Source organism: Sylvia atricapilla, chromosome 5, assembly GCF_009819655.1.
Source record: "Sylvia atricapilla isolate bSylAtr1 chromosome 5, bSylAtr1.pri, whole genome shotgun sequence".
NCBI lineage: Eukaryota > Metazoa > Chordata > Aves > Passeriformes > Sylviidae > Sylvia > Sylvia atricapilla.
The window spans coordinates 23248058-23458992 of NC_089144.1; the positions used below are offsets into that span (position 1 = coordinate 23248058).

The 210935-nt window shown below is 63.0% G+C and overlaps 12 protein-coding genes across 18 annotated transcripts; 5 read left to right on the top strand and 7 right to left on the bottom strand.

The window, feature by feature from the left end:
• The first annotated feature begins 3644 nt into the window (after positions 1-3644).
• DENND6B (DENN domain containing 6B) lies at positions 3645-22109 on the top strand. 2 transcript variants are annotated; one of them, XM_066318927.1, is made up of 20 exons: positions 3645-3783; positions 7998-8036; positions 8115-8157; positions 8890-9002; positions 10024-10104; positions 11125-11230; positions 11765-11844; positions 12000-12062; positions 12641-12696; positions 13597-13719; positions 14522-14617; positions 14690-14784; positions 17268-17333; positions 17451-17515; positions 18706-18795; positions 18988-19041; positions 19351-19460; positions 20173-20275; positions 20830-20904; positions 21377-22109. In XM_066318927.1, exons 1-20 carry the CDS (start codon positions 3646-3648, stop codon positions 21497-21499), a joined length of 1719 nt encoding a protein of 572 aa, XP_066175024.1. In that variant the 5' UTR covers position 3645; the 3' UTR covers positions 21500-22109. The 2 variants fall into 2 exon arrangements, with proteins under 2 accessions (XP_066175024.1, XP_066175025.1); XM_066318928.1 differs by having other exon boundaries at positions 10066-10104.
• A 5921-nt stretch (positions 22110-28030) lies between these two features.
• Positions 28031-33772, bottom strand: GCC1 (GRIP and coiled-coil domain containing 1). 3 transcript variants are annotated; one of them, XM_066318930.1, is made up of 3 exons: positions 33660-33772; positions 32020-32981; positions 28031-31493 (listed from the first exon to the last, which is right to left on the bottom strand). In XM_066318930.1, the coding sequence occupies exons 2-3, from the start codon at positions 32968-32970 to the stop codon at positions 30219-30221; spliced, it is 2226 nt and encodes a 741-aa protein (XP_066175027.1). In that variant the 5' UTR covers positions 32971-32981; positions 33660-33772; the 3' UTR covers positions 28031-30218. The 3 variants fall into 3 exon arrangements, with proteins under 3 accessions (XP_066175027.1, XP_066175028.1, XP_066175026.1); XM_066318931.1 differs by lacking the exon at positions 33660-33772 and adding an exon at positions 33576-33602; XM_066318929.1 differs by lacking the exon at positions 33660-33772 and having other exon boundaries at positions 32020-33085.
• Positions 33773-35507: 1735 nt separating this feature from the next.
• LOC136361619 (acrosin-like) lies at positions 35508-38606 on the top strand. The gene is made up of 5 exons (XM_066319659.1): positions 35508-35578; positions 35706-35918; positions 36071-36346; positions 36705-36864; positions 37728-38606. The coding sequence occupies exons 1-5, from the start codon at positions 35508-35510 to the stop codon at positions 38604-38606; spliced, it is 1599 nt and encodes a 532-aa protein (XP_066175756.1).
• An 890-nt stretch (positions 38607-39496) lies between these two features.
• Positions 39497-43641, bottom strand: PAX4 (paired box 4). The gene is made up of 10 exons (XM_066319660.1): positions 43629-43641; positions 43122-43252; positions 42835-43050; positions 42036-42117; positions 41773-41922; positions 41427-41509; positions 40335-40404; positions 40036-40085; positions 39766-39880; positions 39497-39663 (listed from the first exon to the last, which is right to left on the bottom strand). The coding sequence occupies exons 1-10, from the start codon at positions 43639-43641 to the stop codon at positions 39497-39499; spliced, it is 1077 nt and encodes a 358-aa protein (XP_066175757.1).
• Positions 43642-51263: 7622 nt separating this feature from the next.
• On the top strand, positions 51264-119921 carry SND1 (staphylococcal nuclease and tudor domain containing 1). Its single transcript, XM_066318957.1, has 24 exons — positions 51264-51399; positions 54858-55007; positions 56177-56297; positions 59219-59297; positions 60328-60488; positions 60629-60720; positions 61844-61999; positions 62523-62629; positions 62911-63001; positions 69212-69325; positions 87263-87352; positions 93884-93984; positions 97396-97506; positions 99291-99363; positions 100425-100566; positions 104435-104544; positions 116002-116190; positions 116801-116942; positions 117314-117437; positions 117534-117603; positions 117874-117987; positions 118622-118825; positions 119358-119402; positions 119632-119921. The coding sequence occupies exons 1-24, from the start codon at positions 51325-51327 to the stop codon at positions 119695-119697; spliced, it is 2727 nt and encodes a 908-aa protein (XP_066175054.1). The 5' UTR covers positions 51264-51324; the 3' UTR covers positions 119698-119921.
• LRRC4 (leucine rich repeat containing 4) lies at positions 109559-112179 on the bottom strand. The gene has a single exon (XM_066318932.1). It carries the CDS (start codon positions 112029-112031, stop codon positions 110064-110066), a length of 1968 nt encoding a protein of 655 aa, XP_066175029.1. The 5' UTR covers positions 112032-112179; the 3' UTR covers positions 109559-110063.
• A 7859-nt stretch (positions 119922-127780) lies between the features above and the next one.
• On the top strand, positions 127781-129607 carry LEP (leptin). The gene is made up of 2 exons (XM_066320280.1): positions 127781-128454; positions 128994-129607. Exons 1-2 carry the CDS (start codon positions 128299-128301, stop codon positions 129357-129359), a joined length of 522 nt encoding a protein of 173 aa, XP_066176377.1. The 5' UTR covers positions 127781-128298; the 3' UTR covers positions 129360-129607.
• Positions 129608-130548: 941 nt separating this feature from the next.
• Positions 130549-138600, bottom strand: RBM28 (RNA binding motif protein 28). Its single transcript, XM_066318958.1, has 17 exons — positions 138474-138600; positions 137604-137860; positions 137139-137214; positions 136956-137048; positions 136530-136604; positions 136085-136396; positions 135695-135761; positions 135508-135617; positions 134966-135039; positions 134348-134489; positions 133597-133661; positions 133347-133511; positions 132610-132744; positions 131957-132031; positions 131559-131809; positions 131028-131133; positions 130549-130890 (listed from the first exon to the last, which is right to left on the bottom strand). The coding sequence occupies exons 1-17, from the start codon at positions 138598-138600 to the stop codon at positions 130759-130761; spliced, it is 2262 nt and encodes a 753-aa protein (XP_066175055.1). The 3' UTR covers positions 130549-130758.
• A 1410-nt stretch (positions 138601-140010) lies between these two features.
• PRRT4 (proline rich transmembrane protein 4) lies at positions 140011-144020 on the bottom strand. Its single transcript, XM_066319685.1, has 5 exons — positions 143832-144020; positions 143455-143686; positions 143283-143375; positions 141267-142817; positions 140011-140639 (listed from the first exon to the last, which is right to left on the bottom strand). Exons 1-5 carry the CDS (start codon positions 144018-144020, stop codon positions 140011-140013), a joined length of 2694 nt encoding a protein of 897 aa, XP_066175782.1.
• A 2980-nt stretch (positions 144021-147000) lies between these two features.
• On the bottom strand, positions 147001-155469 carry IMPDH1 (inosine monophosphate dehydrogenase 1). 4 transcript variants are annotated; one of them, XM_066318933.1, is made up of 16 exons: positions 155204-155469; positions 153895-153990; positions 153334-153382; positions 152833-152934; positions 152361-152435; positions 151768-151974; positions 151194-151281; positions 150405-150604; positions 149758-149848; positions 149304-149399; positions 148615-148758; positions 148295-148439; positions 148071-148214; positions 147909-147992; positions 147503-147519; positions 147001-147324 (listed from the first exon to the last, which is right to left on the bottom strand). In XM_066318933.1, the coding sequence occupies exons 1-16, from the start codon at positions 155467-155469 to the stop codon at positions 147224-147226; spliced, it is 1905 nt and encodes a 634-aa protein (XP_066175030.1). In that variant the 3' UTR covers positions 147001-147223. The 4 variants fall into 4 exon arrangements, with proteins under 4 accessions (XP_066175030.1, XP_066175032.1, XP_066175034.1 ...); XM_066318935.1 differs by lacking the exon at positions 155204-155469 and having other exon boundaries at positions 153895-154203; XM_066318937.1 differs by lacking the exons at positions 152833-152934; positions 153334-153382; positions 153895-153990; positions 155204-155469 and adding an exon at positions 152762-152795.
• A 17287-nt stretch (positions 155470-172756) lies between these two features.
• Positions 172757-193710, top strand: TNPO3 (transportin 3). Its single transcript, XM_066318938.1, has 23 exons — positions 172757-172939; positions 177729-177929; positions 178522-178595; positions 179283-179439; positions 181071-181214; positions 182948-183123; positions 183608-183746; positions 184793-184939; positions 185403-185510; positions 185826-185917; positions 186917-187056; positions 187124-187315; positions 188732-188823; positions 189356-189432; positions 189647-189707; positions 190152-190292; positions 190847-190963; positions 191409-191503; positions 191631-191787; positions 192114-192281; positions 192398-192510; positions 193069-193159; positions 193237-193710. The coding sequence occupies exons 1-22, from the start codon at positions 172814-172816 to the stop codon at positions 193127-193129; spliced, it is 2778 nt and encodes a 925-aa protein (XP_066175035.1). The 5' UTR covers positions 172757-172813; the 3' UTR covers positions 193130-193159; positions 193237-193710.
• A 38-nt stretch (positions 193711-193748) lies between these two features.
• Positions 193749-198580, bottom strand: IRF5 (interferon regulatory factor 5). The gene is made up of 9 exons (XM_066318939.1): positions 198467-198580; positions 197257-197628; positions 196723-196909; positions 196285-196337; positions 196170-196200; positions 195811-196092; positions 195072-195461; positions 194630-194748; positions 193749-194549 (listed from the first exon to the last, which is right to left on the bottom strand). Exons 2-9 carry the CDS (start codon positions 197425-197427, stop codon positions 194316-194318), a joined length of 1467 nt encoding a protein of 488 aa, XP_066175036.1. The 5' UTR covers positions 197428-197628; positions 198467-198580; the 3' UTR covers positions 193749-194315.
• Positions 198581-210935: the final 12355 nt, after the last annotated feature.

Below are 210935 nucleotides of genomic sequence, written 5' to 3' on the forward strand. Positions count from 1 at the left end.
CAGTGACAGGGCCAGGAGCTGCCAGCTCCCCTCTCCTGGCAGGGACAGGGACAGGGACAGGGACAGGGACAGGAACGGACACTCCAGCCCATGGTTCCAAGCCCTGGTAGTGACACAGGACAGCTGGATCCCACTGGGAACAACTGCTGGAATCTCCTGCAGCCCGGACACGAGGGGCTGAGCCCAGGTGTGGCAGGGCCAGGCTGGAGAGGGCTGGGAGCAGCCTGGACACAAAGGAGGTGTTTCTGTCCCTGGCAGGGGTGGCACTGGGTGGCATTAGGGACCCCTTCACTCCAAACCGTTCCAGGATTCCCCGGTTCTGTGTGTGTGTGCAGCCCCTCAGCACAAGGAACGCTCTCTGGCTGCAGGGGGAGTAGAGCTGAGCCCCAGCAGGATTCCCAGCTGGAGTGGGAGCTGGCACACGTTGGGTGGGAGGCTGCAGGCCCAGAATAGGCTGTGGATGATGAATTCTGGGATCTATTCTTGGCTCAGGATTGAGGCGTGATCTGGTGCCTCCAGCAGGCATCAGAACAGGATCTCCCAGTGCCAGTTTGACATTCATCTGAGTGGCCCTGCAGGGAGGAGGGGACGAGCTTTTCCTCCCTTCTCCCGCGGCCACAGCCTCTCCCGAGCACCCAAGCGCTGCACTGGGAGCTCCTCCAAACCCCGGCGTTTCTCTCTGGCTGCCTTTTGGGCCGAGTGACCAGGCCTGCTTCAAATCCCTCAGCTCGGAGTGCCCGAGCACAAACAGCCCGAGGAGCAGCTCGCATTCCTTGGCCGGCGGCACCGCGCGCGTTCCCGGGGCCGCAGGGAATGCTCCTCCGTGCTCTGGGGAACATTATCCCGCCTGGCAGTGCGGGAGCACAGGCAGCCAGGGCAGCGGCTCCTGCGGGGCCGGGGTGCACGGTTAATTATAGCCGGCAGGGTTGGGCAATGTTGTGTTTGCAGGGTTGCTGGGGAGATGAGCAGCAGCCCCAGCGCTGCCCCGGCAGCTCCGAGCTCGGCACCAGCGCTGCGCCTCCAGATCTGCACCGCCAACCTTCCCAAATATGGTCCAGCTCCAGCCGGGAGCTCCCCAGGCTCGGCGCGGGCGCTGCGATCAGCCGGCTCCTGGGATCCGACCCTCAGCAGCCCCTCCTGAGCGCATTAAACTCCACCCGCTGGGAAAATCCCACTCCGCGGCTTCCTCTGCCCGGCAGCAGCACCCCTGGGCTGGGCAGAGCCCGACCCCGCAGGGCTCCAAGCGGGAATGTACCGAGAGGAGCTGAGCAAAGGAGTCCTGAGATCTCGGGGACTTGAACAGGAAACCAAAAATACTCCGGGGCAGGTCCTCAGTTCATGGACACCTTCTGTGGAGCCAGGCTGGGAGAGCTGGGAATGCTCAGCCTGGAGAGGGAAATGCTCCAGGGAGAGCTTCCAGCACATTCCAGGGCCCAAAGGGGCTCCAGGAGAGCTGCAGAGGGACTGGGGACAAGGCCTGGAGGGACAGGACACAGGGAATGGCTTCCCACTGCCACAGGGCACGGCTGGATGGGATCTTGGGAATTGGGAATTCCTGCCTGGGCTGGAATTGGCAGAGCAGCTGTGGCTGTCCCTGGATCCCTGGCAGTGCCCAAGGCCAGGCTGGACACTGGGGCTGGGAGCAGCCTGGGACAGTGGGAGGTGTCCCTGCCATGGCAGGGGTGGCCCTGGAGGGACACTGAGGTCCCTTCCCACCCAGCCCATCCCAGGATTCCCTGGTTCTGTAATTCCAACCCTTGCCTGTCCTGCCCCATGACTCTGGGAAATTCTCTGCGAAGGAATGGGGATGCTGGGTGTGACCTTCTGCCCGTGACAGTTCCCTGCTCAGGTACAGGGCTGTGCTTCCATCCTAATGGAAACCCTACAGCTCTCATTTTATACTTCTCAGATGTTCTAAACACTTTTATTGCCTTTTTATTCACAGTTAATTTTCTCCTGCTTGGCCATGTGCGAATGTTCATGCGGCTGCAGTGAAATCAGCCATGGGAGACCCCTGGGACAAGATTAAAACTGATTTTTATTGCAGGACAAAGAGTTACTGAGGAAAAAATGTCCAATATTTTTTATTCATATTTTTCTTATGTTTTCTCCATGACCCTTGTCTGGCAAGAATCAGCTCCAAGTGTGGCAAGTAAATGTAATGTTACAAGCCTGTAATAAATCATAATCAGCATTAATTAGCAGTTCATGGGACAGGGCAGTGTTTAAGTGCAGCTCCTCTGCTCCCTGATCAAGGGAGCTCGATGTGGGGGGGGGACAGGCTGTGGCAAAGACATTAAAGGGCTGAAGCTGAACGAACAGCACAGGGGGGACCAAAGAAATACCAAAAATAAATAACCAAACTCACGAGGACAATGCTGCTGTGGGAGCTGGGTAGCCCGGCCATGGAATTCCTGGGGGAAACAGCTCCTGCCAGGAGCTGCCGTGTCACTGCACACTCAGGGAGCCTGGGGGGACACTCGGTGTCACTCGGACATGTCTGGGCACTCTGGAATCGTAGAATGGTTTAGCTGGAAGGGACCTCAAAGCCCATCCAGGGATGGGACACTTTCCACTGCCCCAGGCTGCTCCAAGCCCTGTCCAGCCTGGCCTTAGGCACTGCTGGGGTGGAATTGTTCCTTCTCACACTTTCTCTTTACAGTGTTCCTACTCCTCCTCTGCTCCGGGACTGACCTAGGCAATAAATAACCCCTCCAAAGTGCCTGGGTGTTCCTCAGCTCCTCAGGAAATCTGCCGCAAATCTGTGATTTATCCCCGCTATTTCCCACTTCCCAGATGTCCCTGAGAAGGAAGCAGCTCGTGCATTCGTATTCACGTGCTCGGAATCCCACAGAAATCACGGCGTCAAAGAATCCGGGCTCAGCCTTTGCCCTCTGCCCTGGGAACAGCCCCGGGGCAGCTCCCGGCCCTGGCACCGCCCCGGTGAATCCGCATTCCCGGGTAAACTCCTCCAGAAGGAATTGGTGTCGTTTGCTCACCTTGGTAAACGTAACTCAGGCGTCAGGTAACTTCTACAGCAGAAGTCGCTTAACAAAAGAGCTCTCTTCCAAGTGAAAGTCAGCTTTCCCACCGGGTCAGATTAGGTCGCACGATTAATTCTACGTTAGGCAGGTGGATAGTGTGAGTTACACCGGGGCGAGTTTGTATCAATTCTCCCGTAGAAAAGATGTCATTTTTTTACCCCTTCGTGAGCTTGCTTTGGGGAAATCTCCTCCTCGCGCCCGGCAGGGAATAAACGGCGTCTTTTTCCTAAAACGGTGTTTGGAGCGCTCCTAAAATCGGGCCCGGGGACTGCGAACGGGGCTCGGGGAGGTCCCGGCCGGGCAGACCCAGGGGTCGGCCAGGCCCCGGCCAGCACACCGAGAGCCGGGCTCCGAGCGGTGAAGCTGCCGTGGAGTTTAATAGACCCAAGCCCCACGGAGCCCTCACGCCGCCGCCACGACACCTCCACGGACCCGCCGGCGCCGCTCTGCGCGCCCGCTCAGGTCTCGATGGTGCGGGCGGCGCGTTCGGGACCTCCCGGCCGCCAGGGGGCGCGTTGGCGAGGGGCGGGAGCGCGGGGCGGGGTCCTCCCCGCCGGCAGGGGGCGCGGCGCGGGGCGGGCCGCGCGCGGGCGGCGCCGCCATGGACGCGCTGAGCCGGGCCGGGCCGCGGGCGCGCCGCGCCGCCGCCGCCTCTCCGCTGCCCTGGGGCCGCTTCGCCGCCTGGATCGACTGCGTGTGTGTGGTGACCTTCGACCTGGAGCTGGGACAGGCCATGGAGGTGCGACACAGCCCCCGGGGACCGGCACAGCGCCGCACACAGCAGGGTGACACCGCGGTCAGGGCTGGGCAGGGAGCCGGGATGGGGAGAGGGAATGGGGACCGGGGAGCGGGATGGAGAGAGGGAATGGAAAGAGGGAATCGGGAAGTGAAAAGGGAGTCAGAGAGAGGGTGTGGGATCGGGAGAGGGATCAGGGATGGGGAGAGAGGTAATCAGGGATGGATGGCAGAGTGAAACAGGAATTAAGGAAGGAGATGGAGGGGATTAGGAATGGAGAGTGAAAAGCGGGATTAGGAATGGAGAGTGAAAAGCGGGATTAGGAATGGAGAGTGAAAAGCGGGACCACAGCTGGGGGTGTGGAAAGGAGGATCCAGGTTGAGGTGGGGGCAGCGAACAGGGAGGGAAGCGGAGTCCAAGCAGAGATTTGGGGTGAGGGCGAAGGGGATCTCTGTGGGGTGGGGAGTGCACAGGGCAGGGAGGGGCCAGGCCAGCATCCAAGAGACCTTTATGGATCCCCTTTATGGGATAAAACCTCCTTAGGGTGACAGGTCCCAGGGATCCAGGCTGGGAGAGCTGGGGGTGCTCACCTGGACGGGATAAGGCTCCAGGGAGAGCTCAGAGCCCCTGCCAGGGCTGAAGGAGCTCCAGGAGAGCTGCAGAGGGGCTGGGGACAAGGCCTGCAGGGACAGGACACAGGGAATGGCTTCCCACTGCCACAGGGCAGGGCTGGATGGGATCTTGGGAATTGGGAATTCCTGGCTGGGCTGGAATTGGCAGAGCAGCTGTGGCTGCCCCTGGATCCCTGGCAGTGGCCAAGGCCAGGCTGGACACTGGGGCTGGGAGCAGCCTGGGACAGTGGGAGGTGTCCCTGCCATGGCAGGGGTGGCTCTCGAGGGGCTCTGAGGTCCCTTCCCACCCAAACCATTCCAGGATTCCAAAGACACAAATTCCCAGGGCAAGGAGGTGTCTGTGCAGGATTCTCAGGCAAGGGAAGTTCCTTGGGCGGGTGGAGCAGAGCTGAGCCCCTGTGGGGCCAGAGAGGGTGGGATCGGGCCGGGAAGGGCTGGACAGTTGTTCCCGGTTCCCAGGGATATCCCGGGTCCTGAAGGAGGATTTGAGGGGAGCTCAGGGTTCCTCAGGGGCTGCCCCATGCTCTGAGCAAGGGCAGCATGGGAGTGTGGAGTTCTCTGAGCTGAGGCTTCACCTCAAATTCCTTCTTATTTCCTGTGTGATTGTGGGAGTCACTGCTTCCTCTGCCCTTTTTAGGGAAATTGCTCTGGTTTTCAGAGGATTGAGTCTTCCCAGTTTTAAATGCTGAAGCTTCCAAAGGGAATGGGAAGCAGGAGGGACCAACTCCACCTTGTTGCTGCTCCTTTGCCTTGAACACCTGATTGTTTCTTCCCCCAGAACATAAAAATGAATAAAAAAATCTCCTCCAGACCTGAGTTTCACCTGTTTGATCCTTTTTCCTGCAAAACCAGGCCTGAAATACCCCAAGAAAGGGAGGAATGTGGGGATAATAATTAGCACGGTGAAGTCAATGCTTTGTAGTTGTGTTTTGATGTGTAAAGGTGGGTTCTCACCTGTCTGGGTTTGTGAGGAGGGGCTCTCGTGGATGAAGGATGCAGGAATGTTGTTTGTTCATCCCTGGAAAGGAATTTTCCTTCTTTTTCTCCCTCTTTTCCCTTTGCCTGCATAAGTTTCAGTGGGAAAATGTTTCTTATGTGGCAAAAATGACTTAGGAAACCTGAGAGCACCTCAGTGGGGATGACACAGCCCCACTGCCCCCGTTCCTTTGAAAAATCCTTTTGGATTTGTGTTCCAGAGGCAAAGGGAAGGAGCAGGGATGAGACAGGGGAAGGGAAGCCAGGAAGAGGAGAAGCTGTGGGGGTTTGGGGGCTCTGGTGATACAAACCCGGGGAGTGTCTGGGTTCAAATCCAGGGGTCTCTGTGGGTATGAACCTGGGGGGGGGTCTCTGAAATTGATCTCTTGAGAGGTTCAGAAATTCAGAAGCCTCTGAGAAAGATCCCAAAGATTCTGGAATTCAGCAATTCCCACTCTGCTTCCACAGGCAGTGGAGAAGCTGTTGGAAGGCAGATCCCAAATCAGGGCAGGAATTAAATGGAATTCTTCTTTCTGGCCCCTCCACTTTCAGATAATCAAATAAACACTTTAGGATGCGGTTGAAGCCCTTTGGGGCTGCTCTGGACACACACAGGGACTTCTACACATCCTAAGTTCCTTCTCATTTGCCTTTTTTTTGCCTTTTGAAAAGTTGTAGTGACTCGGGTTCCTTTTGGCTTGGATTTGGGGATTTGAAATTTTTGGTATTTGGTGATTTCCACGCACCCCAAACACAGTGATACATCGGAGTTGAAGGGAAGGGGAAGCAGAGATGTGGAATCCCAGAGGGATTAAGGTCGGAAAAGACCTCTGAGATCATCACTTCCAAGCCTGGAGGTTAAAGCCTGATTTTCCAACCATTCTCCTGCAGAAAGCCCCCCCAAAATCCAGCAGGAGAGGCAGAAGCCTTTTCCCAACTCCTGCTCTGAGTTGAGGAAATGCTGAGGAAAACACAATTTCTGGGATTCACAGACTCCTGATGATCAGGATCAGCTGTCCAGGGCTCCCACTCCTGGCCTGGCCATGATTCCCTGGGAATTACCAGGATAAATGTTTGGGTGGGGATTAATTAGTCCCAACCACAGGAATTTGGTCGTGGTCCTGACGCAGACCAACGGGAGCAGGGAAGTGATCCTCTGGGACAATCCAAATCCCAGTCCCACTGCAGCATCCCAGCCTTCCCTGTCTGTGCTGCCCTGTCCCTGGAGCTGCTCCGGGATAGTTTTTCCTCAGGATTTTTGTAGCTTTTGTCTCGCAGCTCAGCTCTGGGCAGGGCTGTTAATTGGGAATGCGGCTGGCTCTGCTGGAGCGCCGCCCTTGCCAAGGGATCCGCGGGAATTGTCGGAGCTGGGTGAACTTCCAGCCCCTGGCACGGGGCCACCCGGGCTATTTATAGCCTGGAGAGGAGAGTCAGGCCTGGTTTGAGCTCCTGGCAGGAGCAGCAGCTGCCTCTGGAGCAGAACTCCTGAGATCAGAGCTCCAGCTCAGCCCAGCCCGTGCTGGTTCCTTTCTGCTCCGCTGCAATTCCTGCAATTCCTGCACTTCCCAGGCAGCAGAGGCTCTGTGGCTTCCTTCTCCTCAGGACCCTGTCGCTGTGCCCAGGTGAGGCCCCACCTGCAGAGCTGCCCCAGCCCTGGGGACACAGCAGCAGCACCTGGAGCTGCTGCACAGAGTCCAGAGCAGAGCCCGGAGCTGCTCCAGGGCTGGAGACCCTCAGCTCCCAGGGATCCAGGCTGGGAGAGCTGGGGGTGCTCCCCTGGACAGGAGAAGGATCCAGGGAGAGCTTCCAGCACATTCCAGGGCCTGAAGGGGCTCCAGGAGAGCTGCAGAGGGACTGGGGACAAGGCCTGGAGGGACAGGACACAGGGAATGGCTTCCCACTGTCACAGGGCACGGCTGGATGGGATCTTGGGAATTCCTGGCTGGGCTGGAATTGGCAGAGTAGCTGTGGCTGCCCCTGGATCCCTGGCAGTGTCCAAGGCCAGGCTGGACACTGGGGCTGGGAGCAGCCTGGGACAGTGGGAGGTGTCCCTGCCATGGCAGGGGTGGCCCTGGGGGGGCTCTGGGGTCCCTTCCCACCCAGCCCATTCCAGGACTCCTTGACTCTGTGATTGCCATGGTCTGCATGGATTATGAGAACCACAGGTCAGGTTGGAGACGCCCTCCAAGGTTATCAAGTCCAGCACTGATGGAGTTCCTCCCTGCTGGATGTTGTCCCAGCCATGGCTGTTGAGCGCCCTCGGTGCCCCCTGCAGTGCTGCTCTCCCCACCCCTCATCCCCCCACACCCCCCTGCTCTTCTCCAGCTCCATTTCCACCCTGTCCTGCTCCTGGCAGAACAGATGTTTGCACATCTGGAATACTCCCAGAGGATTTCTGGCTGTTCACTCACTTGGCCGTCAGCTCTGAAGGTTAAGTCTAAACCAGGAGCCTTTGGGTCTGTCCCCAAATCCAGATAAAGCCGTGTTCAATGACAGGTTCAGAGTTTAAACCATCCCAGGTGCTTTCCTGTGGGATGTGTTGGGATCAGGGAGGAGCTGTTGTGTGTGGAGCTGTGGGCACAGGGGTGACAGGCTCTGCTCTCTCCACAGCTGGTGTATCCTCATGACTTCAGGCTCACTGAGAAGGAGGTAACCACCCTTCATTCCTGCTTTTCCTTCCTTTGGGAGCAGCTCTGGGGGCCTCACTGGCGGTTGGTCTCTTTGCAGAAAACGAGCATCTGCTACCTGTCCTTCCCAGACTCCTACTCAGGTGGGTGACTCGGGGGGTGACAGGGGTGTCCCTGATGGAAGGATGATCCGTGGGGTGCAGCAGGGCTGAGGGGCTGCAGGGAGCACCCCAGGGCTGAGCCAGAGCCTCCTTGTGCTGATTGTCCCTGCTGGGTGGGAACCTGTGCTCCAGGGAAATTCCCAGAGTAGCCAGGAGGGTGAGTTCCCATCACATTCCTGTGTTTGGGAGCAGGAGCTGGGGAGGGGATACTTCCAGCAGAAATGTCCCCAAACCTGTGTTTATACATCACCAAGGGACAAGGAGAAATAAATCTGCCCATCCAGCCAAGCCCTGGGGCTTTGAGGCTTGGGATTCTTTGATGGAATCCTGGAATGGGCTGAGTGGGAAGGGAGCCCCCTAGTGCCACTCCTGCCATGGCAGGGACACCTCCCACTGTCCCAGGCTGCTCCCAGCCCCAGTGTCCAGCCTGGCCTTGGCCACTGCCAGGGATCCAGGGGCAGCCACAGCTGTGCCAGGGCCTGCCCACCCTCCCAGGGAAAAGCTTTTTCCTACTGTTCCCTTTCCCTTTTCTTTCTCATCTCGCTTCCTTTTTCCCTTCCTTTTTTCCTTTCCCCTCGCTGTCGGATTTCTCCGCTGTGGTTTCTCCCCTCTGTCCCTCCCCGTTCCCGTGTTGGGTTTCCCGTAGCCTCACCCCGCTGTGCTGGAGCCGTTCCCAGCTCTGTGTCCCCGTGTCCCGCTCTGTCTCTGTCCCAGGTGGCCTCGGGGACACCCAGTTCAGCTTCCGGCTGCGCCAGGCCGGGGGTTCCCGGGATTCCCCGTTCCAGGATGACGGGAGGTACAACCGGGAGGCCCCGCTGACGCTGCAGGTGGGTCCTGGCCCTGCTGGCACCTGCCGGGGGAAAGGCCAAGGATTCCCTGGGTTTGGAGTCCCTGGGGAAATCCTCCTTTGCTTTGGCTGTGGGGATAGTGAGATAAAGATTCAGCACAGGGATTTCCTTCCGTGCTCCCGGGAGGGAGAGCGGGACAGGGAACTGCTGGGAGAGGGGATGGGATCAGGGGGATCAAAGGTTGAAACAGGGAGAGGGAACTGAATTGAGTCAGGGGACTCACAGATATTTTGGGAGGTGGAGTGGAATTAGGGAGACCTCAGTTCCACTGGGAGAGGGAAGTGAATTCAGGATACCCCCATTATTTTGGGACAGAGAACTGAATCAGGAGGAGCCTGGCAATGCTGGGAGGGGGAACTGAAGCAGGGACACTTCCCACTGTCCCAGGCTGCTCCCAGCCCCAGTGTCCAGCCTGGCCTTGGACACTGCCAGGGATCCAGGGCCAGGCACAGATTTTCTTCTGAGAATTCTACTCCAGAACCAGGAATTCCTTCCCAATATCCCAACTAGCCCTGTCCTGTGGCAGTGGGAAGCCATTCCCTGTGTCCTGTCCCTGCAGGCCCTGTCCCCAGTCCCTCTGCAGCTCTCCTGCAGCCCCTTCAGGCTCTGGAAAGAGCTCTGGGGTCTTCCCAGAGCCTTTATATCTCCAGGTGAGCACCCCCAGCCCTCCCAGTTGGGTCTCTCCCTGTGTCCCTGTGGAAAGCTCTCATGGAGGGCTGGGGTGGATGCTGGGATGTGTCAGATCAGGGCTCAGGAGGGGTTGATGACAGCGGGACTGGGCTGTCCCTCACTGTCTCTCTTTGTCCCTCTGTTCCCCTCTGTCCTTCCCTGTCCCTGACCCTCTGTCCCTCTGACCCTCTCTGTCTCTCACTGTCCCTCTGTTTCTCACTGTCTCTCTCTGTCCCTCTCTATCCCTTTCTGTCCCTCTGTCCCTTTCTGTCTCTCCCTGTCCCTCTCTGTCCCTCTGTCCCACTCTGTCCCTGTGTCCCTGTCCCTGCAGCGAGAGGCCGCTCACTATTTCGGGTACGTGTACTTCCGGCAGGTCAAGGACAGCTCCATGAGGAGGGGCTACTTCCAGAAGGTCAGTGCTGATCCCAAATCCTGGGATCCCTGAGGCTGGAAAAGCCCTCCCAGCCCGTCCAGTCCCAGCTGTGCCCCATCCCCACCTTGTCCCCAGCCCAGAACCCTGAGTGCCACATCCAGGAATTCCCTGGACACCCCCAGGGATGGGCACTCCAGACCTCTCTGGGCAGTTCCAAGGCCTGAGCACCCTTTCCATGGGGAAATTCCTGCTGCTGCCCACCCTGAGTCTCCCCTGGCCCAGCCTGAGGCCATTCCCCCTTGTCCTGTGGGGACATCTCAGTGCCAGCAGTGTCCTGAGCTTTGTGCCCTCCACCTCCAGGAGTTCCTTTCAAGCTCCTGCTATTGCAGAAATCAGTTTTTCCATCCCCAGTAAACCAGTGAGTTTCCCCCTGGAGCAGTGGGATTGCTCAGGGGAGGAATTGTCACACTTGAGTGAGGTTTGAATTCAAATGGCCAAGTTTGAGGTTGGACAGGAGGTGTTTAAATGACTCCTGCATTCCTAATTAATACAGTCATTAATGGTTAGAGGAAGAGCAGAATCAGTGTCACAATGAAACCCCCAGCAGGGCTGGGTTGGGACTGTTATAAAAACCAGAGATTTATTTCACAAGGAAGCCCCAAGTAGAATCAAAAAGGCCTTGCTGGACATGATTCATTATTCCAAGTTCCTTTGTCCTTCCCCAACATTCCTTGACTTTGTTTATCTGCCCAATTCCCATTTCAGGAGTCTCTCCTTTTTGCTTCTCCACCTGAAACGATTTCTGGGAGCTTTGAACCTGCCAGCAATTGATTTTTATTCCCTCTCCAGCTGCTCTTTTGCCAGGCCATGCTCCCACCCCTTTGCTCTCCCAAATTCCGGTTCATGAGCAGGTTGGCAGCAAGAATTCCAACAAAGTGCTGCTTGGGAGCTGCTCCAGAGATTTTGTGTTGGGCTTTTTAATTCATCCCTCTCTAAGCAGTAGCGAAATGTGCAGTGCTGGGCTCAGGGTGGCCCTGATCTCAAATGTGCCTTTCCCAGTCCCTGGTGCTTGTGTCCCGCCTTCCCTACGTGAACCTGTTCCAGTGCCTGCTGCAGCTGATTGCTCCGGAGTACTTCGACAAGCTGGAGCCCTGCCTGGAGGCAGGTAGGCTGGGAGCAGGGAATTCCACGGGGCTGGATCTGGAGGTTCCTGAAAAACAGCTGGGATGCTCCAATTGACTTTGTTCTGGAGCAAATTCCAGCAGGGGAGAACCTTCTTTTGCTTGTCCAAGTGGATAACCAGGTGTAAAGGAGGGATTGTTGGGAGGGAGGGGATGGTGTTGTCAGTTTGGGTGCAGAGTGTTCCCAAGGGATACAGAGTGTTCCCAAGGGGTGCAGGATGTTCCCAAAGGGTGCAGAGTGTTCCCAAGGGGTGCAGGGTGTTCCCAAGGGATGCAGGGTGTTCCCAAAGGGTGCAGAGTGTCCCCAAAGAATGCAGGGTATTCCCAAAGCCAGGAATCTGCTGTGCCTCCATCAGGCCTTTTTGGCCTGGGTCATTTAGTCCTGATTCATCAGCTCTGGGTTTGCCACAGGTCAGAGGGCTGTGTGAACTAGGAACAGGGAATAATTCAGTGTCAAAATGCCAGGATGAGCTGGATTTCCCCTCAGGTGAAACTCTTCCTTTCCCTGTGTCCCTCAGTGTGCAACGAGATCGACCAGTGGCCACCCCCAGTGCCTGGCCAGACCCTGAACCTGCCCGTGATGGGAGTTGTCATCCAGGTACCCGGGCAGGGGCCTGTGTTCCATGGCCCTGGCTGTGAAATCCGTGCTCAGCCCACATTCCCCACAGCCTTTCCAGCTGGGATTGGTGCCTGGAGAGGTTCCTCCCCTGCTGATCCCACCCCAGTGTGATCCCTGCTCTCTGTGACCTGCAGGTGAGGATCCCATCCCGGGTGGACAAGCCAGGCTCCAGCCCAGTGAAGCAGTGCAACCAGGAGGTGAGGGGCTGGATCCTGGATCCTGTTGGGAATCCCTTGGCCTGGGATCAGTGTGATCTCAGCAGTTCCTCTCCAGGCTCTCCTGCCTGGGCTCTCTGTACCAAATCTGGGTGCTTTACTCGCTTTCCCCTTGCTTTTCCTGGGAATTCAGGCCCTGCTGGGTCTCCTGCCTTCATCCTTGAGTTGTTTGGAATTTGCTTCAGGGTTTTGGTTCAGCTCTGGTTTGGATTCCTTCCCCTTTCCCCTTCCTGTGCTGTGACTAACACTGGTTTAGTGCCATGTCTCTAACCTTGCCTGGCTCCGGTGGCTCTCCCACCAGGGGGAACCCTGGAAAATAAAGCAGCAGACATGGGCAGCCTTTCCCATCTGGGGAAGAAGGGAATCTGCCTTAGTTTGTAGGCACAGAAATTAATTGGGATTGAGTCCTGCTCCTGCACACCCTTCAGAGTGTGAGTTTGTTCCCTGTGTTCCCTGGACTTGCTTGGTCAGTGCAGGGGGAATTCCAGCCAGGAATCTGCTCCCATCTCCTCACGGTTCACTAACAGATACTAACAGCCTTTTCTCCCTTCCTCATCCAGAATCTGTTACCAGCCCCCCTGGTTCTCCCCAGTGTCCATGAGCTGGATCTGTTCAGGTGAGAGGCTCCTCCCAACCCTCTCCCCTCTCCCTGCTGGGAGCATCCCATAAATCACAGGGATGGTGCAGAATCAAACCCTGCTGCCTTCCAGGGACTCCTTGGGGATTCTGGGCAGAGTTCGAGCTGAGGGTTGTGCCCTGCACAGCCCCAGGGCAGGGGACAGGCCGTGTCCCCCCTGCCCAAATCTCCCAGGAGAGTGTCCCAGGCAGACCCAGCACTGGAGGTGCCATTCCTGTGTCCATCCTCTGGAATCCAGGGGTGTCCTGCTCCCCTAGACACACTGAGAGCAGCATCTGGCCATGGGAACCTCCTGAGGTTTAACAAGGCCGAGTCCAAGGTGCTGCACCCAGGTCAGGGCAACCCCTGGGATTGATCCAGGCTGGGCATGAGCAGCTGGAGCAGCCCTGGGAAAAGGATTTGGGGGTGCTGGGGGTGAGAGCTGGACCTGACCCAGCCCAGAACCCCCCAGTGCTGGGCTGAGCCCACAGGGGAGGGGGACCCTGTCGCTGTGCCCAGGTGAGGCCCCACCTGCAGAGCTGCCCCAGCCCTGGGGACACAGCAGCAGCACCTGGAGCTGCTGCACAGAGTCCAGAGCAGACCCGGAGTGGCAGGGGTTTGGATGAGCTTTGAGGTCCCTTCCCACCCAAACCATTCCATGACTCTCTGATCACAGATGGTTTGATTTTGCTCAGAGCATTTCCTTTAAACTTGTATCAAACAATTGAGTGGCAGCCCAGGTGAAGACACCTGATTCCCCCTGTGGAATGCTGACAGTCCATCCTAGATCTGAAATTCCCAGGTGGGAGCACACCTTGGGGGGTTGCAGGCCACAGCTGTGTCTGCGCTGTGCTGAACTGACCCTCTGCCCTGGGTCTGTCCTTGTCCCCGTTGTCCCAGGTGCTTCCAGCCAGTGCTAATCCACATCCAGATGCTGTGGGAGCTGATGCTGCTGGGGGAGCCCATGGTGGTGATGGCACCGTCCCCAACCGTGTCCTCAGAGATGGTCCTAGCCCTCACCAGGTAACTCCCACAGGGTCTGAGGGGCTGGGAACTGTGACAGCAAATTCCAGTAGCTTTTCCCTCCCACATCCACTCTGTGCTGCTCTCCTGGCTGGGATTTAGTTTGCTCATGGAAGCTTTGCAAGACAAACTGCAAATATTCCACACTCATTTTCCAGCAAGGATGGAGAGGCGTACAAAGGAGTGTCCCCTGATGCTTCCAGCCCTGAGGAACCTTCTCTCCCCAGCTCAGAGCTCTGCCTTAGCACAAAACTCCAAATCCTGGAGCTTCCCTGGACAGGTTCAGCCAGGCCAAGTGCCAGGTGCTGTCCTGGGCTCAGCCCAAGCCCCTGGAGCGCTCCAGGCTGGGGCAGAGGGGCTGGAAAGCTGGGAAAAGCCCAGGGTGCCCAGAGGGGCAGGAGGCCGATGGGCCCTGGGCTGTGGCACCCCAGGGTGGGCACAGGCCCAGGGCAGGGACTGTCCCCTGTGCTGGCCCAGGGTGCCCTGTGCCATGCCCAGGGTGCCTGTGGCATACCCAGTGTGCCCGTGCCATGCCCAAGGTGCCCATGCCATGCCCAGAGTGCCCTGTGCCATGCCCAGGGTGACTGTGCCATGCCCAGGGTGACCGTGCCATGCCCAGGGTGCCTGTGCCATGCCCAGGGTGCCCGTGCCATGCCCAGGGTGACCGTGCCATGCCCAGGGTGACTGTGCCATGCCCAGGGTGACCATGCCATGCCCAGGGTGCCCATGCCATACCCAGGGTGACCGTGCCATGCCCACGGTGACCATGCCATGCCCAGGGTGACTGTGCCTGTCCCTACAGCTGCTTGGCCCCTCTGCGTTACTGCTGCGACTTCCGGCCCTACTTCACCATCCACGACAGCGAGTTCAAGGAGTACACCACGCGCACCCAGGCCCCGTGAGTGCCCCGCCCTGCTCCACCCCCGGGGACACCCAGAGCCACCAGGCTCAGCCTGTCCCCTCCCTCCAGGCCCAACATCGTCGTGGGCGTCACCAACCCCTTCTTCATCAAGACCCTGCAGCACTGGCCACACATCCTGCGGGTGGGCGAGCTCCGCATGTCAGGTGAGCTCTGGGCGTCTGTCAGGTGAGCTCAGGGTGCCAGGTGAGCCCAGGGTGCCAGGGGGCTCAGGGTGCCAGGTGAGCCCAGGGTGCCAGGGGGCTCAGGGTGCCGGGGGAGCTCAGGGTGCCAGGGGGCTCAGGGTGCCGGGGGGAGCTCAGGGTGCCAGGTGAGCCCAGGGTGCCAGGGGAGCTCAGGGTGCCAGGGGGCTCAGGGTGCCAGGGTGAGCTCAGGGTGCCAGGGGGCTCAGGGTGCCAGGGGGCTCAGGGTGCCGGGGGAGCTCAGGGTGCCAGGTGAGCCCAGGGTGCCAGGGGAGCTCAGGGTGCCAGGGGGCTCAGGGTGCCAGGGTGAGCTCAGGGTGCCAGGTGAGCCCAGGGTGCCAGGGGAGCTCAGGGTGCCAGGGGGCTCAGGGTGCCAGGGGGCTCAGGGTGCCAGGTGAGCCCAGGGTGCCAGGGGAGCTCAGGGTGCCAGGGGGCTCAGGGTGCCAGGGTGAGCTCAGGGTGCCAGGGGGCTCAGGGTGCCAGGGGGCTCAGGGTGCCTGGGAGCTCAGGGTGCCAGGGGGCTCAGGGTGCTGGGGGAGCTCAGGGTGCCAGGGGGCTCAGGGTGCCAGGGGGCTCAGGGTGCCGGGGGAGCTCAGGGTGCCAGGTGAGCCCAGGGTGCCAGGGTGAGCTCAGGGTGCCGGGTTGCTCAGGGTGCCAGGGTGAGCTCAGGGTGCCAGGGGGCTCAGGGTGCCAGGGGGCTCAGGGTGCCAGGGTGAGCTCAGGGTGCCAGGGGAGCTCAGGGTGCCAGGGGGCTCAGGGTGCCAGGGGGCTCAGGGTGCCAGGGGGCTCAGGGTGCCGGGGGAGCTCAGGGTGCCAGGGGGCTCAGGGTGCCAGGGGGCTCAGGGTGCCAGGGAGCTCAGGGTGCCAGGGGGCTCAGGGTGCTGGGGGAGCTCAGGGTGCCAGGGGGCTCAGGGTGCCAGGGGGCTCAGGGTGCCGGGGGAGCTCAGGGTGCCAGGGGGCTCAGGGTGCCGGGGGAGCTCAGGGTGCCAGGGGGCTCAGGGTGCCAGGGGGCTCAGGGTGCCAGGGTGAGCTCAGGGTGCCAGGTGAGCCCAGGGTGCCAGGGGAGCTCAGGGTGCCAGGGGGCTCAGGGTGCCAGGGGAGCTCAGGGTGCCAGGGGGCTCAGGGTGCCAGGGGGCTCAGGGTGCCAGGGGAGCTCAGGGTGCCAGGGGGCTCAGGGTGCCAGGGGGCTCAGGGTGCTGGGGGAGCTCAGGGTGCCAGGGGGCTCAGGGTGCCAGGGGGCTCAGGGTGCCGGGGGAGCTCAGGGTGCCAGGGGGCTCAGGGTGCCGGGGGAGCTCAGGGTGCCAGGGGGCTCAGGGTGCCAGGGTGAGCTCAGGGTGCCAGGGGAGCTCAGGGTGCCAGGGGAGCTCAGGGTGCCAGGGGGCTCAGGGTGCCAGGGGGCTCAGGGTGCCGGGGAAGCTCAGGGTGCCAGGGGAGCTCAGGGTGCCAGGGGGCTCAGGGTGCCTGGGGAGCTCAGGGTGCCAGGTGAGCCCAGGGTGCCAGGGGAGCTCAGGGTGCCAGGGGGCTCAGGGTGCCAGGTGAGCCCAGGGTGCCAGGGGAGCTCAGGGTGCCAGGGGGCTCAGGGTGCCAGGGTGAGCTCAGGGTGCCAGGGGAGCTCAGGGTGCCAGGGGGCTCAGGGTGCCTGGGGAGCTCAGGGTGCCAGGTGAGCCCAGAGTGCCAGGGGGCTCAGGGTGCCAGGGTGAGCTCAGGGTGCCAGGGGGCTCAGGGTGCCAGGGGAGCTCAGGGTGCCAGGGGGCTCAGGGTGCCAGGGTGAGCTCAGGGTGCCAGCTGAGCCCAGGGTGCCAGGGGGCTCAGGGTGCCTGGGGAGCTCAGGGTGCCAGGTGAGCCCAGGGTGCCAGGGGAGCTCAGGGTGCCAGGGGGCTCAGGGTGCCTGGGGAGCTCAGGGTGCCAGGTGAGCCCAGGGTGCCAGGCAGCTCATCCTGAGCTCCCCGTCTCATGGGGAGCTCAGGATGAAAGGTGAGCTGGGTTCTGCGGGCTCAGGAACAGGAGCTGCCCTGGCAGTGATTTCCTGGGATTTGCTGCGTTCCTGGGACAGCCCAGCAGCCACAGGAGCTCTGGCCTCTGGCCATGTGCAGGATGGGCACAGAGCTGGGGCAGGGTGTGGGGAGCAGGAATTGCTGTCCTGGAGCTTCCAGGAGAGGAAAAGCCCTTCCTGGGCAGGAAACTGAGGGAGGAGAGAGGTTGGAGAGAGAGAAACCTCTCCTTCATTGAACACCTTTGTTACCTGGGAAGCCAAGGAAAGCCTGGGCATGAGGAGCTGGTTTTTAGCACATCTTCATCCCAGAATTCCAGCAGGGGAGGGAGCTAGGATTGCTCTGAGGGTGCAGGAAGAGGGCAGTGAGGGTGGACAAGGGCAGGGCTGGGTGTCCCCAAGTGCAGAGCCCCACAGGGAGGGACAGAGCCTGAACTGTCCCCACTGTGTGTCACAGGAGACCTGCCCAAGCAGGTGAAGGTGAAGAAACTGGCCAAGCTGAAAACCCTGGACACCAAACCAGGTGGGTTCAGTTCCAGGTATCATTTCAGTCTGACTCTTCCCTTGGGGGTTTGGCAGCAGGGAATTGTGTCCACTTCTAACTCCTGCTTTTTCCTAATTCCATGTTTTTCCCCTCCAGGAATCTACACTTCCTATAAAACATTCCTGCACAAAGACAAGACTCTGATAAAAAGGCTACTAAAGGTGAGCACCTCCCACCCTGTCCTGGGTGGGAAAACTGTGCCAAGAGCTCAGTCTGAGTAGACAGAACTCTCCTAAGGAGCAGAATTTACAGTTTGGGATGGTTTAGTCCATACTGAGACACGTTCATCGTGCCAGATTTAGGATTTTCCGATTGATATTAAAGATTAAATCCCAGTGCTAGCAATAAACTGAGGAGGAAGAATTGATATAAAAAAAAAGAGCCTGACAAAAGAAAAAGATTTTGTGTAGTGAAACTTGAAATTTTGATGTATTTGAGTAGAGGGTGGGATCTGCATTTGGGGATCCAGATTTGAAATTTGGATTTTGGGATTTTGGGCAGCACTTCAGGCTCCCTTGGCTGTAGAGCTGCAGGTTGTGTGTGACAGTGAGGGACACCTGGGTGATCTCAGCTGTGACAGTGGGTGGCACTTGGATGACTCTGACTGTGTGTAACACCATGGGACACCTGGGTGACCCCTGGCTGTGCCATGGGTGTCACTATGTGACCTTGGCTGTGCCATGGTGACACAGTGACCCTCGCTGTGCCATGGGTGACGCTGGCTGCCGTGGTGACACTGTGACCCAGGTGTGCCATGGTGATGCTGGGTGCCATGGTGACACAGTGACCCCGCTGTGCCATGGGTGACGCTGGGTGCCATGGTGACACTGTGACCCAGGTGTGCCATGGGTGACACCCAGCTGTGACAGTGGGTGACACCTAACTGTGCCATGGGTGACGCTGGGTGCCGTGGTGACACAGTGACCCTCACTGTGCCATGGTGACGCTGGGTGCCGTGGTGACACAGTGACCCTCGCTGTGCCATGGTGACACAGGGTGCCCTGGTGACACAGTGACCCTCACTGTGCCATGGGTGACACAGGGTGCCATGGTGACACTGTGACCCAGGTGTGCCATGGTGACACAGGGTGCCCTGGTGACACAGTGACCCTCGCTGTGCCATGGTGACACAGGGTGCCATGGTGACACAGTGACCCAGGTGTGCCATGGGTGACACTGGCTGCCATGGTGACACTGTGACCCCACTGTGCCATGGTGACGCAGGGTGCCATGGTGACACAGTGACCCTCGCTGTGCCATGGGTGACACTGGCTGCCATGGTGACACTGTGACCCCACTGTGCCATGGGTGGCTGGGTGCCATGGTGACACTGTCCCCCGTGTGCTGGCAGGGCATCCAGCGGAAGCGCCCCTCGGAGGTGCAGAGCGCGCTGCTGAGGAGGCACCTCCTGGAGCTCACCCAGAGCTTCATCATCCCTCTGGTGAGTGCCAGGGACACCTGGGGGCACATCAGGGGCAGGGATCCCAGGATGGGTGGGTGGGAAGGACCTTTTAGCCATCCTATCCCCCCTGCCATGGCAGGGACACCTCCCACTGTCCCAGCCACAACTGCTCTGGGTGCCACAAGAGGCACCTCAATTGTAAATTAATATTTTTATCTTTTCCTGTTTTAGGAGCATTACATGGCCAGCCTGATGCCTCTGCAGAGGGCCATCACTCCGTGGAAGGTAGGATGCACTTCCCAGTCCTCCTTCCATATGGGACTGGGAGTGGTTCCAGGGTGCTGATAACCTCCCCCATTGAAGAAAGAGGGGTTTTACTCCTTTAAAAATTCATTAAGAGGTTGAAACAACTCTTTGGGTAGATATTCCCAGTTTTGCCAGGAGCTGAATTACTGAGAATCTCATGTGAGAATCAGCCTCGGGGTGTTTTTATCCTCAGTGTCTCGAGCACCTTTCCCCTCGTTTTCCTGGTTTCATTTGGGGTTCTGTGATCGGGATTTCCATGGGCTCACGTGGATTGATTTCCCTGTGCAGAATCCCCCCCAGATCCGCCCGTTCTGCCAGGAGGATTTCATGAAGAGCCTGGAGCACGCCGGTCCCCAGCTCACCTGTGTGCTCAAGGGGGACTGGCTGGGGCTGTACAGGTGAGAGCTGCAGGGAACACTGAGCCCAGCCCAGCCGACCCTGGGACCCAGGGGGAGCTGTGGGACCTGCAGAAATCACCCATGGATCAGCTCAGCCTGGGCAGGAACAGCAAATCCAGGGCAAATCCAGCCCTGGGGTTCGTGTGGTGTAAGTGAGTGGAGATCCTGCAGGGCAGTTTGTCCAGGGTTTGCCTGGATGATTGGTTCTGAATGGGATGGAGAAGACACTTGGTGCAGCAGGAGTGGGAAAAATCCAGAAGTTGGATACCCAAGGAAGGAAAATGGGGAAATGCACAGGGATGGAGAATGAAAAAAATCCCAGAAAGTGATCAAAAACAATAATTACAGAATTATGGAGTTACAGAATTATGGAATGGTGTGGGTGGAAAGGGACCTCAAAGCCCCTCCAGTGCCACCCCTGCCATGGCAGGGACACCTCCCACTGTCCCAGGCTGCTCCCAGCCCCAGTGTCCAGCCTGGCCTTGGCCACAGCTGGGGATCCAGGGGCAGCCACAGCTGCTCTGGGACTCTGTCCCCATGTCCTGCTGTGTCCCCAAACCAGCCCAAATCCCCCCGACTCCTTCCCAGGGTCACCTCAGGGGGCTGTGGGGCACAGGGTGGGCTTGTTGCATGGGATCATCCTTGTGGGTCCCTCCCAGCTCTGGGACCCCACAATTCCACAATTCCATCCATTCCTGACCTATCTCCACAGGCGATTCTTCAAGTCCCCAAATTTCGACGGTTGGTTCCGGCAGCGGCACCGCGAGATGACCCAGAAGCTGGAGGCCCTGCACCTGGAGGCCATCTGTGAGGCGGTGGGTGACAGGGACAGGGACAGGCCTGGGACAGGGACAGCAATCCCTCACACCCTCGGGCCCTGCCCAAAGCAAGCACCACGAGCTTTCAGTTTATTTGTCCCAAGTAATCAGAAGAAATTCTTTACTCAGAGATGAGGAGTCTCCAGGGAGAGCTCAGAGCCCCTGCTGGGGCCTAAAGGGGCTCCAGCAGAGCTGCAGAGGGACTGGGGACAAGGCCTGGAGGGACAGGACACAGGGAATGGCTTCCCACTGCCACAGGGCACGGCTGGATGGGATCTTGGGAATTGGGAATTCCTGGCTGGGCTGGAATTGGCAGAGCAGCTGTGGCTGCCCCTGGATCCCTGGACAGTGGCCAAGGCCAGGCTGGACACTGGGGCCGGGAGCAGCCTGGGACAGTGGGAGGTGTCCCTGCCATGGCAGGGGTGGCACTGGAGGGGCTCTGTCACTGCTTCAGGAACGAGGATGAGAAACCCCCTGCTCACCTTCACTTGAGGCATTCCTTGGGGGAATCCCTTGGGAAGCATCCCTGAGGGAAGCCACTCTCTCCTTAGGACATTGTGGCCTGGATGAAGGACAAGTCTGAGGTGGAGATTGTGGACCTGGTGCTGAAGCTTCGGGAGAAGCTGGTGAGCCCCTCCCTCCCCCTGCAGTTCTCCTCTCTCTGGGTGAGAGAAATCACAGATCACACCTGTGCCTTGGAAAACCTTGTACTCCCTCCCTGGAGGGCTGGGAACCTCGGGATGTTTGTGTGAAGTCTTCAGAGTTGGGAGGATCCAGGGAAGTTCTACCCTCCCAAGGTTCAGGTGGTGTTTCCTGCCTGGTTTTATCCTGAACTACAGCAGCCAGAGCCCGGGGTGGAGGGGAAAGGCCCCATGTATGTGCTCATTCCCGTTTCCCCTGGAGTGTGTTCATTCCCATTTCCCCTGGAAGGTGTTAATTCAATTTCCCTGGAGTGTGTTAATTCCCATTTTCCCTGGAAGGTAATTCTCATTTCCCAGGAATGTGCTCATTCCCATTTCCCCTGGAGTGTGTTAATTCCATTTCCCAGGAATGTGTCCATTCCCATTTCCCCTGGGTGTTAATTCCCATTTTCCCCAGGTGAGGGCTCGGTGCCAGCACCTGCCCGTGAAGGAGGAGACCCTGCAGAGGGTGAGTCTCTACATCGACACCATCATCGGCTCGCTGCCCGAGGACCTGCAGGCCGTGCTGCACCACCCCTGAGCCCGGGGGGCTCCTGGAGACCCTGCCCGGCCTGTCCCACCCTGCTCCCCACGCCGGGGCAGCAGCTCCTGCCCCGATCCAGCCGGGATCGCTCAGAGCGCGGCGCGGAGCCGGGCCCGGGGCTGGCCCTGCGGAATTGTCCCCTGGGTGCCACCAGCGGGGCAGGAGGGACCCCAGGGCTCCGGGCGACACTTCCATCCTTGTCCGTGCTTGGATCCTCGGCGTTCCCGCATCCCCGTGCCGCCCGGGAGAAGGAGGAGCAGCCCTGCTCAGGGGGGCTGAGCTCAGGACAGCTCCTGAGGACGAGGAGGAGGTGACAATGTCATCCCTGTCCCTGCGCAGCCGGGCGGCAGCAGGAGGAGGAGTTGCTGGACACGGAACGCTGCTCTGTTTCTCCAGGGCAGAGCAGGAGGAGGGGCTGGAGCACCCGCAGGGGTCAGAGCTCCCCGGAGTGCCTGGGAGTGGCTGCTGGGAGGAGCCGGCCCCAAATCCCATTTATTCTGCTTGAAAACCCAGCCTGAGCTCCAGGGACACAGCGGGGCCAGGGCTCTACCCGAGGCACTGGGTGAGCTCCTGCCAGCTCCTTCCCAATAAAACCTGGAGAAGCTGATGGCTGCAGCCTGTGCCCAGCTGGAATGCCCAGGAATGGGCCCTGCTGCTCTGCCCCTGCCTCCAGAGGCAGCTCCTGTGCCTGGGATCCCTTTCCTGCCTTGGAAATGGATTTGCTGGGGCCACTGGTGCTCCAAAACTGCATTGCGCCATCAGAGGGTTCATCCAGGCATGGAATTTTAGCCTAAAAAAAGAGTTTGGGAGGGATGTGGCAGCCTGGAGGAGTCCAACCCAGCACCTTGGCGCGTGGTAGGATTGTTGGATTGTCCCTGCCCTGAACTGGGGCAGCTCCCAGTGCTCCCAGTGAAGCTGTGCCGTTTCCATCGGTCCCTGCCCATTCTCGGGGCTGGGGAGGGCTTGGGGGGCTCAGAGGGGGCTGAACTCCTCCTGAATTTCCCCTCTGGAGGCAGGCAGGAGCAGCAGGGGGCTGCTGGGTGTCTCAGTGCCCCTGGCCCTGCTGGAGTAAGGAATTCTGAGCAATATCCTTCAGGATGGTGTAAATCCTGCACGTGTCCCAGGTGTGCCTGTGCAGGCCCCAAACCCTCCTGTGAAGTAGGAAATCTTAGTTTAAAACAAACCCTGGAGCCAAACTGGGTGCTGGTTTGGAGGGTGGGGAGGTTTATTGGCTTGGGAATGGTTGTCCCTGCTCTTGGTCACTCGTGGCCATCCCAGTGTTCCGGAGGGTCCCCAGGGCCCAGTGCAGCACCTGTGGGTGACTCCGTGACCCTCTGCCCTTCTCAAGGCTCAGAATCACAGAGATGTTTGGGCTGGAAAAACCTCGGAGTCCATCGAGTCCAACCATCCCCAGCACTGCCAAGGCCACCACTGACCCTGTCCCCAAGTGTCACCTCCGCAGGGTTCTGAAATCTCCCCTGCAGTGGGGACTGCACCATCTCCTGCAGTTGTTCCTCAACAGCCCAAACTTCTCCTTCAGGAATTCCACCTCAGGGATGTATTTTTAGCTTTGCATTCCTCCCAAGGAGGCCAGACCCCATCTCCTACAACCCAAATATCCCACACTCCTGGAATGGGTTGGGTGGGAAGGGGCCCCAAAGCCCCTCCAGAGCCACCCCTGCCATGGCAGGGACACCTCCCACTGTCCCAGGCTGCTCCCAGCCCCAGTGTCCAGCCTGGCCTTGGACACTGCCAGGGATCCAGGGGCAGCCACAGCTTTTTTCCCTGCCTCAGTGGTTCCAGGATTCCATGCTCCATCCCTGTGGATCTGCACAGAGCAGGGGCTGGAAATTGGAGGGGCTTCAGGTGTGGGAGCTGCCCAGCCCCACCTGGGCCCTCCCCAAACCCCTCCAGGCACGAGGGGCCACGTCCAGGGATCCTGCTGGAACACTGGGGACAGGGGAAGGTGTCTCTGCCATGGCAGGGGTGACACTGGAGGGGCTCTGAGGTCCCTTCCCACCCGAACTATTCCAGGATTCCCTGAGGTGCTGGGAATGTGCAAATCTGGGATGGGATAGGATGGGAGCTCAGGGAACAGCCCCCAGGGAGTCATCGTAGAAAGCCTTGAGCCCCTCGGGGCTGTGCCGGGCGGGGCTCCGGGCCAGCACCTCCCTGCGGAAGTTCTCCCTCATCCAGCCGTAGACCAGACTGTGCAGGAAGCCTTGCAGGGACACGCTCAGGGCCTGGGGGACACAGGGACAGAGGCTCAGGGCCCTGCAGGCACAGTCCAGGCAGGGTGGCACAGGACACGGGGGACTTTCCTCCTGGTGTGGCCGATTAAAGCACATCCAGCCCTCGGGAAGAGCCACGGGGTGAAACCCTAACCCAAAAACCAGCGGGAAAAGCCAGGCTGGGCTCAAGGCAGGGCAGGCCCGTGCACGAGGTCTCCCCAAGGGCTGTCACAGCTCCCATGAGGGATGGGGACAAATGTCCATCCTGCGAGCGCTGGAAAAGGGATTTACTCACCGTGGACACATAGAGGGCAAAGAGTGAGGCAGGGCTGATGCTGGTGAAGGAGAGGATAGTGAGGAGGAAGGCTGTGGGTGGGACACAGAAGGACATTCCTTGGTGGGACGCTCCCAGTGTGACTCTCACAAGGCTGAGGGAACTGGGGACACCCTTAGTGTGACCCTGCAGGAATGGGGGGCTTCGGGACACCCCACATGTGACCCTGCAGGAATGGGGAGCTGGGGACACCCTCAGTGTGACCCTGCAGGAATGGGGAGCTGGGGACACCCTCAGTGTGCCCCTGCAGGAATGGGGGGCTTTGGGACACCCCACATGTGCCCCTGCAGGAATGGGGGGCTTTGGGACACCCTCAGTGTGACCCTGCAGGAATGGGGGCTTTGGGGCATCCCCCCGGTCTTGCCTGGCGCCCAGCAGAGCAGGAAGACCAGCTGGAAGTAGAGCGAGGCTTTGCTGACGCTGCGGCCGCTCCTGGCCCCGAGGCCGCCGTCCCTGCCCAGGCTCAGCAGCGGCAGCGCCGCGTTTCCCCGGCACCGGAGCCGCACCCGCCGGTACAGGAGCTGCGGGGCGGCCGGGCTCAGCGGGGCGCCGGGAACCCCCCAGTTCCACCCCCAGAGCCGGGAGCTCACCGAGCAGCAGCCGAGCACCAGCAGCAGGTACAGCAGGAAGATGATTTTCTCCTCCAGCCCCGCATTCTTCCCCCCGCCGGACTGGGAGGCAACGGGAGATGAGCGGGGCCGGGTCAGCGACCCCCGCCACCCCCGGAGCCCCCCGGGCCCGCAGGGAGGGGCAGCGCCCACCTGGGAGCAGATGTCGTGGTTGGGGTGGATCAGGAGGAGGCAGCTGCAAGGACAGAGCGGCGCTGGCGGTCCCAAAGCCTCGCCCGGTGTCCCGGGGCCGCGAGGGTGCCCCGGGCGGGGGCGGAGGGGCCTCACCTGGAGCAGAAAAGGCTGAAGGTGGCGTTGGGACCGTCCCAGGGCACCACGGGCGCGATGTCGGTGGCGGAGGAGCCGCGGGCGAGCAGCTGCGCCAGGAGCGTCAGCGCCGGCACCAGCCTGGGGAAGGGAGGGAGGGATGGATGTGAGAGCCCCGGGACATCCCGGCACGGCCCGGGCGCTCCCAGCGGGGCCAGGATCGGCACCTACCAGGCCAGGACGTAGGGAATTCCCTGCCAGGCGCTCTCCAGGCAGCGACTCCGCTCCTGCGGGAGAACCGCCGTGAGCCGGGGCCGCTCCGCCAGGACCGGGGGAACCTCGAATTCCGGGGAAAAGGGGCTGCCCTGGATCGCCCCGCTGCTCCCCCGTCCTGACAGGGCCGTGTGTGGCCAGGACGATTCCCGGCTGTGCCGGGGCGAGGCTCGGACCTGCAGCGCTGCCGGGGGCCGGGCTCGTCCCCCGAGGACGGTGCGATGCGACTCGTACGCGTAAACAACGACCATGAGGAACGACACGGCGTAGGAGGTCTGGGAGAGAGAGGGACGGGGACAGGGGACCCTGCTGTGTCCAGCGCAGCCAGGGCACCTTCCACCGTCCCTCTGTCCCCCGACATCTCCATCCCCCCCTCCATCCCTTCCCCGTGCTCCACACCCCGACCCCCGCCGGCCCCGGCAGACCTGTCCCGGTGCCCACCCCGAGGAGGGGACCCCAGGACACTCCAGCCGCAGATAGGTCCCAGCTGTCCCTAGCAGTGTCCCCTTACCGTGGTCAGCATCCGTCCGTAGGGACAGGCGGTGTAGGCGGGCACGGAGAGCGGGGCCGGCAGCAGCGGGATGGTTCCCGTGCCCAGCAGCGCGGTGGCACCCAGGAAATCCGCCAGGGCCAGGAGGAACAGGGGTCGCAGCTGGGGACAGGGCACCGCCTTAACTCTGCCGGCAGCAGCACCCGGCAGCTCCCACGGCCCTTCCCGGGCTGGGCCCGGCCGCTCCCGGGGGCCGGGGAGAGTGCCGGGTGTTGGGCATCCTGCACCTCCTGCCCGGGGCCTTAAACTGCTCTTGGACCGGCTTTGAGTCGGGCTTAGTTGGGACCAGACCCAGCCCTGTGTCCCTGGGAGCCGGTGACACTCACCTGGATGTGTCAGCATTGCCAGGAGCCAGTGGCACTCACCTGGATGTGGCAGCAGTGACACTGCCACCAGCTGGTGGCACTCACCTGGATGTGGCAGCAGCGCCTCTGCCAGGAGGTGACAGCGAGGACGGATCCGCTGCCCAGGAGGCTGGAGGGGACGGGGCGGGTGATGAAAGTCCCAGCAGAGCCGCTGCCATCCCCAGGGACAGGGGACAAGGGACAGGGGACAGGACCCACCTGAGCAGCGCGGCCGGGAGGGTGACGCCCGTCAGCACCAGGACCTGCGGGAGGCACGGAGGGAGCGCGGGCTCGGCCGGCCGGGAGCGAGGCCACCCCGATCCCCCCACGGGGGTGGGATGTAGGACCCTGGGCACGGCCGGACCCTCCCTCGGCCGTCCCTGCCCGGAGCCGTGCCCAGGAACCACAGCCAAGGCGTTTCCCGTCGCTGGTGGGGGATGGAGGGACCAGGCCGGGCTCCTCAGAGCCCCTCGGCGGTGGCTGCAAGTGGTGGGCTTTCCCTGCTTCTTCCTCCCGAGTCTTCCCGCTGGGAGCTCCTCCTGATTCCCTCGCCCGGGGCTGGGGAGGGCCGAGAAGCCGCGTCCCGCCCGCAGCCGCGCTGGGAGCGGCTCCCGACGGCGCCTCTGGAGCCGCGGCCGAGGAACCGGAGCGGCCGTCGGAGCCGGGCAGATCCCGGGAACAGCGGGGCTGGAGCCGGGAAACAGCCGCTCCGGCCCCAGCGAAAGCCCAGCCCAGGCTGTCACCTTCCCTCGCTGGTGACCGTGGCCACTTTGGGCCGGTCCCGAAATCCCCAAATCCCGCGTTGGGGGAGCTCCCTCGGGCAGGATTTACTGGAATGGGAAGGCAGCGCTCAGCTGAGCCTCTCCCGGCGCTCAGAGCGTCCCGCACACCTTTACCTGGGTATCCGAGAGGGCCGGGGGCTGTTCCTGTCCTCTGGCCATGGCCGGAGCCCGCAGCGTTCCCGGCCGCGGCCCGGGATGGATGGATGGGATGGATGGGATGGAAGCAGCTCCCGCAGCCGCGGCTGCCCGGGCTCGCTCCACGCCCAGCTGCGGGACACGAGCACGGCGCAGCCGGAGGAACCTGCCCGGCCGGGGCGGCAGGAGCTCCCAGAGCAGCGGCAGGAGCTCCCAGACGAGCAGGCGGCGCCGTGCCAGCCGCGGGAGCGGGGAGGGATCGGCCCCGGGCGCGGGAGAGCCCAAATGAGCATTCGGATGCCCCTGGGCACACTGAGGAATGAGAGAACAGCGCCGGGAGAGCAGCCGGGAGCTCCCTGTGCTGCTGCAGAGCCCAGAGCAGACCCGGAGCTGCTCCAGGGCTGGAGACCCTCAGCTCCCAGGGATCCAGGCTGGGAGAGCTGGGGGTGCTCCCCTGGACAGGAGAAGGATCCAGGGAGAGCTTCCAGCACATTCCAGGGCCTGAAGGAGCTCCAGGAGAGCTGCAGAGGGGCTGGGGACAAGGCCTGCAGGGACAGGACACAGGGAATGGCTTCCCACTGCCACAGGGCAGGGCTGGATGGGATCTTGGGAATTGGGAATTCCTGCCTGGGCTGGAATTGCCAGAGCAGCTGTGGCTGCCCCTGGATCCCTGGCAGTGTCCAAGGCCAGGCTGGACACTGGGGCTGGGAGCAGCCTGGGACAGTGGGAGGTGTCCCTGCCATGGCAGGGGTGGCACTGAAGGGGCTCTGGGGTCCCTTCCCACCCAAACCATTCCAGGATTCTCAGTGCCAGACTCCTCTGCATCCATTCAGCTGCCACACCACGACTGCAGGCGCAGGAATGGACCATCCCAGCTCTCCCACTCCCAGGAAATCACGGGATTTAGCAACTCTGTGACAATTTTAAACCCAAGGATGTTCCAATATCCAGCAAAAAATCCCCAAGCAATGCCCATCCCACCCCCAGGAGCCACCAGAGTCCCCTCAAACAGCAATTTTACCTTTATTTTAGGGATATTGGCTGAAGGGAGAAAGGGAAGAGGGAGAGAGGGAAGAGGGAGGGAGCAGAGGGAGAGGGGCTGGAGGGGAGCAGAGGAAGGAATGGCACTGGGAGCTGCAGGAGGGTGACAGTGACATGGAGCTGGGCACTCCTGGAGATGCTCCCCCGCAGCACCTTCCTCATCTTCCTCGCCAGGAACAGACACAGGACACCAGCATGGATCTGTGTCCTCTCAGCTGGATCCTGCCTTGTCCCTGATCCCACATGGATTCCCTGCTCCAAGCTGTCACCCCACATTTTCCCCCTGCTCCCAGCTGTGTCCCACCTCATTCCCCCAGCCAGCTGGCCTCACATGGGTCGCCAGCACTCCTGGGATCCACTCCAGATCACTCCATCCTGCAGGAGCAGAGGGAGAACAGGGATCCATCCCCTCAACCTGAGCAGCAGGAGAGGCTCCACCTCCCCCTAGAGTTGTGGGAATGGCTCCAAGGAAAGAGCTGGAGCCATTCCAGAGGCACTCTTGATTCCATATTTCCAAACTGGGAGCAGGGACCGGGCTCTCCCCTGGCTGAGCCAGCACATTCATCTTCAAGGAGCGTTTCAAACGTTCCTGGGACAAACCCTCCCACTCCCAGCCAGTTCCCCCCATCAGGGCAGCACCTGGATCCTGCTGTCTCCAGTGGGAACATCCCTGCCTGGAGCCCCAGGAAGGGCTCAGCTGAGGCCCCCTCCCAGCAGGGACAGGCTCTGCCCGGGGCACATTTTCCCTGAGGATTTTTTGGAGGAGAATTTGGCACCAAAGGCTGCACTGGCTATAGCGGAATCCAGGGAATTTGGCTGCTCACCAGGCGAGGAGGAAAGGAGGGAAGTTGCAGGTCCCTGTCCTTGCCCCTGGCAGTGCCAGGGGTGGCTGCAGCATTCCAGGATCCCTATCCCTGGGGACTGGCAGTGCCAGGGTGGCTGTGGCAGGAGGGATGTTTGTCCCAGGGTGCTTGTCCCTGGCAGCTGCTGCCTCCCAGGGTCCCTGTCCCGGAATCCTTCCCAAGGCTCTCTGGGCACTGCAGCACCAAGAGCTGCTCCCAAACCTGCTCTTGACTCGGCTCCAGGACTCCTTGGGCTGTTAATCCAGACCTTTCCCTGTCCCTGGGCCTGGCCTTAGCAGCCAGGATTGAATTCCAAACACGGGGCAGGAAAACAACGCCCGGAGAGGCTTTGCCTGTGCAGAGGAGGAGATTCTAGAGGATCCAGGGGGGCCAAATCCAGGGATGCAGCTCTGCCAGCAGAACATCCCAGGGCATTTCAGGATGTCCTGCCTTCCTTCTTTTGCCAAATCCCAAGAAATCAGGGAAGAACCTCAAGGTTCCTGAGCCCTGGACAGCCTGTCACTGTCACCAGGGTCACTGCCAGAGCTGTCACCTCCTGTCCCTCACTACTGCTCCCATCCCAGCAGGAGCAGTCCCTTCCTTCCCAAATCAGCACCACAGAGCAGCCAAACTTCCCTGGAGCCCTCAAAAACCAGGAGCAGGGCACTCATTTCAGCTTTCCTTTGCTTCCAGCTCTCAGCCAGGGTCAGGCAGCTCAGATTCCCACCTGGCAGTGCCTTAGGATGAGAATCATCCACATCTTTCTCCTTCCTGGAATCCCTGATAACCCAGAGAAGATCTCTGGGAAGGAAGGAGAGCCTGAGCCCCTGGATGAGCCTGGAGTTGCATCCACTGGTTGAATTTGGCTCTGGAAAAGAACCTTAGAGGAAAATGGCCAATATTTCCTGCACTGAGCCAAATCTTCCTGAGCTTTCCATGGCCTGGTGCTATTTTAGCTCCACCTAAAGTGCTTCCCACCTTCCCTTTCATCTCCTGAGTCACCATCCTGGCTGGAGCTTGAAGATCCAAGTGAATTCCACTTGATCCCACACCTGACAGGTAGGCATCGTTTTTAAATCACCTTTAAAAAAGCTCAGCACCTTCAATTCCACGGTTTTCAGATCAAATCCCAACTCGGAGCAAATTCCCACCGCAGAGGCTTTGGGGCTGGAAAAGTTGGCACCATCTCACTGCAAATTAGTGCTAAGAACACCACGTGGAGCCCAAATCCTGGGTGTGGCTGGGACGAGGTTTTGGTCAGTCCTCAGGAACGAGCTCTTACAGAAAAAGAGGAATAAAACTCCAGCCCTCATCTCTTCCCGTGGAGCCACCAGGAGCCGTGGGCCGAGCTCTTGGCGATGCTGAGCTTCTCCTCGGGGCTGAAGTGCAGGATGGCCAGGATGGCCGTGAGCGTCTGCTGCCGGCCCCGCGCGTCGGGCAGCGTCAGGAACCGGTACACCACGTTCTTCAGGTACTCCAGGTTGGCCCCTTCCCTGCTCTTGTCGCGGCAGCTCTTCTGGATCTCTCCCCGCAGCGCCGCCACCTCCTCGCGGTGCTTGTCCTCCTCGGCCAGGGCCCTGCCCTGCAGCTGGTGCAGCTGCACCTCCAGCTGGTGCTTGTGTTTCCGCAGCGCCGCGATCTCCACCTCCTTGCGCGCCAGCTGCTCCGCGTACAAGAAGAAGGTGGGCTCGGAGCCAGAGCACAGCTGCAGCTCCTGCGGGAGGATCTCCGAGGAATCCTGGCTGGGAGGGTCCCCGGGGGCTCCGTCCCTGGAGCTCTTGGGGCCGTGGGGCAGCGTGAGGGCGCGGAGCTGCTCCAGCTCACGGTCCTTCTCGGCCAGCACGGCCAGCGCCCGGTCGCGCTGCTTGTGCATCTCCTCCTCCAGGCGCAGCGCCCTTTCCCGGAACTCCAGCTGGCAGCGCTCCAGCTCCTGCCGGTGCAGCTGCTGCAGCTGGGACAGCTCCTGCTTCTTGGCCTCCAGCTCCTGCCGGTGCTGCTTCTCCGTGTCGTCTGCGGCCAGCTGCAGCAGCACGTGCTTGTCCCGGAGCTCCGCCAGCTGCTCCCGCGCCTCCTCCAGCTCCTTGGCCAGGCCCACGTCCTTGGTGACCTTGCTCTTGAGCACCTGCTGTGCCCTCACCTTGTAGCGCTCGAACTCCTCCTTGAGCTGCCTCAGCTCCTGCTGGCAGTGCCCGCCTGGGGCCTTGTCCCCGTTCCCGTCCCCGGTGCCCAGGGGCGGCTCTGGCTCCCGCGGCTCCTCCGTCTCCGGGCCCTTCCCGGTCGCCACCTGCAGCAGCTTCCGCAGCTTCTCCATCTTCTCCTTGAGCACGGTCACGTCCAGCGTGGCCTCTTCCACAGCCACCTCGCCCAGCGAGCGGCTGGAGGCGGCGATGGCCAAGGTCTTGTTCTCCAGGTCCAGCTGCACGATGCGGTCCTTGAGCCTCTGGATGGTGCCCTGGTCTCTCTGCTTGGCCTTCTCGTAGGTGCCCAGCAGCTCAGACACCTGGGACACCTGAGCCTCCAGCTCGGCCACGCGCTGCTCCTCCCTCTGTGAGCGCTGCTGGAGCTGCTCTTCAGCCTGGGCTGTCTGTGAGGGGACATGGAGGAGTAAGGGCAGCTTGGGGACACACGGGGACACACCTGGGGTCACAGGCCCTCCCCACCCTGGGAATCCTGTCTGACACACCTCGCTGTCCTGGCTTTTTGGGGATTTGTGTGTTTGGAATCCTGGAATGGGTTGGGTGGGAAGGGACTCCAAATCTCCTTCAGTGCTACTACCACCATGGCATGGACACCTCCCACTGTCCCAGGCTGCTCCAAGCCCCAATGTTCAGCCTGACCCTGGGCACTGCCAGGGAACCAAGGGCAGCCACAGCTGCTCTGGGCACCCTGTGCCATTGATTTCAAACCTCCTGGAATCTGAGGGACTGTGAAAGGGAATTTGTCCTACTCCAGCCCACTCCCTGGACATAACCCACAGAGAGTTGCTCCCCAGGACTGTCATCCCATCAATCCAAGCCAGGACACTTTGGACTCTGACAGACTGGGAGAGGGAATTTGGCTCCTCTAGCCCAAATCCTTGGACACCCCCCTCATTCCCAACCAGGAATCACCTTCTTCATCTCCTGCACCAGCTGCAGCTGGAAGTGGTTCTTGAGGCCGGCCATCTCCTCCTGCAGCTCCTGGATCCGGGGGTCCGGCTTCCCACTCTCATCCCTCACTGCCTGCAGCTCCCTCCGGAGCTCCTCCAGCTCCTGGCCCAGCTGCCGAGCGTGCTGCTCGTAGCCCTGTGCGGCCCCGACGCTGCCGGCCAGCGCCTCCCGGGATTCCTGCAGCTCCTGCTCAGCGCGGTCCCGCGCCTCCCGCTCGGCGCGCAGCAGCTCCTGCAGCTCCCGCAGCATCAGCCCGTGGTCGCCCTGCTCGCGCTCGCGCTCCTGCTGCTGCGCGGCCAGGCGGGCGCGGGTCTGGGCCAGCTGCTCCTGCAGCCGCCGCAGCTCTGCCTCCCGCCCCGCCGCCTCCTCCAGCTCCTGCTTCATCTGCCGCCGCTCCGCCTGGTACGAGGCCTCCATGCGCGACTTCTCCTGCGTCACCGTGGCCAGCGCGCCTGTCAGCGTGGCCAGCTGCGCCTTCAGCCGCCGCTCAGGGTCGCCTCCAGCGCAGAGCTCCCCGCTCTCGGGGCCGCTGGAATCCTCTGCCCTCTGGGGAGGGGGCGCTGTGGGTTTGTCCTCCTCATCCCCCTTGGCGCTGGTGGCACTGGTGACGCTGGCCACAGTGTCCGCGCTGGCGGCCGTCCCCGCGCTGTCCTCACTGTGCTCTGAGCCCCGGTCATCCAGGGAGTCCCCAGCTGCGGGTGGTGGCACAGCCAGGTCCCCCTCGTGGGACACGGAGAGCGCCTTCAGGCTGGCTTCCAGCGCTTCCTTTTCCTTCAGGAGGCTCTTGTAGGCATGGACGACGTCCTTGAGCCGCGCCTGGAAGCGCAGGAGCTGCTGCTTCTGTGTCTCGATGGTCTCCAGCAGCTCCTTCCTGCTGGGGCCACCCCCGAAGTTCATCCCGAACTTCTCCATGGTGGGGGAGTCTGTGAGGAAAGCAGGGCAAGGAGAAAAGGCCCCTTTGAGATGGGCAGGAGCATCGTCCTTGGCCCGCCAAGACACCAAATGGGCAGCAAACATCACACACATCACCCTGACCACCCCCTGCTCAGGGCCACCATCCTGAAACCCCTCAGGACTCACATCCTGAGCCCCTGCCGGACCCACAGCCTGACCTGCCCAGCACTCCCATACTGAACCCCTAGAGACCCCCATGCTGAACCCCCAAAACTCCCATCCTGACCCTCCCAGGAACCCCATCCTGACCCCACCAGGACATGACCCTGACCCCTCAGGACTCCACTCCGAACATTCCTCCAGGACCCCCTTCCTGACCCCTCTCGGGACCCCAATGCTGACCCCCCGGACACCACTCTAACGCCCCAGACACCTCCCGGATCCCCCTGGGTCCTAGGCTGGCACTTCCCCAGGACCACCCTGGCCCCCTCAGGACTCCTCAGGGCCCCCCGACAGCACCCTGACCCCCAGGGCCATCGTGACTTCCCGGACACCACCCGGGCTCCTCATCGTCACGCCCTCAGGACCATCTTGACTCCCACCCTGATCATCCCTCTGGGCACCTCGGGCCCCGCAATTCTCACCCCCCGGGCCCCGCAATCCTCACCCCCCGGGCCCCGCAATCCTCATCTCCCGGTCGCCCCCACCTCCGGCCGGTTCCGCCGCGCCGCCACTTCCGCCGGAAGCGGCCGGTAGGGGCGGGGCAAAGGACGCGTTACGCGTCCCACAGAATGCGATGTGTGGGCGGAGCTAAGCGGCGGGGCGGGGCCGTGCCTTCGGGCTGCTCCGCCTTGTGGGCGTGGTTTTTCTCCGTGGGGGGCGCGGCCGCAGCGCGTGACACGCTCGCGGCGTGGGCGTGGCCCGGTGCTCTGGGGACGCGGTCTGATGGCGCGGGGGCGTGGCCTGCGGGCCAAGGGCGAGCTGTGGCCAAGAAGGCGTGGTTATAAATGTGGGCGTGGCCAATGATGGGGCGGGGCCTTCGTTCCGGCTCAGCGCGGCGGTGACGGCCCGGCGATTCCCTGTCCCTCCGTGTGTCCCCCCGTGTCCCCCATGTCCCCTCCATGTCGCCCTGTGTCCCCTCGGGGGGGTCTCAATGCCAGCGCGCAGAGGGAGTCGTCCGCTCCTGATGGCGGGTGGGGCAGAGCCCCGGGACAGGGAGGTGACACCGAGTGGTGACACCGAGCGGTGACACTGAGCGGTGTTAGGGGAGCGGGACGAGCAGTGTCGCGCTCCCTCCCGTGTTGTCCCCACAGCGGTCGCTGTCAGCCCCCGCAGCCCCTCTCCAAGGGGGTGTCCCCTCTGGAAAGGGCCTGGAGGAGCCTCCCGGTGTTCCAAACCCTCCAGAAAACTATGGGGAGGAGCTGGACAGCCCTCGGGTCTGTCCGAGCCACCTCTGGCAGTGCCACCACAGCCGCGCCCTGTCCCCGCTGTCCCCTGCGGGAAGGACCCGGGGCTGCTCCTGGTGTGGCCGGAATTCCCCGGAACCGCTGGGATAAATAAAACTCCAACGGCGAGTCTAGCACTGCTCTGTCCTTGGCCAGGGATGTGGCCAACAAAATTCCTGCCTCCACAAAGACCCCGGGACAAAATTTGTCACCTGCTTCTACATTCTGGGTCAAGAAAAAAAAGTTTATGGATTCTAAATGACATAAAAATCTCTTTCATTAATTAGCATATGTTCTCTAGTGCTTATTAAATTCTTCCTTGGGCAGGGACACCTCCCACTGTCCCAGGCTGCTCCCAGCCCCAGTGTCCAGCCTGGCCTTGGACACTGCCAGGGATCCAGGGGCAGCCACAGCTGCTCTGGCAATTCCAGCCCAGCCAGGAATTCCCAATTCCCAAGATCCCATCCAGCCCTGCCCTGTGGCAGTGGGAAGCCATTCCCTGTGTCCTGTCCCTGCAGGCCTTGTCCCCAGTCCCTCTGCAGCTCTCCTGGAGCCCCTTTGGGCCCTGGAATGTGCTGGAAGCTCTCCCTGGATCCTTCTCCTGTCCAGGGGAGCACCCCCAGCTCTCCCAGCCTGGATCCCTGGGAGCTGAGGGTCTCCAGCCCTGGAGCAGCTCCGGGCTCTGCTCTGGACTCTGTGCAGCAGCTCCAGGTGCTGCTGCTGTGTCCCCAGGGCTGGGGCAGCTCTGCAGGTGGGGCCTCACCTGGGCACAGCGACAGGGTCCCCCTCCCCTGTGGGCTCAGCCCAGCACTGGGGGGTTCTGGGCTGGGTCAGGTCCAGCTCTCATCCCCAGCACCCCCAAATCCTTTTCCCAGGGCTGCTCCAGCTGCTCATGCCCAGCCCGGTGCCAGGAGGGTCTCACTCCTTGTTGGTGCTCTGGGGTGCTGCTCCCCAGACCTGTGTCCCTGTGTCACCGAGCTGCCCCTCCCCGCCCATGGAACCGGCCCCTCTGTGACATCAGCCCGGGCTGGTGGCACCGCGGGCACCGCCAGGGCCGTGGGCACCAGAGGTGACACCTCTGCTCTGCCTCTGCCACCCGCGCTGGCACCGATGGCTTTGCTGTGGCTGCTGCTCCTGCTGGCCCTGGCCGGGCCCGTGGGGGGCACCTGGGACAGCTGCAGGTCAGTGTCCCCAGGGGGCTCGGGGACACTCGGGGCTGCCCTGGCACAGCCTGGGCACACAGGAGACCCTCGGGGGTCCCTGTCCCTGCTGTCCCCGAGCAGGGCACTGATGGCTTTGTGCTTCCAGAGGCACCTGCGGGCTCTGGCCCTTGGCTTCCGACCACAGCTCTGCTGCTGGCACTTCCCATGTCACGCGTGGCACCGGCGTCCCCTCAGGGGCCTGGCCTGGCATTGTCAGCATCCAGGTCACCTGGCAGAATGGCACGTGGCACATGTGTGCCGGTGTCCTCCTCAGCTCCCAGTGGGTCCTCACGGTCGCACACTGCTTCGCCAGGGCCGGGTAAGATGCAGCCGGGACAGAGATGTCCCCAGAGCACGGGCAGGTGCCCAGGTCACAGCACCACTTGCCACTTCCCTCTCTGCCTTGGGAAGCAGAAGGCCGGGAGATGTTGGAGCCCGTGGCTCTGCTCCCGTCACCCCTCTCTCCATCAGGCACCTCCTCAAGGACATTTCCGTGTGGGAAGTGGTGATGGGGGCCACAGACCTGAGCCAGCCGGGCCCCGAGGCTGCGGTGAGACACATCCAGAGGCTCCTGGTGCACCAGCACTACGTGCCTGCCACGGCGAGGAATGACATCGCCCTGCTGGAGCTGGACCAGCCCGTGGAGTGCAGCGACTACATCCAGCTGGGCTGTGTGCCCGACGCCTCGCTCAGGGTCTCGGAGCTGAAATCCTGCTACATCGCCGGCTGGAACTTTCGTAAAGGTGAGTTCCCCAACAGCGTGTGCGCTCCCGGGGCGAGCTGGGCACCCCGGGGACACGGACTGGCCGCAGCCAGAGTCCGCCTGCAGGACGTCAGCGGGGCCGGGGCTCGGAGCAGCCCGGGCTGCGGGAAGGAGTCCCCGCCGAGACGGGGCGTGGAACGGGATGAGCTGCAAGGTCCCTTCCCAGCCAAACGATTCCTGCCGGCCCCGCGAAGCCTCTGCAGAGATGGGTCTGGCTCCTCCTCCAGGCCAACAGCAGGGACTCGGCTGGACAATATCGCTCCGTGGGGAAGGGGCAGAGCCGGGCCCCGGGAAGGGGCTGAGCCCCAGGGAGGGGAGGGGATGGGTACTGAGCTGCTGGAGGCTCATTCCCACGGTTCCGGGATCAGGCATGGTTCTGCGGGAGTCCAAGGTTCAACTCATGGACACGGAGCTCTGCAACAGCAGCCGGTGGTACGCGGGGGCCGTCCATGCTGACAACCTGTGTGGTGGCTACCCACATGGTGGCATCGACACCTGCCAGGTAGGAGCCCCCACACACAGCCCAGCCCTGTCCTCCCCTCCCCATCCCACCCGCAGGTCCCTGTCCTATGACCCCTTGTCCCCAAGGCCTGGTCCTGCCCACAAAGCCCATCCAGTACCCCCAGCAAAGTGTGGATGTGACCCCGGAACATCTGTCCTCTGCACATCTGGGACCCATGTGCTGAGATGGGAGAGCTCCCGACCTGCTCCCAGCCGAGGGCCTGGAGGCTCCGGCCGCTGAGCAGAGCCTTCCCGAGCCGGGAATGCGGAGCTGGCAGGGGCTGGGAGAGAGGAGCCAGAGCTGGGGCTGGGAGAGAGGAGCCAGAGCTGGGGCTGGGAGAGAGGAGCCAGAGCCGGGCTGGGAGAGAGGAGCCAGAGCCGGGCTGGGAGAGAGGAGCCAGAGCTGGGGCTGGGAGAGAGGAGCCAGAGCCGGGGCTGGGAGAGAGGAGCCAGAGCCGGGCTGGGAGAGAGGAGGCAGAGCTGGGGCTGGGAGAGAGGAGCCAGAGCTGGGGCTGGGAGAGAGGAGCCAGAGCTGGGGCTGGGAGAGAGGAGCCAGAGCCGGGCTGGGAGAGAGGAGCCAGAGCTGGGGCTGGGAGAGAGGAGCCAGAGGTGGGCTGGGAGAGAGGAGCCAGAGCTGGGGCTGGGAGAGAGGAGCCAGAGCTGGGGCTGGGAGAGAGGAGCCAGAGCCGGGCTGGGATAGAGGAGCCAGAGCCGGGCTGGGATAGAGGAGCCAGAGCTGGGGCTGGCAGAGAGGAGCCAGAGCCGGGCTGGGAGAGAGGAGCCAGAGGTGGGCTGGGAGAGAGGAGCCAGCCCCGGGGCTAGCAGCAGCCCTCCACAGCCCCTGAGCCCTCTCTCCTGGCACAGGGGGACAGCGGGCATCCCCTCGTCTGCAAGGACAATGGAGCCGACTACTACTGGCTGGTGGGAATGAACAGCTGGGGAAGAGGCTGTGACAGAGCCAGGCACCCCGGGATCTACACCTCCACTCAGCACTTCTACAACTGGATCCTGATCCAGACGGGCCTGAGCCCAGCAGACATAACCGTCCAAGCACCGAAGCTGAACTGTGCCCCGACTCCTAAGCCAGAGGTCCCCACGACTTCTGCGGGGACCTCGATGCCAGAGCCGGTAACAGAGCCGGTAACAGAGCCGGTAACAGAGCCGGTAACAAAGCCAACACCAGTGCCAGAGCCGACTCCCAAGCCAACGCCATCTCCGGAGCCGCTAACAGAGGCGACACCAGAGCCGACACCAGTGCCAGAGCCGACGCCAGAGCTGGTGCCAGACCCGGTACCAGAGTTGGTGCCAGAGCCGACGCCACTGCCAGTGCCAGAGCCAACCACAGTGCCAGTGCCGACGACAGCGCCAGTGCCAGAGCCGACAACTGTGCCAACACCAGAGCCGACGACAGTGCCAGAGCCAACAACAGTGCGAGTGCCAGAGCCGACGACAGTGCCTGTACCAGAGCCAACAACAATGCCCATGCCAGAGCCGACGCCCGAACCAGAGTCCACGCCAGTGCCAATACCAGAGCCGACGCCGATGCCAGAGCCGACCCCAGTGCCGGTGCCGGAGCCGACACCAGAGCCAGACATCCCCCCGGTGCCCGAGGAGGAGCCGACGCCGACACCGAAACCGGAGCCGGACCGATTTCTGCTCCTCTCGGTGCCGTACCAGAGCCTGGTGAAGTTCTGTAACCTGCTCAGGGATTTCTTGCAGTTTCTGAGGGACCAGCTGGGCTGACCCGGAGGAGGAGCCGATCCAGCTCCGGCCGCCGCGGCCCCGGAGCGCTCCCCGCTGGAATCGCGGCCGCGGGGCGGCCCCAGCGCCCGGGGCTGCTCCGTCCCTGCCCGCCCCCGCCCCGCGCCCTCCCCACGCCGGAGCTGAGTTTGTTGTTGCAATAACGCTGTTGGTGCTCCCCAGGACCGCGGTCTCTGCGCCATTCCGCCGCCCGGGCGGGGCAGGGAGGGGCCGGGCCGGGAGCCGGGAGCGAGAACGAGCGGGGCGGCCGCGGGTCGGGAGGAGACGAGGGCGGAGTCGGGGAGGAGGGAAAAGCGGTTTAATAGCGGAGCGGGAATGGGAACGGCTCGAGCCCCGAGGGACGCGGAGGTGCGGGAGGTGCCGGAGGTGCCACCCTGAGCTGCTGCTGCCGGCCCCCAGGGGTGTCCCCTGTGTCACCAGCTCCTCCCTCTGGGGCGGCCGGGACCCCGCATCCCCTTCCCCCGCGGTGCCCTCGGCCCGGGCAGCGCTGGAGCCGCAGCCCCGGCTCTGCTCCCACCGCGGGAGCGCGTTTGGGATCCCGGGATCCGGGACATTCCCTGTGCTCCAGCGGGACTGCGGCTCCCAGGAGCTGTCCTGGCTCTGGAGAAGGTGCTGGAGCCTGGGCGCTCCCGGAACGAGTCAGGGGTCCTGGATTCCGCCGTCCACCGGGATCCAGGATTCCGCCATCCACCAGCGCCTGGAGGTGGTTTGGGGACCTGCCGCGGGCCGGCCCGGCCGTGCTGCCCAGCGAGGCCCGCCCGTCACGAATATCCTCAATTCCCGGCTCGGGGGGTGCCAGAGCCTCCCATCCTGCCAGGGCCGCTGAGGGCCGGAACAGCCCGGGCCGGGAGGCGGGCGGTGGCACCGGGGGCTCAGCGGGGCTCCGGGCCCCAGGCTGGCAGCGGGGTGAGCCCGGGGGGCAGCAAGGCGAAGCGGGGGCTCTCCAGGGGCTGCCAGGGCGCTGGAGCGGGGCTCCCGCCCGGAACCAGACCTGCGGGACGGACGCGGGGCTCAGGCACCGTCCCCGGCCCGCCGGGCCCTGGCAGGGGACAGCCGGGGGACCCCCAGCCCCAGGAGCCCGGGGGTCCCGCACCCCACCGGCAGCTCCCACCCTGTCCGTGCCGGACGCTGCCCCTCGTACCGCAACAGGCGTCGTCCCAGGCGCAGGGCCCGGAGGCGCAGAGGTGCAGCGGGGCCGGGGGCCGCGGGTGGGCTCGGAGGGACTGCACCGAGCCCGCGGGGGGATCCGGGAGCGTCTGCGGGGGGACCAGAGAGCTCCACGTCACAGGACAACCCTGGGGTGCTCATGACCAGGTCACCCCAGAGGGGACCCCCAGAGGGTCGGGACGCTCCAGAGGGTGCCGGTGCTTGTCGGGGTGTCCCCAGCACCCCGGGACCGGCCGTGTCTCACCCGTGCGGCGGCGGGACCGAAGGCGGGAGGGATCCAGTCGCACCAGGAGCCTGCGTGGACACGGGTGGGAGAATGTCCTGGCTCGGGGACACTGTCCTGGCTCGGGCACCGCGCGGCCCCAGCCCTGCCTCACCGGGGCGGCCGTGTCCTTCCCCAGCTCCCGGCGGGGCTCAGGGAGCAGCCCGAGGTGTCCCAGCGCCAAATTTCAGCCGCGCTCCCTCCCAGAGGCACCCCTGGGCCTCGCTCCCTCCTCGGACGGCAAGTCCCACTTCCCGTCCCTTTGGTCCCCGGGCTGTCACCTGCGCCGCCAGCCTCCAGCTGCTGCTTGTTCTCCCGTCGCCACTTGGCTCGGCGGTTCGAGAACCAGACCTGCGGAGAAGGCAGGAGCTGAGGCTGCCGCCCCCCGCCCACCCCACGGCCCCTTGGCACGGCTCCAAACCCCGGGACACGGGCTCGTCACAGCCCGGAATGAACGGGGACACGGGCGGGATACGGGCAGAGAAACGGGCTCCACCCCGGACGTGAATATGGACACGGGCATGGGAAAAGCATGACCATGTCTTGACCCCAGGCGTGCACATGGGCACGGACACAGGCACACGAAGGGTTTGGTTCTGGGCACGGTTACGTGCATGGGCGAAGGGCAGGTCTTGATCCCAAACATGGACAGGGACAGGGACAAGGACTTCCATCCCGGGAGTGGGCACGGACCTGGGCAGTGGAAGGGCTTTGATCCTTCCCCACATCCCTGGGCTGGGAGCACACGCCAGGCTCCGGCCGTGTCCCCGGCACAGGGCACGGGGCCCTGGTGGCTGCTTTGGCACACACGTGTGTGCTGTGAGGTGCCCGTGGATGGGCAGGGATGCCCTGGCACGGGGGACTCGCTGCTGGCACTGCCACAGAGGCTGCAGTGGCTTGGGGCTGCAGGGGAAGGAGCTGCCATGCACTGGGAGAGGGTCGGCAAGGGCACAGGGATGCGAGGCTGGAGCTGCTGGGAGGAGCGTGTGAGGGCTGTGTGCCAGGGATGTGTGTGCCAGGGAGTGTGCCACGGAATGTGCGTGTGCCGAGTGTGCCATGGAGTATGCCAGTTGAGCTATGGAGTGCGCCAGCTGTGCCATGGAGTGTGCCACATGTACCATAGAATGTGCCATGGAATGTGCCGCATGTACCATAGAATGTGCCAGGTGTGCCATGCAGAGACCCCCGAGCCAGGGACAAACGCAGCCCTGGGCGGTCACTGCCACCATATGGAGCCCGTCCCCGTCCCTGCAGTGGTGACACAGTTTGGAGATGTCCCCGAGGACAGGAGGGCTCCCCGGGGGTGGCGGCCCCGATCCCGCCGGCCTGTCCGGGCTGTCCCGGTCCCCAGGACGTGGCGGGTCCCCTCTTACCCTGATGGTGGTGTCCGGGAGTTGGGTGGCCGCGGCCAGGCTCTCCCGGGTGGCGGTGTCCGGGTACTGTCCCCTCTGGAACTCTGCAGGGGGGATCAGGTTGACACGGGCGGGGTCGGGACTGCCACCCCCTGGCAGGAGATGCCAGGATATGTCTGCAGCCGGACCCCGGGGCCAGCGAACTGGGGGGCTCTGGGGTGGTTTGGGGCGCTCTGGGGTGGTTTGGGCCCCGCAGCGACGGCCGGGACACCCACAGGGGCAGGAGCCTATCCCGAAAGTGGCAATTTTCCCTCTCGGGAACATCCCCGCTCCGTCCCTCCCAGAGCGGATCCCATGGGGAGCGCACCTTTCTCCAGAGCCTCGGCCTGCTGCCTGGAGAACACGGTCCTGTTCCTGTTCCTGCCCCCGCTCCTGTGCCGGGGGCCCGGAGCGCAGCCCTGGGGGCTCCCCGGGGCCGGGGAGGGCTGCGGGCCGGGGGGCACGGCCAGCGGGGACACTGCGGGGACAGAGAGGCAGAAGCTGGAGCGGACCCGGTGGCGGGGGCTCCCCGGGGGGGGCCCGGAAGGCTCAGGAGGGGCCCGGGCTTTGGGGCAGCCCAGCAAGGCTCACCCGGTGGCCGCGGGCACCGGGGCTCGGCCGCCAGCCGTAGGTCGCTGGGGAGGGTCCTGAGCACGCGGTTGATGGAGGAGACCTGGGCAAGGGACAGGGGATGTACCCGGGAGGAGACAGGGGACGGGACCCCCGGGGGCTGCGGGGAGCAGGAATAGAGGAGGAGGTCCCGGAGCTGTCACTGGGATGCTCTCCGGAGCCAGGAATTCTCCGCGCCCCGGGAGCCCCGTTTGTGATCCAGGAGCCCGGAATTCCCGGGACTGACAGGATCTAACAGGACGCGATCGGCACCGGGGCGATCGGCAGGCTGGCTCTGTCTGTCCTTGGGAAGCACAGGGACACTTGGCACGGAGCCACCGCGGTGTCCCCAGGCCCGAGGAGGCAGCTGGGCTCGGGGATGTGGATGGTGGCTCTGCTTCCCCATTCGCCTTCCCCTCCCCGCCTGCTCCAGCTTCGCGTCTCACCAACCACTGAGCCCTTCCCTGGGGATCCTTCCCCTTCCCGAGCCCTTCCCTGGGGATCCTTCCCCTTCCCGAGCCCTTCCCACGGACCCGAACCCTTCTCATCACTCTGAGCCCTTCCCGGGGCATCCATCCCCCTGTCCCGAGCCATTCCCTGTGCGTTCATTTTCCTGTGCCGAGCCCTTCCCGGGGCATCATTCCGACTCTCCCGAGCCCTTCTCTGCACATCATTCCCACCTCCTGCCATCCTCCCTCCCCCCGGCCGTGGAGCTCGGCCCCCCCTGCCCTGCCCGGCCCTGAGAATTCCCGCAGCCCCGGGATTCCTCGGCGGGACTCACGCTGGGGATGCCGCTGCCAGCGCAGATCCCCTCGGCGTGCAGCTGCCGGCGGATCTCCCAGGCGAAGAGGCCGGGCTGCTCCAGCTTCAGCCGCGCGATCCTGGCCACCACGGCGGGGGTGGCCATGAGGGGCTTGCTGCCCCCCACGGCCTTGGGCCCCACGGCGCCCGTCCGGTAGTAGCGGCCCAGGATTTTGCTGACGCAGCCGTTGGACACCTGCGGACAAAACCTCAGGGCGGGGAGGATTTGGGAGGGGAAGGAGACCCCCGGCCCCGGCCCGGGCGCACCTTGAGGCTGCGGGAGATGTCGGAGCTGCGGGCGCCGCTGGCCGCCAGCGCGATGATCCTCTGCCTCTTGCACGTGGGGAGGGGGCGGCCGTTCAGGAAGAGCCCCCCGAGCTGGTTGACCCCGCTGGGCCCTGGGGAGGGGCACGGGGCCGGGGGGAGCGGGGCTGTCGCTGCTGTCCCCCCCCGGCTCCACGGAACGGCACCGGGGACGAGGCCGGGCCGGGGGCGCTGAGGGGGTTCGGAGGGACGTGAGGCTCAACGCTGGGAGTGGGCGCAGGCAGGGAATGGGGGCACCGGCCCCGGGGAACACGGGGAGAAGTTGGGGAGGGCAGGGGGGGGACAGGCTGGGGGATGTCACCGGGGGCCGGGAGGAGGCCGCGGAGCCGCGGGTGGGTCAGCGGCTGGGCGGATGGGTTGGTGCCGGAGCAGGGAATGGTGGCACTAGCACATCCCCGAGTCCCACCGGGAACACCGAGACCCCGCGCCCGGAGCCGACGCGTTCCTCACCTCGGTGTTGCATCCTGGAGAGGTTTCGAGGGGCTGTGGGTGCCTAGGAATTCCCGGTGGGACACAGGGGATGCTGCGGGCCCAGATAAATCAGCGCCGGTGTCCGGGGCTCAGCCACGATGCTGCTGCGAGAAGGGACAAGGGCAGGAATCTTGGAGCAGAGGATGGAAACATTTGAGGGAAAGTCGGGAAGCCTTTGTGCTCCAGGCACAGCGGATAAAGACCCGGAAAAGAGGCCACGGGGCTCTGGAGAGACTCGAGAGGCTCGGGAATGCTGCCTGTGCTGCCTCCCAGCACCTGCAGAGCTCCCCTGGACACCCTCCGGGTGACGGGGGGGACCCCAGGCCCACCTCACCCCAGGGTCCACAGGGAATGAAGTGCTCCCTCATGCCCACCGCCCTCCCAGGCAGGAATTCCTCCCCAAGATCCCACCCAGCCCTGCCCTGTGGCAGTGGGAAGCCATTCCCTGTGTCCTGTCCCTGCAGGCCTTGTCCCCAGTCCCTCTGCAGCTCTCCTGGAACCCCTTTGGGCCATGGCAGGGGCTCTGAGCTCTCCCCGGAGCCTTTCTGTTTCCAGGCTGGGCATTCCCAGCTCTCCCAGCCTGGATCCAGAGGATTTCCCGGCAGGATTCCCACAGGGACCTTGTGCCAGCGCCTCTCCTGCCTGAACACCTCGGGCACCGCTGGACAGTGCTGGAGCCACAGAGCTGCCACCGAGCCTGGCCGCTGCTGCTCCTCCACGGCCTTGCCAGAGCTCCCAGCTCACCCGGGATTTCACCTAGAACATCCTAAAACCTCCCAGACACCCCCAGTGCGGGGCTTGGCCTGCCACAGTCCCAAAATCCCCCTGCGCCTCCTTCCTGCACAGCCTGAGGGAGTTGTCTGGCGACACCGGCCCTCGGTGAAATTCAGGAAAAGCGAAATATATCCGAGGACAGAGACAAGTCAGCGGGTTTCCCGCAGGTGAGCAGCAAAGCTGAGGAGCATCCCATCTCCCTCTGCTGGGACATGGATGGACGGAGACGGATCCCACCCCTGTGCCCTGGAGCGACGCACGGAGAGATGCTGCTCCGGGAGGAGGGGAGGGAAGGAGGAAAGGAAGGAATAGGATATGAGTCCCCTCGGGGGCCCGCGCAGCCCCTCAGCATCCCCTGGCTTGCCCCGCGCTGTGCCCGGAGGTGACACAGGGATTTCTTTCCCCACAGGGAGGTGGGAGCACGGGAAAAGCCGAGCTGTGAGCCCTCGGTGCTCCTTGAATAGTGCCCAGGAGCTCTCTGGGGCCGGGATGAGCTCGGTCTCCGTGCTGCACAGACAGGGAGCCAGCGGGAATTGCGGGCCTGGGCCAGAGCCGGTAACTCCCGGGGACCCCAAATCTTCTCCAGGTTCGGGGTTCACCACCAATCCCTACAGCGAATTCCTGCCGCTTTTACCCGCAGGAGAAGATGCTCGGGGGAGCGGGAATGTCCGGAGAGGCGCAGGGAGGTACCTGTGGAGCCTCGACGGAGCGGGGCCGGACCGTCCCGGGAGTCGGGCGGGCGCTCAGTGCCGGCAGCGGGGCCGTGATGTCACGGCAGGAGGGAGAGGAGGACGGGGAGGAAGGGGCGGCCCGATGTGACCGCGCCCAGCACACGCCCGGCCCGGGGGGCTCCCTGGGGACTCGGGGGCGCTCGGGGCCCCCCGGGCCGGGCACGGAGTCGGTGCCGGGTGAGCGCCGGCGTTTCAGCACCTGCGGCCGGCGGACAGCACGGCCCCGGCCGCGGCCCGGAGCGGCCCCGGGGAGCCCCCGGCCGAGCCCCCCGAGGGGCTTCGCTCCCGCGTCTCTCCCGCAAAGCAAACAGGGACATATGGGATTCAATCATAAATCCAGCTTCGCTTTTATTACATCGATTTAATTTATTTTGGGTGCTGAACAAATAGAAGGCGGCCCCCGGGGTGGCGGCTGGGCCCCGGCGGGGACTCCCCGGTGTGTTCCAGCCCAGCCACCGGCACAGATGGCCCCTTCTTGGAAGATTAAAAAAAAAAACAACGTTGTAAACCTTTCAAGTAAAATATTTGAAGAGCAAATATTAGCCAGCGAGGAGCCCATCACCGTGGCCCTCCGCGCCCGGCCCCGCGAGTCATCCAGCGTTATTTGCACCCCGGCCCCGGCCCCCGGGCTCCGCACAACTGCCCGCCTTTGGAAAATACCATATGCTCCGAATTACACATTAACCACAGCCCTGCGGGCCCCGGGCCCGGCCCCGGCCCCCGGGGAGCCGCCGCGCCGCCCCCCCGCCGCCCCCGGGGTGCCCCGGCTATCCCGCACCCCGGAGCCGGGCTGAGGCTGCCGACGGCGCGGGGAGCGCTGGCACCCAGGGCCGGGCGCCCCCGCTCCGCCCCGGCCGCCCAGGACCCCCCCGCTCCGCCCCGGCCGTGAGGGGAGCCCCGGCGGAGCCCCCGGGCCGGGAGAGCCCCGTGCGTAACGCGGCCACAGCGAGCGGGGCGCGGGGCTCGGCACCGGGGCGGGGGCGCCGGTCCCGCCCCTGTCCCGCTGGCCCCGGGCCCGGGCTGGGGGCTGCGCGGGGGGCTCCGGGCCGGCCCCGGAGCGGCGGAGCTCCTCCCGGCGCTGCGCGCGCTGGCACCGGGCGCGCCGGGCTCCGGTGCGCACAGCCCCGGACGGCGCCTCGGCGCTCCCGGGCCGGCCCCGCGGTGCCCCGGCGGCGGGAGGAGCCCCCGGAGCCGCCCGGAGCTTGGGGAGGCCGGGGGAGCCCCGGGGGCCCGGGAGGAGGCGGCGGCGGCGGCGGGTACAGGGCGGTGCGTCCCGGGCGCACGGGAAACCGGGCCGGGAAAGGCGGAGGGGAGAGCCGGGGAGAGCTGCAGGGACGGGAAGGGGGAGAGGGGGAAATGTGGGGAGGTGGAAAGACAGACGGGCACGTGGAGAGCAGGGACGGAGACAGATGGAGAGAGGGTGAAATGGAGAGGTGGAGACGTGGAGAGACGGAGTCGGGAAGAGACGGGGAGTTGGAGAAGCGGGGACGGGAGATGTGCAGAGGTGTAAATGTGGGGAGGTGGAGTTTTGGAGAGGAGGAGAGGGTGAGGGACAGATAAAGAGGTGGTGAGGAGGAGAGGGGGACAGAATTATGGAAACATGGAGAGATGAAGATGTGGAGAAGGAGAAAGATGGAGACAAAGACACGGAGGTGTGAAAAGACAGATGTGGAGAAGTGCTCAGATGGAGAGATGGAGAGCTGGAGAGATGGAGGCAGAATTAATTATGGAGACATGGAAAGGTGGAGAGGTGAAGGTGTGAAGACATGGAATGATGTGGGGGGGAACAGGAGAGATGGAGAGGTGTGGAGGTGTAATCGGGGAGATTGGAGAGATGCAAAGGCAGAGCTGGAGTGGTGGAGACAGATTTAGAGACATGGAGAGGTGGGCAGAGCTCTGGAGAGGTGGAGAAAGATCCAGGACCCACCGTGGCAGCTGCATTTGTGCTTCTGTGCCCTTCTCCTGCTCCCCAGGGAAGAGCTTTGGCAGGGACTTGGGGGATGCTGAGCATCCCGGGGATGATGTGGGGATGCTTCCCTTGGAAAGGCCGGGAAGGCTGCCTGGGCTTCCAGCAGTTGGCAGTGCCCAGGTGGCTCTGCCCTGGTGGCCTGGGAAGAAAGAAGGAAAGGAGGACCCGGTCCCCACTGTCCCCAGGCAGGATCAGGGGCGTGTTGGAGTCGCTGGGGGCTGTGGAGTGGAGCACGGAGCTCCGCTGTCCCAAAGGGAGGGCGTGTCCCAGGAAAGGCGCTCCTGGCAGCAGCTCGGCAGGGAGGGAGTGTCCCCCACCGCTCTTTCGGGGACTTTGCAGGGGACGGGGATCCAGCTGAGCAGATCCATCATCTTCACCTTCACCTTCATCTCCATTTTCATCTGCATCTTCATTTCTCTTTCCATCTTTATTTTTGCCTCGGTATTCGTGTCTGTCTTAGTCTCCATCTCCATCTTTGTATCCTTTTATTTCCCCTGCTTTCATCTGCCTTCAGCTCCATCTCTGCCTTTAACCCCATCCCATCTCCTCCTCCTGTCTCCATTCCCAATCCCATTCGCCATTCTTATCCCTGTTTCCATCCAATCTCCATCCTATCCCGTCTCATCCCCATCCCTTCATCCATCCCCACATCCATCCCATCCCCATCTCGGTGTCTCTGGGCTGTCCCAGGGGGAGGAACCGGGAGAGCCCGGTGCCAGACCCGGCCGTGGCTGGGGAAGATCTGCTCCGCCCGGGGCTCGGGGACCCCTTTCCTCTCCACTGGCCCATCCCTGATCCCACCGGCCTCGTCCAGGAGGTTTTTGTCCTCTAGAGTCGGTGTCACTCCAGGAGGGATGGCGCTGAGAGCCCCTCTGGCTGGAGCCGGGGACAGCGGATCCTTGTCCCCATCCCGTGCTGGGGATTGGGGTCCTGGAGCTGGGAAGGGACACAGGACAGCTGATGGGACCCTGCAGGGACAATGGAGGAAGGAGAGGACCTGCTCTGCCAGAGGAGTGACAGCAGCACTGCTCAGGAATGGGACACGGGGTGGCACAGGGACAGGGACATGGAGGGACATGGGAACAGGGAGATGAAGCTGCACAGGGACAGGGAGGGGAGACAGTACCAGGGACATGGATGGACAAAGGAACAGGGACATGGAGCTGCACAGGGACATGGAAGGACACAGGAGCAGGGATGTGGAGGGACACGGGACCAGGGAACTGGAGAAGGTGGAACAGGGACATGCAGGAGATGGAACACGGACACAGAGGGGGTGGAAGAGGGACACAGAGGGGCTGGAACAGGGACACAGAGGGGCACAGGAACAGGGAGGGAATGGAATGGGGACATGGAGGGAAACAGGAACGGGAACAGGGACACAGAAGGAGTGGAATAGACACAGAGGGAGCAGAACAGGGAATGGCATTATTCCAGATTTCCACAGCAAGGCAAAGCTTCCAAAGTGCTACAGCTCATTCCTGGGCTTTTGTCTGGAATTGTGTCTGCATTCCCTGAGTGGCAGTGGTGGGAGCAGGAGTGGTAGAGCCCCGATCCCACAGGGAACGTCTGCCAGTGGCTCAAAGGAACCAGGTCCCAGGGCGCCCCCAGTCCTGGGGCACCCTCAGAGCTCTCCCAGGCTGTGCACAGGGACTGTGGTGGGATAACCAGATTTGGGAATGACCATCCCAGTCCAGAGGAGACCCCAATGTTTGGGTGCTCCACACCCGGTTCCTGATGTTCCCTCTCCTCATCCCAGCTCAGAGCCAGCTCCAGGCTGGGCCCGGGGTGATGGCTGGGAGGGCAGAGGGATGAGGTGCAGCTCCCAGGGGATCCACTCAGCGTTTCCAGTGGGACATTCCCATCCCTGGCAGTGCCCAAGGCCAGGCTGGACACTGGGGCTGGGAGCAGCCTGGGACAGTGGGAGGTGTCCCTGCCACGGCAGGGGTGGCACTGGAGGGGCTCTGAGTTCCCTTCCCACCCAAACCATTCCAGGATTCCATGATTTCCCTCCCTGTGTCAGTCTTTCTGCATGCCCAAGGCTATTTTGCATCCTTCTCCCTGCAGAAGTTCTCCCTGCTCCTCACCGAGCCCCAGAACGCCTGGAAAATCCCATTCTTTTCTCCTGCAGAAAGCACAGGTGGAAGTTAAAAGCCCAGATGAGTCAGCCGACCAAGAAAACTGAGTTAATCCCCACGTTCCCACCTACAATTTCACTTTCTTTTCCATCAAAATGATGATTATTAAAGGATTCGGGCTAAAAGAGGCAATTTGGGGGCTTGAAGGTGTCCTCCCCATCATCCCTGGTGGGATGCAGGTGCAAGATGGGACAAGGACATGGTGATGAGCGGGCCCAGAAATTCCACGGATCAGGATACTGGAGCTGCTCTTCCAGGTTTTTGGCAGAGATTTCCTGCCCCCCAAAAGGGGCTAAGTATTAAAGACAGGGAGAAACCCAAGAAATTAATAAATTATCATGAAAAGGCTGGAGCAGGGACATCAGAAAGTCGTGGAACGTTGTGGTAGGTGAGGAGAGCGAGGGAAGAGGATTCCTCATGGAGTGGGAGACTCTGCACAGCCACGGCAGTAAAATCCTGGAGTGAGGTCCTCTGGAAAAGGGGTGAAGGCTGAACCGGGATGGCGTGTGGGAGACAAACCCCGGAGTGAACACACACGGAAAACCACGAGAAACATGGGAAAACATCAGAAACATGGAAAAAAACATCATTAACATGGAGAAACGTCATAAACATGTAAAAAACCCCCATAAACATGGAAAAAAGCCCAGAATCATGTAAAAAACCATCAGAAACATGTAAAAAAAACATCATAGGGTGGGAAACCGTGCCGTGAGCACTGGGAGAGGCCGGCGGGGCGGATTCCCGTGGGATGCTCCCGACGTGCGCCGCCCCACAGAGCCCGGTGCGCTCGGTGCCGCCGTTTCCCGGCGGGAACCGGGATGTGGAGAGGGGCAACTCCAGCTCGGAGAGACCCTCCTGGCTCCCCCTCCGCGGCAGCCGTGCCACACGTGAGGAGCATCCTTGTTCCCGAGGCGGGGCCGGGTGGGATCCCCCCGGCGGGCTCCGATCCCCCCAGGTGCGCTCCGACCCCTCGGGGTCACCCAGAGGGATGGGCAGCGCCAGTGTCCCCTGGGCCAGGACACCCCGGGGCTGTGTCCGGACTGCGAGTGTCCCCTGCCAGGACAAGGTGACAATGGGTGACCTCAGGTGCTCGAGGCCACCTCGCCTGGCAGCGCAGCTGTTCCCGGTCCCCTCGCAGGACGCGGGTGGCCCCGGCAGGGTGCGGTGTCCCTGAGCACGGGGTTTTTGAGGTGCAGGATGGGAGCGACCCTCGGGCAGCGGGACCGTCCCTACCACAGCCCCCAAACCAGCCAGGGGTGAGTGTCCCATTCTCTCCCCTTTTCCCCCCAAACCCGTCGCGGCCGGGCTGGGAGCGTGGCCGGGAGGCTCCGGTGGCCCTGGGGCTCTGTTCGGGCCCGGGGAGGGTCACTGGGGACGTCACGGAGGGGCTGCACAGAGCACCAGGGGTCTCCGCCTGCCGGCCCCGCTGGGGCTGCGGGGGGCATGTGCCGGGGGTGCCCGGCTCCGGGGCGCCCGTGGGGATGTGTTGGGGGTCCCCCGGGGCCGGGCCGGGCTCCAGCCGGTCCCCCCGGCGTGTCCCCAGATCCCGGGGCCGGGCTCCCTCCCGCGGGACCCCCCGCGGTAACCCCAGCCCCGTTCCCGGGGCCGCCCCGCGCCGCTGACGCTGGGAGGCGTGTCTCTTCCAAGCCCCACCCCTCCGTGACGGGAAGGGGCGTGTCCAGGCGCGGGGCCGCCCCCGGCGCGGCGCGAGGCCACGTGTGCGCGCGGGCGGCCTTTGCCGACGTGTCCCTGGCGCCGCGCGCCCCGGAAGTCCCGCCCCCTCCCGCGCGCCGGGCCGGGCGGGGCCGCGAGGGTCGTGACGTCACCCGCGGCGCTCCGCAATTGGCCGAGGCGCGGGGGGGCGGGGCGGCGCGCGCGGCGGGAGCTGCCGCCCGTTGGCCGCCGGCCGCGCGCGGGGGCGGGGTCTCGCGGAGGCCTCGCCCCCCTCGGCCCAGGCCCCGCCCCGCGGTCCCTTCCGCGCTCGCCCCGGGCCCCGCTGCGCTCCCGCCGCCCGCGCCCGGCCCGGCTCGACCCGGCCCCTCCGCCCGCCCGGCCCCGCCATGGCCTCCGCGGCCAACCCCGGCCAGGGCGGCTCCGCGCCGCCGCCCGTCGTGCAGCGCGGCATCGTCAAGATGGTAAGGGCTGTGCCCGCCGCTTCCCGCACCGACCCCGCGGCTCGCCAGGGACCGGGGACCCCCATCTCCCGCAGACTTCTCCGGTGCCCGGGACCCCGCTCCGTTCTCCCTCCTTTCCCGGTAACCGGGAGCCTGTCCGCTGCCTGGCTGGTTCCCGAGGTCCTCCAGCCCCGGTGCAGCCCCTCCGGTGCCCCCGGGCCCCTGCCCGTGGCAGTTGCTGACCCGTTACCGCCCGCAGCCCGGGGACGCCTCGTTACACCCCGGCGTCCCCCTGCAGGCCGGGTCCCCCACGCCGCCCCGGCACCGGGCACTGCACGCTGCCGCCGTCCCGGTGCTGGGATGGGGCAGGAAGAGTTTTGGGTCCCGGGGCCGGACCCGGTGGTCTCGTTCCCCAGCCGGCCTCGGAGGCCCGAGGGGTTGCGGAGCAGCGGCCGCGCGGGGCCACCGGCAGCGGGGCCGTCCCGGGGCTGCCGCACGTGCTCCGCTCGCTGCCCTGCCCGGGCCGGCCCCGCGGGGCGGAGCGGAGCTGCGGGACGGGAGCCCCGAGCCCCGGTCCGTACGGCACGGAGCGCAGGGATGAGATCTCCCGGCCCCTCCGGGGTCCCCGGGAAGGGTCCTCCAGTGCCCTGTGCCAGGTTCCCACGTGCGCCGCCAGCGGGGCCCGGGAGAGCGAAGGTCGGCTTCAGTCCCGGGCGCCGTGTCCCCATCCCGTGTCCCTTCCTGGTGCCTTTCCCGCCTCGGCCCGTTCCTTGCCGGGTCTCCAAACCCCCCAGATTTCTGTGCCCGAGTCCAGGTGGATCTGAGGGTCTCGGCTGAACCCTTCACCCACTGCTGCCTTGGGAGTCAGACCTTTCCCGGGGTGTCGCTGCAGCCTGGAGCCTGTGGCAGTGCTGGGGCCAGGGCTGGGAGCACATCCCAGGGGCTGGGGATGGATCCTGGAGGTCTGGGGACACATGACAGGGTTCTAGAGATGAATCCCAGAAGTCTGAGGATAGACACTGGAGGTCTGTGGTCAGACACTGGGGTTTGGGGACACCAGAGGTCCGGTCTGGCCCCATCCCCATCCTGTGTGTCACTGATGACGAGGGGATCTGCTGCTGCTTCCCTGCCCTGTCTCCTGCCCACCCTGCCAGGTTTTGGGATGCTCAGGAAAACCCTCACCTGGCTGCTTGCCTGACTCCATTCACGGAGTGTGGATCCACAGCAGGATTTTGGGGTCTGCTGGCTGGGGGGCGGCTGTGCCTGGCAGTGTCCTGTGCTCCACACCCCAGGATGTGCTCTGAGGGCCTTCTCCAGGCCAGCAAGCCCAAAATTCCCCTGGGAGAGGGGGGTCCCTGGCTCTCTGTGGTGCTGCCGGAGCAGTGCCCGGGCTGGTGCCAGCCACGTGCTCTGCTGTGGTTCCTGTCACAGCTTTGAGGTTTTTGGGGCTTTTTGTGCCTTCCTGTTGCAATCAGTGTGCCTCACTGAAATCACAGTAAGACTACAGGCCTGAGGAGCAGGATGGGGATGAAGAGCAGGAATTTTCCTCCTGCTCCTGTCAGGATTTTTAATCCTTTGTGCCCCACGGGGGCAGCTCTGGATTCTGGATGTGCCCATGGGGTTCTGGTGCTCCGGAGCCACCTGGGCAGCACGAGTTGAGTCTGTGCACCCGGTGTGCCTGTGCCATGTCCATGTCATTTCCTGGCCGCATCAAGCCTAGTTTAAGCCCAAATTTCTGTGATGGAGCCCTCAGTGGGACAGATGGGGCCTGGAGTGACTTTTGCTGGCAGTGACACCGGGGTGTTGGAGCAGTGTCCCGATCCCATTGTCATCACTGACTGGTTCCTGGAGCAGTTCCCCAGCTGGTGACAGGGACACGGGTGGGTGACAGGGCGTGTGGCCACTCCATGGGCAGGGACAGGGCGGCAGGGATCTGGAGCTGGGATGGGATGTCCCCTCAAAGCACGGCATTGACCCCAGAACATGGAGCAGCTCCACCAAGGATCCCACCCCGGGATCCAGGACTCATGCTGGGGATTGAACAGAGCAGCTCCAGCATCCCCTGGCCTCCTCCTGCCCTATAAATTAAAGATTAAGGTTAATTACAGCCATGAAACCTCTAAGTCCTTAAGCACAGAGTGCTGAGCCTTTGCTGAGATTGCTCCAGGTGCAGCTCGGGCTGCAATTCCCCGTGCCTCCTGCAACATTCCAGGCTCCTCTGTGGCTCCAGGTGGTGGGGGGCAGCAGAACGGGGTGCAGGGGGCACACAGACCCTGGGGTGGGCTCGGTTGGGCTTGTTCCAGAGGGATTCAGTGTCCTGGGCATGGGCTGGCTGAGGGTATGGAACAGAACTGGAGGGGTTTGGGATCCCTGTGAGCATCCGTGGGGATTTGGGGTGGCGGGGAGCCAGGGCAGGTGCTGGAACCCACCCCTGAGTCTGGATCCAGGGAGCAGGGACTGGGGACAGATCCTTGGGAGCAGGGAGATTGTCAGGAGCAGGGAGATCCCCGGGAACAGGGAGATCCCCAGCACGCTCCAACTGCTGGCCCGGAGCCTGGCCCTGCTGCTGGGACTGTGCTGTGACTGGGGATGTGGGGGCTGGAGGTGTGAGGGAGCCCTGGGAGAGGGGATTGCCTGGCACTGCCCAACTCGGAGCTCTCAGCAGCCAAAGCAGTGGTGGGACATGGCCCAGCTGGGCTCATCTGGAAAGCACCAGGAATAAAATCCCGATTTTCCAGCTCCTCCATGGTGTTCTGTGTGCACGGAGGTGACGCTGTGTCTGGATGTGCTGAGATCTAAGGGACCTCAGAGCCCCTCCAGTGCCACCCCTGCCATGGCAGGGACACCTCCCACTGTCCCAGGCTGCTCCCAGCCCCAGTGTCCAGCCTGGCCTTGGACACTGCCAGGGATCCAGGGGCAGCTGCTCTGCCAATTCCAGCCCAGGCAGGAATTCCCAGTTCCCAAGAGCCCATCCAGCCGTGCCCTGTGGCAGTGAGAAGCCATTCCCTGTGTCCTGTCCCTACAGGCCTTGTCCCCAGTCCCTCTGCAGCTCTCCTGGAGCCCCTTTGGGCCCTGGAATGTGCTGGAAGCTCTCCCTGGAGCTTCTCCTGTCCAGGTGAGCACCCCCAGCTCTCCCAGCCTGGATCCCTGGGAGCTGAGGGGCTCCAGCCCTGGAGCAGCTCCGGGCTCTGCTCTGGACTCTGTGCAGCAGCTCCAGGTGCTGCTGCTGTGTCCCCAGGGCTGGGGCAGCTCTGCAGGTGGGGCCTCACCTGGGCACAGCGACAGGCTCCCCCTCCCCTGTGGGATTTTGGCCACATCCTGAGTCTCCAGCAGGGACAGCTCCCGGCTCTCCCGGCCTGTGACCCTCAGCGGTTCCCTGGGAGCACGCCTGGAATTCTGCGTGTGCCCGCAGCATCTCCTCCCCGTGCTCGCCCCGGCGTGCCCGGGGGCCGCCCTCTGAGCTCTCCGTGTCCCCGCAGGTGCTGTCGGGCTGTGCCATCATCGTGCGGGGACAGCCCCGCGGGGGGCCCCCCCCGGAGCGCCAGATCAACCTCAGCAACATCCGCGCAGGGAACCTGGCCCGGCGGGCGGCCGCCAGCCAGCCCGACGCCAAGGACACCCCCGACGAGGTGGGTGCCGCCCTCGCACCCCCGGGGGACACAGCGGGGACACCCCCGGCCGGAGAGCTGGGGGGACAGGGTGGGACAGCCGGGAAAGGATCCACCGGCTCCAGCCCCCAGCGCGGGTTTGGGGGGAATTTTCTCCTCCTTTGCCCCTCTGCGCTTGGGATGGGGTCGGCACTGTGGGAGGCACAGGGAGTCCTTTGGGGCACACGGGGTAGTTTGGGACACGTGGGGTGGCCTTTTGGGGACGTGGGGTGGTTTGGGACCCGGGTGTTGGTTTGGGGCATATGGGACAGCTTGGGATACACGAGGGGATGATTTGGGGGACACGGGGGTGATTTGGGACACCAGGGATGGTTTGAGGCACACAGGGTCGCTGGTTTGGGGCGCAGGGATTAGTTTGGGGCACACGGAGGGGCTCAGGGGATTCGGGGATGGTTTGGGGCACGTGGAGAGGCTGTTGTGGGGCACAGGGGGTGGTTTGGGGCTCGGGGGATGGTTTAGGCCATATGGGACAGTTTGGGACAGATGAGGGGGTGGTTTGGAGCACATGGGAGGTGTTTTGGGTCTCGGGGGCTGGTTTGGGGCACACGGGGCGGTCCCGGAGCCGCTCCTCCCGCGGGCCGGGGGCGGCAGCAGCGGCGCTGGCAGATAATTGCTCTCCCCGGGGAGTTTTGTCTTCCAAACAGCTTCTAAATGTCACTCTTTGCCAAAGTGACGCCTGTCAGCTCCGCTAATTGTTTATGAGCAGCGTCATGTTCCCACCTCCGGCCGCGCTCCCGCCCACCCGCCGCGCTGGAGCGGGAACGGGCTCCGGGCATGGGCTGCTCCGGGAATGCCCTCCGGGAATGCCCTCCGCAGCCCTCTGTGCCCAGCGCGGGGCTGCCACAGCCCCATGCTCCCGGTCGGGCTCATCCCGCTCCCTTCCTGTCCCGGGAGTTCCCGGGAAGGAGCCCTCAGTGCACATCCATGGGAACTGGGGCTATCCTGGGAGCTTTCCTGGCCTCAGCTGGGTTTTGGGGAGCTGGAGAACCGCCCGGGATCCCTCCCTTTGCGAGGGTGCTTCTCCTGAGGAGTTGGTTCCTAGCGGAGCAGTGCTGAGGGAGCTCCCGGGGAATCGGGGGCTGTCCCCCACTGCCCGGGACCCTCCGGCTCATGGCACTTCCCCCCGGCAGCCCTGGGGCTTCCCGGCCCGGGAGTTCCTGCGGAAGAAGCTGATCGGGAAGGAGGTTTGCTTCACCGTGGAGTACAAGACCCCGCAGGGCCGGGAGTACGGCATGGTGTACCTGGGGAAAGGTGAGTGTGGGTGGTGTGTGTGGGGAAAGGTGGGGCTGGATGGTTTACCTGGGAAAAGCTCTGGATGATTTACCTGGGGAAAGGTGGGGCTGGATGGTTTACCTGGAAAAAGTGGGTCCTGGTGGTTTCTTTGGGAAAAGGTAGGTCTGGATGGTTTCCCTGGGGATAGGTAGGTCTGGAGGGGAGCATGAGGGGAGGTTTGGGGTGGGTTGGGATATGCTGTCAGCAGGAGGATGCCTGCCTGCTTTTCTGTCACTTTTCCTTGACTTTTCCGTGGCCCCCCAGCTTTGAGAGGGGAGTGGGGGGTGCCCAGGTTTCCTCAGCTGCAGCCCTGCTCTTCGTGCTCCAGGAGCTTTCCTGGGCTCAGCCTGGAATGTCTTAAGCACAAATCCAGTTGGAAAACCGTCTTTTGGGGAGGATGGAGTGAGAAAGCAGAAGGATGCATTCTCACTTTTCCATGGATTCCAAATTTTGGGAGAGGGGTAGTGCACGGTACTGATCCCAGGTCAGCCAGAGCTCATGGGCACAAAGAACAGGGCTGGGTGAATTCCCACGAGCTTTCCCTTTTCCATGATTTTTGTTGTTACAAATCTCTTGCTTGTCTGTGGCTGAGATCCCAAAAGGAATCTTCCCTGAGCATTCTGGGTGGGTTTTGGGGTTCCCCCTCAGCCACGGCCCTCTGGAGGCACCGGCTTTGTCCCTGCCGGGAATTCCTGTCCATGCCCTCGGGGTTCAAGGGCTGAGATCAGGGCAGAGTGGGTTCCAGGGAAGCTCCCAGTACCCAGCTGATCTGCAGAGCCTCCCTGTTCCAGGGCCAGGAGATGCTCCCTGTGGAGCTGGATGTTTGGGATATCAGTAGGATGTGGTCAGGCTTGAATGCAGCACCCAGTGCTGCAAACCCATGGAAAGAGGGAAGGAGCGGGCACAGGGAAGTGGCTTGGGAAGGAGCTCAGCACCTGCTGAATTTTGGGGGAAGTCCCTAGGGAGCTCTGAAGGGTCTGGGTGGTTTGGGTGCCCTCAGCTGTTTTCCATGTGGGAATGGGCTGGAAAGGGGGGTGGGTGTGCTCCAGGTATGTTCCTTGCGTCACTTGGAGCCTTTCCTGGCATTCCTGTGGCACTCAGGACCATTCCATGGCACTCAGAGCCTTTCCCAGAGCAGGACTCACCCAGCTGGAGTTGCTGACATCCCAGGCTGATCCTGAGGCTGCTCCCAACGCCGATCCCGAGGCTGGCAGGATGGAGCACTGGGCTCTTCCTGGAGGGACAGTTGAGGGGGGCCCAGGATGGGGGGCAGAGACTCCCTGTGTCTCCAGGCTCTGAAGGTCCGGGGCACGGCTGGAGAGCCGGGGATGCCACTGGCTCCAGATCCCAGAGGTTCAACAGAGCATCCCTGGCTCCCCGGGAAGGCTGGAGCTGCCTCCCTGGAGGTTTCTGGGCTCAGCTGGATGTGGCTGGGGCAGGCAGTGCCAGCCTCTCGCTGCTTCCAGGCCATCCCAGAGCTGAATTCCCATTGCTGCTCCATCCTGGCACATCCCAGGGGGAACACGAGACCCCCAGACTGCTGGAAAGGGGAGTGGGACCCTCGGTGCTGCCAGGCCCCACAGACCCCTGCGTGTCAAAGCTACCTCTGTAATTTTGGACAATGCCCTCTGGCACAGGGTGGGATTTTGGGATGTCCTGGTTAGGGCCAGGATCTGGGTTGATGATCCCTGTGGGTCCCTTCCCACTCGGGATATTCCATGACACATTTCTGAGCTCCCAGTGTGCTGAGGGAAGCCCTTTGGGATGGGGATCCCCTCCTGCAGAGAGAAGGGTTGGAATCAGAATCATTTTGGTTGGGAAAGACGCCCGAAATCCGAGATCGTGGAATCCAATGTTGGATTTGAACCTTTGATTTGGGGAGCTGCTGCTCTGCTCTGCCCCTGAGCCCCCCTCCAGCCTGGGCCATCCCAGGGCCAGTGTGAAGGGAATAAAGCTGGGAGGGGTTTGGATGTTGGCTCCGGCCTGGGCCTCTCCCGGTGCCGTCCCCATCCCTGCTCCAGCCCAGCCTGGAACAGCGCGGGCGGGAGAAATGAGGCAGAAAATGTTTCCTGATGAAGTTTGTCAGGGTTTAAACACCGTTAATGTGGGAACGCTGTGACAGATTCCCTGCCAGCCCTGCAGCAGCTGCCGGCAGCTCCTGGATGGAGAGGGATGGGGAGTGGGGAGCTCTGTGCAGAGGGATGGGGACAGGCTGGATCCATGGGGTGAGGGACTGCCAGGCCAAGTGCCAGGTGCTGTCCTGGGCTCAGCCCAAGCCCCTGGAGCGCTCCAGGCTGGGGCAGAGGGGCTGGAAAGCTGGGAAAGGCCCAGGGCGCCCAGAGCGGCAGGAGGCCGATGGGCCCTGGGCTGTGGCACCCCAGGGTGGGCACGGCCCCAGGGCAGGGACTGTCCCCTGTGCTGGCCCTGCTGAGGGACCCCCTGGAATCCTGGGGGCAGCTCTGGAGAGCCCTGGAGGGGCTGGAGTGTGTGCAGGGAACGGAGCTGGGAAGGGTCTGGAGCCCCAGGAGGGGCTGAGGGAGCTGGGAAAGGGGCTGAGCCTGGAGAAAAGGGGGAGCAGGGGGGACCCTGTGGCCCTGCACAAGTCCCTGCCAGGAGGGGACAGCCGGGGGGTCGGGCTGTGCTGCCAGGGAACAGGGACAGGAGGAGAGGGAATGGCCTCAGGCTGGGCCAGGGGAGCCTCAGGGTGGACAGCAGCAGGAATTTCCCCATGGAAAGGGTGCTCAGGCCTTGGCAGGGGCTGCCCAGGGAGTCCAGGCTGGTGACAGTGGTGTCCTCAAGAGGGCCCTGGGGTTGTTTGAGCACTGCTTACCTGGGATCGCTGGGAATGCTGCCCTATTCCTGTGTCCCTCTCACCCTCCTGCTCCTCTCCTGTCTCACAGACACCAGTGGTGAGAACATTGCCGAGTCCCTGGTGGCTGAAGGATTGGCTTCCCGGCGAGAGGGGATCCGAGCCAACAAGTACGTGCACAGCTCCCACCCCCATCCAAATCTCCATCCCAATCCCGATCCCCATCCCAGGCTCGTGCTCCTGAGCTGTTGGATCCCTGGGCTCCAGGGGACCCAGGCCCTGCTCCTGGGCTCCCGAGGTGCCCACATTCCACAGGCATGCCTGGGATGTCCTGTGGGCTGTGGAGGGGCTGGGCAGAGGCAGCCTCCTCTCGTGGCGAGGCTCCGGAGATGTGTCCAGAGGCTGTGGAGCAGGGACTCTCCTGAGCCTCTGAAGTCACACCAGACGTGGGGTTGAATCCCTTTAAGTCCCACTGGAGAGGAGGTGCTGGGATGTTCCTGGTGCTGGATCTGGCTGGGCAATCTCTGTGCCAGCAGAGCTGAGGCTTTTCCTGCGCTCTCTAACATCCCAGGGCATGGGAGAGGCCCGGCCTGGGCTGTGCATCCATAGGGACAGGGATCCCATTCCAGAGGTGCAGGACAGTCCCAGAGCCGGGTCAGCCTCGTTGATGGGGTCATGGAATGGTTTGGAGGGAGGGGAAGGACCTCGGAGCCCCCTCCAGTGTCCCCCCTGCCATGGCAGGGACACCTCCCACTGTCCCAGGCTGCTCCCAGCCCCAGTGTCCAGCCTGGCCTGGGACACTGCCGGGGATCCAGGGGCAGCCACAGCTGCTCTGGGCACCCTGTTGTGTATCCCTGCATTGGTTGTGCCAGGGCTGGGCGGGGATTGTGGTCGCTTTGGTGGCCCTTCAGTGGCCACCTGTGTGTGCAGCGCTGAGATGATCCATGGATTCACATAGAACGTGCCTTTCCTGCTCTCCCAAACTTTCCCTCATGGTGCACAAAGCAGCCTCTGGAAGGGTTCCTGGGCTCACCCTCCCTGATCCATGGGAGGAGGCTCTTCCAGCCGTATTCCTGCTGGAATACTGGTGGGAGCAGCCCATCAGTTTCGTGGGGCTGGGAATGAGCAGAGCGCTGAGGCAGCCCCAGAAGTGCCCAGGAGAGGGAGATTCTTGGGAATGAGCCCCGGCTTGTCCCGCAGCCCGGAGCAGAGCCGGCTGGCCGAGCTGGAGGAGCAGGCCCGCAGTGCCAAGAAGGGCATGTGGAGCGAGGGCTCGGGCTCCCACACCGTGCGGGACCTCAAGTACACCCTGGAGAACCCTCGGCACTTCGTGGACTCCCTGCACCAGAAGCCTGTCAATGGTAAGGTGGCCTCGTGTCCCTGTGTCCCCCGTGTCTGTGTCTCCCTCTCCCCGTCCCGTGTCCCCTCTGTCCCCCTGCCCCCTGTCCCCTGTATCCCTGTGTCCCGTTCCAGCGGGATGAACTCCGGTGTCCCTCCGCAGCCATCATCGAGCACGTGCGGGACGGCAGCGTGGTGAGAGCCCTGCTTCTGCCTGACTTCTACCTGGTCACTGTCATGCTCTCAGGGATCAAGGTGAGCCTCTTCCCTCTGCCGGATTCCCTCTGCCAGATTCCTGCTGCCCAATTCCTGCTGCCCAGTTTCCACTGCCCAATTCCTTCCTTGTCCAAGCTCCTTGGCACTTGCTGCTCTCTAGGTCCCAGGGCCACAGCAGGGAGGGACTGAGGGACATCCTTGTCAGCTGTTGGACCTGCAGTACCAGGCTGGGAGAAGCCCAGTGGGATGGGGACAGGTGTGGCTTGGCTGGGGCTGTCGGACACCCTGGTCAGGATTCTGGTGGGAGTTTATGGAATCCCGGGATCCTTGAGGCTGGAAAAGCCCTCCCAGCCCATCCAGTCCCAGCTGTGCCCAATGCTCAACTTGTCACCAGCCCAGAACACTCATTGCAACCTCCAGGAATTCCTTAAACTCCCTGGGCAGCCACTTCCAATGTCTGATCACTCTTCCCATGAAGAAATTCCTGCTGATGTCTAGGTTCAAGGAACCACAGACTGATTTGGGTGGGAAGGGACCTCAGAGCCCCTCCAGTGCCACCCCTGCCATGGCAGGGACACCTCCCACTGTCCCAGGCTGCTCCCAGCCCCAGTGTCCAGCCTGGCCTTGGACACTGCCAGGGATCCAGGGGCAGCCACAGCTGCTCTGCCAATTCCAGCCCAGCCAGGAATTCCCAGTTCCCAAGATCCCATCCAGCCGTGCCCTGTGGCAGTGGGAAGCCATTCCCTGTGTCCTGTCCCTCCAGGCCTTGTCCCCAGTCCCTCTGCAGCTCTCCTGGAGCCCCTTCAGGTCCTGGAATGTGCTGGAAGCTCTCCCTGGATCCTTCTCCTCTCCAGGTTGGACACTCCCAGCTCTCCCAGCCTGGATCCCTGGGAGCTGAGGGTCTCCAGTCCTGGAGCAGCTCTGGGGCCTCCTCTGGACTCTTTGCAGCAGCTCCCTGTCCAAGGGTCCCCTGGGCTGGAGCTGGTCCCTCTTTCCCAGGGCAGTCAGAGAGCTCAGTCCTTACACAAATTCCCCAATTTCAACCCCCAAAACACCCCTGGCGCCGGGGAATGGGGGCAGCCTCCTCCCCAGGGGGTTTTCCCACCCTCTCCCCGAGGGTTCGGGGCCCATCCCGGTCCCTGAGTGTCCCCGTGTCCCGCAGTGTCCCACGTTCAAGCGCGAGGCTGACTCGGAGGTGCCGGAGCCGTTCGCGGCTGAAGCCAAATTCTTCACGGAGTCCCGTCTGCTGCAGAGGGATGTGCAGATCGTCCTGGAGAGCTGCCACAACCAGAACATCCTGGGCACCATCCTGCACCCGGCAAGTGGCACTGGCGACACTCCAGGGGGTCACAGGGGGCTCCCAGAAGTGGAACTGGGAGTTGTGGTGGATTTGGGAGATCCTTGTCTGCCCCGGTCTGTGTGAGGAGTGTAGAGGCCAGGGGTGTCACTGGGAATTTTGGGCTCTTTCCTGGTGGATTTGGGAGATCCCGGTCTGTATGAGGAGGCCAGAGCCTGGGGCTGTCACTGGGATTTGTGACCTCTTTCCCAGTGGATTTGGGAGATCCTGGTCCATGTGAGGAGGGCAGAGCCCAGGGGTGTCACTGGGATTTTTGGGCTCTTTCCTGATGGTTTTGGGAGATCCTGGTCCACGTGAGGAGGGCAGAGCTCGGAGGTGTCACTGGTGGGGTCTCCAGTGGCACTGGGAGCTCAGGGGGACATTGAAGGGGCTGTGCAGGTCCCCCCAGCAGGGACAGGGCCTGGGGGGACTCTGCTGACCCTGGGGAATCCTGCTGACCTTGGGGAGACCCTGCTGACCCCGGGCCCTCTCCTGCTCCCCACAGAACGGGAACATCACGGAGCTGCTGCTGAAGGAGGGCTTTGCCCGCTGTGTGGATTGGTCCATCGCCGTCTACACCCGTGGCGCCGACAAACTGCGCGCGGCCGAGAGGTGGGCAGGGATCCCAGTGCTCCCACTGATGCTGCTGGTCCCAGCTGTTCCCAGTACTCCCAGCTGATCCCACTGATCCTAGCTGATCCCAGTGCTCCCACTGTTCCCAGCTGCATCCATGGGGTGCCCAGAGCGACTCCAGCCCCATGTAGTTCATCCAGGGTGGAATTGATGGGATCTCCCCTCCATCTCTCCCGGGGGCTCAGCTGGGAGTCCCCCCCACCCCAGGTGGCAGGTCTGGGTGTCCCAGCCCCGGTGTCCCACTGTCCCCACCCCGCCAGGTTTGCCAAGGAGCGCAAGCTGAGGATCTGGAGGGATTACGTGGCCCCCACGGCAAACCTGGACCAGAAGGACAAACAGTTTGTGGCCAAGGTGAGCGGGGCTGGGAAGGGACCTTTTGGGACCAGGGGCACAGGATGGGGAGCCCAGCTCCCAGCCTGGCCTCTCCATGGGTTTAGACAAAGCCCAGAGGGGTTTTCCTGGGCTGGAACCCAGCCAAGGATCCCAGGGCACTCTGGGGTCACCAGCAGGGTTGGGGTGGGAAGAGGTGCCAGGAGAAGGGAAGGAGGCCTGAGAGAGGGGCCTTGGTTTGTGGGCATGGGCTGGGGCTGTGCTGGCACCTCGCTCTGGGCACAGGGATGGGCTGGCAGCTCCAGGGATTGATTCCTGATCCTCCCAGGGGAATGGCTGCCCTATGGATTGATTCCCAGTGTTCCCAGGGGAATGGCTGCCCCATGGATTGATTCCAAATGTTCCCAGGGGAATGGCTGCCCCATGGATTGGTATCCACTGCTCCCAAAGGTTGGAGATGCTGCTGAGCCCTTCTCCCGGTGGGTGCTGGTGTGTTCCCTGCCCATGGAAATCTCTGCCCCGGTGCAGGAGGGAGGTGAAGCTGCATGGGATGATTCTGGGTGGGATGCAGGAGCTGCGGGATCCAGGCAGGATCCGGGCAGGATCTGTGGGATCAGCCCCACTAGATGGAGCTGCCGCCTCGCCCAGGCAGCAGCCGTGGCTCTGGCGCTGCTGGAATTTCCCTGGGAATGGGCAGCAGCCACGTTTCTTGGAAAGTCGGCCTGGTCCCTGTGCAGGGTCGCATCCTGCCCTGGGGAGTCCTTCCTGCTGCTCCGGTCCTGCTGGGATAGGCCAGATGCTCCTGGGGAAATGCAGGAATGGGATCGAGCCTGGCACATCCTAGGGAAATGCAGGAATGGGATCGAGCCTGGCAGCTCCTGGGGAAAAGCAGGAATGGGATCGAGCCTGGCAGACCCTGGGGGGCTCCTGGGTGCCGGGAGCAGAGATGGAAAAGCTCTGGGGCTGCTGGGACAGCCAGGAGCTCCTGTAGCTGCTTCAGCCTCATCCATGTGAAGCTGGTCCCTGTGGCACTGTCAGCTTGTGGCCGCTGGGATGAGGTTGGGAATGGCTCCTGTGCTTGCTCTGGTGACTGGTACAGCAGCAGAGGTCCCCAAAACCTCCCCAAAGCAGGAAGAGTTTGCTGGGCATTCCCTGTGGGAGCAGTGCAGGCACATCGGGCTCAGAGGGGCTCCAGGAGGATGGAATTGAGAGCCCATCCCTCAGGATGAGGCCGTAGCTGTCCCCTCCCCGTGGTGGTGACAAATGCCACCTGAGCAGGTGTCCCGTGGGCACGGCAGGGCCGTGTGCCGGCGCTGGAACGCCGGGAAGCGCCGCTGGCAGCGGCTGCCACGGGAGCTGTGCCAGGAGCTGTGCCAGGAGCAGTGCCAGGGCCGTCAGTCACGCTCTGCTCAGCTGCTGGAGGGGGCGGCTGGATGCTCCCGGCACTTCTAAAATGCCGTGATTTTGTGGGATAGCCGCAGGCGGGGCCCACCCCAATCTCTGCAAAGGGGTGTCCGGGGTGGCTTTGGGATTAGCAGCATCTCCACCCCATCCCCCAGGAGCAGTGGGGATCCAGCTTTCCCCTGGGAGTGGTGGGGGATTGAGCCAGTGGAGTGGGATCCCCTTGGGCTGGGGAGCAGGGTTTATAGGATGCCTCGAATTCCCTGGCTCTGCAGGGTCACCCAGGCTGGGAGTGCTCTCGGAAGGATCTGCATTCCCTGGGAGCCCCCACAGGCAGCAAACACCACGTCCTGCTTTTTTGGGGAGGAGGCGTGGAATTTCTCCTCCTGTTGGGTCGATCCGGCTCTTTGCACAGGGCTCTGGAATTTGGCCCGTGGCCGCCGCAGCCCCTCCCGCATTCTGGTGTCACTTCAGGGGCTTTTTCTTTATTTTTTTCCGCTCGCCCAGAATTGCAAGCGACAGGGAGAATCAGGACAGATGCCCACACGGCTGCGGTTCCAGCGCCGGTCCCGCAGCTGGGCACGTGCCCGGTGTCCCCGGGGCTCGGTCCGTGCCGGTGGCGGGGCCGGGGCCGCGGGCACGGAGCGAGTGGGCAGGGACGGCGCCGGAGCCGCCTCCGTGCTCGGCTCAACGGGGCTCGTTCGCAGCGGCAGAGCTGACGCAGGAGCTGCTGGAGGGGGCTGCGAGGGAAGGGGGAGGAGGAGGAGGAAGATCCCAACCTGCCTTTGCACCGTTGATCAACCGCGGCAAATGGGCTCCGGCTAATTTTGGCTGCGGCTGCCGGCGCTGGGGGCGCGGGGCTGGGCTCGGGGAGCAGGGGAGGCTTGGCCTCGATTGTGGGTTCGGCGCTTGTGAGCGGCGAGGAGAAAAGCAGAGGAAGGGAAATGTCAGAGGGGCTGGAGGCTCTCTCCCGAAATCCCTACGTCAGCTTGTCTGGGAGCAGCGGGATTTGGGACACGCTGCGGAGCCGTGCAGGCATTAGGCTGGGAGCCATCCTCTGCAGGGGGGGCTGCGTCAGCCCGCTCCCGGCTCCCCCTGCATCGGCCTCGGGGGCTCCCTGCGCTGCCCCCGGGCCACGTCCCGGCCCTGCTTCCCCTCCTGCTGTGCTCCGGCAAATGGGGCTGTGCCCCGCCTGGATCCTTTGATCCTGGATTCTATTCCCTTTGCTGGGAGCCGTGCTCGTGGCCAGAGCTCAGTGGGATGTGCCAGAGCCGAGCCCGGGAGTTGCTCCCGAGCTGAGCTGAGCAACAGACCCTGCCCAAACCCCTCTGAAGGACATTTTTGGGATGGGGGGACACTCAACCAGCGCTCTCCTGGTGCTGGGCTCTTGCTCCCCAAATGCCACCATCTGTGTTGGAGTGCAGGAGGTCACCCTCAGCTTTGGGGATGCTCCTTGTGCATCCCAGGAGTGGATGCTGTCCCGGGACAGGGATGCTGTCCTAGGAGCACAGCAGTCAGGAGCTTTGGGAGCTGGGACAGGCCCCCATGGTCCCCAGGCATGGGGATCCTTGTCTCGCCCAGCTCCCAGGGAAACCATCCCTAAAGGTGGAATCCCTGGCACCCCAATGTCCCATCCCAGCACCCCGAGGTCACCTCCCAGCACCCCAGTGTCACATTCCAGCACCCCGAGGTCCCTGGATTGGATCATAGCCATGTGGCTGCTCTGTGTCTGTCCATGCCTGTTCCCATGGATTGGGATCAGCATTTGGAATCAGCTGCGCTTTTCGGGCACGCCCAGGGTTTGTGGGTGCCAGACCCCCAAAAGTTGAAATTCCTGGTCCTCAGAGGAAGAGCTGCTTCCCTCCTTCTCTGGCTAGAGCAGCTGGGCTGGTGCTGGCCCCAGGTCCATGCCAGCCCTGCCCGGGGCAGCCAGACTGGGAAGTTTTGTGTCCTGTACTGGTCCCAGTTCTGCCCTGCCTTGTGTGCCCCCAGTACTGGGGACAAGCAAAGCCTGGGGTGGAAAATTGGAGGCTTTGTTGGGATCAGCTCTTGCAGTGAGGGAAAAAAAAATTCTTCCTGATAAATGTGGACAAGGGCTGTGAGCTCCGTGCCTGGGAGTGGTGATGGGATGGGGGTGACCAGGGTGGCCGGAGCCACAGGGACATTCCCAGGCTGCCCTCCCTGCTCCCAGCCCCGGGGACGTGGGAAGCAGCAGCCAGAGCGTGCTGGCTCTGCAAGAAACAGCTGCAGAGCTTTAAAAAAATAATCCTTCCAATCCTGTTATCAAAGGGCCTCTTGCAGGCAGGAGAAGCCACAATAAATATTGGATAAGGGAAGTGGACGTGGCGGGCTGGGCACGTGGGAGGGACAAATGCCCTGGCCCTGGGGCAGTGCTGAGTCCTTGTTCTGCAGCACTGTCACCGTGTCACCCCCCATGACCCTCCTGCCCTCCCTGAGGCTCCAGCAGGAGGAGGGAGCGGCTGCCCTGGGAGGGTGGGGATCTGGTGTCACCCTGCTCTGTCCTGCCTGGGACCGGCTTCCCGTGGGAGCCCTGACTCCAGGTGCTGTGTCCCTTGTCCTGGTGTGTCCCATGTCCTGGTGTGTCCCTTGTCCTGTATCCCATGTCCTATCGTATCTCATGTCCTGTATCCCATGTTCTGCTGTATCCCTTGTCCTGCTGTGTCCCATGTCCTGTATCACGTCCTGTCATACCCCATGTCCTGTATCCTCCCATGTCCTGCTCTGTCCCATGTCCTGGATCCTTTGTCCTGCTGTGTCCCATGTCCTCTAGTATCCCACATCCTGCTGTGTCCCTTGTCCCAGTGTCCCGTATCCTACTGCATCCTGTGTCCTGCAGGGACTCTTTGCAATTGGGTCAGGGTCCTGCAGAGACCCTGGAGGTCCCTCTTGGCTCCTGCTGCCACCTGGCTCTGTCCTGCCTGGGAGACACAATGTCCCTGCTCCCGGTGCTGTGTCCTGCTGCATTCTGTATTCTGCTGCATCTTGTGTCCTACATCTGTGTCCTGCTGCATGTCCTGCTGCATCCTGTCATCTGCTCCATCCGTGTCCTGCTGCATCCCGTGTCCTGCTGCATCCTACATCTGGACATCCTACTGATGTCCTACATCCTGTATCCTGTGTCTTGCTACATCCATGTGCTGTTGCATACTGTGTCCTGCTACATCCCATATCCTGCTACATCCATGTGCTGCTACATCCCATACCTGCTGCATCCCGTTTCCTACATCCCATATCCTGTTGCATCCCATATCCTGCCGCCTCCTGTGTCCTGCATCCCCTCGCAGCCAGCTCATCCCAGTGCAGGCTCCCGTGAGTTGGGAAGGAAGGGGCGCTGCGGGGCTGGAGGGGCCCAGCTCGGCCCCGCTGCTGCTCCCACATGGATCCGGGCTGTGCTGGGGGTCGGAGTGCCCGCGGCTGCTGGAATGCCGGGAGCTGCTGAAGCGCCGGGAGCCGCTGGCCGGCTGCTGCCTCCTGCCAGGGAACAAATGAGATGTGACCGCTGCTCCCGCGGCTCCCGCGGCTCCCAGGGAAGCATGTGCTGGATGTGTAATGGAGCGCGGGATCTGCCCCCGGAGCTGACCCGCAGCGGCCCTGGCTGCGGCAGCTCCGCTTCGCATCCCGCTTTTCCCAAGTCTTGGGCGGGAGGAAGGAGAGAGACCGCTTCTTCCTCGCCCCTGGATGCCCTGGAGCGTGAGATTGGATTACTCCACTTGGCAGGCGCACGGCTTTGGGCTGCTCCTGCCGAGGAAAAATGCAGGAGCTGGGAGCCGGGAGAGGCCGGGGCCGCGTGTTGGGATGTTCCCGAGGGCTTTGCTTTGCCCTGGCGATCCTCGGTGTCTGCTCGAATCTGAATTCCTTAAATCCTGCTCTCCCTCCAGCCCAGCATGCTGGGAGGGGTGGGTGTGATTGTCAGGCAAAAAGGGCTGGAGTGGGATCAGCTCCTGCCTTCCTCCACGGCTCCAGGGCCGTGGGGGATTCGGAGCATCGAGGATAAGCAGCAGTGGGAGCCCTTTGGACTGAGGGGACTGGGTTGTGCTGGGAGCAGGCAAGGGAAGGTCCCTGTCCTGCCAGTGGGTGAATGGGGAATGTTAAATCCCTGTGTCCTGAGCCCCACTGGGATCCTTATGCTCCCTCTGCCTGGAGCCAGGCTGGGAGTGCTGGGAGTGTCCAGCTTGGAGAGATGAAAGCTCCAGGGAGAGCTCAGAGCCCCTGCCAGGCCCGAAGGGGCTCCAGGAGAGCTGCAGAGGGACTGGGGACAAGGCCTGCAGGGACAGGACACAGGGAATGGCTTCCCATTGCCACAGGGATGGGATCTTGGGAAGGAATTCCTGGCTGGGCTGGAATTGCCAGAGCAGCTGTGGCTGCCCCTGGATCCCTGGTAGTGTCCAAGGCCAGGCTGGACACTGGGGCTGGGAGCAGCCTGGGACAGTGGGAGGTGTCCCTGCCATGGCAGGGGTAGCACTGGAGGGGCTCTGAGGTCCCTTCCCATGCAACTCATTCCAGGATTCCTTGACTTTATGATCCTGGTTCGTTTGCTCTCCTCCCCAAATATCATCTCTTGTCCAGTGTCCAGCTGGTACTCCTGTCCCTCTGGAATTGCCTCTGGAATGAAACCCAGGACTCACATGGGTGGCAGTGCCCTGCTGTGCCACATGTCACCATCCCAGGAGCCACATTCCTCTGGTGACCCCTGGGATGGGACTGGGGAGGGAAGCCAGGGTGGCAGAGCTGGTGGCACCTGGCCCTTGGTGTGCCCAGGTGTGCCCAGGTGCCCGCTGTCCCCACGCTCAGCTCTGTCTCTGTCCCCAGGTGATGCAGGTGCTCAACGCCGATGCCATCGTGGTGAAGCTCAACTCTGGGGACCACAAAACCATTCACCTGTCCAGCATCCGGCCACCACGGCTCGAGGGGGACATCGCCCAGGTGACACTGCGGGGACGGGGGACAGCGGGGGGACAGCGCCTGGGGACACTCGGGACAGGGAGGGGATGAGAAGGAGCTGGGCAGGAGGCCAGGATTGGCTCTCCGTGGATACCCCTCCCCGTGGGGCTCCTGCCCTTTCTGGGATGACCAAGCCTCCCACTCCCTCCTGTGGGAGCCCCATCCCATGGGATGCAGGCCTGGGCAGGGCTGGAAGGTGCCCTGGTGGCTGCAGGGAGATGGACCCGTCTGTCTTTCCCTGCCTCGGTTTCCCACTCTGCTCTGTGGGTGCTCCTGGCCGGTGGGTGTGAGGTGTTCCTCAGGGATGTGCTGTCCCTGCAGCCTCATGCCCCCACCCATGGGGCAGGCCCAGGGGGCTGCAGCACTGCTGGAGACGATTCCCAGTAGGTGAATTCTTGTGTTTTTCTTGCCCTGGGCCGTGGGGCTGGCTGGGGTCTGGGAGTGCTCCCCACATCCCAGAGGAGCAGTTGCTGTGTCCTCGGGCTCCAGGGGACATCGAGGCTGCCTCGTGACTGGTGCTGTCAGGCTCTGATGGGCTCTTGGCGGGCGCTGGAACGTCGGGAAGGGTTTGGAAGTGTTTGGAAGCCTCGCATTGTTCCCGCACAGTTTGGTCCCTGCTCGGTGTGTTTGAGGCTCTGTCAGGCCAAGCTCGTGGCAGGGACATGAAAGCAGCGCCAGGATGAGCCGGGGTCGGGCACAGGGAGCGCCCTTGACCCCGCACAGAGCTCCGGAGCTGTGCCCCAGAACGGCATGTGGCTCCCGTCCCTGCGGCACACGCTGAGCGCCCTTGGCCCTGCTCGGAGCTCTGGAGCTGCGCCAGGGTTGAGGGAGGATGAGGGATCAGTCCCTGTGTCACACACAGAGTGTCCCTGACTCCACTCAGAGCTCGGTGCTGTGCCAGAAAGCAGGATGAGTGACTGCGCCCTGTATCACAGAGTCTCCTTCGTCCCCTCACAGCTCCGGAGCTGCTCCAGGAGCTGGGATGAGGGGTTGGTTCCTCTGTTAGGCAGTCTTCTTGACCTTGCTCATAGCTTTGGAGCTGTTCCAGAAACTGGGATGAGGGATTGGTCCCTCTGTCACAGAGTCTCCTTCATCCCACTCAGAGCTCTGGGAAGCCAGGATGTGACTCCAGTCCCTGTGCCCCTTTGTGGCACAGCGTTGTGGGTGCAGGAGCCGGGCACTTCCCACTGCCTCCCTTGATCCGAGTCCAGCAGGGGCTCCTCAGGGCAGGGATTTATCCCTGAGCTGCTACTTTTCCCTCTTACTGCATTCCCTCTATGGCTGATGCGCTCAGAGCTGTGGGATCACAGAGCTCTTGAGACCTCTGGAGTGCCTGCCTTGTTCCTGGCACATCCCTCCCCCTCCTCCTCCTCCAGCACCTCTGGAGATGCCGGGAAGGCTCCTGGGAAGGCTCGTGCCTGTGCACACGATGGGGTCCAAGCCAGGATTGCTCCAAACCCACCTTTTCCAGGTTGTTTTCTGTCTTGGAGCACCACAGGCTGGCCTGGCTATGCCGGCTCCCGAGGTGACCCCGCGTTGCTGTGGGAACTGGAATTTGGAAATTCCTGCCTCCCTGGATGCCGCCTTGTTGTGGCCACGCGGGATTATGGAAAACTTCCCAGCTTGGCCTCTTCCCGCTGCTCCCCTGGCGTCGGTGGCGTGGGGCCGGGAGCTGCCACGAGCCAGGGGCTTGGTGGGAGCAGCGGGAGCACGGGATCTCCTCCGGAGCGGCCGCAGTCTCCAAGGAGACTGCAGAAAGGCAACGGCTCCCCCGCCGCGCCGCCGGATGGAGCCGCTGGAAAATCCTCCACAGGCTTGGCGCTGCGGCCCCGGAGCGCGGGCTGAGCTCGGCCCCTCCCCAATTCTGGGGGCACCCCTCAATGTGGGCTCTGTTCCCCAGAGGCCAGGGTGTCCCTGTGCATGCATGGCACCCCCGTGTCACCTCTCAGTATTCCAATGTCACATCCCAGCACTCCAGTGTCACATCTCGGCACCCCATTGTCACGTCCCAGCACCCCAGTGTCACATCTCAGCACCCCAGTGCCACATCCCAGTATTCCTGTGTCACATCCCAGCACCCCGATGTCCCCGGATCGGGTCACAGACGTGTGGCTGCTCTGTGTGTGTCTGTGGCTGTTCCCATGGATTGGGATCACTACTTGGAATCAGCCGCACCTTTAGGGGACACCCAGGGTTTTTGGGGCTGGGGTCCTGCTACCAGACCCCCAAAGGGTGGAATTCCTGGTCCTCAGAGGAAGAGCTGCCTCCCTCTTCCTCCTCTGCTTCCTCCTCCTATTCCTGGTGCCGGAGCAGCCGGGCTGGTGCTGGCCCCAGGTCTGTGCCAGCCCTGCCTGGGGCAGCCAGACTGGGAGGTTTGTGTCCTGTACTGGTCCCAGTTCTGCCCCACTGGGGTCTTCCTGAGGTCCCCCCAGCCTGAGATGCTCCCGTTAAATCCCAATTATTTCTCCCTGGGTTTCATCCTTCCATAGCTCTGTCATGTTGCCATCCCTGGCACTGTCATTAATTACCTGGCAGTGCAATTAATGACAGGTGTGCTCCTCCCTTTCCACACCACGAGTTAAAATTATGGAAAAAATATCCAAGAATTCCACAACGGACCAAACCCGCCCTCGCTGGGGCTCAGGGTGAGGACCCCCATCCCAGCTGCCATTCCAGAGGTGGATCCAGAGCTCAGGGAGTGTGCACACTCCTGTTCATGGATCAAATGTCAGCACAGACATCTCTCCATGAGCATGTCTGTGGGATGTGTCAGGATTTACAGAATATTCATGGGAATGTTTATAATATTGAAACCCCACCACTGGAGGGGTTTGGGCTCTGTTCCCAGGGAACAGGGACAGGAGGAGAGGGAACGGCCTCAGGCTGGGCCAGGGGAGCCTCAGGGTGGACAGCAGCAGGAATTTCCCCATGGAAAGGGTGCTCAGGCCTTGGAAGGGAAAATTTGGAGTCCCCATCCCTGGATGTGTCCAAGGAATTCCATTCAGGGTTCTGGGCTGGGGACAAGGTGGGGATGGGGCACAGCTTGCACTTGGTGACCTTGAGCTTTTCCAGCCCCAGCAATCCCAGGATTCTGTGATCCATATAAATTCTAGGAATATCTGTACGTTTATTTATATAAAATATAAAATGTATAAAATCCAGTGTAGGGCTGATTCCAGGCTCCCCTGGAAGGGTTTTTCCCCCCAGTGCCCCTTTGTGGGCATTTCCCACCCTGTCATCCCTGCTGGAGCAGGAGCCCCGGGAATGGCAGCTCTGTCGGGAATCCCATCCCAACCTGCCGAGCGCTAATTGCTCCCACGGCTCCGGGTGGAAGAGATGGGAAGTGACAGACGGAAAAGGGAGTGCGATGGAATCCTGCAGCCTTTCATCTCCAGCCTTTCATCTCCCAGCATTGGATGAATCCCGGGAGCGACGGCTGGGAACGTCCCCAGCGCTCGGCTCTGTCCGGGAGCATCATGGATGGGCTTGGAGATGGATCTGTCACTGCTCCAGGGCTGCACTGGTGCTGTGGGGCATGGAAACAGCTGGAAAACCTCACCTGGATGGCTGGAATCTTCGTCAGGATAGCTGGAAACTCACTGGGATGGGTGGAAAACTATCACTGGAAAGGTTGGAAACTTTGATTGGGATAGATGGAAACTCATTGGGATGGCCGGAAAACCTCACTGGAATGGCTGGAAACTTGCTGGAAGGGCTGGAAAGTCACTGGGATGGTTGGAATCTTACTGGAATGGCTGGAAAAACTTAACTGGAAGGGCTGGAGACTCTTACTGGGGTGGTTGGAATCTCTCACTGGGATTACTGGAATCTCACACTGGGATGGTTGTAATCTCTCACTGAAAGGCTGGAATCTCTCCCTGGGATGTGGCCCCATCTGGGGCTGAGAACGTGGGATGCTGCAATCCTTGGGATGCTCTAGGTGCCTGTGGATGCAGGGAAGCCATTCCCAAGGCACCCAGTGCTCAGCCCCCGAGCCCTGTGGTGGGGTTTGGGATCTATCCATTTTGGAGATGGATCCATCCTCGGAGCAGTTTGCTGGCCTTGGATCCATCCAGAGGTGGAGCTGAGCCGTGTCTGGCAGTTCCATGGGATGGAATTCTGGAAGAGCCAATTCCTGGGAAGAGTGCAAGGGGCTCAGACCTGCTGGATCCCCCTGTGGTGATTCTGCCTCGGAGCTTCCCTGGGTGTCAGTGCCACCAGCGTTCCCAGAGTTTGGGGTGTTTCCATTCCCTTCTCCAACCACCAGCTCATTCCCTTGGACAGCCACACTCCAGGCCTTGTCAGCCGCTCCGGCGGAATTTTCTGGATTGCGGCAATTGCAGCACGAATCTGCTCCAATCCCCAATTTATCTAAATTGATCTCTTAATTGGGAATTCTCTGGAGGAGGGGGAGTCGAACACATGGATCCTGATTCAACGGGCAGAGCAGGGAACACGCAGCCTTCTGGGGGTGGTCTGGGAGTTGGGAGGCTGGAACTGGGGCAGTGCCCCTGGCCAGGGCAGGGATGTGCAGGCTGCCAGGGCTCCGGGGTTTGGGAGCTTTTGGGAGCGCTGGAAATGGGATCAGGGGCAGAGATATTTCGGCTCCTCTCCCAGCTGCTCCCTGGTCCCACCTGCACAGCCGAGATCAGGCTGGCACTGGAGGTGTGGAGTTTCTCCAGGGATTGTTGCGATGGCCCTGGGACACTTCCAGATGTCTTTTCCAGGGACACAAAGCTGAGGCTCTCTGGTTTTCCCTGTTTCCCCTGGATGGTGGCTCATTCCTGTGCCTCTGCCCCGCACCAGTACTGGGCAGGGATTCCGGACCCCTCCAGTCAGGATTTGGGATGGAGGATCCTGGTGCTCTGCCTGCTCTGGCCTCTGGGAGCCTCCCAGAGCTGCCACCACCCCGGCAGGGAAAAGCTGGTGGCACAGGAGAGCTGGAAATGGCTTTAGAAAGAGGGAGAACAGATGGATTTGGGCTCGGGTATTTTTTTCCCAGCTCTCAGAGAATCTGTATGCAGGTTCCTTGGCTTTCTGCTGTGATTCCAAAGGCAGGGAGCTGCTAGATCATCCAGGGATCAGCATCCCGGCTAGAATGTGGGACATTCCAGGGTGCTCCCAGGGGTGATGCCAGGTGGGATTCCCGTGGCACCCATGTCCTGCAGATCCCAGTGGTTCCTGGGCTCTGGGGTTCCGACTGCTCCTGGAGGTGCCAGGGTCTGACTCTTGGATTTTTGTGTGCCTGGAATGTTGTGTCCCTCGTTCCCTTGGGAGCCGTGGGAGATGTGGCTGCTCCTGCTGCTCATCCTGCTACATTCCAGCAGATTTCAGGGAGTGTTTTACTCAAACCCATCAAAGCTGCAGCTTCCTCTGCTCCTTTCCCTGTCCCTTGCTGCTTCCTGGGATATTTCTGTGGGTTTGGAAGGGCTCTGTACCAACGACCTGCCTGGAGCTCTGCCAGCCCTGTCGGAGGCAGGAAGGGCAAGGGAATAACCTTGGGGCCAAGGACAGCACGGCCCATGGAGCTCTGCTTTTGAGGCCGTTCCAGTTTGGATTTATAACCCTGCAGAAGAGCTGGGAAAGGAGCTGGGAAAGATCCCATCCCACCCATTTTTAGCAATCCCAGCTGCTCCATCCCTGGAAAAGAGCTGCTGCTGCCGGCTCTGAGCCACCCTGGATACCCGTGGAGAGGCTGGGGTGCTGTGGGTGCCCGGTGCCGCTTGGTGGGTGCCGCTCGACAGATGGTCTGCAGGTGTCTGCCGGGAGCTTTTCCAGGGAGCAGCCAGCTGGATTTTGGGAAGAGGGCGGCTTCACGGCTTGGCAGCGCCTTGCTGGGAGCTGGGAACGTTCCTGGGGCCCTGCAGAGGCTGCGCTGGCACCCTCGGGAGCGCGGGTGATGCCACAGCCCTGTCAGGCGAAGGCCGGGAGGAGGGGCTGGCAGAGGGAGCGTTTTCCAGGCGGGAACGGCTCACTGGGCTCTGCCAAAACCTCTGGAGGGATGGAGGTGCCGACACAAATCCCCAGGGCTATGGCTACCCCTGGATCCCTGGCAGTGCCCAAGGCCAGGCTGGACACTGGGGCTGGGAGCAGCCTGGGACAGTGGGAGGTGTCCCTGCCATGGCAGTGGTGGCACTGGATTGTCCCTAAGGTCCCTTCCCACCCACAGCATTCCATGATCCCTCTGGTAACGAGCCTGGAGGAACCGGGGGATCCCCAGCTCAGCCAGGCCCTCTCATGTCCCTCCCACGTTGTTGTCCTTGTCCCTGTGGGTGCCATGAGGACAGTCCAGGGAGCCGTTCCCGGGCATCCAGGGTTGAATTCGAGGCCGGGCCCGCCGGGAATGCCGGGCGGGAAGCACGCGGAGCAGGTTGCGGCTGCGATTTGTGGTGCAGGGTTTGTACTACACAAATTGCTCCGCACTCAACGAGCATGAAAGATTAACGAGGAACAAAGCCATGAACTCATCCAGGCCTGCTCCCGCTAAATTACAGCTACAGGGATCATGGCAGCTCATCCACGGATTGTGTAACTGAACTGATTTGCCGGCGTGGCCGGTGCGGAGCCGCCCCAGCTCCAAGAGCTCCGCACGCGACTTTAATGGATTCTAAATATTGGCAGAGCCGGAGAGAGGAGGTGCAGGGGCACCGGAGTTCCCGGATCAATATTTAATGGGAGCTGCAGCCGCTTCCAGGGAGAAGACGAGTGCAGTCAGCGTGTTCTGGGAACCTGGAATGTGCCCTCCGGGCAGCAAGTGCTGCGCCGGGAAAAGCGATTCGGGAAAAGTGATTCGCTTGCATCTGCGGCTGCCGAGCCTCCTGCTGCTCCCCAAGTCATTCCTGCCTGGAAAAGCAGCCCTTCGGTGTTTAATCCGCTCCTCTGGACTGCGGCACCGCGACTCCTGGCAGTGCAGGGTGTTAAATTCTGGCCGGGGGGGGGGATCCAGGGGACGGCTCCGCTTCGTCTCCGGAGCGTTTTCCCTCCCCAGCCACGAGCAAATGTCCAAACAGGCGGCGGAGGTGGCTCCCAGGGGAGCTGCCAGTGCCAGGTACAAGGCCTGCTCCGGGTCGGATTCATTTGCGAGCTGGCACAGTTGGGTTCCTGTATGGATTACAGCTGCTGGCATCCCAGGAAATTGCTCATGGCTCAGGGAGCAGCAGCTCAGCAGCGAAACGGGAGCAGACTCCAGCCCGGAGCGCTGGAGCGGCAGCAGCAGCAGCAGAAGCCGGGCTGGTGCCGGAACAGCCGGCCAGCCCCGGAGCCGGCCGGGAAGCTGAGCAGGAGCTTGCCAGCAATTAGGGAGCAGCTTTTCCATGAGGCAGCAGCTCCGGGAGGCCCCGGGGCCGCGCTGCTCTGAGCAGGCCCTGCTCAGCCCATCTGCTGCCGCCGGAACCTGGATCTGCCGCGTGGCAGGAACGATCCCCGGGGATGGGGCTGTGCCGAGATCCTTCCCCAGCCGCCTCCCGCTAAGTGCTGTAATTCCTCTGTTGTAATTCCTGCCTGGTGTTGTGACACCGATGCTTGGAGGGAGATCCAGGCACCTGCCAGCTCACATTCCCGGGGATGCTGCTTCAGCCTCGCGTGCTCCGGGAGCTGCTCCAGAGGTTTGGTCCGTGCCCAGGCCCGGCTGTTTCTCGCTCGGCTGGATGAGCGTGAAAACGCTGCTGGGAGAGTGCAGCTTTGACCTTCTGAGCTCCTCGGGAGCTGCTGGAATTCCTCAGCGCATGGAAAATTGCACTGAATTGGAGCAGAGCCTCAGTCCTGGCACAGAGCTGAGCTCTGCAATTAATGCTCCGGCCCTTGCGCCTCGGGAATCGATCCCTGATTTTAGTGTGGGATGAGCCTCTGCGCTGGCTCCGTTCCCATCTCCCAGCTCGGGAGCCTCTGCTCCATGTGGGAAGCAGGCATGGCTCTGGCATCGCCCCGGATCCTGCCCGGTGACCAGTGGGGATGGCTGAGGGGACACTGGGGACAGGGCTGGGCCACACGGTACCATCACCCAGTGAGGCAGGGAGGGGACAGGAGCAGCTCCATCCGCACATGGGCAGGACAGGGAAGCTCCAGCCCCAAGGCCTGGCCCAGTCTCACATCCCACCTGCCAGTTCCATCCTGCTCCCGGCTTGGGATGGTCATAGAGGTCCCAGCCAGGTCAAGGCTCTGTGTTTATCCCAGGGCACCCATCCATCTCTTCTTGGGAGCAGGAGCTCGGAGCCTCCCCAGCCCTGGCAGCACTCAGGGGTTTGAGCTGTGGGAGCAGTGGGAACTCCCCCATTCCTGCCACCTCTGCCAGCGTCGCTACCAGAATCGGGAATCATGAATATTCCCCCTCCATTAGCACCAGCGGGATTCAGTGCCAGACATTTGGAGATGTGAGGGATGGATGGGATGGAGGGGGGATGGATTGGGAACGTCCCTCGCTGGCACCTGCAGCCCCCCCACCCCCTTCCCCCAGCTCGAGTTCCTGGACTTTGGTGGCACTAGCTGTCCTTGGGGACACCAGGAGTACCCTAGAACCTCCCAAAATTCCCAGTGCAAGCAGCAAGTGCACGGCCCCAGTGTCACCGTGGGTGTGCTGGAGGTGACCTGGGCCGTGCCAGGGGCTGGGGCTGGGCCGTGGATCTGGTCTGTGCCGTGGATAATGGATCCATCCTGCCTGTGCCAGGGATCGTGCCTGTGCCGTGGATAATGGATCCATCCTGCCTGTGCCATGGCTCATAGATCCATCTTGCCTTTTCCCGGACCTGCCAGCACAGAGCAGCCCCCTGGGTTTGGCAGGGAGGTATCAGCATGTCCTGTGAGCAGGGCAGGGGTGACAGTGATGGTGACAATGACAGGGACAGTGACAGCTCAGGGTGTCCCCTGTCCCAGGCCCCGCAGAGGGGAGGCAGCTCCATCCTTCAGAGCACTTCCCTTGCTCCCAGCCCCGCTGTCCTACTTTTCTCCAGCTGCTTTTCCTCCTTCCCTCCATCACGTGCGGGTGGGCTTGGAGCGCTCAGTGCAGCTCCAGCTCTGGGCCGGGCTCTGAGCTGCTTCCACATCCCAGCACTCCTGATTCCTGCCCTGACCCTGCTCCCGGTGCCCGCGGGGCCATGTGGGAAGATCCACGGGAATGAAACCCGCCGGGAGCGGGGACAAAAGGGGCCGGGAGTGAGTCCCCTCCCACACAACCCCAAATCCAGGGCAGGGAGGGCCTGGAGGGACAGCCCTGCTCCGCATCCCTCGGGGTCTGCAGTTATCCTCTGAAGTCCGGGATAACAGCGGGGACAGCGTGGAGGCTCTTCCCCAAGCCGTGAAATGGCCGTGCCTGGCAGCAGCTGCCAGCTCCATCCTTGTCCCTGTCCCTATTCCCGTCCCCTCCATGATGGTTTCAGGAAGCAGAGGTGTCTCCTGGTGTCACAGCGTCCCACAGCTGGGCCCTGGGTCGGGATCATCCCTGTTCCGTGAACACTGACCCTATTTTCCCTCTCTGTGGGAGTGGAGCAGCCAAAACATGGCTGGATTCCAAAATCTGCGTGGCCCTGGGAGCCACATCCCCCTAATGCCCCCGGAGCCACACCCTGAGGCTCCTCCAGCTGCACTCTGGGCTGAGCTTTCTGTGCTGGAATCAGCTGGGTGTGGGATCCCGGACAGAGCCTCGGGAGCTGGGAATGGGACTGGGACTGGGAGCTCTGGGGGGCTCGGGGACATCCAGGGACTCTGGGATGTCCTGGGGGCTGCACGGATACGGCTGGGTGTAGCCCAGAACCAGCATCTCACAACCATGACAGGGCTTGGGATGCACCCCCCAATTCCAGGAGCCCACTTTGGGGTGTCCAGGATGCAACTCTCGATTCCAGATACCCAGTTTGGGGTGTCCAGGATGCATCCCGCAATTCCAGGTGCCCACTCTGGGGTGTCTGGGGTACATCCCCCAATTCCTTGGGCCCGGTTTGGGATGCCTGGAATGCTGTGCCCCAGTTCCAGGTGCCTGCTGCTGAGGATCTGCATTCCAGCAGCCAAAGGATATTCAGCATAAATCCAACTTACTCCTACAATTTCCACCTTTTTCTGGACAGTTCATTCCAGAGGGAGACAGGCTGGGGGTGGATGAATTCCAGCGGTTGGGACAGGAACCCTGCGGCAGCAGAGCCGTGTCTCCCGTTTATCTGGGAGAACGTGGGTGCCTGGAGCAGGGCTGCTGCTGGCACAGCTTTTCCAGGGATCTCAGCCTCACTGGAGCAGCTCTTCCGGAGCTCCCGGGGCTGCTGGGGAAGTCAGGCTCGTTTAACACTGAATTCCAGCGCTGCAGTGGGGAAATGACGGAGGGAAAAGCACAAGTGATCTGTGGAAGGAGCGGATATTTTGGGATGTCTCAATTTCCTCATCAGCCCCGGAGAGGGGGCACCGAGCCAAGCGGTGCCGGATGATGAATCCTTCGGGAACGGGCAGCGCCGTGCTCGGCTGATTCCCCCATTAATTCCTCGGGAAGAGCCCTGCCTGCCCTGCTGCCCCCACTGAGGGGCTTGGAGCTGGGCTGGGGCTGGCATGGAGCTGCCAGAGGGATTAAAGCCCCTTGGGAAGCTCCCGTCAGCAGCCCAGCCCAAATTAAGGGATTTTTCCCCAGTTCTTCCTCAGCCAGAAATGTTGGGATCATAAAATCATGGAATGGGTTGGGTTTGAAGGGACTTCAGAGCCCCTCCAGTGTCACCCCTGCCATGGCAGGGACACCTCCCACTGTCCCAGGCTGCTCCCAGCCCCAGTGTCCAGACTGGCCTTGGGCACTGCCAGGGATCCAGGGTCAGCTGCTCTGGCAATTCCAGCCCAGGCAGGAATTCCCAATTCCCAAGATCCCATCCAGCCCTGCTCTGTGGCAGTGGGAAGCCATTCCCTGTGTCCTGTCCCTCCAGGCCTTGTCCCCTGTCCCTCTGCAGCTCTCCTGGAGCCCCTTTAGGCTCTGGAATGTGCTGGAAGCTCTCCCTGGATCCTTCTCCTCTCCAGCCTGGGACAGTGGGAGGTGTCTCTGCCATGTCAGGGGTGACACTGAAGGGGCTGTAAGGTCCCTTCCCACCCAACCCGTTCCCTGATTCCCAGATTCTATAATTTATAACTTTATTATTTATAGTTCTCCGTTGTGCTGAAGCAGCTCTGGTTATTTCCGTGCCGTCGCTTCCATCGTTCCCCGCCGTTCCCATTTGTCCTGCGGCGTTCCTGCTCCGGCTCCCGGCGCTCCCTGGGCCTTCATCCCTGCCCAGGATGATGAGGATGGTCACGCAGAGTGTGGAGCAAGTCCTGGAGCGAGCAGGGAGTGGAGCCTGCCATGGGAGCACCAATCTTACTGGACCCATGGCTGTCGCGCTCCAGGGTTTTGGGGTCTCCGTTCCCACCCCAGATTGTCCTGGCCACAGGGCCCTGTACCCCTCTTTGGTTTCCTGTGCCCCCCTTTGGGGTCCTGTACCTCCCATTTGAGGTCCTGTACCCTCCATTTGGGGTCCTGTACCCCTCTTTGGGATCCTGTGTCACTCTTTGGGGTCCAGTACCCTCCTTTGGGGTTCTGTATCCCCCTTTGGGGTCTCATAGCTGGAATGTTGATGCCTGTGGAGCTCCATCCCCAGGGCTGAGGAGGGTGGGCAGGTGTTGGGGTCACGGGCAGCAGTGGGATCTCGGGATGGGGCAGCGCCGGTGGCAGATCTGGCTGATCCCAGAGCTATGGAAGTGGCTCCCAGAGGATGTTGGTTCCAGGTGCAGCTCCTGCTGACAAGACCAACAACAACTTTAATTCAAGCTGCTTAATTGGGAGCAGCATGTGCCGAGGGCATGGAGCTCCCTCTGCCCCAACATGGAGCATTCCCGCTCCAGAAAAGCCATTCTGGTGGCTCAGGAGCCAATTCCTGGGATGGAGCCCTCAGGGAATTCCGGGACCAATTCCTCCAGTAACCCATATGGGCTTTTGGAGCTGGTTTTGGGGAGTTGGAGGTGCTGGTCTCCGGGGATTTGAGATCTGTGTGCTCCTCTTTCCGTCAGAATTCCATGAGTTTGGTCTCGGCTTGGCTGGGATCCTAGAGAACGGGAGAGAGCTGGAGAAGGGTCTGGAGCCCCTGGAGGGGCTGACGGAGCTGGGAAAGGGGCTGAGCCTGGAGAAAAGGGGGACCAGGGGGGACCTTGTGGCTCTGCACAAGTCCCTGCCAGGAGGGGACAGCCGGGGGGTCGGGCTGTGCTGCCAGGGAACAGGGACAGGAGGAGAGGGAACGGCCTCAGGCTGGGCCAGGGGAGCTTCAGGGTGGATTCTGGAGAATTCCCTCCTGGAAAGGGCTGTGCAGCCCTGGCACAGGGGTGGAGTCCCCACCCCTGCAGGGATTTCAAACCGTGTGGAGGTGGCACTTGGGGACAGGGTCAGTGGTGGCCTTGGCAGTGCTGGGAATGGTTGGACTCGATGGGCTCTGAGGCTTTTCCAGCCACGGTTATCCCGTGGCTCTCAAGCCGTGCCACCCCTCAGCAGCCCTGGCCGTGCCCTCTGTCACTCAGGGCCATCAGAGCCACCAGCGCCGCCCAGCTCCTGTCACTCGAGTGGCTCTCAGGGACTGCGGCGCCGGCTGCGAGTGGGGACAAGGAGGGAGCAGGAGAGGCTGGAGAGGCTGGAGGAGCCAAGTGCCCACTTCAGGCATCGCTCCTTGAACAAGCACCTGCTCGGAGCTGCCTGCAAATGTCACCGGCGTGTCACCGGGAGCTGCACATCCCCGGAATCCTGTCACTTCCCTGGGGCTGTCGCTGCTGCCGGTGTCGTTCCCAGCCCTGCCGGGCTCCCGGGACGCCGGGAAGGAGCTGCCGGAGCGGCGCTACCCCGGCGCTGTGCCCAAGCGGAGCTTCCCCGGGCTGTGATGGGGAACAGCCACTCCCGAGTGCTCCTGCCGGTCCCTGTCACTGCCCTGCCAGCCCTGGCACGGATCTCCAGGATGGATTCCCCACCCTGAGCATCCCTGCCGGCTTCAGCCGAGGGTGAACCCTGGCATGACACCACTGATGAGCCATTGCCCCTTCCCTGGATCCCTGGGAGCCTCCTACTGTGGGTGGGATCCCTGGGAGCCTCCCTGTCCCGAGTGGGATCCTTCCCCAGCACTGGGTTCTGCCCTGGCCCGAGGCCCCACCCTGGGGACCCTGGAGACTGCAGTGTCCCTGTCCCTACTCCCAGCACTGGCATTTCCAGCTGGCAGCTCCCGCTCTCCTCTCGCTCATTCCGCCTTGGCGCTGGGAGTTGATTAGCTCTGCTAATTACTTTACAAATAATGAGCTTCCCTAATTGTGCTGGTAGGGATGGGGCGGGGGGGCTCTCCCCACCTGCCATCCCACTGCACCACCAGGCTCTGGGTCCCCTTGGCTCCGCTGGGGACCCTCCTTGAGTGTTGGCACCCGGAATTCTGGGGAAAACCCTGAAGTCTTTACATGGGGAGCTGGGAGCTCTGTCTCATGCCGGGGGGATCAGGCTGTTCCCCCTGATCTGAGCACCCCTGGATGAACGAGATGCGTGTTCCAGACACTGCTTGTTCCCTGTCACAGCCTCTGGGATGGATCTCTGGGATGGATTTCCCGCCCAGCACATCCCTGGCAGGTTCAGCCGAGGGTGAACCGTGGCGTGACACTGCTGATGAGCCATTGCCCCTTCTCTGCTCTGGCTGCCCAGGATTCCCAGGAGCCTCTCCTCCTCCGGATGGAGTCCTTCTCCCACAGTGGGAATGGAGCAGGTTCCTCCCACCCTGAGGTCTCTCGGGGGCTCCAGAGTCCCTGGGAAGCCCTGGAATGGGGAGCTGGATTTGCCATCCCAGGTCTCGGAGTATTTCCAGCTGCTCCAGCTGTGTCTGTATCCCTCATCACCCCCGCCTTGGGAAGGGGCTGGGCTGGGGGTGGGACCCCTGGCAGCCAGGAATGCAGCACTCCATGTCCAATCCCGCCGGAATCCTGGCAGCGGGTCCAGGCTGCTGCTTCCCTGGAAGTAGACCTTAACTGGTTCCCGCCTGGCGTAATGCTGTTAATTGGACAGGAGAGGTGGAATCCTCTTGCCCTGTTGGTGTTCTGGGCCATGGGGGGTTGTTCTGGGAATTCAGAGGTCTCTCATCCCCCTCTGGAGCTGCTCCGTCCCTCGCTGGAACCAAAAAGTCACTTTCTTGCCCAGCTTCTCCAGCCTGGGATAAAGCAGAGTTCCCATCCAGTTTGGGATTGGGATCTTGGTGTTCCAGGAGGGAAGGAATGGGTGCCCCGCTTCTTCGGCAGCTCCCTGAAGATGCAGCTCCGACTCCGCCGTTAATGGAGCGACGTCCTCGCTGCTCACCTTTAATTAAGTGAGCCTCAGATCCCTGGGCTTAATTAACTTCTCAGTGGCTGATGACTCTCTTCAGCAGCTGAGGAGAGCCGGGACTGGCATTTAATGGAATTGTAGGATCTCAGAATGGATTGGGATGAGTTGGGCTGGGCTGGAAGGGACCTTCAAGCCGATCCAGTCCCACCATGGGCAGGGACACTTCCACTATCCCTTGTTCCAAGCCCTGTCCAGCCTGGATGTGAACCTTTCAGGGATGGGGCAGCCACAGCTTCTGAGGTGATTCATTGTTGGGATCCAGCTCCTCCCTCGGGAAATGGGTTAAACCCAGCAAGATCCTCCTCCGTGTCGGAAACTGCCAGAGTTTGCCGGCTGTGGAACTCCGTTAACTTCCTGCTGTTCCATTGATTTTTCGTGTTTATTTGCAAAACCTCCGCGGAGCATCCGAGGGCTTGAACGGCTTCCCAGAGCCATCAGCTGCCGCTGTCCCTGCGCCGGGAGTGTCACTTGTGTGGGACAACAGAGCGGGATTTAATGGGGGCTGACATAGAATGGTCGGGGCGGTTTGGGTTGGGCACGTAAACGTTCCCATTATCCAGTTCCTGGCACCGCCAGGCCTTGTGTGTGGAGAATTCCCAAAGGGAATTGGCGTTTTGCAGCAGCAGCAGCAGCAGGATGTGAGGGCTCTGTCAGTGCCAGCACACCCGGGGCTGGAATGATGCAGCCGTGGGGCTGTGCTGGTGACCCCCTTTTCGGGGTCACCCCATCTTGGGGTCACTCCTTTTTGGGGTGACTCATTTTTGGGGTGATGCCTTCTTGGGGTGACTCCTTTTGGGATGACTCTTTTTGGGGTCACCCCTTTTGGGGGTCACCCCTTTTTGGGGTGGTCCTGCATGGCTGTAGACCTGTGAGCTGCCCTCATGGAGCTTTGGGGAGGGTTCAGATCTTGCCTCCTGTGGCACATCCAGGACTGGCAGTATGGCACCGTGGATCCCAGTATGGCACAGGAATGGCACTGCTACTGGGGGGGCTGTGCTGGTTGTCCTTTTTTGGGGTGGTGCGTTTTTGGGATGGTCCTTTTTTGTGATGTTCCCTTTTTTGGGATGGTCCCTTTTTGGGGTGATCTCTTTTTGAAATGGTCCTTTTTTGGGATAGCCCCTTTTTGGGATGGTCCATTTTTGGGGTGGTTCCTTTCTGGGGTGGTGCCTTTTTGGGGTGGTCCATTTTTGGGATGGTCCATTTTTGGGGTGGTCCTTTTTTGGGTGATGCCTTTTTGAGGTGGTGCCTTTTCAGGGTGGTCCCTTTTTGGGGTAGTGCCTTTTTGGGGTGGTCCTGGTGGCTGCAGACCCGATGGAGCTTTGGGGAGGAGCCAGGTCCCACCTCCAGGGCTCCTTCAGGAATTCTCTGCCAGCCCCTGAGCTCCTGGCAGTGCCGGGAGGTGCCAGGGCCACCCAGGGCTTTGCCGTCCCACTCCCCGTGCTCCGGCGGGAGGGGATTAGGGATTTAACAGCCTGTGCCAGACAGACACTTAACTAAGCCATAAATTTGGAGTTCGTTAGTGAGGATTAATTAGTGTTTGCACAGGGCTTTGCCGCGCGGAGCCGCGCTCCGTGTCGGAGCTCAGCCGTGACCTTGGCCAGGGCGGGAGCGTCTCAGGGACCAGATCCCTCAGATCCCACTGATGGGAGGGTCCGGGAGCTGCCCCAAGGATTCGGGAGTGCTCCAGGAGCCCATGGGCAGTTTGGAAAGGCGGGGCTGTGCTCCCGTGGGAAGGGGCAGAGGGAGAGGCCGTTGGTGCCATAGTAGCTCCTCCGTTGCTTGTTCTGAGCTCCTGTGGCTTCAGGGGCTGGAGCAGCACCTGGGATCTGCTTTGGGATCTGCTGTGGGGGCAGGAGGTAGCAAAGCAGGGGCTGAGCCCACCCTGTGGCACCCCTTTGGTGAATTCTCCCTCTCCACATGGTGACTTTTCTGTTGAGCAATGGTGGCAGTTCCATGGCACTGGGAAATGAGGAATTAATCATCCCAATATCCCGGTTTCTCTGGAGTGGGGGCGGCTCCAGGTGTGCTCCAGCCCTGGGCAATGCTGGAGGTCCAAAGGGAGATGTTACAATAGGAGCCCCCCAGCACCCCTGCTCAGATCCTGGTGACACAGGATTTATCCCAGAACTCCACTCCAGCCCTGCCACGGGAACAGGAATTTTTCTGTCACTGGCTAAATCCTGAAGACACCTTCATCCTGAGCGCCTCATTGGGAGCTGGGCAGCTCTCACATTCCTGGGCTGTGCCCCCAGCTGAGCCATCCTCATGTGCCCAAAGCTCTCTCCCTGCTGGAAAGCCAGCTCTGGGGCTGGCAGGTTGGCACCACATCCCGGCTGCCTGGCACAGCTCCATGCCAGCTCCTCAGTCCCACTCCTTTGGGTGTCAGGAACCTTTTCTGTGCCCCCCAGGGAATGTAAAAGCTCCTGTTTCCAGGGAAATCCTGCCAGGATTGGGACCTGCCTGTGAAGGGGTTTTCAGCCTCTGCCTGCAGCAGGAGCCTACTCTGGGATTGAGTTGGTCCTGGTTGTGGGTTCCTAGGGAACCCCTGGCAGAATCCATCCCATTCCCATCCCCGGTACTGGTTGTGGGTTCCCAGGGATCCCCTCTCAGGGTCCATCCCATTCCCGTCTCCGGTGCCAGCAGGGCCGCACGGTGCGGGTGGAGGAGGGAACATCTCCAGGGAGCAGTCTGGGAATGAGCATCGTCAAGGACAATAAACTCTGCCAAAGCCTCGTTCATTAGGGAGGAGCCGAGTGCCGCCGCCTGTGTCCGCCTGCTCCTGCTCCCCTCTCACTCTGCTCCTCCACTTCCGGCTGCTTTGGCCTAATCTGCTTCTTTTCCATGATTTCCTCCCCGGCTTGGGGAGGTGTGAGGGAGCCGTGCCCACGGTGACTTCCCAGGGCTGTCCTCCACCGGGGCTGGGCTGGGTCGGGTTGGGTCAGATTACATTGGTTTGGGTTTTTGGGCCACTTTGGGTCATGTCGGGTAACACTGGGTCACCTTGGGTGGCATTGGGTTGTGTTGGGTCACACTGGGTGACATTGGGTCATGTTGGGTCACACTGGGTGACGTTGAGTTGCTTTGAGTCCTGTTAAGTCATGTTGGGTCACTTTGGGTCATGTTGAGTCACTTTAGGTCACATTGGGTCACTTTAGGTCACATTGGGTCACTTTGGGTGACAGTGGGTCACTTTGGGTCACATTGAGTTACAGTGGGTTTTGTTGGGTTGTGTTGGGTTGTGCTGGATTGCATCAGGTCGAATCCCATTTCTGTCGGGAATCTCCACGTTTTTTTCAGCCTTTGTGGGGATTTGGCTCCAGGAGGTGCCCTTGGACAGGGGCTGGACACCCCAGGGGATCACCCTGGTCACCTCCACTCCAAATTCCCATTGTCTCATCCTGTTCCCTCCTGGAGCTGCTTTGGTTTACCCAGCCCCACAAGGCTCCCGGCACATCCTCCGGGGAGATGTCGGGATTATCCTGGGGTCCCCTCAGGAGTCAGGGGAACTGAGACCCTGGGAGAGGGTGGGGAGCAATGCTGATCCAGGAGAGGAGATTTGGGAACCCCCTGACCTATGTCCCCTCTCTTGGCAGGACAAGAACAGGAAGCTGAGGCCCCTCTATGACATTCCCTACATGTTCGAGGCCCGGGAATTCCTGCGCAAGAAGCTCATTGGGAAGAAGGTATGGAGGGAGCGGGCGAGGCTGGGGTGAGGCTGAGGGTGAGGGGACAAGTGATGGGACAAGGTTGAGGCTGAGGGAATGAAGGATGGGATGAGTCCAATGGCAGTGCTGCCATGGGGCTCCTTGCAGACAACACGGGGCCTCTCCATGGGAAATTCTGGGATGCCCCCAAGCCTCGAGGGGTTGCCCTCCCCATTTCCTGGGAATTCCACCTCGCTTCTCCCTTTGTTTCCCTGGCATATTTTCCGAGGCTGGTTCAGTGCAATTCTGGGAATGAGGAATGTGTTAACCAGCGGAGCACACGCTCCGGATGCAATTTTCCAATGCTCATAAAACGGTCAAATAAAATCAATTCCCTTCATGGCGCGGCCGTCGCTGCTCGTCGGGGCTGCTTCGGTGCCTAATTGGATCTTTCCAGCTCGGAGCCTGCCTGGGTATTCCAGAAAAACAGGGAGAGGGGAAAAGAGCAGCTTGGGAGATTGTTTTAATGGGAAGTCTGTCACTTCTCAGAGTCAGGAAAGTCTGGGAGTGTTGGCGGGATTTGTAATGGGAGCACCGGCTCTGGATGGGATTCTGGCGCCTCAGTGCCTTCCCAGCTTGAGCCGTTCTGGGGTCACTGGTGCCAGTTTTCTGCCGTTGCTGTGCCCTATGTTGGATCAGGGACTGGAATTGGCTCTGGCACTGGGTGCCTTCGGAGGCTGACCTTGGGGATCCATGGAATTCCAGAGTGTTCTGGGATTCAGAGAGCTCAGCCTGCCCTGGTGTCTGGCCTGCCTCAAGAGCTTTGTCCACCATCATCTGGATCCTTAATTGGTCCTGTCCCTGTGCCTTGGGAGGCTCCTCATGGGCACATCCCAGCCCACCCCAGGGCGTGGCACAGGTCCCTGGAATGTCCCATCAAGGGACCATGCTTGGGGCAGACCCCGCAGATCCCCCATCCTGGCATGATGGGATCCTGGGAGATGTCAGCACCCATCCTGGCTCTTCATGTCCATTCCCAGCTCCAGAGGGTTGGGATTCACTGGCAGTCACTGCTTCTACTGGGGGTGTTGCTCTTCTAGCTCATCCCTCTCCAGTGCCATGGGCAGGAGCCTTGAGGGATGGGATTTGGATCTCCTGGAGCTCTGCTGGAGCTCCTGCTGCCTATTCCATCCATCCCGACCTCCCTGAGGGATTTCCTGCTCCAGCTGCTCCAGCACCAGCCACAGTTCATGACTGGAGAGCCTGTAACCTACCTAGGGTTTCATCCCAAAATTCTTTTGCCAGATTCCTCTCCAACCCATCCTGCTGGAACACTGGCTCAGCCTTGCCATTGCTTCCCAAAATAATTCCCCCTGAAGAAAGCACCAAGGGGGGGTGAGGGAGGAACATCCATCTCCTTCAGTTTGTGTTGGGAGAGGAGCTGGGATATGGGAATCCACCTCTGAGTTCCCTGCTCCCGAGGAAGAGATGGAATGCAATGCTTTTTCCCTCTTGCCTGCTCACTCCCGAGCACTGGGAATTTTCCAGGCTGGGATTTTCATGGCACGTGAAGACTGGATTTGGGATTTTTGGCTCTCCTGTGCTGCTGTATCCTTGCCAGCCACTGGAATTTGCCCGGCGGCGTGGGATGAACCGGAGCCGGCCCCCAGCTGCCCAGACCACTATGGATTTGTGGAATAAATCCGTGGAGCGTGTCAGGAAGGGCCGGCTCCTCCGCCCATCGATTGCGCTCCGCCGTGGAGCCGCTCCGGATAATTGCGCCGGGCGCAGGAGATGGATCATAGCTCTTCCCTAATTAACTCTGGGATTAATCGCTCGGATGGAGGGAGCTGGCAAGGCAGAGCTCCGGGATGAATATTCCATGTGCATGGAAGCGATGCCGCCCTGTCCTTGCGAGCTGCTCCCAGGGAAAGAAAGGAGGGGCTTGTTGGGGTGTCCCAGGACCCCATACTTGTGTCCCATCCCTGTGACCCATCCCTGTGCCCCATCCTGTCCCATCCCTGTGCCCCATCCCACCCCATCCCTCTCGGGAAGGCTGATTCCAACTGGGAATGCTGCTCATCTCCAGAGCCGAGTGGTTTCGTGGTGGTTTTCCAGGGTGTTCTCCTGTCTGGTCCTCTTAGAGGCATCTGGATGCTTCCCGGGATGCTTCCAAGGATTCTCCTTTTGGCGTTACCAACAGCAGCGCTCCCAGTGCCAGCACTGATGGAGATCAGACCTGGGATAAAACAGGGATGGGTTTGACCAGGGAGAGCCTTCTCCCTGCGGACACCATCCCAGTCCCGGGAAGAGAGGGGAAAGGTTTTGGCCGACAGGAGGATTTTTGGAATGTCGGGCAATTTTTCCTGCGTGTTGTAGCAGCTTGGAAGTGCAGGGAGAGCTCAGCACAGCAGCGCTGCCCGGGGGACAATTTGGGAAGATCCCAGGTGCAGCCGGGCTTGGGGACAGTGGGGACTCATCCCTCGGGAGACTGCGTCGTGCCAGGAGCAGGGATCATGCTGGGGATCATGCCGGGATCCGAGATGCTGTTCCTGGGGATGCGCCGGAGCCCGGGAATGTGCGGGAGCCGGGGCAGCTTTGCCAGCTCTGGAGCGTCACGGGAACGGCTGCGTCACCCGCCGCTTCCACGTGTGGAACTGGGCAGGATTTGGCTGCCGGGGAGGATTTGGCTGCTCGGAGCCGAGCCGGGAGAGCTGTTGTGGAGCGCAGCTTTCCCACCCGGACTGCGCTTGGAACCCGCGGCGTGCGCGGGTGCTGCAGTGGGCTGGGCTGGCTCCGGCACGGGGGAGGGGGCAGAGGCGAACGGGATTATTCCCGGTGTAACGATCCCAAATTCAGCGGTCTTTCCTTTCCCTGCATCCATCGCTCTTCCCACGACGCTTCCCAGCCCGCCACTTCCATGGTTATCCCGCTCCAAGGTCAATCCTGCCCCGGGGGTCTCCGCGGCCCCTCCGGCAGCCGCTGGAGCAGGAGGGAGGAGGGAGCTCGGATCCTGCTGGATCCGCTCCCGGCCATGCCGGAGGCGCTGGAGGCTCCCGGGAGCTGCTGTGGAGCATCCTCGTTCCACGTCCCGGCCTTTTCCAGGAGGGATGATGGGAGGATGGAGAGGTGGAGAGGGAAACGCAGCCGGCTCCTGCTCGCCATTCCCAGGAAATCCCGGTGCCTGCAGCAGGATGCGTGGGGGGCTGGGATGAGCCGGCCCTCGGGAGGGAAATCGCTGCTCCAGAGGGAAAACGTGTCCCTGGATCTGCCCGCGGTGCCTCCTGCAGCCCCCATCCTGCCGGGATCATCCCGCACATTCCTGCTCCCACCTCCTGGCCCCCGTCAGGTCTCCGGGAACCTTTTCCGGCACGGGAGGGACACGGGGGGCACCCACCCCCCCGAGCCCCCCACCAGCCCCTTCCCAGCCCCCCGGCACGAGCTGCCAGGGAAGTAAAAATACTACCGGGAGCGGGTGACGCCGCCGGGCCGGGAGATCCGCAGGCGGGTGGGGTATTTTTAGCCCGGCAGGTCTGGGCTGCCACCCACCCCCCATCTGTCCCCCCCTGGCCCCCCCGTGTCCCCGCGGCCCCTCGGAGCCCCCCGTGGGATGAGGGAATAGCAGGGAATGGCACCGGCACGGCCCGACCCCACCCCGCCCTCCCCATCCCAAAGGAGAGGCTGCTCCTGGCCCTTCCCGGGGGGATGATCCCTCCTCACCCCTCTCCAGGCAGGCCCCGGGAGGGGATCCCTGCTCCCGCTGTCCCCCCTGGGGTGGGGCCGTGTCCCCATTGCCATGGGGTCCTGAGGCTGGAGCAGGGGATGTGCCTGGAATGTCCCCTTGTGTCCCCCCATCCCAGACTGGGGCTGGAACTGGGACAAGACCACGGGGGATGTCCCCACCCCACCTTGGGACCAGCTGGGGACAGGGTGGCAGGGGCCACACCCTGGGGATCCCATCCTGGGAACAAGGAGCTGGGAACAACTTCGCTGGGACCCTGACCCTGGGGACAAGGCCGAGGCTGTGTCCTGGGGACCCCGTGCTGTTCACCCCCTATCCTGACACCCCACTCTGTGCTGGTGATCCCAGGCAGTGAGTGCCGGGGTGCTGGGTCCCCACGGGGACCCCACGGGGACCCTGTGGGTGACATTGGTGGCGATGGCTGCTCGGAGCCCGTGCGGTGCCGCTGTTCCGGGCTGGATGCGCTCCCGGGAGCGGAGCTGCCGAAGTGATTTAATCCACCCTGACTGCAGCTGACCTTGGAAAGCCGCCCAGGCGCGGCTCCGGCTGCTCCGGGGGGAGCGGAGCCCTGGGGTCCTGGGGGGTCCCTGCACCCCCAGCCCCAGCCAGCTCTTCCCAGGCCCTCCATGGGCACGTCGCCCTCGTATCCCGGGAACACTTTGCCTTCTGTTCCCGGTGCCAGAGCAGTGGGGTGATGGTGACGGTGCCACATCTGGTGTCACATGGACCCTGTCCTGCCCTCACATGATCCTGGGTGTTGTCCCTGCAGCTCTGGGTCCCTCCAGATGAGCGGCCCCCCCCAGAGCCTTTCCCAGCTTTCCAGGTCTGGAGTGTTCCATGGGGTTGGTGTGATCCAAGGGCTTCCAGCCCTGCCATGGTCAGGGACTCCTTCCCCTGTCCCAGGTGGCTCCAAGCCCTGTCCAGCCTGGTCTTGAGTGCTTCCAGAGATGCAGGGGCAGCCACACCCTGTGCCAGGGCTCCACTTGGCCTTGTGGAACCTCATCCCATTGTCCCTGTCCCATAGATCTGACCTGTCCAGACCCCTCTGTGGAGCCTTCCTGCCCCTGGGCAGGTCCAGTGCACTGGGATACAGTGGGACACAACATGGGGCTTTGCTGCGGAGGAGTGACCCCATCCCATCCCATCCCATCTCATCCCAGTCTCTCCTGACTCCTTCCTGGGATCCCCTGTCCCCCCCGGCTGCTCCGCCACCGCCGCTCCCTGTTCCCGGTGCCGCATCCTGAGCCAGGTGTTTCCCACGCCAGCCGCTCCCGAGCCAGACATCTCAAAAGCCCTGGAGCAGCTGAATTCCCAACCTGCCTCTCGGAGTAATCGGCGTCTCTTTTTCCCCTCCAGTGGTTCCGACGGGAGCTTTGCTGCGAGGAATCGCTGTAACCGCTCCCCTTAATTGGCTCTTTCCTGCCGGAGCCCCCTCTCCGCACGGAAAAGCCGCGGCTCCGGCGCCCTGCCAGACGCTCCGACCTTTTTTGCATTTTGATGTTGGTTTAATGAGTGATTTTCGGGATGAGCCGAGGCTTTGGAGGGGTTCAGGGATGCTCCTGCCTCGCCTGTCTGGCTGCCTTTGGCTCAGCGCAGCTCCGGCCATGCGGAACGGGAACAGGAGCGGGAACAGGAATGGGAACGGGCCTGGGGAAAGTCCACAGAGGCCAAGTCCAGCCCTGAGGCGGCAGCACTGGGGTGTCCCCAGAGATCCCCACATTGCCCCCGTGTCACCCCAGTGTCACCCCCTCTGCCTCAGAGCCTCAGGGTATTCCCAGGACGTTGGGAAAGCATCGAGGATGGAGCTTCCCTGGGGAAGCAGAGGGGTGGGGTTGGGTGGGACTGGCATGGAAACAGCACCTGCAGATGTGGGATGTGATGCTGGGAACTGCTGGGGGGTGATCCCTGGAGGAGGGAAGGTTCCAGGGCAACCTTCCTGGGCCTGAAGGGGCTCCAGGAGAGCTGCAGAGGCACTGGGGACAAGGCCTGCAGGGACAGGACACAGGGAATGGCTTCCCACTGCCACAGGGCAGGGCTGGATGGGATCTTGGGAATTGGGAATTCCTGGCTGGGCTGGAATTGCCAGAGCAGCTGTGGCTGCCCCTGGATCCCTGGCAGTGTCCAAGGCCAGGCTGGACACTGGGGCTGGGAGCAGCCTGGGACAGTGGGAGGTGTCCCTGCCATGGCAGGGGTGGCCCTGGAGGGGCTCTGAGCTCCCTTTCCACCCAAACCATTCCAGGATTCCCTGATCCCTGCACGTCCAAGCTCATCCTGAGCCCTGGTGCAGAGGGAAGAGGATCCAGCAGGATCTGCCTGTGAGGTGTTCCCAGTGCCTGGCTGGGATCCTGGGGTGATGGCAGCGTTGTCACAATCCCTCCCTGCTGTGTTGGAGCCGTGGGGACACCGTGGAATTCCTGCTCTGCCCCAGCCCTTCCTCCCATCCCTCCCAGAGATGCTAATTCCTGGGGACAGCCCTGTCTTATTGTCCTGGCAGGAAAGTCATGTCCATAAACCGGGAGTGTCAGGGCCACCACATCTAGGGATCCCCACGGAGCTCTGGGGACACCTGGCAGTGCCGGGATCACAACTAGGATCTTGTCCTGCCTGGGAAGGTGCTGGGTTCATGTGCCTGGGAGCTCCGGTGGTGCTGGAGCCACTGGGAAGCCCCACTGGCTCCATTCCCTGGGCATGGAGAACTAGAGGGGCCGGAGACTGGGAGTGGGAATGAGGATGGGCATGAGGATGGGGATGAGGATGAGGATGGTGATGAGGGCCTGGCTGGTCCCAGGGTTTGGCAGTGCCAGCCCTGAGCCATGTCCCTGTTCCAGGTGAACGTTTCCGTGGATTACATCCGCCCTGCCAGCAGCGCCACCGAGACCGTCCCGGCCTTCTCGGAGCGCACGTGTGCCACCGTCTCCATCGGCGGAATGTGAGTCCTCCCCAGGGACTGGGCTTTGCACCTGGGGTCCCCGCTGTGCCACAGCTCTGTGGGGTGGCAGGGTGGCTCAGTCCCGACTTGGCCTGGGATCAGCCCCCATTCCCAGCATCCCAGTGTTGGGATTCTGTGGGATACGTTGGGATGCTGCTGCCTGGACCCCCTGCAGCTGCATCAGTTTTGGAGGATATTGGGATTAGATTCCCCCCAGTCCACCTGCCTCGAGGGTGGCTTTGGAGTCTTCCCCTCTGTGTATCCCGGGATGTTTGTCCTTCCCCAGGGACCCCTCCCTGATTTCCCTTCTCCATGAGAAGGTTTGGGAGTGGGGAGTGTTCCAGAGCAGCTTCCCCTCAGCCAGAATTTGTGGCTTTTCCCCCTCGGGGCACGGGGTGCCGGTGCCCCTGGCACATCCCTGTGGATAGGCCGAGCCTCCGGCACATCCCTGTGGATAGGCTGAGCTTCTGGCACATCCCTGTGGATAGGCCAAGCCTCCGGCTGGCAGCGGCTCCAGGAGCTGCGTAGGGAGGATTTGTCATAGGCCCTTGGTTGCTTTCCCAGTTTTTTTTCCCGGTAGCAGCTATTTTGGAAAGCGCCCAAAGCGCTGCAGCGCTGCCTTTCCCTCCCTGATCCAGGGGCTGCAAGAGCTGCACTTCCCTTCCTTCCCTGCAAAACCTGGGAGAGATGCGTTTTCCTGCTCCCTAACCCCAGGGCTGGGAGAGCTGCCCCTGCATTCCCGGGATGTTCCAGCAGTGCCTGTGCCCTTCCCGATGCTGGATCCCAGGATGTTCCAGCAGTGCCTGTGCCATTCCCGGTGCTGCATCCTGGGATGTTCCAGCACTGCCTATGCCATTCCTGGTGCTGCATCCCGGGATGCGGGGGGGTGGAACAGAGCAGAGTCTGTGTCCCGAGGCCTTTGCCAGGCTGGGATAGAGCAGGGAATAAAGCCTGGCTTGTCCTCCTGGAGTGTCCGCCCGGCATCTGGGCTGGGCTGAGCCTGCTTGGAATTCCAGGCACGGCAGCGCCGGGGCGGGAGCCAGGGCAGGATCTGCAGCCCCGATCCCAGCTCCGATCCCGGCTCCAGGCACTGGGAGCTGGGGGGGGCTGGAGCACAAATGCAGCTTCTCCTGCTGGATCCCTGCTCATCTCCCAGCCTGGATCCCTGCCCATATTCCCGCCTGGATCCCTGCTCATCTCCCAGCCCCTATCCCTGCCTGCATCCTGCCCATTTCCCTGCCTGGATCCCTCCTGGATCCCTGCCTGCATCCCTGTCTATCCTGCTTGTGTCCCTGCCTGGATCCCGGGATCCCTGCATCCCACTTCTCCCTCCTATCTCCTCCAAGTTTTGGGCCTGATCCATGCCCTAGGAGTGCTGGTGCATCCCACAGCATCCCAGACCATCTCATAGTTCTCCACAGCATCTTGCACTATTCCATAGCATCCTACAGCATCCTACATCATCCTCAGAAAAAAAAAAGCTCCTAGAAATCCCAAAGCCCACACTTCAGGAGCACCCTGTGCTGTAATTCCAGGCGCAATTCCCAGTGGGATTGAGGGCTCCCTTCCCTGGGGGCAGCGGGGCCGGATGCTGCAGTTTGGGATGGAGTTTGGAGGGTGGGATGGGTTTGGCACCGTTGATCCTGATCTTGATCCCAGTCCTGATCCTGATCTGTGCTGGGCACCGGCTCGGGTGGGATGAAACCCCTCCAAAACTTCCTTTGGGGAAGGAGCTGCAGGAGGAGCTTAAAAATTGATATTTTTGGCTTGAAGTTCCTAAATTGGCATTTTCCAGCCGAAGGAGATTTCCCCCACCGTCTTCCCAGTCTTTAATTTGGGATCTGGGATTAACTGGGGCATACTCCTTCCCTCTGGGCCACAGCTCCAGCTGCATTCCAGAGCTTTGTTTGGAGGTGGGAATGGGGGGTGTGTCCCAGGGAGCCAGGCTGCAGCAGGATCTGGAATCCATGGGCTGGAATTCCTTCTCTGAGCTGTTATCCCTGTCTCGCTCTCCCTTGCCCTCCTTCCCGCAGTGCTCCCAGGGCACTTCCCTGGGTGCCAGGATCACTCCCTGTGGGAATTCTGAGCTTTAAAACCCCTGAACCCCGAAAGAATTTCAGCTTTTCCCGGGATTTCCAGCCTGTGGAGGTGTTTTGGCTCTGGGAAGCAGCCGGATTTCATGGCAGGGAGTGCTGGGAAAACTCCAGAGCATCAAGGCTCTCCAGTGGCCCAGGGATGGGACAAGGAGGGGGACACTTTTCCACACCCTTTTTCAGGGTGCACCTGGGATGGGAAGTGGGATGTCAGGGATGGGGATCAGAATGTGTTTGGGATGGGGAGTGGGATGTGTTCAGGATGAGGAGCATGATTTGACTGGGATGGGGAATGTCAGGGACTGCCGGGATCCACGCTGGCCCTTCCCTGGCCTCCCCCAGCTCCCACCCCTTCCTGAGCATTTCAGGGGTGCCCATTCCCAGCAGTCCCCATCCCCAGGATGCCCATTCCTGGGGCGCCCATTCTCAGTGCTCGGCATTCCCAGGGTGCCCATTCCCAGTGCTCGGCATTCCCAGGCTGCCGCAGCTGCTCCAGCTGCAGCTATTCCCTCGTTTGCCAATCCCGAATTTTTTGATTCCTCCCCCTGCTCAGAGACCTAATTTCGGCTCCTGATGATGGATTTGCCCTTCCCCCTCCTCAAGAAAGGGCACACCCGGGATTCGGGAAGGGATCAGTCCTTCCATCCTCTGGATAGATCCACTTTTTTTGGGGATACAGAGGGAATTAGTTGAGGGAGGGGTGGTTGGAGGAGAATTAGGGATGTGCTGGCAGAGGAGAATTCATGGATTTGCTTAAAGCAGTGGAATGTGATGGGTTCATCCCTGCCTTGTACAGGCCCCCCTTGCCGCTCCCAGAAATCCCAGTTCACTGGGAAAGGCTGATCCAGGCCCCTTCCTGTGGAAATGGGGGGTGGGGGGGTCTCCCTGTCCAAGCCCTCCCCAACTGGTGCCTAACCTATTTTCTGGGAAAACATGGGATGGTGGAATCAGGGAGATTGCTGTGGGCTGGGGGCCCATCACCCCTCTGGTTTGGAGGGAATCCGGGGAGGGTGCCCCCTGTCCCAAACCAGGAAAAAAGTGATGGGATTGGGAAATCCAGGAGGAGGCCTGGGAATGCTGAGCCTGCTGGGTTAGGGGAGGGGCGGGGGAGAGTTTTGGGTGAATTTTTGGGGTGGCATTTTTAGGATGCTCCTGGGTGGCTTCTCCCTGTGGGGTGAACGCAGTTTCAGTCCCCCCCTTGTGCCCAGAGAACTGGGATGTGTCACTGCAAGGCCTTGGGACGGGATGGGGTGGGATTGGGGTAGGATTGGGGTCTCCCTGCTCCAGTTCCCACCTCGACCCAGTCCTGTTCCCACAGCAACATCGCGGAGGCGCTGGTCAGCAAGGGCCTGGCCACGGTGCTGCGCTACCGGCAGGACGATGACCAGCGCTCAGCCCACTACGACGAGCTGCTGGCGGCCGAGGCCCGGTGAGCAGGGCTGGGGGGGCTGTCCCTGTCCCCTGCCACACCCTGTGTCCCCTGCCCTGTGTCCCCCCGCACTGTCCCTGTCCCCTGTCACATCCTCTGTCCCCTGCCCTGTGTCCCCCTGCCACACCCTGTGTCCCCTGCCCTGTGTCCGCCCGCACTGTCCCTGTCCCCTTTCACATCCTCTGTCCCCTGCCCTGTGTCCCCATGCCTCATCCCTGTAGCTGGAGGTGATTCCCACATGGAGTTCCCCGTGCCCGTCTGTCCCATCCCAGCTGTGTCCCAGGTGTGCACAGCCCTCTTCCCCATGGAGAGGATCCTGGATCCCAGGACTCCCATGGCCACAGATTGCTGTTCCCAACCCTGGGAGCCCCCCCATGTGTCCCCATGTCCCTGTCCCTCATCCCATGCTCCCAGTGGCCCTGGAATGGCACTGGACGCCCTTCCCTGCCCAGCCCCACTCCCTCCGGAGGCGGCTCCATCACAGCTGAGCCCAAGCCCGGCAGGAATGGTGGGATCTCAGCTCCTCCTTGGCAGCAGATCCCGGCACGATGCCGAGAGCCGGGAAGAGCAGCTTGGAGGGGGCTGCGGCACCTTCCCGGGCAGGGCTGGCTGCTGCGGGAAAAGGCGGATGGATCAATCCTGAGAAAGCTGCTCCCATTCCCACCCAGCCGTGCCCGGGCAGTGGGCGGCTGGCAGATTGCTCGCAGGCTCCTTCCCAGCGCCTGGAATGTGCCTTTTGGGAAGCCTGGCGGGAAGTCAGCAGCTCCAAGCTGCAGAGGGGGCACTGGGATACCAGAATACAGGGCTGGGATGTGGCACCTGCAGATGGATCCAGGGCTGGGATGTGGCACCTGCAGATGGATCCGGGGCTGGGATGTGGCACCTGGAGATGGATCCAGGGCTGGGATGTGGCACCTGCAGATGGATCCAGGGCTGGGATGTGGCACCTGCAGATGGATCCAGGGCTGGGATGTGGCACCTGGAGATGGATCCAGGGCTGGGATGTGGCACCTGCAGATGGATCCAGGGCTGGGATGTGGCACCTGCAGATGGATCCAGGGCTGGGATGTGGCATCTGGAGCCAGAGCCACTCCAGGGTCTGGGGTTGAGCCTGGATGTCCCCAAGGGGAGGTGCTGGGTGTTCCTGCCCAATCCCAGAGCGGGGCCAGGGTGGAGATAGCTCATCCATGCTGGGAGCTTTGGCACATCCCAAATCCGGGATGGTGTTGGCAGCAGGCAGAGGAGCTGGCAGCTCTGGGACAATGCCAGGAGCAGTGGGAATGGGAGGTCCCAGATGAGGTTGTGATGCAGGGCCTGGAGCAGTTTGGGGGATCCCTTCAGCATTCCCAGCTCTTCAGAGAGCCTGGAATCACATCCCAAGCGTTGGCTCCTCCAGAATCCCAGCACACTCTGGCATTTCCCAACCCCCCAGGCAGGCACCTGGGGCAGGAGGGGACGCTCCAAGTGGGGACAGGAGCTCAGTGGCTTCATCCCAAGGGAACATCCTGGGAGAGCATCCCAGAGGAACATCCCAAGCGAACATCCCAGGGGAACATCCCAGCCCTGCATCCCTGTGCCGAGACAAGGATCTGGATCCGGGTCTGGCGCTGGGCGTGGATCTGGCAGCAGCTCCAGCATCCCGCTGGTTTTCCATCCGTTCAGCGCCCTCCATGTGCTGCATTCCCGCATCCAGGCTCCTCTCACCTCCACGTTTCTCATCGAAAGCCCTCATTCCATGGCTGGGTTGCTCTGGGCTGATTCCCAACACTCCCTCTCTTTTCCAGGGCCATCAAGAACGGGAAGGGGCTGCACAGCAAGAAGGAGGTGCCAATCCACAGGGTTGCCGACATCTCTGGAGTAAGGATGCTCTCCGGCATGCGGGATGTGCGGGAATTCCACAGGGATCAAATGGGATAAAACCGACCTGGCGCCATTACTTTGGGAGCTGCTGGGGGGTTTTTCCCTTTTTTCCTTGGATAAATAAACCAGGAGTTGCCCCATTGCCTGGGAACCAGGTGGTGGGAGCCAACAGCAGAATGCTGGTGGGAATCTGGGATTCCCCGATTCTGCTGAGGGAATCTGGGGATCCCCACACCTCCCAGCAGAGCTCGTTAAGTTTTCCTCAATTAATTAGTGTTCTCAAGGATTTCTATGGAGCCGTTCACTGGTGGGATGGGGAGGGGCAGATCCCAGGAAAAGGGAGTCATGGGATGCTCCATTAGGGATGGGGGAAATGGGGCTGGATCTGTCCTGCTGATCCAGGCAGCTACCCTGTGGGGGGTTTAGGATGGGTTTTGGGGTGTATTTGGGATGGATTTGGGATTTTGGGATGGATTTGGAGATGGGTTTAGGGATAAATTTTGGATGCATTTTGGCCAGATTTGGGATGTATTTGGGATATGTTTTGGGATATATTTAGGATTTATTTTAGAATGTATTTTGGATTTTTTGATGTACTTTGAGACATGTTTTGAGATGTATTTTGAGATGTGTTTTGGGATATATTTGGGATTTGGGGAGGCATTTGGGATGCATTTTAGGATATATTTGGGATGTGTTTTGGGATGTATTTGGGATGGATTTTTGGGATGTATTTGGGATTATTTTGGGATGTATTTTGAGATGTGTTTTGGGATATATTTGTGATGTATTTTGGGATGCATTTGGGATTATTTCGGGATGAATTTGGGATTTTTTGCTGTATTTTGAGATTTGTTTTGGGATATATCTGGGATTTCTGGATGAATTTGGACTGCGTTTGGGGCACAGGGCCCATCCCGAGCTGGAAACGCTCAGCTCTATGCCCAGATCTCACATCTCAGCTGGCACAGGGGACAAGGAGCTCCTGGCCCTGGCAGGTCGGGATTCTGGGGGGTCCCGGAATTCCGGGGCGTCTCTAAGTTCCTGTTTTCCCGCAGGACACGCAGAAGGCGAAGCAGTTCCTGCCATTCCTGCAGCGTGCCGGCCGCTCCGAGGCCGTGGTGGAATACGTGTTCAGTGGCTCCCGCCTGAAGCTCTTCCTGCCCAAGGAAACCTGCCTGATCACCTTCCTGCTCGCAGGTGAGCCGGGAGCAGGATCGGCAGATCCCGGGATCGGCACCTTGGGGTTCTAGGACCGGCATTGCAGGACTCTGGGATTGCCACCGTGAGGTTCTGGGATTGCCACCGCAGGGTTCGCAGGTTTGGCACTCTGGGGTTCCAGGATCTGTACCAAGGGGATCTGGGATCAGCACCGCAGGGTTCTGGGATCGGTGCTGGAACATGCCCCGGACTGGCACGAGAACATTCCCTGGATTGGGGGACCCCAGGATGAAGAGTCCCCATGAACGCTGGAGCTGCCTCGGGTCAGGCTGGGAGGGGTGGGGCAGGTTGGGGTTGGGAAGGATGGTCCCGCCCAAAAAATTTGGGAGCAGGTGGGCAAGCATGAAGTGGGGAGAAGGGAGGGAACACCGGGAAGGCAATGAGGATATAGATGGGGATAGGATGAAGATTGATTGAGAATGAGATCGGGGTAGGGATGAAGATCAGGAAGAATTCCATCCGTGTTTCAAGGATCCAATCCCAGGATCAAACACTGAGCGGCTCCTACACAGGGAGTGTTTTTCTGGGGGGAGCAAGGATGGAGTCAGGGATTCTTTGTCCATCTCTCTTTGTTCCCAGAGCTGGGAACGTGTCCTATCTCCATCCCTCGTGGACACTGACATTGGGATGGGCCTTTGGGAAGTGACGGCTCCATCCCTCCTCCCAGTGATGCTGGGACATCTCCTGGTGCTGCCATCCCTGCTCCACAGGGCAGTCCCTGTTCCATGGGAGTCCCTGCTCCACAGGGGCAGTCCCTGTTCCATGGTTCTCCTCTTTGGAGGTCCCTGCTCCATGGGAATTCCTTCTCTATTGGGATTCCTGTTCTGTGATTCTGCCCCATTGAAATTCCTGTTCAGTCATCCTGCTCCATTGGGATTCCTATTCTGTGGTCCTGCTCCATGGGAGTTCCTGCTCCATGGTCCTGCTCCATTGGAATTCCTGTTCCATTGGGATTCCTGCTCCACCCTACTCTGTTCTGGAAGGGATTGATCCCCAAGAACATCCCATCCCATTGAATCCCATGATCCCGACGGGACCTTCTGGCTTTTATTTTCCCTGGTTTTTGTTGGATTTCTCCCTGGTGCCATTCCCAACCCTCCTCTGCCAAGCCAGGAATAGGATAAATATCCGCCTTTTATCAACGCCTGCCTTTTTTATGGATATCAAATGCAAATGAGCACCAGAAAGAGATGCCAAGTCCCTTAAAATGTGACTCCAGGGATGCTCCCGAGGGAGCTCATCCCGGCTTTCCAGCTAAAATAGATCCGTCAGAGCACTATAAATATGTGCAAATACAGGCACCGGTTTAATCCCGAATTCCTCTCTCCCGGCAAAACTCCGGAGCCTGACGCCTTCCCGGAGCGGGGGCTGGGAGCAGGAGAATTCCCGAGGGATGAGGGGGCACCTCTGGGGATGTTGGAGTGGCCAAAACGCTCCAAGGGGTCCAAAATCTTCCCCGGGAGCTGCGGAATTGGGAGATGGGGATGGGAAATCCGAAGTTTTTCCATGTGAGCATTCCCGACGTGGGGCTGTCCCACAGAGTGGATCCTCAGCATTCCAGTCCCACTCCCTCAGTTCCCGGGTGTCCCCTCCCTCCCACTCACCTCCCCTGCTCCCGAAATCCATAAATCCTGCGGGAGATCGATCTCTGGCTCTTGGCCCCGGCATGGACGATCCCTGCCCCGAGCCATCCCAGATCCTGATGCTGGCTGTGGCTCCAGCACAGCGAGGGCACAAAACTGCCCAAATCCCTGGAACCAAGGCTGGAAGGGTCCTTGCTCCAAGAGATTATCCCTGGGAAGATCTATTTTATCTGTTCTCACTGAGGGAATTCCAGGGAGGAATTTCTCCTGGAATCCTGGTGATGCTGTGGGATACTCTGGGATGCTGTGGAATGCCCTGGATGCCTTGGGATGCTTCAGGATACCCCACGGATGCTGTGGGATACCCAGGAAGGCTCTGGAATGTCCATGGAATGCCGAGGGATACCTGGGGATGCTGAGGATGCCGCGGGATACTCTGGGATGCTGCAGAATTCTTTTCCCAATCCCTCCAGGGCCGATTCCGGGATGGGAGCAGCCCCACAGCCACCCCCTCCAGCCCCGGCCCTGTCTGGGCAGGACTGTGCTGGAATTCTCTGGGAAGCCCAGGGGAGCGCGGTGGCTGCAGCACTCGCAGCCGCATCCCTCATTAATCCGTCACGGCTTCCCGGGAAGCGCGGCACAGCCACGGATTCGGGATTAGCTGCTATTTTTAAAGTGCTGGAGAACTTTTCCGGGTGCCAAGCGTACCCCTCCCCTCTCCTGCCGGCATTCCCGGGGGGGTGAGAGTGCCAAATCCGGCCTTTGGAGCTGTCCCTTTTCCAGAACCTTCCCTCAGGTGGGTTTGGGAAGTGTCAGAGGCTGGAGAGGATCTGGAGCACGATCCCAGTCTGGAAGAGCCAGGAGCTGATGGAGTTTGAGGGTTCCTCAGCTTTTCCCTTGTTCTTTGAGGGAAAAAAATTCCATTGAGGTGCATGAGTCCTCCTGGCCCCTTCCAGAGAGGAGCAAGGGTAACTCCAGCCCCTCATTCCCATGCCCAGTGCGGCACTGGGGGATACTCCTTGACTGAGAAATCTGGGACCAGTGCTGGGTCAGGATCAGAGCCAGAGTTGGGATCAGAGCCAGAGCCCACCCAGAGGATCCCAGGGTGATCCCAGTTTTTGGGGGGGCTCATGGTTCCAGCTCATTAACAAACATCCCAGGATTTCCTGCTCCATATCCCACATTCTGCTGTGTTTCCTGGAATCCCCCTTTTCCAGAAACTCCCCCTTTCCAGAAATCTCCCTTTCCATCCCCATTTTTGGGGACAGAGGATGTTCAGTGCCATGAAGGGCAGGGACAGGGCTGGGAATCCTGCTGGAGGCAGCATAGCCTGGGAATGGGGACTGGGATGGGATGGGGACAGAACGGGGATACAACAGGGCCAGGGATGAGGATGGGACAGGGATGAGAATAGGGATCCAATAGGCATGGGGATGGGTAAAGGGATACAGCAGGACCAGGGATGGGGATGAGGATAAGGATGAGGAAGGATCCACTGGCACAGGGACATCGTCCCTCAGGATGTGTTCTGAGCGCTCCCAGCTGCTCCGGGCAGGATCTGTGTCCTTGTGTCCCCAGGTATTGGTGACACTGATGTGGCCCTGGGGATGAGGCACCTCCTCACTCGTGGCTCCAGCTTGGAGCTGCAATTCCCAGCGCTTCATTCATTATGCAAATTATGTAAATGATCATTAATAATGCAGGACTTCCCTCTGCTCCCAGCCAGGGCAGGGGGATCCCAGGGGCAGCGGGAGAAGGGCGGGGGAGCAGTTGTGATAGAGGGGTCTGGATGGGGGCCTGGATGTGTCCCCATGTCCCCATCCCTGTTTGTCCCTCTGTCCCCATCCCTGCTGGTCCCAGTCTGTCCCAGCCTCTACCCCAGCTGTGCCACCCCTGGACCCTCCCGGAGCTCCCCCCACATCTCACTTGTTTCCAGTGTCCCCTTCCCTCCCAGACCCTTCCCAGGTGTCATTCCCAGGTGCCAATCCCAGTTTACCATTCCCAGGTGCCATTCCCAGTTGCCATTCCCAGGTGCCATTCCCAGTTTGCCATTCCCAGGTGCCAATCCCAGTTTACCATTCCCAGGTGCCATTCCCAGGTGCCATTCCCAGTTTGCCATTCCCAGGTGCCAATCCCAGTTTACCATTCCCAGGTGCTGTTCCTAGATGTCATTCCCAGGTGCCATTCCTGGGGTGCCATTCCCAGTGTGCCCGTCCCAGTTTGCCAATCCCAGTGTGCCCTGACCCTGCCCGGTTTTCCCGCAGGGATCGAGTGCCCGCGGGGTGCCCGGAATGTGCCGGGGCTGACGCAGGAGGGGGAGCCCTTCAGCGAGGAGGCCACGCTCTTCACCAAGGAGCTCGTGCTGCAGAGGGAGGTATGGCCTGAGCCCGGCAGCAGGGGAGCTGGGGGGATCCGGAGATCCAGGGGGATCTGAAGGGATCTGGGGGCAGCAGATGTGAGGGACCAGAGGGTGCGGCGATACCCAGAGATCCTGGGGATACCCAGAGATCCCGGGGATAGCCAGAGATCCCAGGGGATACTAAGATATCCTGGGGATACTGAGGCATCCAAGGGGATACCAAGAGTATCCTGTGGGATATGGAGAGATCCCAGGTGATTCTGAGAGATCCAAGGTGTCACCAGCAGATCCCAGGTGATTCTGGGAGATCCCAGGGGATACTGAGAGTGCCCTGGGCAGGATGGATGTGGAGTTGGATTATGGATGGGTGTGGAATTGGATGTGAGGTTGAAATCCAGATGGATGTGGGGTTGGATTCCCGATGGATGTAGGGTTGGGTGTGGGGTTGCAGTCTGGATGGATCCCCCCGTTTGAACCTGTTCCCATTAATGTCTCCAGATATTAAAATTCCCTGGAACTCCTGTGATTTCCCTGATTGCAGCTCCGGCGCTCGGGGCCCATTTTGGGTAATTATTCCATGATTCACAATTCCAAGGTGGATCCTGGATCCCTCCCCCGCTGACTGTCATGGTTCCCGTGAGCCAAAATTCAGGAACTGATGCTCCCATCCAGATGTTGGCACTGGTGCAGATGTGAGCATGGAAAGAGATGGGATTTGAGGATCCAGATGGGATTTGAGGATCCAGATGTGGCCGTGGCTGCAGACACGGTTGATGCAGATGTTGACATGGATGCAGTTGTGGGCAGGGATACAGATGTGGTTTGTGGATGCAGGTGTGGCTGCAGATCCAGGTGTGGGCATGGTGATAACTGAGGCCCTGGATCCAGATGTGGGTGTGGATCCAGATGTTGTCATGGGTGCAGATGTGGACACAGGTGTGGAATCAGATGTGGGTATGGATCCAGATGTGACAGCAGCTGCAGTCCAGTGGCGCCAGCTGTGGGAAAACAGGAGTGCAGGGATACAGGGACATAAGGACGTGGAATGCTGGGGCACAGGGACACGGAATTGGGGATGCAGGGGCACAGGGATGCAGGGACATGGGAATCAGGGACCTGAGGATATGGAAACACAGGGACAGGAGGACACAGGGACGTGGGGACATAGGGACACATGGGGAAACAGATGCAGGAATACAAGAACATGGAGGGATGCAGGGATACAGGAATGTGGAGAAACAGGGACAGGAGGACACAGGGGCACAGGGACACAGGGATACAGGAACATGGAGAAACAGGGACACAGGGACGTGGGGACACAGGGGCACAGGGACACAGGGATACAGGAACATGGAGAAACAGGGACACAGGGACACTGCAGTCGTCTCCCTCCCTGCTCAGCATCTCGCGCTGCCGGGAATTGCTGACCCGCATCCCAAGGGCTTCGCTCCGCTGCCTCGGCACATTCCGGAGGCTCCGCGCTGCACCTGCCCAGGAATGTTGTGGCAGGGAGGCCAGATGGAGCCCGAGCTGCTTCCCAGGAATGCAGTGGCAGGGAGGACACGTGGAAATCCAGGACGCTTCCCGGGAATGTCGTGGGGAGGCCGTGGGAAGATGGGCTGCTGCCCAGGAACGCGGCGATGCGGGAGGCCACGTGGAATTGGGGATGCAAGGCAGGAATTCGGCAGGCAGGGCAGGAATTCAGGATGCAGGGCAGGAATTCGGGATGCAGGGCAGGAATTCGGGATGCAGGGCAGGAATTCGACATGAAGGGCAGGAATGCCGTGGCGGGGAGGCCGCAGGAAGCCGGGATGGGCCCCCAGCCCATTCCTGGCTCCTTCTGTGGGTCCCAGCACGGATCCCCACGGTTCCCACGGTGGCCCCGGACGCGTTCCTGCCGGCAGCCGAGTCCCTGCCCACCCCCACAGCCGTGGGATATTTTTATCCGGCGGCTCCGGCTGCTGCTGACTCACGGGCCCGGAGCCACCACTGACGAGCCGGCCCCGGAGCGTGGGGAGCAGGGGGGTGCTGGGAGGTTCCAGTGGGATGGCGGCTCTGGGAGTGCCCGGGAAGGGCCCAGGGGACCCCCGGGTGCCCCTCGGCTCCTCCACGGCCGCATGGGTCCGGGTGGAGCTGCCGATTCCCCAGGAACGCCGGAAAACTGCCCCGGCACCCCCACGTATTCCAGGGCTTTTTGTCTGCTGGAGCTGCAGATTCCCAGTCAGTCAATCCAGCACTGATCCCAGCCGTGGTCCCAATCCCAGTCCCAATCCCAGCGTGATCCCAGCCTGATCTTGCCTTTGTCCCAGCACTGATCGCAGTCCCAATCTGATCCCAGCGCTGATCCTAGCACTGATTCCAATCCCAGCCTGATCCCAGCACTGATCCAGACCCCAATTCCAGTGCTGATCCCAGCCTTGATCCAAACCCCAGTTCCAGTGCTGATCTCAGTATTGATCCCAACTTCAATCCCAGCACCAATCCCAACCCTGACCCCAGGGCCAATCCCAATGCTGATCCCAATCCCAGCACTGACCCCAGCATAAATCCCTATTCCAGGGCCAATCCCAGCCCTGTGCTTGGAGCATCCGCTGTGTCCCAGAGCATCCCACCTCATCCCACCCCATCCTGCTCCCTCTGGAGCTGCTGATGCACCGGGAGAACTCCAGATCCCACTGCCATGGGGACTTCCCTGACATCCCCTAAAAATCTCTGGGTATAATTTGTCAGTGTTTGCCTTTCCCCTCATCCCAGGCCCTGATTCCCACCCTGCTCTGAAGGAATCATTCCAGGCAAAGAGCTGGGACTGCTCTGGAGCTTGTCTTTAACAAGAAGGGGGATTGTCCCTAACAGGATGAATAGGACAGAATTCCTGGAACTGGGAACTGGGGAGAGCCAGGACTGGTGGGATTTGGGGTTGAGATGGAATGGGATGAAGATGAAGATGGGATGGGATGAGGATGAGAATGGGGATGAGGATATGAGGATGAAGGTGGGATAATGATGATGATGATGCTGCTCTAATTTTGGGCTAAAATCAATGCCAATACAATTCAGTAATCCCTCCAGCCTCCTGTGGCATTCCCAAGATTTTTGGGTCATTCCTGTCTGTCCTCAGCACAGGGAGGAGGAGGGGTTCATCCCCCAGGAGCAAGAGGAGGAGGTGTTGGCATTCCTAGATTGGCCTGAGTGGAAAAATTCGGGAATAAAGGGAAAAGCAGGAATGTGGTTTTGGGAAAAATGGACCCGGACTCGCCAAAAATAGCAAAAATCCTAAAAAAACCCCCCAATTCCCAACACTGAACCCTGGCAACTCCGTGGTGACCGAGGGGAGGGGTTCAGCCCCTGTGTGTCCCCAGGAAGCGGTGGTGGCACAGGGGTGGAGGTGGCACCCTGGGGACACTTGTGCCATCGAGGGTCCCCATGGGCACAGGGACATGCTGTCACCTCAAAGGGCTGTCCTGATGTCCCCTCAGGCTCAGTGATCCCACTGTCCCCTGCTCCCTCCCTGCAATCCCAATTCCAGCCAGGAACCCCCAGCCTGGGGGGTGACCGCCAACCCCCTCAGCCCCAGATGGGGGTCCCGCTGTGCCCCCCCGCCAATGCCCCCCGCTCCTGTCGCCCCCCGATTCTCAGCACCCCCCCAATGCCACCCTCTAACTGTCCCCTCAATGTCACCCTCAATGTCACCTCCCCAATTCTCATCACCCAATGTCCTCCCTAATTCTTGACCCCCCCTAATTCTTGTACCCCCATGTCACCCCCAGTTCTCACCCTGTCCCCTCCTCCATCCTCACCCTCTGTGTCCCTTTCCCGCTCCGTGATTTTTCCAAAGCTTTTCCTGCTGAGAGGACAAAAAACCCCTTTCAGGCTGGTGGGGAGGGGGGCACCCCCCGCGGCCTCCCCGAGCCCCCCCCGCCGCCCCGTTTAAACCCTCGGGCACTCGCTGTTACAAATTTGGAACAATATTTATTAAAATACAAAAATACACTTGGTTTTTTTTTTTTTTGGTTTTTTTTTTGTTTGTTTTTTTGTTTTTTTGTTGGATTCGCGGTACAGTCGGATCCTTCCGGCGTTTACAGCCTGAGAGGGAACTTCTGCATCTACTTCCTGCCTTATGCCCCCCCTGGACACCCCCAAAACCGAAATTTTAGCTCAGCTCTGCCCCCCCACTCCGAGAACATTTTAAAGCTAAAACGAGAAATTAAAATAATTCCAGCGCCCGAGCAACCGGGGGGGGGGCCCCCCTCGCTGCTGCCCGACCTCCCCCCCCAACCCCTCCATCCCCTCGGGACCCCCACGAGGCACTTGGGGTCCCCACCGGGACCCCCCCGGTGCCACCTCCGATGCTGGTGGCTCCCCCCATTGTCACCTCCCCCCGCTCCCCGAGCCCTTAATTTCTCCCAGCCCCCCCCATTCCATGAGCAGCCCTTGGGGGGGGGTGTCCCCATTGTCACCCCCTCCCAGGGAAGGGGGAGGTGTTCCCCACACCCCCCCCACCCCAAATAAAAGGACTAAAAATGCCATTTTTAGTGAAGGTGGTTACAATCATTGGTCAGGTCTCCCGTGGGGGCCCCCCCAGCCCCCCAGGAGCCGTAGCCCTGTGCTGGGGGGTCCGGGGGGCCCGGGGGGGTCACAAACACCGTGGGAAAGGGGGTGCAGAGCAAAGCGGGGGGGCACCCGCTCTCCCCCCCCCCTCAAATCCCCCCCCCAAACCACCCCCCACCCCCAGGTGCTTGTGGGGTTTTTTCCCCTTCCCGTGGGTTTTTGAGGAATTTTTTGCTTGAATACATTGCAGACGTCCATCCCCAGCCCTCAGGCTGTGCCCCCCGCCCCCTCCCCGAGCCCCCCACCCCCCCAAAAATCCATTCCTTTATTGCATTGGGAAGGTCCTGGCGCGGGGCCGAGATCCCGCTCCGGTGACGCCGGAGCTGCCGGCACACGGCCAAGGGCAGCGCCGCGGGGGTGGGGGGGCCGACCTCACCCCCTCCCCCAAATAACCCCCAAAAAACACCCCGGGCCCCCCCAAACCCCACCCCGACAGCTGCTGCCACCGCTCTGGCGTCCCCCGCGTCCCCCCGCGCCACGGCACCGCCGCTCGTCCCCGAGCACGGGGATCGCTCCTCTTATTACCGATTTGTTTTTTTCGTCTGTTTCTCCTGGTTTGTTTTTTGTGTGTGTGTTTAAATAGAACCTGCGAGTTAGAAAATAGTGGTTTTTTTGTAGGAGTTTTGGGTGGGTTTCGTTAAATTTTAATAGAATCTGCTGCTCTTCTCGGCCCCGAGGTTGGCTATAGAAGCATGTACACGAAAAAGAGTCTCTCCCCCCCCTGTACAAAAGTTGTGTCTATTACTGAGGAATTCTCCTGGTTTTCCTTAGTATTGAGGAATTCTCCTGGGTTTCCTTCTTTTTGGAGTTCTGCTTTTGTGCATCTATTGTGTTTATAATAATTCAGGGCCGGGGTTGGAGTTTGATGGGGGGGGGGGGGACGACGACCCAAAAAAAAAGGCAGGAAAAAGCCCCCAAAAAAGAGTTCATATCTGGGTTTCCTGAACTTTCTCCTTGGGGTGGGTCTGGATTAAATAAGGGTCGGCCAGGGTGGTCCCGGGGGGGTGCAGGGAGTTGCTCAGCGCGTTCTCTGTCCAGTGGGCGCCGTGTCCGGCCTTGTAAGTGTTGTAGTTGAGGTGCTCGTGGATGTTGGGCAGCACCACGGCCCCTTCCCCTGCCCCTCCGGCCGGGGCGGCCGCGGGCGTGGCAGCAGCCGGCGCGATGTCCTCGTCCACCTGGATGATCTCCACGGTGCGGGCGGCGGTGACGGTGCTGCGCTGCTGGTGGCGCTTGCGGAGCTTGTAGAAGACGATGAGCATGGCGGCGGCCAGCAGCGTCACGGCCACGAAGCAGCCGATGATGATCTTGGTGGTCTTCATCACCTCGTCCAGGCTGGTCTGCAGCTTGTCGCCGGCGTCGGCCGTGGGCACGGCCACCTGCTTGGGCGGGCGCGTGGTCTGCACCAGCACAGTGGTGGTGGTGGTGTAGGCCGGCTGGTAGCCCGTCGAGGTGGTGGGCACGGGCTTGGTGAACTTGGGGGACACGTCCTCCGGGGAGATCTCGGTGGTCTCCACCGTGACGGTGGTGAAGAAGCTGTAGTTGGAGGTGTTGAGCTCGGCCGTGCTGACGTTGAGGAAGGCCGAGGCATTGGAGTTGCCGGCCACGTTGGTCACCATGCAGGTGTAGAGGCCGGTGTCGGTCAGCAGCACGTGCGAGAAGTTGAGGGTGCCATCGTTGAGCACAGAGAGGCGTGGGTGGCTCGAGGCGTGGCTCAGCACCGTCCCGTTGGGCAGCAGCCACCGCACTGAGGACATGGAGGGCGTCCGGCAGCGCAGCTCGGCCACTCGCCCCTCCGAGATGTTGAGGTCCGCGGGCGCGTCCATGATGAAGGGCGCCGAGCACTGGAAGGAGGTCTGGTCCACCTCCACCAGGAAGCGGCCCCGCATGTGCAGCGGGGCGTGGCAGCGGCCACAGCAGGTGGAGTTGGTGGGGATGTACTCCCGCAGCCACCACGACAGCCAGAGGATGTCGCAGTCGCAGTCCCAGGGGTTGTGGTGCAGGTGCAGCTCCACCAGGTAGCGCAGCGGGGCGAACAGGTCGTGAGGCAGGGACGACAGGTTGTTGTGGGCCAGGTTGAGCTCCACCAGCGCCGTCAGGTCGTCGAAGGCGTTGCGCTCGATCAGGTTGATCTGCGAATTCATGATCCAGAGCTTTTTGAGGGATTTGAGCCCGTGGAAGGAGCCCGGCTTGATCTCGGGGAAGTTGTTGCCCGACATCTCCAGCTCCTCCAGGCCCACCAAGGGCGTCAGGTTGGGCATGTCCTTAATGTTGCACATCCCCAGGTTGAGGTACTTGAGGTTGTACAAGCCCTCGAAGGCCCCCTCGGAGATGTACTCGAGCTTCTTGAGCTCGCCCAGGTCGAGGCGCATGAGGGAGGGCACGCGGTTGAAGGCGTAGCTGGGGATGCTCTCGATGGGGTTGTTGCGCAGCCACAGCTCCCGCAGCTTGGACAGGTACTCGAAGGCCCCGCTGGGGATCACCGTCAGCCAGTTGTCGAAGAGCTCCAGGGTGTTGAGGCTGGCCAGGCCGTTGAAGGCGCCCACCTCGATCTGCCGGATGGCGTTCCTGCCCAGCTGCAGCACCTCCAGGTGGTGCAGGTGGCGGAACGTGTCCGCCTGGATCATCTGGATGTTGTTCTCCATGAGGTTGAGATAGCGGGTGTTGGAGGGGATGCCGGGGGGCACCTCGGCCAGGCCGCGGCGGGTGCACACCACCTTGCTGAACTGGTTACTGCAGGAGCACACGGAGGGGCAGCTCTGGGGGCCCGGCGAGCCGGCGGCCGTGGCCAGGAGCCACGCGTGGAGGGTCAGGGAGGCGGCCAGGAGCCCCGGCCAGGTGCGGTGGCGGCGGTGGCGGCGGAGGTGGTGCACAGTTACCTGCCACAAGAGCTTCATGGTGTGGCACGTTCATCATTCACCATCGTCTGGGGATGGCGGCGAGAACAGGAGAACGGGCTCGGGGCCCCCCCCTCTCCCGGCTCCCACGAGCTGGGGGGCCCGGCTGGCCGGAGGGGAGGGGGGGGGTGGTCGAGGTGCTGGGGTCGGGGTGGTGGGGGGGCTCCGAGGGGAGCAGGGGTTGAGGAGGGAAAAATGAAAATTTAAGGGGGGGAAAAATTAGCGGTAGGTGCTGGGGGGGGGGGGGGTGCGGGGAGAGGAGGAGAAGGACCCCCCCCCCCGCCCGGCCCCGCTCGCCAGTACCTACCTGGGGAAGGGGGATCGAGGGGTCCGGGGGGGCTCGAGGCGAGCGCGGGGGGCACGGGACCGAGGAGGGGGGGGGGGGGCCGGCTCCCAAAAAAAAAAAAAGACAAAATGGCTCCTGGAGGCTGCGGTGCAGGATGGGGGGGGGGCCGGCCCGGCTAAGCGGGGGCCCGGCAGCCCCCGACCGCGGCCAACCCCGCGGCCTCGCACCTCCGCCCGTGGGGCCGGCCCGAGGGGCTCGGCGGGGCCGGCATGGCCGCCCCCCCGAGGCCGCGGGGAAAAGGGGTGGGGGGGGAACGCCGGGAAAGTGGTGAAAAAGGAAATAATTAAAAAAAAGAAGCGGGGAGAAAAGGAAGAATTGGGAAAAGGGGAGGGAGCGGAGGAGAGAAAAAGTGGGGGGAAAAAAAAATGAAAACCGGGGAGGGAAATGGGAATGGGAAAAAAAAATTGGCGAGGAAAGGGAATTGGAAAAGGAGGTAAGAACGGAATAAAAATCTAAAATAAAATCAAATCAAGATAAGAACGGAAATGAGGATAAAAGTTAAAATAAGGCTAAAATCGGATGAAAAACTAAAAATAAAAATTCAAAATATTAAAAAAAAAAAAAAAACCCAAACAACCCGGACGAAACCTAAAAATAAAACAGGAAAATAAAGATTAAAAATAGGCCGAAATAAATAAATAAATCGCGGGGAGCCCCCCCCGGTAGAGGGAAAAACGCGGTTCGGGGAGGGAGCGGGGGGGAGGAAAGGGCGTCGGCGTGGGGGGGGGGGAGATGCCGGCGGGGGCACCTCCCGGTAGCGGCGGCGGCTGCGCTGGTGGCGGGGCGGGGGGGTCCCGTCCCGTCCCCTCCCGCGTGTCGTTCCCGCGTCCCCGCGTGGGTGTCGCGTTCAGCGGCGGCGCGGGGCGATGGTGGCGGTGACAGCGGCGGTGACAGCGGTGGCGGTCGCGGTGCCGGCGGGCATCCTCCGGTGGCGGGGGCCGCGCGGGGCGGTGCGGGCGGTGCGGTGCGGGGCGGTGCGGGCGGTGCGGGAAGCAGCCGCGCAGGCGGCTGGCTCATCCTTTTGTCCTTCAGTGCGAGCGCGGATGGATTGCTGCTGCCGCCGCTCCCGCTGCTCCTGCTGACGCATCCCGGCTCCGCACAGACCCCCCCGCGCCCCCCGCACCCCCACCCACCCACCCACCCGCCGCGCTCCGGAGGGGCCCCCGCCGGCCCCGCTTCGGCCGGTGCGGCGGCCCCGGAGCGGTTTTGTGCGCGGGGAGGGGGATGCGGGATGCGCCGCTTCCTCCTCCTCTTCCTCCTCCCTCCCGCCGCCTCCTCCTCCTCCCCCTCCCCGCAGCCCCGCTCGGGGCTTGTGGAGTGGGGGGGGGGCGCTCCCTGAGCGACCCCTCCCCGGGGCTGGACGGATGGAAGGACGGACCAAGGGACGGGGGCAGCGTTGGCTGGCAGCTTGGTGGCTTTGAGGTGTCAAGGAGTGGGGCGACCCCGGCTCCATCCGTAGAGCTCTAGAGCTCCCCCTCCCCCCCCCCGGTTTGACCCCCGCAGCCAAGCGGGGACCCCCGACGCCCCTGGCTGAGACCCGACACAGCTGTGACACTGGTAGGGAGCACTGACCCTGCAGGGCTGGGGTCGCCCTGCCATTGGTTGGGGACAGGGACCCTGGGGACAGGGACCACGACCTGGTGGTCCTGCTCTTTGGGGCCCAGGCTGGGCTCTGCACCCCCAGCAGTGCCCTGTCCCCTCCGTTCTCCTGGGACCCGGGGGGGCATAACACCATCTGCAGCCCCAGTAGCACCCTATGGCCACCCCCCAGCTCTTGATGGCACTTGCGGCACTTGCAGCTGTCACCTGAGTGATGCCAGTGGCTGGTGGGGGCCTCTGTGGGGCTGATGGCCTCTCTGGGACACCCTGTCTGGCAGTGCCTCTCCTGTCCTTCCTCACTGGGGTCACTGTCCCCATGATGGTGGCATGTCCCCAGGGGGCCGCAGCTGTTCCAGTGATATTCCCCCCCGGGAGCTGCAGGACCTGTGGCCTTCTGTGCTGCACGAGTGGGTCCCACACATTCCTTGTTCACTTACAGTGGTCACATCTTGTCCTTGAGTCCATCAATGTCCTGCTTGTCCCCTGGCCAGTGACCCAGTGGTGACATGGAGGACAGGGACACTGTTGTCACCCAGGGTGTCATCCTGTGCCATTGTGGAGATTCCACAGCTGTGCACAGGGTTCTGACCCCAGGGACCAGCCTGGCACTGCCATCCCTGGGGACGGTGTGTGGCCTGTGGGGCCGTGTCCTGCACTGTGGCCCTGCCACACACTGGCCTTGGCAGGTGCGGTGCCAACATCTGCTGTGGTGTCGTGTCCAGTGTGCTGTCATATCCACTGTGGTGCTATGGCCAGTGTGGTGACATGTCTAGTGTGGTGCCATGTCCAGTGTGGTGCCACAGACATTGTGGTTCTGTGGTTCTGCCACAGTGCCGTGGTGCCAGGGGTGACACGGTGCTGTAGCCTATATGGTGCCATGGCCAGCTTAGCGCCACGGCCACTGTGGTGACAGTGCTGTGTCTGCCACAGTGCCAACATTGGTGCCCAACAGCCAGTGTGGTGTCCTGTCCTCTGTGGTGCCATGGCCAGTACAGTGCAATGTCCAGTGTTGTGCTGTGTCCAGTGAGGTGCCATGGCCGGTATGGTGCCATGACTGGCACGATTCCATGGCCAGTGTTGTGTCATGGCTGGTGCAGTGCCATGGCTGGTTTTGTGCAATGTCCAGTGCGGTGCCGTGACCAGTAGGGTGCCATTGCTAGTGTGGTGCCGTGTCCAGTGTGGTGCTGTGTCCAGTGTGCTGCTATGGCCAGTGTGGTGCCGTGACTGGTGCCGTGCAATGTCCAGTGCAGTATCGTGGCTGGTGTGGTGCCATGACCAGTATGGTGCAGTGTCCAGTGCATAGCACCAGTGTGGTGCTACGGCCAGTGCAGTACCGTGGCTAGTGTGGTTGCCATGGCCAATGCAGTATCATGGCCGATGTGGTGCCGTGGCCGGTGTGGTGCCGTGGCTGCCACAGTGCAAGGACAGTGGGACGCCTCCAGGCTTTGGAAGCAGTGGGAGCAGCTGTGGTGGGATGAGTGATCTCAGCAGTGGGACAGGCCCCATGTGGCAGCGCCAGCAAAACCAAACCCCACTGACCACATCAAAGGCCACGGCCAGGGTTTGAGCCATCATGGTGTGGCCCTTCTGTCACCTTTGCGCCCAGTCCTCGCTGTCCCTGGTGCCTCGTCCACACACCTGTCACTGTGTCATGTGCTGACCCCATGACAGCACATGTGCCATGTGCTGACCCCAGGGCCACAAGCCCAGCTTGTCCCAGGGTGGGGTGAGATTCCCAGGATGATTCCCAGGATGTGATTCCCAGGGTGGAATGGGATACAGGATGTGGCAGAACCTGGTGGCTTTGTGTACCCTGTGGGTAGGTCCCCCCATGTCTCTTGTCCCCCTCCTAAGGGGGACACTTTGTGGTGGCACCGTAGGGGTCTCTGGGCCCAGGCTAGGTGCAGGGCAGTGAATAGGGGGCCCCACCTGGGCGAGCCCAGGGCGCTGGGAGGAGGCGGCAGGTGGGGCAGGCTGTGGTGGGGACAGGCGCCCAGGGCTCATGTGATTCCTGGGATCCCGCAGGTTGAGGTGGAGGTGGAGAGCATGGACAAGGCCGGGAATTTCATCGGGTGGCTGCACATCGAGGGTGTGAACCTGTCAGTGGCACTGGTGGAGCAGGCGCTGTCCCGCGTGCACTTCACGGCCGAGCGCAGCCCCTACTGCAAGGCGCTGCTGGCGGCCCAGGATGCGGCCAAGCAGAGGAAGGAGAAGGTGAGGGGCGTCAGGGGACCTGTCCCCCCAGCGGTGTCACAGCTTCAGAGACATGGCCCCATCCCAAAAGATGGCCCCACCACATGGAATGTCTCCACCCTGAGAGATGTGCCCACCAAAGGATGTCCCCGTGTTACTCCAGGGGGTGTTTCCACCCCGAGAGATGTTCCCACACTGAGGGGTGTCCCCATGCCAAGGGGTGTCCCCACTCCAGGAGATAGCCCTGTGCAAAGGGATGTCCCCACCTGAAGAGCTGATGGCCACACTGCAGGAAACATCACAACCCCAAACAATGTTCCCACCCACTGGGTGCCCGCACACCAAGAGGTGTCCCCACCACGATGGATGTCCGCATCCCAAGAGATGTTCCACCCCAAGGAATGGCCCACTCCTGGAGATGTCCTCACCCCAAGAGATGATGGTCACATGCCAAGAAGTGTCCCACCCCAGGGACGTCCCACCCTAGGCACACAACCCCCCAAGCTGAGGCCTGGGGAGGTTCCCACTGCCGGGTCTGGTCCCCACCCTCCCATTGCCGTGATGTGGAGCGTGGCCAGGGGTCCCCACTGCTGTGTCCCCACCGCCGTGTCCCTGCCCCGTATCCCCCCAGGTGTGGTCCCACTACGAGGAGACGCCGGTGGAGGAGGTGGTGCCGGTGCTGGAGGAGAAGGAGCGCACAGCCAACTACAAACCCGTGTTTGTCACTGAGATCACCGATGACCTCCACTTCTACGTGCAGGACGTGGAGACAGGTACGGGGGGACACCTGGGCACCCTCAGCACCCTGGGGCACTCTCCAGACCAAGTTGGATGGGCTGAGGATTTGTGGGTTTGGTGGGTAACGCCCAGATCTGTGTGTCCAGGGTGACGTGGGGTCACCCCTCCATCCACCTCCCCAGGACCATTTTTGGGACCAGAATAGGGGTCCATGACTGGAACCCATGTTTGGGGTCCAAAGGTTAAGGTCGTGGGGCAGGGTCTGGGGTTGAGGTCCAGGTTTGGGATCTACTCTTGAAGTCATTGTTGGGACTTGGGGTTCAAGCTCAGGGGCCACACTGGGGAGCGGGGTTGGGGTCAGGTTTGGGTTGGAACTGGGGGTTTACCCTGGACTGGGGCCCCACAGGTGCCCAGCTGGAGAAGCTGATGGAGAACATGCGCGCCGAGGTGAGCGCCCACCCGCCTGTGGAGGGCTCCTTCGCCCCGCGCCGTGGAGACTTCTGCATCGCCAAGTTTGTCGACGGGGAATGGTGAGGAGGGCACAGGGTGACCCCACAGGCGGGACTGGGCTAGGGCAGCACAGGGGTGTGGGCTGAGGACCAAACTCCCGAAATCCCACTCTGCAGGTACCGTGCCCGGGTGGAGAAGGTGGAGTCGGGTGGGAAAGTGCACATTTTCTACATTGACTACGGCAACGTGAGTGGCACTGGGGAAAGTGAGGGGGAAACCAGCCTTCCATCCATGGATCTATTCATTCATCCATCCACCTATCCATCTATCATACGTCCATGTATCTATCCATCCATCCATGGGTCCATCCATCCACCTGTCCTTCCATCATACATCCATAGATCCATCCATCCATAGATCCGTCCCTCCATCCACCCACCCATCTTTCCCCTTGGTGTCCCCTGGTGTCCCTCCTGCTGTTGCCCCTCAATGCTGTCCCCTGTGGTGTCCCCGCAGAAGGAGACGCTGCCCCCCACCCGCCTGGCCGCGCTGCCCCCGGCGTTCTCTCCGCGGGTGCTGCCGCCCCAGGCCACCGAGTACACCTTTGCCTTCATCCAGGTGCCGCAGGACGTGAGTACGGTGGCCTCACCTGCACCCCAAACCCTGGCCCCAGGCCCCATGGTGGCCCCTGACCTTGAACCTCCACCCTGTGGCCCACCCGTGGCCCCCAGACCCACACCCTGAGCCCCAGGTCCCACCTGCGGACTCCAACCCTGGACCCCAAACCATCAAGCCCAGAGTTGGTCTGAATTTGGAACACTCTAGCTGGGACCCAAATGTGTCTCCTGAGCCCGAATACCAACCCCAGCTCCCCAGTGTGTGCCCTGACCCCAAGCCTGACCCAAATCCTGAGCTCTGATCCCAGGGTAACCCCAAGCCATGATGACACTGACCCCAGCCCCCCCACAGCCCAATCCCAGAGTTACCCCAAACCCACAGTGGGTTGTGGATGTCCTCAAAACACCTGGGGGTCCCTGGGGTCTGAGGATCAGGAGGGACCCTTGGGGGCCTGGCGGGGGTCCCTGAAGGCCCCAGGGGATCTCTGAGGGTTTGGAGGTCCCTGACAGACGTGGGGGCTCCCTGAGGTTTTGGATGGTTCCCAAAGGCCATGGCGTGCATCTCTGGGTGTGGGGTGTCCCCAAAAGCCCCGGGGGTGTTCCCGAGGCTGTGGGATGCCCCCAGCTTGCCCCGGGATGTCCCCCAGGAGGAGGCGCGGGCGGACGCCGTGGACAGCGTGGTGAGGGACATCCAGAACACGCAGTGCCTGCTCAACGTGGAGCACCTGGGCCCCGGCTGTCCCCACGTCACCCTGCAGTTTGCTGACTCCAAGAGCGACGTGGGGCTGGGGCTGGTCAAGGAGGGGCTGGTGATGGTGGAGCCCCGCAAGGAGAGGCAGTTCCAGAAAGTGGTGGGTGCTGGAGGGGGGGAAAGGGGGGGCATTGGAGGGGCTGGGAAGGGGTTGGGGGGGTTGGGTAGGTGCTGGAGGTGTTGGGAGTTGTTCTGGAGGTGCTGGGTAGGTGCTCTGGGGGCGTTTGGAGGAGGCTGGAGGTTCTTGATGGGTGCTGGGTAGGGTTTTTGGAAGTCTCAGGCGGGTCCTTGGGGGGGGCGGGGGGCCTGTTGGGGGGTGCTGGGTGGGTCTTGAGGGGTGCTGGGGGTACCGAGGGTGTCAGGTGGGTTCTGGGGGGTCCCTATCCCCTCCCCACCAGCACTGATTGATCCAGGCCCAGCTGCTACCCCACTGGGGAGATGGGGGTTCTCCCACCCCCCAATGCTGCCCAGCCCCCCAAACCCCTGTGTGCCCCCCGAGTTCATCCCATCCCCCATGGGCATCACCCTGTGTGGGCAGTGGGAGCCACAGAAAGACAAGGGGGCGTCCCATCCCTGGTGGTGCCCCCAAGCCCCCTGAGGGGCCACAGCATCACCCAGGACTGTCCCCGCAGATCACCGAGTACCTGAACGCACAGGAGGCGGCCAAGAGCGCCCGGGTAAGTGGGGACGCCCCAAATCCGGGGGAAACCCCAAATCCGGGGGGTGCCCCAAGTCTGGGGGGCATCCCAAATCTGGGGGACTCCGGGGGCAGGGGCTGGACGTGGCATCCCCAGCTCTAGGGTGGTGCTGGGTGCAGCCCCCACCCCGTTTCGGGGTTATCCCTGCCCCCGGGGTGAGCCCCGTGCCGGTTTTTGGGGGGCTCCCGTGACACCGTGTCCCCCCCAGCTGAACCTGTGGCGTTATGGCGATTTCCGCGCAGACGACGCAGACGAGTTCGGCTACAGCCGCTGAGGGGCCGGGGGGGCCCCGGGGGCACCCCAAAACCCCCCCCCGGGCCCCCCCAGCACAGCTCCCCGGCCCCTCGGGGGGCAGCCGGGGGCGGATCTGAGCTCTGGGGGTGCCTTGGGGGGAGGGGCACCCTCAGCCCCCCACCCCTGCCTTGGCCCCCCCCCGGCCCCCCCAAATCCTGGCCTGTATTTAAAGCTGCAGAGGCCCAATAAACGTAGTGAAGCGTCCTGGTTTTTTTGGGGTCCTCTCTGTGCTGGGGTCAGTCCCCCCCGGGTCAGCTCCACTCATCCCCTCGGACCCCTGGCATTCAGGGGTGTCTCTTTGGGGGTGCAGCTCTGGGACCCCCAGCCCTGGCCTGGCTGCTGGGAGGATGGGATGGGGGGCAGGGAGTGGGATGGGGGCAGCCCCAAAAATCAAATGGCTGTCCAAGTGGCCAAAACTGCCTGGAGCCAGATGGGGCCCCAGATCTGGATCCCATCCTGGGACCCTACCCTGGGTCCTACCTGCAGGTCCCACCCTTAGACCCCAAACCTGTGTCTCAACGGTGGGCCCCCACCCTGGGACCCCAAAATAGCCCCAGACCCTGGACGTCACCTGGCCCCCAGACTTGGGTCCCAAAGTGGTTCCAGACCTTGAACCTCGACTCTGGGTCCCACTCATGGACCCCCACACCTGGACTCCTCACCAGTGTGACCCCTGAATCTCAAATGGACTCGGGGGGTGGCAGCATTCCCACAAGAGCCTCTGGGCTCCGCCGTCACTGCACCCCAACCCCAGGGTCACCCCAACCCCGCGGGGTCCCTGTGGGTGCCCCCCCCACGCTGTCCCTGCTGTCCCTGCGCCGCCGATCGATTCCGGGCTGGGGGGGGCTGAAGGGGGCAGCGCTAATTGAATCCGAAGCCAATTAACATGGAGCGGCGCAATCGATAATTAACGCCGGGTCAACGATCGTTATTAACGGGAGGGGGAAGCGGGACAGGGCAGGGGAGGGGGGCTGTCCCCTGTCCCACATCCCTGTCCCTGTCCCCAGCCCGGCCACCCTCACCGGTCTCAGCCAAGGTTCTGGGGGCGCGGGCGGTCTCTGGACACGTTTGGGCGGGTTCTGGGGGGTCTGGATACGTCGGGAGTGGGGCTGGGATGTGTCTGGGGGGCTTTGTGGGGCCCTGTGCGTTTCTGGCTCCCTCTGGGAAGGGCGGGGGGACCTGTGAAGGGTTCGGGAGATCTCTGGGGGTCCCTCGAGGGCTCTGGCTGTATCTGGGGGTCTCTGGGGGTCTGCACGTGCAGGGCCGCTGCTGGATGTTACACATGGGCACTGGGCACTACTGCTGTGTACCGGTCTGTGCTGGGTCATACCGATCTGTACTGGGCTGTACAGTCCGTGCTGGGCTCTGCTGGTCCGGACTGGTCCGGGAGGGCGCCGTCGGCGGGAACTGAAAGGGAAATGGCGCCACCTGGCGGGGACGACCGGAACGACAAACACGGACCAGCGCGGCCAGTACGGCCCAGTGCCGGCACAGCCCATCCCAGTACAGATCAGTGCTGGTACAACCCATCCCAGTGTAACCCATCCCAGTACAGACCAGTGCCGGCACCGCCCATCCCGGTACAGACCAGTACAGGCACAGCCCATCCCAGTGTAACCCATCCCAGTACAGACCATTACAGGCACAGCCCATCCCAGTATGAACCAGTACCGGCACAGCCCATCCCAGTGTAACCCATCCCAGTACAGACCAGTGCCGGCACAGCCCATCCCAGTATGGACCAGTGCCGGTAGAGTCCATCCCAGTACAGACCAGTGCTGGTACAACCCATCCCAATATAACCCAGCCCAGTACGGACCCGTGCTGGTACAGCCGTCCCGGTACAGCCTAGTATAACCCATCCCAGTACAGACCAGTGCCAGTACAGCCCATCCCAGTATAACCCATCCCAATATAACCCAGCCCAGTGCAGTTCCGTCCCAGTGGAATGGACAGTGTAACCTGTCCCAGTATAAACCAGTTCCTGTATAAACCAATTCCAGTATAGCCCCACCCCAGTACAGCTCCACTCCAGTGTAAACCCATCCCATTACAGCCCCATCCCAGTACAGCCCCATCCCAGTACAGCCTTATCCCATTACGGCCCCGTTCCGTACAGCCCCATTGCAGCTGTGACCGTCCCAACCCCATCCATCCCTGTTCCTGTCTCCTCTTTCTGTACCCTGTCCCCTGCCCAGTGTCTGTGTCCCCACTTCCAGGTGTCCCAGTTACCCCCATGTCCCCGTGTTCCAGTGTCCTCATAATGTCCCGGTGTCCCCGTGTCTGCATGTCCCAGTGTCCCAGTATCCCCATGTCCTTGTGTCCCGATGTCCCAGTATCCCCATATCCTGACGTCCCAGTGTCCCGCTACCCGCCTGTCCACATATCCCGGGTGTCCCCATTTCCAGTGTCCCCTTGTCCTGCTTCCCGGTGTCCCCATGCCCGGGTGTCCCCTTGTTCCCCGCTTGTCGCCTTCCCCCTGTGATGGTGCCCCCTCTTGTCGCTGTCCCCGTGTCTGTGTCCCCCCCATCCCGTGGTGCCAGCCTTGTGTCCCTCCCTTGTCCCCTCGTCGTTGTCCCCATGTCCGTCCCCCTCGTGCCCCCCCCACGGGGTGTCCCCCGTGTCCGCCCCCCGCCCCCCCGCGGGGGTGTCCCCGTGCCGGGAGTGGCCGCTCTATATTTGTCGCTTTGTCCCCAGAATAGCGGCAGACGCGGGGGAGGGGGGGCCGCCCCCCCCCCCCCCCCCCCCCCCCCCCCGGGCTATTTTTAGCCCCCGCGTGTTTCCAGGGGAACCCTGATGACGCAGTGACGTCAATGCGGGTCAATCGCCGCCGCCGGGGCTCGCGCGGCCGCCGCGGGGCCCCCCCGCACCCCGGGACCCTCCGGGAGCCCCCGGGACCCCCCGGGACCCCCACGGCCCCCGCCCCCAGCGCAGCGCGGCCGCAGCTCCAGGTAGGACCGAGGGGTCCGGGGGGGGTCGGGATCCCTCTCTGCCCTCCGTCCCCCCCTGCCCCACCCATGGGGGACCCCCCACCCCGGGGATCCCCCCCAACCCCCGGGATCCCCCCTGGCCCCCTCCCGGGCCCCCCGCCCTGCCGGGCCCGAGCACAGAACAGGGGGGCCCCCCCAGACCCCCCCGGGACCCCCGAGGGCCCGAGCCCCATCCCAGCGCCCCGGCAGCCCCCGGACCCCAGGCCCCGCTCCGCGGCCCCCGGGAACCCCGGAACCACCCCCTGGTGAGCCCTGGACCCCCCTGCAGCCCCTCAGGACCCCCGGGACCTCAGCTTCTCCCCCCGCAGCCCCCCGGGACCCCAAACCCCCCGGGCCCACAAGAGCTGCCTGCCTCCGCCCCGCCCCAGCCTGTGACACCCCCCGTGACATCCCCGGGGTCCCCTCCCTGCCCCCTCTTGTCCTCTCTGTCCCGGGGGGGGGGGGGCACCGGGGGTCCCTCAGCTCCAACTGCCACCGGGGGGGGGGTCACACCGAGCCCCTCCGTGGAGTGGCATCGCCCTCTCCACCCAGGGGACCCCGAAACCGCCCTCAGAGATCTGGAAAGGTCTGTGCCACACACAGCCACTGTCACCGTCACTGTCCCCCTGCGGTCACCGCTGGTGCTGGCACCACTCAAGGACCCTCCGTGTGTCTCCCCGGTCCCTTCTGAGCCCCTCCCAAGCGCTGGGGGACGCCCGGGCAAGGGGGAGCCACCCCCAAGTTCCCACTGGCACAGCCACCAAGGGATGTCCCCTCTGTCCCCTTCATCCCCCCAAATGGGGCTCCCCTGGGACCAGAGGGTGACAGGGGAGTGGTGGTCTTGGCCGTGTCCCCCCAGCCTGTCCTGCCCTGGCATGTGGAATGGGGACAGGGACATAGGACGGGGAGTGGGGTGGAGACAGGGATATGGAGTGGAGACAGTGCCGTGGAGATGGGAACACAGGGTGGGGACAGGGACATAGAGTGGGGCTGGGGGATGGAGACAATGCTGGGATGCGGACAGGGACAGAGACATAGGGTGCGGACAGACATGGGATGGGGACAGGGACATAGGATGGGGACATGGGAAGGGAAGGGACACGGGGTGGAGCAGGATCACGGGGTGGAGCAGGATCACGGGGTGGGGATGACGTGGGCTGGAGCAGGGACATGTTCATTTCCGACAGGTGACGGTGACATCGCAGTCCAGGCCCAGGTGACGCCAGTGAAGAGCCACCTGCCCATGGTGGCCTCAGAGTTGCTCCCTGCTGTCCCTGGGGTGGCACCTCAGCACCAGCCCTGGAGCTGCCCTGGGGACCCCGGAGTGCCACCAAGGGGGGATCCCCAAGGGGACAGTCATACCACCGGCACCCTGAGCTGGGGACATTGCCACGGACTGGCCGTGGGGACAGTGACCCTCCACAGAGCCACAGAGTGGCCATGGAGCTTCGGAGCCAGGAGTTTGGCCTGTCACTGACCCTGGGACATGGCTCGGACACCCTGGAATTGGGCGCTGCCACTCAGCCAATGCCACCAAGGACAGGATCGGTCATGGGCCACATCCCTGCAGTGTTGGGGGACAGACAGAACTGGCAGCAGTGGTGACACTGAGCAACAGCTTCTGTGGTGACACCGAGCACCAGCTCCTGCAGTGACACTGAACACTGGCTCCTCAGGTGACACGGAGCACCAGCACCTGCAGTGATACCAAGCAACAGCTCCTGAGGTGACACTGGGCACTGGCCCCATCAGTGACACTGAGCAGTGGCTCCTGGAGTGACACCAAGCAGTGGCTCCTGCGGTGACACCGCGGACCAGCCCCACCGGTGACACCGATCACCAGCTCCTCTGGTGGCCTCCTGCCACCCCTGGGTGCTCTGGGACAGGAGCCCAGGGACACCCAAGATGTGCTGGCAGGAGTCAGGGACACTGCTCTGTCCCATGCCACCATCACTCTCTGCCATGTCCCCTCACCATGTGCCACGTTCCTGTCACTTTGTGCCATGTCCCCAGTGGTCTGTGCTGTGTTCCCATCACTCTGTGTCACATCAGTGTTGCTTGGTGCCGTGTGACCTCGCTCTGTGCTACGTCACCATTGCTCTGCGCCATGTCCCCGTGGGTCTGTGTCACATCCATGTCACTCTGTGCTGTGTCACCTCACTCTGTGCTACGTCACCATCGCTCTGCGCCATGTCCCTGTGGGTCTGTGTCACATCCATGTCACTCTGTGCCATGTCCCTGTCCCTCTGTGCCACCTCCCACAGTGCCACAGCAGTGCACACGTGACAGGTGACACATGGCGGGTGACATGTGGCACACGGGGGATGGCACACGGGGCTGGCAGTGTCCCGTGTCCCCCCAAGCACAGCGGATAGCCTGGGGCCGGCAGGCACCTCGGGGCCCGAGAGCCGTGTCCTACCACAGGCCCCGGCCCCGGGGGCTCCGCGTGTCCCCGCCATTGTCCCTCCTTGTCACCTGCTCCCTTGTCACTGCGGTACCGCCGCGGGGCCACCGTCCCTGTCCCTCTCGGGTCTTTTTGCGGTCTGGGCTTGCTGTCCCTCCCCCAGCCAGGAAGCCCTTACCCCAAAAAGCATCCGCGGGGGGTCGAGCCAGCGGGGACCCGCGGGGACCCCAGGTAAGTGTGGGGACCTCGAACCCCATGGCCTCAGGCTTTGGGGACAGTGGGGACACTGTGGGGACAGTGGTGCGGGGACAGCAGAAATGAGGGCATGAGGGGACGGTCGGGGATCAGCGGCGGGGTGACACTGGGGGTGCCACCAAGCCGGGGTGGGGGGGCACGACAGGCTCCCAGTGCTCCCAGTTTGGGTCCCCATCGCTGCCCAGTGACGGGGGAGGGCCCCAAGGGCTCCCGGTGGCCGCGCCACCCCCTGGTGGCACTCGGTGGTGGGGACGGGTCGCTGGACGGGCTGGACACAGGGATGGGGGTGTGAGTGACACTGGAAAGGGAATAGGGATTGGGGGCACAAGGGGGACTGTCCAGGAGGTGACAGGGACTGGGGACAGGCGCTGGGGACACAAGGGACGCTGGCAGGGAGATGACAGGGACTGGGACACGAGGGATGCCAGCTGGGAGGGGACACGCCGTGACGTCACCCAGGTCACCGTGCTGGCTGCGGGGAAGCCTGTGTGTCCCCAGTGTCCCAGCGGTGCCACCTGGGGCCCTGCCAGCGGCTGCCGGGCACTGGTGTCACCGGTGTCACCACCGGCCTTCCCGGAAGGGCCACCACAGTGTTTGCCGAGTGTCACCATCGTGGTGACACCAGCTCCAGCGACACTAGCGCAGTGACAGCCCCGCCTGGGGATCCCGACCCTTCCCGGGGCCTGGGGACCCCCGCGAGGACAGTTTGGGGACACCCCGCCCTCAGGGGACACTCCGGGCCGGGGGTGGTGACAGGGACAGGTAGGAGGGACAGGAACCACTCTGTTCCCCCCAGTGACAGTGTGGGGGTCCCCCGTGCCCTCCGACAGAGCCCCCCTACCCCCGTGTCATCCTGGCGGTGTCCCCGGCGGAGGGGCGACATGGGTCTGGGGACTCCGGCATCCCTGGGGACACCTGGGACCCTTGAGGACATCGGTGCTGTCCCTGTTCCTGTCCCCATCCTGTGCCAGGTGTATGTGTGCCACACGCGGGGACTGGGGGAAGCGGGAGGACACGGGGGGACACGGGCTGGTGGTAGACAAGAGGGGACATGGGGGACACGAGGTCTGGGGGGACACTGAGGGATGTGGGGACATGAGGGACGCGGGCGCGTGTGCGGGGACACGTGGGGGGACAAGGGGGGATACAGAAGGGAGTTGTTGGGACACATAGGGGGCACGGGGGGGACAAGGGGGAATATAGAGGGGAGTTGTGAGGACACGGAGGGCACACGAGGGTGACACAGGGGGACACGGTGAGGACACGGCGGGGACAAGAGGGGATACAGATGGGAGTTGTAGGGACACGGAGGGGACACGGGGGCGAAAAAGGGGGATACAGAGGGGGGTTGTGAGGACACGGAGGGGACACGGGAGTGACACGGAGGAGACACGGGGGGGACGCGGGCGCGTGTGCACTGTCACGGCACGCGGGGGACGTGTCACCGCCACGCGCGGGGCTGCGCTCACCTGGGCACGTATGCGCGGGGGGGATGTTGGGGGCAATGGGAAGCCGGGACTCCTCCGGAGCCCCCCCCGTGCTCGGCGTGTCCCCAGGACCCCCCTCCGGCCATCCCAATGTCCCCAGTTTGTCCCGGGACCCCCGCGCACTCCTCCTGCTCCGGGACCCCGGCGCCGGTCGGAGGCATCCCCGGCCCCTCGGGGCCCCCGGCCGGACACGGCTGGGACACGGCTGGGACACGGCTGGGACAGCGCGGGGGGGCGGGGGGCGGGCAGCGCTTTGGGGAGCGGCCCCGCCGCTATAAAGGGGGGGCGGCGCGATGGAGACACGGCTGCGACCGACGGGACCCGCGGGGCCACCAGGTGAGCCCGACCCCCCCCCCCCCCCAAGGGGACATCCCCGCACGGGGACACCCCCATCCCTCTCCCTGGGGCCCCCACCCTGGGACATCCCCCTCACCGCGGGGGTCCCGGGCTGTGCCGCCCCCCGGCCTTGTGGGGTGACCCCGGTATCCCCCCTCCCCAGGGGACCCCGGGGGACACTCCCGGGCCTGGCTGGGGACCGAAGTCCCCGGGGGGTCCGGGCACCCCCTGAGTCATTGTCCCCCCGGCCCCTGCTGGCCGCGAGGTGGTGGCAGTGCCACCAGCCGTGTCCCCCAGCCCCGCGGGGACACCGGGGTGACCCAAGGAGCCACGGGCCCTCCCCGCCCAGGCCGGTGGGGTGGTGGCACTGGGGGGCCTGGTGGAGGTCCCCGTGTCCCTCTGTCACCGTCTCGTTCCAGGCTCAGCGAGTGAGTGCGAGGCTCCGGTGAGTGGCACTGTCCCCGTGTCCCCTCGGATTCCCTCGTGTTCCTCCATCCCTGTGCCCCCCCCAGCCCCGCGTCCTCCCCGTTCCTGTGTCCCCGTGTCCTCCGCACCCCCGTGTCCTCCGTGTCCCCTCCACCTGCATGTCCCCCCATCCCTGTGTCACCCATGTCCCCCGATCCTCAAGCAGTGGGTGACGAGGCCACCCCAGTATCCATCCCGCACCCAGCGAGGGCAGGTGGTCCCGAGGGCAGGTGGTCCCCAGGGAGGTGACGCAACCCTGGGAACCCAACGCCCACCCTGGCCCTCCCGTCAGCCCTCTGAGCAGCGTCCGCCATGCACGCTGTCACTGTCACCCGCGTGGTCACGGCCGGGCCCTGGTGGCCCCGGTGACAAGTGCCAGAGGGCTCCGGGAAGGCGTCAGGGACACGGCCCGGGCGGCACGTGCCGGCAGGGACACGGTGACACCGTGACACGGTGACGAGGGCTCCGGAGTCCACGTGCCACCGACGCCACTTCCCGCATGTTCCTGCCCGTGTGCCCTGTCCCGTCCCTGGTGACATCACCCATCCCTCCAACGTCCCCGGGGATGGGGGTGACGCGCGTGTCCCCCTCTGCCAGCGCCCTCCACATGTCCCGGGGACTGCAGGACGTCCCCGGTGACAGCTGTGTCCCCAGAGGCCGGCGGGATGCGGTGTCCCGGCGTGTCCCCATGGGGGCTGCTGTGCCTGGCGGGGGCGGTGGCGGTGGCGGTGGCCGGGGGTCGCCCCGTGCGGCTCGAGAGGGTCCGGGCGGACGCGCGGGCCCTGACCCGGACCCTCAGCACACGCCTGCAGCAGCTCCAGGTGACCCCGGCCCGGGGGGACACCACAGGGGGCGAGGGGGAGCTGTCACTGCTGTGACACTGCCCCAGGGGAGGGGCAGGGGTAGGCCCGGGGGGACACCCGGGGAGGGCAGAATGAGGGCTAGTCCCCCAAGATTTGGGGGCGTCCTCCAGATTTGGGAGCTGGTCCTCAGTGAGGGGGGGGGATCCTGTTGCCCAAAGCGGGGTGGAGTCCCCAGGGGGGTCTCCCATGGGGGGATCCCGTACCCAGATTTGGGGGGTCCCCAGGAAGGGGCGCCTGGGGCTGGGTGGGTGGGGGGGCTTTGACCCCAAATCGGGGATCTCCAGGGAGAGGGGGGGATCTGTACCCCCAAATTGGGTCTGGGGGGCTCTGGGGGTCTGTACCCCCAGGGATGGGGATTTGGGGCGGTCTGTATGCCGAGAGTAGGGTCGCCAGGGAGGGGGGATTCTGTGCCCCAAACTAGGGTCCCCAGGGAGGGTCCTCAAGGCGGGCCCGGTGTCCCCCCCTGCCCTGACCCCCGTGTTTGTCTCCCCCGCCAGCTGTTCCCGCTGACCCTGCGCGTCACCGGCCTGGAGGGGGTCCCGGAGGGGTGTCTCCCGGACGGGGGTGCCCCTCCGGGGCTGGGCTGGGCGGCCCAGCGGCTCCAGCTCTTCCAGCGGCTCCTGGGGGCCTTGGCCGGGGGTGACCTGCGCCTGGCCCAGGTGGCCAACGACCTGGAGAACCTGCGCAGCCTCCTGGCCGTGCTGGGGGCCCTGCTGGGCTGCCCCCCGCCCCGCGAGCCCCCCCCGGCGCCCCCTGCCCCGCTGGCAGAGGCTCCGCACACGGTGGCCGGGGTGGCCATGGCGCGGCTCCGCGCCTGCCTGGAGGGGGTGGCCGCCCGCCTCGAGGGGGTCCCCGCGTGTTAGGGACCTTGGGGACCCCGGGGACACCCCCCGGGGCTCCCGGGGCCCCACGGACACCCCCAGGACCTGACTCTCGTCAGGACCCCACAGACAGGACCAGGACCTCGCTGGTCACACCAGCGGGTGTCCCAAGCACCACAGCGACTCCAGCTGCCACCAGCACTTTTTTCTACATTACTATTTGCTATTATTATTGTTATTATTATTGTTACTGTTATTAATTTATTTAATTTAAAGCTCCTTTTCCAGCAGCCTCACTCGTGTCTCTGATGACTCTGGGGACAAGGGACCCCCAGGGACAAGGGACTCCCAGGAGATCAGGGACACCCCTGGGACATGGGACCCCTGGGAACAAAGGGACCATGGGGACAGCAGCCACACGGGGACAAGGGACTCCCCTGAGCTGCGATGTCACGGGGGCATCTGGGGACAAGGGACCCCCAGGACACCAGAGCACCCAGGGACAAGGGACTGTGGGGCCCAGGGATGCCCCTGGGACGGCCCGGTGACTCAGTGGCAGTTGATGACTCGCTGGTGGCTTTGCCATCCCCCCGGGCTCCCCTCTGGCCTGGTGTGACCCTGACACGAGGTGGGGACACGAGGGGGGTGGCTTGGACCCCCAGTAAAGTGGAAAAGGGATGGGGAGACAAGGAGAGAGGAATAAGGGGGAAAAGGGGACAGGGATGGGGGGACAAGGCTGTGGAAAAGGGGACATGGGGACACAAGGATGAGTGGGACAGGGACACGGGTTGTCACGCATGGGCTGTCACACAGGGGTCACTGACAGTGTCACTCTCAGTGTCCCTGCAGTGCTGGCCTGGCCCCCCAGTCCCTGCCCCAAGTCCCCCTAGCCCCATGGTGGGGACACCCCGGGAGGTCCCCAGGGGTCCATAGGTGGCTGTGGGGCAGGGCCAGCTGCGGTGACATTCCACATGCCCGAGGCCACTCGAGGCTTGCAGCCACCGGCTGTGGCCACACGGGGCCACCGTGACTCAGCTGGGCCCCGAGGACGTTGGGGGGGGGGGGGGGGGTGGCTGAGTGATGGGGGGGACACAGGGGACCCAAAACTCACGGGACCACCCCAAACCCCCCTGGGGGTCTCCACCACCCCTCGCTGGGGCCCCCCTGCCCTCCCATCCCATGAGAGATGTTTTGGGGTCCCCAAGGTGGGAGGTGACACCAAGAGGCCAAATTTTCCTCAAAAACACCATTTTTATTAAAACCCAGGAAGACACGGAGCCACGGGGGGTGGGGGGAACACCCCCAAATCCCGGGGTGGGCTGGGGGAACCTGGGGCTGGGTCCCACCCCCAACCTCCCCCAGACTGCATGGGGGCAGCACCCCAAAACCCCCCTGCAAGGTTTGGAACCCCCAGGGAGGTTTTGGGGTGCTGGAGGGGGTCTCAGCTCTCGAACCACTTGCCCCTCCGGGCCGTGGGGGGGTTGCTCCCCAAAATCTTCCTCTTGTACCTCTCCACCAGCTCCTGGAACCGCGCCTCGGCCCCCCCGAGGCCCCCCCGGCGCCGCCGCTGGCTCTGGGGGAACAGAGGGGTGAGGGGGGCCCCAAAACCTCTGGGGGCCCAGAGCTGGGGGGGAAACGAGCAATGGGGGGGCCCAATTGGAGGGTTTGACTCCAAAACCCACCCCAGGGGGCTGAACCCCAAATCCATACCTGGGTGGGGTGTGCCCGGAGCTTCTCCTGCCGCCGAGAGGCCTTGGGGACTTTGGGGGGCTTGGGGGGCTTGATGGGGGGCTGGACCTTCCCCTTGTCCCGTTTCCTGGGGGAAAAAAGGTGGAATTGTGGGGAGAGACCCCGGGGGTACCCCGAGGTGACAGAGATCCCCGGGGAGGGGAAGGGGAAAGGAAAAAGGTGTGGGGAAAGAGGGGAGAAAAGAGAGGGAAAAGGGGGGGAATGGGGTGGGAAAAAGGGGTCAAAAAGGGAGAGAGAGGAAAGGGAAAAGAGGCAGAAAAGGGGGGGCAAAGGGGGAGAAATGAGGGGATGGGAGAAAGGAAAGGGGGTGGAGGGGGGAAGGAGAGGAAAAGGGTAAAAAGAAGGGAGGAAAAAGGGGGAGGGAAGTGGGGAAACAAAAAAGGAGGAAAAGGAAGAAAAGGAGAAAAAGGAGAGGGAAATGGGGAGAAAACTGAGAGTAAGGAGAAAAGGGGGATAAAGGGGATAAAGTCTGGGGCACGGGGCCGCCCTCACCTGATTTTGGGGCCGCGGTGGGAGGGCAGTGCCAGCACCTTGGTGCGGGGGGCGCCGGGAGCCCCCCTGTGCCCCGGGCCCTGAGTGCAGAACCCGGCCCACGGGGTCCCGGAGGGGGTCCCCGGGGGGGGCTGGGGGGTGGCTGGGGGTCCCCCTGAGCCCGCGGGGGTGTCTTGGGACTCCTGGGGGGGATCCAGGGGTCCCTGGGGAGGGTCTGGGGCTCCCGCCTTGGCCTTGGCTTTGGTCTTGAGCTGTGGGGAAAGAGGAGTCAGTGCTGGGGCATTGGGGGGACAGTACTGGGTCCCCTGGGGGGCCAGAAGGGGTTTAGGGGGGCAGAGTGGATTTGAGGGGCTCCCCCAGGGGCAGAGGGGGCTCAGGATATCAAGGGCTTCCCATACCAGGCCCCGCTGGATTCGCTGCTCCCGCAGCCGCAGCTTCCGCCGGTCCTCAAGTGCAAACTCCACAATCGGGCGCTGGGGGGGTACGGTGGGGATCCCAAAACACCCCAAACACTGGGGTGGGGACCCCAAAACGCCCCAAACACTAGGGGGGGCACCCCAAACCCTCCCACATGAGGGTGCACCCTGAAATCCCCTCCAGTACCCAGAGGGACAACCCAAAACCAAGAGGATGCTTCTAACGCTCCCAAAACACCGTGGGGGACACTCCAACACCCCAAACTTTCGGGAGGGCACTCCAAACCGCCCCCCCTGAGCACTGGGGAGGTCCTCCAAACCCAGGGGGAGACCCCAAAACCTCGCTGAAACCCTATGATACCCCAACACAATGAGAGCACCCCAAAAATCAGGGGGGACCCTAAAAACCTCCCTGTGAAACACCAGGGGGTAACCCAGAACACCCCAAAAGCCGAAGGGCATCCTAAAACACCCAGGGGAACCCAAAACTACCCAGGAGATCCTCCAGAACCCGTGGAACACCCCAAAACTCCCAGGGGGGGCCCCAGGAAACCCCAGGGAAACCCCACAATGCTGGGAGCAGCTCTAGGGTCTGGAAACGGGGTCACGCAGATTTGGGGGAAAAGAGGACTGACCTTGTGGGCCCCGAAGAGCTCGGGGTTGTTGTTGAGGCGCCGCAGGGCCGCCAGGGCCTCCTCGTGCTCCCCAAACTCCACAAAGGCAAACCCCAAAGATTTGCCCTGGCCCCGCAGTTCCCGCATCACCCGGCACTGGGGAAGGCATGGGGTCACCCCAAAAACCACCCAGATCACCCCAAAACCCACCCAGGGCACCCCAAACCTTCACACAGCTCCTGTATCACGCAGCACTGGGATGTGGGGATGGCATCACCCAAAACCCCCCAACACCCCCCTGTTGAATCCCAACATCACCCTGGGGCACAGGGGGGACCCCCCAACTCCCCTTGTACCCCAAATCCGTCCTGGGAGATCCCCACCTCCCCCTGCACCCCAAACCCATCCTGGGAGGGATCCCCAACCCCCCTGCAGCCTCAAATCACCCCCCAATCAATTCCACACTCCAGGGCCCAGGGGAACACGAGGAGGACCCAAGAGACACAGAGCGACACACAGAGGGACCCAAGGGACACACAGGGACACACGGGGTCCCGAGGGACACAGAAGGACCCAAGGGACACACACAGGGACACAGAGAGACCCAAAGGAAACAGAGGGCCACACACAAGGACCCTAGGAATGCACACAGGGGAACACACACAGTGGCCCAGGGGGACACACACAGTGAGCCAGGGGGGCACAGGGGGACCCAAAGGACACACACGGTGACCCAGGGGGACCCCAGCCCCCCTCACCTCCTTGATGAGGGGCCCCGTGCCCCCCGGGGCCCGCAGCAGCCCCCACAGCAGCGCCCGCAGCCGCGCCGTGTCCAGCGCCTTGGGCAGGTTGTGCAGGCACAGCCGTGTCCGGGACACCCCGATGTTGGGGTCCTGCAGCCGCCGCCGCTTCAACTCCTCGAACTGCGGTGCACAGGGGTCAGCGGGGACAGGGACACGGGGGACACCCCCAAACCCACCCCCGGAGCCCCCCGGGGGCCCCACTCACCCGTGCCCGCTTGGCCATGTCTGCCTCACTGACACCCTCGGCAGCGCGGGAGCCCGGGCGGATGGCTGGGGACGGGAACATGGGGAACATGGGAATGGGGATCAGGGGGATTTGGGAGGGACTGGGGGGAACGGGAGAGCCTGGGCAGACGGCTGAGGACAGGAATGGGATCATGGGGAAATGAGGGATTTGGGAGAATGGGGTCAGGGGGATGTTTGGGGGGAGCTCGAGGGGCTTTGGGGGAATGGGAGAGCCCGGGTGGATGGCTGGGAACAGGAATGGGAACATGGGAAATGGGGGAAGGAGAACGGGGAAATGGGGGATTTGGGGAGGCTTTGAGGGAATGGAAGAACCCAGGCAGATGGCTGGGAATGGGGAAATGGGGGTCAGGGAGATTTGGGGGAGCTCAGAGGGCTTTGAGAGAATGGGGGAGTCCAAATGGATGGCTGGAAATGGGGAAATTGGATAATTTTGGGAATCTGGGGAGTCAGCGGATAATGGGAGACAAGTGATGGGCCAATGAGTGTGCTGGGGGCATTGGAGAAATTTGGCGGGGGAAAGGAGCGTGTCAGGGAGGTTTGGGAAGGATTTGGGAAGCACTGGAAGGGGCAGAAGGAAAGAGGGGTTGGGGGATTTGGGGGTCAAGGGGAAATACGGGTTGGGGGTGCAGGAGAATGGGGAGGCTGGGGAGCTCAGGCAGGGAGAACGGGGGGCTCAGGGAAGGTTTGGGGGGTGGGGGGCACTGACTCACCCCCCTCCCGGGCCAGGTACAGGTTCCTGGTGCCGCTGCGGGGCCGGGCTGCCCCCGAGCCCGCCTGGAGCCCCTGGGCCTGGTCCCGGCTCAGGGCGGGGTCCACGCGCAGCAGCCGCCCCTCCACACGGAGCCCCCCACCCTGGGAACAGCGGGGTCAGGGACCAGACACCCCCTAAACCTCCCCCAAACCCACAGAATCCCCCAAAACCTCCCCCCAAACCCACAGCATCCCCCAAACTCCCTCAAAAACCCCCAAATCTCCCACCCTTCCGAAACCCTAAACTGACCCCAAAACATCACAAGACCCTCACCTCAAACTCCTCTCAATCCATCCCAAACCCCTCCCCTCAGGACCCCCCAATCCCACCAACACCTCATCCCAAAACCCCCACAAACTCTCCCCAGAACACCCACCCCACCAAAACCCCAAAACCCCTCCAAGACTCTCACCCCAAACTCCCGTCAATCCATCCCAACCTCTCCCTCAGGACCCCCCAATCCCTGCCCAAGCCCACCAAAACCCTGCCCTAAAACCCCCAAACTCCCCCAGTAGCCACCCCCAGCCATCCCTGGTGTCCCAGGGGGTCCCTGGTGTCCCCCAGGGTCCCCCCTCACCTCAGACCCCTCCTGAGCGGCCTCAATGCATTTCTGGGCCCCCTCGGGGGTCTTGAACTGGGCGAAGGCAGAGCCTGGGGGGAGAGGGGGGTCAGGGGCACACAGAGGGAGGTCCCAAGGGAGGGGGAACCCCTCAGTGCAGAAGCCAACCCCCAGACGTGGAACAACCCAAATCTGGGGACCATCCCAAACATGAAATAACCCCCCCACAACAGATATTCCCCAAAGTGGGCATTCCCAACACAAGACAGACCCCACAGTGTGTGGGACACCCTCAAATGTGGAATAGACACCCCCTAATGTGGGGTACCCTCCTGAAACACACAACTCCCCAAAATCTGAGACACCCCCTCAGGATCCTAGAGCTCCCCCAGATCCCTCCCAAAGATCTCCCCAGGTGTTGCCCACCTCTGGGGTGCAGCCTCACCCAGATCCCTCTGCTCCCTCTCCTCTTTTCAGGGGTGCTGCTGTGGGGGAGCAGCACCCAGTGCCCCCCAGCCCATCTCCACCTTTGGGGGTCCCAGCCTCCCAGCCCGTCCCACCTTTGGGGGTCCCGGTGTGGGGGTGCAGCACCAGCCGCACGTAGGAGACCTCTCCGAACTGGCCCAGGGTCTCCTCCAGCTCCTCCTCCTCGGTGTCAAACGACAGGTTCCTGGGCGGGGCGAGGGGCTCAGGGGGGTCCCAGGGGTGCCCCCCAGGCCCCCCGGGGTCCCCCAGCCCCCCACTCACCGGATGAACACCGTCCTGCCCTCGCCTACGTCCGACGGGCGCTGCCGGCGCTTCCGGGGGGCCTCCTCTGCAAGGGGGGCTTGGGCACCTGGGAGCCCCACAGGGGCACCCCCAGACCCCCAGAAACTCCCCCAGACCCCAGGGAAGCCCCCCCAGACCTGCCACCAGACCCCCAGAAATGCCCCCATGCCCTGGAAGATGGGAGATTGCCCTAAGCCCCCCCCCAGACTCTCCCATAGAACCCCCCAAAAAACCACAGACCCCCCAGGAGCCCCTCCAGCCCCCGAGCCCACAGATGCCCCCCAGACTCTGCCCAAGCCCCTCCAGACCCCACAGAAAAACCCTCCCTTCCCTGAAGCCCCCAGCCCCGCCTGCCAGTGCACAACAAACCTTCCTCATCGTCTTCACCCTCCTCATCTTCTTCATCCTCATCATCCTCATCCTCTTCTTCTTTCTCTTCATCTTCCTCCTGCTCTTCCTCTTCTTCCTCTTCAGCTTCCTCTTCCTTCTTTTTTCTCTTGTGCTCCAGCCTAGCCCTGATCCCTGATTTCCCTTTTGGGGTCTGCCTGGGGGGTGGGGCAGCTGCTTCCTCCTCTTCTTCTTCCTCTTCTTCATCCTCCTCTTCTTTTTTTTTGCCTTCTTCCCCTTCCTTTCCTTGTTCTTTCTCTTTTCCCGTTTTTCCCTTTCCCTTCTCCATCCCCTCTGTAAGAACAGGGGGTAGGGGAGCGCAGTCACCCCTTGTCCCCCTCTGTCCCCCTAAACTCCCAGGGGGCCCTGGGGCAGGCATCCCAGGTGGGGGGATTTGGGGGGTCAGGGGGCAGTTTTGGGGTCTCACCAGGCGCTTTTGGGGGTCCCTGTGTCCCCTGGTACTTGTCCTTGGCCACAGCCCAGTCCACGGCCAGCAGCCGCCCTGGGGGGCACGGGGGGGTCAGAGCCCCAATTCCCCAATTCCTGAGGAGCCCCCCGTGCCCCACAGACCCCCCCAGCGTGTGTCCCTTCCCCAGAGACCCCTCCAGCACCCCTAGTCTCCCATCGCTCCCATTCCACTGCCTCTCACCCCCCGATTTCCCCCAGACACCCCCCAAATCTCTGATCTCCCCTCCTGTTGAGACCCCTGAGCACCCCGAACCTCCCAGGGACCCCCAGGAGTCCCCAAATCTCAGAGCTGAGACCCACTGAGCCCTCCCCAAGACCCCAAACACCCCCAGGAGCCCCCAAACCTCTCAGCTGAGCCCCCCAGTCCCCCCAGGACCCCCCAAACCTCTCAGCTGGGCCCCGTTGAGCCCCCTCAGGGCCGCCGCTGCCTCCCGCAGGTTCTGGAGCTGGACGAAGGCGAAGCCCCTCGGGGTCCCGTCTGCAAGAGCCCCCCCCAGGCTGAGTCCCCTGCCTGGGGGAGGGCTGTGGGAGCACCCTGCGGGGCTCCGGGGGGCTCTGGGGGTCTCACCAGCCTTCCGGGGCAGGTTCAGTTCCAGCACGGGACCGAAGGGGGTGAAGAGGCCACGGAGCTCATCCTCGGAGCACTGCAGGGTCACCAGGGTCAGGGGGATTTGGGGGGGGCCCTGGGGAGCTTTGGGGGTCTCTGGGGGAGGCTGCACACGACGAGGATCAGAGGTCTGGGGGTCCTGCAGGCTTGAGGGAATGCTGGGGAGGTGCCTTGGGAGGAATGGAGTCACTGGGGGGGGGTCAGAGGGGAACTAGGGGTGGTCCTGGAGATGGGGGGGTCCCTGGAGGGATGGGGGTTCTGAGGGCCTCCCCAGAGAATGGAGGTCCCTTGGGATGAGGGCAGTCCTGGGGAGGCTGAGGGGAACTGGGGGGTTCCTGGGGGCTCCCTCAGGAGTCCTGGTGGGTTGGGGGCACTCAGGGGGTCCCTAGAGGGGCTGGGGGTCCCGGGGGGTCCCACCCCCCTCACCTGGAAGCTGAGGTTGCGCAGGATCAGCCGAGCCTTGCGGGAGGGGCCCCGCGGCTTCTTGGGCCGGGGGGGGGCCTGGGGGGGCTCCCCCTCCTCAGCCCCCGGCCCCTTCCCCTTCCCCTCGGGCCGGGCCCGCGGCCGGGCCGGAGTCACCGCCAGGCGCCGCCCCCCCAGCTCGGGGGGCTCCCGCAGCGCCCGCCCCGCGTCCTCGGGCAGCGAGAAAGTCACGTAGCCGAACCCGCGGCATTTCGAGGTGCCTGGGGGGGGCCGGGGGGCCGTGAGGGGCCGGGCACTCCCCCAGCCCCGCCTGGGACTCCCCAAACCAGACCTGTCCCCAGACACTGACTGTGGAGGCTGCTGAGGTCCCCCGTGCTGCTCCCCCAAATTCCTGCTCCCAGAGCCCTCCAACCCTTCCACGCCAGCACGGGCTTCCCCATGTCCCCCCAGTCCCAGTCCCACCTCCAGCTCAGCACGCCCATACCCCAATCCCCAATGTCACTCCCCCTTCCAAGACCCTGCTCCCATTCCCCAGAGCCCCCCAGATCGCAATCCAAGCACCCCCATTCCTCTCCGCCCCCCGAACTCCGATCCCGGACCCCTCCAACCCCCAGGCCCGCCCCCTGGGCCCCTTCGCTTGCAATTTCAGCCCCCTAAAACTCGCTCCCAGCCCCCCTTCGGTCCCCAAATCCCACTCCCAGCCCTCCCAAGCCCTCCAGGGCCCAGCCCCAGCCCTCAGTCCCCGGGTCCAGCCCCTGCAGCCCCCTCACACGCCGGGCCCAGCCCCTCCAGCCCCTCCAAGTTCGCTCCCGGACCGCTTCAGACACCGCCAAACCCCGGTCCCCGTTCCCCTCCGCCCTCCCCGGTGCGGACCCTTCTCGGTGACCACGAAGCATCGGCGGAGCGGTCCCAGGTGCCCGAAGAGCCGCTCCAGGAGCGCGGCAGTGGCGCCGGTGGGGAGGCCCCGCACCAGCACCGTCCGGGGCTCGGGGGCCGCCATCTTGGCTCGCGAGGGATGCCGGGAGCGGGGCAGAGAGGCGCCCAGGAAGTCGCGGAGTTAGCGCGCCCTCTGGCGGCGCGGAGGACCGAGAGGGGGGCACTTTGGGGGTCCCGTGGCCGGTCCGGGGCACTCGGGGGGGCCGTGACTGGGGGGGTCAGAGGGGCTCGGGGGTCCCATATCAGAGCCCAGAGGGTTCCTGGGGGCTCGGAGGGTCTCACCCTGCGGAAGGGGGTCGAGAGGCCCTTGGGGTAAGGTTCCAGGGGCGGGGCGCGTTCGGGGGTCCCGTGTTGGAGCTAGGGGGGTCAGAGGGGCTCGGGGGTCCCGGCCCAGGGCTAGGGGTGCTCAGGGGTCCGTCCGGGGGTGTCACACACATCCTTCGCACGTGGCACTTTATTGGGTACACGGAAGGAGGGAAACTGGGGGGGGCCATGGGGGATGTTTGGGGGCCCCAGGTCATCACCAGCATTTGAGGGTCTCGGGGACTTGGGGGGCACTTTGTTACCCGTATTGGGGGGTCACAGGGACCTGAGGGACGTCTGGAGGGGTCCCCAGACTGGCACCAGCACTTGGAGAGCTGAAGGACATGGGGTGGGTGGCGTTTCTTACCCGTATTTGGGGGTCTCATGGAATTGGGGGGTGCCCAGATTGGCACCAGCACTTCGGGGTCTCGCGGACTTGGGGGACAGCTGGGGAGGTCCCCAGATTGGCACCAGCAATTGGAGGGCTCAAGGCTTTGGGTGGGGCACTTCATTACCCGTATTTGGGGGTCTCAAGGACTTGGGGGGCGGCTTGGGGGTCCCCAAGTCATTGTCAGCACTTGGGGGGCTCAGCTGGGGCGGGCAGTTTGTCACCCCTCTTTGGGGGGATTGGGAACTTGGGAGGGTCCCCAGATTGTCACCAGCACTTCAGGGTCTCGGGGATATGGGGGGCTCAGGTTGTCACCGCTTTTCGGGGATCTGAAGGACTTGGGAGCAGCTTGTGGAGTCCCAGGTCACTGTCAGCATTTGGGGGGCTCAGGAACTTGGGGGGGGTCCCCAGGTTGTCACCAGCACTTGGAGTGGTCTCAGGGACATGGGAGGGGCAGTTTGTAACCCGTATTTGGGGTTCTCGGGGACCTGGGGGGGGGCACCTTGGGGGTCCCCAGATTGTCATCAACACTTGAGGGTCCCGAGGACATGGGGGGAGGGGAGTTCCCCGGATTGTCACCCGTATTGGGGGCGCCTCAGGGACCCGGGGTGTCCCCAGATTGTCACCAGCACTAGGGGGAATTTGGGGGTCCCAAGGTTGTCATCCTTATTTGGGGGTCTCAGGGATTGGGGGGGACGGCTCGGGGGGGGTCCTGGGAGGTCCCTGGACGGGGGAGCCTGGCCAGGGTCTCTCCGCTGCCCCGCGGGGGGGTCACCCCGCACCCTACAAGTCTATGGTGTCACTGCCGGGGCTGCGGCCGTCACCGCCCCCGGGGGGCTCGGGGGCTCGGGGGCCCGGGGCGGGCCGGGGGCTCCCCTCAGCCCAGCTCTGGGACGGCCGCAGCGGGGGCGGCGCTGCCCGGGGGGCACCCTGCGGAGGGGCGCTGGGGGTCGGGCCCCCCCGGGAGGCTCCCCGGGGCTCGGTGGCTTCCCCAGGATCCCCAACCCTGGCCGCCCCCGGGCTCCCCTCGGAGGGACCCCCGCAGGAGGCGGCGCGGGACAGCCCGGTGGGGCGGGGAGCGGTGGGGGGACCGCGGGAGCCGGAGCTGCTGGGACCGCCCGGGCCGGGGGCGCCGGGGGGGGCAGCAGGGCCAGGCCCCCGTGTCCCAGCTGTGCCAGAGGCGCCGGGAGCTGATGTGCCGGGGGTGCCAGGACCCCTTGTGCCAGGCGCTGCAGGGCCCTGTGTTCCAGGTGTTCCAGGCGTGCTGCTGGTGATGCTGGTGCCGCCGGTGGTGCTGGTGGTGCCCGGTGTCCCGGTGTCAGAGGTGCCGGCGGTGCCAATTCCCGGCGTCGAAGTTTTGCTGTCCCTGGTTGTGCCGGGGGTGCCAAGCTCTGTCCCGCCGGCTGAGCCACCTGTGCCAGGTGTTCCAGCTGTGCCAGGTTTGCTGGCTGTGCCAGGTGTTCCAGCTGTGAGAGCTGTGCCAGGTTTGCAAGGTGTGCCAACTGTGCCAGGTTTGCCGGATGTGCCAGGTGTGCCAGTTGTTCCAGCTGTGCCAACTGTGCCAGGTTTGCCGGATGTGCCAGGTGTGCCAGTTGTTCCAGCTGTGCCAACTGTGCCAGGTGTGCCAGTTGTTCCAGCTGTGCCAACTGTGCCAGGTTTGCCAGCTGTACCAGGTGTTCCAGCTGTGCCAGGTTTGCCGGATGTGCCAGGTGTGCCAGTTGTTCCAGCTCTGCCAACTGTGCCAGGTGTTCCAGCTGTACCAGGTTTGCTGGCTATGCCAGGTGTGGTGGCTGTGCCAGGTGTTCCAGCTGTGCCAGGTATGGTGGCTGTGCCAGGTGTTCCAGCTGTGAGAGCTGTGCCAGGTTTACTGGCTGTGCCAGCTTTGCTGGCTGCGTCAGAAGCACCAGTTGTATCAGGTGTGCCAGGTGTTCCAGCTGTGACTGGAGCACCAGCTGTGTCAGGACAACCAGCTGTGCCAGGTGTTCCAGCTGTGCCAGGTTTTGCAGTTGTGTCAAGAGCACCAGGTGTTCCAGCTGTACCAGGTTTGCTGGCTGTGCCAGGTGTGGTGGCTGTGCCAGGTGTTCCAGCTGTGTCAGCTTTGCCAGCTGTGCCAGGTTTGCTGCCTGTGTCAGGAGAGCCAGCTGTTCCAGCTGTGCCAGCCCCCGCCGTGCCGGTGGCGCCCGTTCCCGCTGCTCCAGCGGTGCCGATCCCGGTCACGCCACTTCCCGTGCCCACCCCCGCCATGGCGGTGGTGCCGCCCCCCGGTAACGCGGTGGTGCTGGTGCCCGTGTTCCCGGTGCTCCCGGTATTCCCGGTGCTCCCGGCGGCGCTGATGACGCTGATCTCGGTGTTCCCGGTGCTCCCGAGAACGCTGATCCCGTTGCTCTTGCTTTTTCCGCTGTTCCCGGTGCTGCCCGTAACACCGATCCCGGTGTTCCCGGTGCCCGCGGCGTTCCCGGTGCCGCCGATCCTGGTGTTCCCGGTGCCCCCCAGGCCCCCGATGCCGCCGTTCCCGGCGCGGAACATTCCCGGCGCTCCTAAGGCCTCGTCGATGGAGCGGCGCAGGTCGATGGGGGAGGGAGGCCGGTACCCGGCCGTGGGGTCCCCGTCCACATCCAGGGGGGACTCGGGAGGGCCCCCCGCCTCCTCCCCGGCCCCCCGCCCGCCGCCGCCCTCAGGGGGCTCGGGAGGACCGCCGGGGGCGGCGCGGCCGCTCGGGGAAGCGGCGAAGGCCAGCGCGGCCAGCGCCCCCCCCATGGCGACCTCGGCCAAGCGCCCCCCGAGCTGCAGCCCCCACCAGGCCCAGGGCCCCGGGGGGGGCGTCACCGCCCACCCCCAGGCCTGCAGCGCCCCGAAAAGCTGCAGCCCCGCGCTCACCGCCGCCCCCATCGCCCCCACTAGCCGCGGGACCCCCACCCGCGCCCCCCCCGCCCCGCGCTTGCCGCGCCCCCCGCTCCCCCCGCAGCGCCGCAGCCCCCCCAGCGCCAGCGCTGCCGCCAGAGCGGCGAACAGAGCCCGGGGCAGCAGCAGCAGCGCCGGGGGCCCCCCCAGCGCCGCCACCGCCCCCACGACCCCCAGGACCCCCCCCCGGTGCAGCACCCCCAGCGCCGCCAGCAGCGGCGCGCCCCGCGCGGGGGGGGCCAGCGCCAGCCCCCAGCCCAGGCACGGGAAGGGCACCTCGAACAGGGCGCGGGCGACGGGGGGCGGCAGCCGCCCCCCCAGCTCGTAGGGGTCGAAGAACAAGGGGAAGGCGCGGGCGAAGCCCGACACGGCCAGGAGCGCCCCCAGCAGCCGCGCCAGGGCCGGCCGCCGCCCCCCCAGCAGCAGCAGCGCGCCCAGCGCGCCCAGCAGGGCGAAGGCGGCCCCCGCCCCATAGACGTGCCCCCCCCAGGCCGAGCCCCACAGCGCCGCGGCCTCGGGCCAGGGGGTGCCCAGCGGGAGGAAGTGAGGGGGCCAGGAGAAGGGGGGCGCGGGGGAGGCCCCGCCCGGCTGGGGCCCCCCCGAGCCGCAGGCGGATCCGGGGGTGCAGGCGGAGGCGGCGGCGGGGGGGGGCGCGGCCCCCCGGGAGGGCTGGCGGCCGGGGGAGAGGGCTGCGGGAGACGGGAGGGTTAGAGCGGGGGGGTCCCCACATCCTGGGGGCGCCCTGAACACCCCCGTTGTTCCTCCCAGGACCCCCCGTGTCACCCAGGTACCCCCACATCCCACATCTCACCAAGAGTTCGGAGAGAGGCAGGGCCCCCTCAAGCCCCAGCACCCACAAACCCCCCCAGATCTCCCCGAGACCCCCAAACCCTCCACCCGCCAGCACCTCCCAATCCACAGCCGCCTCCCATCCTCCCCCCCGCCCCGCCAAATCTCAGGATCCCTCCCCGCTCCTCCCAGGCCCCCAGGATGCCCCCGAATCCCAGGATCTTCCCACTGCCTCGGACCTCCCCGTTTTCCCAGCCCCATACAAATGCAGGACACTCCCATCCCTACAGGATCCCCCCAATTCCCAGACCCCTCATCCCCTCCAAACCCCCCCAGACCGTCCCCAAACCCGCGCCCCTCCCTACCTAGCTCCGCGCCGCTCCCGGCCTCGTCCGGCTGCATGGACGTGTTGCCCCCCTCGGCGCCCATCTTGGGGGACACCGTGGGAAACAGGAACCCTGGGGGGGTACCGAGGTGTTGGGGGCGTTTCTCGGGTTTTGGGGGCCCCGGGGGGGCCGCCCCGCCCCGGGCACTCACCGGCGGCGCTGAGTCTCCCGGCCAGCTCCGAGAGGCCCGGCAGGAACCGAGGGCGTCCGGGGGGGCCCCGCAGGAGGCTGGTGGGGGGCACGGCCGCCCCCGAACCCCCCGGGGGTGGGTCCAGCCCCGCCGTCAGGTCGATGGCGATGTCCAGTTCCAGCTGCTTGTCCCGAGGGCGCCCCGGAGCGGGGGTGGTGACCCCGCGGCCAGGGCCCCCCCCCCCAGCCGCCCGCTTCCTCCGCGGGGCCGGCAGAGCCCTGCTCGTCGCCGGGGTCAGGCAGGGTGGGGGGCGCGGCGCTCCGAGGGGGGCCCGGGCTCTTGGGAGCCCCCGGGGGAGTGGGGGGCGCCGGGGGACGCGGCCCCCCCTGGCTTCGCACCTTGATCTTGAAGTTGAGGCCGAGGTTGAGGGACAGGACGGGGGAGTCGCTGGGGGGCGCGGGGGGGCCCGGGGGGGTCCCGGGGGGGCCGCTGGGGGGCGGGGGGGCGGCGGCCGGGGCAGCCAGACAGAGGAGCGCCAGCAGCAGTCGGGGGGCGGCCGCCCCCCCAACGGGGGACATCAGGGACATCGGGGTGGCGGGAGCGGCTGTAGAGAGGAAGAGAAGGGAGAGGTGTCACCCCCCGGCACCCCAGAGCCCCCCCGGCACCCAAGAGGCCCCCTTGGGCACCTTGGCGCCTCCCCAGCCCCCCGTACCAAGGGAACCTTCCGAGAGGGACACGGGAGCACTCTGGGGACAGGGACAGGAGGGGACAGGAGCGCCCCGGGGACAGGAGCACCTGCAGGGGACAGGATAGGACAGGACAGGTGCACTCCAAAAATGGACACACGGTAGCGCTCCAAGAGAGGGGACAGGAGCACCCTGAGGACAGCAGCACCCCGGGGGAACACCGGAGCACGGGGAGACAGAACCACCCCGAGGGGGAACAGGGGCACCCCGAGTTTGGGACAGGAGCACCTGTGGGGACACAGGAGCCACCCCCGGGAAGGGACAGGAGCAGTCCGCGTGCAGAGGTGGCACTCGGGGACGGGGGGCACGCGGGGCCGCCCCCGCCGCGGGGGCGTGCGGAGGTGTCCCCTCCCCCGGAGCTCCCCCCGCCCTCGCCAGGTCCCTAATCGGGGTGACAGGGGCTGTCGCCGCGGGGTGGCACCGCGCCCGTCAGGGCGGCGGCGGCGCGGGGACGACGGATGCGAAGTGACACGCGGGGACCCGCGGCCCCAGCACAGGACACTCCCGCACCGCCCCCACGGCCCCGACACCCCCCGGAACCCGGCCCAGCCCCTCGGAACTGCCACCCCCGCCCGGGACACTCTCGCAGTCGCCACCCCCCCGGGACCGCCACCCCCGCAGCCGCCAGCCCGAGACCCCCACGGCGAGAATGGGGGTGCCCACGCCGCGCCCCCGCGCCGCTGCCACCCGCGGGTCACGGCCACGAGGGCCCCGCACCCCCTCGGTGTGCCCACGCGTGTGACAGGGACATTGCGGGGGGGCGCAGCCGCACACCTGTGTCCCCCCCACACCCCCTGCTCACACCCACCTGTGCCCCCCCCCCCTTGCACACCCACCTGTGCACTCCCCCAGCCCCCGCACGGTGCCCCTGCCCCCCCGGACCCCCGCCCCCCACCAGGTCCTCCCCGCCCCCCCCGAGCCCCCCCCCGCCACCCCCCCCGTCCCGCGCGTGGGTGCGTGTGCGCACGTGTGCGCGCGCGTGACGGCGCGTGCCAGCGCGTGTGCGTGGGACAGCGCGCGCGGGGGCGGCGCGGGGGGGGCCCGGAGCTCGGGAGGGTTTGGGGGGGGCACCCCCGAACCCCAAAATCCCCGAACCCCCGCTCGCCACCCCCGCCCCGCTGCCAGGACCCCGCCCCCCCCTCCCCCGGACCCCGCACCCCGGCGGCACCCCCGCACCCGGCCCCCCTCCTCCCCTCCGAACCCGCACTCCCCGAAGCCCCGGCACCCCCAAACCCGGCGCACCTCTCCCCTCCGCAGCCGGGACCTCGCGATCTGCGCCCCCCCGAGACCCCGACCCCGGGCACGCCCCGCACCCCCAAACCCCCGCACCCCCAAGCTCCCCCCACCCTGCACTCCCACCCCCGGCTCAGCGGCGCCCATCGGCCCCTTGGGCGGGCGCCCCCCCGCTCTCCCGCAGCCCGAGCACCCCAATCCCAGGCGCCCCCCCGAAGCCCCGACCCGCCGCGCACCCCCAAACCCACCCCCGCCCCCCCCGCACCCACCGGCCTCGGCGGCGGCTCCAGCCCCGGCCCGGCCCCGGCGGCGGCAGCGGCGGGAGGGGCGGGCCGAGCCCCCCCCCACTCCTCCTCCTCCTCCTCCTCCTCCTCCTCCCACCCTCCGGGCCCCCCGGGCTCCCCCCGCCCCAGCCCCCGCCCCTCCCCCGCGGGCACCGGGACCCGGTGGGACCGCGCGGCCCGGCCGGAGAGGGGGGGCATCTCACATCCGGGGGGGGTTCCCACGGGTGAGGGGTCCCCACACTGCGGGGGGCACATGTTCGGGTTCACAAATTTGGGGGGGTCTCACATTTTGAAGTGGCCCCACATTTGGAGGTCCCACACTTGGGGGTCTCCTACAGTGGGGGGATGTCCCACATTTGAAGGGGGTCCCACTTTTGGGGGGTCCTCCCACATTTGGGGGTGCCCCCCATAAGGGAGTGGGTCCTACATTTGGGGGTCCGCCTTTGTCAAGGGGAGTATCTTGCACTTCGAGGTTGTCCCAAATGTGGGGGGGGGGGATGTCCCACACTTGGGGGTTGGGGTCTCACTTCTGAGGAGGTGCCACATTTGGGGTCCCATATTTGGGTGTTCCCAGGTGTGTGCCAAGGTGTGCAAGGTGTGTCCCAACCTTTGCCACATGTATTACGTGACCCACCCCTGCCATGCGTGTGGCACTTGTGTGACAGCATGTGCCACCCTCTGTCATGTGGCTGCCACCCGTGCCATGCGTGTGGCACCTGTGTGACAGCATGTGCCACCCTCCGTCATGCATGTACCACCCTGTGTCATGCGTGTGCCACCCGTGCCGTGTGTGCCACCCTGTGTCACGGCATGTGCCCCCTCGCTTCCACGTGTGTCCCCTGGTTCCCGTGCCACCCGCAGGGACAGAGACACGCCAGAGGCCGCGCTGGGGGACAGGACCATGGACAGGGCCAAGGACGGGGACAGGGCCGGTCCAGGGACAAAGACAGGGCCAGGGGACAGGACCATGGACAGGGCCAGGGATGCGGCCGGGCCCGGGGACAGCGCAGGAGCAGCGACAGGAGCACGGGCGAGGCAGGCTCCGATGCTCCAAGACTTTATTCACCCCTGGACACAGTGAATCCGGGGTTCCCCCAGGCCCGTGGGGGACCCCCGGGACGCTGGGGACGTCCCTGCAGTGCTGGGGGCCCCTGGAGGCTGCGGGGGTCCCCCCATCCCCACTCGGGGGGACAGGGGGACACGGCCCTGCAGGCTCCTCAGTACCAGTGAGGGTTTGGGGGGTCCCTGCACCATTCTGGGGGGGGGTTGTGGGGTCCCTGCATCCCCCTCTCTGGAGAGGTACCTGCAGCCTCGTGATGGCCCCGTGACCTTTGGGGGGGTCCCTGCACCCCCATTTCTGAGGGCTCTGGGGAACCCCCTCCCCTGTGGTGCCCCGGGGGAATTTGGGGGCTCCCCGCACCCCCAGTTCCGGGAGAGTTTCCGAGGTCCCCACACCTCTGTGCTCAGGGGGGTTTGGGGGTGCCCCCATTTTGGGGGTGTCCCCATTTGGGGGCTCCCAGTGCAGCATCAGCAGCGCCGGTGTCGGGGGGCCGGAGGGGTCCCTGCAGGCTCTGGGCGAGGGGCGCTGGCCCGGGGGGACCCCTCCTCAGGGCAGCCCCCTCTCGGCACTGGGGAGACAAAGGGGGGTCAAAGAGGGGGAAAGCGAACCCCCAAACCCCAGATCCTGGCTGGGGGATTAGGGATTCCCCCCTCCCCCAGCCTCACTGTCCATCAGGGAGGGGATAAGAGAGGGTAAAGGGGGTCCCCCCAAGCACCCCCAATCCCAGGAGGTGAGCAGGTACTTACAGGGCAGAACCGTAAAGCTGTAGGGGAGGGGAAGATAAGGAGGGTTGGGGGGGGGCCACAGGAGCCCCCCACACCCCAATCCCCCATCCCCCACACTGGGGAAACTGGGAGTGCCCCCAGATCCCGTACTGTGGCAACTGGGATCTGAAGTGGTGCCTTCCTCAGCCCCCCAAAACCTCCCAAGCCCCCCAGGATCCCCCAGCTCCCTCAAGCCCCACAGCTCCTGTACCACTTACAGCCCCCAAACCCCTTCAGCCCCCCCAAACCTCCTCCAAACCCCCTCAGCCCCCCAAGCCTCCTCCAACCACTCTCAGCCATCCAAAATCTCCCCCAAATCCCCCAGTTCTCCCAAACCCCTCCAGCCCCCAAACCCACCCCCAAAGCCCCCAGCCTCGTCCCCACTCACGAGTGCAGCCCGTGCACTCCCCCCTCGACCTGCGCCGCCACCGTCCTTCGCTCGAACTTCAGCTCCCCAGCAAACATCATGGACCTGGGGGGGCCGGGAGGGGTTTGTGGGGGCGGCCGGGACCCCCCAGTCCCCCCCGGAGCCCCCCGAGCCCGCACTGACCGGAGTGCCGAGAGGCTGCGGGCGCCCAGGTCCTGGCAGCCATGCTGGAGCCCGGCCAGCAGGTACGGCACAAACTTGTGGATGGAGCCCTTGTCCTGCACCGAGCCCGACACGCCCTGTGCCACCTTCACCGCGTCCCCTTCGCTGCGGGGGGACACACAGGAGCTGGGGGGGCGGCTGGGGGGCGGCACCTCCCCCCCCCCCCCCAGGCCCCCGTGGGGTACCTGAAGTAGCGTTTTTGGCTGCCCGGGCCCTGCTCCATGGCATCCAGCGAGCCCATGCCCCGGTACTGCTTCAGCCGCACGCCCTCCGAGAAAAAAAACTCGCCCGGTGCCTCCGTGGTGGCCGCCAGCAGTGACCCCATCATCACTGCGGGGGACACCCCGTCAGGGACCCCCCCAGAGTGGTAGGGGGTTATGAAACCCTCCTCGGGATGGGCTGGGGACTGTCGGATGCCCCCAGGGTGGGCTGGGGACCCTCAGGATGTCCTCTCTGAGTGCTGGGTGCCCCCCTCTGTCCCTTGGTCCCCCTGATGTCCCCTCACCTGTGGAGGCTCCCAGTGCCAGCGCCTTCACAGCGTGGCCGGGGCTGCGGATGCCACCATCAGCGATGACAGGGACACCAAAGCGCCGCGCATACTCGGCCACACGGTACACAGCTGTGGCCTGGGCACGGCCACACGCCAGCACTGCCATGGGGACAGGCATAGGGACATGTCAGGGACACTGTATGGGACAGGGCCATGGCCTGGGCATTGCCAGCAGTGCGACAGGGATACTGTAAGGGACATGTTAGGGACATGGCCACACCCTGAGCCTGGTCACACACCAGCACTCCTCTGGGGCCAGGGGCATGTCAGGGACACTGTAAAGGACATGGCTGTGGCCTGGGCATGGCCACACACCAGCACTGCCACAGGGACAGGGACATATTGGGGACACAGCCATAGCTTGAGCCTGGTTGCACACCAGAACTGCTGTGAGGACAGGGACACCATCACAGGGACAGGGGGTCAGGCACAGGAGCACAAGGGACACGGCCATGGCCTGAGCCTGGCCATGTGCCAGCACTGGCAGAGGGACAGGATCAGGGTCAGGGACACTGTCATGGGGACAGGGACACGGGGGCAGGGGTACAGCGGCAACAGGGACACACCAAAGGCCACAATGGGGACACTGCAGGGGTGTTCGGGGGTGCCAGGGTGGGATCAGGGGGCCCAAGGGTGTCACCCACCTTCCTGGGTGATGCAGATGGAGCCGCTGCCCATCCCCACCCGCAACGCGTCCACCCCGGCGTCGATCAGGTTCTTGGCCTGGGCCGCTGTCACCACTGCGGGGGACACCCCAAAATGGCACCCCAACAGTGCCCAGGGCACCCTGCACCCCACCCCACCATTGCAGGGGTGTACCCCAAATACAGTATCCCAAAACAGTCCCCAAAACGGCACCCCAAATCCTGTCCCACCCTCCCCAAATCCTGTCCCACCATGACGGGGGGTGGGGGGGGCACCTTAAAAATAGCCCCAAAAGATGACATCCCAAATCCCACCTCACCGCTGCAAGGGACACCCCAAATCCCACCCCCATTCCCCCTCCCTCCCTTTTGGGGTCTCCCCGTTTCCCCCCCTCCTCGCTGCCCCCTCCCAGGCTGCAGCCCAGGCTGTGCCTGCCCCGGGCCGGGGTCTCACCGTTGCCTCCCACCACCTGCAGCTCGGGGTACTTGGCCTTGATGTACCGGATCATGCTGAGCTGGTACCGGGAGTTCCCCTGCGACGAGTCCTGGGGGCCCAGTTTGGGGTGCGGGGTGGGGGCAGGTATTGGGGTGCCGGGCAGGAGATTGGGGTTCAGTGAGGAGGGGGGTACCCCCCAGGCCCCTCCTTTTTTGGGGCACACCTCACTCAGCAGCTCCATCCCCACCCCCATATCCCATCCCCACCCTTTTGGGGACCCACGGCTTTTGGGGTGCCCCCTCCCCCTATTTTTAGGATCCCCCCCCCTGCATCCACCCACCTGCATCAGCAGCTCCATCCCTGCTCCATCCTCATCCCTCCATTTTTGGGATGCTCCCTATCCCCCAACTCTGTGCCACCCCTTTTTCATGGCCCGCATTTGAGGCTCTCATATTTTTTGGGGTGCCCTTACCCCCCGTTTTCGGGGACCCCTCCACACCCACCAGCACCACGAGCTCCACTCTCCCTGCCCCAGCAGCTCGAGCCCCATCCCCTCCCTCAGCCTCATCCCTCCAGCCCGCCATACCCGGAGCCCCCAGTTTTTGGGGTCCCCCGTGCCCGGAGCCCCCTAATCTGGGGTGCCCCCGGTTTCGGGGTGCACGCACCAGCACCACGAGGTCGGCGCCCGCCTGCACGAGCAGGTCCAGCCGGTATTTGTCGTCCTCGCGGGTGCCGATGGCGGCCCCGACCCGCAGCTGCTTCCGCCCGTCCTTGGAGGCCGCCGGGTGCTCCCGGTTCTTCTTCAGGTCCGTGCGCGCCATCAGCGCCACCAGCTCGTCACGGCTGTTGACGATGGGCAGCTTCCCTGCGGGGACAGCGCGGGGACAGCTCACCGGGCAGCCCGGGGACACGGAATTTGGGGAATTTGGGGACACGGAACGCGCAAGGGATCCCAAGCGCAGGATGATGGTGGCCACCAGCGTGTCACTACCGGCCACCATCAGCAGCTCCCCAGGGGACACGGGAGCATGTGGGGTCACCCAGGCATGGGGGGCATCGGGTGGGTCTGCAGAGACATGGAGATGACCTCAGGAATGGGCGACACAGGGCTGACCCCAGGGTCAAGGAGGGGACCTGAAGGACAGGGCAGTCACAGCCACCAGCTCATTAGGGCTGGTCCCCATCAGCAGCACCGGGGACACAGCGGGGAAAATGTCACGAGAGGATGGGAGCATGGGAGGAGAGGAACAGGGACAGTTCCCTGTGGAGTGCCCAGGGTGACACAGAGGTGTCCCTGAGTGGAGTTGACCCCTGGGGGGTGACACCAGTTAGTTGCTGTGGGGGTTCCTATGGGATGATAGGGGACTTGGGGGTGTGACAGGTGATTCAGGGGGTGACAGGGAACTTGGGGGGTAGACAGGTGACTCAGGGGGTGACAGGTGCCCCCCCTGAACCTTTCTTGCTCCGCTGCAGGATCTCGTTGGCCTCTTTGAGGGTGACACCGGCTGGGGCCACCACCAGGTCCCTGCGCTTGGTCATCACCTGGGGACACACACAGGGACCTGCATGTCACTGGCATGGGCACACATAGTGGAACTGTCTGGCACTGCCACTGTCACTGTCACCAGTACTGGCACTGACCCTGGCACCAGCACTGCCACCAGTACTGGCACTGACCCTGTCGGTGGCACTGTCACCTCCACTGCCACCAGCACTGTCACCATCACTGTCTCTCACTGTCACATGCACTGGCACTGTCACAGGCACAGGTACCGTCACTGTCACCTGCACTGTGTGTCACTGTCATCTGCACTGGGGGGCCCAGGGCCACCGCGGGCAGCCCCCACCCCTGCCACAGATCTCTGCAACCTCCCATCCATCCCACCCCACCCCAGAGGACACCAACCTCCAACCCACATCCCATCCCTGCCCCACATCCCATCTCACCCCGCCCCACAAGACACCAACCTCCAACCCACATCCCATCTCTGCCCCACACCCCTGCCCCACATCCCATCCCACGCCCACCTCGGCCAGGGGTGTGGCCCTGTCTCTCTCCCGCAGGAAGTCGATGTCGCGGGAGGTGACGATGCCCTCGAGCCGCCCTCCCAGGCGCCCCGAGTGGGTGACGGGGACCCCCGAGAAGCCGAGCCGGGCCTTGGCGTCCCACACGTCCCCTACGGTGTGCGCTGGGCTCATCACCAGCGGCTCCGTGATGAAACCCTGCTCGAACCGCTGGGGACACCAGGACAGAGTCACCCGGGGCATGGGGACACCGGACAGCGTCACACGGGGGGGCTCAGGGACATGGAGGGACAGTGTTACCCAGGGGGCTCAGGGACACAGGGACAGCGTCATACAGGGACACGGGGACACGGAGGGACAGCGTCACCCGGGGCACAGGGACACGGCGGGCTCAGGGACACTTGGGACAGCGTCACCCGGGGCACAGGGACCCCGAGAGTTCAGGAACCCCGAGAGGCACAAGGACAGGAAACACGGATGGGACTCTCAAACTGCAGTGCTGATGGCCACAGCTGATCGCCGCTGGCCAACGCTGGCAGCTCCCCAGGGGACACGGGGACCGGGGGGGGTCCCGGCGCGGGGTGCCCTGGGCTCACCTTGACCTTGCGCACCTCGCTGGCCTGGAACTCGGGGGTGCAGTTGTGGTGGATGATGCCGATGCCGCCGTTCAGCTGGGGGGACACGGAGGACCGTGGGTTCCCGAGCTACAGCTGGGTGGGCAGCCCCTCTTACAGCCCCCCCGCGGCCCCCCGTGCACTCCTCGGGGACTGTGCCCCCCGCCGCCCAGCTCCCTGAGTGCCCTCCAAGCACCCACGGATGTCCCCCCCCCGTCTGACAGGGCTCCCCCAGCCCAGAGCCCCCCAATCACTTCCAGAACCCCCGGATGTCCCCTCAGTGCCTCCCCGCGATGCCTCCACCCACGTGGGTGCCCCCAGCCGTGGTGACAGCCATGTCCCCCTTGGTGACCGTGCCCCCCCAGTGTCCCCTCCCTGCCCACAGCCATGGCGATGGCCATATCACCCTCAATGACCCTGTCCCCCAGGTGTCCCCCCAGTGTCCCCTGCTCACAGCCATGGCGATGGCCATGTCCCCCTCGGTGACCGTGTCCATGGGGGATGATACCAGGGGCGTCTTCAGGGTGATGGTTCGGGTCAGTGCTGACGTCAGGTCCTGAGGGAGGGGAGCACCCCTAAAATCCTGACCCTCCCCTCGAGGGGCAGGGGGAACTCCTCTGAGGAATGCGAGGGCCCTGACTCCACCTGAGCCCTCCCTGCCCTCCCAGCACCCCCAAAAGCACAGGGACCCTGCACCCCCTATCCGCCCCTCAAGGGTTGGGGTTCCTTGAGCTCCCCATACCCCAAAACCTTCAGAGACCCCCCCAGGCATCGCCCAACCCTGGAATCACAGCAAGGGGCAGGAAGGGGATGGGGTCACCCCGGGGACGGGGACAGAGGGGTGTCACTGAGGGGGTCCCGAGCCAGGGGAGCCACCCTGGTGGGGAGAGCACGGTGGGGATCCCAGAGGGGGGGATCTCGGGGGCACGGGAGGGTCCTGGGTGGGGGCACTCACCACCTCTTCGGCCGTGAAGTCGATGTAGCCAGGAAGGATGAGGAAGTCACTGTGGGGGGACAAAGGGCTGGGATCCCACTGCCCCTCCCCCCCCCCCCCCAAACTGATCCAGATCCACCAGGGCAGGAGGGAAAAGAATGTGTCCTCTGAGGGTCCCCCCTGCGGGGACGCCCAAGGGAGGGGGAGGTACCAAGGGAGGGGGCAGCTAGCTGGGGGGGTCAGGGGCTTCTGAAGGGGTCTGGAAGAGTTTCTGGGGGCGCCTGGGGGTTCCTGAGGGGTTTGCAGTGGAGGCGCAGGGGGGGGTCGAGTGGTTCTTGGGGTGTCCCTGCTGGGGTTCCTGGGGGATCTGTGGGGGGATTCTCTGGGGCTGCCATGGAGGAGAGAGTTTGGGCTTCCTTGGGGAGGGGTCTGGAGGGTGCTGGGAAGTTCCCGGGGTTTCAGATGGCCCCAGGGGAACATCTGGAGGTGCTGGGTTGTGTTTAGGGGGGTCGGGAGGCGCCTCTGAGGGTCAGGTGGTGCTGAGAGGGGTCAGAGGGTTGTGAGGTAGGGGGTCACCCTCACTTGTAGGTGAGGCCATCGGCGCAGGCAAAGAGCTGCTGGGCCGTGAGTCCGTCCTCGGGCACGTACCCGGCCCCGCTGATCAGCTGCTGCGCCATGCTGGGGGGAGGCTGGCACCGGGACCCCGGACACACCGGGACCCCCCCGGACCCCCCCGGGACCCCCACCCCATGGCCACGCTGGCGGGAGGCTGGCACCGGGATCCCCTCGGAACAGCCCTGGGGCCTCCCTGGGACCCCCATCCACAGCAGAAACCCCCCAGGACTGGGACCCCCACCCGCACTGGACAGAATTTTCCAGGATTCCCCCGCTAACACCGGCACAGGGACACCCACCATGACAGGGACCCCCACTGCACCAAGACAATCCCCAGGATGGGGACCCCACCTAGGGCTGGGACCCCCGAACCACACCGGGCTCCCCCCTCCACCTACACCCACAGCCGGTCTGGCCGGGCCGGGCTGAGGGGGGTTCCGCTCTCGGGGGGTCCCAGCGGGGATCTCGGGAAGGTAGATCTCCCACGGGGGTAGATCCCGATGGGGGAGTTCCTGAGTGGGTCACGGAGGGGTCACTCTTTCAAGGGGAGTCCCCAAGGGGGGTCCCGTGGGGGTTTTCGGGAGGAATCCCGCCCCCGTGGTGGTCCTGGGGGTCCCCCGTAGGGCTGTCCCGCTCCCGTGGGAGTCCCGCGCGTTGCGCTCCCGCAGCAGCCCCGGTGCAGGGCGTGGCCGGGGCGTGGCCGTGGGCGTGGCCGCTCCCGTGGGGCGTGGCCAGGGCCGGGACTGGCCGCCGCAGCCCCCCCCCCCTCCCAGCCTGCCCAGCGCCTCCCGGTGCTCCCCTCGCTCCCAGTGCCCCGGGAGCGGCCCCAGCGCTCCCAGTTCCCTCTCCCGCACCCCCGGTCACCCCCCGCGCCTCCCAGCGGCCCCCCCATAGCCCCTCCCGCACCTCCCAGCGCTCCCAGTAGCCCCTCCCGTACCCCCAGTATCCCCCCCACCTCCCACCCCCCACCGCTGCCCCACACCCCCGGTAACCGCCGGGAACCTGCCCTCAGCAGCCCCACAGTACCCCTCACTGCTGCCCCTCCATCTCCCAGTAGCCCCCCGGTACCCCCCAGTGCCGCCCCGCCGCACCCCAGTAACACCCCCCGTGTCCCGTCGCTGCTGCTCTCTCCCGCCCCAGTAACGCCCCAGTCCCTCCCAGTGCCCCCAGTACAGCCCTTCCCTCCCCGTGTGCCGCCCCGTCTGTCCCCGGTGCAGCTGCCTCGGTCCCGGCGCGCCCCGGCAGCGCCCCAGTGCCCCCAGTAACCCCCCCGTACCTGGGCTCCCCCTCGCCCATGGCGCTGAGCGCCGCCGGGGGCGGGGCCTCGGGACCACGCCCCTGTGTCCGCCCCACCAGGCCCCGCCCACCGCCGGAGCTTCGGGGACACCCCTGAGCCCCGGGCTTCGGGCTCCTCTCTGCTTTGGGGGTTGCGGAACCCCCTCTTCTGCGGGGCAGCCCCTGTGTTTGGCGTTGAGTGCACCTCTCTTTTGGGTACACCTCGTCTTTTGGGGTGCAATCCTTTTTTATTTTGCGTGCTCCCATTTTTGGAGGTGTATTCCTCCTGTTTGGGTGCACCTCCTGCATTTGGGTGCCCCCCCCCAGTTTTTGGGGTGCGCCCTCTGTTTTGAGTACTCCCTCTTTTGGGTACACTTTCTTTCTTGGGAAGCAATGCTCTATTTAGGGTGCCCCACTCTGTTTTGGGTGCTCCCCGTTTTTGGGTGCACCCCCTGATTTTGGGGCGGCTCCCCTTTGGGGGAACACTCAGCAGAGTTTTGGGTGCCCCCGCTCCTCGGGGTCCCCCCGGCCCCGGGTGACGCTGGGGACAGCCCGCGGGCCCCCGGGGTTGTTTGTGCAGCCGCTAACGAGCCCCGGGGGACAGGGCGGCAAAGGCACCTGTGATCACCTGTGAGAGCCCTCCCTGCACCTGTGATCACAGCACCTGCGTGTGGACCTGTGTGCCCTGTGTGTGCCATTCCTGCATCTGTGTGAGCGCCTGTGAGAGCCCTCCCTGCACCTGTGTGTGCCATGCCCGCAGCTGCCCGCACCTCTCAGCGTTCCCGCCTCCTGCTCGGGGACACCCCCACACAGACCCGGGGGTCGGTGCACCCCCAAATTGGGTGCAGGGTCCCCGGCACTGCGCCCCCCGTAGGCAGAGCCGGGCAGGGCAGGGCAGGGGGGGCCGGTGCGGCCCTGTCCCCTCTCCAAGGTGACCCCCCCCGTGTCCCCAGGTGACCCCCCCGGCACAGGGACCCGCAGGGTGCACACAGAGCCCACCCGAGCACGGCCATGGCACGGATCCCCCGGCAGAGCCGCTTGGACCCCCGGCACGGATTCCCGCGGACCGTCCCCCTGCACTGTCCCGACCCCGGCTCTGACCCCGGGACCCCCCCACACTGACACCCCCCCGCCACGGTCCGTCCCCCTGCGCTGTCCGGACCCCCGAGACCCCCCGGCACTGCCCCCCCCCCCCCCCAGACCCCTCCAGACCCCCCCGGCCCCCCCCTTACCTGCCCTCCCCCTGTCCCGCGGGGGTCACCTCGCCCTCAGGGGGGTCTGGGGGGGCTTCCATGGCGCGGGGGGGGGGTCCCGGAGGGATCCCGCGGGTGCCGGGGGGGGTCCGTGGGCGCCGCTGCCGGCGGGACCCGCTGCCGCGGGACGGGGGGGACGTGGAGGGCGGTGCCGCCCCCTCGGCTCCGCCCACCTCGTGGAGGTTCGGCCGCGACGCGGGGGAAACTGAGGCACGGGGCAGCGCGGGGGTCGTTCCCCGTTCGCGGGGAGGTCACGGAGGGGAGGACACACACAGGGGGCTCCACCCCCGCGCCCTCCACTCGCCGCGTCCCCGCCCTCCCCCGGCCCCACCGTGGGGGGGTCGCACTCTCAGCCCCTCCTGAGCCGCGCAGGGGGGACACGCGTGGGACCGCGACACGCGGGGGTCCCACGGGGGGTCGTAGCCTTTTTGCCCCCCCCTACATCCCCGGGCCATTTGCAGCCGCGGCAGCTGCCGGGGATTAACGCGGCCGGGATTACGGGGGGATTTGGGAGGGGGGCGAGGGAAGGGCAGGAAGGTAACGGGGGGGGGCGTGCTGCTGCGCCCAGCGCTCCCAGTATAAACCAGTATAACCCAGCTATCCCAGTGTGTCCGAACGCATTGCACACGGTTCTTCCACAGCTCCCCAGTGCTTCCCCAGATTTCCCAGTACATCTCAGTACATGCCAGTTCACCTCGGCACTCCCCGGTGCTCTCAGCATTCCCCAGTGTTCCCAGCACAGCCTCGAATGCCCCTCGGTAGGGCCCCGTGTGCCCCAGCGCTCCCAGTACAAACCAGCACACCGTGCTGCCAGCGCTCCCAGTGCCCCCCGCCGTCCCCGTGCCCCCCAGCGCTACTACTGGGAGTGTCACCGAGCCGGTGCCACCCGCCGGAGGTGACCCGCCGGTGCCGGTGACCCCGGGGATTAGCGACAAACGCCCGCTCAAGCCTCTTAGCGGGGGCCGCCCATGGCCACGGGGTCACGCGTGGGGGAAGGGCCCCCCTCAGGGACCCCCCACGACACCCAGGGGACCGCGGTGCCCTCTGCACCCCCAAACCCCACGTGCGGCACTGGGACCCCACGGCACCCTGGTGGCACGCCGGGGACCCTGGTGGCACCCTGGGGACACCCAAGAGACCGTCCGCCCCCCAGGACCCATCACCCCTGCCCTCGGCACCCTCCCCACGCGGGGCAGGGAGACCCCGCGCCCCCCTCAGGGGGCAGCGCAGGCTGGGGCCGCTGGAGGGACGCGGCGCCTTTAAGGGGCGTGGTCAGCGATACACCGCCCCCAGGGGCTGGGCCACAGGAAACGCGGGAAACGCCCAAATGGGAGCGGGGCGGGGACTGTGACAACCTCTTAGGATACCCCAGTGACCCTCTCGGTGCGAACCAGCGGCCCCCAGTGACTTCCAGTTCCAACCAGTGCATCCCAGTAACTCCCCAGTGCCCTCCGAGCGCTTCCCAGCGGCCCCCAGCGCCGACCAGTACATCCCAGTATGTCCCAGCCCTCCCCAGTTACCACCGGTGTCTTTCCAGCTGTTTATTGTGCCCCCCCCGAGCGCGGCCGCCCCCCCGCGCCCCCCTCAGCACTCGATGGAGTCCTCGAGCAGCTGCAGCAGCGGGGGCGGCACTCGGGGGTCGCTGCCCGGCCCCTCCTCCAGGCTCTCCTCGCTCACCTCCTCCAGCGCCGGCAGCACCCCCAGGGCCCCCCCCCGCCGCCCCCCGGGCACAGGGCTGCCCCCGCCCTCCGCGGGTCCCCCCGAGACCTCGCCGGGGCTGGGGGCGCGGGGGGCGGTGGGGCTGGCGCTGGGCGGCGGCGACCCCGCTGGGGATCCCCCCCCTGGCGAGGCCCCCCCCGGCCGTCCCACGGAGTTGGCCTGGGGTTTGGGGGCGGGGGGCGGCTGGGGGGCCGGCGGGGGAGGCGGCGGAGGCGGCGGCGGGGGCGGGGGGGGCGGCGGGAGGGCCTCCCCCACCTCGCTGTAGCCCTCGTTGGGGTAGTAGAGCCGGGGGGGGCTCGGGGGGGACTTGCCGGCCTGCACCTGCGGGGGAGAAGAGGGGTCAGAGGGGCCAGGGGACACCCCCCACACCCGACACCCCCCCGGGACACCCTCCCACGCGGGGACCCTCCATGGGAAGCCCCGCCCAGCGCCCCGACCGCCCCCACGGTGGCCCGCCTGCACAAGGACCCTCCAGAGGCACCCCCATGAGGACCCCCAGTGCTCCAACCCCTGCCCAGACCAGGGATTCCCCCGTGGGACCCCCCAGGGCCCTGCTGGGACAGAACCCCCCCATGGGACCCCCCAGGCACCTCGAGCTCCCCAGGACTCCCTGCGGGATCCCCCATCACAGGGACCCTCAAGCCCCCCAGCATCCTCACCTTACCCATGGGACCCCCCCGCGCCCCAAGGTCTCCCCAGCACCCCGGACCCTCTTGGAGGCTCCCAGCACCCCGACCCCCCCAACAGGACCCGTCATGGGACCCCCCCAGCACAGCCACCCCCAGCACCCCAATCCCGGCCCAGCACCCCGACCTTCCCCATGGGACCCCTCCTAATGGGACCCCCCTGGCACAGGGGACCCCATATCCTCCTTTTTGGGAGGGTCGGAGCAGAGTGGCTCTCGCCCCCCACCCCCCAGCACTTTTTGGGTGATCGCCCCCTCCCCCCCACTCACCGGCTGGAACCATCTCAGGCTCTGTGGGGGGGAACGGGGGGGTCAGCCGGGAAACTGAGGCACGGGGGGCTCCCTCCTTCCCGCAGCCCCCAGACCCGGGTACCCCCTTCAGAACCTTCCCCCCCAAGCCAGCAGAGCCCCCATCCCACAGCCCCCCCAGACACAAGAGACGCCCTTCCTTCCCAGCCCCCCCAAAACAGGGCACCCACTTTCCTCCCACTGGAGGGTCCCCCGGTCCCGCAGCGCCCCCCTTGACCCGGGGACCCCTCCCCTGCCCCCGAGAGCCGGGAGTGGGATGAGGGTGCGGGAGGTTTGGGGAGAGCTGGGGGTCTGCAGGGGTTTGGGGATGCGGGGTGCGGAAGGGTGTTGGGGGGCTCTGGGGGCGCAGGGGGCAGGCCGGGGGGGGCTGGGCAGAGCTAGGGGTGCCCCGGAGGAGCGGAGGGGGGGGGGGGTTGGAGGTGAGGAGGGTGTCGGGGATTCTGGGGGAGCACAGCCCGGGTTGGGGGGCCCCTACCACGTTGGGGTGCTTCTCGATGGCGAGCGCCGCCCGGTCCGCCGTGTGCTGCTGCCTCCGCCGCCGCCGCCGCGCCCGCAGCGCCAGGAGCGCCAGCAGGAGAAGGGCCCCGAGCAGGAGCAGCGCCCCTGCGCCCCCCGCCACCGCCCCCGCCGGCACCCCCCGCCCGGGGGGCGGCTCCGAGGGGTCCCGCGGGGCTGCGCGACAGAGGGGACACGTCAAGGGAGAGGGACATCACTGGGGGAGCGCGGGGAGCGGGCGGGGACACACTCTGGCACGTCCCGGGGGGCCTCCGAGGGGTCCGGGGGGGCTGCGCAGCGTGTCAGCAGACGGGCACGGCTGGGGGGCGCGGGGAGGGGGGGACCACATCACATCCCACATCGCAGTACGGGGAGGCCTGGGGGCCTTGTCACCTCGGGGAGCTCAGGGAAAACCCATCACGAGGGGGACACAATGCGGGAGGGCTCCTTCTCACCCGCCGGCACTCTGGGGGCTACCCCAACGCCAGGGGCAGAGGAGTCCCTGGGGGTGCCCAACGCCTTGGGGCAGGGAGAATCCCTGGAAAGAGTCCCTGGGGAGTGTCCCAGTGCCGTGGGGGTGGTCACGGAGGGGTCCCTGGGGGGTTTCGGTGGGGGGTGTCCCTCATCCGTACCGGCCTGCCCCGGCCACAGCACCTCCAGCTCCACCGTCGTGTTCGAGGTCTCGCCCGATTCCTCGTCCCGCGCCAGCACCTGAGGGGGACGCGGCATGGAGGGGACAGGGGGACGTGGTGACGACAGGGCACACGCGGGGACATGGCTGTGGCACCGGGGGGACGTGGAGGTGCCCCCACGCCTCAGTGTCCTCTCTGTCCCGTCCCCGTGTCACCTCTCCGATGCCACCCAGCCCTTGGTGCCCCTCCAGTACTCACAGCCTCCAATTCCCACCGTGCCCACCCAGCGCCCCCCGTGCCCCTCAGTCTTGCCATGCCCCCTCATCTCCCCAGCCCCCCGGTGCCCCCGGCTCCCCGTGCCCTCCTGCCCCCACGCTCACCTGCAGGAGGTAGCTCTGCCCGGGCCGCAGCTGATCCGCCTGGGCCACCAGGAGCCCGTTGGGCATCACCTGGAACAGCTGCTGGCTCTGGTTGGCTCCGTGGCTCAGGGTGTAGCGCACCTGGGGGTTCACCCCCTGCGGGGAGGGGGGCTCAGGTCCTGCCCGCGCCCGTCCTCACCCACTACCTGCATCGCTGCCACACCTCTACCTGCATCCCTTTCCTGTGTTCCCTACCTGCATCCCTACCCACCCCTAGCTGTCCCTCTGCCCGCACCCCCTTCCTGCACCTCCTGCCCTCACCTTGTCTACACCCTCACCTTGTCTGCACCCTGACCTGCATCCTACCTGCCTCCATACCTGTACCCTCACCTGCACCACTCCCCGCCCCCTGCCCGCCCCTACCTGCATCCTCTGTTCACACCTTGCCCGCCCCCTCATCTGCCCCCCTGTCCCGCTCACCTCGGGGAAGTCGGGGTCGTGTGCGCGCAGGGCGAGCACCTGCCCGCCGAAGGTGAGCAGCAGCGCGGCGCGGCGCGGGGCCGCGGGCACGAACGCGCGGTACCGGGCGCGGGGGAAGCGCGGCGGGTGCCGGTTCGGGGCCAGGACCCGCACCAGGGCCCGCGCCACCGCGTACTTGGAGGGGTCGTTCACCTGCGAGGCCTGCGGGGACACACGGTAACAGGACACGGGGACGTTGGGGGGACACAGAGGGGGCACATGGGGACACGGGAAAGAGACACACGGGGGAACGTTGGGACATGGGGGGAACATTGAAGGACACAGGGGTGTGGAGTGTGGAGAGACACAGGGGACACCCAGGTCACTCACTGCCACCAGCTTCCTGCATCCATGAGGGCTTCCTGGAGTACCCCAGGCAGCTCTCACCATCCCAGGGACCTCCATCTCCCTGGGGACTCCCATCCTCCTGGGGAGCCCCATCTCCCCAGAGACCCCCACCTCAGGTCTCCCATCTCCCTGAGTGTCTCTCAATCTCCCCAGGCCTCCCAAGCCCCCCGAGCCCCCCGCCCACCATGACGCTGAGGCAGATCTCGGGGGTCTGGCGGCTGCTCTCCACCGCCCGCAGCAGCGTGATGGCCCCGGTCACATTGTCGATGTGGAACCTGCTGCTCTCCTGACCTGGGGGGGCACAGAAATGGAGACCCTCCCCGAGACCACTCCACTCACTCTCGGGCCCCCTCACCTGAATCCTGCCCGGGGCACTGTGGGAAACTCTCCCCGGGGCAGCCTCCCCTGGGGGGGGGCCGTGATGTTCCCCCCATCCACCCTGGATCTTCAAGGTGGGGAGGACTCCCCTTATTTTGAAAGGGGGGAAAGCGCGGGCCGGGCGTTATTAACCCTTTGAACCCCAGTAGGGGGGTGTTAACCCCTCTGGTGCTGGAGCACCCTTGGGTGCACCAGGGGTTGATCCGCACCCTGCAGCCCCCCCGCGCTCGAGAGGGGGATTAGGACCCCCCCCACACCCCCCCACACCCCGCCCCAGCTCAATCCCTTTATTCAATTTGCCCCAATTGGATTGTGTTGACTCGGACCCCCCGGGATAGGGTCTCCTGGTGGGACACCCCCATCATGGAGACCCCCCCATCACCACAGACACCCCCCACGGGGACCCCCGGGGGCCCTGCCAGGGATTGAGGGGCACAGGGCCCTGAGGACACCTCCGGGTACCATGGCTACCTCTGCCCACCCGTGTCCCCGCCTTGCCGTGTCCGTACTGTGGTGTCTCTGTCGCTGTGTTCCTGCCCACACGTCTGTCTCTAGCTGTGTCCCCACCCCCCTGCCCTGCCGTGTCTGTGCGTCGCTGTCCCTGACCCTCGTGTCCCCCGTGTCCCCCTGTCCCCCGTTACCTGCCAGCAGGGAGTAGGTGATGGCCGCCCGCAGCCCCCTATCTCCGTCTTCGGCATAGACGGCGCCGGGGCTGAAGCTCAGGGGACCCGCCTGGGGACAAGGAGGGGACACGGAGGTGTCCGGCTGAGCCCCGCGGGCCCCCCCCAAGCCCCGCTTCCCCGCGGTGTCCCCGCGGCCCCGTGTCCCACCTGGAGCTGGCCCTCGGTGACGTTGGCGGTGTAGACGGGGCTGGTGCAGACCGGGGGGCTGTGGGGGGCGCGGGGGGTGCAGGGCAGGAACTGGGGGTACTGGTCATCCCCGTCCAGGACATTGACCCGCACCCGCGCCGAGGCGTTGAACCGCTCCCTGGTGTTCATCTCCTGCAGGCAAAAAACGGGGCACGGGACGCCCCAAAACCTGCTGGGGGAGGCACAGAGAGGAGCAGGGACCCTTACGGCATGGGGACTAGCCACGGGACAGAGAACTCCAGGGAACAGGGACCCCCACGGCGCAGGGACACCACTGAATGGGGACTCCACAGGCACAGGGAATCCCCAGAGAACAGGGACCCCCCACGGGACACGGATCGCCATGTAAAGGGGACCTCGAGGGACAGGACCCTCAGCCCCAGGCAGGAGTAGGGGTCTCGCCCAGGGCCGTGGGGTCCCGCCGAGTTCCCACCACGGCGTGGGGGTGCCCGGGGGGAGCCGGGGGGGATGGCAGGGCGGGGGCGGGGCGTTGGAGGGGGGAGGGGGCGCAGGTGGCCCATTAAGGAAATGAGGGGGATTGAGGGCAGGTGACAGGATCACGTCACCCCCAATTAGCGGGGCCGGCGGGGACGGCCGGCGGGCGTGGGGGGGCGGGAAGGCTGGGGGGGACCCCCACTTGTGTGACCCTCCCGTGTCACGGCCGTGCCGGGAGGGCGCGACCCCGGGGAGGTGTGCGGTGGGCAGCGGGACCCCAGACCCGCGGGTGGGGGTCTCTGTGGGGGTGGGGCGGGCCTGGGGTCCTCCCCGGGGCCAGGGGTGGGTGCCAGGTCCCCATTCACGAGGGTGGGCAGGGGTCCCACCAATGGGGATCTCGTGTCAGGATCCTGCACCAGGGTCCCACAACTGGGGGGCTCACGGACGGGGGTCCGGTGTCAGAGTGCCGCGGGTGAGGGTCCCACGGACACGGGGAGAGACGGGAGACGCGGGGGGGCCACAGGCGGGAGGGCGGGGGTCTCACCACGGCCGTCACGACCACCTCGAGGTGCCGCCGGCTCTCGAAGTCCAGGGCCCGCGCCAGCACCACGCGGCCGCTGTTCGGGAGGTCGATGCGGAAGAAGCGGGCGTCGGGCTGGGGGGGGTCGGTCAGCCCGGCAGATGGCCCCGGCCCCCCCGCCGCCCCCGCCCCCGCCCCCGCCCCGGCTCACCGAGGCCGTGTCGATGACGTACATGAGCGTGTCCCCGTCCGCGTCCTCGGCCTGGGCGCTGAACACCACCGAGTGCACCGGCGCCAGCTGCCCGCGGGTGTCACCAGTAGTCCCGGGGGCCGCCAACACCCCCCGGGGTCCCCGAACGCCCCATGCTCCCCAAACAGACCCCGAAACAGCCACAAACACACCCAGGATTCCCAAACACACCCCGCCCCCCCAGACATCCCTGAGCTGCCTCATGGGGGTCACCAGGGGGTCCCTCAACACATCCAGCATTCACAAACACACAGAATATCCCCATTCCTACTTTGAGGTGTCCCCATCCCTTCTGGGCACCCAGGCTGTCACAAACGCTGTCCTTGTGCCCATGCCCTTCACTGTGGCCATGACCCTGACCATCCCTGTCCCCAGTCTGTGCCCACAGCCATCTCTGTCCTGGTGACCATCCCTGCCCCACCACCATGTCCATGTCCCTGACATGTCACCACCCCAGTCTCCAACACGAGCCCGCAGTGCCACTGTCACCTCGCTGACGTTGTGGGTGAGGACAGTGGCCCCCTGGAAGTGGGGCCGGTTGTCGTTCTCATTGAGGACCTGTACAATGATCCGGAACTCGACCTGCCAGCGGCGTGGGGGAGGGACACGGGGAGTGACCAGGGTGGGACTGGGCCCCACAGAGCTCCCCAGGGTCCCCACTGTGTGTGGCCATACCGGGGAGGAGCCGTCCTCGGCACAGGTCAGGGCCACCATCAGCACCGGAGACTCCAGTTCCTGCAGGAGACAAGGTTTGGGGCACTGGGACATGGGGTGACAGGGGGGACTGCCCCACGGGGATGTGCTGGGGTCCCCAGCCAAGCAGGGGCAGGAGGACTCAGCACAGAAGGAGCATGAAGGGATGGACATGGGATGGATGGAGGAGGATGGACTCGGGATGGGCACAAGGAGGAGGATGGATGGAACATGGGCAGATGATAGCAAACCCAAGATAGAAGGAGTGTGAGTGACAGACACAGGATGGATACAAGTGGGTGGGAGATGGAGGGATGGGCACAGGATGGACAAAGGATGAAAGGAGGATGGACCCAGGAAGGATGCAGGGTGGATGTAGGATGGACACAGGTGGGTGTGGGATGGACACAGGTGGGTGGAAGATGGATGCAGGTGGATGATGGAGGTAGATGGACACAGTAAGGGTGGAGGACGGACACAGCATAGGTGGGAGTGGATTCAGGATGGACAGTGGACACGGGAAAGATGCAGGGTGGACATAGGATGGACACAGGTGGATGTAGGATGGGCACAGGTGGAAGATGGAGGTAGGTGGACACGGTGGGTGAAGAATGGACACAGCATGGGTGGGAGTGGATTCAGGATGGACATTGGATGCAGGATGGATGCAGGATGGACACAGATGGACACCCGACAAACAGAGGACGGCTGGAGCAGGGCAGGTGCCCGGGGGGTGTGCCTGCGGTGTCACCTCACGGTCCAGCGCCCTCCCGGCCGAGACGTTGAGCCGGACGCTGCGCCCGTCCAGGTAGAACCATGCGGCGTCGGCGCCCACCAGGCAGAGCTGGAGCCCGGCGCCGCCCCCCGCGTCCCCCGGCGGGGGCAGCCGCGCCACCAGGCTCCCGTGGGCGCTGTTCTCCGCGATCTCCGTGAACAGGTTCCCGAACCCGCTGCACCCGTCGCCCAGGGCTGCCATTGCCGCGCCGGGGATGGGCACACGGGTGTCCGTGGGGTGTGGCCTCGAGGGTCCCCAACTCTGGGATCCCCGTGTCCCTCTCCTTGGACCCCCTCTCCCCCCGTTCCCTGCTGACACCTGCAGGGTCTCTCGTGTCCCCGCCCCAGGTCCGCACATCCCCAGACCAACAACCCCATCCGCATTCCCACCTCTCCCCTCAGCCTCCACCGTGTCCCCACGACCCAAGTCCCACTTCCTGGACCCCCAGCACGGTCTCTCCTGTGTTCCCCGGGTCCGCACCCCTTGGTCCTCACCCCCAAGTCTCCGTCCCCAGGAGCCCAGCGGTCTGCTGGTCTGCGCTGGGTCAACTCCAGCGGTCCTGCACTCAGGTGACATCCTTGGGCCTCCCCAGGGTCCTCTGTGTCCCCATGCCCTGGGGTCCTACCTCTTACAGTTGCTACTCCCAGGGTCCCCTTCCCATGTCCCCAAGTCCCCATTTCCCGGTGACCTCATCCCTTTGGGCCCCCATTTGCCACTCCCAGGGTCCCCTGCTTGGGTCCCCACCAGACGCCCTCGGGGCCCTCCTAGCCCCGGTGTCCCCCTCAGGTGCCCTCTGTCCGCCAGCCCCCCAGACGCTCACCTGTGGCCAGGTGCAGCGCCAGGCAGGCGGCCAGGAGCGCCGGGCAGGACGCGGCCGCCATGGGGACACGGGGACCTCGGGGGGCGCCTGTGGCGGGGGAGAGAGGAGCGGGGCTGACACCTCCGGCCCCGCGCCCCTGTCCCCAGCCCCTCCGCAATGTCCCTCCAGCCGGACAGCCCCGGCGACAGCACTGTCACCACCCCGGGGTCCCCTTTCCCTGGCCCCTGGGCCCATGTCCTCATCCCTGTCCCCCTGCCAGCTCCCCTCTCATGGCACCCCCAGCGCTGCCACCGCTCTGGGGTCCCCTTCCTCTGGGACTCTCGTGCTTCGTCCCTCTGCCCGTGTCACCCACCCGGGCCGCCATGCCCAGAGTCCCCTTCCCCAGGACCCCAGGGTGCTGCCTCTGTCCCCGGCGCATGTCCCCAGGGTCCTCGCCCGCATGTCCCTGTCCCCGCCCGAGGGTCTCACCGGCAGGTGCCGGGCCGGGACGGCTGCTCACCGTGGGACAGTCGTGTCCCCCCTCCTTGTCCCCCTCGTGTCCCCCGGGAGTTCTCCCTGCGCTCCCATCAAGAATCCCACTTGTGTCTCCCTAACGCCCCGCGCTCCACATTGTGCGACTCCCCCCGCCTGGGGGTCCGCAGGGGGACCCACAGCCTTCCCCGCGCTTGGCAATGGGAGCCATATGGCGGCCCCCCCAATTAACGGCAGGTAATCAGGGCAGGGGAAGGGGGGGCGCTCCCCATCTGCCACCTCGACCGTCCCCGGCACCGGGATGGGGGATCACCCACGCCGCTTCCCCAAGGACCCCCTCCCTGTTGGGGGGCAGAGGAGGAGTCGGGGGAGGAGGACTCCCCTTCCCACCCTGCTGTCCCCGGGCGTCACCGCGCTCGTGTGTCACCCCCGGGGCAGAGGACCCCCGTGTCCGGAACGTCCCCTCAACCCGGAACACCCTCCCCGGGATCACGGCCACTCAGAGGCCCCTTCCCCCGTAGCCCCCGGCCGCCCCATAGCCCCCGGCCCCCGCCCCCCCGTACCTGCCCGGCGCCGCCGCCCCCGGCGCTGCTGCCCCGGCCCGGCGGGACGGGGGGGCGGGGGCGGGGCCGGCGGGGGCGGGGCTGAGGGCGGGGCTGACCCGGGACCGGCGACCGGGATCTGAGCCCTGCCCGCCCTGGGGGCTGCGGCCTGAGCAGCATCTGCACCGCCTGGGCCTCACCTGCATCACCTGCACCACCTGTCCTGACTGGGCACCACATGGACATTGCCTGCACCTGCATCACCTGCCCTGTCTGGGCATCATCCTCATCACCTGGGCATCACCTGAACTACCTGTCCTGCCTGGGCACCACCTGTATCCCTGGACTATACCTGGGCAGCACCTGCACCATCTGTCCTGCCTGGGGCACCACCTGGGCCTCGCCTGCATCACCTGCCCTGCCTTGGGCATCAGCTGCACCACCTGGGCATCACCCACCCTCCTGCACCTCCCGGGTGTCACTTTCATCACCTGCCCTGCCTGCACCTTGCAGGTATCCCCTGCTGGGATCTGCCCTGCCTGGTGCATGTCCCGCCCTGCCCTCAGCCCTTCCTGCCCGGAGCTCTATTTGCCCTGAACCCCACCTGCCCCATCTACCATGCCCGGGGACCACCTGCCCACCCCATTCCCTGCCTGCCCTGCCTGCACTTCAGATGTCACCTGTCTGTGCTGCCTTGGAGCATCACCTGTCACCTGCCTGCCCCACTTCTCCTACCTGCCTGAGGGCTCTTCCTGGGGCATGCCCTGCACACCTGGGACATCCCTTGCACACAGTACCTGCACTGCTGGGCTGTGCGTGGCCTGCCTGTGCTGCCTGCACAGGTATGGGCTCAGGGAGGGAGTGTGACCCTCCCTGCACACCTGGGAGGGGCTGTGACACTCCTGTGTACACCTGGGAGGGGCTGTGACACCCCTGTACACACCTGGGAGGGGCTGTGACTGCCCCCGTGCACACCTGTGGCCCCGTGTGAGGCTGGTGGGGGCGTGCCCCTCCTTGCACACTCGCGTGTCCCTGCTGAGCCACCGCCATAATCCGCTTTGAGGACAAAGAGGATGAGCTGGGGGGAGGGGGAAGTGACATGGGGGCCACCAAGGGGGGTGAAGTGCAGGTGTGAAAATGAGGTGAGAATGTGTGTGAAGCTGTGTGACACATCTGTGTGTGTGTGTGACAGTTGCGTGTGTGTGACAGCTCTGTGTGTGTGACCCAAGTGATCCCAACTAACCAAGCTCAGCCCTAGAGCTACCCCAGAGCTCCATCTCGAGGACCCCTAGCACTAACGGGGTGCTGGGGCAGCAAACGAGGGTCGGGGAGACCCCCAACCCTGGCGGTCGTGTGGGCAGGGCCCCGTGCTCCGTGTGCGACATTCTGGGTTCTCGGGGAGGGTTTCCTCACCCGAGATTTAGATTGTCCTTGGCCCTCTAAAAGCCCCGACACGCGTTGGTATAAAAAAGCAGAGTCTTCAAGGTTTGTTTTCAGGTTTCTCACGGCGTTTATTATTTGATATCTCAGAATTTTCTCCACTCCCAGCCAAGGTCAGGACAGTGGCTGGGACACGAGGCGACTGCTTCCCGATGGGATGTTCCCTTACATTTATACAGATAACTACAGGGCGGGTATTTACTATTTTGTACCAATACCTAGCACCCACACTAAAAGTGTCATTTCTACTTTGACCCAGTCCACTCTAACTACTTTGTGCCATCACCACCCCAAAAGATGGAGGACGAGGAAGAAGGAGAAGTACATGAGGTACCACCCAAATTCCACCATTTTGTCCCCATTTACCTCTATTCCATGAACCCTAAAACTACTGTATTTTGTATCTTCTACTGTGCTAAACTACTGTTTTCACATCCCGGTGGTTTGCAATTCCTTTCTCTGTGTTGGAAGCCTCCTCCATGGACTAAAATCAAACCCGGTGTTTTCCTGGGCTCTGTGCCAAGGTCTCCGAGCCCCCTGGACCGGCTCCACACCCCCCTGTCCAGGGCTCAAATTCCCTTCCTCGGGTTCCAGGTCATCCAAGGGGATGTCCTGGAGTCCAACACGGGTGAGGCCCCTGATGAGATCCCTGACCCGTTTTGGGACCGCCCAGGCTCCAGCACCTTCTCCAGAGCCAGGACAGCTCCTGGGAGCCGCAGTCCCGCTGGAGCACAGGGAATGTCCCGGATCCCGGGATCCCAAACGCGCTCCCGCGGTGGGAGCAGAGCCGGGGCTGCGGCTCCAGCGCTGCCCGGGCCGAGGGCACCGCGGGGGAAGGGGATGCGGGGTCCCGGCCGCCCCAGAGGGAGGAGCTGGTGACACAGGGGACATCCCTGGGTGCCAGCAGCAGCAGCTCAGGGTAGCACCTCCGGCACCTCCCGCACCTCCGCGTCCCTCGGGGCTCGAGCCGTTCCCATTCCCGCTCCGCTATTAAACCGCTTTTCCCTCCTCCCCGACTCCGCCCTCGTCTCCTCCCGACCCGCGGCCGCCCCGCTCGTTCTCGCTCCCGGCCCCGGCCCGGCCCCTCCCTGCCCCGCCCGGGCGGCGGAATGGCGCAGAGACCGCGGTCCTGGGGAGCACCAACAGCGTTATTGCAACAACAAACTCAGCTCCGGCGTGGGGAGGGCGCGGGGCGGGGGCGGGCAGGGACGGAGCAGCCCCGGGCGCTGGGGCCGCCCCGCGGCCGCGATTCCAGCGGGGAGCGCTCCGGGGCCGCGGCGGCCGGAGCTGGATCGGCTCCTCCTCCAGGTCAGCCCAGCTGGTCCCTCAGAAACTGCAAGAAATCCCTGAGCAGGTTACAGAATTTCACCAGGCTCTGGTACGGCACCGAGAGGAGCAGAAATCGGTCCGGCTCCGGTTTCGGTGTCGGCTCCTCCTCGGGCACCGGGGGCATGTTTGGCTCTGGTGTTGGAGCAGCTGTTCCTGCTGGGTGCAATCCCCTCTGGAGCAGGGTCGCAGTGCTGAGGCCCTGTCCCTGCGCTGTTCCCCCATTCCTGGCCCATCCTGGAATTGTGCCGGGATTGCCCAGGCTCGGGGGCAGCACCTGCACTCGGCCTGAGACGGGCACAGACCCAACTCACATTTGTTCAGGTTCGTTAGCAGGAAACCAACAAGTGGCATAGATAAAGACACACTGAGCAGGACACACTGACTGGGATACTCTGACCAGGACGTGACGGCCTGACCAGGACACATTCATCAGAATGCAGGGACCAGGACGCCCTGCCCAGGACATATCAATCAGCACACACTGATTAGGACATATTGACCAGGACATTCTGATCAGGACACTCCAATTAGGACCAACCAACCAGAACACATTCATCAGGATGCATGGACCAGGACACATTGACCAGGACATGCTGACCAGGACACACTGATCAGGTCACAAACACCTCCAGGCCAGCAGAGTCCTTGTGCCCATCACCTGCAGGAAGTTGAGGGTTCAGGTTGGGACACAGGGCCCAGGACAGGGTGTGGCCCCTGCTCACCACGGCTGGGGATCCTGGGGCCCTTGGTGCCACCAAGGCAGCGTCACCTGGCCTTGGGGAGCTTGGGCCACCAACTTTCCTTGTGGCCATCATGCTGCTGGTCAAGGGGGTGCTGTGGGTTGGCAGAGCAACCAAATCTCGTTAATGGCTTAACTGGATTGACCCAAAGGGGGAGAATGTGCACTGCCTGGACAGCGTAGCCTTAGCACCCTCCTCTGAAGTGGCTGAGATGAAGACCAGTTCCATTCCTACATCTTTGGCAATTCCTGCCATTGACACCCAGTGTCAGGTGTCAGAGCTCCTGGCTATCAAAAGCATCATTTTCCATTTCTGATTGGGGATTAATTATTTGTTTGTGCCGAGTGAACTGGGTGTGATTATGAGGCCAGCATTAATTACCACGGCTCCTTCCTGCGTGGCTGAACCTGTGCCCCGGGGCATCTCAACACTTCCCAAGGTCCATAATCTGGGGTGCTCAGCAGTAATTACCCCAAATGAGGGTGGCACCGGCAGGCTCTGAGGGCTTGTTCTGCTGATCACCCAAATTCAGCATCTAGCAGTGGTGAAGCCACTCAGTGACCTTATTTGTCGCCCACCAGTGAAATTACAATTGCAGATGGACTGGCCATGGAATCATGGAATCTCAGACTGGTCTGAGTTGGAAAAGACCAAGAGATGACGTTGTCCCACCCACCCACCATGGGCACCCCCATGTGGTGACACGTTGGCTGTCCCAGCCCTGGGCAGAGGAAATGAGCATCACTGGCTTCAGAAGCCACCTCATCATTATGTAACGGTGATTACGAGGGAAAGAAAATTAAAGGCGTTTGCCCCCCAAATTCTTCTCAATCCAGTGCCCTGCCTGCTGACACACTGAGTTTGACTCCAGGCTTGTCACCAAACAAGCAATCAAGATGAGGAACAAGGTGGGATCAAGGCTCCAGGGAACCCCATCCCAAAATTCCATCGCAGCTGCAGCCAGAGTTTTCTCGATCGGACATTGGGGACCAGCCAGAGCACCCCTCGGTGACCAGCCGTGTTGGAGGCGGTCCGGATGTGACCCATGGCCACGGGCCCTGCTCTGGGGGCTTTGCGGGGCTGGCACGCCCGGGGAAGGCGGTGGTGACAATTCCCTGTCCCTCTGCAGTTCGGATGGAGCAGTCCCTGTCCCTCCTGAGGCACCCGCGGGTACAGACCCCTCTGCTCGGGAGATTATCGGAGGGACCCTGGGCTCTGGATCCTGAGCCCCGCCCCATGCACTGAGATTCAATTGTCTCCACGATTAATGATTTCTATTCCATAACGACTGGAGCGTGTCCTGGCACGGGGAGCTGGGCCCAGCCCCGGTCCCGCAGGAGACCCCCCCCCCCGAAGACCCACGGCTGGGACCCGCGGGAGCGATGGGAACACGGGGCCGGGCTGTGATGCGGGCCTGGGAGGGACGGGAAGTGTGATAATGGGTCTGGGGGCGATGAGCCCCTCAGGACGGTTCACTGGGGCTGGGGGCGCTGGGTCTCCCGGGCCCGGTTGCGGGCGGCTCGGTGGGAGCCCTCCGGGACACTTCACTGAGAATGGCGGAAGCGGGACCCCCGTGGGATCCCCCGTGGGACGGCCCGTGGGGGCTGGGTGGTCCTCGGAGTGCTCGGGACTGGCGGGGGGCCCTGGGGGGGCACCGGGACCCCACGTCCCGGTTTGAGGGGGGGGTCACGGACCCTTCCCGCCGCGCCGCCTGCGCCCGGACACATTTGACCACGGCACCGCCGGAAACCCGTTCCCGGCGGGGCGTGGGGGGGGGGCGATGGGACAAACCAGGACGGGATGGGAGAAGACGGGACGGGACGCGATGGAATGTGACGGGACGGGTCGGGATGGGATGACATGAGACGGGAGAGACGGAACGGGGCGGAACCGTGCGGAGCGGGCAGCGGTGAGGGAGGCCGGCGGAACGGAAGGACGCGGAACGGAAGGCGCGCGAGCGCGTTTCCGGAGGCCGGCCCGGTGCGGCGGAGCGGCGATGGCGGCGGGCGGGCGGTGCTGAGGGACCGGCCATGGAGCGCGGGCCGGGCCGGCCCAGCCTGCAGCTCGTCCAGCAGGCCGTGCAGGCGCTCTATCACGACCCCGACCCCAGCGGCAAGGAGCGGGCGAGCTGCTGGCTGGGCGAACTGCAGCGCTCGGTGAGAGCCGCGGGCGGCGGGTACCGGGCCCGGGCTCGCGGGGAGGCCTCGGGCCCCATCCGGGGTGGGGCGGGGCAGGGAACGGCGGCCCCGTGGCGGCCCCGGGGAGCCTCTACCCTACCGCTTCCCGGTGCTCTGTGGCTGCCCCCTCCCTGGGAGTTCCCTGGAGAGAGACTTTGGACAAGGCCTGGAGGGACAGGACACAGGGAATGGCTTCCCACTGCCACAGGGCAGGGCTGGATGGGAAGGAATTCCTGTTTGGGAGGGTGGGCAGGCCCTGGCACAGGGTGCCTATAGCAGCTGTGGCTGCCCCTGGATCCCTGGCAGTGTCCAAGGCCAGGCTGGACACTGGGTCTGGGAGCAGCCTGGGACAGTGGGAGGTGTCCCTGCCATGGCAGCGGTGGCACTGGAGGGGCTCTGAGGTCCCTTCCCACCCAACCCATTCCCAGGTTCCATGATTAACACCAGGAACAAGGGGCTGGGACGTTTGGCACAGCCCTGAGGTAGCAGGGAAGGAAGAATTGGCTCCCTCCAGGCTGCGGTGAGAGAGCTGCCGGCATTCATGAGGGGATGGAGCTGAGGCCTCGCTCCCCTCCCCAGAGCCCTCAGGACACACCCCCGGCTCCTAACCCCGACTGCCGCCGGGTTCAGGGAGTTGGTCAGTGTTTTGTGGCCTCCTCTGGTCCTGCTGGAGCCGCTTCCCCCCGCCTCCCTCAGGGAGTGGATGTTTCCCCTCCCTGGAGCTGGGCAGTGTCCTCTCTGTGCTGCCCCCCTGCTCTCTCCAAGGCCCCCCAGGAGCTGTCGGACAGGATTCCCACACACTGGGATTGGGGATTGACACAGCCCCTCCCTGCTCTGTGTGTCCCAGCTCCTGCTCAGGTCCCTCCAGAACAGCTTCAGCTCTGTTCCCTTCCCACCCATTGGCCAATCTTGCTCCTCTTTGTTCCCACAAACTCACGTTTTCCCCACTTTTTCCCCTAAATTCCCCCCAGTGCTGCAGCCACCTTCCAGTTCCCCTCAGAGTTCCCAAGGAAACATCCACAGCTGGGTCTGGGGGGCTCTGGCAGCTGCTCCCCCCATTTTCCCCTGGGAAATGTCCCTCTGCCAGCACAGAGATCTCAGCAGCTGGGAGGGGGAGATTTACATTTCAGGGATGGTTCCCCTGAACCTGGGTGAGACCCCCAGGATTCCTGTGGGGTAAAGGACTGTCCTCAGGTCAGGCTGCCCCATCCCCAGGAGAGTTTGGGCCTTTGGGGACTGATTTGTATTTCTGAGTACTCTGGCCCTCTGCAGGGCTGGGAGCTCAGCTCCAGTTTCTCTGGGCTTTTCCCTGGGGGTTGGTTTTGATATAAAAGTAATATTAGCAATAATAATAACAATAACAAACCCAACAGTGACAGTGTTATTATTAAGGCAGCTCAGCCCCAGGTCAGCAGCATTCCTGCTTCTCCTCTTTCATTGTGCTTGTTCTTCCAGCTCCTCTCTGAGGGTTATGTGCCAGTCTCAGAAGGAATCCCAGTTGTTTTCCAGGTGTTCCAGGCCCAGCCTGGTTCCAACCAGCATCTCCCTCCCTTGGGAGCTGCTGAGTTATTCCTGCCCTGGCTGTGGGGCAGGGAGGTGACCCACCAGCAGGAGCTCCCCTGGCATGGCCTGGGAGGGCTGGGATGCTCCCGTGGCTCCTTTCCCAGCTTGGAGACCACGGTGACACTGTTGGGACAGGCCATGGCCTGTCACTGTGGCATTGGTGGCACTGGTGACCCTGGCTGGGTGCTGTGTTGGTCCCTTAGGCCTCCCTGTGCCCTGGTCAGGATCCAGACTGGGATTAATCCCCAAGGGATGTTTGCTTGGATCCTCCTCTGTGCCACACTGTGTCCCTGCAGTGCCACCTGTCACAGGCTGTGTCCTGGCATCCCTGGGCAATCTGCCCCCTCCAGAGCACTCAGCTCTGGTCAGTTCTGTCCCAGTTACCTCTGTTGGGATGAGCTCTCAGGGTTGGGTTCCCACTGGTTTTTCCTTTCTGGAGTTGTAGTCATGGGATCCTGGAATGGTTTGGGTGGGAAGGGACCTCAGAGCCCCTCCAATGCCACCTCTGCCATGGCAGGGACACCTCCCACTGTCCCCAGCCCCAGTGTCCAGCCTGGCCCTGGGCACTGCCAGGGATGTTGTGCTGAGCTCCCTGTGTTTGCCAGGGTGGTCAGAGCCATTGTGGGGCATCGAGAAGGCAAAGCCTAAAGCTGAGTTTGGCTGCCTGGGTCACTCTGGGTTCAGGTTTGGCACTGGGGACCCCTAAACCTGAGTGAGACACCCCCCCCCACACACACAGTTCCCATCATTGGGATCTCTGGCAGGACTGGGGGTTCAGGTTTGGGTCTGGAGGCACTGGGAGCTCAGGTTTGGGTCTAGAGGGCACTGAGGGCTCAGGTTTGGGTCTGGGGGGCACTGAGGGCTCAGGTTTGGGTCTGGGGGGCACTGGGGGCTCAGGTTTGGGTCTGGGGGGCACTGGGGGCTCAGGTTTGGGTCTAGAGGGCACTGGGGGCTCAGGTTTGTCCAGCAGCTCCCCCACAGGCTCATTCTCACCTTTCCTGCTGGTTATTCTTGGGAAATGGGGCTGGATGTGGCAGAGCAGCTCCAAGCTTGCACGGCACTGAAGAGCTCAGCTGAAGGTGCAAATTGACCTAAATCCCAGAATTTGAAGATCCTTCAGGCAGCTGTGTGCTGGGAGCTGTGTGAAGGCTGATTCCAGACTGGCTGGAGTTTCCTAAGGCAGAGAAGCTGTACCAGTGTGGGGATTGGCCTTGTCCCGGCTTTCTGAGCTTCCTGGCTGGAGTTTCCCTGCATTGCTGGTGTCTGGAGCAGTGCTGTGGGACAATGTTTCCTGTGGATCCATGGCTGTGAGCTGAGTGTTGGGTTTTGGTGTGGATTGAGTAGAGGTGGAGTTGGGTTTTACTTGAGGGTTCAGGAAGTGTTTTCTGGGAAGGAAATCCTCTGGTGTTACAGAATTCCTGAATGTGCCATGAGGAGTTTCAGGCATGGAAACAGCTTCTTGTAGTCATTGGTGCTCACAGCCCGTGAATAATTGTGCTCTTTGCTGAGTCGGGCTCCCAGACGGATTAACTGTGTGTCCTGGATGGGTTTGGGAGGATCTCCACATCTGTCAGTGTGTCCATCCACACTGGGAATTACCAGCCCATTAATTGAGGGGAGAAAGTGTTTAATGAGAGGGTTTGGTGGTATTCTGGCTGTTGTAGGTGTTGAGTTTAACTTGTAGTTTATTCCCAGCTTGGGAATTTCCTGTGAGGATAAATAAATCCAAGGGGGATGTTTATGGCAGCAATGCTTCCAGGTCTTTCTCACTCCCTGTTAGAGCCATTCCAGGCAGTTTTACACCAGGAGTAGCTGGAGATGCTGGAGTTACTGACTGTGGAACAGCCCCTGTTGTGGAGGCAGCTGGGAAAGGAGGATCAGAGCCTGGAAACAGCAAAGGAGCTTGTCGGAAAGCTCTGGAAGGACTGTCCTTGGCCATGCTGTGGTCAATGGTGGTGGACCAGCATTCCATGGGGAAAACATGCTGTATCCCATGGGAAGCTGCAGGGAGCTCCTGTCTGGATGTGGCAGAGATGGATCCACTGGCTGTGGGGGCTGAACCTGGAGGGATTGAGGAGCCATGGGGATGTGGCACATGGGGACATGGGGCAGTGGTGGCCTTGGCAGTGGTGGGGAACTGTTTGGCTCGAGGGCTTCTCAGCTCAGAGGATCCTGTGGAAAGGAGGAAGGGAGAGGAGAGGGGAGCACATGGAGTGCTGAGGGTCCAGCCCTCCCCAGCTTGTCTGGTCCCTTTGGGTGCTGCAGTTGGCTCCAGCTGCATTCCAGGCTACAGTGGCCATGGAAAGAGCTCCTAGCAGAAATTCTGGCAGTGGGATCAGGAAGTAGGCCCTGTGCTATTGCCAGCTGTAACGTTTCCCTTTTCCATGTTCAGGAGACTGGGCCTTCCTGGGAATCAGCCTGGACCATGCTGACCCTGCCTGGTGTTGCCCTCATGTTCCCCTGTGTGATGCTGGAGAGCCCTGGGAGCCCTGGCCCAGGATTTGGGTCTGGAGCATTGGTGGGGCTGGAGCCTCTGGGCACTGCTGTCCTGCCTGGGGGAGAGATTTGGAAAGGGAATTATTTTTTCTTCCAGGCTGGAATGCAGCTGGAAGTGAGGCTGGGCAGGCAGTAGTTTATAACAAAGGGCTGTTTGGCTGTTGGAGTGACTGGCCAAGGGTTGTGATGGAATTGTCTTCATTACTGAGGCTGGAATGAGGACCAGAGATGGGTTTTAGGGATGGAGAGGTTTTGTTTCACTCTGGATTGAGCTCAGGGAAGTCTTGGGGCCCAGAGGCTGTCGGGGACAAGGGCTACGAAGCTCATGGAGCTGGCTCAGGTTTTGCTCCCAGATTTCCCTGTCAGCTGGGTTTGGGATTTTTAACCATGCTGGCCAGGGAGGTTTGGAGTTCCCATCCCTGGAGGCGTCCAAGGAAGGGCTGGATGCGGCACTAAGTGGCTGGGAACAGGATGGGAATGGGTCACAGGTTGGACTCGATGGTCTTGAAGGTCTTTTCCAAGCTCAGTGACTCTGGGATTCAGTGACAGTGTGTTCCCATGCCCCAGCCCAGCCAGGGGACTCCGGAGTCTGCCTGGAGTTTCCCTGGTCACCAGTGCCCCGATCCCACACTCAGGATCCCATGCCTTTGGGTTCAGACCAGCCTGAACCCCGGCCCTGCCCACTGACCACGCCGTGGTGTTCCCACAGGTCCATGCCTGGGAGATCTCAGACCAGCTGCTGCAGATCCACCAGGATGTGGAGTCCTGCTACTTCGCTGCACAGACCATGAAGATGAAGATCCAGACTTCATTCTATGAGCTCCCCACGGATTCCCACGCCTCGCTCCGGGACTCTTTGCTCTCACACATCCAGAACTTGAAGGACCTGTCCCCGGTCATTGTCACACAGGTGGGTGATGGCAGGGGAGGATGGAGCTGCTCCCTCCATGTCCTGCTCCTGGTAGTCACTCTCGGACTGTTCTCCCTGGGCTGGAAAACAGGGAAGGCTGATCCTTGCTTCCAGCCCGGCACAAGATTGTTTTTTTTCCTTCATCACTTGGTTCCTTTAGTTAAATGCATGCACTTCATCCTCATTTGCTGTTTGGAGAGGAGGAGCAGGGGTTTTCCCTGTGCTCTGCCAAGGAGACCAAACCTAGCAGTGCCCTGGGTGTTCAGAGGGATTTCTTAACACCCCTCATTCCCATTATCCATAAATTCCTGTGGCACTGTGGGGCATGACACCCCCAGGCTGAGGCCAGGGTGCTCCTCCAGCCCCTGAATGTTCTGGCAAAGGAATGTCACCCCCTGGGGCAGCCGGTGTTCACCATAGGGATGGTGGAGATGGATCCTGGAGTTCCCTGCCTGTGGGCAATGTTGGGAATGATTCCTGAGTTACCTGCTGCCAGGGCTGTTAGGGATGGATTCCAGAGCAGCCTGCCAGCCCTATCTCCTGGGTACATCCCAGCACTCCCCACACTGATCCCTGTGTTTTCCCATTCCAGCTGGCTTTGGCAATAGCTGACCTGGCCCTGCAGATGGCTTCGTGGAAGGGCTGTGTGCAGACACTGGTGGAGAAGTGAGTGACTGTTCCTGTCTCTGGGCTGTGTCGGGCGGGTGGTCCCGTGTGGTGCAGGAAAGGGAAGATTTTCCCCTGTGATTGCTGAGTTCAGATGCCCTGGGTGGTGGCAGGAGGGGCTGTCTGCTGTGCATGCTTCCCTGCTCCCAGCCCCACACTCAGCGTTTTTCCTCATCCCTGTTTTGTTTGGGATGATCCCTCTTCCCTCAGCTGGATCTGTGCTGTGGAATGGAGCAGTGAGGCTGGAGTCCCTCACTGTTGTGTGTCCCCAGATGTCCCCACAGGATGCCACATGCTGCTGCACAGTGACAGCAGCAGCCTCCGGGGCTGCCACCGCGCTGAGGTGGCCCCGTGTCCATTTGCAACAGGAGAGGGTGGGATTTGTCTGGGCAGTGGCACCAGAGCACCCAGAGCTCATGGGATGGGAAAGCTTCTGTCACTGCTCTGCTGGAAATCCCTGGGCTGAGCCATCCTGGAGGCCCCTCTTGGCAAGGATGGGGCTGAACACTGCCTGTCCTTGAGGCAGGACTGTTGCTGAATCCATGGAATACGGAATCATGCAATGCTTGGGCTGGGAAGGGATCTTAAAGCCCACCCAGTCCCAGGCTCTGCCGTGGTCTGGGATGCCCCTGCAGCCCTCACCGTGCTGTTCCCCGGTGCTGAGGTGTCCCCTGTCCCCCATGCCAGGTACAGCAATGATGTGACATCACTGCCCTTCCTGCTGGAGATCCTGACGGTGCTGCCCGAGGAGGTGCACAGCCGCTCCCTGCGCATCGGCGCCAACCGCCGCACCGAGATCATCGAGGACCTGGCCTACTACTCCAGCACCGTGGTGTCACTGCTGGTGAGCACGGCCCCACAGGATCAGGGAATTGTTTGGGAAAGCCCTCAGAGCCCACGTCTCCAACCATCCCCCAGCTCTGCCAAGGCCACCACTGACTGCATCCCCAAATGCCACGTCCCCATGGCTTTAAATCCCTGCAGGGAAGGGGACTCCACTCGTGCCCTGGGCAGCTGTGCCAGGGATGGACAGGAAGGAATTTTTCCAGTGTCCAACCTGAGCCTTCCCTGGCACAAGTCGAGGCTACTTCTCCTTATCCTGTACCAGGAGATGGAGCTGAGCTATGTCCTCTGCTCAGCAGCTCAGGTGTTGCTGGAGAAGCCTCTTCCCCCATTCCATTCCATGTTTATCCTAGCAGAGTTCCTGCCAGTGCCACTGCAGCTGTCAGGGCAGCTCTGCTCCACCTCTTCCTGGGTTGTCTGAGCAAGTCCTTGCTCTGTCTGAAATTCCTTCACCTTCCTCGAGTCCCCATCCAGTGCCACCGTACCCAGCCAGCCCCAGCTTTTCCAGAGATACCTGGGGATCCTGGCTGGTATATCAGGAGCCCCCACACTGTGCTGTCCTCTCTGGCCCAAACTTTTCCTGGGACTCCTGGGATACCCCAGCTGGCACATCAGGGATTCCCTGCACTGGGCTGTTCCCTCCAGCCACGTCAGCCCCAGCTTTTCCCAGGATCCCTGGGAGATCCTGGCTGGCATGCTGGGGGTGCAGGCAGTGTCACCTTGCTCTGGTGGTCGTGGCCACTCAGAGCTGACACAGGGACACCAAGGGCTGGCCCTGTCCCTGCACATTCCTGCTCCCTCTCTGCCTGCCTGGAGCTTTCCTGAGCTTTCCCTGTTGGTGCCAGCATGGGCATTTCCACCACCTACCTGAAGAGCCAGATTTGATTTTTTTTTTTTGTGGGGGATTTAAATGCCAAATTCCCATTTTCAGTTACAAAATGGGGGGTTAAAGCAGCATTCCAGGGACTGTGATGAGGTACAGCACTGCCTTTAGGACTGAAGTGCCAAGTAACGAGAGAGGATCTCTGGAAGTTCTCATGCAAGGATTACTGGGTCATCCATGGGATCTGGGATCTTTCTCCATGTCCTGGCTGTCCACCTCTTTCCCCTTTCCCTGTGCCTGTTGAGGCTGAGGCTTTGGGCAGGGCTCTGCTGGGTGCTGGGCTGCAGCTGGAGCGTTGGCCAGGATGGCTGGGAATGAGCTGCTGCTGTCCCACATCTTGGCACATTTTGGCTTGGACGCTGGGATGATGTGTTTGGAATGTCCCTGGGGACAGGTCTGGCTCTCAGCACCAGCTCCTCTCTGCAGGGGTGTTTTGTGGGGAGAATTAAACTGGGATTTGTCAGGTGTGAGCACCCCTGGTGGCTGTGCTCTGACACAGGATCCTGCAGGAGTGGGAATGGGGGAGGCACTCCAGCTCTCCCTGCTCCTGTGACAGCAGCTGGAGCTGACAGAGAGGGTCTGCGCTCTGCCTGTCCCTCTCACTGAGTCCAGGGCCATTGGTAACAGGGATGTGGGGAGCAGCCTGCTTCTGGAATGTTCTCATGTGGACTCCAGAGGATGTTGTTGGTTATTTCTCGTGGATGACCCGCTGGAGTCAGATCCTGCCCGGCTCTCCCGTGTCCCTGCAGGTGACGTGTGTGGAGAAGGCAGGCAATGAGGAGAAGATGCTCATCAAAATCTTCCGGTGCCTGGGCAGCTGGTTCAACCTGGGGGTTCTGGACAGCACCTTCATGGCCAACAGCAAGCTGCTGTCCCTCCTCTTCGAGGTGCTGGTGAGTGTTTCCCAGGAAGAAGGGGAGTTCCAGGGTGGGGGCACTGGGGAATCCCAGCAGGACTGAGGTGTGGGGCTCATCTTTCCTGTGTCAGGCAGGGACTCCCTGGTTCCGTCTGGGCCGGGATCAATTCCACAGAGAGGGCAGTCCCTCTCTGCTGGGAGGTGCAGGCAGGGAAGTGTCCCTGCCTAGGGGATGCCCGGTGAGGTTAGTCATGCTCAGAGAGTGCCAGGTGAGGTTTGTCACACCTGGGGGGGCAGGTTTGTCATCCTCATTGCTGAGCATCAAAAGCCTCTGTCGGGGTTTGATGGTCAAATCAAGGGGGTTGAGGTTGTTTTGTCAGAATAGGGATACTGCTTGTCAGTATCCCTATTGTCACAGATTGTCAGTAAAGCAGTATCCCTATTCTGACACTTTCTCCTTGGAAAATCACCTCCTGGAGGTGTGGGGTGTTTGTCCAGCTGACTGTGGCAGAGCCCGAGGTGTGGAGAATCCTGTGCCGCTGGGCCAGGTCAGGCAGGGAGTGGAGCCAGAGGGAGGAATTCCTGGAGGGTGGAGGTTTCTGCTGCAGGGATTGTCTGTCCCTCCTCCCTCTCTCCCACCTCATTTGCATGATTCAATGACAAATGCAGATGAAGGCTACAAGGAGAGATACCCATGTAGGATCCTGACTATCTATCCATGTGGGATCCTGCTTCAAGTGGAACTGCTCCCAGGGGAGGCTGTGGGGCTCACCTGCCTGTTTAATATTATTGGCACTTTGAATGGGGCACTTTTCCTTCCTCCCTTTGTCCATCTATTGGCACCAGGAATTGTTTCCCAAATCCATTGAGATCTCTGTCAGTAGGACTCACATAGTTTCTGCTCCTTTGTTTCCTCGCTGCTAACTATCTCCTGGTTCTCTGTATGTCCTATGTCCTTTCCTGTCAATCCCCCTCATTCAATCACCATTCATGGAATTCACTGGCCCACCCACAGCCATACCTGGTCAATATTCCACTCATGCTTGTGAGAAACCTCCTCTCCATCCCCACCACGGACTCCCCAGTTCCCACCTCTCCTCCCAGTGGAAGAAATTACTCTGTCCAGCCAGGTGAACATAGCTTATCACCAGCCAGGTGATAAGCAGCATGGCGCTTTCCTTCCTTCCCAGCCGCCCTGGATTCCAGCCGGTGTTTGCCCTTCTGTGTTTGCCAAGAAGTTGCCAGGGTCCCTTGGGAAAGGGTCAGTTTGACCTGGAGTGTCCAGGGAAGCAGGTTACAAGGCCCGTGGGGTGTAGTGGGGGCTGTGGCTGTGCAGGACCTCTACAAAGTGTTTCCACAGAATTCTTTGGGTTGGAATAGATCTCCAAGATCAAATCCAACCATTGTGGGAATAAGAGCAAAAACATGGATGGTTTCATTACTGTCTGATTGCATGATGTAGTTGGGGCAGCTCCCATCTATGCTTGGGTGACCAGTTACAGCCCCAGGGAATGGCCAGTGCTGTGCCAGGGAGGGATAGGATGGAGAGCAGGAAAGGTTCTTCCCCAGAGGGTGCTGGCACTGCCCAGACTCCCCAGGGAACGGGCACGGCCCCGGGGCTGCCAGAGCTCTGCTCCCAGGGATGGACAGGCTGGGATTGTTGGGGTGTCGGTGCAGGGCCAGGAGCTGCATCCATGATCCCTATGGGGCCCTTCTAGCTCAAGAGATTCCATGATTCTTTGATAATTGGTGGGCTTTTGTGCATTGCAGCAACAGGACAAGACCTCGTCCAACCTGCACGAGGCTGCGTCAGACTGCGTGTGCTCGGCCCTCTACGCCATCGAGAATGTGGAGACCAACCTGCCCCTGGCCCTGCAGCTCTTCCAGGGCGTGCTCACCCTCGAGAGTGCCTATCACATGGCTGTGGCACGGGAGGACCTGGACAAGTGAGGGACAGGGACCTGTGCTGTGCCAGGGGGGACAGGCATTACAGCGCTGACCCAGCCATGTCAGCCTCCAAATGGAGATGCCAGTGCCAGGAGTGTCAGCAGCGCTGGGGGCACTGGGGCTGGGCAGTGCCCGTCCCTGTGCTGGGCACTCGTGGGGTCACACCCAAATCCTGGGGCAGATCTGGCCCCCTCACCGTGAGAGGGACATAGATGGGCCAGGGGCTGGGCTGGACTGGGGCTGTGGCCTCACACCCGGCACTGGGCTTTTGGAGAAGTTCAAGATAAGTATTTCAGCAGATTTGCTTATTGGAACCCAGTGTTTGCACTCACTTCCCCTGCTGAAGTGTCTCCCAGGTGCTGACAAAGCAGAAGTTGGGGTTTCTCGCTCTGTCCGAGGCTCTGGGCACGTTTTGGCCCAGCCCTGCCCTGCACTGGGGTAAATCCCCGGAGGCTGATCCGAGCCTTGTCCCTCCTTCTGCAGGGTGCTCAACTACTGCCGTGTGTTCACCGAGCTGTGCGAGACCTTCCTGGACAAGATCGTGTGCACGCCGGGCCAGGGCCTGGGCGACCTGCGCACGCTAGAGCTGCTGCTCATCTGCGCCGGGCACCCGCAGTACGAGGTGAGCTCCCCATCCCGCCCTCCGGAGCCCAGGAACAGGGCAAGAGCTCTCCCTGCTCCTGCCACACGGTCATGGCCTTGGTCCCTGTGAGCCACTGGCTCTGGAATTCCTGCTCTGCCCTCATGGCTTCGTGTTTCCTTCCGGGTGTCCTGGAAGTCTAGGGTTGCTAGCACAGCTCCAAAACCCCTGTTAGCACTTTCCTGCGTGTTAAAGTCGATCTCAGTAGGGATTTGTTAAAGTCAATATCAGTGAGGATTTGTGCTTCCTGGGAATTTTGACCTGTGAGTGACTGAAATGCTGGTTCACATCAAAGCTCTTGCCCACCTGCCTTAGGAGCAAAACTTGTCATTGTTTTGGTCTTTTTTTATCCTTTATTTAATTCTTTATCCTTTTAATCTTCCCAGACCGGTAATTAAGTGCCAGTAGCTGATCCTTGCCCGTGTTCAGTGGATGGAAGCTGCTGCCTGGCTGGTCTGCTGTGGGAGGTGCAGAGCTGCTGTGCCTCCATGAGGCCCCACATGCTCCCTGGGGTCCCTGGGACCCTCTTCCTCACTTCCCAAATCTGTTAAGCTCAGTTTTCCTTGTCCATGACCTCATCCTGTGCCATCTCCATGTTGACATGGAGCTTTGCAGCTGCTCCTGACCAAATCTGCACTCGTGGTTTTTATACAATAACCACACAATAAATACAAGAACCCGCAAAGGGGCTGTGTCCACTTCCAGCCCGAGCTGCTCCCAGAGCCCCAGGCGCCACCCGGGGCTGGTTCTGGGCTGGAGAGGCTTTGGCTGCCAAAGGCTGGGACAGGTCCTCAGGGTCACTCGGGGGGTTCCAAGCCCTTTATTAAGTGACAGGCAGAGAAATCCGTGTATCTGAGGGAACCAGTCCCCATGTCACCACTGTGTGACACAGCAGCTCCAACACAGATCTGTAGTGCCGCCACTGCTGGCACCCAGGGAGGGTTTCTGTTTCTCCATTGGGACCACTGACAGAGTGGGGAAAAAATGTTCTGCTGGTAACAAAATGCTGGATTTTTCTTTCCAAACAGGTGGTAGAAATTTCCTTTAACTTCTGGTATAGACTGGGGGAGCACCTGTACAAGACGGATGATGCAGTGATCCACAGCATCTTCAAAGCCTACATCCAGCGCCTGCTCCACGCACTGGCCCGGCACTGCCAGCTTGACTCTGACCATGTAAGATCCCTCTGGGGCAGTGGGATGTGTGTGTCCCTGTGGAATAGCTGGGACAGTGGGATGCATGTCCCCTTGTGAAGGGAATTGAATGTGTGTGTCCCTGTGGAACTGCCAGGGCAGTGGGATGTGTGTGTTGCCATGGAGAGCTGTGTTGTCCCTGCTTGGGGCAGTTTTGTTGCTTCTTCTGTGCAGTCTGGGATGCTTTAGTCTCTCCTCCTCTCCTCATCCACTTGCTTCCCATCCCTTTCTCTACTTGTTGGAGCAGGAATACCCAGTGTGTGCTCAGGCTGGTCCTGTTTATCTTGGGCACAGCTCTGCAGTCTCTCCAGCAGCCTGGTCCGGGACAGGAGGGCAGGAATGCTGGATCTCCCTAAAACAGAATCACTAGTGTTCCCCTGGCTGTGGCTGAGTGGGAAGCAGAATTCCCCTGAGCTGCCCTTGTGCTCTCCCTCCTCTCCCTCAGGAGGGTGTCCCGGAGGAGACCGATGACTTTGGGGAGTTCCGGATGCGTGTCTCGGACCTGGTGAAAGACCTGATCTTCCTCGTGGGCTCAGTGGAGTGCTTTGCGCAGGTGGGTTTGCAGGAGTGCAGTGAGGTGCAGGCAAATGCTGCGGGGGCCACCGAGCTCTGGTGGCCTTTGGCACAGGAGGAGGTCACACATACCTCGTGCACCAGGAAATGTGTGGTGGGAGCTGTTGTGGGAGCAGCAGGAGGTTTCTGACATTTTGGGGAAAGCCGCTGTGGTCCTACAATGTCAGGGTGGCTTGTGGAATGTGGGGTTTCTGCAGGCCCACAGCTGGGGTGGGAGTTTTGGGATGGGAGGGATCAGGAACAGATCTTGAGGGGTGGGGGGTGGTGGCCCCTCAGTGACTGTCCCCTCCTGCAGCTCTATGCGACACTCAAAGATGGGAACCCGCCCTGGGAGGTGACAGAAGCTGTGCTCTTCATCATGGCCTCCATCGCCAAGAGCGTCGACCAGTGAGTCCTGCCTATGTCCAGGGGGGCCAGAGCTGCCTCTGTGTGACACAGACACCACACATATCCCAAGGACATTCCCATCCCTGGCAGTGCCCAAGGTCAGGTTGGACCGGGCTTAGAGCAGCCTGGGGCAGTGGAAGGTGTCCCTGCCCATGGCAGGGGTGGCACTGGAGGGGCTTTGAGGTCTGTTTACACCCAAACCATTCATTTGGGGTTCTTCCACATCCAGGTGGAGTTTTCATAGGTATCTTTAGGGAAGGTTAAGTCACTGAAAGTGTGTTTCCTCCTGTGTTAGTGACAGTGGAGGCACAGACAGGTGACACACAGGATGGTGAGCCCACAGCTGTGCACTGCCAGCAGTGAGACAACCCGACTGACCTTCCCTGGGCTTGGAATGCTGTCCTTCCCACCCATGGGACACTGTGGTCCCCATCCCTCTCTTCCCTGGAAGGCTGTGATTATTGTCACTCCTTTTCCCAAGGAGGCTGGTGACATCCTCCCTCCTTTCCTTGTGAGGCTGGGAATCCTATCCTGCTGCTCCCCAGGCACCTGGAGGAGTCACCTCAGGCCCTTCACATTGACAGCTCCTGTTATCTGTGTTGAGGCTGCTCCTGCTTGTTTTTCCAATATCTTGTTCCCAGAAGTGCTGGCCTGAAGTGCTGGGAACTCTGCCCCCACCAGCCCGTCCCATAAGGCTCCGCCCTGGGATCACCCATCATACCCTCTCACACTGGGGCAGGCAGTTCCCAGACAATGAACCCCCCTGGTTCCTGTGTCCCCCTGGTAGTGGTGGGGTTCTCCCTGGAGGCGTTTAGTGTTCCCTGTCTGTTCCCTGTTATGGGGCTGAGCCCCCTCCTCGCAGGGTTTGTCTCAGCGTGCTGCAAGTCCCATTGCACGTTCAGAGTGTGGCGGTGGGGCTGGATCTCGGCTTCAGCAGCCCCTGCCAGCCGCACAGTGAGGTGCTGCGGGCGCTGAGCCCAGCCTGTCTGTGTCCCGCAGGGAGAACAACCCGACGCTGGTGGAGGTGCTGGAGGGCGTGGTGCGGCTGCCCGAGTCGGTGCACACGGCCGTGCGCTACACCAGCATCGAGCTGGTGGGCGAGATGAGCGAGGTGGTGGACAGGAACCCGCAATTCCTGGGTAAGTCTTGCTCCCCCACGGCCCCGCTGTGGCCCCACTGCGGCCCCTGACCCCCCTGTCTCCACAGATCCTGTGCTGGGCTACCTGATGAAGGGGCTGTGTGACCGGCGCCTGGCGTCGGCCGCGGCCAAGGCCATCCACAACATCTGCTCCGTGTGCCGGGACCACATGGCCCAGCACTTCTCGGGGCTGCTGGAGATCGCCCGCGCCCTCGACTCCTTCGCGCTGTCGCCTGAGGCCGCTGTGGGGCTGCTCAAGGGTGGGTGTCCCTGGGCTCTGGGGGTTACTGGGGGATCTGTGGGAGGGTATTCCTGGGATCTGCAGGGGTGTCTGTGGGGATCTATGGGAGGGTATCCATGGGATCTGGGGAGATACCTCTGGGATCTGCAGGGGTATCCATGGGACCTGGGGGTTATCTGTGGGATCTGTGGGATGGTATCCATGGGATCTATGGGAGGGTATCCATGGATCTGGGTAGTTATCTGTGGGATCTGCCCATGTATCCGTGGGATGTGTCCATGGGATTTGCAGGGGTATCCATGGGATCTGCCAGGATACCCATGGAAACTACTGGGGTATCTATAGGAAATGCTGAGGTATCCATGGGAGTTATTCCCCAGGGTGCTGAGCCCCATCCTCACAGGGTTTGTCATGATAATGCTGCAAGTCCCATTCCACGTGCAGAGTGTCCTCAGGGGTTCCCTTGGGGCTGGAGGCAGAAACAAATCCTGGATTGGTAACTGTCCCCATCCCTGAGACAGTGCTCAGGAACTGTCCTGGGCTGGATGTATGGGAAGAACATGGGGGAAATGCTGAGTGCCAGGCTGGCAGTGAGTCACTGCTCCATCCAAACTCTGGGAATTACCTACTGGACACAGAGAGTGGAAATCTGGGAGTATTGGTCATTTTAGAGAGTTTGGGCTCAAGAGTGGAGATTTTTAACTCTGATTTTTACACTCAGAGTGTTGGTGTCTCACTGGACTGTTTGGCACCATGAGACTTTTCTGCTAACGATGGTTTTGGTGATGTGCCTAAAGATTTCCAATGAATTCCAATGCTGCAGGAGCCTTTACCCCCAGATCTGGGGAGCCTTCCCTGCAGTCATATGCTGCCATGGGAGACAAAACTCCCCTTGTTCCACTGGATGTCCAAGCACCGGCCGAGCTGCTCCTCTCCCTGCCAAAGGGTTTTCTCTCCCTCTCTTTGAACAAGCCAGGAATTCCTGAGCCAAGGAGGTTTTCCCCCAGGGTGGTTGGCAGCACAGCCAGAGCCAGGCTGTGCCAGAGCTATGCCTGAGCTGGGCCGCTGCTGCCTGTGGGAGCAGGAGCAGCTCAGCATTCCTCATGTTCCATGGCTGGGTGCCCTGAGGCACCTTCACCAGAGTTTCCTGGAATCTCATGGTGCTGCTGGACTGGGGACAGGGATACTGGGGGCACACACAGGGGGCCCAGATACACTTGTGGCATCTGTTGGCCTATCCCTGTCCCTCATGCCAGCATTGCTCCCTGCTGGGACTGAAGTGTTTTGGTGTCTGGTTCGACCAGAGCCAGGTTCAGCTGCAGGGAGGCTCTCCCAGGTGCTGCCCTGGTCCTGCAGCTTTTCCGTCTGGAACTGCCGTGGCCCCTGTGCCCTCCTGTGCTGTGTCCCTGCTCCTGAGCCATGTGTGTCCTTGCAGGGACAGCGCTGGTGCTGGCCCGGCTGCCCCTGGAGAAGATCTCGGAGTGCCTGAGCGAGCTCTGCGCCGTGCAGGTGCTGGCGCTCAAGAAGGTGTGTCTGGATGTGAGAGCAGCAGCTGGGAGGGGACACTGGGGACAGTGGCCAGGCCCTGGCCCTGCTGCAGCAACTGTGTCCTCAGAGCCAGAGGTGTATCCTAGGGCATGGAATTGTTTGGGTTGGAGAAGCCCCTGGAGCCCCTTGAGTCCAACTGTTCCCCAGCACTGCCATGGTCACCACTGCCTGTGTCCCCAAGTGCCACATCCACATGGCTTTTAAATCCCTTCAAGGATGGGTTCTCCACCCCTGCCCTGGGCAGCCATGCCAGGGCCAGGAAGAATTTCCCCCATATCCAACCTGACCCTTCCCTGGCACAGCTTGAGGCCGTTCCCTCTCATCTTGTCACTTGTTCCATGGGGGCAGAGCCCAGCATCCACACAGGATATGTCCAGGACTGAGCCCTTCCCTTAGTCCCACCTGAGGAGGTGCAGAGGTGCTGCTGGTGGGGTCGGTGTCCCAGCAGTTTCTTTCCTGGGCACAGTGCTACCTATGCTCCTGAAGTCCTGTCCTTTGCCTTATTTCCCAGCTGCTCTCCCAGGAGCCAAGCAATGGCCTCTCCTCAGACCCTACAGTGCCCCTGGATCGACTTGCCGTCATCTTCAGGTGAGGAAGGTGCTGGGGCACTGCTGCTCCTCCAGAGCCTGAATCTGCATCCCCTCCTCCCCAGCCTTTGGGGAATGGGCTGGAAGTCTCTGCGTCCCCAGGTTCCAGCTCCCAAGATGCCCCTCAAGCCAGTTCCTGGTCCACTTCCCACAGGTCCAACCCTTTTCCTTGGCTTTAATCCCAAACCCTTCTTAACCCTTGGCTGTTCCCACAGACACACCAACCCCATTGTCGAGAACGGCCAGGTCCACCCGTGCCAAAAAGTCATTCAGGAGGTGTGTGGGAAGGGGCTGGGATCTGGGGAGACGGGTCTGGGGAGGTTGGGGGGTGGAGGTTTCAGGTATGGGGATACCCTGGGGTGTTGTACAGAGTCCCAGTCCCTGGCTGCCAGCGGATCCATCTGTTTGCACGGGAGGGGGGCTGTGGTGCACCCTCCTGTCCCTCTTGGAAGCTGGGATTGGGGTGTGGAGGGGGGAAATTTGTGGGTTCAACTCCCTGGAAGGGGCCCTGGCTCTGGGAATGTCCTCCCAGGTGTTTGATTTCCCTGCCTGTGTCCCATTTGCCATGCTTCAGTGGAGGGGATAAACTACCCCAGGCTTCTCCAGAAAGCTTTCCTCCCTCATCTGCCATCCCACACTGGGGTCTGGGTGTTCTGGGGACCAGGAGGGAGTGTTGGGTGTCCATGGGTCAGGTGTGACCCTTCCCCTGTCCGTGCCCAGATCTGGCCGGTGCTGTCGGAGACCCTGAACAAGCACAGTGCCGACAACCGGATCGTGGAGCGGTGCTGCCGCTGCCTGCGCTTCGCCGTGCGCTGCGTGGGCAAGGGCTCGGCCGCGCTCCTGCAGCCCCTCGTCACACAGGTGGGGATGGCCACCGGGCCTCCAGGGGACACTGCTGGCCCAGGGGGACCCCAGGGGGACCCCGGGGGGACATGCTCAGGTCACTGTGGCTGCTGCAAGTGTTGCAGGGGTGGCTGTGGGCATTGGGAAGGGCCACAGTGATTCCTGGCAGTCTCGGGAATTCCAGCATAAACCCTTGGGGAGGAGGGAGGCTTTGGAAGAGGTGGAGGATGCCAGGAGCCCCGTGTGTGTGTGTGATTTGGGAGGAGCGTGTGAAGGCCTGCATGGTGCAGCTCCTTGGGGAGGTAACCCAGCGTGAGGGGAGGATCCATGAATCCCAGAGCTAGGTGTTCCCTGCTCTGCTCAGCACCTACCGGGCTCAAAGGGGAAGCTTCCATGGAGAAGCAGTGCTGGCTCAGGGTGCCTCAGCACAGAGATGCTCCCAGGACCTGGGCAAGTCCGTTGGGATGTCCCTGCCCATGTGGGACAGGCTGGGAGCCGGGCCAGGCTGGGCTCGGAGGGATGTGGGGTCCGGACAGATGCAGCAGTGCCTGTCAGTGTTCCTGTCTCCCCAGATGGTGAATGTGTACCGGGAACACCAGCACTCCTGTTTCCTCTACCTGGGCAGCATCCTGGTGGATGAGTACGGCATGGAGGAGGGCTGCCGGCAGGGCCTGCTCGACATGCTGCAGGTGGGGCCTGCCTGCCCAAGCCACGGCCCTGCTGGGGGTGGGAAATCCTCAAACCACATCGAGTCCAACTGTCCCCAGCACTGCCAAGGCCACCACTGACCCTGTCCCCAAGTGCCGCATCCACACAGCTTTGAAATCCCTCCAGGGCTAGGGATTCCAGGCCACCCTGTCCTGGGTGGCTGTGCCAGGGCTGGACAGCCCTTTCCAGGAGGAATTTCCCCTTATATCCAGTCTATAGAGAATCTCAAATGGGTTTGGGTGAGAAGGGACCTCGAAGCCTGTCCATGGGTGGGGATACCTTCCACTATCCCAGGCTGTCCCAGGCCCCCTCCAGCCTGTCCTTGGACACTTCCAGGGATGGGGCAGCCCCAGCCTGTTCCATGCAGAGAAGGGCAGTTTGAGGGGTGATCCCAGGTAGTTGCTGATGGTTCCCTGTTCTCTCCAGGCTCTCTGCATCCCCACCTTCCAGCTCCTCGAGCAACCCAATGGCCTCCAGAACCACCCGGACACCGTGGATGACCTCTTCCGCCTGGCAGCCAGGTGCCACCACGCTTCTGCCACCTCCTGCCACAGGACACCCAGCCCCTGTCCCCTGTGGAGGGTCCTCCTGGGAGCGGGGAGGAGGCAGGAGCAGGAGCCCCTGATGCCCGTCTGTCTCCCCGGGCAGGTTTATCCAGCGCAGCCCCGTCACCCTCCTGCGCAGCCAGGTGATGATCCCCATCCTGCAGTGGGCCATCGCTGCCACCACCCTGGACCACCGGGATGCCAACTGCAGCGTCATGAAATTCCTGCGGGATCTGATCCACACCGGTGTGGCCAATGATGTGAGTGACATACAGGACCTTCCTCAGGAGGTTTTTCCTCCCTGGTGATGTCACCGTGGTGGGAAGGGACCTCAAAGCCCATCCAGTTCCATCCCCTGCCATGGGATGGGACACCTTCCACTGTCCCAGGGTGCGCCAAACCCCATCAGCCCTATCATACTCATCAGCCTTGTCCGGTTGTCCCCACAAGCCACCCTGGTTTCTCCATCACTGCTGGTGGAGAAGCTCTGGGAGTTGCCTGTGGAGCGAGGACCTTATCCCTGTCCCCAGGACCAGTGTGTCCCTGTCCCCAGGCCCTGCCCACTCCCTTCTCCTTTCTCCCACAGCACGAGGAGGACTTTGAAGTGCGGAAGGAGCTCATCAACCAGGTGATGACCCAGCTGGGGCAGCAGCTCGTGAACCAGCTCCTGCAGACATGCTGCTTCTGCCTCCCGCCCTACACCCTGCCGGACGTCGCCGAGGTGCTCTGGGAGATCATGCAGATCGACCGCCCGGTGAGGGGAGGGGCCCCCAGAGGGTAGAATGGGGAGACCCCAAAGCTCTGCTTAGGCAGGGCCCTGGAGCCAAGCTGGGCTGCACATTCTGAGTTCCTCCCTTTCCACTGGCACAGACGTTCTGCCGCTGGCTGGAGAACTCGCTGAAGGGGTTGCCAAAGGAAACCACGGGCGGAGCCATCCAGGTGACACACAAACAGCTCACCGACTTCCACAAGCAGGTCACCAGGTGAGTGGCACTGAGGTCTCCAGCTGGCACCAGCTCCCTCCTTCAGGCTGGCCTCCAGCAGCCCCCAGCCCCAGCCCTGCCTTTGCTGTTGATCCTGCTGGGCTGTGCCATCTGCCTGCATGGGCACACGGAACCCTGGGGGCCACGCGGCGCCTTTGCCGTCACCCGACGAGTTTTTCTGCCTGGCCTGATCCTTGCGGAGCCGCTGGCCCTTCCCGAGCCACCTCCTCATCCCCGTGAGTCACGGGTGCCAGCTGCCAGGCCCTGCCCGGGCCTGTCCCTTCCCAGGGCCACTGGCTGCTTTGGGAACATCTACTCCCTCTGTCTGGCTCCATCTCGTCCCTGGACAAATCTCAGTGGCTGAGTGCCCAGGGGCAGCCGCTTCCTTCCACATGGCACACGGGTCTCCTCTAGGGACAGTTGACCTCCTTCTGCCCTGGTGATCGTCCTTTCTCCCAGTGCCTTGGAGCCCAGCTGCCTCACTCCCAGCTCCCAACCTTCCCTGGGTCCCACAGGGCCCCTTGGGGTCACTCCCTGATGTCACCCCTTGTCTTGCAGTGCTGAGGAATGTAAACAAGTCTGCTGGGCTCTGAGGGACTTCACCCGCCTGTTCCGATAGCTCCGGCTCCTCGTGGCACCTGTCTCCCAGGTAAGGGCCTGGCTCTGGGCTCCCCTGCCCCAGAGGACATCAGGGACAAAGGGCTGATGCCCCCTCCCTCCTCCCAGGAATGTCTTTAAGGAGAAGACAGGAAACAGCAACCCAAGAATGTGTCCCACAATCAGCCGAGGGCTCTCGCCCGCTCCAGCGCATCCGGGAGTCCGGAGCCGCGGGAGGACAGCTCGGGGACCCCGCGCACCCGGCGGCCCCGCGGCCGGAGCTCGGCCACCGCCCCGAGCAACAGCCCAACGGGAACAGCCTCCAACCCAACTGCAAACCCACCAGGCGCCGCAGCCACACGGATCCACTCGGATTCGTCCGGCAGAAAAAGAAGTAGAAAAAAACTTTCTGTGAAATGGAGACAAAAAAAGAAGGAAAAGAAACAAACAAAAAACAAACAATACAAATTGTTTAGGAAGATGGGGGGTCAGTCTGGGGGTCCTGGGGCGCTGCCCCCCCTGAGCCCACCGTGGCCTGCCTGGTGCTGACTCCCAGAGACGACACAGGTGGGACGGACTCTGCAAATAGAGATTTATATTTTATTTTCTTTTGCTTTTTTTAGTTTGTTTTCTTGTTTGGGTTTTTCTTTTTTTTTTTTTTTTCCCTTTTTTGGGTTTTCTTTGGTTTGATTTTGGGGTAGGAGGCGGTGGCTCGAGTGTGGGCAAGGCGGGCGGGCGCATGCGGTTTCCCTCCGGGGGTGTGTAGCCATCTCGAGACAATAAAAAACATCAAAAAACTGAAAAATAAATTAAAACTTCCCAAGGTCCCTCTGGTTCCTCTCTCAGGGCTGGGGCGGCTTTGTGCCCCCCCCAGCGCTGAGTATCCCCCATCCCTGGGGGCTCCAGGTGTAAGGTGGCCCAGCCCTTGTTTTCATGCTGTTTCCCCCCAAAACCCCAGGGGGATTATCCTTGGGGAATGCAAGGTGGGGGGGTCTGGTTCCTCTGCCCCAGGGTGGGTGGTCACAGTCCTCTTCCCCTCAGAGCAGCCCTGGGTGCTGGTCACTGGCAGTTCTGGGGACATGGGCATGGGGACAGGGTAGGGACAGGGATGAGGATGGTGCTGGGTGGCCCCGGCCCCCTCAGCCCAGATGGCCACGGAGTGACTCACCCCAGCTGGCAGTGCCACCACGGCCGTTTCCGTGTCCTTGTCAGTGGGGCAGGGGGCCCGGTGGCAGTGTCCAGGGCTCTGCAGAGGGGCCGGGCAGGGGCTGCGCTGGCGGCAGCCGCTGGTGGCTCTGCCAGAGCTGGTGCAGCTCCTTGAACTGCTCCACCATCCTGTCCTTGAGGTCGGGGTGTGAGATCTGCAGCGGGATGCTGTCGGCCGACCAGGACAGCTCCCCAGAGAACATCTCCAGCAGCAGCCGCGCTGCCACCGGCACCACCTGCAGGAGCCCCGGGTGTCACCACGGGCAGAGACAGCCACTCGTGCCCCCCGGGACAGCCGCAGGTGCCAGCCCCTCACCTGCACCGTGATCAGCTTCTTCTCCTTGGGCTTCTGGTCTGGCCACTCCTCGCCAAAGCACAGGAAGATCTCAAAGGGGGGCGGGGTGGGGGTCTGCCCCTTCTGGAACTGGATGAGGCCTGCAGGGACACCCAAGTGAAGAATGGGACAGGGCCTCACACCTGCTTGGGCCACCACCACCACAGCCATGACAGCTGAGGGCAACTCCAGAACCAGCTGGTGACCCCATCCCAGCTCCATCCATCCCCCCATTCCCCCAGGTTCCCATGTGCCACCTGGTGTCTCCCCATCCTACCCAGTGTCCCCACCATTGCATCTGGTTGTCCCCATTTACACCTTTGTCCCCCTCATGCCACCAGCTGCCCACGTGCCTGGTGTTCCCCAGCTGATCTCTCCATCCCAATCCATTGCCCTCAAGGGACACCCTCCCTTCCCCTCTGACCGTTGAGGAAGCCCTCGAGGCTGAAGAGCTTGGTCCTTCTCTCCCTCTGGATGGGGTTGGGGCCAGGCCGGGGAGCGGCACAGGGCCCTGTCCAGAAGACCTTGCACTGACAGAGCCGGAGAGCGAAGAGATCCTGGCCCTGGAGCTCCAGGATGAGCCCTCGGTCCAGCACGTCCAGCAGCTGGTGCGTGTAGAAGCGCTGCTTCTCGTTGGGAATGGCGTCGGGAGCAGGGAAGCGCACCTGCTCCAGCGTCAGGGGCCCAAAGAGCTCCTCCTGCTCCCGCGTGGGCTCCAGGCTGCTGTGGAACAGCCGGCAGCCGTGCGGGTTGCTGACGGTCAGGGCACAGACCTGGCGGCCCCGGTACTGGAACTTCAGCTCCAGGTCAGTCACTGCCAGAGGGCCACGTGGTCAGTGGGGCCAGGGAGCACCCCAGGGCCGCTCCAGCTGGCCACCCCACGCACCGCCTGGCCACCCTCATCCATCCCACAGCCAGTCTGCACCCACAGTCACCCCAAACCAGCCACCCCATTGCCATCCCATAGCCACCCTCACCCAGCGACCCTGCCGCCACTCCCATCCATCCCACTACCATCCATCCCATGGCCACCCCACACCTGTGGCCACCTCTGTGCCACCACCCCATGGCCACCCCACTCCTTGCAGCCACCACGTGGCCTCACCACACCCACGACCACCCCGTCCATGCTCCCATGCCCTCCCCGCCAGCCCCCTGCTCACGTGGCAGCATGTGGGGGCTGACCAGCAGGTCAGGGATCAGTTGCTCTGTCGGTGCCACCGGGCAGGAGGACGAGGGCCCCGGGGGGTCCAAGGGGGAGCCCGTCTCAGCGAGGGCTCCAGGGAGCAGCTCAGGGGCCCCGTGGGTGCCCCCCGCCTCCCCCTGGAGCAGTGAAGGGGGGGGAGGCCCAAAGGGGCCCCCCGGGGGGCAGCAGTTGGCAAAGGGAGGGGGCTCCTCCTTGGGCCAGTGGTAGGGGGGCAGCAGGTCCCCCCCGTGCTGCGTGTCTGGAGCAGAGAGGGGGGTCAGAGCGTGCAACCCGACCCCCCGGACCACCCCGACCCAGCCGATGCCCTCCACTCACCATCGATGCTCAGGGATGTCATCTTGTGGAGCTGCAGGGCAGAGTGGGTGTTACAGGGTTGCCCTGAGGTTTCTCCGGTTTGGGGACACTCCCCACCCTGAGCCCCCCCAGATACCTGGCTGACGTCTTCCTCCCCACTGCAGCCATACTCATCCTCGTCCCCCCCATCTGCAAGGGAGAGAGGGGGTGAGAAATGCAGAGGGAATTGGGGCACTAATATTTGCATATTGAGGGGTTCTGGGGACTCATGGGGCACTGAGGCTTCACAGGGGGGCGGGTCCCTTGTGGGGGGCCACGTTCTTGTGGGGTGTGGGGGGCTGCTGAGGGGCCGGGACGTTGTGGGGTGCTGGGGCTTTGTGGGTGTGGGGGACCTGTGGGACGTCGGGTCCCTTGTGGGGGGCCACGTTCTTGTGGGGTGTGGGGGGCTGCTGGGGGGCCGGCACGTTGTGGGGTGCTGGGGCTTTGTGGGTGTGGGGGACCTGTGGGACGTCAGGTCCCTGTGGGGTGCTGGAACTTCGGGGCTGCTCGAAGCCCTCCCCAAGCGCCCCCGTACCTGCGCCCCCGGGGGGCTCCTCGCAAAGCTCGTACACGCGGAAGGGCTGTGCCGGGGACCCGCGGGGGCCGTCCATCAGCAGCCGGAACTCGCGGCTCTTGTTGAGGGCACAGCGCAGGGTGGCCTTCCAGCGCGGCGGGTCCGGCGGGTCCCCGGCCCGGAACCGGCCCGTCTCCTGTGCCCACGCCTGGGAGGAGGAGGGGGGTCAGCGCCCGCCACCCTCAGCCTGTATGTCCCGCCATCCCATCATCCCAGGCCCCCCTTGTCACCCCACCCCACTGACACCACCCATCCCATGCCCACCTATCACCCTTGTCACCCCCATCCTGTGTCCCTCGTCAGCCATCACCCCGTCACTCCTGTCCTTTGTCTCCCATATCCTCATTGTCACCCATCTCATGTCACCGCATCACCCGTTCCATTTCCCTCAATATCCCTGCTGTCCCCACGCCGTGCCTCCCTTGTCACCCTATCACACATTACCCCCCTCCCATGTCCCCGTTGTCACTCCCACCCCGTGTCCCCCGGTGTCACCTTGAAGATGGTGTCGTGGTCCTGCGGCCCCGGGGGGTTCCTGGTGGCGTGTCCCCAGGGGATGACGAAGCGGCGGCGCTCGGGGTCGAGCCAGCGGAGCCCCGGGAAGCGCCGGCTGCTCACCTGGGCCACCAGCCAGGGCTTGAGGCGCACCCGCCGCGGGGGGTCCATGGCCTGGGGACACCGGCGGGGACCTCGTCACCCCCGTGCCGCCCTCGGGCCGGAAAGAGGAACGGGCCCTGCCCCGAGGGGCCGTGCGGGCCCCGGTTCCGCTTTCAGGGCCAGGAGGGTGGGTGAGGCCCCCCCGAGCTCTGTCTCCCCCGTGGGTGTTGGGGGGCGTCACCCACACCCCGAAAGCAGAAGCTGCGGTGGCTTCAGGGAAAGAAAAGTGGAGCTGAGAAAGGGAGGGGACAGGAGGCACAGGGGGGCAGGAGCGACACGGGAGAGTGGGACACGGGGAATGTGGGACGTGAGGGGGACGGGACGGACATGGGACAAGGGACATGAGCGACAAGGGGAGGACGCAGGATGGGAGACACGGGGACTTGGAGTGGACAAGGGGAGTACACAGGGGGCAGGGGATGCAGGAGGGACGAGACACACGAGGGATGGCTGACACGTGGTGACATGAGGGGGCATAGTGAGGACACGAGGACGTGGAGGGACATAGGAAACATACGGGAGACAGGGGACATGGAGAAGGGACACAGGGGTGACATGAAGAGACAGGGGACATGGGATGGGGAGGACACGGTCGCAGGATGAGGAGGGACGCGGAGCACAGAGACAGGGCAGAACACGGGGTGACACACGGGGGATGGGAGGACACGGAGGACACATGAGGGACACGGCGACACGTGAAATCCCGACCGTGGGCCCTGTACAGTCACGGAAGCCGCACGAGGGGATATGACCCCCGCTCCCCTCGAGCCGGGTGTCCCCGCCTGTCTCCCCACGCGTGTCGCACGGACGAGCCCGTCCTCGGCCGCGGCCACCGCGCCTGGGCACGGCGTGTCCAGGAGTCCCGCGGGTAGCCCGGGCTGCCGCCCCCACTCAGGAACGGGACACTGTCCCCCAAGCGTCCCCGAGGCTTTCCCCGGACACCTCAGCATCGCCCCGCACTCCCATGGTTCCCTCCCCACAGGGTCCCTCCCCAGGGGGACCCACCCGCAGACTCCCCGCGCCCACCGGGAACGGCCCCGGGTCTCACCTGCGCTCGGGGCCGGTCCCGGGGCCGCGCCCGGAGCTTCCGCACGCGGGGCGGGCGTGGGCGTGGGGCGAGACCGGCCGGGACCGCCCCGGGACCGCCGCGCCTCGGGCGTGGACAGAGGCCCCCGTGTCCGCACGTGCCCTGGCACACGGACCCCCCGACCTCGTGTCACCCCTCCCGTGTCCCTCCGTGCCCTCCCTCCCCCTGCGGCCCCCACGGGTTTCCTCCAGGCTCCCCCCTTGCTCCCCTGTGTCCTCCCCGTGTCCCCACCCTCGTCCTCCCCTCTCCGGCTGTCACCCCGCGCTGCTGGCAGACGCTCATTAATATATGATTTGCATATATTTGCATATACTGTGCTCATTTCCCTCTCCACGTGACGCGCGGGGATCTCCGCGGTGGGCGGGAACACAGGAGCGCCTTTGCGGGGCTTGATTGGCCACGCTCGCTGTCATTCATCTTTGGGTGGCAGCGCGCTCCCGCCCCCGGGGCCAGGCCCCGCCCCCGAGGCCGCTGTCCGTCAACGAAGGGGCGTGGCCTGGTGGGCGTGGCCTGGTCGTGTGCCGAGGAGCTGAAGGGGCGGGGCCTGCCGCGGGGGCGGGGCTGCTCCCATGGCGCCGGGCGCGTCCCGCCGCACGCCGGGGCCCCCCGGTGCCCCCCGCGCCCCCCCGCTGCCCCCGGTGCCCCCGCCCCGCCCCGGGAGGAAGAACCGAAAGAGGTATCGGGATTCCCCCTGCCCTGGGACCCGCCGGTGAAGGGGACGTTTAAATGCTGCCACGCGGGGGCGGGGGGTGCGGATGGGTCCCCGGCGTTGCCGGCGTCGGGATGTCCCCGGGGGGACGAAGGGGACTCGCGGATCTCGACGGGTTTGGGCCAGTCTCGCCCCGCTTAACTTTCAGATTTCAGGGGTTTCATGTTATTTTTTGTCCCGATGCCGGTGCAACCGCGAGGAACGGTTTCTCGAGAGGAGCGCAGATCCCGGGGGATTGTTAGGAGAGAGGAGCAGATACCTCTGCCTTCGGATCCTGTATTCAGATCCCTCTGTATTCAGGTGGTGGGGGTGTTGAGCCCAGCGGATTCCTGGAGAAGAGCAGATCAGATCCCGGTGGATTCCCAGGGAAAGAGGCTCAGATCCCTGTGAATAGGGGGGTAGGAGCAGAGCCCAGTGGATCCCCGGGGGAGCGGTGCAGGTGGATTCCCAGCTGGATCACTGACTGCTCTGCAGCTTATCCCACCACTGTGCCTGTTCTTGCCCTGTCCATTCTTTTCCCGGGATCCCAGTTGATCCCAAGGGACAGCTGCAGCCTGTGTGAGTCTGGCCACAGGCCAGGGCCTGATCCCAGATGAAGAAAGACACCAAAGCTACCAGTTCACCCTCAGCTGCTGTAGGGATATTTCCCCAAGGATCCCACCCTGGTGCCTGCTCAGGCCTCACTGGGGGTTTCTGCAGAGTGGGGTCCTCGGTGGGTGGGCACCAGCATCGAGCATCTTGGCTGGGATTCTGGGAAAGGGGAGATTTGGTCACGGGGGCAAAATGGGTGCAAACCTCAGGGTTTGGGTCATCCTGTTGTCGCTCCTTCCCTCCCGAACCGGTGCTGCTGCCGTTGCATTCCCGGGCATGGTGGTGCTCCCGGTAGGTTGGGGTTTCCTCCCAGCTTGACACAATCCACCGTTTTCACTTTGTATTTTTCTGGAAAGAGAAACCGGAACGAATCTCCCGGATCATCTCGTGGCGGTGGCCATGAGAGGGAGCCTCAGCACTGCCCACACCGGGGCTGCTCCCGGGTGGTGTTGGACGGGATTCTCCGGAGCTGGGCTGGTGCTTGCCGGGTCCCGGCCAGCCGCTGCTCTGGGTACCATCCCGAGGGACTGGGTTTTGGGGCTACTTCAGGTGGGTTTGGGCCCTACAGGGAGAGCCTGTGGAAACACGGCTCCAGTGCGTTCTCATCCTTGATTTGGTGGCTGTGGAGATGGGATGGGCTGCCAAGGAATTGCCTGGGATGCCGGATCCACTCCGGGATGGAGATCCATCCCCTCGATGAGTCGAGTCAGCTCTCTGGCTCTGATATTCCCTTTTCTCCATGGCAGCTCCGAGTGGACGATTCAGCGGAAGCTGCGGGGATTCTTTGCCATACCGCGGTGCCTGGTCAGCGTGTTCAGCCTCTTCCTCGTGGAGCTGATCCGCTTCCTCGGCGAGGCCGTGGTCCAGGTGAGCCGCCCTATTCCCGCAGAGCCACGGCCGGAGCAGCTGCTGAGGATGTCAGAGTCCTTCACTACTGGGAGAAGGAACTTCCATGTCCCACTGTTGCACATTTCCTCTCCCATGGTAGAATTTTTGTGTCTCAGCCCATTTTTGGTGACTCCTGCTGGCAAATATCACTCAAACCCAGGATTTCATCCCAAATCCAGGCGCTGGTGGTTGGTGTCCTGACAGCCATCGGTGACCATGTCCTGAAGCCCTTCCTGGCAGCAGCATTTCACAGCCTGCTGCAGCCGCTCCTGCTCTTCCTGCTGAAGGTGCTGGGCGCTGTGCGGGACCTGACGGACCCTGTGCTGGACGTGGTGGCCCGGGTGTGCTCCCAGCTGGCCGTGCTGCTCCGCGCCGTCCGGCTGGTGGAGATCCGCCTGCGCCCGGACCTGCGGGCCGGCCCTGGCGACGGATGAGGACAGGCTGCGGGTGGCCAGATAAGATAAGGGAGGTGAATTCCTGGGAATTGTGGAAGAGTGGGGCTGGCTGCGGCCCAGGAGGCTCTGGAGGGACTGTTGTCTCTACATGTGTCCAGGGGGGCGGGGGGCAGCACGTGGTGTGCTGGGAGAGGGGTTTGGATCTTCTAGTTTTGCAAATGTCTCCTTAACTTAATTAAATTCCAATTTTATCCATTGGACCATTGCTCCAGTTTTTCCTCTTCCTGCCTGAAAATCTCGGCTTCTCATTGAGAAGGACTTCCCTGTGCAGTCTCTTGCAGCCAGATGGGCTCCACTGCTGAGGTGGTGTCCAGGGCCTGTGCCTCCAGCACTGCCGGGAGGGGACAGCTTCTGCCAGCTCCCCAGCACCCTGGAATGGTCTCCAGAGCTGGTGGTATGGGATGGACTGGGATTTGGGGGCAATCAAAAAAGAGGGGCCACACTATAATGAAATAACCACTTCAGTATCCCTAACAACTGGTTCTGGTGCGTGACTTGGGTCACGTATTCCCATCGGGATGAGGTGGCCGAGGAGCCAAATGGCGGCAGCAAAGCTCCGGGTGTGTTTTACAAACCATTGGAGGGGTCAGGGCCAGGACTGAGCTGCGTTTTGGGGCTCCTCCCGCCCCCAGCCTCAGCTCCCTCTGCCCTTTTGCCTTTCCAACAACGCTGCCTCCCGGGAGCGTCTCCCCTGGCTGGCGCAATCCCTGTGTTCCCGATGATTCCATGCCCAAAGCCCTTTGCTTTTTATGGGCAGGAGCAGCATGTTTGGAGCTTCCCAGGCTGTAAGATCATCCGCAGGCCAGTGCTGGGGCCGGAGCACTCCTGCTGGGGGCCAGGCTGGCCGGGCTATTTGGGGGGTGCTGAGTTCACGGGGCCGTGACGGGATGTTCCCTTGGGCGCTGAGAGGGGCCGGGAGCTGGGAGCCAGCACAGAGGAGTTCTCCGGGCTCGGGTGACCAAGGGCAGCGTGGGAATGAGCACTGGAAGCTGCCGGGGAGCAGCCTGGCTCTCTGGGTCAGGCAAAGCCACACGTGGGCACAAACAGGACCCGGGCACAGGGATCGAATCCAGGACGTCCTGCAGCAAAGGCAGGGTGCCAGGACAGCCACACACAGGGTCTGGAGCCCTGCAGGACACTGAGGACACACGACTGACTGTCCTGGGTACTTCCACCCTTGCTAGGGTGCAGGCCCAGCCTGACCACTGCTCCCATGACCTTTCCCTGGGGAAACAAACCCGGGGAGGGAAGGGCAGAATCGATGGGAGGTTTCTCATTGTGTTGATTTAGTTGGTGAATCACTTTAACGATTGAAGTGGTTTTAATTAAATTCGGCTGCTCAGGAACCAGGAATTCCCCGATACAGTTTCTCCTTTTTGGCTCAAGCTCTCCCAGTCAAAGGCCCAGTAGATGGAAAGAGCTGGGAAACCCCCGGCACTGGGAGCTGCCGTCTCCCCCGCAGCCCCATCCCGCTGCGGGATCCCGGGAGTTCCAAACGCGGCGGAACAGCCGCTTGGAGTTCGGGTTGTAGATCCAACGGGAGTGTGTGACCCAGAGAAGCCCACGGGATTTTGGGGTGCAAAGGGCGGAGCGGGAGGTCCGGGCCGCCGGCTCAGCAGGAACAAAAATCTTTTTCCTTCCTCAAAACACACCCGAGCGTGCCCGGAGCCGCTCAGCCCGCGGCCGCCGCCCAGCTACCGCCGCGCCCGGGGCCGATTTGTGCCGGGGGACAGCGGCGGTGTCCCGGGGCTGGCAGGACAATGGTGGGTGACCCGTGCGCTGGCAGCGCCGCGGACAGCGCCGTGCCGGGACAAGGACATTTCTGGGCTGGTGCTGCCGGGCTGGCAGCGCCCCCGCATTACTGCTCCCTGAGATCACTCCCGGCTCCCGGCGCTCATCCCGGCTCCCAGCCCGGCTCAGCACACGCGGGCCGGCCCGGGCAGCCGCGATTCGCCCCGCCGGGGCTCGGCTGCCGCTGCAGCGGGGCCGGGAGCGCTGTGCCCGCGGGGCGGGGGCACCGCGGTCCCCAGCCCGCCCCGGGGCTGCTCAGCCGAGGGCTGGCCCGGAGCGGGGGGAGGAGAGGACGTGGGGCCGGGATTCAGCCAGCTGGACCGGGAGGGGAGCCAGGAGCGGAGCGCGGTCTCCTTGGTTCTTCCCTAAATAGCCGGCGGCGGGCAGGAGGATTAGCCGGGGCATTCCTCGGCCCATCCATCCTCCCACAGCCGCCTCGCTCCTGAGCTCCCCCGGCCTTGGGATTCCTCCTCCTCCTCCCTCACGCCGCCCTTCCAAACCACGGCGGGGGCACCCGCAGCCACCCGAGCCCGCCCGGGTTTGTTCCGCCTGCATTTGGCAGCGGCGTTTGGGCTTTTCCCGGTGACACGGCGGCCCCGCTGGGGGAGCTGAGGCCGTTCGGAGCCACTGCCCGTCCCGAGGGGCCACGGCGGTGCGGGCCCAGGGACAGGGCACAGCCCGCACCGTGTGGGGCCACGCCTGGCGCTGGTTCTGTGGGATTGGGCCGAGCCCAGCCGTGAGGGTCTGCTCCGGAGTGTGGGACTGAGGCTGTGAGGGAATCCCCTGCCCACAGAGTGTCACAACAAGGCACAAGAGCACTGGGACAATGGGGAATGAGCCACTGGAAGAAGCTGGGAACAGCTCAGTGGTTTGGTTTCCTGACACCAGCTTCCTTCCCATGGGTGGAGGGGAACTGAAGCAGAGCACATGTCAGCCTTTCCCATCGGGATTCACCTCCCAAGTGGCGTCCTGATGGAGTTCTGCATCCCAGGTTCTCCATCCCTCGTTCTCTGTCTCTTCCATCCAAATTCTCCCACCGCAGGTCTATGTGCTTGGCTCGGACTATCCACACCTTCATCCTCCACCCAGGCATGCCCAGATGGCTCTGCCTTGCTCCCACATTGCTAAAACATTTCCATATATCCTCTTTTCCCCACATTTCAAGCACAGGTTTCCTGCCCTCTCCTCATGTACGACAGTCCAGGACCTCTGGGGGCTGTTCTCACATCCCTTGTGTTTTGTCTCTTCCCAGCCCATCCCAGGTCTACCTCCAGGGATTCCTCAGGGAATTGACAGAGGTAAAGCCAGCGTGGAATCTGTGTCCAGGGCCCCGTGGTGGCTGTGCTGCGTGGGAGGGGATTGATAACACCAATAAAAATCCCTCTCCTTTGCCCAAATCCAAGGCCATCCTCCCTGGAACTTTGCTGGCTGGGCACAGCTTTGCTGTGTGACAATGAGGCAAACATGGCTGCAGCCAAAGAGCTGGTTAATAAATAACATGCTTTCCTAAATTCTGGGATTTGGAAATGTCTGAAGGTCCCATTAATAAACATCCAGCTGGAAAGGGTGTGAAAATCAGAATTTTTACCCAATTTGGGAGCTGCTCTCACTAACAGTCGGGAGTGGGACAAGACCACTGGGGAAGGGAAATGTTGTCTGTCAGTGCTGTCTGAGCAGAGAAACCCCTAAATGTCCACAGTTTGGGCAAAGCCAGTGGGATTGAGAAACTGGGGAGGTCAAGAGAGTAAAACAGGGATTGGAAGTGGGTTTTGCCTTATGCTAAATACTGAGAAAGAAGATCCAGCTGCAACAGGTCAATGGCTTTAAAAGGTTGAGAAACCAGCAGAACTGAAAGAAGAAACAATGGGAATGGTCTGAGGTGTGAAAAAAAAGGGGGGGTTGTGAGGGAGTTGGAGTTCAGAGGTCCTTCAGCTCCTCCGAAAGGGGAGGAAAAGGGATTTCCATGAGCACTTCCGTAAGGAAATGCAATAAATCACTCCCAGAGCAGCAGAGAACGTCCGGGCTCAGTTAACATGAGAAAAGGCAGCCGTGGAGTAAAAAGGTGGATGGATCAAATGGGATTTGACTCCCTAGGAATGGTCGGAGCACGCTCTGAGGGAATAGGTGAATCATCCCTTGCCATGGGGAAAGCTGATGGAGAGCACAGAAAGGGCCTCAAATTCCCCTCAGATCTCCTGGGTTTGTGGGCATTGCTGGACCATGGCCAGGAACTCTGGGCCGGGAGCTGCTCTGTGTCCCTGGGACTGGGTGGGAATGTCCACCTCAGAGTCTCCTGATGCCCACCTCTAAACTGTATTTTATTAAAAAAAACCCCTCACATTTCAACTTCCTAAAGCATTTTTATTTAAAAAAATCCAAAATGACCCTCAAACCATTTTTTTTAATTTTAAAAACCCATCTAAACCCCCTTAACTTACATTTTAATAAAAATTTAAACATTTCAACCTTCCTGAGCCACCTTTTGTTCAAAAAACCATCTCAACCCCTGAGACGTATTTTATTAAAAAGATTAAAATCTCATGCTTTCAGTGCCGTATCTGGGATCATTCTTCCCTCAAGACCGTGCGATTCCAGCACCAAGGGAGATTTAACGAGGGGAAAAACACAGTGGGAGGTTTTCCAAGGAATTTTGGGCTGAGCTTTTTCAGCCTGTGACTTCACTGTGGGGCCGTGTCCGAGTGTCAGTGCTGGCACCGCTCCCGGCGAGGCCGAGGGTGGGAATTATCTCATTGACTGTAAATATCTGCCGGGAGCCTCTGCCCCGGCACAGCTCCCTCGGAGTGGGAGAGCTGCAGCCCCAGGGATGCTCGTGCTGCCCTAATTTAGGCATTTCTGCGGGATGGGATGAATCACGGCCCTGGAAGCGCCGGTTTCTCCGCAGTGACTCTGCGGGGAGCTGGGCAGACGTGGCCGTGTCCCCGGCAGGGCTCATCCAGCGGGATGGGCGCTGACCTCAGCCCGCGGCGCCGGCCCGTGTGTCACGGCCAGAGGGTTAAATAGAACCTGACGCTGCTGCCGGGAGCCCGTAAACCGGGATTTGGGTCCTGGGAGACATTCCCTGCTGATGGGATCACACCTTGTGCAAGGAAGCCTTGCACACCAGGGCGAGGTGTATTTATAGCCGGGCCGTCACTTCGGACGCGGAGCCCTGGGGCTATTTTGGGATTGATGTGGTCATGGCTTGGGGCACGTCTGGAGTGTGGCTGGGACCTGCATGGAGAGAGGGGCTGGAGCGTGTCCAGGGAACGGAGCCGGGAAGGGGCTGGAGCCCCAGGAGGGGCTGAGGGAGCTGGGAAAGCTCCCTCCAGGCTGAGCCTGGAGAAAAGGGGGACCAGGGGGGACCCTGTGGCTCTGCACAAGTCCCTGCCAGGAGGGGACAGCCGGGGGGTCGGGCTGTGCTCCCAGGGAACAGGGACAGGAGGAGAGGGAACGGCCTCAGGCTGGGCCAGGGGAGCCTCAGGGTGGACAGCAGCAGGAATTTCCCCATGGAAAGGGTGGTAAGGCCCTGGCCACTTCAACTTGAAGTTTGAGATATTTCAATTCTTTCTCCAGATCTTTCTGGACAAACTGCCCAGCTCAGTTGACAAACACCTCAGGACAATGGGAATGGCTGGAACTGTGCCAGGGGAGGGTTAGGCTGTAGAGCACGGAAAGGTTCTCCCACAGAGAGTGCAGGGCACTGCCCAGGGTCCCCAAGGAATAGTCCCAGTCCTGAGGCTGCCAGAGCTCCAGGAGCATTTGGGCAGCGCTGCCAGCGATGCCCAGGGTGGGACTGTTGGTGATAGGAAAGATGCATGCTAATGTCTTTACAAACAATTCTAAGGGTGAGGGGATGGGTGTTAACGTCTTTGAAATGGGTCCTAATGTCTGTACCAACTTCAGGCAACAAGTTTGTTACTGAGCTCTGACAGCTCTGAGTCCCGAAACAGACACGGGTCTGCATAAGCTTGAACTTCTGAACTTTGGGGTAAAATGCCAGGTTGGAGGGGAAATACGTAGTAGGTGACTGGAGAGGGCTCCACCTTCCTGGTACCTCAGCCAATGGGGAAATGAGGGAGTTTGGCATAAAAGTGGCCTGTGCCGTCCCAAGCACCGAGTGGGGAAAGTCTGTGGGCTATCGTCCAGTGAACGCTGTTCCCTTGTTTGACTAAAGGTGCAGGACTCCTCTGTCTCCTTTGTGGACCGTGCCTTTCACAGCGGGATTTTCCGTACATGGGAGGGTCTGTGTAGGGCCAGCAGCTGGACCTGTGATCCCTGCGGGTCCAGTTCAAGGGAGTCTGTCAGTGGGATTCTGCAGCTCCATGGCAGCCCAGCCCCTCGGCGGGGCCACAGCAGCCGGCTGGGAGCGACCAGAGAGTGACCGGGAGTGACCAGGAATGGACACACTGCCTCAGCCCAGCCTCGGCTTTCCCGCCTTTTCCACGCACGTGACTCTGCCCGTCCCGCAGGCGCGTGCGCAGTCCGGCGCGGGGCGCCCCGGTGGGCGGGGCCGGCGGCCGGCGCGCGCATGAGGACGTGGCGCTTTCCAGCCAATCAGCGCCCGCGTCCCCGGCAGGGTAGGCGGAGCCGGAGGAAGAGGGGCCGGAGGAGGGCACGGGGGGCGGGGCGCGAAGCGGAGGCGGGCAGAGGGGCGGAGTGGCGGCAGAAGAGACCAATCGAAACGCGGATAAGCGCAGAGGAGGAGGCGTGGCCTACCCGTGATTGGTGGGCGGGGAGGGCGCGCGGGGGGCCGTGCGGCGTGGCGCGGCGCCGACTTCCGGTGCGCGGAGCGGCGGCAGCGGCAGTGGGGACGGTGAGGGACGGGAAGGGACCGGGATGGGCACTGGGGTCGGGGCCGGGGCTTGGAGCCCGGAGAAGCGGTGAGAGCGGCTTTGCGGGGCCGCTGCGGTGTGGCCGTAACGCGGCGGCGGCTGCGCCGGGCCCGGTCTCCATGGGAACGGGTGGGAGCGGCGGCGCCGCCGCGTCCGCGAGTCCTGCGGCCCGTCCCGCTGCGCGGGTCGTGTGGTGCTGAGTCCCGGGGCCGCCCGTGCCCCAGGGCCGGGGCGGGTGGACTGGGCCGGTGGGGACCACCGGTCCCGGGGATGGAGCCCCGTCCGCATCTCGCGACGCGGGCGGGACCGGCCCGCGGGAATCCATCGGCTCCCCCGGGGCGTCCGCAGGGATACCGGGCTGTGGGACCCCCGGGATAAAGGGATGTGAGAGCCCAGGGACGCCAGGATAACGGGCTGTGGGACCCCCGGGATAAAGGGATGTGAGAGCCCAGGGACGCCGGGATAACGGGCTGTGGGACCCCCGGGATAAGGGGATGTGAGACCCCCGGGACACGAGGATAACGGGCTGTGGGACCCCCGGGATAAGGAGATGTGAGACCCCCGGGACACGAGGATAACGGGCTGTGGGACCCCCTGTGCTGCCCCGAGCGGGGATTCTGGGCCGAGGAGGTTTCACCCCAAACCCGTGTTCCTCTCCCGCAGCTATCAGCGACCCCAGAACTCTGGGGCTGATTTGGGGCAGGACCTGTCCGTTTCTACCCCGGGACTGGTTTCGGCTCCCGGTGTCTCCCTTACATCCATACATCTTTCTCAGGGCCAGGATTCCCCAAACCCGCAGCCCTCACCCTGTGCCCCTGTGGCAGCACCATGGGGTCCCAGTTAATTGTTCCCTGGCTGCTCCAATGGGATCAACCCCATAAAAAACTGAAACAGGCTGATTCCCAAACCTGAACAAATTGTGTTGCCTGTGGGAGGTTTTATAGGATCCTGTTGGCCTCCCACATGGGAAATATGTGTCCAGAGGGGCTTCTTCCCATCAATTTCCTCTAAATGTCACCACAGTTCTAAGCCTAGTGCAGGATTCTGAGTTCCTCTGTCAGTATCGTAGCAAACCCGATGGGAGTTCTGGGTTTCTCCATGAATAATACAGCAAAGGCACCTGGAATCCCAAGTTCCTCCATCCACAGCCCACCTAGTCCTGCTGGAATCCTGAATTCCTCCCCACTGAGGGTCTGGACCCCCATTCTGACCTCCTCATCTCCCCACTACTGGCTCCTGTTCCTGACTTCCCTGCAGTTCACCCATGACACCCCTTTATTTGGGGGATCTGCTGCCGTTGGCCTGTGTTGAGAGGAGAAGGGCTCTGCTCCTCCTTCAGATTGGGATCTCCACAGAAAATCCAGGGTCAGCAGGAGCTGCTGGTGCGGTCAGTTTTTTATGGATAACAGTTTATGCATGACTGTTGGTCTGTGGGTTTTGGTCTCTCTGAGCACCTTTCCCTCAGCGGCTTCTGGCACCCGGCACTGCCCTGATCCGGCTGGAGGTTGGATTGTCCCTCTTTAATCACTTCCAAGTGCCTCCTGGGCACTGTGTGGACACTGGGAGATAAAATCGGGGTGTTTGACCCATTCCAGGTCACTCTGTGCTCCAGGCTGGGCTGATCCTGGCCACTGGGATGTGCCCAGAGGGAGTAGGAGTCAGCTCCTCAGGACAGGGATATCCAGAGCTCCACTTATACATGGAACTGGCTTTCCCTCCTGGAATGTTTTTCCTCCCCAGAAAGACTAAAAAAGTAACTTTTACTCTGTATAACCCAAATCCCCTCACCACGCCCCCTCCTCCCCCACTTCCTAGGAATTGAAATTTGTGGATTTTCTGAACGGCCTGATAAATCCTCATTCACAGAAAAAGGAAGGAAAGGGCTTTTCCACTTCCTTTCCCCCCTGTGCTGCCACCACTGTCTTGGTTTGACGTGGTCAAATCAGGTCACTCCTGGTCACTCCCAGGGCAGAATTCCTTGGTGCAAGTTCAGGTTAAAGGGGAGTACCTGGATTTTAAACAACAGATTTAAAGAGACAAGGAGTGGGAATACCTGGGCTTACATTTATGCTTAAGAGCTCTGGATGGGGAAGACCTGGATGTAAATTTAAAGGGGTAAGGATGGGTAATATCTTGGCTTTAAATTTAGATTTAAGCAATACGGATGGGGAATATATTGAACTAAATGTGCATTGAAGAGCTCTGGATAGGGAATATCTGGATTAAATTTGGAGTGAAAGAGTTAAAAATCTTGATTAAAATTTGAGGCTAAATACATCAATATGATGAGAACCTGGACTGAAATTTGAAGAGATCAGGTTGAGGAACAGCTGGATCTATGATGGGATCTAAGTCGGGATCTCAGTGACAAGCATGGAGAACACTTGAGTTTCTGTTGGGATTTAAAGGGATCAGCCTCTGGAATCCTTCCAGAGCTGCCATGAATCCCGGGCACGTTTGGGGGGTTTGATCAGGCAGGTCTCAGTCCGGGGGGATCAGGTCAGTGGGGCAGGATTCTGAGGGCTTGGGTTGGGAGGAGGGAGAGGAGAGGGGACATGTCCTGCATGTCCTTCACATTCCTTCCATCTGGATCCACTTCCTTCTTTCCTGCCAGGACCCCTTTCCCCACCCCCGATCCCTGCCCAGCCCCAGCCGTCGCTCTGGGGACTCTGGGATGGGGTCAGGAGCAGCTCTGGGCAAACGGGACCTGTCCCATGAGCACCGGGGGCTAGAAATTCCCTGGGCCCTCATAATCTGTGTTAATTAATCCCTTGATAATCTGTGTTAATTAATCCCTGTGCTTTGATAATCTGAGTTAACTAGTCACTGTGCTCTGATAATCTCTGTTAATTAATCCCTGTGCCTTGATAATCCATGTCAATGGGTTGCTTTTATCCAGATAACCCATATCAATCCATTACAGTCACCTGATAATTGGGATCAATTGATCAATTTTCCCTGAGAATATGCAGGAATTCATAGTTTTCCCAGATAATTTGCACTTATTAGTAATTTGTACCCACATAATCTGCACTAAATCTCCGTTTTCCCAGATACTGTGCAGTAATTCCCTATTTTTCCCAGACAATCTACATTAGTTCATCATCTTTGCCCAGACAATCCGTATTTATAATTTTATCCAGATCATCTGGATTAATTCATCA

Excerpts from the sequence above, each read along its gene's own strand:
- GCC1 (XM_066318929.1), bottom strand. The coding sequence starts at position 33,084 with ATGTGTGTGATGTTTGCTGCCCATTTGGTGTCTTGGCGGGCCAAGGAC. Across the intron at positions 31,494-32,019 it reads TGGTGCAGGAGATGAAGAAG|ACAGCCCAGGCTGAAGAGCA; the intron begins GTGATTCCTGGT and ends GTCCCCTCACAG.
- IRF5 (XM_066318939.1), bottom strand. The coding sequence starts at position 197,427 with ATGGACCCCCCGCGGCGGGTGCGCCTCAAGCCCTGGCTGGTGGCCCAG. Across the intron at positions 196,093-196,169 it reads GACATCCCTGAGCATCGATG|ACACGCAGCACGGGGGGGAC; the intron begins GTGAGTGGAGGG and ends TCTCTGCTCCAG. Across the intron at positions 195,462-195,810 it reads CAGCCCCCACATGCTGCCAC|TGACTGACCTGGAGCTGAAG; the intron begins GTGAGCAGGGGG and ends GCCCTCTGGCAG.
- LEP (XM_066320280.1), top strand. The coding sequence starts at position 128,299 with ATGCGGTGTCCCGGCGTGTCCCCATGGGGGCTGCTGTGCCTGGCGGGG. Across the intron at positions 128,455-128,993 it reads CACGCCTGCAGCAGCTCCAG|CTGTTCCCGCTGACCCTGCG; the intron begins GTGACCCCGGCC and ends CTCCCCCGCCAG.
- LOC136361619 (XM_066319659.1), top strand. The coding sequence starts at position 35,508 with ATGGCTTTGCTGTGGCTGCTGCTCCTGCTGGCCCTGGCCGGGCCCGTG. Across the intron at positions 35,919-36,070 it reads CACTGCTTCGCCAGGGCCGG|GCACCTCCTCAAGGACATTT; the intron begins GTAAGATGCAGC and ends TCTCTCCATCAG. Across the intron at positions 36,347-36,704 it reads TGGAACTTTCGTAAAGGTGA|GCTCATTCCCACGGTTCCGG; the intron begins GTTCCCCAACAG and ends GAGCTGCTGGAG.
- PAX4 (XM_066319660.1), bottom strand. Across the intron at positions 42,118-42,834 it reads CTGGCAGCGGCATCCCCAGC|GTCTCCTCCATCAACCGCGT; the intron begins GTGAGTCCCGCC and ends TCCCTTGCCCAG. Across the intron at positions 41,923-42,035 it reads CCGGTGCCCGCGGCCACCGG|TGTCCCCGCTGGCCGTGCCC; the intron begins GTGAGCCTTGCT and ends CTGTCCCCGCAG.
- TNPO3 (XM_066318938.1), top strand. The coding sequence starts at position 172,814 with ATGGAGCGCGGGCCGGGCCGGCCCAGCCTGCAGCTCGTCCAGCAGGCC. Across the intron at positions 181,215-182,947 it reads CCCTCCTCTTCGAGGTGCTG|CAACAGGACAAGACCTCGTC; the intron begins GTGAGTGTTTCC and ends TGTGCATTGCAG. Across the intron at positions 187,057-187,123 it reads CAGGAACCCGCAATTCCTGG|ATCCTGTGCTGGGCTACCTG; the intron begins GTAAGTCTTGCT and ends CTGTCTCCACAG.
- IMPDH1 (XM_066318933.1), bottom strand. The coding sequence starts at position 155,469 with ATGGGAGCACGCAAAATAAAAAAGGATTGCACCCCAAAAGACGAGGTG. Across the intron at positions 148,759-149,303 it reads CATCTGCATCACCCAGGAAG|TGCTGGCGTGTGGCCGTGCC; the intron begins GTGGGTGACACC and ends TCCCCATGGCAG. Across the intron at positions 147,993-148,070 it reads CGCAGCCTCTCGGCACTCCG|GTCCATGATGTTTGCTGGGG; the intron begins GTCAGTGCGGGC and ends CGGCCCCCCCAG.
- DENND6B (XM_066318927.1), top strand. The coding sequence starts at position 3,646 with ATGGACGCGCTGAGCCGGGCCGGGCCGCGGGCGCGCCGCGCCGCCGCC. Across the intron at positions 12,063-12,640 it reads TGAAGCAGTGCAACCAGGAG|AATCTGTTACCAGCCCCCCT; the intron begins GTGAGGGGCTGG and ends TTCCTCATCCAG. Across the intron at positions 18,796-18,987 it reads AGAGCTTCATCATCCCTCTG|GAGCATTACATGGCCAGCCT; the intron begins GTGAGTGCCAGG and ends TTCCTGTTTTAG.
- RBM28 (XM_066318958.1), bottom strand. The coding sequence starts at position 138,600 with ATGGCGGCCCCCGAGCCCCGGACGGTGCTGGTGCGGGGCCTCCCCACC. Across the intron at positions 133,512-133,596 it reads ACATGGCCAAGCGGGCACGG|TTCGAGGAGTTGAAGCGGCG; the intron begins GTGAGTGGGGCC and ends TGTGCACCGCAG. Across the intron at positions 131,134-131,558 it reads CACCGCGGCCCCAAAATCAG|GAAACGGGACAAGGGGAAGG; the intron begins GTGAGGGCGGCC and ends TTTTTCCCCCAG.
- LRRC4 (XM_066318932.1), bottom strand. The coding sequence starts at position 112,031 with ATGAAGCTCTTGTGGCAGGTAACTGTGCACCACCTCCGCCGCCACCGC.
- PRRT4 (XM_066319685.1), bottom strand. The coding sequence starts at position 144,020 with ATGTCCCTGATGTCCCCCGTTGGGGGGGCGGCCGCCCCCCGACTGCTG. Across the intron at positions 143,687-143,831 it reads GCCTCAACTTCAAGATCAAG|CGGGCGGCTGGGGGGGGGGG; the intron begins GTGCGAAGCCAG and ends CCGCGGAGGAAG. Across the intron at positions 142,818-143,282 it reads CGGGAGCGGCGCGGAGCTAG|CCCTCTCCCCCGGCCGCCAG; the intron begins GTAGGGAGGGGC and ends CGTCTCCCGCAG.
- SND1 (XM_066318957.1), top strand. The coding sequence starts at position 51,325 with ATGGCCTCCGCGGCCAACCCCGGCCAGGGCGGCTCCGCGCCGCCGCCC. Across the intron at positions 60,721-61,843 it reads TCATGCTCTCAGGGATCAAG|TGTCCCACGTTCAAGCGCGA; the intron begins GTGAGCCTCTTC and ends CGTGTCCCGCAG. Across the intron at positions 117,604-117,873 it reads TCTACATTGACTACGGCAAC|AAGGAGACGCTGCCCCCCAC; the intron begins GTGAGTGGCACT and ends GTGTCCCCGCAG.